Here is a 266,815-nt window from a genome sequence, read left to right as displayed (position 1 = left end):
TATAACTCAAGTGAACAAACTGTTAAACAAAATATGTTTTATTCTTCTACCTTGAAAATATATACTTCATAATGGTCTGGAAGGCAAGGTTCAAATTTGGATTTTATTTGGAATCCTCAGAATTCTGCACCAGAATGGTGGTGGTGTAGGAAGAGGCAGTTTTGGCCACTGGATCTCAGCTGGGCCCACTGCTCTTCCCACCCTTGACACCATCTTGGACTGCAAGGGGCTTTGGGTGCAAGCATGTGGACCTTCCGTCTGCCCATCCCAACCACATCCATAGCCAACTGCAAGCAGCTACCCCTTTATTCTAGCTCCTACTGCTAGGAGCTAGAATAAAAACAACACTGAAATTTGAGTCCTTCTCTAAAAGACCTAACACTCTAGTGAGGACTATGCAGATGCAAAAGTAACTACAGTATAATAAAGCGTGATAAGTACAAAAATATAGGTATGTACATGTGTCAACGGAAAAAAAGACCAAATTCTGTAAAATAATTTTAAAGAGATTTACTCTGAGCCAAATTTGAGGACTATGACCAAGAGCCACTCCCAAGAAGCCTTGAGCAAGTGGACTTGGTGTGGCCAGGTTACAGTTTGGATTTATACATTTCAGGGAGACAGGGGTTACAGGGCAAGTCATAAATCAATATGCGGGAGGCATACATTGGTTTGGTCCAAAAAGGTGGGCCATCTTGAAGGGTGGGGGGGGCTTAGAGGTTATAGGTGGGTTTAAAGATTCTTTGACTTATAATTGGTTAAAGACATGAAGCTTTGTCTAAAGGCTTCCAATGTTTTACCATAAGGAGCTGTTTATCAGAGATAAGCCACCAGACATATAATTGTTGTGTAAATTGAGGACCCGCAGGTTTGTCTTGTATAGCCTTAGGCCTGTTAATGGGTTACAAAGGATGTCTTCAAGAAGAGAGGAGGGCATGATGAGGCATGTCTGACCTCCCTCCTCCTGGCAGGCAATTTAGTTTGGGATATCCCTTTGGCCGCAGAGGCAGTCCATTCAGTCAGCCAGTCGGGGCGTGAGCCTTAAAATTTTATTTTAGTTCACACATGGGATAGAACCAACACAGATGAAATAGATGTTCATTCTAAGGGGCAAACAGAAAAGGCTAACGTAGAAGGTGATGCTTAATTTGAGTCCTAAGGGGCAGGAAGAGGCCACAGAAGTGCTCTGGAAACTGCAGAGTTCAGTATGTAGGAGTAAAGGAGGCAAGGTGGGAAGGTAGAGATGATAACATTGGCAAAATAGCAGTCAGATTATGAAGGACATTGGATGCCATGTGTTAGAGGAAGCCTTGAAGAGATTTTAAGCCTGAGGGTGATATAATCTAATTTTTTAATAATAGATCAAGGGGGATAGTATAGGATTTCAGGTGTGTGGGGGGACTTGGTAATTAGAGTCAAAAGACTTGGATTCAGATTCCATTTCTCCTGCTGACCAGATATGTGACTTACCCTCTCTAAGCCTGAGCATCTGTATCTGTAAAATAGACTTGTTGCAAAACTAAACGAGATTATGCGCACCTACTGTCCACACCATAAATGTTATTCCTCTCTCTTAACCCTCCAAAGTGAATTTATGCACATAGGGTGAGAGGGTGTCTTAGTGGAAGGAGGAGGGTGGTGTTTGGAGAGGTGCCTTAGAAGCTATTACCTGAAGCCAGGTGAAAGATAAACCCTAGACTAAGGCAGTGGCCATGGGGATAGACACAGATTTGAGGGCTAATCGTAAAGTACAAATTCAAAAGCATTGGTGTCTGATGGGCTATGGAGGGTAAAAAAAGAATAATCCAGACTAAGTCAGGTTCCCTCTGCCCCAAATGGCTAGATGGTGATGCCATTTGCTGAGATAGGAAACTATGGGAGCAGGAGCATGATTATGAATGAGATGATGACCTTTAGGTCAACCATGCTGCCAATAGTGTGCACACCCTTAGGCCCAAAGGGTGGCTAAGAAAAAAACTGCTTGCAGCTGGGTAGGTGTGGACAGAGTTTGGATGCAGGGACTCAGGGGAAGAGGTCCAAATATATATATGTGAGGTTCAGTGTAGGCTGGAGCCTGAGTGGGAAGAGATGGGGACCAGCAGCAAGCCCATGTATGGAGGCAAGCTCTTCTTATCCTGCTGTGTTCTAGCACAAAACTGAGAAATCTGAGAATTAGGATTGTTTTTGTTGCAAGTGGCAGAAATTCACTTAAAATTAGCTTGAGCAGGAGAAGAAATTTGATTCCTATAAGTGAAATCAGGAATCTGTTGCCTTCCACTCCTCTGCTCTGCTTCCTCCAGGCTGGCTTCTATCTGTGAACTAAAATGGAATCTTAAGTCTCTGCCCCACCTCCCACCGGCCAGCTGAATGGACCCCCTCCTGGCCAAGAGGATACCCTTAAAACTGCGTTGCTAGCCAAGAGAGGGAGGTCAGACAGGCCTCCTCATGCCCCCCTCCCTTCTTGTAGACATGCTTGACAGGCCTAAAGGTATGCAAGACAGGCTTAAGGCTATGCAAGACAAACCAGCAGGTCCTCAATTTACACAATATATGGCCAGTAGCTTGTCTGTGATTAACAGACTTCCTTATTTTAACTTAAAACATTCCAAGCCTTTAGACAAAACCTTCATTTTTTTAACCAATTACAAGTCAAAGAGTCTTTAAATCCACCTATACCCTTCAACACCCCCTCCCCTTTGAGATGACTCACCTTTTCAGGTCAAACCAATGTATGCCTCCCATGTATTGATTTATGACTTTACCATGTCTCCCTGAAATGTATAAAATCAAACTATAACCCAACCACAGTGAGTCCACTTGCTCAAAGCTTCTTGGGTATGGCTCCAGGTCATGGTCCTCAAATTTGGCTTAGAATAAACCTCTTTAAATTATTTTGCAGAGTTTGGCTTCTTTTCCGTTGACATGTCTCAGGCAGGCTTCTGCTCTGCAGGGCTAAACTGACACCCACCAGCTCCAGCCTTAATTCCACCAGCTCAGCAACCCCAGCAGAAAGAGAGCTCGCTTCCAAAGTTCACAGAAAAAGGGCCAGAGACAGATCTCATGCCCATCCCTGAACCTCCCTGATTGCTGTGGCCACAATGAGGAATATAAAATTGGCTCAGCTGACAGCCTACCCCCAGAAGGGGTGAGGTCAGAGCCACATAACCATACAGACAAAGGAGATGGTTCCCCAAAGGAAAATCAGGGTGCTATTACCAGAAAGGGGGAGCGGATGCTGAGCACAGGCTGAGTTTGAGGTGCTATGACATTTTTGGTGATATCCAGTGATCTCAAGTTGAAGGGAGATGTCTGAATGGAGACATAACTTGAGAAATTACCTGAGGACTTTATGGTGGTGGGGGGTGGGGGCAGATGAGTTCCTCAGCGCAGTGGGGAGAGAATGACCAGAGCAGGGGACCATCTCCCTGGGATGGAGAGATCCCATTTCATGGTCAGGCAGAAAGGACCCCTGATCAAGAGAAGAAACAGAGATTTAAGAGTAGGGGACTAAGGAGACCTTAGCATTGGGGCCTTGGAAAACAGAAAACCATGGGGCTCAGAATGGCCGGTCCCCAGGAAGAACGGGAAAGGCAATGCCCAATCCCTGAGCTTCTAAACGTCTAGCCCCCGTGGGCTCCCGACCCTGGCCTCGCCGCCTGTTCCTAGCTTGTTGCCATCCAGGGTCTGTCTCTTAGTCGCTATCTCCCGGGAGCAAGAGTCCTCAAAGTTACATCATATGCAGGGGGCGGGGCCTCGAAGTCGGGGGCCAGGAGCGACCCAGTCCTCCAATGGGAGAGAGAGGTTTGGGGGCTGGGCGGCGGCCGGGCCGACCTAGGAGCCGGAGCCCCGGGGCCGGGGAATCCGGCCCGCAGGCGGGGCGGAGGGAGGGTCGCGCGGGCCCCGCTAGGGTCCGCCCCTGCGCCTGCCCGCCTCCTTTTTAAGCACCTTCCGCCCAGCCTCAGCTCTGGCTCGCCTCTCGGCGCTCTCTCCTTCCCCGCCTTCCACACCTTCCCGGCTCCGCTCGGTTCCCGCGGCCACCCCGCAGCCCCCGCCCAGGTGCCATGGCCGCTGTGTACCGCCCCGGCCTGCGGTGAGTGACCCCCAGCCCGGGGCCGACCCGCACCTTCCACCGCGCCCGCCCCCTCGGGGCTGCCGGTTGCGCTCCCCTGCTCGCAGCCTCCGCCAGGTTTCCCATCCTGGGAGCAGGCGCGCAGGGGCGACCGTGCCTCGATCCCGGAGGTCAGCCGCGCCGGGCTCCTGGTTCCGTCCGCCGCTCCCTCTCTCGGCCTTGCCTGTCTCTGCCCGCGCCGTCTCTATCTGCCACTCTCAGAATAACTTCCTCCCCCTCCTCGCTTGCCTCTGCTGAGCCCTGTCTCCGTGTAGCCTCCTTTCCTTCCCAGATGTATGTAACTCAGACCTCTGAGGGGCTCCCAGCCCGCGCCCCAGGGTGCTGTGACAAACAGTGGCGCCCTGGGGGCAAGAGTACATGAGCCCCTGGGGGACTGAGCTCAGGGCTCCCAAAAGAAGGTAGAAGGTAAACATCCTTGCTGGCCTCCCTCGGACTGGAAGCCTAGCGCAGCCCGAAGGACCTGGGGCGGGGTTTGGGGGCGGGGGTTGGCAGGGTGGAAGCAAGGTGGGAGGAGGGGGCAAGTCGCCTTAGTGTCTTACATGGCTGGCTTCTTCTCTGCCCGGGCCTGGAGCCCCTAGGCTTGTCCTGCCTGTCTGCCAGTCCCCTTACATGGTCTCCTCTCTACTCTCTGTAGCCTCCCTTCTTCCCAGCTTTTGTCCCAGAGTCTGAACTGACCCATATATCTCCCATAGGCAGCTCCACTCGGCCAGGCCTTGTGGGTGGTCCCTGGAGGAAAGGGAGAAGTTACCACTTGGGGGACTGGAGGAGGACATGGGGGCTTCACAAGAGATAACCTGAGACTTGTGTGCCTTTAAAATTAATGCTCAGGGAAAACAACTCTCTGAGGCAAGAACAGACCCAGGTCCCAGTGGCCCCCCTTCTCTGCCCCTGAGGCCACACTGGGTGTTTATCCTGCTCAGACCAGTGGAAACCACCCCAGCTTGCACCCCAGCCAGGCTCACGCTCCCACATCCATGGTCTGAGTTTCTGCCTTCCCCAGGCTTAAACCCTCTGAGTCTGAGCTTCCTGCAGTCTCATGTTCCGCCCTACCACCACCACCAAAGCTCTCTAGGCATGTGGCCTCTAGGAAAGAGAGCCAGGGGAAGCACAGGGTCATTCTGTCCTGGATGTGTGGGGGCAGTTTCTGGTGGGAGAGGCCCTGGCATAGGAGGAGGGTAACTTCCCTCTCTTGGCCTTTGCTCTCTCTGGTTCACGCACCTTGGGTCCAGGCCAATCAGAGCAGACCCTGCTTCTCTCTCTCCCAGGGGTGTGAGAAGAGAGACAACAGGGCCCCTGCCCTCCTGGGAATCAAGGCATGAACCCCAGCCAGTGACACCTGTTCCCCAGTGGTCAGCCTTCTACGCAGTTCAAAAATACTTACCAGATGGCCAGATGGCAACATTTTATGCAATCATTGTTGGTCCAGGTGGGCAGCAGCAGATTCAGTGCCTGGAACTCCAACATCCAGTCACCAGTTCCTGCTGCAAGAGCCCTAATCTAGAAACCTGGCACTGGAAGAAGCCTGTACCACCTCAAAGACTGGGTCCTTTGCTTGAGGCTTTCACAGTCTTAAGCATACATGCCAGAAGAAAAATATAATAAAAACACCTGCCATATTAACTTGTAAAAAACTATACTTGAGAATGGGAAGAAAATGGATGAGGCTTGAAACACCGGACACATGAAGCTGTCACCTTGGCATAGTTTCTTGACACTTGGACTAAAGGCACCTGCTTATTTCTAAACATTGACCAGACATAGTTAAACATGGACATGGGCATATGCCTTTTTTGCTCACTTGGCCATACCTGTCCCTTGCTGACCAGAGGACACCCTCATTGAACCTCATAAAGGCCACAAGATACATATGGCCTGAACCCAACATGCTCTTCATGGTGCCTGCACCGAGACATGCTGTAGCACGCTCCCCAGAAGCCCAAGCTCTCTGTCCCCCTCCAAGGCCTTGTTCAGCCTCCATGACAGCAGCTAGCCCATCACCTCCGTTTCCTCTCTTGCAGGCTTAGCTGGCATGGGCTGAGCCCCTTGGGCTGGTCATCATGCCGTGGCATCCAGACCCTACGAGTGCTTAGTGGAGATCTGGCCCAGCTGCCTGCTGGGGTTCGCGACTTCGTGGAGCGAAGTGCCCACCTGTGCCAACCAGAGGGCATCCACATCTGTGATGGGACTGAGGCTGAGAATACTGCCACACTGACCCTGCTGGAGCAACAAGGCCTCATTCGAAAGCTCCCCAAGTACAATAACTGGTAAGCCCTGAACCCAGCAGCCTGCGAGATGGGGCCAGCTAGTTGGACTGAGGCCACTGTGGGTTCACCAAAACACATTTAACTGGACCATCCCAAGGGAATGAGCATGAATGGGAGCTCGGGGAGACAGGCTCAGGAGCTGGAATTGGTCTATATTTTTATATTAAATGAAGAAGCTGATACAAAGAAGAGCCTTTGCTTTTTTTCCCCCCCTCACCAGTTCAGTGAGCTTTTGCCAGGGGCAGACTCCCCCAGAGGCCTGGCACCTTGGGGAACCGCCCCTTAAATGGAACAAAGCCCAGAGGAAGGGACTGAGATGTGATTGGATGGGGGAAAAATAAGGCCAACAGAAGACCTGGAGTCAAAGTTGGACTTGAAAAAGTGGGTCTGGGGATGAGGGAGACATGCTGGCCACCACCTTCCTGACAATCCCCTCTCCCCCAGCTGGCTGGCCCGCACAGACCCCAAGGACGTGGCACGAGTAGAGAGCAAGACGGTGATTGTAACTCCTTCTCAGAGGGACACGGTGCCCCTCCCGGCTGGTGGGGCCCGTGGACAGCTGGGCAACTGGATGTCCCCAGCTGAGTTCCAGCAAGCTGTGAACGAGAGGTTTCCAGGCTGCATGCAGGGTAACCAGGGCAGGGACACAGAGGCAGGGGCACTGAAGGTATGAACAAGTTTGGAATCCTTCATCCAGGGGACGCTTTCCTCCACAGGGCGTACCATGTATGTGCTTCCATTCAGCATGGGTCCTGTGGGCTCCCCACTGTCCCGTATTGGGGTGCAGCTCACTGACTCAGCCTATGTGGTGGCCAGCATGCGTATTATGACCCGGCTGGGGACACCTGTGCTTCATGCCCTGGGAGATGGTGACTTCGTTAAGTGTTTGCACTCCGTGGGCCAGCCCCTGACTGGGCAAGGTGAGTGCCTGCTCTGCCCAAGAGAGGACCCAGGGGACTTCTTGTACTCAAAGAGAGCCCCAAATCCTACCTATCGACAGACCCTAAAAACCTGTCCTTTCTGACATCCTAATTCCCAAGATCCAGGGCAGCAGTCTGGGCTTGGGGTGAGATGCTGCTGCCAGCAGTCCCATGACCCCATTGTCCCCAGGGGAGCCGGTGAGCCTGTGGCCATGCAACCCAGAGAAAACCCTGATTGGCCACGTGCCTGACCAGCAAGAGATCGTATCCTTCGGCAGTGGCTATGGTGGCAACTCCCTGCTCGGCAAGAAGTGCTTTGCCCTGCGCATCGCCTCGAGGCTGGCCCGGGATGAGGGCTGGCTGGCGGAGCACATGCTGGTGAGGGCCTGGTGAGGATCCCAGCAGCTGTAGGCGGTGAGGCATTTGCGGGGGGCGGGGGGCGGCGATGGTGATACCTGGCTAGTCTGCCTCAGCCTTGCCTCCTTCCTGCCAGGTGCCAGGCTGTTGGGCAGAGACTCTACTCAAAGGTCAAAGCTTTGGCCCCAGGCTGCCAGATGTTGGGGCTTCCCCTGCCACTACTCCAGGCCTGATGGCAGGGCTGTGCACCTGTTAACCCCTAGCTGTCATTCTGCTTGCAGACTATGCCCTAACCTTTGGTGACCTCCTCGTGTTCCCACCTCTCCCTAACACACAGATCCTGGGCATCACCAACCCTGCAGGGAAAAAGCATTATGTGGCTGCCGCCTTCCCCAGTGCCTGTGGCAAGACGAACCTGGCCATGATGCAGCCCGCGCTGCCTGGCTGGAAAGTGGAGTGTGTGGGGGATGACATTGCCTGGATGAGGTTCGACAGTGAAGGTGAGGGTCCCTTGGATCACACTCTCGATTCAGCCCCTAGGAGTCCCCCCTCTAATGTCCATGGTGAGCTTTGTCAGGAAGACCCTGCCCCATCCCTCCAGCAGCCCCAGCCACCCCAGAGACACAAACCTTTCCCACTGAGCTCTAGGGTCCAGCTCAGGCCAGGGAGAGGTGGAGCAGGACCCTCTTCAGTCTCACATGTCAACATTGCCCAGTCGATCCTTTCTTTCACTTCTCCTCCTGACAGGTCGACTCCGGGCCATCAACCCTGAGAATGGCTTCTTCGGGGTGGCCCCTGGCACCTCTGCCACCACCAATCCCAACGCCATGGCCACAATCCAGAGTAACACTCTCTTCACCAATGTGGCTGAGACCAGTGACGGTGGCGTGTACTGGGAGGGGATTGACCAGCCTCTTCCACCTGGTGTCACTGTGACCTCCTGGCTGGGCAGACCCTGGAAACCTGGTATGTGGGGTGGGGCAGTTGTGACACAGCCCCCAGGGCTTAGCACTTTAATGTTGGAGAAGACTTCTCCACAACCTCCGGCCATCTTCCTGGATCCCTGGGAGGCACAGGAAATTATAAATGTTTGCGGTTTCCAGTACCAGGCAAGATCCAAGTTCATGTCCCAGCTCCACCAGTCACTGGTTTTGTGATTCAACTAAGTTGCTTAACCTCCCTAAGCTTTAGTTTACCCATCAGTTGAATGGGATAGTTATTATAATGCCTATCTCCTGAGGTCGTTGGAGGATTAAATAATCCATAAAAATGGTTTAGCACACTGACAAATACATAGTAAATTCTCAATAATAAATATAGGCTAGATTTTAAAATAAATAAGGAAAAGGAAAAGGAAGAACTGTTTTGAAAGTTGGTACAGAAGGAATTGGGCTCAAAGCATAATTCATAAAGTTTGGCCCATTAGGAAAGGAGGAAGCCTGCCTCCTCCCCTGTCCTGACTCTCCTCCTGCCACTTGGCTCTCACTGTCCTCCTATATAATAAGAACATAATCTAAAGGTCAGTATCATTACCCTCACCTTTCCCCCGTCTCTCCAACACAGACTCCCCAGTCCTTCTTACAGACTAGATCAGACCAGCACTTTAGTTTTTCCCAGAAGCTAGTTTCTTAATCCTGTCATTACCCTGGGTGCCTTGGGACCCACCTCTCCCCCAACCCTGTGCCCTGGACTTTCAGCTTTCTTTCCATGCCCTTCTGTACTCAGTCCAGAGACAGTGGGGCTGGCACGGGGGGCGGGGCAGGCGGCAAAGAAGAGCATGGCAGGGGAGGGTGGCCTTGTGGTGGCTGAAGCCTATATTCAAGTTTGCCACGCTGGCCTAGCAGTCACCCTCCTCCGCTCATCTAATCACCCTTTATTTTCTCTAACACCATCATTAGGCCCCCTGAGCCTTCCCACCCAACTGAGAAATCCAAGAAACTTTAATCATTCCCCACAGGCCAGTTCCCCAAGCCTTTAATCATCTCTGGATTCAGGGGTATAACTAGGGCATCTTGTGCCAAGCTTCAGTTCCCAAGACAATACCCTCTCCCAGGGTCCGGCACTGGGGGTGATGAAGGATGGCTCTTATCTGAGAGGGGAGATCGGAGCTGGGGGATGGAGAGGGTGGGAGTTTCGGCTCCGTGGCTCCCTTGCTCCCCAGGTCGGACTGGCAACCTCCAGCAGAGAGGCACTGAGCCCATTCAAGGCCCCACGGTGGTGCTTCACGCATGTGCCACTGACATGGTCCCAACCCTTTCCAGAATACCAGGTTATGTCCCTGAGTTTTTCATGCCCTACTACTCCATCAGGGTCTAAGCAAGCCCAGGGAAATCACCAGAATTCTGTTAGCTTTAAAATCAATTCCTGTTTGCATTTGATAGGTTAGAAGATTCTGTCTTCCCTGGTTTGCTGATGGAAAGTCAATTATCTGAAATACTGATCTGACATTCTTAGTTTTTGCTTTAGGATTGAGTGTTTTTTTATTTATTTTTTAATTCTTCAATGCCTCCATAAAGGGTGTTTATTTAAATAATAATCTTGTAAATAAAGAAATGGTTTCTGGGGGAAAAATTATTATAACCTTACACCAATATCTAACTCCATTGCCTTGAGCACTGGTCTATGCCAAGTGCCTATATCTTGGCATAAACATTAGTGCCCTGCAGAACTCCCAATTCCTCTCCCACTCTTTTCTCACATAGCTCAGCTGGCAGCATCATCATGGCTAAATAACCTGATCTTTTGGGAGAGATGTTCTGGCTCCCTTCTCTCTGCTCCTTGTCACACAAGGTTGTAGGCAGCTGACGGGACAAAAATAAATTGTGCAAGAACGTGCACACATGTATGTGTGTGTTGGGGGTGGCCTTGGAAGAGATAGTATTTGTATTTCCTCTGCCAGGTGACCAGGAGCCCTGTGCACATCCCAACTCTCGCTTTTGTGCCCCTGCTGGCCAGTGCCCCATCATGGACCCAGCCTGGGAGGCCCCTGAGGGTGTCCCCATTGACGCCATCATCTTTGGAGGCCGCAGACCCAAAGGTAAACAACATGGGTGAAAAACGACATTTTACCCATGGTTTCTGGGTAAAAAGTGCAGCTCTGTATTAGGGCCCACCTCCCTCTTGTACTTAAAGCTCAGGGAGCCTCAGCCTGCATCTCCAACTGTAGCTGTGCCTCCAGAGTTCTCCCCGGTGAATGCAAAATTTAGGGCAGGCATGGGGTCTGAAAATGGGATAGCTGAGGTCCTAGGAAAGAGCCTACAAGTCAAGATCACCAGAAGGGATGAAGTGAGAGTCCAAAGAAAAGGGCTGCCTGTGACCCTGTTTATTGGTAATCTAGGGGTACCCCTGGTATACGAGGCCTTCAACTGGCGTCATGGGGTGTTTGTGGGCAGCGCCATGCGCTCTGAGTCCACTGCCGCAGCTGAACACAAAGGTGAGTGCCTTCCCCATTGCTCCCTCTCCCCGTGTGCCCATGTCACCTCCCTCCCTTCTCGAGCCAGACCTTCCCCCTGCTCACTCCTGCAGTCCTCAGTGGTCCCATCTCTTCCCACTTCTACCTTTCCCCCATCCCTTCTCTTCACCTGCCCTGAGGATATTCCAGAACCATAAACCTTTCACAACTTCCTCTAGCTGGATGCAGGGTGAGGGGGAAGATTCCTTACCCATTCTGCTCCCCTCCTCAGGGAAGATCATCATGCACGACCCATTTGCCATGCGACCCTTTTTTGGCTATAACTTTGGGCGCTACCTAGAACACTGGCTGAGCATGGAGGGGCACAAGGGGGCCCGGCTGCCCCGTATCTTCCATGTCAACTGGTTCCGGCGCGACGAGGCAGGCCGCTTCCTGTGGCCAGGCTTTGGGGAGAATGCTCGGGTGCTAGATTGGATCTGCCGGCGGTTAGAAGGAGAGGACAGTGCCCGAGAGACACCCATTGGGCTGGTGCCAAAGGAAGGAGCCTTGGATCTCAGTGGCCTCGGAGCCATAGACACTACTCAGCTGTTCTCACTCCCCAAGGACTTCTGGGAACAGGAGGTTCGTGACATTCGGAGCTACCTGACAGAGCAGGTCAACCAGGATCTGCCCAAGGAGGTGTTGGCTGAGCTGGAAGCCCTGGAGGGACGTGTGCGCAGAATGTGACCTGGGGCTCCAGTCCAGTAAGAGGTCACAGCACCCTCGATCTGGGAATAGGGAAGCCACCAGACTTGCAGAAAATATGAGCAATGTGATATTAACTAACATCTTCTGGGTGCCATGAGACTGGGCCACAGACCTTCCCCCACACACTGTCCAATAATAAGAGACGGTCATCTATTTTACACATTTGTGCTCTTTTCATTTCCCACCTATCTTCACAGCCTTCCTTCTAACACCACTCTCAGTCTTCTAGTCCCTGGAAGAAGTATAGCCTGGTAGAATCAAGAATCTATCTTGAGCTGGGCACAGTGGCTCAAGTGGCCTATAATCCTAGCACTCTGGGAGGCCAAGGTGGGAGGATCGTTTGAGGTCAGGAGTTCAAGACCAGCCTGAGCAAGAGGGAGACCTTGTCTCTACTAAAAAAAAAATATATAGAAAAAAAATTAGCCGGGCATCATGGCACATGCCTATAGTCCCAGCTACTCAGGAGGCTGAGGGCAGGAGCCCAGGAGTTTGAGGTTGCTGTGAGCTACGCTGATGTCATGGCACTCTACCCCTGGGCAACAGAGCGAGACTCAGACTCAAAAAAAAAAAAAAAAAATGGATCTATCTTACAGGCAGCTCTACCACTGGGTCACATAAGTAGGAATTGCTGGAAGAAGGCACTATCTGCTCTGTGTCCTATGGTCTTAAAGGTGAGGGCCTCAGCAAGCTGCTCGGTACAGCTTCCAGGCATAAAATTCCTGATCTCTCTCACTCAGACATGCGGAAGCTTCTACAACTCCATTTCCAGGGAAATGGTTGCATTATCAGTTCTCAAACTTGTTCTTTCCCCACCTGACCTGGAACTGGGAGTCGCAAAGTATTCCTGAAAGCATATTCAATATTAAGACAGTGACACTTCTATGGCACCTTCTGTGTGCTACGCACTGTTCTGAGCTCATTACAAAACAACTCTTTGAAGGGAGGTACCATTTTACAGAGGAAGAAACAAAGGCAGAAAGGTTTAGTAATTTGTCCAAGGCCACACAGTAAACAATAGAGCCAAGGGTAAATGACAATTGCATAGGCATGTCTCTCATAGCAGCATAGACTTCTAGAATAATAAGGACCTTAGAAGTCACCTATTCCATGATTCTCAAATTTAAAAGTGCATATGAATCACCTGGGGACCTTGTTAAAATGCAGATTCTCACTCAGCAAGTCTGTGATAGCCCAGAGATTCTGTTTTTCTTACCAGCTTCTGGGTGATACTGTTGATGCTGGTCTGGGTACCACAGTTTGAGTCACAAGGCCTTAGCCTAAACTCATATGAAAACAACTTTGGAGAGAAGTCAGAAAAGGAAGGCCAGTGTGGTGGCTCACGCCTGGAATCCTAGCACTCTGGGAGACCAAGGCAGGAGGACAGGAGGATCGCCCTAGTTCAGGAGTTTGAGACCAGCCTCAGTAAGAGCAAGACCCCCGTCTCTACTAAAAATAGAAAGAAATTAGCCGGACAACTGAACATAGAAAAAAATTAGCCGGGCATGGTGGTGCATGCCGGTAGTCCCAGCTATGCGGGAGGCTGAGGCAGTAGGATCGCTTAAGCCCAGGAGTTTGAGGTTGCTGTGTGCTAGACTGATGCCACGGCACCCTAACCTGGGCAACAGAGCGAGAATCTGGCTCAAAAATAAATAAATAAATAAATAAATAAATAAATAAATAAATAAGAAAGAGCAACAGTCCCACATGAATCAGGGGCATCATGTTGGGAAAATTTCCCCTGTGACCTCGATCAGGCTGAGTGAATGTCTAAACCGAGGTGGGTGAGAAGGGAGTCTTTATCTAGAAAAAGGAAACAAACTTCAACAAATAAAATGGAATTACTGGGAATTCCCTCAAAGGAAAAACCTGGAAAAGAAAACAAGTGTTGTCGTAGAAAATGCCAATGACCAGCTACAATGTGTAAGGAAAGAAATCTAAAGGTCAAAGAGGATCAAATGCTAGAACAGAGTTAGCAATGGAGAAAAACACACAGCCAAATCCTCAGCTTCATAAACAGCATGTGATAACCGAAACAATACCATCGGGGCAGCACAGCACAGGTACTAAGCACATAGTAGACTCTGGAGCCAGGGGTGCCTCTCAGTTTTGCCATCTGTAAAATGGGAATGTCTACACCTCACAGTATTGTTGGGAGGATTAAAAGAGTCAGTGGAACAAAGCACTCAGAACAATGCCTGGCACTGAATAACTACTTACTTAATGCATGTTAGCCATCATCACCTTTCCACTCCATCATGATAGAGTAGACCCTGTAAGCCTACATTAATATACTGCTGACTACACTTTAAGAAGGAAATGAGCAATGTGAATAAAGTTTAGGACAGAAAAAAAATGGATTTAAAAATAACTCCCTCTAGGAAAGAGGCAGGGAACTGGGGTTCCAGGCACTTTTCTGGTATCTAAATGCACAGGGACAGGAAAGTGTTAGCCTTAAAAATGATTTTTGGGCCAGGCACGGTGGCTCACACCTGTAATCCCAGCACTTTGGGAGGGTTAGGTGGGAGGATTGCTTGGGAGTTCAAGACCAGCCTGAGCAATATAGGAAGACCTCCATCTCTACAAAAAATTAAAAAAATTAGCCGGGCATGGTGGTGCATGCCTATAGTCCTAGCTACCCAGGAGGCTGTGGCAGGAGGATCGCTTGAGCCCAGGATTTTGAGGTTGCAGAGTTATGATCACACCATTGCACTCCAGCCTGAATGACAGCAAGAGACCCTATCTCCAAAGGGAGAAAAAAAGAAAGGTTTTTGTCAATTAGAATAAATTTGGGCTGCATGTCTTTTAGTTCCAGAAAAATGATATAGTTAACACATTTTAATTAATCTTTTTGTTTTAAAATAAATCACAGATACAGAAAACCACACAAAACAAAGATATACTTTAATAAACTATTATAAAGTGAACACCTTTGAAACCACCACCCAGGGAAAAAAATAGAACTTTTTGCCAGATACCAACCCCATCCCCCATGTTGACCATCTCTATGACAGCCCCTCCCTCCTGCTATAAGTGGATAATATGGTGAGTAGTAATCACTTCTGTGCATTTTTTATAGTATGATCACCCAAATGTGGATCCTTAGACACTATAGTTTAGCCTTACCTATTTTTAAAAAGTTCATGTCTTTAATGTTTTTATCAGTCTGTAGGTTCCCTGTCTGTTCCTTTCTTTTCCTTCAATTTAGCCATTGAAAAATCCAGACCTAGATGTTCAATGCCTAGATTCATTAATTCACTAGGGATTGCAAAACAGCCATATTTATCAGAATATACAGTCAGAATATTTTTATAAAGACACTTCTCTTTATCTTCTCTTTCATTACTCTGTGGTATAGTTTACATAGGAAAAGCAATAAAATTGCTTAATTCTTTTCCTTTATTCTCCATTTTCAAAATAATTATTTGGTTTCCTATCATCCTTCAAAAAATAATCAATTAGGTACACACACACAATTATGAACTCATAGATTTAAACATACTTAGTGTTTATTAAATTATCCTTATTAGTGCTCAAATTGTTCCACCTTTGGCTATGGGAGCTAGGCCAAAAAGAGCTGAGTCCTTTTGACATGAGAGTTTCTGCTTTCTTCCTCACTATCTGGTAGGGTAAGTTGTTTCCACGCTCATCTTGTTCATTTTTTGCCCCAAACCTGGCATCAGCCATTTCTCCAAGAAGCTTTGGTTTCTTTCAGTATTTTAAGACCATAATCTTGGTGCTAGGAGTGTTCATTGCTACTGGAAAAGGTCATTGGATAGAGACACGAAGATAAAATCTCCTGAGTTCATATTATGTTTTATTCAAAATCAGGGCTAAAGGGTTTTTACTTCTGTATTACCTCTGTAGCTCCTACCCTCCACACATACAAAAAAAATCTGGGTTTTTTTGTTTTCCTCCTCCCATCCCTTCCTCAAAAATCTGATTCTTTTTTTTTTTTTTAAACAAAAGGTCTCACATATTTATTACTGAACCAGTTTATTAGTACAGAGCATATAAACAAAGAGAAGAATCACTTTTTCCAGTGAAATGTGTCTGTCCAGATATTAGTGACATTTCCAACTTGATATGGTAAGATGATAGTGACCTTGATACAGCATAAATATGCGTGCCATTATATCATGTGCAATCTTTATAGACCCAGCTTGGTTCTTCTCCAATGTCTCCTCTTGGAATTGTACCTGATTTTATTGCCAGTCTTCATACGAATCCATTGGGGAATGGGACGATTTTGCTTCTGCTTCTTGGCCAGAAACCTCTTGATTCTGAAAGTCTTGTGAGAAGACATGGCGAGGGAGACTCAACGGGACCAAAAATCTGATTCTTAAGTACACAAAACATGAGTGTTAGAATATTCCATAATTACTCAATTGCTTTCTAGTCAACACATTTTAATTCCCTATATAAACTAGCACACTCCTCCCCTTCCATCTGCACAGAGGATGCTACAAGAAGACCATGTATAAACACATGTATGGGCATCAGTCACTTCAGAAGGCTGAACTGTCCCAGGAACTCTGTGCCATCACCAGGCCCAGGGCTGGGGTTGGAGAGACACAGATAGGGTTAGCTAGAGAATGAAAACTTTGGTTTCCTTCTCTTCTCTCCAGCCCAGCCCGCCCCCTAGTGGAGATGCTAGAGAGCAGGAAACAACCCAAAGCAGATCAGACAGGAAGTCAACTAGTTGACATTTACTTAGCAATGACCAGAAACAATCCTAAAATGGTGCTGAAGGTAGAAAACCTCTCTGTGGCTTTAAGTGACTTTAAGTGTAGCTAGGGAGAGCAGAGACTGCCCAAATGAAAAGCACTTTACAAACTGTAACCAAGCAACATGCCAAATTTTAAAATCAAGAGAGGAAAGGCCAAATTGACTGTATCAAAATGACTTAACTATATTTTTTAATACCATTTTCTTTCTTTCAACAGAACATATAGTATACCCTAAGATATACATGCTCATATATATTTTGAAAGATATTACAGGTTATAAGTGACATAATCAAGTTCATAGGCTTAAACAAAAAATTAATTAACAGATCCAGTGATGAATCCTATAGTCTTTAGTATTTTTTTTTTCTACTTTTAGCAAAGACAGGGTCTCACTCCTGCTCAGGCTGGTCTCGAACTCCTGACCTCAAGGTATCATCCTACCTCAGCCTCCCAGAGTGCTAGGATTAGAAGTATGAGCCACTGTGTCCAGCCAAGTATTTGATTTGATATTTAGAACTCATTTTGGTCATAAAACCTCAAATTCTTTTAACATTTGCCATGACTTTTAAATATTTTATTCAATAATGTACAAGTTCCATATTATGAAAGCTTGAATTAACAAGACTTTATTGAGGTGTAAACTAGATTTGTAAGAAGGAGAAAAGGAAAGAGATAATCAAAAAATGAATTATTAAGGAGATGAGTTGAACAGAAGTTTTGTTTGTTCTGGTTTGTTTGTTCTGGACCTCAGGTGCTGGATATGATTATATTACTCATAATCCTTTGTTCATCCTACACCTTTGTCACTGGTTCATGCAAGGCTTTCTCCATGACTTGTTTATTGATGTAAGGAACCTGAGTATTTTTATACCTTTTTTATGCAAAACTGAAACCATACTGTTTTTGTATCTACCACATGTCAGCAGAAGCACTGAGTACCACTTTTTAAAACACTTAACAATGTAACCTGCACAATTTCTCATGGTATAAAAAGAATAGGACATCATTTTAATGGCTACCTGGTATCTGTGTCTGCACTATATGGACTATAATTTATTTAACCAATCCTATATTATAGGATAGTTGGATCTATTTTGTTTCCAGTGTCCCACTATTATCAATAATTGCTATGTAGAACATAAATCATTATACAGGTCTGGGCTAGATTCCTGGAAGTGGTACCACTGGGTCAAAGTACAAGGCTGTGAGGAAAGGAGTCTGATAGACAGCTTCCCTCAGATAAGAAGGGAGGTGCAGAGGTGAAAATAACCAAAGCATGAATGGGCATATTCGCTTGCCAGAAGTATAAGAAAATGAGGTTACTGAAAAATAGACAACCAGGTGTGGAAGTCTGTATTTGAAAGAATGAGCAATAGTGAGCCACTTGTGGGTTCTTAGGCACTAAATTCTGTTAGAGGATCATTCAGCAGATCAACTAGGGGGAGAGGCATGAAGTAATGAAAATCTGATTTGGGGTAATGAATGTGAAAACAACCTAGCAGTTTGGGAGACCAAAGAAGGAGGATTGCTTGAGGCCAGGAGTTCGAGACCAGCCTGTGCAACACAGTGGAGACCTCATCTCTACAAATTAAAAAAAATTAGCTGGGAGTGGTGGGGCCGGCCTGTAGTCCTAGCTACTTGGGAGACGGAAGCAGGATCACCTGAGCCCAGGAGTTCAAGGTTACAGTGAGCTATGATCACACCACTGCTCTCCAGCCTGGCAACACAGTGAGATCCTGTCTCTAAAAGAAAAAAAAGAAAGAAAAGAACCTCAAATAATCAGCTATAGGACTTGAATTAAATTTAAAGGGCAAAGAGGTGGGAAAGATCATTTTTAAAAAATGATTCCAGACTTTCCCAGCTGGATAACCCAGAAACCACGGAATCCTAAAGTCTCAATAAGACACAGATAGTAAGCAATCTGGCAACACGGGATGGGCAACCAGCAGACTACTTACATAATTGGCAGAGCCCAGTGCAAAATGAAAATACCAGGTGACTGCTTTAAAATTAAGAATTTTGTAGCTGGGCCCTCTGAGAGTTTAGTACTCTGATTATTTTTAGTGCCTAAAATAATGTAAAATTTGACTTGGTTCTTGTTTGCTTGCACATGTTAACCACTTACTTCCTGGCCAGCACCCTCTTGTTCTCACAGTAATTATTAACTGATGTACTGTTTCTTTGTCAGGCAAAAAGATAATCCAGGGTCAGGAGGGCAATCTATGAGTTTGTTTTACAGAAGGAATAAATGCCCTCAAAAAAAGCTGCTACTAGCTGCTGACGACGAGAATCTGAACTGTTTTCTGAAACTGAAAACAAGGGACGTCCCCCTTTGGTTCCCTAAAACTCACCCTCCCTTACTACCTAGCCGCATAAAAGCTCCCTACTTCATTCTTTTCATAAGATGGATCTAAGAGATTTTGCTCTCCTATCTTTTCCGTTTGGCCAAATCAAATAAACCTTTCTCTATCTCCAAGCATCGGTGTCACAGTGTTTTGCTTTAGCTGCAAGAGCCCAAATTTGGAGTTCTACAATTCCAAGACGGTGACAGAACACTACACCAAGCACGGGGCCCTTCTAAACGCAGAGCCCACGAAGCCGCCCCAGTGGTCTAGAGACCAGGAGACGTCACCCGAAGGACTGGTCACACCCTCGCCCTCACTGGGACAATGAACCCCAAGTGGGCCCAGGGGAACTAAGGGCCCTCGCTCCTCTCCCTAACCTCAAGGGGCTCAGGGCGGAGGGAAGCTCACAGCCCTTTTAAGGGAGTGTACACTGTGGGTGCTGAAGTTCAGCTTCGACCTGGGGCTTTTGAGCCCGGCACAAGCAAGGTCACTCGACCCACACGCCTTCCCACCCAGCATGGACGAGGATCCCGAGACGTGGCAAGTCCCGGCCTTGAACTCAGCCAGTTACTCATAAACCCGCAGGAAGGGGTAGGAGGTGGGGCGCGTGCACGCCTTGGAGCCACCGCCCGGAGCAGAGAGGCACGCAGGGCACATAATCCCTAGGGAAGGTTTGCAAATCCGGGAGGGCCCAGTGAGCGTCTGACGGGACTGACGGAACCGGAAAGGCTCGACAAGGCAGCCGCGCGTACTAGGGAGCGTCTGCAAAGAGCGAGGAGGGAAGCCAGGTATCGTCTGAAAAGTTGCCATAGGGGGGAAAGGGAAGTATAGAAAGGACCGACCCCACAAGAACTAGACTTCCAAAACTAAACCCGGAAGGAAGGTTTGGAGGCCTGGGTCCCCATCTGTGACCCTGGACACCGGTTAGGGCAGGACAGCCTAGAGCAGCAGCCAGCGAAAAGAAAACAGCTCCAGCTGGGCGGGAGGGGACGGGGTGTCGGGGGGAGAAAGAAGAGGCCCCTAGGCGTTGTCTGAAAAGCGCGAAGCCAAAGGATCATTAGGGACGAACGGTAAATTGTATCTCTTGCTAAAATACCTCTCAGTAGCGAACCACCAGCCGTTTCTTTTGTTAACCCCGCCTCTCGGCCGTGAAGTCTAATTCCCTTGTCTGTGACCCAGGCAGCTACCAGTCACCTTTTACTCCTCCCCACCAAGAGTGAACGGCCCTCCACGGGCGCGCACTTTCTCCTCCCCTGAAGCCCCTCACACACTTTCTCCCGCCCACCTGTCAATCACAGCGTGCCGCCGTCCAGTTGGTGGGCCAAGGGGGCGGGGCTGTCCGCAGCGGCGTGTGACGTCCGCAGCCCGCCGGCCGGGAAGCCGGGAAGTGCGTGACGAAAGAGGCGCGTGACGGAGGAGCGGTTGGCTGACGCTGTGGCGGCAGTCGGTGTAAACAGGGCCTCGCGCCGCTGCGGGTCCTGCGAGCGCTCCTGGCTGGTGGGTGGTCTCGCGTGGGGCGGTAACCGCCGGCTTCAGTGGGAGGTACTTCTCGGCTTCCGACCCCCGTTGGCGTACACACCCCCGGCACACCACGTGGGCGTGAGGCAAGGAGGGAGGGGGTGTTAGGTCGAATTCTAACCTCATTGGCTGTCGTTGCTGCCGGCTCTCGAAAAGGAGCGCTCTTATTGGTCAGGAAGGGGGTGCGGGGTGTCTTTGAGTCCTAAGGTTTCTGATTGGCTAGATGAGATAAGCTAGTGAAGCGCTCTCTTCCGCGAGGAGGTTTGATTGGTCAGCCAAAGAGGTTACCTGGGAGTTCAACACCCCCCCACACCTCTCCCGCTCCCCTGTCCAGGGACTTTGATAGGTGAGTTTTGGGTAGAAAACTGAGACATTCCTCATCTAAGAATTATCATTGGTGAGCTAGGGTAGCGCCTTAGGCTTCACTCTGCTTTCTTTGCTTCACAGGATTGGGGAAGGTTTGTGTTCCCAAAGCCTTGGGAGTTGTCATAGGCTAAGAAAAGGGATCTCAGTCCCCAGGAAGTGTAACCCTCCTAGAGATAGCTACTGCCCTATTTCAGGAGAGCCTGGTATTCCTAGAGCAGGCTTTGCTTTCGCCAAACCCAAGGAGGTGAGAGGAGGAGCCCCTGCACAGGACCTAAGGATGCTGTGACCAGAAGATGGGATCACGGAACAGCAGCAGCGCAGGATCCGGGTCCGGAGACCCCTCTGAGGGCCTGTCCCGAAGAGGGGCTGGCCTGCATCGTAGTGAAGAAGAAGAAGAGGAGGATGAAGATGTGGATCTGGCCCAGGTACTGGCCTATCTCCTCCGCAGGTAACTTACTCTCTGGTGTGACCCCACCAGGTGCCACCACAGTCCCTTCCCTCCAGGCAGAAAAGTTACAGAGGATAGGGAATGGAATTAGCCCGTAACAACTGTTCTGTTTGAGCAGAGCATGCTGGGCACCCGTGGCACTCAGCTCCATACCCAGTAATAGTCTTCTTGCCTAGGGAGGGTCACCAAGAGGACCCACTCTTGTGTTTGAGGGGTTGTTCATGGGAGCCTCTCTGGCTACAACTACACAAATGTAATCTATTTTCCAAGTAAGTTTACAAAAAAAGGGTGACGGGCCAGGAGGGAGTGATGTGAAGGGGTGAAGAGTAGGGGAGGGGGGTGTTGAACTTTAGTAAAGCCGTTGACATGTGATATGAGGCCACATCGATTTACTTGAAAAACAAGTTTAAATTGACCCAACTCTAACCTGTTCTTGAGGAAAGAATGCCCTGAAGGGAGTGACCATCAGAAATGGGCTGGAAAAGGGTACAGCTGGCTTTGTTTCCTTGTTATGGCTCCTCGGGGAGAAGATGAGCTTGGGAAGTAAAGTAGTAGGTCTGTCAACCTTCACAGAATGTTGGGGTTCTCCACTCTTTCTCTAAGAGTGAGAGTCAGTTTCCTACAGTGTGTTATAGGAGACTAAAAATAATAATCAAGGTCTAGTCAGCCTCAAACCTCAAAATGAGTACCACTTGATCTAAGAGCCAGATAACTGTTACTCTGAATTTGGTTGTTCTGAGGAAAGGGGTCCCCTCCTTTATAATAGGGTGTCTCTCCACAGAGGCCAAGTGAGGTTGGTACAGGGAGGAGGAGGTGCAGCAAATTTACAACTGATCCAGGCCCTCTCAGACTCAGAGGAAGAGCATGACAGTGCTTGGGATGGTCGTCTCGGGGATCGATACAACCCTCCTGGTAAGAAGCAGACCAAGACCCTAATGTCAGAAGACTTCCATTAGGAACCCTTTTTTTATTTTGGTGAAGAATAGTAGGTTAAATTGAAAGATGTGATTCAATTGAAAGATGTAATTCAGGGAATGAGGGTTTCCTTACAGCCCCAGTATATTCAGCCACATTGAGTGGGCTTGGGCACAGTTCCTCTAACTGTCCTCTGGGGCTGGAAGACCTAGGATGAAACTTCTTTTGTCCACTTCTACTTACAGTGGACGCAACCCCTGACACCCGGGAGCTGCAATACAATGAGATCAAGACACAAGTGGAATTGGCCACAGGGCGGCTGGGGCTTAGGCGGGCAGCCCAGGAGCACAGCTTTCCTCGAATGCTGCACCAGGTAGGCCTCTCCACCTTCAGCCAGCCTGGCAGCAGGCCTGCCAGGGTGGCCAGAAGCTCTGCCAGCCCCAGAGAAAATGGAAGCCTCCAGTGCTGGGGCTGGAGAGTTAGCCAGCCTGCATTGGAGGTCTGTGTATGGTGTCATTTCTGTAGCAAGAGCAATATCTTTGGAGGAGGGGGCTTGATATGACTGAAGTGGCCCTCTATTTCTGCTAGCAATATTCCCCAATCCCTTCCATTTAGAGAGAACGGGGCCTCTGCCACCGGGGAAGCTTCTCCCTCGGAGAACGGTCTCGAGTGATGTCTCAGTGAGTATGGGGCTTGGTGGAGAGACTCTCAGGGTCAGATAGGCTTAGCTCCCAAATTTGAAGGGGTGGTGTGAAAGAAGCCTCAGAGATACTAATGATAGGTTAAGTGGGGTTGAAATTTTTGAGAGTACATAAAGTGGAAAAGTATAGCAACTTAGAGAATGGTGGACTGGATGAAAGACAAGGGATTCTACGCAAACCCAAAAGGGAAGACTACCCTGTACTGACATTTCAGCTCTGTTAGAATTCTGCTAATTGGGACACTCCTCGTCCTGAGCTTCCCTTACCGTCACTTTCCTTCTGCTTCCCAGCTTCTTGCCCAATGATCTGGGCTTCATTGATACCTACTCTCAGAAGGCTTTCTGTGGCATCTACAGCAAAGATGGCCAAGTCTTCATGTCTGCTTGCCAAGGTACCAGACCCTGGTCCTATAAACTGCCTTTCCCTGGAACAAGGATCGTTTCCCTTGACTGAAGCTAGAAAGCCCCAGAGCCGGGAGCTCAGACCTGGCTCAGGAATGCCTAGCCAGAGCATGTTTCCCATGATAAAAAGCAGAGGCCACAAATGCACCGAGTGAGAGAGGTCTGATCTAGAAGGATACAAAGCGCGTGTTCCATAATTTTGCCTGATCCCTGCTTAAACAGACCAGACAATCCGACTGTATGACTGCCGGTATGGCCGCTTCCATAAATTCAAGAGCATTAAGGCCCGGGATGTAGGCTGGAGCGTCCTGGATGTGGCATTTACCCCTGATGGGAACCACTTCCTCTACTCCAGTTGGTCTGATTACAGTGAGTATGTACCAGATTTCTGTTGTTTCTCTAGCCTGGGGCCTGAGGTCTCCATGTGCCTGTCTCCTCTGATCCAGGACTCCATGCTTTGTCCTGGGAAAAATCACTCCCAAGGTGTTCTAACGCCCTTGTCCTTTGTTCTGTCTCTTCCCTAGCTTCGCTTCCACTCTCCTTCACCCATCCCTGAAAGATTCTTGTTTCTCTTGCTTCTTTTAGTTCATATCTGCAATATCTACGGGGAGGGAGACACACACACTGCCCTGGACCTAAGGTACTGGCTTCCCTTTCTGATCAGATCATCAGAAACTTCTCGAGGAAGGCTCTGCAGGAGCAAACCTCTTGGGCTGGAAGTCCTGCTTAGAGGGAAAGTGTACCGGTTGCAAATTTCTCTATGTGGATTCCTGGGAGGGAGCCATCCATCCTTTCAGCCAGAGGACAAGGGTCAAATAGATGGTTGCAGGATTATTTCTGGGTTCTCACTGAGGTAACCCCCATTCTGGCACATGTTGGCAGGACTTCTTTTTTCCCTGAAGATGTGCCTTACAACCCTTGTCAGTTTATGTAGATTAACAAAAGCTGAAGGGAAGTCCACTTAACCTAGCTCCTTCTTTGCTTTCTTCAGGCCAGATGAGCGTCGCTTTGCTGTCTTCTCCATTGCTGTCTCCTCAGATGGACGAGAAGTACTAGGAGGGTGAGTGTTTGTGGGGGATGTCTCCCTCAATTAATGAGTTGGGGGGTCTTCCCAGAGATCAACTCTGCTATTTCAGAGAGTGCACTGGCAGCTGTGGAAAACAACCAGCCCTTCTCCAGGGTCAAAGTTTACAAGTTGCTTCACCTCTTGCTCTCCATTTCTCCACCACAAGATGGGAGGTCACAAGCCTCTCTGAAAACATAGTTAACTCTTCCTCCATTTCCTGTGTAAGAGCAGACAAGGGATTGCCCCTCAGCAGGATTTCTCAGTGGGACTCTCTGGAGCATATATAACATTAGCCCTCTCAGTCCTAGCTCCAGGACCTCCTTATCCCTTCCCTTTCAGGGCCAATGATGGCTGCCTGTATGTCTTTGATCGAGAACAGAACCGGCGCACCCTTCAGGTATTGCTCCTGAGACTTAGAGCCTCTGCCTCCAGGTCTTTGGCCTATGATAAGACCTGGAAAGAGGTCTTAAGTATCTTGGCCTCCTTCTCCCCTAGATTGAGTCCCATGAGGATGATGTGAATGCAGTGGCCTTTGCTGATATAAGCTCCCAAATCCTGTTCTCTGGGGGCGATGATGCCATCTGCAAAGTGTGGGATCGACGCACCATGCGGGAGGATGACCCCAAGCCCGTGGGTGCACTGGCTGGACACCAGGACGGCATCACCTTCATTGACAGCAAGGTGGGCAGGAAGGCAGGACTACACAGCCAGGCTACTAAGGTTCTGGTTGTTCAAGAGGGCATGAAAGTGGACTTGTGTGGGAACTTGACAGGCTCCTTCTTAGCCAGAGTTTGCAAGAGCTGGAGTTTAGAGAAGGAGCTTAAGCCAGGAAACATGAATTCCATCTGTACCCACTACTCCTTAAGGAGTGGGGCAGGGCTTTCTGTAAAATAAAAGTGGAAGTTTTTTTTTTTTGGAGACAGAGTCTTGCTCTGTCGCCCAGGCTAGAGTGCTGTGGCGTCGTCAGCCCAGCTCACAGCAACCACAGCAACCTGGGCTCAAGCAATCCTCCTGCCTCAGCCTTCCAAGTGGCTGGGACTACAGGCGCTCACCACCATGCCCGGCTAATTTTTTCTATTTTGAGTAGAGATGGGGTCTCACTCTTGCTCAGCCTGGTCTCAAACTCCTGACCTCAATCAATCCTCCCACCTCTGGCCTCCCAGAGTGCTAGGATTACAGGAGTGAGCCACCATGCCCAGCAGGAAGATTTTCCAATCCAGGATAAGATAGGAGATCCAGCTAGGTCCCTGGGCAAAGGAAGGAAAACCTACCCAGGTGGTAGGACCTGAGGTAGACATCGAAAGTGAGCTCACCTTTATGAAGAAAGAGGCAAGCAAAGTCAGAGGACTGGACTTCTTCCCCTCAACTAGAGGGGGCACTAGGTTGACAGGCACTGGCATTTGCAGCCTCTGATGCCTCAGTATCCATTTTTGGATTCACAGGGTGATGCCCGGTATCTCATCTCCAACTCCAAAGACCAGACCATCAAGCTCTGGGATATCCGACGCTTTTCCAGCCGGGAAGGCATGGAAGCCTCACGCCAGGCTGCCACACAGCAAAACTGGGACTATCGCTGGCAGCAAGTACCCAAAAAAGGTGAGAGTGGAAGTAGAACTGAGATCTGAAGAGTTAAGAGTCAGGGGTGGTAGTTATTAATAAAATACTTAACCACTGGTAAGGCCTGGCATAGGCACAGTGGATTTGTCTGGAGCCCGCCCCCATAGCACCCTTTACCAGGCATTAACTCTTTATTTGCTGAACCATGGGGATGGCCAGGGGTTCCCAGGGTTGGGGCCTGGGGTCACTTAGAATCAACCAGTACAAAAGCATTTCTGTATCATAATAACGAGCAGGGCCATATTGGTGACTATTAACTTTTAGGTGGGGAAAGAGGCACCAGTTGAAGGTTGGAAAGGCAATTGTCTCTGGACATCAATCTTTGCTAAAGACCGGTAGTGCAGGGCAGACACCCTAACTTAGAGCTCTCCTTCCTTCTCTACCCAGCGTGGCGGAAGCTGAAGCTCCCAGGGGACAGCTCCTTGATGACCTACCGGGGCCACGGAGTACTACATACCCTCATCCGCTGCCGATTCTCCCCGACTCATAGCACGGGCCAGCAGTTCATCTACAGTGGCTGCTCCACCGGCAAAGTGGTTGGTAAGGATTGTGTCAAAACAGGGGCTTTGGGAAGGGCAGGAATGTTTCTGTAGCATTCCACCTGTAACCACCAGTGACTACCTTAAAAAGCCCAGTGACAACAAGTAAAATTTAATTTAGCTTGAAGTAGGGGAAGCTTAAACAGAAAAAGAGAAAACATTCGATTCATCAGCATTTTAAATTAAGAAAGAGAACATAGAATTCTTGTCAGTAAATAAAACAGATTACCAGAAATATAGTCGGTTCTGTGTTTTAGCCAGTCAAAGAAAGAAGTTGCAGATGAAAGGTAGGAGGGAACGGAGACAAAAAATGACACAAGAAGACAGCAGCAAGTAGTAAAGGACCTGCAAAGTAAAGCAGGAGGAATGCACAAAAAGAAACACAAGCACGCTACAGAGATGAGGATCCTAAGGCAGTACTATGCATAGGGAGACACTCAGACAGAGACCCGTGGCACAAAAGAGCACAATGAATCCTGTCCAGACAAGGAGCAGCATGGTCTTCACTTTGTGGTACCTTCCATTGCTAAAAGCTTTAAAGCCACTGCATTTTCTTAACTGTAGGCCCTGTGAAATTTAGCTAAGGGTCAGAGATACCCACATTTCACTAGCCCATACCCTCAACCCAAGGTAGGGAAAGGGAACAGGGGAAAGAAACAGAAATAATACAGGCCTCTGGTGTGGGCTTTGCTCCCATGGGAAAGTGGGAAGTTGCCTATGAGGCAGGTCACTGATGCCACTTGGGGAAGCGAGGGATAGTTTGAAGGCCTGTGGCAGCCCCTCTCCACTCTGGCCTTTCCTGGGCAGTGTATGACCTCCTCAGTGGCCACATCGTGAAGAAGCTGACCAACCACAAGGCCTGTGTGCGTGACGTCAGTTGGCACCCCTTTGAAGAGAAGATTGTCAGCAGTTCGGTGAGGTTGCAAGGCGGTTGGGGGGCTGGCACGTGTCTGAGGCTTGGACCTGGGAGGGGACGCACCCCCTGACTATTTGCCACCTTCTGCCCTGCAGTGGGACGGGAACCTGCGTCTGTGGCAGTACCGCCAGGCTGAATACTTCCAAGATGACATGCCAGAGTCCGAGGAATGTCCCGGTGCTCCCACCCCAGTGTCCCACTCCTCTACAGCCTTTTCCTCACCCCAGTAGATCTGACCTCCAGTCCCACACAGGGTGAACCTCTTGATAAGCTCTCTGTCTCCTCCCTTTCTCCTTTCTGGGGAATGTTTGGAGGAATCACTGGCATTGGATGGGGCAAAACAGAATCCCAGCGTCTGAGTCCCATCTGAGCCCTGGAAGATCCTCCCCTCAGGGTAGAGTGGTCTCCTCATATGCTCACACTCAGCCAGCTTGGGTCCCTATCTCTGGCCAGGGTCTGGCAGGACTGCCATTATCTGGGGTGTGGCCTCTGCCAGCAAGAGAACTGTCCTGAGTGTTTTTAATCATGTTTGAATGTTAGGTGTTGGCTCCTAGCATAGACCTGTCAGCCAGGCCCACTGCCCAGGTCTTCATGTTGAGGATTAGACTGGCCAATCAGGGGGCCAGGTGTCCTGGCCTTTCTTCCTGAGGCCTTTGGGGAAGGACAGGATGAGTAAGGGTGTTTCCTCAGCACTCTCCTTGGGTGGGGATTATGTGTTCTCTCATGTCTGGGTCTTTGGGGTAGGACAGGCTGTGGTGTGAGAGATGGAACTCTCCAGAACCTCCTTGAGGCCCCACACGGGGCAGGTCCTGCCTTCCCACAGGGAAGCCAGCAGTTTTAAGGAAGAAGGTTGAAGTAGGACTCCATCCTCTCACTGGCTTTGGCTCCCTCAATAAACTCTCTGTGGGAACCTGGCTCATCGTCTGTCTCTGTCTCCCTCTCTTTATCGTATCTCAGGTCTTTTATCCTCACACTTCAGGAAAGCACAGTTTCACCAAAGCCTTTGGGTGTGATTCTCCGCAGGAGAAAATACCTTTTTGACACCCCAAGCTGAAGGGAAATACCAAAATCATTTATTAACTGAGCCTTGCAATAGGCACCCCCTTGTCAATTCAGAAACTTCCTGGCAAGTAGACATTGAGAGAGCAGGGGATAAACACATTTTCAGTAAGAGCCATGTAATAGCCTGTCAGCTCTGCCCTGGGGCTGGCCCTGGATCTGGTCCAGTCTTCAGAAGAGGCAGCCCATGAACGCAGAGCCAGAGAGAACCTGGTAGGTGCTGACACCAGGCCCCATCAGGGCTCCTCGTACTCAGAGCCTCATGCCCCAGAGCAAACCGATGGTCAGGAGAGAGCTGGGGCTTACATCCACCTCTAACTAGAGCTTTCCCCAGAACATTCCATGCTCTCTAAGACCGTTTTCAAACTAGGGTACACACATCCAGGGATGTTCACAGGCTTTCATAGCAAAGGGTAAAAGGGATACCTATTTCACAGCAAAGAAGATAGTTTTAAAAGCATAAACTGTCTAGATCCTTGGCCTCCATGTGTTCTCTTTCCGCAGATTGATCTGCCTAGTGTGAAGATGTCATGCCAGATCTGCCTTTCAGTCCCCCTCTGCCACTTCACCCCAGAGTTGCCACCCATCTCAACCAGAACCTATATTGTCTCCAGGGCACCAAATTAAGGGATATCTTCAAATTGTTAGTATCCTCAAAGCCGGATTAGATCAAGGCCCCACAGATCATCCATGCTTCTCAGTAAGAGATGTTTCCAATACAATTTTATGTTACCAAAATGTTTACGTTTTTTACAAATTGAAGGTTTGTGGCAATCCTGTGTTTAGCAAGTCTATCAGTGCCATTGTAAAATGTTTGTTAAATAGGCATACCTCAGATATATTGTGAGTTCAGCTTGAGACCACTGCAATAAAGTGTATATCGAAATAAGGCAAGTAATTATAATTTTTTTAGTTTCTTAGTGCATATAAAAGTTATGTTTATATTATATCGTATGGCCAGGCACGACAGCTTATGCCTGTAATCCCAGCACTTTGGGAGGTTGAGGTGGGAGGATCTCATGAGGCTAGGAGTTCCAGACCAGCCTGGGCAACATAACAAGACCTTATCCCTACAAAAAAAAATAATAATTAAAAAAAAAAACTATACTGTAGTCTATTAATTATGCAATGGCATTATGTATACAAAACAATGTACATACCTGAATTTTAAAATACTATATTGCTAAAAAATGCTAATGATCATGTGAGCCTTCAGCATTGTATTAATAATCTTTTTGCTAGTGGAGGGACTTGCTTTGATGTTGTTGGCTGCTGACTGATCAGGGTGGTGGTTGCTAAAAGTTGGGGTGGCTGTGGCAATTTCTTCAAATAAGACAATGAAGTTTGCTGCATTGGTTGACTCTTCCTTTCACTAAATGCCATTTAATAGCATTTTACCCACATTATAACTGTCTTTCAAAATTGGAGTCAGTCCTCTGGAATCCTGCTGCTGCTTTAACAACTAAGTTTATATGGTATTCTAAATCCTTTGTTGTCATTTCAACAAAGTTCATAGCATCTTTATCCAGAGTAGATTCCATCTTAAGAAACCACTTTCTTTGCTTGTCTATAAGAATAACTTGTCATCTGTTGAAGTTTAATCATGATATTGCAGTAATTCAGTTACATTTTCAGGCTCCACTTCTAATTCTAGTTCTTTTGCTCTTTCCACCACATCTGCAGTTTCTTCCTCCACTGAAGTCTTGAACCCCTCAAAGTCATCGATGAGGGCTGGAATCCACTTTTTTCAAACTCCTTTAATGTTGATATTTTGATTTCCTCCTATGAATCACAAGTGTTCTTAATGGCACCTAGAATGGCAAATCCTTTCCAGAAGTTTTTCTTTTTCTTTCTTTTTTTTCTTTTGAGACAGGGTCTTGCTCTGTTTCTGTTGCTCGGGCTAGAATGGTGTCATCATAGCTCTCTGCAACTTCAAACTCCTAGGTTCATGTGATCTTCCTGCCTCAACCTCCTGAGTAAGTAGGACTATAGGCACATGCCACCACACTTGGCTAATTTGTTTTTATTTTTTGTAGAAATGAGGTCTCACTATGTTGCTAAGGCTGATCTGGAACTCCTGGCCTCAAATGATCCTACCACCTTGGCCTCCCAAAGTGCTAGGATTACAGGCATGAGCCACCAAGCCTGGCCTTCCAAGAGGTTTTCAGTTGACTTTTCCCAGACCCATCAGAGGAATGACTATGGCAGCTATAGCCTTGTGAAATGTATTTTTTAAATAATGAGATATGAAAATCAAAATTGTTCCTTGGGCCGGGCGCAGCGGCACACACCTGTAATCCTAGCACTCTGGGAGGCCAAGGCAGGAGGACTGCTTGAGCTCAGGAAGTCAAGACTATCCTGAGCAAGAGTGAGATCCCATTTCTACCAAAATGAGAAAAATCAGCTGGACATTGTGGCGCATGCCTGTAGTCCCAGCTACTCAGGAGGCTGAGGCAGAAGGATCTCCTAAGCCCAGGAATCTGAGGTTGCAGTGAGCAATGATGACGCCACTGTACTGTACCCAGGAAGACAGAGTAAGACTCTGTCTCAACAACAGCAACAACAACAAAAAACAAACAAACAAACAAAAACCAAGGAAACTGAGCACCCCTCCTGACAATTTTTTTAAAAATTAAAAAAAAAAATTGACAAAATTGCTCCTTGATCCATGGTCTGCAGTGTGGCTATTGTGTTAGCAGACAGGAAAACAACATATATTTCTTTGCACATCTCCATCAGAGCTCTTGGGTGACCAGGTGCATTGTCAACGAGCAGTAATATTTTGAAAGAAACCTTTTTTGAGTAGTAGATCTCAACAGTGAGCTTAAAATAATCAGTAAACCATGCTGTAAACAGATGGGCTGTCATCCAGGCTTTGTTGCTCCACTGATAGAGCACAGGCAGAGTAGCTTTAGCATAATTCTTAAGGGTCCTAGGATTTTCAGGATGGTAAATGAGCATCAGCTTCAACTTAACCTCACTAGTTGCATTAGTCCCTAACAAGAAAGTTAGCCTGTCCTTTGAAGATTTGAAGCCAGGCATGGACTATTCCTCTCTAGCTACAAAAGTCTTAGATGGCATCTTCTTCTAATAGAAGGCTGTTACTTCTGCTTTGAAAATCAGTTCAGTGTAGTCATCTTCATCAATTATCTTAGCTAGATCTTCTGGCTTGTTATAGCCTCTACATCAGCACTTGCTGCTTCACCTTGCACTTTTATGTTATGGAGACAGCTTTTTCCTTAAACCTGATGAATCAACCTCTTCTAGCTTCCAACTTTTCTTCTGCAGCTTTCTCACCTCTCTTAGGCTTTATAGAATTAAAGAGTTAGGGCTTTGCTCTGAATTAGGCTTTGGCTTAAGGGAATGTTGTGACTGATTTGATCTTCTGTCCAGACCACTACAGTTTTCTCCGTATCAGCAATGAGGCTGTTTTGCTTTCTTATCATTTATGCGTTCACCGGAATAGCACTTTTAATTTTCTTCAAGAACTTTTCCTTTGCAGTCACAACTTGGCTAATTGTATGGTGCAAGAGGCCTAACGTTTGACCTGCTTTAGCTTTCAACATGCCTTCCTTACTAAGCTTAATCATTTCTGGCTTTTGATTTAAAGTGAGAATGTGTGACTCTTCCTTTCACTTTGAACACTTAGAGGCCACTGCAGGGTAATTAATTGGCTTAACTTCAATATTGTTGTGTCTTAGGGAATGGGAACGGCTGAGGAGAGGGAGAGAGAGAGAGAGAAGAATAGTGGGTCAGTGGGGCAGTCAGAACACACACAACATTTATCAGTTAAGTTCGCCATCTTATCTGGGCATGGTCATGGCACCCCCCCAAAAAATTACAATAGTAACATCAAGATTACTGATCACAGATCACCATGATAGTTATAATGATAATGAAAAAGTTTGAAATACTGTGAGAATATTCAAAATGTCACCCAAAGGCTGGGTGTGGTGGCTCACGCCTGTAATCCTAGCACTTTGGGAGGCCAAGGCAGGAAGATTGCTTGAGCTCAGGAGTTTGAGACCAGCCTGAGCAAGAGCGAGACCCCGTCTCTAATATAAACAGAAAGAAATTAGCCAAACAACTAAAAAAATTAGCCAGGCACGGTGGCGTGTACCTACAGTCCCAGCTACCTGGGAGGCTGAGGCAGGAGGATCACTTTAGCCCAGGAGTTAGAGGTTGCTGTGAGCTAGGCTGACGCCATGGCACTCTAGCCCAGCCAAGAGAGTGAGACTATGTCTCGAAAAAAAGAGAATGTCACACAAAAAGTGAGCACATGCTGTTGGAAAATGGCACCAATAAACTCTGGACACAGGATTGCCACAAACCTTCAATTCATAAAAAATGCAATTATCTGTGAAGTGCAATAAAGCAAAGCATAATAAAATGAGGTTTCCCTGTATTAATATATTTTGCACTAACAATTATAATGAAAATTCAATCCATAAGAAAAAAAAACGTAACAGGGCTTTATGGTCACAGGAAATTTTTAAAAATTAACCTTTAGATTATATACTTTTTTTCCATAGAAGTGTGATAAATGGTCAATAAAAGACTTTCAAGCATAAAAATTGGGTAGATTCTATGGGGAATGTAGAATGGAATTATAATTTCTCACTTATGATCTTTTCACGTGCTTTTAAATGGATAATGGTGAGGTATCTAATCAGTGTAGTATTTAGATTCCATTGGATACATTTGAAAGAGTGATATAGCTTTATTTTGAAATGTGAATGTATATACTATACTGGAAATAATGTTTGCAACTATTTAAAACTACAATGAAACATTTTATGTCAATTTAAAAAATGTGTAGAGAGAATGCAGGTCTTCAATATTGTTTATAGGGTCCATGAGCAGGAAGACTTGAAGACCACTATGCAGAAGTATGTATGGGCTTTAGGATCTGGAAGGAATCTAATTGATTAATCCATCTTGATCAATGTACAGATGAGAGCACTGAGGGCTTTTCTGGAAGAAATCTGATTGATTATCTAACCCATCTTGATCAGTTCACAGAGGAAATTAATATACTGAGGACCAAGGAGGGTTAGTTGATTTTCCCAAAGTCACACAGTTGGGCCTAGACCCTGGGTGTCCTTGCTTGCTCATTCCTTTCACTGCTTCCACTGTGCTCAGAAGTCCCACCACCAGTTTTGAGGAATGAGGAAGAAAGACACAAAGTGATCTCGAAACCGTCACTGAATAACAGGGACTTCTCCTTGGGTAGGTTGCTCTCCACCCTGCCACTTCAGCCTCAGCGGTCAGGCTGGGAGGCCAGGGTTTGCATGGGGCAGCCCTGAGGCTCAGGGTAGTTGGTTTAGATGGACTCCCGACTGGGAATTTCCCTTCTAGGGTCTCTTCTACCCGCTGTCACCTGAGAGTAAACCTGATCTTTAGGGAATCTAAGGGTCCAGCCTGGGCCATCACCATCTTATAAAAAAAGATGCCTTCCTTAGGACACTTGACTTTCATCTGCTAATCATCATAATAAATGAATAGTGCCCCCTGAGAGAAAGGTGCTGCCTTGTGCAATGCACAAGCTCCGGTTTACACGGCAGCCCTGGGCCAAACTAGCCCCTTATAGCCCCTCGGTCCAGACAGGAACTGAGCTAAGGAACTGTGGTCCCAGACAGCAGAGCCAAGCTGCTGGGGTCACAGTGCTCTGAAGTGGATCCTGCTGCTATGCCTTGCAAGGCCTGCGGTGGACAGGGTGCTGTGCACAACACCTTGCTGTTGGCAGGCCCTTGTCCTCAACACCTCAGGAGGACAGGATCACACTGACGATAAGACAGACAGATTTCTTTTTAATGACTTTCAAGGTTTAGTTGGTTTTATCTTCATGAACTCTGATTTCCCTTTGGAGCAAATACATGGTAAAGTTGAGATGGGGGTAGGGGGCTCTGGCTGACCAAACAAAGACAGGCAGACCCAAGCAGGCTATGGACAAGGACAGCCCTGAAGAGCAGGCCTGGCCCTGAGACACAAATGAGAACATGGTTGAAGCCGAGGACACAAGGCTGACAGGAAAGGACACAGGCTGCTGTCGGGACACACACTACCACACACTCAAGGCCAGGACCCTGCTGACGCAGCAGCCCTCCACCCTGGCCCCTTACCGCCCCCCGCCCCTCTCCCCCGCCTGCCAGCTGCCAACAGGGCTCTGCCCTGTGTCTTCCACACCTGTCACTGCCTGTCCTTGTCCAGGGGGGGCCCCATCAGCCCCTCCTCAGCTGCCCAGCAGAGCAAGCAGTTAGTGGGGAGGGGAGGGAACATGGAGCGGGGGCCGGTGGTGGGGGCAGGGCCGGGAGCCGGGGCCCGAATCCGGGCACTGCTGGGCTGCTTGGTCAAGGTGCTGCTCTGGGTGGCCTCTGCCTTGCTGTACTTTGGAAGTGAACAGGCCGCCCGCCTCCTGGGCAGCCCCTGCTTACGGCGCCTCTACCATGCCTGGTTGGCAGCAGTGGTCATCTTTGGGCCCCTTCTGCAGTTCCATGTCAACCCTCGGACTATCTTCGCCAGCCACGGCAACTTCTTCAACATGTGAGTCCACTCAAGGCTGTGGGAACGGGCTCCCTGCACTCTGGGATCCCAGCTCCTTTCTCCAGGCTTCTGTCCTCCTGCCAGTCTGAACACTAAAAATAGGCTAGGAGTTTGAGGAGAAGATGGGGGGAGGGGGAGGGGAAGAGAGCCCTGGGGTACAGGGGAAGTCAGGAGCAAGATGGAAGAGGAAATGTGGACCCTAGAATGCTGACCAGTCCTCTAAGCAGATGGCAAAGCTTAAATGGCTGGGGGTTGCAAAGGGCACGGGAAAGACAGCTAGTGAGGATGTGTAGGGTTGGGGACAGAGCAGTGATGGGGACACAGACCAGGGTGGGGAGACAGGGCTGGGGGTCTCAGTAGCCTCCCATCTTCTCTGCCCACAGAAAGTTTGTGAATTCAGCGTGGGGCTGGACATGCACCTTCCTGGGGGGCTTTGTGTTGCTGGTGGTGTTCCTGGCTACACGGCGCGTGGCAGTGACCGCCAGGCACCTGAGCCGACTGGTGGTGAGGGCAGCCGTGTGGCGGGGGGCTGGCCGGGCCTTTCTGCTCATCGAAGACCTGACTGGCTCCTGCTTTGAGCCTCTGCCCCAGGGCCTGCTGCTCCATGAGCTGCCAGACCGCCGCAGCTGCCTGGCAGCCGGCCACCAGTGGCGGGGCTACACGGTCTCCTCCCACACCTTCCTGCTCACCTTCTGCTGCCTGCTGATGGCTGAGGAAGCGGCAGTGTTTGCCAAGTACCTGGCCCACGGACTGCCTGCCGGCGCCCCCCTGCGCCTCGTCTTCCTGCTCAACGTGCTGCTGCTGGGCCTCTGGAACTTCCTGTTGCTCTGTACCGTCATCTATTTCCACCAGTACACTCACAAGGTGGTGGGCGCCGCAGTAGGCACCTTCGCCTGGTACCTCACCTATGGCAGCTGGTATCATCAGCCCTGGTCTCCAGGGAGCCCGGGCCACGGGCTCTTCCCCCGCCCCCACTCCAGCCGCAAGCATAACTGAAAGAAATAAAAGCCATCAGACCTGGCTCTGGCTCCTCTCATCATTTGGTTGGAGCCTGGAAAAGGTGGAAAGAGAGTCTGGTAGTCACTAGGGTTCCTCAGCCATTCCCTGCTGTCATCAATGTTGAATGACCTTCCTTAGCCTTGACCTCTGTCTCTTCTGTTTTCCTTTTAGCCTCTGCAAAGACTGTGAGCTATCTGGGTCTGTGAAATCGAGAAATGGTACTCCTAAGGCAGGTAACAGTGTCCTTAGGTGTAGGCATCATTTTTATGAGCAGGTGCTCCATCTCCAGCCTGGCAGATTTGTTTTTCCTGCCTTCTCCACTGAACCTCCCCTCCACCTTCCTCAGGGGACTGCCTATCTAGGCACTCCACTCTGGGACCCTTCCTGCCCTGTCTCCCCCATAGAGGGTCTGTGTGTGCTCATTTATTTAACAAATGCTTATCGAGCCAAGCATAGTTCCATGCCATATGAATGAGACAGACAAGGTTTCTGTCATTTTGGGGCTTATCAGCTAACTGGGGAAAGCAGATAATAAACACACAAATAATAATAGCAAACACTTGCATTGTATCTACTCTGTGCCAGGCAGTGTTCTAAGTGTCTATAAGTTCTTTAAATAAATTAACACATTTAGTCCTCACAACAGCAAAACTATGAGGTAGTACTGTTTCCACTGTACAGCTGCAAAAACCGAGGCACTGAAGTTAAGTGACTTGTTCACAGCTAATAAATAGAGGAGCCCAGATTACAAACCTCGGCAATATGGGTGTATTGTCTATGTTCTAAACCAGGGATTAGCACCCTACAGCCCTTCTGTGGCCTGTCTTTGTATGGCCTTCAAGGTATAGTAAGAATGGTTTTTACATGTTTTGATTTTTTTCTTCTTTTTTTTTCAATCCTTCCCTTGCTGATACATTTTTAAATGGTTGAAAAAAATCAAAGAAGGATATTTCATGACACGTGAAAATTACGTGAAATTCAAATTCCAGTGTCTATAAAATGAGGTTTTATTGAACCCAGCCACACTAATTCATGTACATATATATGGCTGCCTCCTGCTACAGTGGCAGAGTTGAGTAGTTGCTACAGACATTGTAAGGCTCCAAAAGCCTAAAATATTTACTATCTAGTCCTTTACAGAAAAAGTTTTCCAAAACCTTGTTTAAACCACTACATTATCCTGTTTCAAAAAAACAAGAACAAAAACAGAAAACTGGCTAGTATCACAGAGAAAAGTGCTGTGAATGTACTAAAACAGGATGACTTGTAATAGAGAGACTTGGAGAGAGGTACTTTATAAAGGATAACGGAGAAAGTTCTCTCTTAAAGAGGTGACATTTGAGCAGAGAACCTAATGACAACACTCAGGGGAAGGGCATTTCAGGCAAAGGGATTAGCAAGGGCAAAAGCCCTGAGGCAGGAATGCACTTGACAACTTTGAGAAACAAATGGAAACCCAAGCATTTGCCAAGTGTAATGAATGACCGGGAAATCAGTAGGGAAATAAACTTGAAGGGGAGACATGTCCCTTTGGATTTCACTCTAAGGACAACAGGAAGCTGAGAAATGGTTTTAAGCAAGAGCGAAGCATGAACCCCCTGCTCTGCGAGAGTACATTATAGAAGAATGGAGTCCGCAGCAGGGGTGCAGGAGCGAGCCCACTGGAGCTTGGATAGGGAGGTGCCAGCTCTGAGTATTGTTGCAGGGGCCGGAGGGTGCCCATGGCGCCAGGAGCCCATGCTGGCAAGGCTAGGAAAGAGACGCCAGGTCTTGCCCATCTCTTAGGAAAGATAGGGAGCCCCAAGTAAGGCTTATCACTGTCCGAGGCTGAGCAGGGGAAGAGGGCGGGTGGGGGAGTCAGTGGGTAATCGAGAGGCGGGGAGATGGGGGGCGGGAGGTGGAAGGTGGGGCGTGGAGAGGTCGGTGTTGGCGGGGTGATCCGAGCACCCGGCTCCGGGAGGCGGGGGCGGGGCCGAGGCAGTAGGCGGGGTCTGGGGCGGGGCTTCTGGAGGAGGGGGCGGGGGGAAACGCTCCTCTCGGGCTCTGGGGGTGGGGGCCGCGCCTCGGCCGCCCTCCTCGGCGGCTCCGCCCCTCCCCCTCAATGGGCCCCGCCTCCTTCAGTCCTCCACTCCCCGCTCCCCAGGAAGGCCGTGCGGGCTGCGAGCTGCTGCTTTCGCTTTCCCTTCCCCGTGCCCACTCCTCGCTCCTCGCGCGGCGCTAGGCACCCCACCCGGCCATGGCCACGCTCAGGGTCCAGCCTGACGCCCAAGCCAAGGTGAGCGCTGCGGGTTCTAGGCAGGGTCCCGGGGAGGCGTGGCTCAGAGAGACTGAAGGCATCCCTCGCCCGCCCCTAGACCCCGACCCGAGTCGCGGTCAGTCAGCGAAGCCTGCCTGCGGGGCGCACCTGATCCCCGGGAGACAGGGGCGGGGGGGGGGCTGCCTGCGCGGAGAGGCGCGGCGGCTGTGGTTCAGCGGGGTGAGGTGAAGCAGAGAGCTGGCGTGGAGGGGAAGTCCGCTGGCCGGGGCCCGGGCCACACACAGACCGGGTGCGGGACCTGCCCCTGCCACCTCATGGCCTTTCCTTCAGGAAGGTCCCGGGGCCCGCTCCACAGGGCAGCCCAACTCTGCCCCACTAGCAGAGGGCTGTCCACACCTCTCCTCACACCGCCCATGCGACCCCAGGAATCCGTTCTCACTCGAGCCACTCGCCCTTCAAGGCTAGGAATGTACTCATCCCCCAAATCCAGTCCCAGGGGCATGCACTCCTCCCTCCCCAGATCCAGGTCTGCAGAGATCCACTCCAACACCACCCCAACCCACCTTGCAAGGATCTATCTTGGCTTCCTCAGGTCTGGCCTTAGGGGGATCCACTTCACCTTTCCCCCCAGGCCAGGCCCCATACAACCCTAAGGGAACTGTCCTCAAATGAACTGGCCTTAAAGCCAAGTTTCTGAAGGGTTGCCTGTGCCCAACAGGTGGATGTGTTTCGTGAAGACCTGTGTACCAAGGTAAGACCTGCCCCATCAGTACTTACACCCCCACCCAACTCTTACTGCTCAGCCCTGCCTCCCTGCCTAGGAAGGGCATTTGGTTCTGACCCCATCCTCCTCCACCTCACACAGACAGAGAACCTGCTTGGGAGCTATTTTCCCAAGAAGATTTCTGAGTTGGATGCATTTTTAAAGGTACTGGGGCCCAGCAGGGAGCTGGAGAGTTTGGGAGACCTTGAGAGTGAGGAGGTGAGAGGAACACCCTCAGCTTCTGCCCTCCTCCCACCCTACAACAGGAACCAGCTCTCAATGAAGCCAACCTGAGCAATCTGAAGGCCCCGTTAGACATCCCAGTGCCTGATCCAGTTAAGGAGAAAGAGAAGGAGGAGCGGAAAAAACAGCAGGAGGTAAGTCTGGAAGAGCTGGGAGAAGGATCCAACCATGGGAAAAATCAGCCTTAGTCCTGACTCCCATGGACCCCTCTCTCCCTGCAGAAGGAAGACAAGGATGAAAAGAAGAAAGGGGAAGATGAAGACAAAGGTACTTGGAACCACTACAGTGGGAAGAGACTTGAGTCCCACCCCACAGGAGCTCCTCCCTAGGGAGTCCTTTCCACTCTCCCCTTCAGCACCTCACACACAGACTCAATCATGTGACTGACCCATTGCCCACTCTCTAGGTCCTCCCTGTGGCCCAGTGAACTGCAATGAGAAGATCGTGGTTCTCCTGCAGCGCTTGAAGCCTGAGATCAAGGATGTCATTGAGCAGCTCAACCTGGTGAGCCCTCCCACTTCTACCCTCAGGCTTTTTAGGTCAAACCCTTTGTCCTCTTGGTTCCCTGCTAGTTAAGGTTTGGCACTTGCCAGGTCTTAGCAAGAGAGGGCACAGCAAGTGAAGCCAGAAGTCTAGGCCCTAGGGCTCAAGATGGACCTGGCACACCTCCACCCAGTGTGGGCAGGGACGCTAGGGAGGATAGGAACCTGGGAATTGAGTGGAGGGTTGATGTGGCTTTGATGCCATTCCCTCCCCCCAGGTCACCACTTGGTTGCAGCTGCAGATACCTCGGATTGAGGATGGGAACAATTTTGGAGTGGCTGTCCAGGTGAGACCACTGCCCCACTCCCCCACCCTCCTATCTAGTCCATGCTTCCTTCCACTTTCCCCCTTGCTTTCTTTCCCCAGGAGAAGGTGTTTGAACTGATGACCAGCCTCCACACAAAGCTGGAAGGCTTCCACACTCAAATCTCTAAGTGAGTGGCTGCTCACCCACACCCACACTCTGGGCTCCCTCCTTCTCCCACTCCATACACACTTCTGCTTCCCACAGGTATTTCTCTGAGCGAGGTGATGCAGTGACCAAAGCAGCCAAGCAGCCCCATGTGGTAGGTGAGGCCCAGGTTTGGGTGCATGGGTAAAGGACACATGTGAAGTCAGGCATGACTTGAGTTTCCTACAGGGTGATTATCGGCAGCTGGTGCACGAGCTGGATGAGGCAGAGTACCGGGACATCCGGCTGATGGTCATGGAGATCCGCAATGCTTATGTGAGGAGGCGAGGGCAGGGGTGGGCAGAGGCAGCTTTCCCAGGTCACCCACCCCCTAGCCCTGCAGGCTAGGGGTGAAGGGTGACAAAGCTCCGTCTCTCCACAAGGCTAGGAATGGGGCACAAAGCCACTGGGGGCCTGAGGCTGACCCCTACCCCTCCCTGGTCTTGTAGGCTGTATTATATGACATCATCCTGAAGAACTTTGAGAAGCTCAAGAAGCCCAGGGGAGAAACAAAGGGAATGATCTATTGAGAGCCTCCTTTTATTCTGTGATAGATACAGCACAGACCTTCTTGTTTTTTACCGTGGACTCCAGACTTTTCCCTACCTTTCTCTTGTTGAGGTTTTTCACTCACCTTGCCTCCCAGGCACAATAAATATAGTCATACTGTGACCCATCAGCCCAAGTCTCTTTATTGGATCCTGACACCCATGGCCCTGGTTCAGGCATTTCCATTGGTGGGACCAACCCACTGGGTGATTTGGGTATTGAGCTGCGGGTTGGTCCAGTCCTGCCGGATGTCGTCAAGGTGGCAGTCAAAGTCTACAAGATGCTGGTGTGCTTGGCCCTCCAGCAGTGCTCCCACCATCTGCCGTGACTCCTCCCAGTCCCTCCACATCACTCTGAAATAATAACCCCCATGGAGGTCAAACAGCAGGCAGTGGGTACAGACATATACTTAACAAAGGTTGGGTCTGGAGAAGGACCCTTGGGGCAGGACCAAGGACAGAAGAGGCCCAAGAGCCTTGCACTTTCAAGAAAAGGTGGAGGGAGTGGGGCACTCACAAGTTCTTGTCCTTGGGGACCCAGTGAAGACCTTGGTTCTCCAGGACGATGACTGGGGGCACACGAGGCTGAGGCACCAGTTTCTGATTATCCAACTGGGTGGACAAAGAAGGGCAGGTGTGAAAGTCTCAAGGATCCACCTCCCTACTTTCTCTCCACCTCTCCACCCTGAAACCCAAGCCTCACCATAATAAGTACTGCATCAGGGAAGAATTCTGCAATTCGTCCAGCGATTTTCAAGGCCAGGGGCCCAGGGCTGTGTAGAAGGAAGATCAGAGGAGTGAGGAGCCGACTGCGGGCAAAACCTGTCCATTTGAGCTGGGCCTCCCAGGTCTCATAGATGTGGGTGCAGCTGTGGGCCTTTCCCTGTAGCTGGCCTGGGGGGGTCGGGCCTGCTGGATGCTTTGATGCACGACTGCTTGATGCTTGAGTGTTGTGGGAAACAGGTGCTCTGACACTGCTGGTGAGAGTGGAAATCAAAGGTGGTCTTTTTGGAGGGCAATTTGGCATAATCATCTAAATTGAAACTATACTATGTACATGCTGACCCAGAAGTTCCACTTATAAAGAATTTACTGTTATTATACCAGCCTGAGCAAGAGTGAGACCCCGTCTCTACTAAAAATAGAAAGAAATTATATGGACAACTAAAAATATATATATACAAAAAAATTAGCCGGGCATGGTGGCGCATGCCTGTAGTCCCAGCTACTCGGGAGGCTGAGGCAGGAGGATCGCTTGAGCCCAGGAGTTTGAGGTTGCTGTGAGATAGGCTGACAGCACGGCACTCTAGCCCGGGCAACAGAGCGAGACTCTGTCTCAAAAAAAAAAAAAAGAATTTACTGTTATTATAATAATAGGACAGTGTCCATAGTAAAAAGTTGGAAACAATCTCAATGTTTAATGTAGGCATTAAATAAATTATGGTACATCCATATTCATACTATATAGCTGTTAGGGAAGGCAGCTCTTGGTGTGGAAATGGAAAGATGGCAAATATTTATTAAGTGAAGAAGAGAAGCAAATTTCAAAACAGTATTTCCAACTTGATTCATATATATGATTAATATATAGAATTATCTTTCTCTCTCTATATATATATGTATGTAAAGAAATTTCCTTATTTTTAAAATTGCTGGTTGGGCTCTGTGTTCTTTCAGTACTTGGGTGACACCTCAGTTAAAGCAAGATCGGCCTGTTGTTGATGCAGTTGTCCTCCCCACCCTCACTGCAGCTCCTCCAGAGCAGGGCTCTGTCCTATTCATCTTTGTATTTCCTCACTCCAGTACCCAGCATAGTGCCTGGTGTACAGCCCCTGCTCCTAAGCCTTTCACGGAGGAAAGATGAAAGGAATGACCTTGGTTCTCTTACGCGCCCCCCCAACTCCCTTCCCCCGCCCCAGGCAAAATCCTTTGCCTTCCGCCTCTGGCTACTCCACTCACCTCTGGTCGCCCAGAGCTGCATTGGCATGGTAGTACCCAGCCACCACCAGACCGGCCTGTGTGCCCCACACATCCACCTGTCGTGGGAAAGGGGCCATCAGTAACTAAACCATGCCGCTAGCCTCGGTGCGCCCTGCTGCCAAGCGGGCGGGGATGGACTTCGGGCTAGGGGTGTTAAGGGGTTGAGAATGGGCGTCCAACGGAGGAACCTGGTTGAGGGCGACCTCCAACATGACGGACAGGGCCAGCTGGCTGTGGAAGAGGGGCACACAGTCGGTGAGGCACAGGCATTCTCCGGACCGCGGCGCCGGCGCCAGCAACAGCCCGTTGACCGCCGCGTGTGGGTACCGGGCGGCGTGCAAGCACATCTTCACGTAGGCCCGGGCCGAGATCTCCACTTCCCCCATGGCGAGCGGGGCCTGCCGGGAAGCAGCAAGCCCGATTAGTGCCGGTTCCCCACCCCGCTCAGGCGAGCCGGGCCCCAGCTCGCGTTCGTGTAGCTCCCTCCAGCGCTCAGCGCCCTCCTTGGCCCTTCCCAGTGCCCCCTCACTTAGGTTCAGCGGCGACTCTAACTCGGCTCTAAGGCGGCCCGCCGGCTTCGGGCGACCTCGGTCCCAGAGCCCTCCCCCGGCCTGGCCCAGAAGGAGGTTCCGATTGCATCCCGCGGCACCGAGCGCCGCCTCCCCTGGCCCCCAGCGGGCAGCAGCAGATCCCCGCCTGTCCCGGGGACCCAGAGCCGGCAGCTCCCTGCCGGACGGTTCTCGCAGTCCCGCCCACGTGGTGCTCCTTGATAGGTCTAGAGGTTCTCGTTTTCTCCCATCAGCGGCTGCGTCCAAACCTTGCCCCGCCTTTGTCTCCAGCGAACTGGAAAGAACCCGCAACTGCAAAGGAAAGAAAATTGCCCGCACTCTTATTGGCCAGGCTACCCGACTTCTTGCTTGCAGGTTGGCTTTGCCCGTTACTCGTGCTGCCCGCCACCACAGGCCGGGCAGAGCCCTGGGAATGGAGCGCTTGCCAGCAGTCGGGTGTCCCGAAGCACTGGGGACAAAGTAGATAGCCTTGCTCCTTTTATGGAATGAGAGGAGCTGTACTATCTTCTCTGTCATTTACTAATGAGCCGCGTTCCCTTCAAGGCCGCAGGTTTCTTTAATGTAATATCTGCTACCCACGGTCCTTTAAGGATTAAATGAGATATGTAAGGGAACGGGCTTCCAAGCTGTCAAGTGCTATGCTGCAAATACTTCTCTTTTGTTTTCCTTGTTGTTTCTTTTTCCACATCAACAGCAGCAAAAATTCTTATATTTTAAAACAGGATAAGGCCCTGAATTAAAGAACAATTTCATGGAATTTATAGTAAAGACCACAGCACAGGAAACCTTGTCTCTATCACCTGCCCAGGGATGAATCCTGAAAGGCAGAGATAAAGACGTGATTGACTGAAGGGGAGGGAAAAAAGGACAAAAAGAAAAACTTACTGATTAATCCTTCCCATAATGTCCTGTGGTATAACTCCTTCCCCACAATGCCTTAGGTGCATTTTCCCCCTCCCAGCCCTTGAGGAGTCCAACCATTCATCCATAATCCATCCAGTGAAACCTCATTCTCCCTCTAAGCTTGCTGAGGGAGGATTGTTCCTTTTTTCATCCCCCTTCAGCCACAGAGCTTTCCCCACTCTATCCAAAGCCTGATTATTCCTATAAGGGCTCTGCCCAAATGCCACCTCTTTCATGAAGAACTCATGAGACCTCCAAGGGAAATAATCTTGTGAAATTCCAAAATACAGGTTATCTGCATGGCTGTCATGGCCTGTAACAGTTTCCACTCTGTTCCTTAGTTGGACCTCTTAAGACCAAGATGGGCATCTAATTCATCTTTGTCTTCCTGGCACCCCCACGCCTTCCTGGCACCCCCACGCCTTCCCACCACCACATTCATCTTCAGCGTCTGGACATACATGGCACTCAATAAATGATTTTTGAATGAATGGCACACACCAGAGGTAATCCACACAAAGTACAGGTCATTTATTTTCCTTCTAGCCCTGGGCTCAGTACATAGATGGCTTCTCTTCACCCTTTGGATTGACGATTTTCTCCAGGTTGCTGCTGATGATATGATAAAGCTCGGCCTGGGAGAAGGCCAGAGAGTAAGAGTCAGGTTATGGCCTCTCTCCCCCATGCACCTTCCTTAAGGCCTTACTCCATACTCACATAGAAGGCCCTCAGGTCCAGCACCATGGCCCTGAGCTCCCTATAGGCTGCCTCATCTCGTTCGTGCACCAAGGCCCGGTAATCCATCTGGGATACGGGAGGCAAAGCTAAGTCAGCCCCAAGGGAGCTTGGGACATTAGTCTGGTTTCCTTATATAGGGGATAGGTTAACTTGAGGATAAGCCCCTTCTCAGAACCAAGAAATGGGATCCCAAAGGAGTAGAGGTTGTTGAAGCCTAAATCAGTTTTTCCAGGCAACAATTTTGGCTTCATATTCTCCACATTGGGAAGGTCTTATAAGATAAGGACCTCTTCCCCGCCACCCACCCCACCTCCAGCCAGTTAAAAGGATGGTGGACTATCCACTCACTACATGGGTCTCCTTGGAGGCCTTGGCCACAGCATCCCCACGTTCTGAGAAGTACCTGCCAAAAGCAAGGGGAATACCACAGGGGTGAGTGTTCAGGGAGATGTATTCTCTCAGACCCTTTGCACAAAGAAATGGCTCTACAGCCCCCCATGGTGGTCCTCCAGCTGCCCTCACTTGGAGATGGTTGTCTGGAAGGCTTCCACTTTGGTCTTGACTGCATTCACCCTCTCCAGCACCTTCTCCTGTAGTGACATGGGGGTAAAGAAAACTTTTCATTTCCTCCCTTCTTCGCTATCTCCCTCTCCTCCTAGCTCATGTCTAGCTCCTATCTCTCACTCCTCAAGTCTGTCCCCACTCTCAGTATCCGCAGTCATCCCCCTTTTTCTTTTGGTTTTAATTGTAGAGACAGGGTCTTGCTCTGTTCCCCAGGCTGGAATGCAGTGGCACAATCATAGCACAATCAAAGTGCAGCCTTGAATTCCTGGGCTCAGTTGATCCTACTGCCTCAGCCTCCTGAGTAGCTAGAATTACAGGTACCTGCCATCATGCCTGACTCATTTTTTAAAAATTTTTTTAGAGGTGGGGGTCTCATTATATTGCAAAGGCTGGTCTCAAAATCCTAGCCTCAAGCGATCCTCTTGCCTTAGCCTCTCAAAGTGCTGGGATTACAGGCATAAGCCACCACACTTGGCCTCAGTCACCCTTTTCTTACCTGGATTGCTACCCCAAAATCATTTCCATCCTCAATCTTGGGGATCAGGTGCTGGATCCATGTGATCACCTGTATTAAGAGGTATCATGTAAGAATAATTCAACAAACCTACTGGGTTCTTCTTATTACTGCTACTTCTTAATAACAGCTATATTTAATAGAGCACTTATATACCAAGCATTGTGCTAGATTTATTTCATTTAATTATCACAGCAACCTTCCAAGGTATATATTCTTATTGTACCCATTTAACAGATGAAAAAATTGAGTCACAGAACATCTAAATGTCTTACTTAAGGTTACCAGCAGGGTTAAGTGATAGAAGCAGCATTCTATCACTTACCCAGCAGTCTCTCTCTAGGGTTCATGCTTTTAAACCAACTCACTATATCATATCACCTCCACTGTACTGTGTATCTGGTATAGCAGTGGGGTCTAAGGCTATAGAGGTAGATACAGTAAAGTCTCTGATTTCAGGGCTACCATTGTGATACCAGAGGTCTAACAGAATGACGAAACAAAGGGGATCTAAACCCAAGGCACAGAAGGAAGTTTCCTTTTTCAGGATTAGGTCTCTCAATGAAGGATTTACATCTCTGAAGGAGACCAGGGCCTGGCCTTGCTCATCATCTCTTTCCCCCAATTCCCAGGCTTACCAGAATGCACTTCTCTTTGAGAGTCCAGACTTCTGGCTTAACCAGGGCAAGCAGGGACAGGACTTTTTCATTCCCAGGGAGAAATCCACACTTAGGTACTGTGAGAAAGAGGGGATTCAGGTCCTTTCTCATCGAGCAGTTAAGGTGCCATTTCCCCTTCCCTAGTCACCCCTTTCTCCCTTACCTTCTTTCTTCTCCTGCTTATCTGTTTCCATCTAAGGCAAAGAGGGGGAAGTAGCCTTTAGGAAAGTCAAAGAGGTTGAAGGGCTATCACCTCCACTGGGTTTATAGTCTGAGCCCTGCCCCATGAATACCTTACCTCATCATCCTTGGGTGGGGGGTCTGGGATGGGGATGTCCAGTGGGGCCCGGAGTGAGGACAGGTCAGCCACATTGAAGGAGTCCTCCTGCACAGAGCTCACCGTCAGGGGCTGTGCAGCCTCTTTCCTTCACCCTGAGTCACAGCCTTCCCTCCAAACATCTCTACCCTCTGCCACCCAACCTAGGCTCAGGCCTCACACCACCCTAATGTTCCCAATCTACCATTCACAACTGTTCTCTGCGTGCCGAGCCCAGCTGTTAGCTAGAGAGAGTGGGTGGAGGGGACAGTGGACATGGGATGGAGCAGGAGGGGCCCACACTACTCACTTGCAAGAGCTGATTCAGGTATATGATTTTCTGTGGCAAGAATCTGTAGAGGAATTCCTCAGCCTGTGGGTTCCATTGCAAGGGTGGGGAGTCACAGAAGACATTCAGTGAGATGTCTGAGAATTGGCATTGGAAGGGCCCTTATAAATCATTGAGTCCAAGACTTACAAATGAGGAAACTGAAGCCCTGGAAGTCAAGGGACTTGCCCAAGCTGGTAAGTGGCAGAACCAAGGTTAGGACTGTGATATTCCTGCTTTAGGGGCCATGGCTTTTCCCTTCACATCAAAAGAGGGGAGAGGAAGTGCCAGAAGGGGAGAGAGTCCAAAGAGGTGCCATTTAAAGGTAGAGATCAGTAATTAGGAGCTCACCTTGGGTGAAAGCTTGGGAAGGGAAATAGGGACAAAGTCCAGGTGGGTCTGGGAGTCACTCTGAGAGATTGTGACCCTCGTGTATTGGTCTAAGATTCTGGGTCAAATTGCTTGAATCAAAGGAGACTTACCTCCTGGAAAAGATTTTGCCTGAAGACGTCCACCTACACAGACAGCAGTACCCGGATGTTGGTCAAGGGTCTAAGTTGTCAAGAGTAAGAACCCATCCCAACAGGGTGCCTTCCAACTGTGGTTCAGGCCTTTCCCCCACAAGCCAGTTTTCCCTCAAAGCTCCTGCTCAGTGCAGAGACTGGTTAGAGGGCAGGAATCTGGAAATCCCCGGGCTGAAGTGAAAGCTCTAAAGACCGGTTGGGGGAGTTCTCTGGCACAGTCTTGGTCCCCTGAAGCACCCAGCTTGGCCTCCATCCAGGAGGGTTCCCCGGACCCTTCCTGGCCTCCAGCTCCCCGTTACCTGTTTGCGGGCCTCCCCACTCAGGCGCACCCCACAAGGCTTGGCCATGCTGCTCCAGTTGCCAGATCTCCGGTCTCTCAGCTAGCCGCCGTGGCTTTCGCTTTCACTCCTCAGGTCCAGACCCGCCCCCCTCAACCCCGCCCCCTTTCTTTTTTTTCCTTCCCCCTCCCCCTGGCAGGCCGCAAACAGTAGGTAGCCCCTCAGCCATTCCCAGCCAGTGCCACCGGGAGAGGCGGTGCTGGCTGGGTCAGAAGCCCAGGGGTTGTCCGAGGGAGGGGCTAGGGTGAGCCGGATCGCTGAGACTGGAACCCGGGTTGTCCCTCGGCGAAGGGGCGGGGCTTACAGCGAGGGCGGAGGGGAAGTCCGGGGTTGGGGTGAGAGGGATGGGAGAATGGGAAAGGGGGTATCCAGTGGTGGGGTTCCCCTGAGAAGGCTCGGCCGTGAGGAGGGGGCGGAGAGGGATCAGAGCGAGTGGAACGGGCAGTAAGAAGGAGCCCCTGGGGCGGAGAAGGGGTGGAAGACAAGCTGGCGGGGGAGGGGGCTTTCCCCTGCCTTCAGGACAGACCGGAGAGGGGGCCGGACTCGCTTGAGTAGGCCTAGGGCTGGCCAGAGTCGGGTCCCCAGCCATGGGGGGCGGACTTTCCCAGAGAGGACCGGAGCCTGCCAGACTGGTCCTGATGGAAAGGGGAAGGCTTTGAGCCAAATAGGACCACCCCGCGCCTGGAGCCATCCGGAAGGGGTGGAACCCAGACGGCAGGAAGGCCGGAAAGAGCTCTTGAATGCAGGAAAAACGCAGGGACGCGCTGAGGGAGGAGCCGGGGGTTATTTACCTCCTAATTGGTTGGGACCTCCTTCTTGGTCACGCCCCCGGCTTCCGGACACACTCCCCTTCCTTAAGCTTAAACCCCTCCCGTTCCTCTGAAACCGGGTCGCAGTCCCGCCTTCTTTCCTAGTACTTCCTGTTCCCGGCTAACCCTGCCCCTGAGCCGGGGGCCGGAGAGTGACCGTGGTCTGACTGACCCGGGGCAGCTCCACGGACGGGGTCAGGTCTCAAAGGCGGGCACCAGGCGGGAGGGGCGGCGCTCGGGCCGCGCACAGCCCGCGCTGGGTCCTGGCGGGCGGCGAGGCTGGGGCTGACTCCTGTCTCAGGATGCCCGGGGAGGAGGAGCGGGCCTTCCTGGAGGCCCGCGAAGAGCTGGCGAGCGCCCTGAGGAGGGATTCCGGGCAGGCGTTTTCATTGGAGCAGCTCCGGCCCCTACTGGCCACCTCCCTGCCGCCAGCCGCCCGCTACCTGCAGCTGGACGCCGCACGCCTGGTCCGCTGCAACGCTCATGGGGAGGTGAGGCCCGGCCCCGCTTGAAAGAGGGACATAGGGCCTGGGGCCGGAGCGGGCTCACAACTCTTTGCTCTCTGAATGCTCCCAGCCCCGAAACTACCTCAACACCCTGTCCACGGCCCTGAACATCCTGGAGAAATACGGCCGCAACCTCCTCAGCCCTCAGCGGCCCCGGTACTGGCGCGGGGTCAAGTTTAATAACCCTGTCTTTCGCAGCACAGTGGATGCGGTGCAGGTGAAGCCCCTGAGCCTTATGGGAAAGGGGACTGGGCCTGGGCCTGGGCCTGGGCTGGGGATTGGCTAGAAATGGCCTGAGGCTGTGCTGAATGGGAAGGGGCGGTGATTGGTTGTGAATGTGTGGTAGGGGGGCCGGGATGTGCTACGATTGTATGGCTACACGGAGGAGCAGCCAGATGGGTTGAGCTTCCCCGAAGGGCAGGAGGAGCCAGATGAGCACCAGGTTGCTACAGTCACACTGGAAGTACTGCTGCTTCGGACAGAGCTCAGCCTGCTGTTGCAGGTAAGATGTTCCTTAGTCTTGATGATTTACAGACCAAGGCTGGGGAGCACAGCCTAACTCAAGTCAGTCTGAGGACCCCCATGCTGCTGAACCATGGGCATTCTGGGAGCTCCTGGTGCTGTTCTTTTGTCTATGAATGTTAAGACTCTAGAGCTTATAGGAAGGGCCTTGTTCTAGGGTGCTAGGTGGAAGCCTTTTTTATCTGGTTTGCAGAATACTCATCCAAGAAAGAGGGCACTGGAACAGCTGCTGGAAGACAACGTTGAAGATGATGTAAGGCAGGCAGGAAGGGGGCTGATGAACAAAGGGAACAGGAATTGTTGGATTCTGGGTCCCATGCCCCTTGCCCATTCCCTGCTCTTTCTTCCTTAGACGCTACAGCTTTCAGAGTTTGAACCCTTACTGAGAGAGATTGCTCCTGGCCCCCTCACCACACCCTGTGCCACAGGTATTATTGGTTCTACATGGGGGGGGCGGGGAGTAGTAGACTATATTGATGGAAATTTGGGACCTTCTTCTACCCTCTTGGTTATCCTCCTTTATTTTTTTAAAAGAGATTAAAATTGTTTTCTTGGGTTCAAATATTTTGAAAAGTAGTCTTGTGATTTGCCTCCATCCATAGCAGATTCAGGTATAACCTAGTCTTTTTTAGAAAGATTTTCTGTTCTTTCCTCTGGTGTTCTCTAGGCTCCACTCCTGGTCCTTGCTTCCTCTGTGGTTCTGCCCCAGGCACACTGCACTGCCTGTCCTGTAAACAGGCCTTGTGCCCAGCCTGTGACCACTTGTTCCATGGACACCCATCGCGTGCTCATCACCTCCGCCAGACCCTTCCCAGGACCCTGATCCAGGCCACCCACCTGAGCTCCAGGTGAGATGTCGTCTCTTCTGGATGAGAATGAAATTTAGAGACCTTAAGATCACTTGATTGTCTACCATGTGCCAAGTTGTATGCTAAAGACTGTGTAATAGAGGACAAGCAACCAGTCATAGCCCTGAAGGAGATAGTAGACATACACAGCATTCACCATAAGACAGGTTATGATGGTGTGCAAATAGGTAGTAGGTGGATGCAACCTAGTCTGAAGGATCAGCTCAATCACTTGGCAGTATTTTCAGTACCCATACTAGGTATATCTACCCAGAAGAAGTGAGCTTTAAGCTGCCATTTAAATGTTGCACAGGCCATGGGTATGAGAGTATTTGAGACAGAGACAAGATGTGCAAGGGCCAGTGCCATGTGCTGTTACTCAGGAAATGGGAAATGCCCAGAAGTGAGGGACCCAGTTACCAGGTCCCCACCTCAACAGGCCATATCTGCTTTTCCATTACAGTTTACCTGCCTCGGCCCAGCCACGGCCCCAGCCGACCTCCCTGCTGGCCCTGGGAGACAGCTCTCTTTCTTCCCCTGATCCTGCAAGTGCTCGTTTGCCCTGGCACTGTGCTGCCTGTGCCATGCTAAATGAGCCTTGGACAGTGCTCTGTGTGGCCTGTGATCGGCCCCGAGGCTGTAAGGGTTTGGGGTTGAGGATCGAGGGTCCCCAAGGAACTGAGGGCTTAGAACCTGAGCTTGCACGGGGTCGGTGGGCCTGCCAGAGCTGTACCTTTGAGAATGAGGGAGCAGCTGTGCTATGTGCCATATGTGAGCGACCTCGGCTGGCCCAGCCTCCCAGCTTGGTGGTGGATTCCCAGGATGCTGGTATTTGCCTGCAGCCCCTTCAGGTAACCTGTTCCTGGCCTTCCCAACTCTTCATTGCACATGTTACCTCAGGCCATTCTCTGCTTTCCCATCCCCCATTTTTCTTTAGTTCCCCCAGCTCCGTATATTTCATCATAAACCTCAGCCAGCCAGTCAATGGGATAATCCTCTCTGCCTTCCCAGCAGGGGGATACCTTGCTCTCTTCTGCCCAGACTCAAGTCTGGTACTGTATTCATTGTACCTTCTGCAACTCGGGCCCTGGCTGGGTGTGTGTTATGTGCAACCGGACAAGCAGCCCCATCCCAGTACAGCATGACCCCCGGCCCCATGCCAGTTCTTTGGAAAAGGGACTCCCTAAGCCTGGGCCTCCGGGATGCCTCAGTGCCCCCCTGCCCAGTTCCTGTGAAGACTCTGAGAAGCACCGACAAGACAAGATGCGGGAGGAAGGTCTCCAACTAGTGATCATGATCCGGGTGAGGATTCGACTTGGGATGAGGTGGGGCTGAGCTGGTGGGGGAAAGGAGATGCTGCAGTTGGTTGATAGTTCTTATAAGATTTGTCATTGTTAGCAGCAGTTGTCCCTTACTGAACACTTCCACATGGCAATTACCATTTTATGCACTGGTCACATGGTCCATGGCTGAGCCCAGCCACTGTTGGCATCTCAGTTCATCTGAGGGTGGGTGGAGGGTATCCCTCTTCTTGGGCCTGATGGGCGGGACTGTGCCTTAGGAAGGGGAAGCTGCAGGTGCCTGTCCAGAGGAGGTCTTCTCAGCTCTGCAATACTCAGGCACTGAGGTGCCCCTGAAGTGGTTGCGCTCAGAGCTGCCCTACGTGCTGGAGATGGTGGCTGAGCTGGCTGGACAGCGGGACCCTGGGCTGGGTGCCTTTTCCTGTCAGGAGGCCCGGAAAGCCTGGCTGGATCGTCATGGCAACCTTGATGAAGCTGTGGAAGAGTGCGTGAGGGCCCGGCGTAGGAAGGTATCAACTGTGCTGGAGGTGGGACAGGGTTGAGAGTCTCAGAGTTCAGAGTCTCTTACATTCTCCTTTGCTTGCTTTTCTGTCTTTACTTCCTCTCTCCACTCCCAACTTGTAGGTGCAGGAGCTCCGGTCTCTGGGCTTTGGGCCTGAGGAGGGGTCTCTCCAGGCACTGTTCCAGCATGGAGGTGATGTGGCACGAGCCCTGACTGAGCTACAGCGACAGCGCCTAGAGCCCTTCCGTCAGCGCCTCTGGGACAGTGGTCCTGAGCCCACCCCCTCCTGGGATGGACCAGATAAGCAGGTGCTGGGAGGAGGCAAGGAGCCCAAGAACCTACCTAGAGAAGAAAGAGGGAATTTGGGAAGGGAAGGTCCCTGGGCTCTGACAGTGACTTCTGCCTCCACCTGAATCACATTGCAGAGCCTGGTCAGACGGCTTTTGGCCGTCTATGCCCTCCCCAGTTGGGGCCGGGCAGAGCTGGCACTGTCACTGCTGCAGGAGACACCCAGGAACTATGAGTTGGGGGATGTGGTAGAAGCTGTGAAGCACAGCCAGGACCGGGCCTTCCTGCGCCGATTGCTTGCCCAGGAGTGTGCTGTGTGTGGCTGGGCCCTGCCCCACAACCGGGTAAGCCTTCCCCACCGTACCTGGTCCTAGAATGACTTTATTCCCTTTGGACCTCCACCCCAGTTCGTGTCTCTGGCCCTGTCTTCTACTCTGCAGTTGCCCAGGTACCCCTGAAGGCTTCTGGGAAGGGGAGGGCAGGAACAGGCTACCCCTTCTCTTTTTATGTAAATGTTTTAGTATGGAAATTTTCAAACATACAATAGTAAAGGAAATTATGGTATAGATTCCCTTACTCCCTTCAGCCCTTTCACTGCCAGTATATTTATCACCAAGCTTCAGCAATTATCAATATATGGCCAATCTTTATTTCATTTATATACACAGAGGATTATTTTGAAGCAATTCTCAGGCATCATAGTTTATCTGTGAGTATTTCAGTATCTATTTCTAAGAGATAAAACTCTTTTTGAAGATATAGGCACAATGCCATTGTCACACCAAAAAAAATTAACAGTAATTCTTTGATATCATCAAATATCCAGTTGGTAGGAGCAAGCTCTTCTTACCTCCTGAGCTCCCACTTACTGTAGGTCAGAAGTGGCAAATACTTTGGACAAATACTGACTGATTTCATTACCCTGGCTCTGTATGTGTCTTTTTTTTTTTTTTTTTTTTGAGACAGAGTGTTGCTTTGTTGCCCTGGGTAGAGTGAGTGCTATGGCGTCAGCCTAGCTCACAGCAACTTCAAACTCCTGGGCTCAAGCGATCCTACTGAGTAGGATCCTCAGCCTCCCGAGTAGCTGGGACTACAGGCATGCACCACCATGCCTGGCTAATTTTTTCTGTATATATTTTAGTTGGCCAGACAATTTCTTTCTATTTTTAGTAGAGACGGGGTCTCACTCTTGCTCAGGCTGGTCTCGAACTCCTGACCTCGAGCGATCCACCACCTGGGCCTCCCAGAGTGCTAGGATTACAGGCGTGAGCCACCGTGCCCGGCCTCTTTTTTGTTTTTAGTCAACACCAAGTGTTCTCACTTTTTTTTTAATAATTGTAGATTTATAGGAGATTACAAATGTAGTACAAAGTCTTGTGTACTCCTCACTCACCTTCCCCCATTGGTGACATCTTTTTTTTTCTTTTTTTTTGACAGAGTCTCACTCTGTTGCCCGAGCTAGAATGCCATGGTGTCAGCCTAGCTCACAGCAACCTCAAACTCCTGGGCTCAAGCAATCCTTCTGCCTCAGCCTCCCGAGAGCTGGGACTACAGGCATGCACCACCATGCCCGGCTAATTTTTCCTATATATTTTTAGTTGTCCAGCTAATTTCTTTCTACTTTTTTAGTAGAGACAGGATCTTGCTCTTTCTCAGGCTGGTCTCGAACTCCTGACCTCAAGCCATCCTCCCGCCTCGGCCTCCCAGAGTGCTAGGATTACAGGCATAGGCCACGGTGCCCAGCCTATTGGTGACATCTTATATAATTATAGCACAATATTAAGACCAAGAAACAGACATTGTTACAATGTTAGCTATGCTACAGATCTTGTTCATTTTTTTTTTTTTTTTTTGAGATAGAGTCTCACTCTGTTGCCCAGGCTAGAGTGCCGTGGCGTCAGCCTCGCTCACAGCAACCTCAAACTCCTGGGCTCAAGTGATCCTTCTGCCTCAGCCTTCCGAGTAGCTGGGACTACAGGCATGCGGCACCATGCCCAGCTAATTTTTTCTATATATTTTTAGTTGTCCAGCTAATTTCTTTCTATTTTTATAGTAGAGATGGGGTCTCACTCTTGCTCAGGCTGGTCTTGAACTCCCAAGCTCAAACAATTCGCCCGCCTCAGCCTCTCAGAGTGCTAGGATTACAGGCGTGAGCCACCGTGCCCAGCTCTTGTTCATTTTTTAAGTGGATGTGTATGTGTGGTTCTCCCCAATCCTATCCCTTGTGTAGATCCATGTAACTCCCACCATAATCAAGATACAGATTGTTTCGTCACTACAGCGGAACTCCTTCATGCTACCCTTTTATGGTCATACTGTCCTTCTCTCCGCTCCCTGTCACCTGGCAACCACTAATCTGTTCTCCATCTCTATAGATTTTTCATTTCAAGGATGTTATTTGTATATTTGTTTTTAATTTTTTTTTTTTTTTGGAGACAGAGGCTTGCTCTGTTGTCCGGACTAGAGTGCTGTCAGCCACCTCAAGCTCCTGGGCTCAAGCAATCCTTCTGCCTCAGCCTCCTGAGTAGCTGGAACTACAGGCATGTGCCACCATGCCCAGCTAATTTTTTCTATATATTTTTAGTTGTCCAGCTAATTTCTTTCTATTTTTAGTAGAGACGGGGTCTCACTCTTGTTTAGGCTGGTCTCAAACTCCTGATCTCGAGTGATCCTCCGCCTCAGCCTCCCAGAGTGCTAGGATTACAGGCATGAGCCACCACTGCCCAGCCCATTTGTTTTTAACTGAATGTGAACGCCTTGAGAGGCATTTTTGTGTTTACCTTAGGTCTTGCCACTGTCTACTTTCCTCCACCGACTAATTGTCTTCAGATGTTTAGGTTGCCTGCCTGGCACCCTGCTGGCACTTGAGGTTGCTACCTTTGCCTAGTTGTTAATTAGACCCTGGTTTCCCAGTGGACACCTGACTACTGCTCCTTCCCCAGGCTGGCAGCTGTGGCTTCTGACTCCCTCTCCTTCTGTCCCTCATGCTCCAGATGCAGGCCCTGACTTCCTGTGAGTGCACCATCTGTCCTGACTGCTTCCGCCAGCACTTCACCATCGCCTTGAAGGAGAAGCACATTACAGACATGGTGTGCCCCGCCTGTGGCCGCCCCGACCTCACCGATGACACACAGTTGCTCCCCTATTTCTCCACCCTTGACATCCAGGTACTACAGCCCCTAGGACTCAGGTGCCCTGGGCTTTGAACAGGAGCCCTACCCACCCACTGCCTCTGTACCCTGTCCACAGCTTCGGGAGAGCCTAGAGCCAGACGCCTACGCATTGTTTCATAAGAAGCTGACTGAGCGTGTGCTGATGCGGGACCCTAAGTTCTTGTGGTGTGCCAAGGTAAGTGGCCTGCCCAGAGGAGCTGAATATGGCGGGGCGGGGCAGAATAGGCCTCGGATAGCTGTAAAGCTATGCTCTTGCACTTACAGTGCTCCTTTGGGTTCATATATGAACGTGAACAGCTGGAGGCGACATGTCCCCAGTGTCACCAGACCTTCTGTGTGCGCTGCAAGCGCCAGGTAAGGCGCATTCATACTTTCAGAAATACTTGCTGAGCTACTCCCAGGTACTGTGTTAGACTCAGGGGAGCTTGTGTACTGGAGAGCAAAGCAGACCTGAGTTCTAGGCAGGGAGACAGGTATAGGGAGAAAGGGAAGAAGTGAGGGAGGAAGAAAGGAGAGCAGGGAAAGAGAAGGGAGGGAGAAAGGAAGGAAAGAAAGTGAGGGAAGGAGGAAGGAACTAATTTTACATAGGCACAAGTTCCATGAAGAAAACAAATAGGAATTTGAGACAAAGAATAACAGAATGGACCTACTTAGGGTAGAGAGGTCAGACAAGTCCTCTCTAAAATGGTGTAATTTAAGCTCAGGTCTGAAAGTTAAGAAGAAGCCAGCCACGCAAAGAGTATTTGGGACAGAAATAACAACACATGGAAAGGCCAAAGTCAAAAAGAAGTGGTGTGTGACTGGAGCCTAGAGGGCAAGGGTGAAGGTGGCAGGTGGTCAGAGGAGTCAGCTGCCAGATCAGGAGAGCCCGGAAGGCCAAGTGAGGCAAGTGTTATCCTTCATTCTGAGAAGCAAGGGACAATACTATCTCATTTGTCTTTTAAGAAGTTTGTTGTTTGATACCAAAAAATTTCATCTACATTATGAAACATAATAATAAAGTGAACACCTGAGACCCCAGCCGCAAACCTCAAAACTAAATTACCACCAGTACTGTTCAAGTTACCTGGCTTATACCTTTGAAGGCCTTTTGGCTGCAATGGGGAGAATGGGTAGTAGGCGAGCAGGAGTGGGAAGCAGAGAGACTATAACTAATGCAAGTTCTGATGATGGCTTGGAGTAAGGTGGTAGCAGCAGGGGCACAGGGTTGGGATGGGCTTGGGTAGTGGAACCAAGACTTGCTAATGAATATGGGGTAGTATGAGGAAATGCAAGAACCAAGGATAGCCCCTCAGTTTAGGGTCTGAGAAAATGGCAGATGATGATGACATAAACTAAGCTTGGGACCACTGGATGTGAGTGGCGGGCCAACAAGAAGGACCGGGGCATGGGATGGACCTTCCCACGTGAAGCCTACTTTCCCTCTGGCAGTGGGAGGAGCAGCACCGAGGTCGGAGCTGCGAGGATTTCCAGAACTGGAAACGCACCAATGACCCAGAATACCAGGCCCAGGGCCTGGCAATGTATCTTCAGGAAAATGGCATTGGTAAGGCTGCCCCCCCCACCCCTTGGTCTGTTTGCTCAGTAGTCTGTCATTGCCAGTGGCTCTCTTTCTGAGGACCTTGAGTTGCAGTGGCAGCCCCAGCCCTGACCTCCTGTCCCTTGCAGATTGCCCCAAGTGCAAGTTCTCGTACGCCCTGGCCCGAGGAGGCTGCATGCACTTTCACTGTACCCAGTGCCGCCACCAGTTCTGCAGTGGCTGCTACAATGCCTTTTACGCCAAGAATGTGAGCCCGAGCCCAGAGGATGGGGAAGGGCTAGAAGGATGGGGGGCTGCCATTGGGTTTGAGGGGCAAAGGCCATTGAGCAGCCCAGGGGAAGAGAGAGGAAGTCAGTGGGATGTAAAGCACCTCTTTCTGTCCCCTCTCCCTCTTTGCTCACTCCAGACCCTCCAGTGTCTCCATCTCCCCCCACCCCTACACCCCTCACGCAGGGGTTCCTGAGAGGCCAGGACCCCAACAGTCTCCAACTTCCCCTCTCCCATCTGGGTTTCCGCCAGAAATGTCCAGACCCTAACTGCAGGGTGAAAAAGTCCCTTCACGGCCATCACCCTCGAGACTGCCTCTTCTACCTGAGGGACTGGACTGCTCCCCGGCTCCAAAAGCTGCTACAGGTCAGAGGTGGCCAACCCAGCTGGGTTTGCGGGTTGCCCAGGAGAGGAAGGCAGGGCCCAGGCTGGGCAAGGATGGAAAAGGCTGTATGCTGGGAAATGCAGAAGGGACTAGCATCAAGGGGAACATAATGCCCATCTGTCTCTGCTCCTCCTTAGGACAATAACGTCATGTTTAATACAGAGCCTCCAGCTGGGGCCCGGGCAGTCCCTGGAGGTGAGTGTCGGAACAAGCCTTTGAGAAGGGGAGGTGGTGTGCTGGGCTCCCGCTGTGTGATGGGAAAGGGGAGCCTTGGGTCTAGCACGACTTGGTGTGTGCCCTTTGACAAGTTAATTAACCTCCCTAGGCCTCCTTCTACAAAATGAGGTAATATGCACCTTGTAGCTGAGCTAGTTTACATAAGACATCATTAAAGCACCTGGTACCCATGAAGCCCTTAATACTAATTTTTTTATCCATTCCCAAATGATAATGATTCATTAATTAACTCAGTGATATTTAATGAGAACTGCTAGTTGCAGGGCACTGTTTTAGGTTCCATGAGGGCAATAAAAAGGTGTCATATGTGGTTCTAATCTATCCAGCTTCTTACAGTCTAAATAGAGGTAAGCCTATGGCCATACCACCCTGAATGCACCCAATCTCATGTGGTCCCAGAAGCTAAGCAGGTTAGGGCCTGGTTAGTACTTGGATGGGAGATAGCCTGGGAATACCAGGTGCTGTAGTCTTTAAATTTTTTAAAAATTATTTTTAGAAAATAGAGGTAAGACCTTCACAGAATAAGTTTATTATGCAAGAGCGAAATAACAACCAAAAGAGCTGTCTCAAGGGAATATGTGTTTATGAGCAAAAGCCAGCTTAGATAAAAGTAAGGACAAGGTCTCTGCCTCTGTGTCAGAGTCTGTCTGCTGCTGATGGCATCTCTAAGTACCCACCACCACTGGGAGAGCAGGAATTCCTGTGCTTGGTCCCCTCCTTGGAGGCTACCTTCCCTGCCCCATGGATATTCCAGTTCCCCTGGGGCTTTGTGGTCAGTGGTCTCCTCCCAACAAAGGGTTCCTTTCTTCTCTCACCCATAGGTGGCTGTCGAGTGATGGAGCAGAAAGAGGTTCCCAATGGGCTCAGGGATGAAGCTTGTGGCAAGGAAACTCCAGCTGGCTATGCCGGCCTCTGCCAGTGAGTGCTGGCAGGACATGGAGCATGGTGTTGGGCATCGGGGTAGGAGTGGTGAGGGCATGCCCAGGCACTAAAGTAGGTCTCTGGGAGCAGTAGGTCCTGCAAGGAATGCGAGGGAGGGGGCTTTCTGGGCAAGGGCTTGGATAGGTAGTAGCAGGCAACGTGCACAGGTTGGCGCTGCCTACAGGTGCAGCAGACAGGGCTTGTCATTCTTGTTTGAGTATCCCAGTGCCCGCCATGGACTGGGCACACTCAGTTAATATTAGCCAACAGAAGAACAAGTATTCTGCTCCCTTATCTCCCCAGGGCACACTACAAAGAGTATCTTGTGAGCCTCATCAATGCCCACTCACTGGACCCAGCCACCCTGTATGAGGTTGAAGAGCTGGAGACAGCCACTGAGCGCTACCTGCACGTGCGTCCCCAGCCATTGGCTGGAGAAGATGCCCCTACCTACCAAGCCCGCCTGTTACAGGTACAGCCTTCACCCAGCCTTGCCTCTGACCCCACCCTCCAGAAGTCACCTGTCCCAGCCTGAGTCTGAGCTCCAGGCTTCCAGTATCATTACCTTCTCTCTCCTTCTGCAGAAGCTGACAGAAGAGGTTCCCTTGGGACAGAGTATCCCCCGCAGAAGGAAGTAGCCGGGGCAAGGGTCCAGATGAGGGTCCCGTGGCCTGACTCCCTCAGGAACAGCTCCAGCACCAATAAAGAAGCATCTTATTGCCCAGGCTTCTTGGTGGTCCTTCTTCCTGGCCCCACCATCTAGGGGCACCAAGGGAAAGGGGGGTGAACAGAGCTTTGCTGAAAGGGACCCCTGAAGCTTACCCTCCTGGACTTAGGGCCAGGAAGGAATTGACACTGCAGATGGGCAAGGGGGGCCCTCGCCATCCAGCCACCTGGTCTGGGCTCCCTCTCACATTGCCTTCCTTTCATCAAATTTGGCTGGTATTTGGGTCACCTAATATGTACCAAGCAGGCACTGTGGGGGAACACAGATGCACAGGTGTACATAGCAATCCAGAGGCCCCACGCCAGACTCCAGGAAACCATGACCTCCCTAGGGAAGCCGCAGTGTCACATAGAAGTCACATACAAGCAAAGAGTATGTGAGGGTGGAAGGGGAACGCGATAGCAAGGTATAGCAAGGCAGGAGCCTGGAGCCAGCCCTGCAGAGCCAGCCAGGCCCTCTTGCTGCTGACAGTGAGGTTGTCAGATGCTGCTTCCCCCTGGTGGCGACCGGCTGCCCTGCAACTCAGACCACGTGATTTCTGGGAAAAGGACCTCCCTGGAGGAGAACTGAAACTTAGGGCGGAGACTATAGGGAGGGGCGGAGAGATTACGGAGCCGCCTAGCCAAGGAACTAAGCTGAGTTTCTCCGAGCCCCGGGACAGCCTGGACAGCAGCTCAGGTAAGATCAGCCAAAGAGGAGAATGAGCCTGGGATCTAGAGCCGGAAGGGCCAACCAGATTGGAGGTGGGGGTGGAGACTGCTGGGGTCTTCTCTGCTAGATTGAGGGATAGAGGCTTGTGAGGAAGCAGGAGATTTGGCCTGAGAGTGAGACTGAGGGACTGTCAAGGGCCAGTGTCCCAGGCCCTATAGGCAAAGTACAGGAAGGCCTGCTGGGTTGCTCAGAGAGGAAGGCTCTGCCCCAGCCTCAACTGACCCTGTTTGTTTGCTTCCTGGCCCTGCCCACTTCTGGTGCAGCTCCACCCCTGCCCCAGCTTCCTAACCCCCCTACCCTTGGGGCAAGCAGAGGAGAGGGATGGAGTCGAAGGATAGGTTGTAGTTGTGTAGGTTGGAGGGTGTTTGAAGAGGGCTGAGGCATCTCTGGAGCAGATACTGCCTCTGCAAGTGCTTGGGAACGAAGACGGCCTCTCACCAGGAACAGAACACCAGGGAAATTCTCTCCCAAACAATATATTCCTGAAAAGTTCTAAACTTAAGACCAATGCCTAAGGTTTCCTTCTAGGTGTCACAGCTTGGAAAGTTAAAAAGAATTTTTTTTTTTTGTAATTGCTAATAATGGCAGAGTAAAACAGTTCTGCCTCAGAGAATGCTGAGTTGTGTCTGGAGCCAAAAGAAGATAGTTGGGGTCTCTGGAGCCCATTGTCAGAATCCAGCCCCAGTGGCCAGGGTCTCAGGAGATGTTCCCTCCCAAAGGGTAGTTCTGATGCTTCCTGCTCCTCTCATCCCCCAGGATGGCATCAGGCAGGGTGCGCTGCACCCGAAAACTCCGCAACTGGGTGGTGGAACAAGTGGAGAGCGGGCAGTTCCCAGGGGTGTGCTGGCATGATACAGCTAAGACCATGTTCCGGATTCCCTGGAAGCATGCAGGCAAGCAGGACTTCCGTGAGGACCAAGATGCTGCCTTCTTCAAGGTGAAAGGGCCTGGAAACCACCGTCCCTTCCGAATGAGGGATGGAATATACACTGGTGCACTTACCCTCAAGGACTTGCGTCTGCCTGGGTTTCAGATAAAGGAGAGTAGACCGAGCTGCATCATTTGCAGAGCCCAGTGCAAAATAAAAATGCGGAGGGAGGCCTCATTCAAAAATTAGGATTTCAAGATGACAGCAGCAGAGCATAAACCCAGCATGAGCCCTGCTGAGCTCAGGGCCTTTGTGAGTGCTCAGGGCATACACCCGTGAAGGGCAGCCCTGTTGGAGGGGCAGTTGGGGTCTGTAACACTCTGCCTCTTCCCTTCCTCTCTTTCCTAGGCCTGGGCAATATTTAAGGGAAAGTACAAGGAAGGGGACACAGGAGGCCCTGCTACCTGGAAGACTCGCCTGCGCTGTGCCCTCAACAAAAGTCCCGAATTTGAAGAGGTTCCCGAGAATGGCCGTATGGATGTTGCTGAGCCCTACAAGGTGTATCGGCTACTACCGCCAGGAACCCTCTCTTGTGAGTGTCTCCTTGCCCAACGACTCCTGGAATCAGCAGACTGGGGAGGAAGGATATAGATGTGAGCCTCCTTGGGGTCCCTCAGGGTTCTACCCTGTCCCTGCCCTTGGGGAGCTGCTCCCTAGGCTCCCTGTCCTAGTCCTGCCCTCCTTTCCCTGCCTCATACCTCTCCCTTACCTTCTGTGCCTGTTTAAGTCCCTGACCTTTCTCTCCTCCTCAACAATTCCACAGCCCAACCAGGAACCCAGAAATCACCATCAAAGCGACACTACAGTTCTGTGTCCTCTGAGAAGGAGGAGGAAGAGGGTCCCATGAAGAACTGCATACCCAGTCCCTCCTTGCTTCAGGACCCCCTTGATAATGTGAGAGCTGGGCAGGGTACTGGGTGGGCCTGAGTGCAGGACAGTAACGAGAGGGAGAGGTGGGCCAACAACAGACTCTGCGTCTGCAGGAGGAGGTAGGGGCCGCTGGGGGAGCATCCCGTTCAGACAGCAACAGCAGCAGCAGCAGCAGCAGCAGCAGCAGTAGCAGCAGCAGCCACAGTCCTGAGCCACAGGAAGGTACCACCTCCCCTGTCTCTTGTGTCATCCCCTATGTCATACCCTCTCGCTCTAGGAACTCCCCAGTCCCACTGTGAATGACCATGCCTTTGCCTGCCTTCCAGGTGCAGATACAACTGAGGCCCCCTTTCAAGGGGATCAGGTGTCTCCAGAGTTTCTGCCCCCTCCGGAGTCAGGTACTTGACATTTCTAACTCTTGACTGCCCCCTGTGCCCCTTGGGTCTTCTCCCTTGGATTTTGTTTGCCTTGCATAGTCAGTCAGGGCTTGCAGCAAACTGAGCCCACCTTACCATAGACTGAGGCACGGGTTTCTAGGCAGTGAGAATTGCATTTGCCTGTCCAGACACCAGAAAGATTGCTTCTCAAAAATACCACCCTACACATTGTTTCCTGGAGATCCACGGTAAGACATTGATTTCTTTGGACTAAATAGAGGCCCAGTCTCCAGGGACCTTCTTGCAAACTCTAAGACCCTGGGCATAAGCCCTGAGGCCTCAGGGTGAATCCCCATATTAGTTACTCTCCTGAGTGATAGGAAAGCCTAACAGGAAGTGAAGATGTACCCCTGGGGAGAGGGGCTGCTGACAGCCTGTGTGCTCCTCCAGCACCAGGTGCAGCTGGGCTCTTCTATCCCCAGACTACTCGCTGCTGCTCACCTTCATCTACAGCGGGCGCGTGGTGGGCAAGGCCCAGGTGCAGAGCCTGGACTGCCGCCTTGTGGCTGAGCCCTCAGGCTCCGAGAGCAGCATGGAGCAAGTGGTGTTTCCCAAGCCTGACCCACTGGAGCCCACACAGCGCCTGCTGAGCCAGCTTGAGAGAGGTGTCCTGGTGGCCAGCAACTCCCGAGGCCTCTTTGCGCAGCGCCTTTGCCCCATCCCCATCTCCTGGAATGCACCGCAGGCCCCACCTGGGCCAGGCCCACATCTGCTGCCCAACAACGAATGCGTGGAGCTCTTCAGAACTGCCTCCTTCTGCAGAGGTGAGGCTGCTCCTGCTGGGCACCTGAGCCCCTCCCCAGCTCTTAGTGCCTCCTGGGCCCAACTTGGTGGGTCCTGCCACCACACTGTCAGCAGATCCTCAATCGTGGTCTGTGCGTGGCACCCCTGCTCTTGTGTGGTGCATATCCTGTGTGGCCATACACTCAGCCTGCAGCTACCTGGCAGCTCTCCTTCCACAGCCAAGGCCATGGAAGGTGAGGTGCGGGTAGAGTCCAGCATAAGAGTGTCACTTCATGGGGAGCAGCATCACATTGAAGCATATAGCAATTATGTGAAGGTGCACAGACCAGTCGGCACAGAGATTTGGAGGCTCATGGCCCTCTTCTGCATACACGCTGGACACAGCCGTCCACACGTTTGAGAGAGCTGGCGCATGTCAGACCCCCGACCCCACCGCACCCTGTCTCTACCACGCTGTAGGCATCCCCTAGGGTCGCCCCTGACTCCTGTCTCCTCTTGCAGTTCCAGTTCCAGCCCCCACTCAACTCTAAATCTGACCTTAGGAGTGGGGCCAGGAGTATGGGGGGAGCAGAGTGTGGGTGTTCCCAGGGCCAGGGGCGCCCTAGCACTGGGAGGTGTGAGCAAGCAGCCAAGATTGGGGCACTTCGGTGTTAGCAGCCAGGGCTGCTGCCAGTAAGGACTCTCCCAGGGGAGAGCTTTTCAAGTTGTACTGTAATCTGCTACTCTAAACACTTCTTACTTGAGGAAGGGGCACCCTTTCCTGTTTGTACATGGCTGAGTAGCACTTAGTTCCCGACATTTCTCCTAACCCTGGAGCTCCTGCGCTGGCCTTGGTCTCCATGTGCTCCCCGCCTCCGTCATGGATTCCTTACTATTCCCTCCTGCCTGTGGCCCTCTCCTCTCTTTTCTTTCTTCTAACCCTTGACCCTTTCTCTTTCAGACTTGGCCAATTACCTCCGGGGCCTGGGCCCCCAACCCAAGTTCCAGGTAACACTGAATTTCTGGGAGGAGAGCCCTGGCCCCAGCTATACGTCACAGAACCTTATCACAGTGCGGGTAAGTTCAGAGCAGAGGCAGAGTAGCCTGCCTAATGCGGCTGGGGACAGTGGTGTTCCAGGAGAGGAAGGGGTCTCCAGGCAGGGAAGCAGCTCCTGGCGTGACATCCTCCCTGGCTGCACTGACTGATACGCTCCTCCCCATCTCTTCCTGTGCAGATGGAGCAGGCCTTTGCCCGACACTTACTGGAGGAGACTTCAGAGGAACAGGCAGCCATTCTGTCCCTGATGTAGAGCCTGGGGACCCACCTTCCACCTCACCTCTCTGTTCCTCCTGTCTCCTTTGAAATAGACTCATTCTCCACCCTGTTGGCCAACCCGCTTCCTTTGTGATAATTCTGAATGGTTGACTGTGATAGTTACATCCTTGAGCTCTTCATGCACGCTGGCTGGTGGAGAACTCAAGGATAATTTTTTTCTTTTTTTGTAAAAAAATCTTTGAGATAAACTGTCTTTCATCTCTAAGGGACTGGGAAATTCCAAATAGTAGGAACTCAGGGGGCCTTTCCCTTTTCCCCTAATCCCCAACTCTGAAGCCAAGCACTTTATATTTTCCTCTTAGATCTTCACTAAGGATTTAAAATAAAATGTTAATGAAAGAGGAATCAGCATCTGATTTTCTGCGAGAAGTTGGCAGGGGTCCTGGGGAAAGGTAGAGATGTAAACTTGGGAGCAGAGCACTTGGCTTCTCTCCCTGCGGACAGCTCCAGGCCCCTCCCCTCCCCGCTGCCCACAGGTCCTGGCGAGGATGCTTCCTGGGCTCTGTGGGTTCTAGGCCTGGCACTCTATGGAGAGATACCCTCTAGGCAACCAAGATTAGGGAGAGGGTTGGGGTCAGCCACTAAGAGGGCCACTGAGTCTATAGTCAGGCAATGTAGCCACCAACTTCATGTGAGAACATCTGGGCTCCACACTTCTTTGCTAGTGGCCTCTGATTTGGGCCTCAACAACGGGCTTGGGGTTAGGCTCTGGACTGAGGTCTAAATGAACAGAAGACACTTGAGGTTGATCTGAAACTATGATCTAGAGGCCGTGGGGCCTAAGAGCAGAGAGAGGACCTGCTGAACCTGTATCTGCTGCCCCTGTCTCTGTGGAGACATATCAGTGGTACCTCTTCCCCCAGCAGAAGAGGACTCCCAAACTGGATCCTCGCTCTACCTGAGCCCCATAAAAGACTCCGGAGCTGGGCATGGTGGTGTGCACCTGTAATCCCAGCTACTCAGGAGGCTGAGGCGAGAGGATTGCTTGAGCCCAGGAGTTTAAGACCAGCCTGGGCAATGTAGTGAGACCCCATCTTATAAAGAAAAAGGCAATCTGGCCTAGACTACTGTGTCACCAACACCCTGTTCACTGAGATTTGAGGGCACCAAATCTGCTAACACTCCCTTATCCCCTGTGTTCATTTTGCCACCAAATTGGAAATTCTTCTTTCACAAGGCCACTTGTCATGTACTTTTCTGTACACTTACTCCCACCAGACTAGTTCCAACCGAGGTCACCACTTACCTGACTGCCACAGCCTCCAGCTTCTCCCTTGCACATGACACCTGACTAGCTTTCCAGACTTCTTCCTGTCATTTTACTCTTATAAACTCTCAGTGGCTCACTGACATGATCGAATCTAGATACCTGAATCTTCCTAGGATCTTCTTGCTGTCTCACTTGACAAGACTCAGTGCTGCCTTTGAGCCTCCCTGCCTCCATGGACCTCCCTTCCTTTCAGTCTTGTCCATTATCCTCCTGAGAAACCAAGAGCCTAAACTGGCTCCACCAGGAGTGAAGGAATTAGGTACTGAGTGCTGAGATGCACAAGCACTGTTGTGCCCTCAATTTGCTGAAATCCTTCCTGGGCCTTCTTTGTACACGGTCTAAATTACCTCCCTGACTTCTGTTTTCGCTCATAGCCCACATCCAATTCGCCAGCAGAGCCTGCCATTATTCCTTCAAAATAGATCCAGAATCTGACCACTTCTTTCTGCTTCCACCACCCACACTTTAGAACAAACCACTATTATCTCTCGTATCTCTTCCTGCTTCCTTCACATCTCTTGTTTCCACTCTTGTCTGCCTTCAGCCTATCCTCAATGCAGTAGACAGCCTCTAAATCACATAAATCCGATTATGTCACTACTCTGCTCAAAACCCTCCATTGGCTCCCTCCCAACTCACTCAGGGTAAAAGCCCAAATCCTTACAATGACCTCCGAGGTCCTGTGATGTGGCCCCAGCATCCTGCCTAACCTTACCCCTTGCCATTCTTCCCCTGGGTCGCTTTGCTCCAGGCTCCTTGAACCCACCAAACACATTTGTCCCTCAGGATCTTTGCACTTGCTGGTTCTTTTGTCTAAAATACTCTTCCTTCCAGTAGGCACATGACTTGTCCCCTCTTCAAATATCCTCTCTTCAGAGAGGGGCAAGGCTTCCCTCAGTACCCTACCTAAATAGCAGCCCTCCTTATCCTCCTATGCTGCTTCATTTTTCTTCATAGCACTAATCAGCACTTCACATATTTCTATTTGTCTGTTTGTTATCATCTCTCCTTCCCTGCTCCGTAAGAACAGGGACTTGTTTTGTTCCTTGCTGTATCTCCAGTGCCCTAGAGGAGTGCTTGCATGTCCTAGGCATGTGATAGGCACATAATAAATACTTGCTGAATTGAATGAATGGATGAGTGAATGAACAATTTACTCTATGTTCCTTGCGTTATCTCCTAAACTGGGTTCGAAGCACCATAAAGCTGGTGCCCCTACTTTATCATTTTTGTATCCCAAAAGAACACTTATAAACATTCACAACTTATGTACAGTGATTGGAGCAATTTGTAAGCATCGTGCTGTAAGGGTGTGAAGTCCACACGTGGGTGAGAAAGATTTCTCAGACAAAGTTTAGCACAGATGGAAGCCCAGAGTTTATTTACTCTCCCTCTGAAGAGAGAGGGCCCAGCCCGGGAAATAAGAGAGGCGCTGGCCCTGAGGCCAAACCACTCTGACTCATTACTAGGCCAGGCTGAAGAGGGGTGGGGGGTTATGACTGTAGCCCAACTAGCAGAAGACAGCTGAGAAACTGCTGTGTTGGCTTTTTCTGTTTCTCACGTAGCAGATTGATAGCAGAAATTAGTTTCTTCTTTCCTCTTGATAGCAGGAGGCATCTAGTGCTGTCTCTTCTTGAAGAAGCGGGGAAAGTTCGCACTCCTACTGTCCACTCAGGAACTTTTTCAAGGCTGTTTAAACAATACTCAAAACCCTTTTACAGGCAGTGAATTTTTGATGACAGTCCATAAGATAATCTACCCTTTCCTCCCCTCTCCCTGAAACTTTTCCTTTTTCAGAATGTGAATTGACCAGCTCTGGCTAATGTTAAGATTTACACCTTCTTTTGTCAGCTCAGCTTCTTTTAATTGCTCTCTGTAGGAGAGATATTCATGTTACTAACCTTAGAGGCAGGGTTTGTGCTACTCTAAGTCTCTCCCAGTTAGAAATTTGTTTTCTTGTTAGCCCATTAGTAAGACGGTTCTTTCATGGAGCAGAAATCAATTTAGCTGAGCACAGTGGAATAGGGTATGGAAACACTGGAATTCAAGAGAGCAGAGTTGCCAACCAGGCTCTCACAAAGGAGCTGTGTGGTCTGGAAGAAACAATCTGTATGGGCCTCTATTTTCTCATCTGTAAAGGCATGGCTTAGACTACATCTCTAAATCCTTTTCAACTTTGACATTGTGGTTGTAAATATAGGGCAACTGCACATTCATTTGACAAATATTTACTGGGCTAGACGCCAGGCACTCACTGAAAAAACAAGACCCCAAACTCAAGACCTCCCAGTTGAAGGGGAATGTAATAAGACAGGGTCAGCTCAGCTGCAGTAAGAGCTAAGTCTTAGGAAGAAGCATTCCTTGGAGTCAAGGCAGAGGCAGGCATTCTAGGCCAAAGAAATGGCTGTGCAAACGCAGGAAGCATGGGGATAGGGATATTTGTAATTACAACTTTAATTTTATACAAAGAATTGTTTCAGACAAATGGCTTTTGCAGGCCGAGAATATGCACTGGATCCAAGAAAGCTAGTGTACTTCAGCTAGAACAGTCACTGCGGGGAAAATGACGACGTGGGGCATGCCCACAACCTAAGTCGTTCAAGTTTAGGAAATGATCCCATAAGTCCTCTCACTATTGCGTGTTAAGCTGACTTCTTCCTTGTTGACCTGTGGCTGCTCCAAGGCCACCTCACGCCGTTTCTAATTCCCCAGCACATGACAGGCCCTAGCTGGGAATACAGTCAGACTTGGCGGAATGTGGGGGGGAAGGGCGGCTTCTAACGGCAGGTCAGGAACCCTGAGCAGGGTCAGGGCAGTTGCCCCTGACATGACCCGACCTCCCCTACCAGCCGAGGCGCCCTTGTTACCAGGCTAGCTGCGGGAAGAGGCTGGGTTTGCTCCCCGCTCATTGGCCAGCCGAGGAGCGCCTATTACTAGAGGCGACAACGAGAGCCCATTGGTCGCGACACCTCACAATGGCCCCCGGCAGCGCGCAGGGCCCTTCCGATTGGTCCATCTCGGGAGACCCTGTTACCTGGAGCCCAGGCTACTTGGCTCCCAACGCGACCCCCCTTCCCCATTGGCTGTCCTGGCAAAAGCCGCTATCTAATAAGGAGCGAGGTGCAGAGTCACCGTGCCCGTGCTCCCTGTGGCTGGATCTAGTTCTGCAGAAGGGCGACCTCGCCCTGCACTGCAAGTGGCCAAGCTAGTGCAAGGCCCAGGAACCTGCAACGCTCCCTTGGCTTGAGGACGAAGGCCTGCAGAGGAGTCCCGGCCTCCCCTCGAAGCTCCGCGTCTCCAACCTGGAACGCAACCCGGGAGGCTCCAGTAAGTTCGATGCAGCCACGTGGCGTGCGGACTGGACCCACTCGGGGCCCACGGAGAGGGGCGTCCCAATTCCTGTGTCCCTGTTTAGTTATGCCCTTAATCGTTTATACACCAATTGTTGATCGCTTCACTAATTTGGCTTTCTGCGTCCCCCGGCACCGCCGCACCACCTGTCCAAATCCTCACTTCTCTCTGACCGTGTTGGGAATCCTGTGTCCCAAAGAATTCCGACTGAGATCCGAGCCTGGGAGTGGTGGAGTCAAGGGTGAACGCCCGGAGGGACGATGTTCTACTATCCCAACGTGCTTCAGCGCCACACTGGCTGCTTTGCCACCATCTGGTGAGGGCGGGGCCGGTGGGCGCTCCGGGAGGGGCACCCAGGGGCCTCAGCCTGACCCCCTATGCGCACCCTCCCGCACTCCCCTCCCCCTCCAGGCTGGCAGCGACGCGCGGCAGCCGGTTGGTGAAGCGCGAATACTTGAAGGTGAACGTGGTGAAGACCTGGTAAGGCCCAGAAAAAGGCACAGGGAGGCCCTAGTGCGTGGGAGCAGGTTAGACGATGGGGTGGGTAAGGCTGTAGGGCCGATCCTGGCTGCACTGGTGTTCAGGACGCGTTGTTCCCCCAGCGAGGAAATCATCGATTATGTGCTGGTTCGAGTGCAACCCCCGCTGCCCGGCCTGCCGCGGCCCCGCTTCTCCCTCTATCTCTCAGCCCAGCTCCAGATCGGCGTGGTCCGGGTCTACTTTCAACAATGCCAGTACCTCGTGGGTAAGGCTGGGAACACTCAGAGGCGGGGCAGAGCTGAGTGGCCCTCCACTAGGCTGGCTCTCTACCTTGCCCTCCATGCCCACAGAGGACATCCAGCACATCCTGGAGCGCCTACATCGGGCCCAGCTGCAGATCCGCATTGATATGGTGGAGCCTGAGCTGTGAGTGTCCCCCTGGGAACTGGGACCACCCAACCTTTGGTGGTGCACCTACCCACTTGGCCTCAGCCTATCTCACTCAGTCTCAGTCCTTGACAGCCCGCTTCTCTCCCAGACCCAGCCTGCTGCTTCCTAACCGCCTAGCCATGATGGAGACCCTGGAAGATGCTCCAGACCCCTTTTTTGGGATGATGTCTGTGGATCCCAGACTTCCCAGTCCTTTTGATATCCCTCAGGTAGGACTCATTCCCCCAGAACACCTGGCTGATGAGTTGACAGTGCAGGAGGGGAGTGCTGTCCCTGTGCTAGTCTGACATTAGGGTTAGGGGGAGCCTGCCAGAGCTCTCCCCTACAGGAGACTTGCAGGGCACTGTCATGGTGAACGCATCCAGGCAAAACCCCCTCTACTTACCTACTCAGGGCCAACCTGATAGGTGGTCTCCCCACTGGAGGCAGCTTTTTTCACCCATGTCCCATTCATGTCCACACTGTTCTCACTGCTGAGGCCCTAATCTAGGCCCTTATCTCTCTGCACTGAGCTTCCTAACCCGTGTCCTCCTCCATCCATTCCCAACACTCCCACAATTTAATGTCACCCCCTTCCTTGGTTCTCCAGTCAAACAGTGGCGCCTGCTGCAAACAGAATACTAGCATTTGGGGCTCTCCATGCCCTGGTTCACAGCCAGCCATCCCTAGACTTCTATCTCAGCAAATCTCCTGGGCATCCTTAGCTCCAAACACCAGTCTGGCCCCTGTGGCCTAAAGATGCCGCGTTCACTTCTTTGCTCGTGCTGTTTCCCTAGCCCATAACGGTCACCCCTCATTCTGTTCTAGTGAGTCCTACATATCCTTACAGACCTGGCTCAAATGCCACCTTTTACTTATGAAGTCTTTATCCCACTCCTAGCCAGAACCAAATGCAGTTTGTGAACCCAGCACTTTACTGGGACCCTGGTTTATCCTTTGCCTTGACTCTTGTTGGGGTCACATACAAATTTGTCTCCCCCACTAGACCATATGCCCCTTAAGATCAAGAATCTTTTCTGTTCACCTCAGTCCCCACAACACTTGACATAAGGATGCAGTGCTTCTTGCATCCCTGACAAATCGACAAAAGGCTAGATAATTGGGAGGGTGGGCGGTAAGGGCAGGAACAGGAGGAAAGGAAACCAAATGACAAGTGGGGTTATTGCATGCTGATGTCAGTGCCACAAGAATGAGACATAAAAGATTACCACCCATTGTCTAAATAAGGTTGTGAAAGTGGGAAAGCAGAAGGCTGAAGCTGAACTCTATCTTTTGCTCCCAATTCCCTCCTCAAAGATTCGACACCTCTTAGAGGCTGCATCCCCAGAGAGAGTTCTTGAGGAGATCCCTCCTGAAGTTCCTACAGAGCCCAGAGAGCCAGGTCAGCAGAGAGAATCTTCTTTGTGGTGAGAGGCACAGAAAGACCCAAGAGCTGAAGAAATGACTATCTTTGAGCTCCTGTTAAGAGCCAGGCCCTGTGAAGTGCACTTTATGTGTGTAACCTCATCACTGCCTCACAAGAGTCCTATGCGGTCAGATTTTCTCATCCCCATTTTACAGATGAGGAAAGTGAGGCTCACAGTGGTTAAACAGTGTACCGAGGGTTAGGTTGCCAGTGACTGGCTTGGGTCTGACTAGAAGCCAGGTTGATGTGACTCTGGAGTCCATGCTTTTGCCTCACCACATGGGTGTGGGAATTTAGAAAGAAACAGAGGGGCTGGTGTGACTTCCCTGCCTGCCCCTCCAGAGAGGATTCCGGTCACTGTGGTGTCTCCTGAGGCCATCACCATCCTGGAGGCAGAACCCATACGCATTCTGCCGATCGAGGTGAGTCGTCCCCCTGCACACAGGGCCTAAGGCCCAGCCCTCTTGTGTCTATTTCTCTCTCCCCCTAGAGTTCTGCCTTCTCCGTCTCCATTTCCCCACTCCCTGCCCCTGGCACGTGAGGGGCCAGGTGGGCTTCCTTGGACCCAGACCTGCGGTGTGCCTCCCAGATCCTCTCCTGGATCCAGTTGCCTTTTTCAGAAATGGAATTGAGTCCCCTCCCCTTGCTCTTTCTTGACAGGGTGAACTGGAGCTCCCAGAGATCAGCCGCCGAGACTTGGAGCTGCTGATTGCGGAGGAAGAAGAAGCTATCTTGTTAGAGGAAGGCAGGCCTCCCCGGCCTCCTAGGGTCCGCCCAGAGCTAGGTCAGAGCCCTCTCTTATTGGGACTCGGCAGCCCATTTCTTCTCTTCTGCTCTCTGAGCACTGATCCTGTCTCTGCAGAGGTCAAGGAGGAGCCCCGGGCCCCAGAAGTTGCCATCGCAGTCCCCCCAGTCTCACCTCCAGCTCCTGTACAGTAAGGGCAGGAATTCCTAGACCAGGGAGGGGGTCAGTGCTGGAAAGGGGGTCCTAATTTCTCTTGCCCACTTTCCCCCAGGGTGGAAGGGATAGGAGAGCTACTTCCAGAAGAGGTCCTACGTCCTGAGGAGCTGAAGCTGATAGCCTGGGAGCCTGAGGTCCTAGTGGCCGGTAAGTGCCCACCATGCCTGGGGTCTTTCCTGGAAGCACCTCTGCACTGCTGCAGACCAGGGCCCTGTATCCCAACTTGCTGAAGGGAGGACCCTGCAGCTTCTTGCCCCAGTGGCTGTAAGGGTGAAAAGGCTTGTGAGCCAGAGCCAGGACCCTGGGTGTTGTTGCAGAGGTGACTCCCCCGCCAGAGCTGCGTCTGCCAGCCCCACCCAGCCCAGAGGTGAGTAGTATCCCTTTCAAGCCTCCTCCTCCTCTTCACCGCCCCCTCCTCAGAGCTGCTTCCCCAAGCCCAGGGCTACAGCTAGCTTACATAGGGCCTTTGTGCAGATCAGTAAAAGATGCCCCTTTCCACACGCGATTGTGTCTGGCCTGCACCTCCCAGATGTGCACCCTCGTGCAAGGTATGAGCTGCACAAGCATGTGGAGGCCTTGCCCAAGCCCTTTCCCCAGGTGCCTCTAGGGGCAGAGTATGGGGCCCTGTTAGCAGTCCACCAGGATGGCAGGAAAAGGAGTAACGGGTAGCTTTGCCCCCACCTCCCCTCCCCACTCAGCTGAGGCCCCTAGTCCCCCCACCTCCTGAAAGGCCACCAGCTCGTCGCCGCCGCCAATTGTTGTTCTGGGATGAGGAAACTCAGATCTCTCGGGAGAAATTCCAGGAACAACTGCAAACCAGAGCCCACTGCCGGGAGTGTGTGAGTGCAGCCTAGGCTCTGCTGGGGGAAGGAGGGAGGCAGGGATGTCCTGGGGCGGGTGCAGGCTGGGCCTTCTAAACTCCTCGGGGGCATTTGGGAATTTGGTTAAAACCCCCCTCCAATCCTCAGTAAGGGCATGTGATGTGGGTTTGCACATACACAACTCTTCATGCTCCTTAGTGCATCCATGGGCGCTACGCTAAAAAGTCCTTCCTTTAGCAATAAGCCAGGCAGGTGGCGTCATGAGCCTGAAAGGGGGGGGGAAGTGCAGAGGCCCTAATGCACTGAGAAAGGTGAAGGGGCGCTGAGGACTAGCTCCTTCATGACGGGGCCTCTGGCCTTCCCTCACCACGCAGCCAATGGTGCAGCCTCCTGAGAGGACAATCGTGAGCCCCGCGGAGTTGTTCCGAACCCCAACTCACAGTAAGAATGGTGGGAATTGAGCATGTAGGATCCTCAGAACCCAGATTCCTCACTCCTGGTGTCCCTCACGCCTCCAACCCTTGTCCCCAGCTGGCCGGCTACCCCTAGAACTACTGGCTTTCTGGACACGTGGTGCCCTGCCACCTCCAAGCATGCTCAGGCAAAGGCTGCTCCAGGAGGCTGAAGAGGCTGAGAGGGCGGCAGCTGCTGAGGAGGAGAGGAGAAAGGCTGAAACTCCGAGTGAGATCGAGGTAAGCGCCACAGTGCCTCCTGCGAAGGCCCAGTGCTCCGCTCCGCCTGAGCAGGCTGCCTTCTGCCCCGGGGCCCAAGCTCGCTGGCCTTGCGCCTTGAGGCCCAGGCCCCAGACGCTTGTGCTGCTTGGGGTCTTAGTTCTCCTTCTCCTATCCCCAGGTCCTGAGGGAGGCCCTGGAGCCCAGTGGTCCCCTCCTGGTGTCTTCAGGTAAGCACCTGGAGAAGAGGGGACAGTAGGGACCACCACCATAACCACTGTCTCAGGAAACTAGGACCCCAACTGCTGAAGCTGTTTTATCAGAGTAAGGGTGTGTAACATAAGGAAGCATACATCGACTCTCTTCACTTCTCCCACCTACGCGTTTTTAACAAGTCACTGTGGCTCTGGCATCGCTCAGACCAGGTGGCCAGAGTCCTGACTGCTTAGAGCCTGGTAGACTCCCTCTCAGCACCTTTCCTCCCCTCGACAGAGATCTCCCTAGAAGCAGCTGAAGAGGAGAAGACCCGTATCAGCCTCATCCCACCAGAAGAACGGTGGTAAGCTGCCACGCTCTGTGGGAGCTGTGGAGGAAAGGGCCACTAGGATGCGTATGCCCCTCATCACTGTCACGGCTGCCACTTTTCCTGCATGACTCTCATGTTCTTTTAGGGCCTGGGCTGAGGCGGAGCAGCTAGAGGCCCCACCATTGCCCGTGGTGCCTGAACTCCCTGAGGTGCCCATGGAGATGCCTTTGGAGCTACCCCTAGAGCCTGAGCTGCTCTCACTAGAGGCTGTGCACAGGTACCAGGGAGGGGGTGCCTCAATGAGGTGGACCCGGGCTGGCTCTTCAGCTAACAGCTCTTGTTCCCTACAGGGCAGTGGCCCTGGAGCTGCGGGCCAACAGGGAGCCTGACTTCAGCAGTCTGGTGCCACCTCTCAGCCCACGCAGGATGGCTGCCCGGGTCTTCTACCTGCTCCTGGGTGAGTGTGTGTGTGTAGGGTGGGGACACACAGACCAGAGGCTGATACAGGGACTTGCCACCTGACCGGTCCTCTCTTCCCCTCTTGACCAGTGCTCTCAGCACAGCAGATCCTTCGCGTGGAACAAGAGAAACCGTATGGGCGCCTCCTGATCCGGCCAGGGCCCAGATTCCACCAAGATTAGAGCCCATTATAAAGCTGCCAGGAAACTGGTTACATTAAACCATGTTCTGCCTCACTGGGCCCTGCCTGCCTTGTTTCTGAACGTGCATCTCCATCCTTTCTGTTCTCAGAGCTACTGTTTAAACAGAAAACAAAGTGCCTTTATTACAGTATGATGTCATGACTCCATTTGTAACAGATCCAGCCCTGGGGTTATCCCTGGAAGGCAGCAAGCAGGCCCGACTCAAAATGGGTCCGAGGCCCAGAATCTTTGGTAAGGCGTGAGCTGGAACTGGGCTGAGAGGTGGTCTTAGGGCCTGTTAGGGCCTGGGCAGGCTCTGTTCTCTCTGCCCCAGCTGCAGCCTGCAGTCTAGGTGAGGCCCAGTACGGTCTGGAGCTCCTGGGCCTTGTCAACAGGCAGCGAGCCCAGCGCCGTATGGAAGCTGTCGGTGTGCTGTCTGGCCAGGAACGTCAGGAGCAGCAGCAGTGAGGCCTTGGTGTCTGGGTGGAGAATGAGAGGGAGAGGTCCTGGAGGAGGACTGGGACCCTCAACCTTGCTGCCCCAAGCCCTCTGAGCCCTGCTGCTCCCTGCCTCCCCCCAGCTCCTACCCACAACTGCCACCCTCACCTTGTGGGATTTTGTCGTCAGCCAGAATGAGGCTGCAGATGCGCAAGAGCTCAGGAGCCACATCTACAACCTGTGGGGAAAGAATGGCTGACTCAGGGGCAGTAGCAGCCCTAGGCCCCAGGACGCAGGTGGCTCAGGACCCAGGAGAGGCAGAATCTCCTTTTAAGGGTATCTGAGCCTGATACTGATTCACAGGCACGTGAGACAACTGTCAACATGAGAGACCAATGAAACATGGTGGTAATAATTTTTTTTTAGAAAAGATGGGGGATGTGTGACAAGATGATTAAAATCATAGCCTCAAGATCAAAAGAAGCCAGACATGCAGGAGGTGCTCCACCAACACAGTAGTCTCTAAAGGTATAAGACAAAGGTGACATAGAAACACTGGGACGTGCGTCCAAACCCAGCCACATGGTACAGGGAAAATGTCTTTAGAAAGCAGAGCGTCTCTGACTGAAATGTACAGGAGGGTGGCCAAGGGGTACCCGGGGCTCCAGCAGTCTGAAAGAGCCGTGGTCTAGGAAATTAGCCTAGGAAAGCTGCAACTTCTGGCTCAGAGCAGAGGGTAGAAATAGAGCTCCCTAAGGAAAAACACTAAGTGGAGAGAGAAAGACCCTCCTCTCCCATTCAGGACTGGCTGCCAATCCTTGTGGATAAATAAGAAAATGGATGACTAGAGAGTGTCTACGGACAGCTGAAATTGTCACCCTGCGCAGTTGCAACTGCCACCACCTCTCCCTCTCCCTGAGACTGGAGCATTGCACTCCCCTCTGAGGGCCGCCAGCATGGAGGTTACCTGGTCAGGGCTGCTCTGGTACAGGAAGCTGAAGAGGTGGCCTATGGTGACCCATTCCTCCAAGTCCTCCTTCAGTGGCAGGGCATGCAGCAGGGCAGCCAGCACCTGGAGATACAGATGCCTCAGGCCAAGTGGCCCTGACCTCTCCGCCACCCTCCTTGGCTTCCAGGCTCTGCCTGGGACTCCCCCTCCCTCACCTGAGGCTCTGGTTTCCTTGTGGGACTAGCCATCAGCAGGCGGGCGAGTGCCCCACAGATGTTGTCACGGACACGCTCATGTCGCTCCCGTGCCAGGAGGGGCAAAAGGAGCCCCAGCAGCTTGGGGAAGTGTCTGGTCCACAGTCAAGGAATAGGCACATACATGGGTAGATCTCGCCCATCCCTAAATCCTAAGGGCACTCCCAACCAGTCCCCTCCCCTTCTGCAAGTTAAGGATACTCCTGGGCAGGGCGGCCTCCATGCTCTGCCAGCACACCCAGCCCAAAGATGGCATTGCTCCGCACTTCAGGGTCTGCCTCCCGGGAGGTGCTCAACAGCACAGGGAGCAGCCGAGACACAAATTGGGCTGAGGCAGCACCCAGCCCCTGAATAGACTCCGCCAAGGTTCCTACCGCAAAGGACTTCTCTGCCTCTGTGCAGCCCTGCTTCTGATGGGGGAGGGTGGGGAGGAATACAAATCAGCCTGGGACCAGGATAAAGGCCGGGGTGGGCACTGGGTATACAGGTGGACTAGGGTTCTAAGCCAGAGGACGGACACTCACTGTCTTGGATAGCAGTAATGGCAAGAAACCGGCAAAGAAGGGGGCAAAGGCGTCTCCCCCGGCCGCAGCTGCCAGGGCAGGGATGGCCTCTCCAGCATGCTCTAGCAACATGGCGTCGTATTCAGCCTGTGGACCCAGATCAGGGCTGGAGCACCAGGGCAAGCTCTGTGTGCCCACCTCCCCACCATGCTCCGCCACTGGCTACAGGTGGTCCCTGGGGCTGCCCCTCCCAGGCTGGGCTTTTTCACGGCCCAGCTTCTTCGCCTCCAAGCCCACCCCAGTCCATGCTGCTCTCCTTTCTTGAACTCCCACCGGCTTAGTGGGATCAGACTTGCGCCATTCTGGCCATGACCAATCTCTTCTAGTGGCCCTGGCTGCCTCAGGTCAAGCCCAAGTGCACAATCTACCCCTGCACCTGTGAGACTATCCAGACTGCCTGGTCCCAAGTTTTCATCCATAGCTCTCACCTGGTCATCCTCATCCTCATCCTCCTCATCAGTGTCCTGACAGGCTGTCTGCAGAAAGAAAAAGCTCAGCTTAGCCTGGGCTCTCCTGCCCCTTCTCTTTCTCACGGGGGACAGGGATGGAGCTGGACAGCTGGATTTGCAGCCTCTGACTATCCCCCCACCTAGGGCCTGACTCTTAGGGCCTGGCACTAGGGCCTCTGCCCGAAGCCCACCTGCCCTGCTCACCTTCCTCTGTAGCACAGCCTTGAGCATGTAGCAGAGCTCGGCCAGGTGCCCAGGGGGCTGCAGTGTTAGGGTCCCACAGGTGCGCAGCACCGCCGTCAGGGCCTCCAGCACGGCCATCACCACCTGGCGCTCCTGTTCCCCATTCACTGCCTGTATGTAGGACGGCACCACCCGGGCCAGGGCAGCCTGCAGAGCTGGGGACATTTTTGGCTGAAGCCCCAGTCAGGCCCTGCCACTCACCCAGAGACCCCAGCCTCGCCCCGCCTCCCCTTCTCACCAGCAGTGTTGGGTTCTGAGGGACAGCTTTGACAAGTCTTGTGCAGTGCACAGCAGAACTGACCCAGAGCCTCATGGGCTGCCTTCCGCACATTCAGGTGAGGGCACTGTGGGATACGGAGGGTGGTATGTACCTGCTATGTACAGAGTGAACACGGGACCCCCAGCCTGAGGACCCCACCCGCTGTGCCCACTGGCCCACTCACCTCCAGCAGTTTGAATACTTCTTCAAAGACACTTTCCATGTACGGAAGGAAGGCCACACTGTGGAGAGACACACGGCCGTGGGGAAGGGGCTCCCAGGTAGGTTCACAGTGCCAGGAAAGGACCGATGCTCACCTCGTGTTCACAGAGATCTCCCCCAGAGCAGAACAGGCATCTTCCTTCTCATCGAAGAAGGCATTCTCCACGCTGTACCTAGAGTAAGGTGAGGAGGCGGCGGTGATCAGGCACTAGGAAGAGCAGAGCTGGCACTGGGCCCTTGTCCAAAATCAAAGTCTGGATTCCTCTCACCCAGAACAGTACCCCTCCGCACCCTGAGATCTCGGAGTCATCCTCTTCTTCCACATCCTCATCCATGAGCTCCTCCTCTTCCTCCCCATCACTCTCATCGTCAAACAGAAGGAAGGAGCTGCTTCCGTCATACTGAGGCTGGATGGAGGAGGCACAGCAGGGCCTTTGGCTCAGCTGGGCCCAGGAGATAAATCGCACTGGAGGGTTGGCCTTGCCCAACTGGCCCAGCGCACCCACCCTCTGCTCACCACAATGCCCTCGGTGGAACGCAATGACAGCAGCATGAGCGTAGTGATTTGTTGCAGGTGGGGTGCCAGGTCCTCACCCATCAGCCCTGATAAGGCTGCAAACAGGCTGTACCTGGTTGAAGCAGACAGAAGCTGTGTGGTCCTGCCTGCTATAGCCAGACAGGATGGGGGAGCCTAGGAAAACCTGGCTACGGTCCAAAACCAGAGGACTGGGGTCTGGGGTGGGGACTGTGGGTCCAGCGGGTGGGCAGGAGGGGTGGGAGTGGGGGCAGGGGCAGGGTGAGGGTAACTCACGTGCAGCGCCGCAAGTCAGGGTCGTCTACCTGGTCGCAGAGGCCCAGCCCCAGCTGGCAGCATTCCTCAGCCAGGGGCCTCATGGGCTCCCCTACTGCTCGTGCCAGTACCCCCAGTGTCTCTGTGGGGTCAAGGGCTCCATTAGCACCAGAATATGGAGGTGGGCTAGGGGACCAAAGGTGGCAGCTGGAAGAAGTTCAGAAATCCCACCCTACTTATAGGTACAGCATGGAAGATGCCTCCTTTGATGAGAAGGAAGACACCCATGCTGCCCTGGGGTGGGTCTCTGTGAACACCAGGTGAGCACTGCACCTTCCCTGGCACTGGGAGCCCCTCACCCACCGAGGCTCTGGATCTGCACAGGCTGAAGGTCCTCATGACGTGTCAACAAGAATTCTTGCAGGTGTTCCATGATGGTGGGGAAGTAGGGCAGCAGTGATGCCTGGGCAGCTGTGGCTGCAGGACAGAGGACAGAAGCAGAGCTGAAGGGGAGCTGGGACCACCTGCTACAGGCTCTCTGGGTGAACCCCATGCCCACACCTCCTGCGTTTCTCCTCACCAATGGCACCAAGGGCGCTCACAGCCAGCTCCTTGGCCCGAGGGCTGCTGGGGTTCCTCAGAGGCTGCAGCATACACTCCATAAGCTCCGGAAGATAAGGCTGCACTTTGGGCCCTGTGGGAAAGGACATTCCTCTACCAAGCAAACCAGGTCTCCTGCCCTCTGTGGGATCACCTCCCTCCGGGCTGACCCTCCTTGTGGCCCTGCCACACCCCTATTCCCACAGCTGCTCCCCACTACCATCACTACCTAGGTTCTCCACGAAATTCTCCATGGCATAGCAGGCCTTGGCTAGGTGGTGTGTGTGTCCAAGAGGCACCGACTTCAGGTAGGCAATGAGCAGCGGCATCACCTCCCCTGAATAGCTGCTGATATGGGGCTGGGGGAGGAGCAATCGGGGCCTAAGTCAGGTTCACCTGCAGGGCACACAAGTGCCAATGGCAGCAAGGATGCTTAATGAGATGAAAACTGAGGGGAAGTTGGTCCCTGGCACAAGCAGGGGACTCTGAAGTGGCAGCTGCCCACATTCAGCCTTGCTGACCTGTAGGTTCTCTGAGAACTGGCCCAGGGCAAACAGCGCAGCATTGCGCACAACTTGCGAGGGGTCCTCCAGGCCCTTGCACACAATCTGCAGCAGTGGGGACAGCAGTCTGGAAAGGGGCAGGACAAGAGGACATAGTCTGAGGAGCAGGACCTAAGAGCCCTAGGCTGACCTGTCCTCCTCTTCATTTCCCCCGGAAAAACCAAGGATTTTCTGTCACCAGATGGTGGGCACCATCCCCTGGTCCCTATAGCTGGGATGCCGTTTCATTTATCTTCCACACCGTGACATTTTTGAGAATAGGAGGGAATGCTACTGATAATCAAGCTTGAACAATAAGCATAAACCACGAATGCCATAAGCCTCCAGCCCATGGCCCTCACTGATCCCCGGACAGGGGAACAGACCTCTGCCTGATGTGGTCACCAGCTCCGTCAGACAGCACAGCCAGCACCAGGAGCCCAGCTTTGCGCTGGTACGGGCTCTCGCTCTGCAAGGCCTCTTCCACCATGGGCATCTAGGGGAGTACATGGCATTCTCTTGAAACCCCTGCAAGAGCCTGCCCATTCCTGTGGCAATAGACCCTTTATACCTCCCAGGGTCCAAACATCCTTGGCCTTAGGGGACTAGGCACACCTGGGGGTAGGGACACCAGAAAAACAGAGCCACACTTACCAGCTGGGGACAGAGCTTCTCAGGGGGCAGGTGTAGTGCCAGCATATCCACAACCTGAAATAGGATGAGAAGACTTTGCTTGACCTCATCTCTGCCTCCCTAACCTCCCACAGCCACCTAGCACCTTGCCCCTGCCCCTGTCCCATATCCCACCTGTACAGCAAAGTGCTTGGGAGTCTCCCCCATCAGCCCAATGTCCAATTCTTCCTCTTCTGACTCCTGGTCCTCAGGATCCAACTGCCCCAGGGGGGGCTCAGCAGACATAATGGGGAAAAGGGTTTGCAGCAATGGTGGCAGGAGACGATTCTTCAGTAAGGCCTGACAGAGAAGAACAATGTCCCTGAGAATCTGCTTCCAAGATGGGTTCACATTAAAAATTCTAGGCTTTCAGGCCACAAGGGGTCCAATAGGAGATTCCCAATCTCCCTTGCAGGAGCTGGGGTGAGGCCAGGCCAAGGCTTGAACCTCCATGGTACTTTAGATACCCTGAGATAGACAGAAAGCCCCAGGACTGAGACTAAAGGTGGAGATAAGGCCGGGGTGATGTGCATCAGAGGGCACTCACCTTGCTCTTGATTTTGACCAAGAAATTGAGGCAGCAGAGAATACGCACACGTATTGCATTGCCCAGGGCCACGTTTTTAGCAACCTGCTCAGAGACCAACAGGAATCAGGCAAGGAAACTCCCAGCAGAATGTGCAGCAGGGGCTGTGCCTTCCCCATGCTCACCTCCAGGCAGAATGTAAGGACCTCAGAGAGGTGGGGGGTGATGATGGGTACTTCCGACTCCAGTAATTCATCCAGGGCCTCCAGGGCCTCGCAGGCTTTTGCCTGACAGACAAACAAATGACAGGGTTACCGTGCTCCTCTTCAGTGGATGAGGCTGGATACCCCCGTACTCTCCTTCCAGCAGAGTTCCTGCCCACCTGTGCTTACCTCATCTACAGGGATCAGAGCCTGCACTGCCACGATGAGCTTGGGCACCAAAATCCGAGCAGTAGGCTGGGGGACACAGGATGAGCTAAGTCACAAAAAGCATGATGCAGCCTAATCTCAGGCCCCAGAAGTTGGCAGCTTCCTCATAGCTTGAACTCTGGGGAGCCCAGGCACACCAGCCAGGCCCAGCCACCTACAGTATCCCCTCTCAATTGTTAGAAGGCAGGTAAAGAATCTGAAGCAGCTCTGTAACCTTTAAGGGTAAGGACATAAAGGCCCGAGAAAAGGCAGCCAGGGAGGTGAGGGCCCATGTCTCACCACGTCGTCAGTGCTGAGGTAGGGGGCCATTGCGGCCAGAGTGCGCAGGGAGTAGAAGAGCAGTCCAGGAGAGCCCACCTGGCCAAGAGTCTCATTCAGAAGCCGAAGAAGCTCCCGGTGGCGAGACTGGAAGGCCTGGGGCCGGGAGGTCACCACCACACTCAGCAGCAAAAGCCCCATCTGTTAGAGAATTGGGGATGGGAGGAAAAAGCTTACACAGTCTATCCAGCCCCTCAGTCCCTACATCCTGCCAACTGTGTGATGGTATGTACCTCTCTCTCAGGGCTGTGGGGGCTGTGGGTACTGTGCTGAAGAAGCTGCATGAGCTGAGGCCAGCCCTCCAGGCCTTCCTTTCGAAAAATGGTGGCTGACAGCTGGGCCAGGCTGAGGCTCACACAGTGCCTGCAAACAGGAGAGAGGTCCCCCAGTCACCCACCAATACCCTCTCTTGCACTGAGTGGCCCAACCTCCATGGGGTGGCCAGGAGAGAAACCTTCAGATAGGAACACAAGTCTTTGTCAAGCTGGGACACACGAGACAGCTGCTGGAGGGAACCCAGCAGCATTGGGGGTATGTAATCTGGTGAGTTCAGTCTCATTCTTCTAGCTTGGGTTTGGCAGATCATCACAGCCTATTCTCAAGAACTTTAGTCTTCAACACAGCCTTAGAATCCTCCTTCTAGCCTCGGACTGAAGTCCCTGCCCCCCAAGTCCCAGCCTGGAGCTGAAAGAGAAGGCAGAAACCCAGAGACGGTCTCAGCCTAGATAGAGTCAGTTAGGATCTGGAGAGAAGGCGGTAGGCACTTACTCTGTCTCTCTCTGCAGGGCCGTCAGGATCCGGGACTTGAGGCTGGAACATAGGTGGCAGGTGTTTGATACCCGGCCCGCCCAAGAGCCGCCTCAGCCTGGCCCCGCCCCGCCCCGCCCCTGGCCCAGCCCACCTCTCCCGTAGCTCCGCTGCCAGCTGTCGCCAGCGGGTGTTCAGTCGTCTGCGGGTCAGCACAGCCGCGAACTGGCGGACCTAGGGCCAGGAAGTAGGGATGTTGGGGTCCGGGCAGGAAGGTGCCAAGCCGGCCGCAGGGGGCGGATGCTCGGGCCTGACCAGTGGCGTACTGTAGAAAGGTCGGCGGGAAGGGGCAGGGGCCTCACCTGAGGGTCGGTCGCCAAGGCCAGCAGGTCGCAGAGAGCCGGCAAGGCAGCAGGGTCCCGAAGAGCGATCTGGAGCTGCTCGGTAGCCTGGGGGAAGGCTAGGGATCAGAGTCGGCCCTTTCCCGCAACCTCCCGCTCACCTTGGCAGGGTCCCACCTGCCCCATACCCGGCGGATGCCCTCGGTGTCCGGCAGCAGCAGCTCCCGTAGGAGCTGCTCCAGGCCGGCGGGCTCCATGGCAGCAGCTGAGCCGCCGCTACGGGGTCGGAAGGGGGAGGGACAGCACGTGGAGGTTCCGACTGCCACTTCCGGCGGAAAGGGTGTTGCTGCGCGCCTCGCGGGTAGCCAGGGTGATTCAACTCACTTCCCACACAGAGCTCCGGCTCCGCCACTTCCGTTAGGATGAGCGCCGGCTGAGCCGCGGAAACAGGGCCCTTGCAAAGTAGGTTCCACGCTCCGAGAGTTCCCAAACTCGGTTGGAGAACTCGGGTTTCGGGTTTCGTGCATTCAGCTGCCAACTTGGCTTTCCAAGGGACCGTGCCCTTAACGGCAGGGCTCGAGTTCCAACATCCAGACCAAAACCTCCAACTACAGCATCCTTTTTCTTAATAAATTTTATTTAGATAATTGTAAAAAGAAAAATCAGGACCAAAACTAAAGGCAACTTAAAAAGTTCAAATATATACTCCTTATATAATAGAAACTTATAATTTCCAGGCCCTCTCTAGGGAAGGGAGGCCCAAAGGGCAAAGCAACAATGCCATCACACAATTCAGTCACTCAATGAGAAGAGAAGCTGGTAGGAGAGCTCAATGGGCTGTGAAGAAAGGGAGAGAAGAGCAATAGTTCTGCCATCCAGAACTCAGTCCATCTTGAGGTTAACATAGATATAACGGATGAACTTTAGGGAAGAAAAAAAGGAGATAGTGCCCAGCATGAGGAAAAAGACGTAACCAGTGAGTAAGGAGTAGCCAAAGAACTCTACTGTCTGTACTGCCCCTGACATGTTGGAGCGTCGGGCATAGTAGAAAACTGAGTAGAGGAAGATGAAGAGGCCAGTGGAGCCAACACTCAGCACAGATCGCCACCACCAGCGGTAATCCTCTCCAGACAACTGGAAGTAGGTGAGTGCAATGGAGATGCAAGCCCCCACACTCAGCAGGATGGCGAAGACAAAGAAGAGGATGCCATACAAAGTGTACTGCTCCCGACCCCACACTGTGGCAAAGATGTAGTACAGCTCCACAGAGATGGCACTGTGAAGAGAAGAGATGATACACAGCATTAAAGGGCTGTGCACCGTCAGCACAGTGGCTGGACCCAAATCCAGCCCCCACCCTCCCATGTTGCTAGGTCACTGTGGAAAGTGAGTCCACCCCACTCTCTGGTTTCATGGGGAATTTTTTTTTTTTTTTTTTGCCTATGATTAGCTGCTCTCATTTCAAGAACAACTTTCCTGATAGATTGAGAGCAGGGATCTTGTCAACTTTATTTAACACTGCAGTATCTGCTTAGCACAAAGAGGTACTCAACAAACGAATGAATAATCAAATCAGCTTTAAGCCTCACATGGTGCCTGTAAGGCATTAAGGTCAGAAACCAGGAAGATGGTGAAGGGAGCAGTGTCTCTGGAGACCTTTACAAGTGAGACACTCTCATATCGGAACTGATTCAAGCTCAGTCCTGCTTGGGAATAGGAGGAACCATTTAATGATCTCTGAATGGTATGGCTGAACCAGGGATTATCACCGACGTTGGGTTAGGGTACTGGCTAAGTGGGGACAGGAAAAGCTGAGGTCAGGAACCTGAGAGTGAGGGCCATGGAATAAAGGGAGGATACCTGAAAGGCAGGAAGCCTCCAACAGTCATATGGATGACAGTAGACTTGTACCAGGGCTGGGGTGGGATCTCCCGGGCGATGTTCTTGGTGCGACAAGGTGCATCAAAGGGGCTAGCGTTGTTCTTCCCGAAGATGCCTCCAATGACAGTGAGGGGAAAGCCCACCAGCAGCCAAACCGTCAGAAGCAGCAGGATAGTGGTGGCTGGCAGAGCCTGTGTTGAACCATTGGCCCAATGCACAGAGTTCACCACACTCCACGTCAGGAAGAAAGGCACTGTGGATGGGCCCCCAGAGGGAGGATCAGCACTAGGACTATATCCCTGAAGGCATCCACTCACACTGGCCCTAAGGGGAGGGGATGAAGCAGCTAACAGCAGACCTGTGCTCCTGGGTGTCCATGCTGAGTGAACCCACCTTTCACATCCCATTGTTCTTTGTTCCCTATCTTACAAACAACCCCACCCCCACCCAGTGTCATTAAGAATAAAGGTAGCTGCTACATAATGATCTCGGAGTGACACAAATCCACCTGCCTCTAGAGGCCTGTCTTGCCATGGTACTGGTAATTCCTAGCATGAGGTATTTCTTTGGATTAAGGCCCTGTCTCAGAAAGCCCTGGTTCAGATATAAATGTGATGGGATGTAATTCAGACACCCAGGATTGGGAACAAGAAGGATTCTGAATGCAGACCACTACCACCTTTGAAAGGGCAATCTGGTTTGAAAGGCTAGAGTGGGCCCACTTCAAAATGAAAAAAGAGGGAATATCAAAAAATAAATTCAAGGGTGTTACTTTAGTGGAATGGTTGAAAATACAGGCTGTAAAGCCAGACTGCCTGGGTCTGAAACCTGACTCACTACTTTTTAGCAGTGCAATCTCAGACAAGTTACTTAACCAGCCTGAGTTCAATTTCCTCATCTGTGCAATGGGACTGTTACCTACTTCATATAGTTATTGTGAGGATTAAATGAGATAAAGACATGTTGAGTGCTCACCACACTGCCAAGGACATTTTTTTTTTTTTTTGAGACAGAGACTTGCTCTGTTGCTGGGGCTGGCGTGCAGTGGTGTCATTACAGCTCACTGCAACCTCAAACTCCTGGGCTCAAGCGATCCTCCTGCCTCAGCTTCCCGAGTCGCTGGGACTACAGGCTCACACCACCATGCCTGGCTAATTTTTCTATTTTTGTAGAGATAGGGTGTCACTCTTGCTCAGGCTGGTATTGAACTCCTGGCCTCAAGCAACCCTCCCGCCTTGGCCTCCCAGAATGCTAGGATTCCAGGCGTGAGCCACTGTGCCCAACCTGCCAAGGACATGTTAAGGGCTTAATAATTTTTACCTATTTAAAAGAAATGCATTCTTGTCTTTTTTTGGAAAGTTTTCTTATTAATTCTGTTTCTTTTGCCTATATTCCTTCCCTTCAAGCCTTATTCTAACTCTGTCCCAAGTTCCATGATATGTTCTTGATTTCTAAGTCCAGCCAGGCCCACCAGGGAAAGGGAAGTCCTCACCAGAGAAGAGACTGGTGGTGAGAATGATGTTCCACACCCAACGTTCGCCTCCAATCTGCCGGTAGAAGTGGCTGGACACGTAGCCAGAGATGCAGCAGGTCAGGGCATACAACAAGATGGCTGCGGAGTTAATGGACCCATGGCGGTGCACATTGAACATGCCCAGCAGTGCCATGACAATAATGCCTGCAGGGTGGTAGTGGAAAGCCTGTGTTAGGCCTCACCTATCCCTCTTCTAGCCATTTCAGAGGAATCAGGTCTTTCTCCCAGACCCAGGGCCTCCAGCAAAACAATCTCCCCAATTATCTTGTCCAGAAAACCCGCAATAGAATACGTACATCCTTGATAAAGCCACCCCATCCCTTAGGTCTGCCCCTCATTTCAGACAGAAGAGAAGATACACTGACCTTTTCTGAACAAACTACCTACCTAGTTCTACCCCTGAGAGAAATCACTGATTAATTCTTATCACCTCACCAGTGCCAAGGGCCAGGAACTGGGCACCCACGCCAAGCACAGCACAGAGCAGACCACGGTATGGAGGGAAGCGGAAGACATCTGTATGGATAATTTTCCAGCCATTGTCACCCTGGTCAAAGTCATCACCAGAACTTCCAGAAGTGGTCTCCTCATCCAAATTATAGCGAGCCAGGTCATTCCGAAGCACACGCATTAGAATGACAGCCACAAAACCCACCAGTAAAAACACAAGCACCATGGAGTTGATGATGGACAACCAATGGATTTCCAGTGTTCGGGGAAAGAAACCACCATCATCACCACGGCGCCTGTCACTCCGCCGCTCCACTGAAGTCTCAGACCAGCGCACACTGTAAGTGTGGGTAAGGCCTAGGAACTCATCGGGTCGTAAACCATCCAAGCTGTGGGGCTTGACATCCCGCACTGAAACATTGGCAAATATAATTCGATCTCCATGGAATTCTAGGTGGAAGTCCAAATGAGTCCAGAGTCCTATCTTGTGGCTGTGTGGCAGGAAGCCACTCTCCTCCATGTAGCCAACAAAGCCACGGATTGGCAAGTCATCCACCACAAATTCAAAGTAGTATAGTTCCTCGATGGCCTGGCGCAGCTGCTCCACCTATAAGGAGTAAGTCAGGAGTTGGTCACACAGGTTAGAGCAAGGTTTCTCAATTTCAGCACTACTGATGTTTGGGGCTGGATAATTCTTTGTTGCAGGGGGTGCTGTCCTGTGCATTGTAGGAAGCAGCATCCCTGGCCTCTTCCCACTACACTCCAGTAGCACCCCTCAGTTGTGACATCAAAAATGTTTCCAGACATTGCCAAATGTCTCTTGGGAGACAAAACTGTCCCCTGTTGAGGATCACTGGGTTAGACTCTACTATGTTGGGGTTCTCCAAAATGAGTAAGTATGACTTGACAGGGTTAAGGCCTAGAAAAAGGAGAGAGGCAATGTGTAAGAAGGTGTGGAGTAGACTAAGGAGAAGTGTCAGGAGTCACTAAATAAAAAGTATGATAGGGAAGGCTAGGGAGAGACTAAAGGAGCCAACTAAGGAAGAGCTCAGAGGTAGGTGTGGAAGGAAAAAGAACCATGTAGGAGTGATAGTTGGGACCTTATTACCAACAAAGAAGCTTGCAGGAAGGAGCCCTGGGTTCTAACAATATCAGCTCTGCAATTCATTATCTATGTCATCTTTATTAAGGACGTTTCTTAGTTGAATTAGAGTAAAATCACCTCCCCTGTCTGCCACACAGGGTTGTAGTTAGAATCAAATAAGAAAATTTCCATAAAGGTACCCTGAACCTTAAATGTAAGGCACTTGTTAGTTTCTGGGAAGGAGGGCTAAGTGATAACCAGTGTAAAGGGCTGACCTGTGCAGAACTGAGCTGCATGTGGCACAGAATTCTCTTCTCCACATTCTCCCGAAAGCGGATCTCGTACAAAGACTCGGCCATTCGGTCCCCATCCAGCACTTCACCGAGGCTAAGGCTTTTGTGACGTATCTTCTCAGGGCAGCAGACTGGAAGCTGATAGTAGTGGTAAGTTTCCTGAGGATTATGGTAGGGTCCCACTTTGTTGACATATAGAATGACAGGGTCACCGGCCTTGTAGTGTGTCACGCCTTCCACCCCTGGCTCATGGCCTGTGCCCAGCAGCAGTATCAGGACTGGCAACCACTGGCAGCTCCAACTTCGAGGGTGCCCTAGGATTGTCATCCTTAAGGCAGTGGAACCTGTTTGGGGGAGTCCTGCGGTTGGTTACAGAAACCGGGGATCAACTAATGACCCCCTAGTTTAGGTCTCTCGAATTGACACCCATTGCTCCACTTCCTCCCAGTGGCCCTCTCAACTCCCATACTACTCACTCCAAATCTCCCTATCCCAAAGACTGGGTTCCACCTCTGCTCTCTAATCCTTCCAACTTGGGGTTCATCCCTCCCGAAGCACGCGCCCGCCCGCCGGGGACCCCTGCAGCGCGCGCTGGCCCGTTTCCATGGCAACTCCTTGGCCTCGCACCTCGGGTCCCTTCCTGCCACAGCCCCGCGGTCCCCACCGCGCGGGAAGGGCTGGCCGAGGCAGCGCCAGCGGCCCCTGCAGCCCTGTAGCTGCCCTTGGGCTCCTGCCGGGGTCTCCCCCTGAGCGGCGCGGTGGCGGCGGGTCGGAGAGGATCTGATGGCTGACCGCCACGGGGTTGTCCGCCGCTGCGCCTGACCGCGGCGGCTGCGGCGACACGACCCTGGACACCGCACTCGGTTCAGCCAAGTGCTGCTGGATAAGCTTTCTCCAGCCGGAGGCCCGACCCAGCTACACGGAACCCGGAAGGCTGGGCTCGCCCGTCCCGGGCGGGGGGTCCTCCCGGCGATCCGGAGAGCAGCCCAGGACACGTCAGTCTTACCACTTCCGCCCTCACCGGCGGGGCCCTCAGCCTGGCCGAGAGCCGCTTTCCTGGATCTAGGGGGCCTCTCGCTGCTGTGGCAGCTCTGGCTCTTCGCGTACGGTTTCCCGGGGAGGAGGCTGAGGCCTAGCAGCGAGGACGAAGGCGCCCCTTCGCGACAAGAATAGCTGCCGGCCCGCCCGCTTGTTTCCGGGAAGATTTGGGGCCCGAGAGCCTGGGCCGGGAGCGTCCGCCTGTGGCTCGTGCTGGTGGAGGCCTGAGAGCTGTGACAACCACCCGCGCCCAGCGATGGCCCCGGAGATGGAGCACCAGCGGCGGCTGAGTCCGCACCCAGGGGACGCCGCGAAGCGTTCGCCGGCTGAATCGATGGGACTTGCCTTCGGCTGCTGAGGCCGAGCCGAGAGGAGGAGGTTCAGAGGTCCCCCAACCCGGGCAAGGGTGAGGCTTTGTGCATCGCTCCCATGGGAAGGTCCCACCGTCTAAATCTCACCTCAGTTCTCTCTCACCTGTCATGAATGGCCCGCGTCAAAATAAACACATAGATAAGAATGACTTTCCGGGCCAGACAGCGACCTTTGGTTGCCCGACGACTAGCAAGGCGGAGGCCGGTCTGGTGCACAGAGGCACGCAGAGATAGGGTGTCCTGCGCTGTGAGTTGGGCAGCTTGTCAGGGTTATTGTTAGAGGTAAAGAATTTTGCTATCCATTCGTTTCTTTCTGTGCTTTTGTTCTTACTTTTCACTTTGTGTATGTCTTGGGGCTTCTCTTTTTATTGTAGATTATTTTGAAAGAGTTTACCCTTGTGTCTGTCTCAGCCATTTTGTTTTATTTTAAGACAGAGTCTCACTCTGTTGCCCAGGCTAGAGTGCCGTGGCGTCAGCCTAGCTCACAGCAACCTCACACTCCTGGGCTCAAGCGATCCTTCTGCCTCAGTCTCCTGAGTAGCTGGGACTACAGGCATGCGCCACCATGCCTGGCTAATTTTTTCTATATATTTTTAGTTGTCCAGCTAATTTGTTTCTATTTTTAGTAGAGATGGGGTCTCACTCTTGCTCAGGCTGGTCTTGAACTCCTGACATTGAACGATCTTCCCGCCTTGGCCTCCCAGAGTGCTAGGATTACAGGCATGAGCCACTGCTCCTGGCCTGTCTCAGCTATTTTAAAGGGGATCTGCCGCCAAGGGACTTACCCCTCTGGAAATCAGACCTCTGGGCAGTGACTTCCGTTTGGCCACCTGAGAGCTACGTGTAAGGAAGCTGACTTAAGGTTCTCTCTTCTTGGGGGAAGAAGTACAGTGGAAAATCACAAGTGGCTTCTGACCTGAAAAGGCCTTCATTTACCTACTTCTACAATTATTGCGCTTTCTGACTCAGCCCTTCCCCCTGCAGACATAGGTGAGGTTCCAAGAAGTAAGTGGTTGAGTTTTTTAGACAATGAATTTTGTGATTAGAAAAGTAACTTTGAGTGGCTTTGGAATCATCTTTAACTGACAACCACCTGGTCTATAAAGCCAGAAACCTGGGCTTTTTTCTCAATATCCACCCCTCAAATATCAATGTTACCAAGCCCTCTCCACTTATTTCCTGAATATCTTCCAACTGCTTGCCCTCTACCACTGCCTTGGTTCAGGACTCATCTTCTCTCACCATAACAGCTATCTTGCTAGTCTACTGGTCACTTTCTTCTTGGATCATTTTTCACATTGCTACTGGAAGGATTTTTTAAAATCAGAATCTCAGAGGCATCAGTATTTTTATAAATTCTTTAAATTTGTATTTATTTAGGCCGGATGTAGTGGCTCACTCCTGTAATCCTAGCACTCTGGGAGGCCAAGGCAGGAGGATCGCTTGAGGTCAGAAATTCAAGACCAGCCTGAACAAGAGTGAGACCGTGTCTCTACTAAAAATAGAAAACATTAGCCAGGTGTGGTGGTACGAGCCCGTAGTCCCAGCTACTGGGGAGGCCGAGGCAGGAGGATCACTTGAGCCCAGGAGTTTGAGGTTGCTGTGAGCTAGGCTGATGACAGAGCACTCTAGCTCAGGTGACAGAGCAAGACTGTCTGAAAAAAAATTTTTTTTTAAATTAATTCTTTTAGAAACAGGGTCTCCTGAGTCCTAGCCTCCCAAGTAGCTAGGATTACAGGTGCGTGCCACAATACCCAGCTAATTAAAAAAATTTTTTTATAGAGATGAGGTCTCACATATTGCCCAGGCTGGTCTTGAACTCCTGGCCTCAAGTGATCCTCTTGCCTTGGCCTCTCAAAGTGCTGAGATTATAGGCATGAGCCATCAAACCTGGCCCAGTATTTTTATAAAAACAAGCTGTGATTTTAAAGCACACCAAAATTTGACCATGAGTTATATACTCATGGATATAACTCAAGGATAAAGTCAAAATAGCCTGACATATGAGGCCTCTCAGACTTGGATCCTAATTACTTCTCCAGGTACATTCCCCTTCTAGAACCCTACGCTGTGTTCAAATCGAAATCTTGCATGTCATGTTCTGAAGCCTATAAGCCTCATGTTGTTCCTCCTGCCTAAACCAACCAATCTATCATTCTCTATTTAACCTGCTTGGAGGAATCTTTTTTGTTTTTTGAACAGTATGAACGTCACCTTCTCTATAAAGCCTGCCTTTACATCTTCTTCTACATTTGTTTATAGCATTTTATCTTACTGCACTGTTTTTAACTTCCTTTTTTTTTTTTTTTGAGACAAGAGTCTTACCCTATTACCCTGGGTAGAGTACAGTGTTGTCATTGTAGCTCACTGCAACTTCAAACTCCTGGCTCAAGGGACTCTCCTGCCTCAGCCTCACCGGTAGCTGGAACTATAGGTGCACGCCACAACATCCGGCTAATTTTTCTGTTTTTAGTAGAGATGGGGTCTCGCTCTTACACAGGCTGGTCTTGAACTCCTGAGCTCAAGCAATCCTCCTGCCTCAGCCTCCCAAAGTGCTAGGATTACAGGTGTTAGTCACCTTGCCCAGCCTGTTTTTCACTTCTTATATGTCTGTCTCCCTTGCCAATTTCTAACTCCTCACAGGAAGACTATAATTTGTCCACCTTTGTGTCCTTAGGACCTAGCAGTGTTTTTGTATATAGCAGGCAGCTTAAGGCACGTTCCTTGAAGGAACTAGTTTGCCCTCTATACATGATAAGACTAGAGGTGCCACCAAGTCACCTATCCAGGGGCCAGCTTATAGGAGCAGAAGATGGGCAGGACTGGGTGGGCCTCCTTACCATGGTGTGCCTGGGTCAACTGCTCCATCTTGCTACATTGAAGATGTAGAGCTGGCTTCCAACAGAACTTTGGAACCATCCTGCCAGCAGGGTCAGACTGTCAATAAATGGGAATTTACTGGTATCCTATGGCATAATCTGTTATTGGAGTTTTTGTTCTATTTTGGAGGATGGAAGATACAAGAATTTGGATTCTTCCCTTGTTATTTTCTCTGCCTCCTATCTCTCAACCTTCTATACAAAATCTTAAGTCCAGATAACACCTCTGTGACCACAGCCTCCTGTCCTCACTCTTGTCATTTCCACCAAACTTGTTCTGCCATTCCACTGAGACCTACAACCCCTCCTCCTGCCCCTTTGGCCTGTTTCTAGCTTGTCTACGCATGCAGCTTAGATTCTGCATTCCATCATTTCAGCCAGATTCTTGCTTATGTTCTTGACACCTCTCTCTCATTGTTTCATTGCAATTGCCAAGCAGAACCCTAGTGCCAGCCACTCGAGAAGCTAAGGCAAGAGGATCACTTGAGCCAGTAGTTTGAGGTTGCTATGAACTAGGCTGACACCATGGCACTTTAGTGCCCGGGTGACAGAGTAAGACTCTGTCTCAAAACAAAACAAAACAAAAAGATGTCTTTCAAGGTTAGATTCCTAGAACATGCTTCAACACCTTGCACTTCTCTCTGTAATTCTCACACTCATGTGTTTCTCATGCTGGATTGTAAACTCTTGGGGCATGGTCTCTATTGGCCTTAGTGAACTAAGGGAGCAGCAGTGGGCTTGGAAAGCCTGGAGTGTGTTATTAAAGAGATAATTAGGAGGTAGAAGAGACAGGATTTGATGATAGATTGGATGTAGGGACCCAGGCAGGGAAAAGTCTGGAATGACACTTGGGTGACAATTGATTGAAGTACTCAGCACACTGGTACACAGTAGGTGCTCAATAAACATGAATGAAGGGGCTGGATCTATAGAGGGAGTCTCACCAGATTGTGAAAGTTCCCTTCAGGAATGAATGTTTTCCAAATGGCACTTCATTGATAGCTCAGCTGGTAGAGCGGAGGACTGTAGCATCTACCATGTAGCCAAATGGCACTTCATTGTCAAGCTTTGTGGCTAATGATGGTTAGAAGGTAGATTGTGATGTGTACGGAACGTGGTACTCTGGGGGAGTTCCATAACCAAGAGGAGGAAGGAACAACAGCCAGTGGAGACAAAAAGAACTGCTTCTCCTTTCTTTCCCCTTCCAAGTTCCTAGCAGAGGGCTGAGCCCAGCTTCCCAGACTTGTGTGACTACACAGGCAAGCATTCTGAGACTAACTTCCCATTCGTACCCTAGCCTTCAGTGGCTCAAGGTGTTGGCTGGACAGTAGACAGGAAGCTTCCAAGTAGCAAAGCTCCCTGTTCTCAGCAAGCCCAACACCATGGGGAAGGGAGATGCCTTAGAGGCAGCACCAACCACTGCAGCCTACCGCACTGTCATGGAGGAGTATGGTTACGAGGTGGGCAAAGTCATTGGCAATGGCTCCTATGGGACAGTGTATGAGGCTTACTACACAAAGCAGAAGGTCATGGTAGCTGTCAAGATCATCTCAAAGAAGAAAACCTCTGAGGACTATCTTAACAAGTTCCTGCCCCGTGAGATACAGGTTGGAAAGGGCTGGAAGAGGGAACTGGAGCTTGGTACTAAGCTGTCTGAGGTTTCTCAGAAGGGGTATGGCTACGAGAGGGTGGGGTCAGAATCTCCCAAACCAGAACTAAGCAGCTAGGAAAATTCTTTGATGTAAATACAACTTCTTTCCCACTCACCTCTAGCCACCCAAAAAGTAAAAGTGCAAAACAGAGTTTGCCCACAGGCCACCAGCCCTCTGGGGGTCAGGGTTTGATCCATTGCAAAGTTCTAAGTAAGTAACAGAGGGAGGGTAGCAGAGGGCGGGAGTGCAGCCAGGGTTTTCCCTTCCCAGATTTGATGAGTCTCTCTTCTGGGGTCAGGTAATGAAAGTCTTGCGGCACAAGTACCTCATCAACTTCTATCAGGCCATCGAGACCACATCCCGAGTATACATCATTCTGGAGCTGGCTCAGGGTGGTGATGTCCTTGAATGGATCCAGCGCTATGGGGCCTGCTCTGAGCCCCTTGCTGGCAAGTGGTTCTGCCAGATGACCCTGGGCATTGCCTACCTGCACAGCAAGGCCATTGTGCACCGGTGAGGGCACTGCCACCTGGACTGGGGCCTTTAAGCTCTCAGGGGGTTTTATGCATGTTTCCTATTTTCTGCCTTTTTTCCCTCCCTTGAACTCCCTCCTCAATATTGGCCCATTCATCCACTCTGTTCTAATCATCTGGTCAAGGACACTCATAAAGTACTCACTGTGTACAGAATACTTTATGAAATACAATGGTGAGCTCCCAGTGGTCCTCAGATTCCAACTCCTCTCTCTTTCCCGTGGGCTCTGCTCACAACTCCATGGCTATCCTTTCTTTCCACCATGTGACCTCATAAGCACCTTCCTCCCACTTTGCCTATCCCCATCTCTAGCCTCTGACCCCTGGCCCTTCAGCTCCTGGTCTAATACCAAGCCCTCTCTCTAGCCTGACCCCCAGCCTTTCTGCTGCTGGTAGGGACTTAAAGTTGGAGAACCTGTTGCTGGACAAACGAGAGAACGTGAAGATATCGGACTTTGGCTTCGCCAAGATGGTACCTTCTAACCAGCCTGCGCATAGTAGCCCTTCTTACCGCCAACTCAACTGCTTTTCCCACCTCAGCCAGACCTACTGCGGCAGCTTTGCTTATGCCTGCCCGGAGATCTTGCTAGGCTTGCCCTATAACCCTTTCCTGTCTGACACCTGGAGCATGGGCGTCATCCTCTACACTCTCACGGTTGCCCATCTGCCTTTTGATGACACCAATCTTAAGAAGCTGCTGAGAGAGACTCAGAAGGAGGTCACTTTCCCACCTAACTACACCATCTCCCAGGAGTGCAAGGTGCTGGCTCCCCCAGGAGGGCTGAGGCCTCAGGGATGACCTGAAGGGAGGGGTATATACCCAACCCTGGCAGGGGGGAAGGCTCTTCCTACATCAGAGCCATCTCACACTCTAGCTTTGCCCTATAATAGCAGGGAGGGCTTAAAGGGCCAACCACTGGACTCCAAACCTTAGATATGCTTGATATGCACGTTCTAGCTTCTATACCTTTACGCCAAAAGGGTACTATACAAGAGATTCCCCCCAAGGATCTCTTACCTGCCCCTCCAAGGAGTTAAATGCCTGGCTCTCCAGGACAAAACCAGCCACACTCCCTCTCACCAGAGTAGTGTGATAGGCCATCCTGCTTCTTTCTTAGATCCCGCTGCTCATTGCCTGTGTGGCACAATGAGGGGCAAGCTCAGCCAAGACCTCTCTCTCCCGCCCTAGAACCTGATTCTCCAGATGCTATGCCAAGCTGCCAAGCGTGCCACCATCCTGGACATCCTCAAGGATCCCTGGGTGCTCAAGTTCCAGCCTGAGCAACCCACCCAAGAGATCAGGCTGCTTGAGGCCATGTGCCAGCCCCCGACCACCACTAATCGTCACCAATCCTTAGAAATCACTACCTGAAATGGCTGAGGGAGGGGGCTGAGAGAGGAGCAGAGCAGGAGGGTCTGGGGCTAAAAATCTTTTATATGAAAAATAAATCTGATTTGGTTTTATCAGCTAGCATCAAAGACAGTCTTTCTACATGGGAACCTTAGTAGGGAACATTGCTCAGAGTAAGAGATGGACTTCTGTCAAAAGCCTATAACCAGTAATCTTGACACCTGTGTAAGTCAACAGTGTAACTGACAATGTAGCTTATGGGGGAGGGGGTGCTCAGATAAATGCCTGATTTTGGAAAGCTTTATTATTCCAGTTAAGTACATACTCACTATTTTACATCTTTGTGCTGTCTAAATGTTCAAGCAGGGGGCAAAAGTCCTGGTTGCTCCACTTTGATTATGGCTCTGCCTGCCTATAGTCCAAAGTGATAGCACTGTTTGTTCTTTTAGACATGGGTACTAAGGTGTATGAAGTACGTTGGTTCCTTTTCCCTCCTCCAGTGTCACCTTCACCATTACTGAAACAGTACCAAGGAGTCAGAGCTCCTCACACCATTGCTCCCAGACACAGAAGTGACAAATCAAGCCTTCTTGTAGTGAAAACTATTAACTATGGGTTCTGGATAAAGGAAAGCTACTTGTTCCTTCCATTCCTTGAAGGATACTCCCTCCGTGTCGTTGCAAATGTGCTTTGCAAGAGGAAAATGGGGTTGTCTCGGCAGAGGCACGACTGGGGGAAAGTGATGAGGGAAGACTCAGAGATGGCTCCACATGGTTCTAAGATAAATAATAGATGGTAGTTTTTCTTCAACCTCAGCACTAGGCAACTCTGGGACAAACCAACTTGAAGGATGAAACAGTGTCTACGTGGAACATAGGTTAAGATATTAGAAATGCCCATTTGCTCTATGTTCCAACCCCCCTTCATCACTCCCATTATTATTCATTGCTTGAAACAAGGCTTCACGGACCAGGCAAAGAGTTCCCAAGGTAGACAAGGGAGTATAGATACTAGGGTTCCATCTGCCCAATTTTATTGGGAACAAGGACACTGTAACTGCTATCGAAGAGAAGGGAGCCCAGGGGCTCCTCCCACAGTGAGATCTTCAGAGTTGGAGCCAGGGCTGGGAGGGCAACAGAGCCCTTTCTCAGGCGGGGTCACACCACCACCTTCAGCGGGACCTCCCCAGAAAGCTATGCTCCTTTAGCTTAGCACTTGGCACTTAAGGAAAAGGGGCCAAGAAAGGCAGCATAAGGCAAACAAGCCCAGACTCATCAGGATACCCACTCAGCCAACTGCTTTAGTGCTTCTTCATCTTCATCCGCCTTGGGAGCTTCTGGGAACAAGGATATCCAGAGAAAGAAAGGAGAAATGTTAAGGTCTCAGCAATTCCCAATTATCCCCTGCTGTGACATTCAGAGCCTGCAGAATTCTCTCTCCCCAGCAATGAAACTAAAAGGTGTGGTCTTTCTGCTTGCTGGGCTGCTGCCCATTCCCATAGCACCTTTGTGCAAATTAGGAAAAAGGTGCTTATTGCTCCCAGCATTTGCAGCCCTTTTTTTTTGAAAGAAGAGTCTCGCTCTGTCACCTGGGCTAGAGTGCCGTGGTGTCAGCCTAGCTCACAGCAACCTCAAACTCATAGGCTCAAGCCATCCTACTGCCTCAGCCTCCCAAGTAGCTGGGACCACAGGCATGCGCCACCATGCCCGGATAATTTTTTCTCTATATATTTTTAGTTGTCCATATAATTTCTTTCTCTTTTTAGTAGAGACGGGGTCTCGCTCTTGCTCAGGCTGGTCTCGAACTCCCGAGCTCAAACTATCCGCCCATCTTGGCCTCCCAGATGCTAGGATTACAGGCGTGAGCCACTGCGCCCGGCCAGTTTTTTCTACTTTTAGTAGAGACAAGATCTTGCTCTTGCTCAGACTACTCTCAAACTCCAGAGCTCAAGCAATCCTCCTGCCTCAGTCTCCTAGAGTGCTAAGATTATAGGCGTGAGCCACTGTGCCTGGCCATTTGTAGTCTTAAACCAGAGTACACAGCTTGCCGAGTGGAGCACATGCTGGATTTCAGTCCCCATTCCCTTCTAGCCAGGTGTCCTTACGAGGTCAACAACCTGCATGACTGTAGCAGCAGCCCTCTTTGCCTGGCTTCTTTGAGGTGGGGTGGATGAGGAATAATCTTTCCCCATATCTCTCCCACCCTCTCAAGTCCTTGAGACAACAGAACAACCCCACGTACCTGGCCCTGCAGGCAGATGTGTAGAGGGTATGCTAGGCAATTTGACTGGGGGTTCTTCCTCCTTGTCGCTCACGTTTAACAACTCCTGGGCCAATTCCTCCTGCTCCAGCTCCTCCAGCTCCTCCAACAGTTCATCCTGGATATAGGATGACAAGACTGTTCAAGATGAAGAAAGGAAACTTCTACTTCCAAACACATACTGCTTTTGGAGTTCACCCCCAAACATCCCCCAAGACCCTCTCTTGGCCATTCCTTCTGGACAGTCCCATGCTTTCTCCAATAGTCCCTGATCCCTCACCCCCAATCACCTCATCCACATCATCTCCAAAGCCCACAGGCCGAGAAATGGCATCTGAGATCTGCTGGGCCACCTCCTGTTGTTCTGTGATGTCAGCCATCAGTTCATCTACCTTGTCAATGTCCCTGAGAACAAGATACACAGCCAAGAAATCAGGCAATAACCCCCCTGACTTTCTCATCTCACACAAATGAAACTCCTCCTGCCTTGTGGGCTCACACCGACAAGTCCATGGCCATCAGGTAGAAGAGGTCCCTAGAAAATTGTACAGAGGCAAGTCTGGGCTGAGAAACAGCAAGAAGCCACATTGGAGAGGACGGGTTGCATTCCCTTCCCCAAAGGATCTTTAACAATTAGAGAAAAATCATCTTTCTTCTCTAGAATGCCCCAGGCAGCAAAAAGAACTTACCAGAAAAGCAAGGAGGCTGACAGAGATCTAGCCATGACAAGCATCTATACTATAAATTCACATTCTGAGAGGCTCTAAAGTTCAAAATGTAATACCAAGCCACCCTTCCCAGTGCCTAGGACCTCTCCTCCCCTCCCCCCGTACCCACATGTCCTGGTAGGCCTTCTTCATGCCTCGAGCAGCAAGCTCCATGGTACGAAGAACTTCTGTATTGGTGGTGGCATTCTCGATGGCCTCACGTTGAAACTCCAGGGTGGATAATGTCCCATCAGTTTGTGCCAGCTGCTGTTCCAATCTTTTCTTCCTCCGCAAGGCCTGCAGGGCAGCTGACCCAGCCCACACTCTGAACATCAGAGTCAGAAGCACCTGCTTCCCACCTCGGCCCTCCCCATCAGCTCCTTTCCCTCATTACCTCTCTTATTCTTGGTCCCATGCTTCTTGGCCGTTTGGAGCTCCTGTTGAATCTTCTGCTCCAGAAACTCCTGTTTCTTGATCAGTATCTTCTCTGTCTCCTTTAGTTTCTGTATTGCTTCTTCAGGGGTTGGCCCCTTCTCCTTCTTCCCTGAAGAGTCCAATGGAGCAGGCCCATATATATGGTGTGAAGGAAAAATATTAGCCACCAATCATTGAGCGCATAGTACGTGCTAGGCACTTGACTGTGTTATTGCTAATCCTTAAATAATTCTCTACAATGAATGTACTATCTTCACTTTACAAATGTGAAAACAGGCACAAAGAGGCTAAAAATCACAACTAATAAGAGATTGTGCAGGAACTGAAATGTGGCAGTATGACTTTCAAAGCCAATATTCTTTTCACTGTTCCAACTACCTTTCAAGTCAATCCCAGTCATTTTTAATAATCACTGTTCCACTCGCTGTCTTAGAAGATGCTCAAGGTTCTGACTGCACAGGAGCAAACTGAATGAAGTACAGGGGGCTAGAGAAAAAGAAAATCTGATTCCAATTTTTCTCTTCTTCTATACTCAGAATCATTTTTCCAAATAAAAATCTGATGACCTCTGCCTGCTTAAAACCCTTCCATACTCTCCATTGCCGACAGGATAAAATGCAAAACTTTTCAGGGAGATTACCTTCCCTCCACACTTCCCTCCTCATCACACACACTCGCTCTCACAGGCAGCTAGAACTTCTCTTTCCCCTACATATACCATACTCTTTCCTGCCTCTGCGCTTGTCATAGCCTGCTACTGCTTCCTGGAGTACCCCAATTCTCCACCTGGCAAACTACTAGCCTTCTTGGTCACCACCCCCAATGCCTACTTCTGTGTTTCTCTGGTTTTTCAGGAGCAAATCCATTATTGAGTTGCTACATCATACTGTAAATGCCTGGTTTTGCTTGTCTCTCCCCACCAGATAATGAGCTTTAAGAAGGAAGTCTTTCTTCTTCACCTTAGATCCCTCTTGCCCAGCACAAAGTAGAACAAAGTTTAGGAAAGGACTGGATGAAGAGAGCGGGGAAACTCGTCCCCAAGCCTGAACGCTGGGAGCCAAGCACGGTCGCCACGCCTTCTACTCAGGGAAGGAGGGCAGACGGGGGCAAGGCGCCCTGACAAGGCAGGCCTCTGGACCGGAGATGAGCCTTGCTCCGCCATCTCATCTGTTTTCGGGTCGGCCTGTCTCCTGGGTCTCCTCCCCTTCCGGGCGCAGCGCTCAGGCTGAACGTTGCCGCTGTCTCCTCTCCCCCCGCTCCGGCCAGCACCTCCTAGCGGACCAGTCCCGCCCGGGCTCACCCTTCCCGAAGAGTCTGCCGAGACCACTCATCGCGCCCTCGGCTCTCCGGCCTCCGCCCCTCGGCGTCCTGCACACTTCCGCCCCGTTCCCGGGAGGGCGAGGTCTCATCACGCAGGCACCAGCCTTAGCCAATCCCGCCTCGGGGCGCCGCCGCGGCGTCATCAACAGGCGCGAACGAGACCACCGCTGTCACGTGACCCGAGCCCCCAGCCCGAGATCAACGCGCTCCTATTTTTTTAAAAAGGCCAGTCAAATTTAGCAGTGGGAGGACGCGCTCCTCTTAAAGCTGCCGTTTCCTTTTCTACTACGTTGAAAAGGTCCCCCACACTCACCCCAGAGGTATGTATTTGTACCCTGGAAAGAAATGTGCAGTGTAATGGCACCCCAATAAATGGGGCCAGTGGGAAGGTTCTTCGTGCCCTTTACAGAGCTCAAGAAAGTAGGGTGGGATGGCTTCGAGCACAAGGGGATCACAGTCTTGGGGTTGCCACAAGTTTACATGGCAGAGCCTCATGCAGCCTAATGTCTCATACTAGGGTCTTCGCATTTCAGGACAACCCAGTTCACAGGCTAGAAAAATAGAAACCACCCACACTGTGGGTAAGATGTCTTCTGTCACACACAGATACACTTTAATAAATTACAAATGCACCTGAAAATGCCTTCTTGGTTTCTTTTCAGTTTTAGGCCTCAAATGAGGTTCATCTACCGGGCTGGACCTCAAGGCCCAGTTTGGGCCATTGCAAATGTCTCCAACCCTTGAGTTAGGGTTTGAAGATTCATTCCATTCTGGACGTGAATGCAGGTAACACCTAGAAGGGGAAAAGAAATAACATTTCATCAGGCTTTCAGGGCTCTCCCTTATTACTCTCACCTTTTATGGGTGCCACCTATCATGCAGGCTGTCCACCCTGTGTATGTCTACCTAATCCCTCCTAGAAGGAACCCTTTCTCCTCATACCCCAAATGGCTCTCCTTGCCCCTCAGTACCCAGTTTGCTGACGTCTACAATATTCCGCCTCTCATCATCAAAGAAGATCATCCGGGAGAAAGGAACTCCAGTCTTCTGCCGCAGCCTGTGCAAGACAGGGCAGGGGTAGCCAAGCTGGCATCTTGGTTCCTCCAGCCTCTCTGGTACTCTCTCCCTGCTCCTCCCTTATCTCCGCATACCTCTCAAAGTGTGTGACCTTACTGCCTGGATAGATTTCCCGATGAGCAAAGTATCTGACAAGGTCAAAGAGCTCCAGTAGCTGGTTGGCTCCTTCTATCTCACCTGTCCTGCAAAAAGGTGTAATAGACGGGATTAGGAGAGTGAAGGGCCAGGGCTGCAAGGAAAGTTAAGTATAAGCAGGGGGAAATCAACTTGCTGTTTTTCCAGGATGGATAGGCAACTTTGCCATTTTTTCAATTCCATAGCCTTCCTGACACAGCTGGCGCTGAGCCAATGTTTAATAATTAAATAGTACAGGAGAGGGTACAATGAAAAAATATGCAAATACTTGCAAATTTGCACCTCCTAAATTTTTGTAGCCCAGGGCATGCACGAGAAGTCTCTTCATGCATGTATCCTTCAGCATTACACTAACAGCTTTTGTTAGTCGCTCTTCTTACCGTGAAGCGGCTGCACCGGGCACCCCAAGGCCTTGTAATCGTTCCAGAACCTGAGGCACCTCTGGGTACAGTCGGACGTCCTGGCCCCGCCTATCTCGCACAGTTCCATCACTGGAGAGGGCGAGAGCGCGCTCGGGTCCGGCTGGGCCCCGCCTCCCCATCCCTGCCTTACCTGGCCCCAGTCCTCCCTATCTCTGCCTCACCTGCTCTTGTGGAACGGAGGGTCTACGTGCGTGTCGACCCAGAAAGGCCAGAGCGTGTAATCTGCGATAGGAAGAAGGGGTAAGGTTCAGCCTCGGGGGGCGCAGGGGACTCGAGAGCTGCAGCTGGGGTGTGGGAAAGGAGGGCGCCCTATGAAACTCTGCCCTCCCAGTCCCTCACCCAGATCAAAAACTGCTAGCTTCGGGAGCCGCGCCATGACCAGCACCCGCACGCTCCGCACACCAAGCTAGAGCTTTCCCCAGGGCCTTAGAGAGCCCAGCAACTGCGGTGGCTAAGGCCACTCTGCCTAGCATAGAGAAACAGCAACTAGAGCGTCGCCACGCCGGGCTTGATCTGTCAGCTTGGCGATCGCGCAAGAGCGCCTTCTGATGTTGGGCGGGGGAGAGGGCTACAGCAAAGTACCAACGCGACCGCACGTAGAACATGGGACTCGAGCCCCTCCAAGGCATTGGCCACAGGCACCCTCCTCTACTTCTCCACCCAGCCTTGCCAGAGTCTACTACAGTAGAGAAGCCAGGGAAGGAAAGCCTTTTCTTCTATTAACAGCACCTCTTATCTTCCCAATCGAGACCTAAGTGATCCAGCACAGCTTGCCACTCAACCTTTATACCAGCCTCTTGATAGTGTAGAACCCAGAGCCCTCAGCAATATTCCAGCATCAAGAATGTAGTGTTTGCTAAGCCTCTGCAGCCTTTCTCCAACCAGGCCCCAATGTCCAATACAGCCACAGTGGGAGAGAATTCACTCTCCTGGTTTCTGTCATCCGGGGCAGTAGTATGCTGGTACATGTGTAATAGCCAGTTTGGGAGGAGGAACTGATTTATAGTGTTTGACAATTTCTGTAAATATTCCTATCATGGCTAATTCCAAGCTACCAACATGAAGTCACTTGACAAGGAGTTGGGAAGAGATGTCAGTAATTGGTTCTTGTGAGCCAGTAAGAATTGGCTCCAGCACACCACTGAAAGTAGGCTTTCCTAGAGTCTGATAATCCTTAGAAGAGCACCATCACTTCCATTGCCCTACTCCTTCAGCCTGGTATAACTGGGTGAACAATGGGCCCATTTAGATTTGTCACATTTGTGCAATAAAGATTCAAGGAGGCCAGGAAATATTTTATTGACAACCAGGGACATAGCCATAAGAGAGGGAAGCACACAGGACTGCAAACTAAAACCCAACAGCCAGCAAGGGCCCTCTGGGCCAGGAACACTGCATCCTGGGGTCCTCACAGTCTCCTACCAGTAGACACGCAAGACTAGGCATCCAGGGGAGGGGGCGGTGGCTCTGGTGTCTCAGAAAGTGAGAGGATATAATTATGCCTCATTATGAGAGACAGGGTAAGGAGGTAAAATGGAGGGAGGGTCTATCACTGCCTAGGACCACCTCCTCCTCTCAGAGCCAACACCAGGTGGAGGACTGAACCACCTAGGATCTTGTAATCAGCTGCTGTCTTCTCATCATTCCTGCAGGAAAAGGAAGGAAAAAAAAAAAAAAGCTTTAGAAGCGCCATATAGAACAGGGGTTCTTAATCTAAGTTTCATGGATCTCTTTGGGGACCTATGAATGAACTTGGATGAGAAAAAATTCCATCTTTATTTTTACTAACCCCTAACTGAAATTTAGTATTTCTTTCTTTCTTTTTTTTTTTTTTTTGAGACAGAGTCTCACTTTGTTGCCCGGGCTAGAGTGAGTGCCATGGCATCAGCCTAGCTCACAGCAACCTCAAACTCCTGGGCTTAAGCGATCCTACTGCCTCAGCCTCCCGAGTAGCTGGGACTACAGGCATGCGCCACCATGCCTGGCTAATTTTTTTCTATATATATTTTTAGTTGGCCAGATAATTTCTTTCTATTTTTAGTAGAGACGGGGTCTCGCTCAGGCTGGTCTCGAACTCCTGACCTCGAGCGATCCACCCGCCTCGGCCTCCCAGAGGGCTAGGATTACAGGCATGAGCCACCACGCCCGGCCTAGTATTTCTTTAAGTTTTAAACACAGGCAAAAAACCACAGTAGTATTAGTAATATGGGTAACTTGTTAACAACAGAAACTAGATTATATTCATATGACAACTGTTTGTAGGTATCTTGAAAATATTTCAAAATTATGGTAGTTGTTAGACCCACCATTAGATCTCATTTAATATATTAATAAAGAAGCACATATATTACTGTATCACAAATTTGTTTTAGTATTTTGATAATTGTATTTCAATATACTTAGTTTCCTTTGTAGTTCTATGTATTTTATTTTATACCTGAAAAAGCCTTATTCTGAGGAGGGACCTAGAGGCTTCATCAGATCACCAAAGAGTCTAAGGAACCCAAAACAAGAGGCAGGTCTCGTCCACCTCCAGTACTTGTCCCCTCTCTTCTTCATGTAAGATTGTCATGCCCTCATTCTCACTCCAAACTCACATCTGTTTGCCACTGTAGATGAGCCGCTGTTGTTGTGGGGGGATTCCTTCTTTCTCCTCCACACGCTCCTTGATTCGCTCCACCTTTAGAGGGACAAGTAGTCAGGGGCTGCTCAGGGGTAGGACCATGGAAATGGAAAGAACAAAGGCGATGTAGATAGCAGGAAAGCAAAAGGACCAAGTTCATAAGCATACTCAAATGTAAACGGCAAGGAGAAGGGCACGAAGAGGTGCTGGGCATACATCACCTTGTCTGTGGGTTCAATGTCAATCTCAATCTCCTTTCCAGTCAGCGTCTGAAATAGGCAGGGGTTTCATGAGTCCTCCAGCCCAACATACAATTTGTCTTCTAGGTAAAACATCCTGTCCTGTTCTCTGGGGATTTACTGCCTTCTGAGAGATGCACATTCTCCACAACACTGCTTTGGAGAATCAGAAGGCTTTGACCATACCTATATTCATCAAACATTTTTAGGCTATGGATAACTTTGGTAGGGCAAGATTCTTGGTGTACCATCTGACGGTCTTAATTCCATAAGTCATCTTCCTCTGCCTCTCCTCATCCCCCCACCAAATCAGTGAGAATATTGGCATTCTTTTGGATGATACAGCAATGAGAGGTGTTCTAAGGAAAGTATTCCTTAGAGTCGGACCTTGTTCTATTAGAAATACCAATGCCTGTAATCAACATTCAGATAATTCAAAGAATTTTCAAGTACACGAGAAATCACCTCTGACCAGTGTTTTAAGAAACATAAGAATTTAACATCATATCTCCCCTATCTTCTCTAGACTTCTACCTAAATCCTAAATTGCAGCTCTCGTCTTCTTGACTTCTTCCGTAGGCTAGGGGCTGCTGATATCCAAACACAATAATTATACTGATTGTATAGTCATAATGTATTCCACTCAATCTAATCTCCTATCTGTCCTTGCTCTTAAAGCTCTATCTGCACTAGTCTTCAGTGATCCAGACCACAAACACACCATGCTCAGTCTAATTCAGGGTTAGGGTGTTTTCCTTGTTGCAATACCTTCCCCTACTCCTCCAACCTTCCAGGATCCTTTCCTTTCCTTTCCTTCCCTTCCCCTTCCTTTCCTTTTCTCTCTCCTTCCTCCCTTCTTTCCCTCCTTTTCTCTTCCTTTTCCCTCCCTCCCTTCCTTCCTTCTCTCGCTCTCTTTTTCACAGTCTTACTCTGTCGCCCCAGGTAGAATGCAGTGGTGTCATCATAGCTCACTGCAACCTCAAACTCCTGGGCTCACCCTCCCAAGTAGCTGGGACTACAGATGTACGCCACCATGCCTAGCTAATTTTTTCTGTTTTTGGTAGAGATGCGGTCTTGCTCTTGCTGGTCTCGAACTCCTGACCTCAAGTTCCTTCCGGCTCAGCCTCCTGGAGTGCTAGGATTATTGGCATGAGCCACCACACCCAGCCTTCAAGGCCCCTTTAATATAAGATTTCCTCTTATATGATGCCTAGACTTGTTCCCAGTGTACTTTATTAATACTTTCATTAACACTAATTATAGCTAGTTGTTTAAATGTTAAACTCTCCAACTTACATTCCAACTTCCTTAAGGACAGACTATTCAATTCATCTTCCTAATCCAAACACAAAGCACAGCGTTTGATACAGAAGTAGTGAATAAATACTTGTAGAAGGGCTAGGCCGGGCACAGTGGCTCATGCCTGTAATCCTAGCCCTCTGGGAGGCCGAGGCGGGTGGATCGCTCGAGGTCAGGAGTTCGAGACCAGCCTGAGCGAGACCCCGTCTCTACTAAAAATAGAAATAAAAATTATCTGGACAACTAAAAATACATATAGAAAAAATTAGCTGGGCATGGTGGCGCATGCCTGTAGTCTCAGCTACTAGGGAGGCTGAGGCAGTAGGATCGCTTGAGCCCAGGAGTTTAAGGTTTCTGTGAGCTAGGCTGACACCACAGCACTTACTGTAGCCCGGGCAACAAAGTGAGACTCTGTCTCAAAAAAAAAAAAAAAAGAAAAGAAAGAAAGAAAAAAAAACGAAAAGAAAAATTTCACAAAACAGTATTCTTACCCAGGAGTATATTGGCATTTTCCATTTAAAAAAAATGTTGCTTGCAACCCATTGAACTATTAAATTGATCTCTAAGTTTGAAAAACAATGATCTTTAACATGATGTTTGGCCTTAAACCTTAGCTAGGAGGTTTAGAAGGACTGGAGAAGAGAAGGTTAAGAATGACTATTATGTATGGTAAATATTCTAAGGAGTTGATGAAATAACGATAGACTTACTTAGCTATAAAAGGACAAATTAGTGTTGGACTGAATCAATTGTCAGGTTTTTTGTCTCTGTCTGAAAATATAAAAGAGGGAACAGCAGATAGGTCTAATAAGTATTGTTGGAAATTGGAGAAGAACCAGGGGCGTTAAGAGATCTAGATGAAGGAAACACGGTTGGTGCCAAGAACTAGGGCACTGGTAACTAATCTGTCTCAGCCAAGAAGCGAGGCTGGTCCAGGATGCTTGACTTAGAAAGGCAAGCGCTGACTCAACACACTCCCAGCTTTGGTCCCTGAAGGATGGCTGAGATGCTACACCTTGGCAAACACCAATAAAGGCTCACAGTCTAGCCCCTGGAAGACCCCAGTTCCCCCAGGCTAACGTTTTAGTGCTGTGCTTGGACGCAGCCTACGTTAGGGGCTAGGAGAAGCAGGTAACCTGGGCATGAAGAGTGAAGAGCAGAGCTTATTTCAAGAATCTAAGAGAGAAGGGAGCCAAATTGCTGCTAGGCCTTCTCTATGACTGCAAGGGTTCGAGTACAGTGAAAACTTTGGACAAAATCGGCCTCCTTCTGGGTCATGGCACAATCCTTGCGAGAAAGCAGGGATGGCAGAGACCCCAGGGTTGTCAGGCAGGGCCAGCTCCCTCGCTCTCAAAGCCCTCCAAGGGTCCCCCTACTTCCCATCACCCCTCGCGCGGAGTCCTGAGGCTGTCAGCACCCTCCAGGATCGGGAAAGGCGTGGTTTTCTTTCCCCACTTCTCCCGTAAGGCACAGCAGCCAGCCTAGTACCACTGAGTCTTGGCAAGGCTGGAGGTGCTCCCACCTTCACTTTAATTAGCATCTTCTTTCCAGTTTGGGGCTGCACACGGATAAACTGCTGCTTCTGCCGCGGCGGTCCCTGCTGCCGCTCTCCAGCGCTCCGCCTGTGAGAATCGCTTCTGCTTCCGGGTCACTGTCTGGCTCCACCCCCCCCTTCTTTCCACGGGGTTCCTGAAAGGCTCAGGAATGCTCCCCCGTTTCGGTTCAGTGGCGTCGTAAAGAAAAAGAAGGTGGCCAGTTTAGTTATAGCAGAGATGACACCTCTGCGATTCTCAGAGTCCGTAGCGAGCCGGGGTAGCTGAAAGCAGGGGCGGAATGAACTACTTCTCCCATCATGCCAGGGGGCAGCTCCACCCTGTTCCACTCTGGGAGTTGTAGTCTCCCGCCCCTGGGATCCAACGGTAACCTGAGTGGGTTGAACTCTGTTACCCAGAAGGCCTAGCAGGACCGCCGTGGAAGCCGGAATTCCTGGGCTAGTCGTTCTCGCCTGCAATTAGCGGAACCTGTTGGCGTGGCCCACAAGGCTCAGCGGGGCTGCAGGAGGGTAGTTGCTAAGCAAGGGGATCTTTGGTCAACTGCCCCCTGGGCCAAGGCAACAGGAAGTGAGTAGCCCTGTTCCGGAAGCTGGTTATGAAACCCCTCACATTCCTTTGCCCCCTCAATCAGCATTTTACTCCGTTGCTCTTTGCAGGGGTGGGAGAAGGAAGTGTAGCGGGGTAAGGAATGCACCCTCAGGGTTACTCACAATCCCTTCCCAGTTCTTCTTCCCAACAAACAGTACCTGGGATGAAGACACCGAGCAGGAATCACAACCACAGGACGGGTCAGGGCGACAGGCTTTAGGGACCACACCTCGGCCTGTGCCCGACCTTCCACAACTTAAGCGAGGAGAGATGAACCCTGTCTGTCGTCAGCCCGAAGAGGGCGTCAAAGCCCAAGGGGAGACTGGGCCTTCTGACTTTTCCTACCTTCCAGCCCTCAGATTCATTCCTACCCCTAGGTGCCCGCCATGCCTCATATCGACAATGATGTGAAACTGGACTTCAAAGATGTTCTGTTGAGGCCCAAACGCAGCACTCTTAAGTCTCGAAGTGAGGTAAGCCAGCGTCTCTACTTGCTGTTTCTTGACCCCAAGCTCCTGATGGGCCACAACCGTGAAAGATGCCTGATCCTTGTCTTAATTCAGTACATGTTTTTTGGATGAGTGAAATGCACAGTTTCCTATTCATATCTGCAGGTGGATCTCACAAGATCCTTTTCATTTCGGAACTCAAAGCAGATGTACACTGGGGTCCCCATCATTGCAGCCAACATGGATACTGTGGGCACCTTTGAGATGGCCAAGGTTCTCTGTAAGGTAGGACTTCTCTCATGCCTCTTCCCCTTTGGTGTCCAGTTAGCCCAGGTGACTGCCTAGGTGGTTGTATCCCCATCCCCATCCCCAGTTAGCTCCCTGACACTTAGCAGTCAGGATGCCCTGACTTACTATCTTCTCTAGTGTTAAGTCCCCTTTATATGACAAATTCAAAGGGCCATCTGAATTAGTGAGATTCAAAGCTAAGTTTTGCTCCCATTTTTCTAACACATGAACAGACCTTTCCCTTTTGTCCTATCTAGCAGTTTATACACCTTGCCAGCTTTTACCATAACCCCAGTCACCCCCTCCCAAGTACATGCATCCCTCCAGTCATACCATTGTTCACAACACTAAGCATTCACTGTTTTTTTTTGTTGTTGTTGTTGCTTTTGAGAAAGAGTCTTGGTATTGGGGTAGAGTGACGTGCCATCAGCCTAGCTCACCGCAACCTTAAACTCCTGGGCTCAAGTGATCCTCCTGTTTCAGCCTCTCAAAGTGCTAGGATTACAGGAGTGAGCCACCACACCGAGCCCCCTTTTTTCTTTTTATAATCTTCATCTTCCTTAAGTCGTAGGTTCCTGGGAGTTTCTGGGATGTGCCCCAAATGGAATATGCTTTTCTTTTATACAGGTTGTTCACTTTGAAAATGGAAGATGCTGCTGTCAGAAATATTACATGCCTCTATACTTTTAGCTGAGAAGGTAGATGGTTACCTGGGCACTTTGAGAACATGTGTACTCCACTGGTTAATCCATGTAGCCCTGGTTGACAGATTCTGCTACTGTTTGTGGCTCCAATAGCCTTGAGGACTGCATCTCCCTTTTTCCATTTTTGATTGCTGTGTCTTTGTGGAATGTCTGTTGTCATTTGAGGTTGATAGTTATGCGGTTTTATTACTTCATTCCTATACCCATTCACTAACTGCTTAGGAATCTTACCGTTGCCCATTGTCTGCCTGCCCTAATCAGTAGAGTTTAGGAATGGTGAATCTGACTGTAGAGTTAACAGACATGCTGTAATACATGAACCTTATTGGGGACTGTCTTAATGCCTTATGTTGAGACTGGTTTTCAGTATTGCTGATAACGGCTAATGAAATCAGATTTTAGAGATGGAGCCAAATCTCACAGTAATAATAAAAAGGTTAGATGCAAGCATCTTTTTCTAGGCTTGGTATGTAATCAGATAAAGGCTCATCATGCTACACTATGCTAGTATATCTCCTAGGCCTGCTGACCTCCTAGAGTGATTTTTCTTTGTTTATCAGTGTGTTGATGGTAGAGTGTTGCTGAGAAAGAATTCAATACCAGCTTTAGCTAATGTTGATCTCTGAGTGAGTATAGCACTTCCTTGTTGCTGGCTGATACATGACTTCCTTGGGTTTCTTGTCAGTTGCCAGATCTGTGCTGTCAGCCAACTGTTGTCTCTTGTCTGTTTGCATGTGTGCACCTTTTTTTTTTTTTGAGACAGAGTCTCACTCTGTTGCCGAGGCTAGAGTGCCATGGCATCAGTCTAGCTCACAGCAACCTCACACTCCTGGGCTCAAGCAATCCTACTGCCTCAGCCTCCTGAGTAGCTGGGACTACAGGCATGCACCACCATGCCCAGCTAATTTTTCTATATATATTTTTTTTAGCTGTCCATATAATTTCTTTCTATTTTTAGTAGAGACGGGGTCTCGCTCTTGCGAGGCTGGTCTCGAACTCCTGAGCTCAAACAATCCGCCCTCCTTGGCCTCCCAGAGTGCTAGGATTACAGGTGTGAGCCACCGTGCCCAGCCCATGTATACTTTTAAAGCACAAACACCAGCATTCACAGTGGCCTTTGAATGCCTTTCTCTGAGTACTGGGATATTGTTTGCAGTTTGTTGAGCTAGAGAATATGAGCCTGATGAGTCATTATATCCTTGAACTTGGTTGATTGAAATAGACTGAGTGAAACAGACTTTTCAGCTTCACCCATGGCCCCAACAAGAAAATTTGTCCTTTATTCCAGTAGAGAAGGAGAAAGGGTAGGGTAGCACCTTATCAGCTCTGTTAACCTTAAGGCATTACCCTTTGTGGACACCTAGACCTACTGACTTACTGCTGGTAAATGAACCAGAAGATAGCAAAAATAAATTAGTTTAGTACTAGGTTACCTTAGGATGAGGGGCTAAGTCAGTGCGGAGGAATACAGGCTCCATCCAGCCTCTTGATGGTCTTCCATGTCTGCTGCTTGTCCCACTGAACTAACGGCTTGTCCCTGTCGCCTTTCAAGTCAGAAGCAATGTATGTGCTGGCAGGTGAAATCCAATCTGGATCACTCAGTACTTTGGTGGGAATATCTGACAAGTACTAGTTTATGATAAAAAGCCCTACGGATATTTGTGGGAGAATAATGGTTGAACTGAAATCGCAGCTCAACCACTGACCTCTTCGAGTTGCTTCCCTTCCAAACTTCAGAAATTTTCTCCCTCAGAATTATATAAAGGTCTATTTCTAGAAAAAGAGACCCTAATGAAGGTTTCTCTCTCTTTTTTTTTTTGGTAAGTGTGAAACAAAGTTTATTGATGAAGGACAAGATAGGTTTACAGAGCAAGAGCAAGATATAGGTTTACAGAGTAAGAACAAGATACAAGGAACAGAGCCCCCCTCATAACAAGAGGGCTGAAGTTTTCTCCTTTTTGACAGTTCTTTCTTCTCCCCAGTTCTCCCTCTTCACTGCTGTCCATAAGCACTACAGCCTCGATCAATGGCAAGAGTTTGCTAGCCAGAATCCTGACTGTCTTGAGGTAACACTGGGCCTACCCTGCTCCCTTTTTTATCGCAGTTTTCCAAGAATGTTTTTTTGGCTTCCTGGGGAACCACCCTCACCAGTGACCTCTGTTGGCTGCTCACCAGATCATCTCAGATAAGATGCCACAGGCTAGTCTAATGCCTCCCATGATAACGGCCCTGTTTCTCCCACAGCATCTTGCTGCCAGCTCAGGCACTGGCTCTTCCGACTTTGAGCAGCTGGAACAGATCCTGGAAGCTATTCCCCAGGTGAACTATATATGCCTGGATGTGGCAAATGGCTACTCTGAACACTTTGTTGAATTTGTAAAGGATGTGCGGAAGCGTTTCCCTCAACACACCATCATGGTATGTTTTTATTATTCTGCAGTTGGTCCACTTCTCCTTTCCACTCCATTTTGTTACATCAGTTCATTTCCCTTCTGCTGCATATGATATTCCTAGTCTATTTAATCATGATACTGGGTGATTATCCATGGTTCCAGGCTTAAAGTGCTTGTTTGTTGGTCCATGCAGTATCTCTGACCCTTGATTCATCATCTTTGTAAACCGAGTGTCCCTGACATCACTCACCAAACCATGATGGAACATTTATGCATTGTATATACCTGTCATAAATATACATCTACCCACTGAAATGGACATGTGCTACTATCAAATAAAGGGGGTTACATGAAGCAATTTTTTTTTACAAGCTTAGGGGAGTGAAGAGAAGGCCTCATTTTCTTCCAGCATTGAGGGATGTCCTTAAACGCAAATGCAGCTGGGTAGGTGGGTATTTAGGCTACATTACCAGGTTTCCCCGCCTTCCCTGAAGCCAAAGAGGTTCTTTGACAGAACTGCTTAAAGACATGTTTGGATCTCTTGGGGAAGGGGAGGTAAATCTCTAAGTCAGGTCTGAGCTTGGTCCAGTCGTTCCCTTTGATTTATTGAATGCTCCTTCATGGCACCTCATGTCTCCTTTTTTTTTTTTTTTTTGAGACAGAGTCTCACTCAGTCGCCCTGGGTAGAGTGCAGTGGCGTCATCATAGCTCACTGCAACCTCAAACTCCTGGGCTCAAGTGATCCTCCTGCCTCAGCCTCCCAAGTAGCTGGGACTATAGGCCCATGCCACATTGCCCAGCTAGTTTTTCTATTTTTAGTAGAGACAGGGTCTCAGGCTGGTCTCGAACTCCTAAGCTAAAGCAGTCCACCCACCTCAGCCTCCCAAAGTGCTAGGATTACAGGCGTGAGCCACCTCGCCCAACCTGTCTCCTTGTTGATCATAACACCTTATTGCCTGAGGCAGTAAAGTGGATCCTGGAGCTTGGCTTTATCCTAGTTCAGCAGTGACACTGGCCACTCACCCCCCTACCTCAGCTTGGTGTCAGGGGAATGGGTGGGAAATGGGGTCCTCTGAAGTGGCTACCATAGAAGCCCTCGGAGGCCCTAGTAGAGGGAACCAAGGCACATTTTCTTTGTAATAAAGTTGGAAAGTCATTGGTCCAGGCATACTCTATATGAGAGCCTGCTATCTCCTCTGTGTTTCTGACCCTAAGGATGCTCTATTTCCATTGCTCTGTCTCAGGCAGGGAATGTGGTAACAGGAGAGATGGTGGAAGAGCTAATCCTCTCTGGGGCTGACATCATCAAGGTGGGAATTGGGCCAGGTAAGTTGGTTCATTGAGGCCGTTGGCTAGTCCTTTGGTAGCAAACATCTGTGGAGCACTTCACTCTCACCCTTGTCATGTTCTTCCTAGGCTCTGTGTGTACCACTCGGAAGAAAACTGGAGTGGGGTATCCACAGCTCAGTGCAGTGATGGAGTGTGCTGATGCTGCTCATGGCCTCAAAGGCCACATCATTTCAGTAAGGCCCAAGGGCAGGGTAGGGTCTGAGGCTGCCAAACAGCTGGGTTTTCTGCAGGGTATGGAGGCTCCGGTAGGTATGGACCAGGACTCCTAGGTTCTTGTCAGCTTTGAGGTGGGCCATTGGGACATCACTGAGAGGGCTTGGAAAATCCATGCTGTCTGTCTGAAGTGCTCCTTACTTTGCAGGATGGAGGCTGCAGCTGTCCTGGGGATGTGGCCAAGGCTTTTGGTAAGGAGTTAGGGCATGGAAGGAGGATCCTGTAGAAAAGATGAGTCACCTCTGAGGGTCTTGGGTCAGGCTAGGAGAGGCTCAGGAAGCCATTCAGATTCTTTGATAATATGAACTCGTGACCCTGAAGCCTATGGTATCACCTGAGGCAAGCCAGCAGGGGACATCCTGAGACTCTGATTTGGACTCTCCAAGTGTGGCCAGGGCCATCTGACTGTCCCCAGGATTGTTGCACAATGTAGATTCCTGAGCTCCACCCCAGACCTATAAAATCAGGCTCTAAGGAATGGGGCTGCAAATCTCCATTTTGCATAGCTTCCAAGATAATCCTTACTCACATTAAAGTTGGAGACCTGTGCTCCTGGGACACTTGAAATGAGTCTTGTTTAGCTGGATACAGCAAAATGAAATGACCAAAAGATGGCGAAAACAGCAAAAGCAGGGAGCAAAAGCCAGGCAGGGAATCTCCAGAGGCTTTTCTTTAAATCTTGGGGAAATCACACCCCCTGAGGAATAGAGGCCAAGCAGAGCAAGCCTGTGTGGATGTGGGTCAGCTAGGGAAACAGAAGCAGGAAGGTGGTGGATTCATTGACAGGACTGGGAATTCAGCGTGAGTTGCTTTTGAGGGTGGCCACATGGGCTTCTTGGCCAGATTCATCTCTTTCCCCACTCCTTGATGCTGGCAGGGGCAGGAGCTGACTTTGTGATGCTGGGTGGCATGCTGGCTGGGCACAGTGAGTCAGGTGGTGAGCTCATCGAGAGGGATGGCAAGAAGTACAAGCTCTTCTATGGAATGAGTTCTGAAATGGCCATGAAGAAGTATGCCGGGGGCGTGGCTGAGTACAGGTATGTGTGGAGTCTCAGGAGCTGAGGGTTCTTGGAGAGCATGACTAAGTAGTGTGGAGGCAGAACTCATGCCTGCTGGGATACGATGGTGCAGTTCTTGGGAGAAAAGTAGTAAACCAGGGCTCAATGCTAAGGACTGGGGAAGAGTCTTTGGGCTTAAGGAATCCAGAAGGAGAAAATAATAAAGTGTTTCCTACTCTAAGGGCCTCAGAGGGAAAGACAGTGGAAGTTCCCTTTAAAGGGGATGTGGAATATACCATCCGAGACATCCTAGGAGGGATTCGCTCTACATGTACCTATGTGGGAGCAGCTAAGCTGAAGGAGTTGAGCCGGAGAACTACCTTTATCCGAGTCACGCAGCAGGTGAATCCAATCTTCGGTGATGAGCGCTAGACCTCAGCAGTTCTGCCTTCCCAAGGCCCCAGCACTCTACTGTGGGGCTCCTCACCCATCACAGCTAAGGTGGCTATGTATCACTTCTCATTTCCTACCGACTCGCTCCTGAGGGCTCCTGCAGTAACTCTATACTTCTCTATCTGCACACACAAAACGCCCAGGGCACCCACTGGGGAGGAAGCAAGGAAGAAGACGGTCTGAGAAAATGACATAAAATAATCAAATGGGAATCTGGGGACCCAACATCCTGAAGATTATTAAAAAGAAAGGATGCTGATTGACATTATACATAAATGTCTGATATAGCCTTGATCTGGAAGAGGCAGGCTTTTAGAATCATGTCTTATAAATGGGACCTTTGAATATCTAAAAATCTCAAAGTGTTTACATATTTGAAATACCTCAATAAAGAGAGATCCCACTGACTGTAAAGAGATGCTGGCACTTTCTGCACAAAGTTGGCATCTGGGTGCTGCTCCAAGGTGGGTGGGGTTAGGGTTAGTACTGACCCAGTGGGGTCAAGGACAATGAGTATTATTCCCATGAAGTATCTCCATTCTAGTCCCATCACCCCCAGACACTCTGGCAGCATGAGAATTCACAAAGTATATTCTGGCATTAGGACTCATGTATTTTCAGAATACCAAAAGGACATTTCCCTTCCAGGCTCTCAACCCTGGTAACCCTCTGGGCACACAGCTGAACAATACTTTCCAAGCGAAGAAAAAAAGGCAAAGGGATTCTTCAGTTCTGGAGAGGCTGGTTCTGTTTCTGAGGAATGACTTTTGCTGACCTTATGGAAGCCTTAATCACCCTCTCTCACATAAAGACCATGTTCTAACAAATCCAAAGTTTAATAATCAAGCATTACAAAGTATTTTAAACAATGTAGTCAGGTAACCCAAGCCTGGGCTTCCACTTCATTCCCACTAACCTGCTTGCAGAGCTGAGGAGGCAGGAGATAGGCAGAGTGCAAAGGGCATTTTAGTCCTGTCATAGGGGTCTAGATCTGTCTATATAGTCATGGGAAGGGCCAGGCATGGCACTGGGGCCGGAAGGGGGAAGGTATTCATAGAAGGTGGGGATCAGGGTGTCAAACTTTGTCTTCTGATAGTTTTCCAGAGTCTCCTGTAGGGAAGGGAGCAGGGAGATCCTATCATCCCAAACCAGTCCCTGAGCCCTCTGTATTCTGGAGCATGCGGATTTCTGTCTTTTTTTTTTTTTTGAGACAGAGTCTCGCTCTGTTGCCTGGGCTAGAGTGCGGTGGCATCAGCCTAGCTCACAGCAACCTCAAACTCCTGGGCTCAAGCAATCCTTCTGCCTCAGCCTCCTGAGTAGCTGAGACTACAGGCATGCGCCACCATGCCCGGCTAATTTTTTCTATATATTTTTAGCTGTCCAGATAATTTCTTTCTATTTTTAGTAGAGACAGGGGTCTTGCTCTTGCTCAGGCTGGTCTCGAACTCCGGGCCTCGAGCGATCCTCCCACCTCGGCCCCCCAGAGTGCTAGGATTACAGGTGTGAGCCACCTCGCCCAGCCAGATTTCACAATCTTGCTCTGCCCATCCCCTTCCCCAACTTTCTGCTCCTTCCTACTCACCTTTCCATCCCTCTGGCCATCTTCTTCCTCATCAGAGTCTAAAACCAAGTCCCCTATGGTAATGACGGAGCTGCACAGAGATGGCGAATACACTGCAGGAAGGAAAACAGAATCAAACTATTCCTTCTAGGTAAACAGAGGCTCTTAAGAGTCCCCAGGAGAAGAGGCTATCTGATCCAATCCTGACTCAGACTTCCTACCTACCTGGCTTCCTGGCCCTAGGAGGTGATAATAGTCTCAGGGAGTCCGTGGAGCAATCCAGGCAATTCCTGAGGTAGGAGCAAGCAAAGAGGATAGGGTAAAGGGAAAGCAGACAAAGAATGTGTTCCTAGTGGGGAGAAGCAATTCTATTCCACTCACTCTTTCTGCTCTGAGGCAGACAAGTCAACTGGGTTCTCCTTCAGAGCCGTTCCCTCCAGAGTCTGGCATGGATTCTTAGACTTCCCAGCGGAGGCTGCTCTTGTGCACACAGCATCTGCTGGATCTGCTGTGCACATCCCATGTTCTCTGTTTTCAGGCTTAGATATGACCTGGGTTGGTGAGCCCAGATTCCTAAAGGGGAACAGCATGACCGTGGGGCGCTCCTTATGGCCTCCCCTAGCAGGTGCCCACTGGGACTGGACTCTTCGCTGGCCTAGAGGGGCCAGGTTGAAGTGGTGGCCAGCTAAAGGTTCTGGGTGATTCTTTGAAGCTGGTCCCTGAGGAAGGTATGGGCCAGGCTTGGCTTTTGGCAGAGGACTGTGAAGTGCTAGTCTTGGTTGCTGAGGAGCAGCCTGTTGCATGGGCTCTGTGAGGTTCACTGAATCGGTAACAGAACACTCTGAAAAAGAAAATGAGGCTCCTTGTAAAGGGAACAGATAGCAGAATAACTCAGTCTGGTTTCTTATGCCTCAGGCCCATGTACCTATTCCAATGGGCTGTCTGAAAAGGTCTCATGTTAAACACTATACCACCAAATTCCTAGTACCTGGAAGTGGCCACCCCATGTCCACACCATACTGGCTCACGGCAAGAGAAGAGGTGATAGAAACGCCAGGCTGCATCCAACTCAGCACATCTTGAAGCTGTGGGCAGGGAGACACATATGAAGACAATAGTCCTTAAGGCAACCACCCCACACTCTGCCCTTAACGTGCTTTGCCCCAACAAAACCTGCTCTGTCTGCGGTGTAGGCAGTGCTTTTTCCAGCTGACACAAATATTCAAAAAACAGCTTTTCCATGGCAGCCAGAAAGGGTTCTCCATATTCTTGTTCAAGTTCCTGCAGGGATGAAAGAAATGGGTCAGAAGAGGATCAGAGCAAATTGGAGACCCACAGCCTCCAAACCAGCCAGTTTCACCTGCAGTAGCTTTGAGGCCAAATCCACAGGAGCCTCCGACAACTCCTTCACTTGCTGACAAAAGGTTTCCTGTGCCTCCAAAATCTTCCTCAGATCTTGCTTTGTCTGTTGAGGATATGGAGGGCAAGTTAGCGGCCCGAGGATCCAGTAGCCAGCAGGAGGGGCAACAGGTTAGGGCTTGTTCTGGAGATTACTCACAGCTTTGGGGTCCCGTACCACAGGTCCAGATTCTGGGAAGTGGTGATTCAGAGCATTCAGGACCTGGACCCAAGGCTGGCCCTGCAGGATCATCTCCACCACCACCTGTACGGTAGTAAACTCAGAATCCCCACTTCGGGGCAAGCTGCCTTTTTCCAACTGATCTCACCCCCAAGCTATGGGCCTTGTCAGGTCCTCGCATCCCACCCCTTTCTCCCCCTTTCTCCCGTTCCGATTTGCTCTGATACCTTGGCCTTTAGGCCCATGCACACACGTTCATGGTGCCGGTAGCGCACCAAGCCAGGGGCGGCAGCGCGCAAGGATTGCAGAAACTCCAGTACTCGCGGGAAGTGCTCCACGTAGCGTCCTCGCACGACTTGCCAGGCGGCTGCGGCTGCGAAGCGCAGAGTTGCAGGACCGACCCCCGGGGGGGCGGCCATGACCAGCGGGCTCCACCCCGGGGAGGTCCCTTTGTGTGCTTTGATCTAGGTGAGGCTTCCGGCCTCCTCCTGGGGGCGGGGTTCCGGCGGCCTGCAGTGGCTCTGATCGTTAGATCTGCGCGGGATACTTCGTGATCCGACTTAGTTCCCTTCCATAGGCCACCAGAATTCTGGGGGGTCTTCTCCTAGCTCAGGCTGGAGCCTGAATGGAGAAGCTGGCCGTCTCCGATGACACCCCACCCCCGCGCTCAGCTTTAACGCCGCCGCGGTCTCGAATCACTTCCGGCTCTGAGACTAGTTTCTCTTGCTCCGGAAAAGGGCGGTAAGAGGGAGCCAATGGGCGGCCAGACAGGAAAATGTGACGTCGTGCCATAAAGCCACGCCCAGGCGGGTCCGGCCTGCGCGGGCCAGGAGCCCTCGGTCCCCCGCGCTTAGGTAACTGCTCGTCTGGGCCCTCCCGGCCGCTGCCTTTCTTCGTGGAGCGTTCAGAGAAGTCTCGTCGCTCCTCTAAGGCTCAACTTCCTACTCTGTAAAGCGGCGACCATGCCATCGCGCCTTCCTATTGTCTTCACCCCTTAAAGTACAAGTCCTTAAATCCCAGACCCCGAACCAGCGTCTGCAAAGCCCTCCCCGGGCGGCGCGGCGCTTCCAGTACGAATTCGACTGTTCCTGTTACGGAACAGGAGAGGGCGCCCGCCTTTAGAAAATAAAGTACGAAGTTAGAAAAGTTACATCAAATTGTCAGCCTGGTTTTCTCTGAATAGTGGGATTGTAGTAGTTTTTTGTACTTTTATTTGTTACATCTTTTCTATATCGTGTAGTTTTAAAGTTAAAAAAAATAGTTAATTTTTTCAAATTTTTGTTGCTCGCTGAACCCGAGTCAGCCCCCGCTAATGTAATTGTACTTGGCTGTCTCCTTGTCATCCTTTATGATGCCTCTCCTTATCTCCATTACTAAGCGCGGAACCTGACACACAGTGTACACTCTTTAATTGTTGGCTGAATTACTTACTGTCTTGACCACCTAATAAGGATTTAGTGAAACTGCTTATTCTTTGGTCCATCTCTTCCATTTTGGAGCTAATGGCTCGCACTTCTTGTCTCCATCGCAGATCAGTCTTCTGAGCCGATCCACACATTTAACTGCCCCTGAAACACACCCAGTCCCAACGTACCCCAATTGGACATGTAGGAAATTCTAGTTATCTTCCTTTTTACCTTCATTTATTCCTTCTCTAATATTCTTTTCTTTTCTTTTCTTTCCTTTTCTTTTTTTTTTTTGAGACAGAGTCTCACTCTGTTGCCCGGGCTACAGTACCATGGCATCAGCCTAGCTCACAGCAACCTCAAACTCCTGGGCTCAAGCAATCCTTCTGCCTCAGCCTCCCGAGTAGCTGGGACTACAGGCATGCGCCACCATGCCCGGCTAATTTATATATATATATGTATTTTTAGTTGTCCAGCTAATTTGTTTCTATTTTTTTTAGTGGAGACAGGGTCTCACTCTTGCTCAGGCTGGTCTCGAACTCCTGAGCTCAATTGATCCCGCCTGCCTTGGTCTCCCAGAGAGCTAGGATTACAGGCATGAGCCACCGCACCAGCCTTCTCATTTTACTTTGCATACCAAAAACAAAAATAAAATTAAGAAATCTACAACTAGGCGTATCATATTCACTCCACAGAAAATTAAAAAACTGAATTCCCAGACATGGCAGGATGGGAGGTCAGCCATGCCTTGTTATACTCCCTTCTTTTTGTGGTTTAGACACAATAACTGACCAGAATGATTGTTAAAATAGAAATCAGAAATCGCAGGACTAACAGAATGGACTCTTTGTGGCAATAAGACACCAAATTATAAACAGGAACTAAGGCCATGCCAGACAAGAGTTAAGTCTCTCATCCCTACACTTAAAGAGTTAACTGTGTTCTAAAAGCTAAACAAGCTCTGGTCTTTTTTCTTTCTTTTTTTTGTTATTTTTTATTTTCATTTTTTTAAAGAATAAGCTTATAACAAGCACTGATCTTGAGATAAGCAATATTAAGACAATTGCAGCTCATTCACCCCCAGACCCTGACTGACCCCCCTGCTCCAGGAGCCATAATTACAGACTTGATTGGATGAGAAGCTAATTTCAGTAACTTTCTCCTAATAAGAAGACCACAGACTGGTTGTGGCTGGTTTACAGAGGCTGCATATTTGAGTGCATTCATGTCCCTGCTTCACCTTCTGATGTATAGGGCCTAGTTGTAATAAACTTAAATGTTAAGTCTCCACCCCTGAGTGAACATGGGTCATATGTGACATGAATGTTTGCTTGTCATGCATTCATGTGACTCCCTTTCATGGATATTCATAGCTCCTCCTATAACCTGTTGAATATGTATACTTGGCCAACCTATTCAGCATAAATCCCCGTTCCACCCTCCCCTTCCTGGAAGTGCCTGCCTTTCTGTCTCTGCCAGAGGCTACCCTTCCCAGCCTGTCAGGATGGCCACCTTGCAGCCTGTAACCCTTCGTAAGAAAGAAGTAGTCTCCTTTCTAAATTTATAAATTGTGTGATTTTTAAGTTGACAGGTATTTATCCTGCTTGGTGTTCTCTGGGCTTCCTGGATCTGTGTTTGGTGTCTATTGTTAATTTGGGGAAATTCTGTCATTATGGCTTCATTTTTCCATTCCTTCATTTTCTTCTCTGTCTGCTATTGTTATTATGTATATGCTATATCTTTTGTAATCGGCCCACAGTTCTTGGGTATTCTGTTCTATTTTTTTCATTCTTTTTTCGTTTTGCATTTCAGTTTTGGAAATTTCTATTGCGATTTCATCAAGTTCACCAATTATTTCCTCAGCCATGTCCAGTCTATTGATGAGTCCATCGAAGGCATTCTTCATTTCTGTTACAGTATTTCTTTTTTTTTTTTTTTTTTTTTTTTTTTGAGACAGAGTCTCACTTTGTTGCCCGGGCTAGAGTGAGTGCCGTGGCATCAGCCTAGCTCACAGCAACCTCAAACTCCTGGGCTTAAGCGATCCTACTGCCTCAGCCTCCCGAGTAGCTGGGACTACAGGCATGAGCCACCATGCCCGGCTAATTTTTTTTGTATATATATTTTTAGTTGGCCAGATAATTTCTTTCTATTTTTAGTAGAGACAGGGTCTCACTCTTGCTCAGGCTGGTCTCGAATTCCTGACCTCGAGCGATCCACCCGCCTCGGCCTCCCAGAGCTAGGATTACAGGCGTGAGCCACCGCGCCCGGCCTACAGTATTTCTTTAACATTATTATTTCTAGCCTTTCTTTTTGGTTCGTTCTTAAAATTTCTATCTCTTTGTTTACGTTATCCACTTGTTCTTTCATATTGTCCACTTTTTCCATGAGAGCCCTTATCACGTTGAGCATAGTTGTTTTAAATTCCTGGTTGATAATTCCAATATCTCTGACATATCCAAGTCTGGTTCTGATGCTTGGTCTGTCTCTTCAGATTGTGTTTTTTTGTCATTTGGTGTGCCATATAATTTTTTGTTGAAAGTCAAATGTATGAATAAAAGGAACTGAGGTAAATAAATGTGAGGTTTCATGTTTATCTGGCCAGGGATTAGGCTGTTTTTATTGTTTGCTGTAGCTGTAGGTATCAGAGGCTAAAATGTCCCTGATGTCCTCATTATTGTCTCCCCTGTTGGCGTTGGTGTTCCCTAGAGACTTCTTAAATAAGGTCTGAGATGTGCAGTTCTCTCAGTTGTATTCCCCTGTTATTATACAAGAGCTCTATTAGTAAGGTGTGGGGGGACGGAGGAAGAGTCCTATAGTCCTGCATTTGGCTGGGTATTTCTCTTATCCAGGTCAGTTAGTCTCTCTCAGTGACCTGAGTTAGTAAGAGTTAGTTTCTCTTGAGGGCAGGCCTCCTTAAGAACAGACTGCTCTGAATGTATTTCAAAGTGGCTACTTTTTCCCCACCCTGCCAGAAGCACAAGTGGGGTGGTGGGGGCGGTCCTCCAGCTTTCACTGTGAGAACCTGGTAAAGCTTCTGAAAGTAAAACTAACAAAAGTGTGGGAACCCCCTAAGAATGGGACCCTGGGGTATTTAACTCTCAAGTTTGTCCACGCCGAGCCTCCAGCTATTTCTCAGTTACAGTTTAAGTTTTCCTACCGTGGTACTGGGTCCCACAGAAGGTCCTGCTCCTGGGCTTCTGCTGGTAAGTCATGATTCTCTGTATCCGCCTTTTTGTCTCTCCAATTTTCGGGGCAGTGGTTTGCCTTGCACCCTTAATTCTCTGAGAGATCCAAGGAGAGTTGTTGAGTTTCAGTTTGTTCAGCTTTTCTCTTGTTGTGAGGGCAGGAATGAGGACTCCCAAGCTTCTTACATGCTGGACTAAAAACAGGAAGTCATTATGTTTCCTTTTATACTCTTCTCTTCTTGCTGGGCTCCATATTTCTGTGCATGGCATTCCTCTTCATGGCACCCATGAGTCAGAAACCCAGGCCACCACCCTTAAACCCCTCCTCTCCAGATCTAGTCCATCACCAAGTCTAATCAGTTCTATTTCCCATGTAACCTTCAAATTCACCCCACTTTTTTTCATTCATACTGCCTCTACGTAGCTATTGCAGTTTCTCCCGTCTCTCACCTTGGGAGGACTCTAGTCTCCCCACCTCTAGCCTAAACCCTCTAATTTCTTTTCCACATTGCTTTCATCATGAATCTTGTGAAATGCAAAACTAATATCATTCCTAACTGAAAGCTCCCTGTTACTTTCAGAAGAAAGTTCAAACTCCTAAATATGGCATAAGGATTTTTAATGTTCTGGCCCAAGCTTACTTCTTCAAGCACATCCCTTGCCACTTTGTACTCATCATGTACCTATGTGCCAGTCTTCATCCAACTGTTTGCATTTTCCAAATATACTGTGTTGTCTCACACAGTGCTGTGCTTTGCATATGCTGGGTGATTCCTCTGTACTTCTCTACCTCTTGGACTTGATTTTTTTTTCTCATCTTTCATGTGTCATCTGGTAGTCACCTCCATGAAACCCTTCTAAATCAGCCCAGGCAGAGTCACAGGTCTCTGGGCTTCTCAGCATCCTGAACATCCCTCTGTCACCATGCAGAGCCTGTGTCATACAGTTGTAAGGAACGTATGTCCTTGTTGTAAGGATTAAATGAATTAATAAATATAAAGTGCTTGTAACAGAGCCTGGCTCCTGGTAAGTGGTACATGCGCATTTACTATATTTAGAAGTTTACATATCTTTCACCTCCTCTGGTCAGGAACACCTTAAGGGAAGGACTTGTTTCTTTCTTTCTTTCTTTCTCTCTTTTTTTTTTTTACCTACCTGCACACATGTGCATGGAAGGACTTGTTTTTTTCTTGTACACATTACATTACTGGCACCTCATGCCGCACCTTGTTTGTGTGTTTATAACTAGCAGGAACAGTTCCATTTTAGACTCTTTTCCTGCCCTGGGAGCTGTTTGTTTTGCAAGACATTTTTTTTTTTAAGAGTGTTTTATATTTTGAATCAAAGGTTCATGATAGCACAAATCTAAATGTCTTGGTTAAAGCTGTATTTCTTATATGCTACATCCAAACATCTTGATCACAAGACTCTCATTTTATGTTAATGACACTCTAATGAGAAAACTACATGCAAATGTGGTAAATAGTAATTAGGAACTAATATGCAGCCTGTATCCGTTCCCAGAGGACATTGCTATATGCTGAAACTGTTTTTATACAGTTTAAGTTTCACCTGAGCAGATTTCCTGTTTCCTTATGGTGGAGGGTGAAGTTGGAGACTGGTATGTTTCACATATGTGATGTTATAACGGGCAAAACCTATGATGTGTATAAAAGCTGGCATGCTGGAAAATGAGCTCCCAGGTGCAGATGAACTGTTGTTTCTCCTTTTAGCTTGAGTTGTAGGTAATAAATCTATTAGCAAATATTCATGTTGTCTTGACTATTGTACTCCAACATAACCGTAAGTCCATACATCTTTTGTTAAAAAGATAGCAGAAGGCTTCACGGTTCTGCAGGCTGTACATGAAATATGGCGCCAGCATCTCCTTCTGATGAGGACTTTGGAGAGCTTCTGATCATGGCAGAAGGAAAGCAGGAGCAGGCATGTCACATGGTAAGAAAGGGAGCAAGAGAGGGCTTGCAAGCCTTCTTGAACTCAAAGGTTCCAGAAGACACGTGGTCAAGACTCAGAACATCAGGCACACAATCTTATGGCCACTGCTGGCCCAACAAGGGTGTAGGCAGGGAGAACACTGAACAAAAGTGCAGCTGAGAAGGAAAATGGAAGGTTGTTCTTCTCAATCCTTGTGTGCATAGGAGGCAGGCCCTTAGTGAGCTCACTCTGGGCCTCTGCTACAGGGATTCTGATACATGAAGTCTATGCTGGGGCCCAGATATCTGGATTATTAAAAAACATTTCAGATGATTGTAATGGAAGTGGTCTAGAGATTATACTTGAAGGGAACAGTTTCATTCAAACCAAAGCCAAAATCCTCCAAAATTCACCCAAAGGAAAATTTCCAGGTAGAAGAAAGTTATACAAAGAGTGCTAACTCTGTCTCTCTGAGCCTCAACTTCCCCTGTGGTTTTCTCTCTCTGGTGAGGGACACCTATCCCTATACCAGTGGATGACACCACCAATCAGTCCTGTTCCACAAGCCAGAAGCCTGCTCCTCCCTCCCTCTCTGGCCACATGCCATCCTTCCTCGAGCCCTGCCAATCTGACCTCTTGGGTATTTCTTCAGAGCTATTTACTTCTGGCCTCAGCACCACCACTCCAGCCCAAACCACCATCTCTAGCATAAACTTCTACAAGTGTCTCCCAGTCTGTCTCTGCATCCAGTCCAGCCTGCTCCAATCCGTCCTTGACACTACAGACAGAGTGAACCGTTCAAAACACACAATCTGGGCAAGTCATCTCCAGTCCTTTAAACCTTTCAAAGGCTTTCCACTGCTCTAGGGCAGACCAAGATCCTTAATGTGGCAAATGAGACCCACAAGGCTTGGTGTTGCGTCCCTCAGCTTTGTGTCCTTTGCTCTCCTTGCTTTAGCCACACTGCTCTTCGTTTAGTCTTGCTGAATCTTCCAGGCCCTCTTCCACCCCATGGTCTTTGCACAGGCTATTCTATTTGCCTGGTGTGATCTCCCTTCCCTCTCTGCCTAGAATGCCATCTTGTCCTCAAGGGTCACCTATTTAGGTAACACTTTCTTAACCACTATCACTGGGCCAGGTCATATGTCTTTACTGCAAACTTCAGAGTCAAGTATTCTCCTTTGTGTTGTGCAGTTATTTGATTAATCTCTGTCTCTTTCTCAGACTGTAAGCTCCACAGGGCAGGAACCAGGTGTGTTCTGTGTTCCAGCAGTTAGTCCATTGCTTGGCACATGTCACCAAATATTTGTTTAATGGCTAAAGGATGGGATCCCTTAGCTACCTCCACGTCTGGGCCCTGGTCTTCAGGGTCTTCTGTAAAACTCTGGTCCAACTGTGGACAAAAATTCTTTTCCAGGATGGGCCTTAAAACAATTAAAACTAGCCATTATTTTAAAAGATAATTTTATTAAAAACAAAATGCAATCATTGTAGTCTAAATTTGAGGAACATTTATAAGTCATATTTGGTAAATTTTTGCTTTTAAATTTGTAATTAGGCTGGGCACGGTGGCTCACACCTGTACTCCTAGCACTCTGGGAGGCTGAGGCGGGTGGATTGCTCGAGGTCAGGAGTTCGAGACCAGCCTGAGCAAGAGCGAGACCCTGTCTCTACTAAAAATAGAAACAAATTAGCTGGCCAACTAAAATATATATAGAAAAAATTAGCCGGGCATGGTGGCGCATGCCTGTAGTCCCAGCTACTTGGGAGGCTGAGGCAGGAGGATCGTTTAAGCCCAGGAGTTTGAGTTTGCTGTGAGCAAGGCTGATGCCACGGCACTCACTCTAGCCAGGGCAACAAAGTGACACTCTGTCTCAAAAAAATATATATATATATATATTTGTAATTAGCTCCACCTGGATTACTATCAGGAAGACAAAACCTCTCTCTCTCTCTCTTTTTTTTTTTTTTGGTGTTTCTAACCTTCCCAGAATTTTCCAAGAACTCCAACCAAAAGGGCAGGCCTCTTAGCTTCCACGCTTGCTGCGGAGAGCCCTGCTGTCTAGCAAGCTGCTTCTTTCTACTCAACGTCCTCTTAGAAAACTAACCACAGGGGCTGGTGCTGAAGCTCTGAGGGTTCAACACCCAGGTCTAGACATCACTCCCTGGGCCAAGGGGTTGCAGGAGCTCCCAGCATTAACCACAGACTTTGTCAAATCAAACTCACCCCCACACAGGGTTCAAGGACCTTCGTACCCAGCCTAGTTCCCCACACCGAGGGTGGTCCCCTTCCCTGCTGTTGGGTCTGAGCTGAAGCTCCCATAGTCCACACTGATCTTCCCTACTTTAAATTTTGAGGCAGAAGCAATTAAGGAGAATACTGGTTCTTCACTCTCAGGAAACTCTGAGAATCTGATGCAAGGAATGCACCTCCTCCCTAGTGATCAGCTTTGTGTACTAGGGTTCTCGGGAGAACCAAAGTAGCTCACCAAGACTCAGCGACACAATCAATGCCTAGTCACTGCCTAGTGGCACCAACTAAGTGGGCAACTTAAGTGGATTTCTTAAAACTAAGGCTAAGAACACCTTCTCTTGATTGAAAAAAAATTGCACTGTTATAAAAGGGAAATGATTGTATAAATAAATATAAACAGCATAAAATAGATTTCTCTAGCACAGTTTTCTGAGGTGCAGTCCCAGTAAGAGTTCTGCTCTGATAGTCATTATTCAGCTCCCTAAGTGCCCATTTCTCTCTTTCCTACAGCTAGTCTAGTCATCCATCTTGCATTCTTCCCACAAATGCTCCAAAACACACTCCTCCACTGCTTCCCCAAGCTGCCAGAGTCCCTGGCATTTTCCAATTTAGTTCATCTTCTACTCAACAAATGTTTCTTGAGCACCTACTGTGTGCCATGGACTGTGAGTCAGCCGTGAGTAAGAGAGAGAAGGTCCCTGCCCTCATGGGCTTACGTTCTAGTCAGAGGCAAATTCAAGGCCTAAAGTCCTAACAGATTAATCCTGGAAAATGGGGATTCTAATGCCCACCCCCAGAGAATTAAGGGAAATCACCTCCATATAGTACCTAGTTTGAATTTAACTCAAAGTAGGAGATCAACATATTTTTCTTTCCTTCCAGATGTTTGGAGAATAGCATTGCCTTCAATTTTTTTTTTCTCTTTGAGTGTTGCAAGCATTTTTGAGCTCTAATAAATATGGGGAACCAGAATAAAATGAACAAATGTGAGGCAATTTACAAAGCTGTTAGAAATTTCAAACTCTCACTAGTTTTCCTCCCAGGTGTTCAATGAAAAGAGATGCTGTTGTATTGCTGTTCAACCTTTCTGGAAACTAATTTAACAAAATATATTAAGGACCTTAAATTTCCTCATTCCCTTTTATCTAATCATTCTAACTTCAGGAGGTTTATCTTGAGGAAATAATGAAAAACTAGCACAAAGATGTGCTTGTGCAAAGACATTTATCACAGCTCTGTTTGTAATAGCAAAACATAGAGAACATTGCTGTTTGTAACAGCAAAACAGTAAATTTACAGGAATGAGGGATTAATCAAATCATATCACATATATGAGACAGAATTTGTTCAGTTGTTATTAAAAGTGAAGTACAGGCCGGGCGCGGTGGCTCACACCTGTAATCCTAGCACTCTGGGAGGCCAAGGCAGGTGGATTGCTTGAGCTCAGGAGTTCGAGACCAGCCTGAGCAAGAGCGAGACCCTGTCTCTACTAAAAATAGAAAGAAATTATCTGGCCAACTAAAAAATATATATAGAAAAAATTAGCTGGGCATGGTGGCGCATGCCTGTAGTCCCAGCTACTCGGGAGGCTGAGGCAGGAGGATCGCTTCAGCCCAGGAGTTTGAGGCTGCTGTGAGCTAGGCTGACGCCATGGCACTCACTCTTGCCCGGGCAACAAAGCGAGACTCTGTCTCAAAAAAAAAAAAAAAAGTGAAGTACAGTCACTGGAATTTTTCCCATAAATTTAAGGAACAAGTATAAGTCACATCTTACAAATAGTTGCTTTTAAATTCATAAGTAACAAACAAGTATTGTACACCTATATGCCAGGCCTTGTTCTCGGTGCTGGCACACGGGTGTGAACAAGACAGATAACGTCTCAGCTCTTTGAAGCTCATGTTTTAGAAAGAGGAGACAGAATCTAATAAATAAACACACTAATGTTAAACAATAAGTGCTATGTAGGACACAAAATAGGGTGATTTGCTAAAGAGATTGGGAGGCAGGAAAACTAATCAGATTGGATGGTCAGGGGAGACCTCTCTAAGAAGGTAACATTTGAACTGAGACCTGAATAATAGGAGAGGGCTGGCCACACACCTTCCTCTAGAGGGAAGAGCAGGGGCCAAGCCTTAGGTCAGAGGCTGGAGAGTTTCAGAAGTAGAAGGACCACCTGGTTGGAGCAGAAGGAGCAGGAACATGTGGGGCAGATGAGGTTGGAGAGGTCTGTAGGAGCCCAGTATGTCAGCGTAGGACTTTGGATTATTCCAAGGATGATGGGAAGGCATTGGAAGGTTTTAAGCCGGAGCACACCAGGGTGTAATGTGCAGGTTAGAAAAACCATTGGCTGTGTAGAAATTAGATAATATTCAGGAACAAGAGTGGAAACCCACCAGGGGCTTTGGCAGTTCCGTAGGTAGAGGGTGTGGCAACAGTGTCACTGGAGAGGATGAAGATTCAGAGGTATTTTGAAGATAGAGCTTACCAGCTCTATCTTGCTAATAGATTGAATAGAAGAGGGGAGAAAGGGGAGGAATGGAGGGTGACTTGTAGATTTTTGTCTTGAGCAACTGGGTCATTATAGTAACACTGAGATGGGAAAAACTAGGGAAGAAGAGTTTGGGGGTGGTATTAAGAGCTCCTTGGGCCACTTTCAGAAGACAGGCTGTGAAGCCAGACAACCAGAGTTCCAATCCTATTCTGGCCTGTTAAATGATTTTGGACAAATTATCTAACTCCTTTACCTCAGTTTCATCTGTAGAGGGGGCATAATATACAGCCTACTTTACAAGGTTATTGTGAAGATTATAAGAGTTATTATATATAGATCAGTGCCTACTTATTGACACAGTAAGTATTTAGCAAGCATTTATATGCACTGACTTCCAAAGGACTTTGGCTTTGGGTGAAGCCAGTAGAAGGTTTTGAGAAGACTGACATGGTGAGATTCCTGCTCGTTCTGGATGCTGTGGGATGAACAGAGTCTGAAAGGGCAAGAGTGGAAGTGGGAGAATGATTAGGACGCTGATGTGATAATCCAGGTGAGAGATGAAGGCAGCTCTGGCGGGTGGCAGCTGCAGAGGCCACGGGAGCAGTCAGATTCTGGACACGTGGATGGAGAGCAGAACCATCAAGACTTGCTGGCAGATTGGATGTGGGATGTGAGAGAAAGAAAGGAATCAAGGATGACTTCAAGGTTTTGAGCCCAAGACATTCGGAAAGATGGAATTACCCTTCACTGAGATGGGGGGTGGCAGCAGGAGGATATGCTAGAGGGAGTCAGGAGTTAGATTTTGGGCGTGTCGCACTTGGAGTGTCTATTAGATATTTAGCAGAGATGTTGAGAAGGCAGCAGATACACAAGTTTGAGGTTCCAGGAAAGCAGCAGGGATGGAGATACAATTTTGGGAGCCGGTGGTCCTCAAAACCACGAGACTGGCTGAGGTCACGTAGGCAGAGTGTAGCTGGATGAGAGAGAGCACCAGGGTGGAGCCCTGAGTCACTCTGCACCCTGAGGCTGAGCAGAGGAGGAGGCACCACCGGGGAGACTGAGAATGGCAGCCACTGAGACCCAGGAGGGTGTTGGCCTGGGAGCCAAGACTAGTGTATGGTCTTTAAAAATGGTGTTTTCAAAGAATATTTAATACTGCGGGGAAATGCTCACCACAGGTTACGTGGGGAAATGGCCTGTGAACCATAACGTTAACAGTTACTTTCCTGACAGTGCTTCCAGATTATTATTATCTTTACCATTGTTGAATTTTCTCAATTTTCAATACTGGACATACATTATTTTTGTAAAAATTCTTAGATAAGAATATTCTTAGACAAAATAAATATTGGAAGGTGGGTTTTGCCCAGTACTCCAGCCTATTTCCACATTAAACACGTGCCTGCAAAAGGGACTTTAAGTTCTTCTCTCCCGTAGTGGGTGCTGTGGAGAGGGGACAGTCCTACCCCACCCCAGGGGGCTTCAAGAGGCTTTGGTCAGCAGCAGCCCCCTGGGGTGGGGTGGGGGACTGATTAGGTAAAAACTAGAGGTTGCCCTGACACTACTGCTGAGCGGGCACCGTCACTGACACACCAGCCATATTTCTCAGCACCAGGGCACCAGAAATGCCACGTGCATCCCCGAGACAGACCGTGGCCCCACGCTGCTTGGCCTGGCATGGACTGATAGATGGACAAAACAGCAGCTCACATTAAAAAACAGTTTATTACCATCTGCGCCACCCCGCACAAGTGAAGACTGGCTCCCTCTCCAGGAGCCTTGGCCTTCCCACCCGAACTCCTGGGGAGCCACTCTGCAGTGGACCCCCATCTTGGGGCATTGTCCTTGCTCATCTGATTCCAGTCCCAGTGCTCCTGGCCCAGGGCTAAGCTCCACCTCGAGATGCCATAGGGATGGCCTCCCCCGAGTGACTGTCACCTCTAGCGTCTGAGAAGAAGCTCCCGCCCCCGGTGGCTGGGGCCACGTCCACCTGGATGACACCATGCACCTGGGAGAGCTGTGGGCTGTCCAAGCTGGCGATGAGTTGGCGGGGGCCTGGTCGCACAGGCACAAATGTCTGCCGTAGTGTCACTGTCTCATTGCCCCCAATGTCCCTGTGGGCAGAGACAAGGTCATGGGCCCAGAGTAACTGGCAGTGCAATGGGGAGTGGGGACTGATCCAGGGCAGCCAGGAAGGAAGGAGCAGGAAGTGGAGCCATTCAAGCATTTCTGGGCTCACCTGGACTCTCCACACCCAAGGCCAGGATGAACCCCAAGCCCCAGAGCCGCCTCTGCACGGCCAGGTCAGCAGCAACCTGCCCAGCGGCCTGAGCTGGAAAACTCGCCCTCCCGCCCCTCCCACAGCCACCTGCACGCAGACTGCTGGTGCCACCCACGGGCCTCTCGCAGCCTCCCTTCTCTCCACCACCACTGCTCCCGCCCTCGCCAGGCTGTCCTCATTGCACCTGGGACTCCAAACCCAAGACAACTAATTGAGACTTTGGGGTCCAACACAGTATTTCCAAATGCTTTCAGTTTTGCCAACAGCCTAAGTGGAAGAAAGTTAATTATTCTTTGCCACAATCATCTTTCCAAAGAAGGAGCACTTTAATACACTAAAAACATTATGAGGATGTTGTCTCAAAAAAAAAGGAAAGTCCTTCCTAAGAACAGATCACAGGTCTCTTTAAATTGACATGTACTCTTCAGTCTAAGTGTGTGTGTGTGTGTGTGTCTGTGTGTGTGTGTGTGTGTGAGGGGTAGTGGGGTGTGGGGGTGGAGAGGTGGGTGCATAAACACACACACACACACACACACACACACACACACTACTGTGTCTTTATTGACCTCTGAAAATTGATTCTCAGCCTCCCACCTGGGAATCATGATTTCTCCAGTTTTCCAAGTGGCCTTCTTGCCCCCCATCTCGCTTTTTCATTCTATTCTGCTAACCACTCAGAGGTGAAGCAAACCCTTCCAGGACGTGGCTACCTTCGTGCGTGTGGGATGAGATCCCAGCTCTCTCAGCTGACACACAGGCTCACTCTGACTCAGCCCCTGCGCGGCCCCATTGCCCCACCGTTCCTCCTGCCAACCCGCCCCACCGAGTGCCTTCCCCTCCCGAACTCACCGCCATCCTCATGCTTTGCAGTCTTAGCCTTGCATGGAGTGAGCACCCAGCTCCGCCCCCACCCTGGGTGTCCTTATGAAGGCCCACTCTTCCTCCGAGGCCTGGTCACACCACCTCTCAGTGAGGGCTCCCTTGAGTACCTCCTGCCCCTAGGAAAATGAATCTCACCCTCTTCTGAGCTCCTCCAGGAATCTGCACCTTGCTTTTCATACACGGAACATGATTACATTTATATTGCATCTGCTCGTGCCTGCTGGAATCTGTCCTTCCTGCCTCTGCCTAAACCCTTACCTCCAGCCCCTAGTCAACCCAAACCTGCCAGGTGCTGTACGGTCACCATGGTCCTCCAAGGGAATGAGCCAGCATCTCTGAAGACCAGCTCTCCTGGAGCAAGCATTCGGCTTGAAGCCTGCTTCTGAGAGGCTTCCCCAGACCGTTCCTTCTTCCCTGATTTGTTATCTGTGTGGCTTAGGACAAGTTACTTAACTTCTGTGATCCTCATTTTTGAGTCCATAAAATGGAAGTGAAAGTAAAATGAGGGGGTGGGATCAGATGGTCTTGAAAGTACCTCTAAACTCCATGAAGGAGGAAGCAGGGATATATAATATGATACAGTATGACAGACAATCTATAAATTAAGCCTGTAACTGAACAGGTAGGCTATATTCTGACTACTTACAAATTTGTGCTCTTAATTTCTGCCTACTTTTCCGTAGATATAAGGTTTAAGGTTGTTCAGGCTCAGACTAGCTTTTTTTTAACTTTCTTTTTTTTAATATTTCAAAATATTATGGGGGTACAAATGTTTTCAGTTACATGGATCACTTTTTTATTGAGTCAGGGTTATAAGTGTGCCCATCACCTAGATAGTGCTCATTATAGCCATTAGGTAGGTTTTTGCCCACCCCCTCCTCCCCCTACCCCCTCAGACTAGCTTTCAAAAGCCTATTTAACCTATATTATAATTGAACTATAATATTTCAGAAAGTAACCTTTACACTGCAATAACTAACATTATTTCCAAGAGAAACTGCTTTCCAGATTCCAGCTGGGAATGTCAAGATCTCTCCCTGCTCTGGTCTCGGTGTCAGGTGGGGCCTTTGCCACACTCCTTTTGCAAGTTGGAGCTGAGTACTAGAGTTGGGATGTGCCAGTAACCGAGTATAGGTAATGAACTCCCTGACAGGGACACCAGCACTTAGACATCGAGGTGAGCACTGTCCTTCCACTGTTCAACCGTGTTGCCAGGGCTTGAAACATTTTACAAAACTCCTCGTGGACTTTTCTTCAGATCCTTTTAAACCACGCACACACGCACACTCAGGCACACACACACAGAGGGGTCAGCCTCTGCCTGGCTTCTGATTGACAGGGCATTATTACCCACCTTGTTCACTTACCTTTTTAATTAGTCTTATTTCTAAATGACTTCAGGCTTTTTCCCAAAGTCAAATCCACCCCCTAAGAAGGGAGATTGGCCACTCTAAGGACATTCTAGAGGATATGATTCAGGCTCTGGGGGAAATTCCCAGGAAGGGTTTGGAACAGACTTCCAGCCTCCCTGGTGACTGCTTTGGCGGTGACAACAGTCATCTGGAGGAGTAAGTTCTGGAATGTTTATGAAGTGGCCAGTCACCATGCTGGGGTGGCACACCTTATGGTATAATGGGGTTTCATACCACTGCCTTTGATGTGCAAATGAGAGGCCAAGTACACCCATCTTGGAATCTAATAAATCTCAGCCAACAGCTCAGGGATGTCCCCCTCAGGCCCCCAATTGTCCTGGTGGCCCTGGCCTGGGCTTGCAGGAGCCACGGATCCACAGAATGTCCAAGAAGGACCTGCCTTGAGAAACCCATCATCCAACCCTCTCATTTACTGTGGGGAGACTCACACAGTCCACAGCTGAGGAGGGACCAGGTGTCCCGACACTCAGGGCAGTGGTCCTTCCCCTACTTTCAGGTGGGGCAAGAAGCAAAGATGTGGTGGGGCTGCTGAGGGGAGTCTAGCTCTGGGAGTCCTTCAGGACGGCAGGGACCTCCCTCCATCATCACATGGGTGGGGGTAAAAGATGCCTGCAGGGCCAGACTAGCAGGGCAGGCTGTCCAGGCATCGCAGCTCTACTCTCTGAGCCACCAGAGACCCTTGCAGCACGACATGACAAAAGTGCTCCTTTGTAATGTATCACAACATTCCCAGGGGCCCAAGATGGGGCAAAGGCCACTACCAGGAGAGCTGCTGTGTGTGAGGGGGAGGGGTCGGCAGGGTGGGCGGGTTTCTCTCCCTCAAGAGCTCTGTGTCTAAACAGAAAAACATCTACCCCACAGAGCTGATCTAAAAGGTCAGCCCCAGCCTTCTCTGCAGTCCTTCTGTGCTTTTCCTGCAGAGGGACAGGGTAGCACATGGGAGTTTGTGTCAGAGATGACAGCCACAGGCCCAGGAACATGAGCACTGTGTGTGCCCTCATGGGGTTCAGAGCCTCACCTGGCCCGGGATCAAGTCCAGGCAGGCTGGGTGAGGGACCGAAGCCTGGGATTTTCTCCTCTGGAACTGCTATTGGCCCTCATGGCACAAGCCAAGCAACAAGCTCAAGAGCCTGTGTGTGGAGTGCACCACAGTGGGAAGAGCAGAGTCTGCCCCTTACAAGCTGTGAGACATGGCCACCAGCTTCTCCATCTGTAAATGGAGGTGATGATGGCAATAATAAAAATAACAACTACCCACGGAGCACGAACTCTGTGCCAAGCACTGCACTGAACTACCCTTGGCCCAGGTGCTATTGCTCTCCTCACTTTACAGGTGAGAACACTGAGGCTTGGAGGAGATAAGTCACTTGCCCAAGAGCACACAGCCCGTGATTGATGGAGCTGGGACTTGAACCCAAGTCTTTAGGGTTCCAAGCTTCACTCTTAGTCATATGATGATCTCTAATGTACTTTAAAGGGGTTTCGTGATCTCCAAAGGAGATGATATGCCTGAAAGTGCCTGTGCTGAGCAAACGTTAGCAATGAGTTACTAACGATTCTTGCGTGGCACTCGAGCTTAGGGACACAGAGTGCAGCATTGGGCACCCGGCAGGTCCTTAAATACTGGAGGGACTGAACTGAGTCAGGCAGTATTGCTGCTTTGTTGGGTCCTGACAGAACACACCTGTCCAGACTGAACGAGGAAGCAAAGCTGGGACCCAGGGCAGCCATGGGGAAGGCCAGGGCAGCAGCAGGGGCAGGAGAAGAGGCCAGACTCACCCAACGTTGAGGATCTTGGGTCTCTGTAACCCGGAACCCTCGAGCCGGAAGACAACATTGGTGAGGGTGACAGGCAGGGGATTCTTGAAGACGATCTGTACTTCACACTCCTGGCCAACCACCGCTGCTCCCAATAACTGAGAGAAAAAGAGGCCCACCCCCCACATCAGAGACGCTGGCAAACCTATGGGGACCATACCCTGCACCAGAGAGGGAAAACTCCCCAAGTCCCACATTTATGCCCCTGAGAGCAGGCTCCCCAAAAGTCAGAGAGGAAACTGCAACCTACTCCCCAATGACAGCTACCACAGAATCAGGGATATGAGATCCCATTCTACAGATAAGGAAACTGAGGCCCCAGAGCCCACAGCCAGTTCTTGACCTTTCTCTCCTAGAAAGACCCATCAGGCCAGCCTGTTCCTGGCTTAGCATCCTCCTTTGATGGCTCTCAGGTGCTGGCCACTGCTCCCTGGCCACCCCTCCTACCCAGCAAGCTGCACTTACCGTAAGGGAGAGGTCTGGGGTGCGCAAACGGAAGGTATGCTGCTTGGCCAGCACCTGCCCGTTCTCCTTGACGTGGCCTGAGACATTGAGCAGCATGGCCCCCTGGTCCACCAGGTGGGGCTGGTATTCCTTGTAGGCCACGGGCATGGCCACGCGGTCCGCTGGGGAGAAGAGGCATGGCGTCACCAAGGCCTGCTTCCCTACACGCACCCCCCGGGGTGCTACCCATTGCTCCGGGGGTCTCCATGTGCACAGCCCCGGGGTGCCTGGCCATCCAGGCAGGGCTGGGTGAGGAGCACTTACAGGCCCCTGGTGCCAGCACCACTTCTTTCTTGGTCTCCTTGAAGATGGTCCCAGTGACGCCAGTGTAGAAGGTGACTGAGAGGTAGAGGTGCAGCTTCACGGTGCGGCGGCTGCTGCTGCGATTGGTCAGCAGCACAGAGACCGTCAGATCCTGCCCCATCACTGCGTCCTGCGCCTCCACCTGCATGGCCACATCCTCTGCTGAGTCCCGGGTGGCATACACGTTGGGTTTGCTGCCGTGGGCAGCTGCCGTCTCCACTGCCTTCCGCTCTGCTTCTGAGCCTGGGGGTTGAGGGTCAAGGGTGAGGTTCCAGCTCCCGCTGGGGGTTGGGGAGTGAGTGCTCAGCAGGAATACTTGGTGCGGGGCCCAGAGCTGGCTGGGCTGGGGGACAGTACCTTCCGGGTACTTATAGGTGTGGGTGATGTCCTCCCGCATGTTGGAGCCGATGGCCTTCGTGACGATGAGCGAGCCGATGGCCTTCTCCTCCACATATACAATCTTGAAGCTGCCATCGTCCTGCCGCTGCCAGTACACCTTGTCACTATTCACCTGTTAGGGGTGTGGGGGGTGAGCAGGAATGAGTGGGCCAGAGGGTCTCAGGGTGGGCCTCACCCCAGGCGGCCTTCCCCGATCCCAGGAGCTGGGGGGCAGGGCTAGGTCCCAAGGGTGGGAACTTCCTGGCAGAGCCCAACCCAGAGACGTCCCTGAGCTGAACCAGATGAGGCCAGCGAGCAGGGAAGAAGCTGCTCTGGGAGGCTCCTTGCATTGGGGCATTAATGACAGTAATCCCTTACACTTGCTTGCTGGCTTTACGACTTGTGAGGCAGTTTCATATCCATTATCTCTTTTGATCCTGAGTACAGGAAGTAAGGCAGCCATTATTATCCCCTTTTTACAGTTGCGGAAACGAAGACTTGTAGAATGGAATGAGTGACTTGCCCAAGGTCACACAGCCAGTCAGTCAGCAGGGAAGTCAGGACCTGAGCCAGCACTCCGACACTCCAGACAGCCCGAGAAGGCACCTGGAGCCCAGCCCTCACCTCGGCAAAAATGAAGGGTGTGTCGTACTTCATGTAGACCAGGCCATTCTTGACGGACTCCACGGAGCAGGGGCCACAGCAGAAGATGCCTAGAGAGTGAGGCGGGACAGAGGTAACAGAATGAGAGATGCGGGCAGGCCCAGAGTGACCCTCAGGCCCTGGGGAGAGGCCCACACAGGGGCCATCCTGGCCCAGTGCCCACTCGGAGTCACCAAGCACAGGAGGGAACACAAAGAAGAGAGCAGCTGCATTTGGCTGTCAGCTGTGCTCAGCCCAGGCTGCTCTGCAGGAGGACAGGGCAGGGAGCAGGTGGGTGGACAAGCCTGACTTGGTGACCAAGTCCTTGGCACACTTCTTCTCGGCTGGCTGAAGTTGGATGACCACTGTCTGTGACCCCTAGAGGACAGGACCCCCCACCCTTCATCGGGACCAACCCAGAGCCCACAGTGGTGGCTGGGATCACAATGACACCACCACCACTATTCCAGAAAGATACATAACAACCCCTCAGCTCTGCAGACTGTTGTGTCCTGTCTGTTGGGGAGTTGGGGCGGGGAAGCTGGTGGGAAATACAGTCTGTCCTTATCGTAGTCAGGAGGGTTTCCTAGAGGAGATGGGCTGACAGGAGGGGGCCTGGCAGAGGAGGACAGAGCCAGAAGTCAGGGCCATCCAGCAGGAAAGGGTCTTAGACAACACCTAACCCTGTGCACTCCTTTACAGGTGGGGAAATAGGCCCAGCAAGGCCAAGTGTATGCCAGGATCTCACAGGACGGTAGGTAGAGAGAGCCTAGAAGGAGCTAATATTTACTGAGTACCTATGATGTTCCAGGCATGCTGCTAGTCCTCTCTGATGTATGATTTCAAATTTCATCCTCCCAACCACCCTATATGGTATATATTATCCCCGTATTATATATAAAAACACCAAAGCTTAAAGGTTGCAGGTCCTTACCCAAGATCATACACCTGAGAAGAGATCAAGCTAGAATCGAGCCTTAATCTGGTGGCTCCAGAGCCCCCTACCTGCCATCCACCCACCACCTCCCAGAGTAGGGGCCAGAACTCAGATCTCCCAGCGTCTGAGCCACACTACTCCAGCACTGCAAGCACTGCTGGGTTGCACAACTCAGGGGACACTGCTCACATAGATGAATGGGAGGGGTGTGAGAAGAGACCAGGACAGGAATGTAAGCTAGGCAAGGGCTCTCTGACCTGGGACGAGGAAGGGAGAGGCTGGACAGACAGCAGCTGCTGGGGCAGGCTGGCAGCCTGGGGCCAGAGTTTCAAGGTTGGGGTTGGGGGTTGTTTGAGAACAGAGTGTATTTTTTCAGAAACACATGTGTGGACACAAAAAAGAGACTGGTAGGTTATGTCAACAGTGATTACATCTTAGGGCTGGGTCAGAGGGGCTATTTTCTTCTTTGAACGTATGTGAGCCCTAATTTTTTTCTCTACTGTGCATATAACTCACAGTGAGCAATGGAACAGACAGGAAGGAATGGGTGAAAGCGAGAGTGCATGTTAAAAGGGAGGGAGTCAGGCATCGGAGCCGCTCAGCTGCTGACCTACTGCTCTGTGCCCCAGAGAAGGTCACTCCACCTCTCTGGCCACCGTTTCCCACATCCTATAGGGCTTGGAGTGGGTCCCAAGCCTGGCTGGTCTTCAGAATCACCAGGGGAACCTTCCAAAATATACATTACTGAAATATATTTTTAGAAAGTCTAATGTATCAGGTTTAGGGTGGGACTTAGGAATTTACTTAAATTTTTTTTTTTTTAAAACCCAAAAACCTCCTGAGGGAATGAGAACGTTTACACTTTGTGTTATTCAGTTCTATGCTTCTTTTTCCTTCTGTGCATGTATTACTTAAAATAATGAATTTTTAAACTTTAAAAGTATATAAATAAAAGATAAAAGGGTACTTCAATTAATTATCTCCAGAATATATAAGTCAAAAAAGCAAGTAAGAATAGTGGATTTAGGGTGGAGGGAACCTCTCACTAAATAATCTTATGTCTTTTTACTTTTGAATCTCCTGAGTATATTTACTGTTACAAATAAATAAAATTTAGGCAAATAGATAGTTATGTAGAAAGGTGAAACTAAACTAACAGCTGCATGGTGGTTCAGTTAATTAATAAGTCTGTTTAAGAAGCTGAGGGGTTATACTGTGGACTTTGTCACCCAGGTGGGGGAGATAGGTAGGGCCCAGGGGCCAGGCAGCGCCCCCCTCACCGCTGCTGGTCTCCTGGGGTGTGGCGTCCACAACCTGCCACCCATCGAAGCCTGAGGGCAGGTCCGGCCTCTTCATCCAGCAGTCATTCCACACGTGGAAGTTCCTGGGTGGGCACCAAGGGAGGGCTGGGTCTGAGCCTCCTGTCCAGGGCCTCCCCAGCCCCCCGCGTGCCTGCCCTCCGCGCCCAAGCCTTGGGACACTGCTCCTCTGCAGGGATGGGCAGTCCAGCCCCAGCTCACCAAACTGAATCGTGGTTCAGGTGCTCAAGTGGCTTCATGTTCTCATCAAAGTAGATGTCCATGGTGAGGGACGTGTCTGTGTCATGTGCGGAGTTGAAGTTGGTGACGGTACGGGCGGCCAGACCCAGGCAGCGCAGCACTGTGGAGGAGCAGGGGTTGGCTTTGAGGGCAAGGAGGGGGGGCAGGTGAGGCATCAGACCAGGAATATCAGGGGGAAAAGGGCCACTGGGACTGCCAAGCTGGGCATGGACTACCATGGTCAGGGTCACCAGGTTCAGGAGGCCTTTGGGCCACAGAGCACCTGGGATTAGGGGAAGCTAGGCTACCTGCCTTGCCCAGTCCCTGCCTGTCCCTTCTCCCTCCTCTCCCTTAGGCCTCTCTCTGTTGTTAACACTAATTAATGATAATTAAGGCCAACCGGTTGTCCACCCCCGCCTGCACCCCGCACTGTAGCCACAGCTGGGCCTGGCTGGATGAGGGTGGAGCCTGGCTTCCCTCCCTCCTCCTCACAGGGCCGGACCACGCCTGTCCCGGGCCCTCCACTACCTGTGGTGGTCACACCAGCAAAGACCCAGCACTGGCCATAGGGCACAGAATAGCCTGTGCGTAGGTAGCTGAGCAGGATCTCCACGCTGCCCACCCATGCTGATGGGTTAGTGCCTCGGGAGTAATCACCAGACCAGTTCCCAATCAGGACTCCATTGTCATCCAGGGAGTTCACCTGCCCAGGACAGGATGGGGTGGGGCGAGTTGGGGGACGGGCTCAGGATCTGCCATGTTATCCCCAGCGCAGCCCCTGACCCTGTAATCCCCCCTCACCCCCAAATGCCTCAGGATCTAGACATCAGCCTGAGCCCCACCCACCTCTCCCCTGAGCCATGTGCCCTCCCACCCCTGCTCTGACACAGGAATGTGAATCCTGGGTGTGCCAAGTTTTGGGGCTGGCCCTACATTCCACGGGAGCTGGGATAGGAGCCAGGAAGGGTGGGGTGGAGTGGGAGGGGGGAGGTGAGGGAGAGAAGAGGAGGAGTGAGACCCCTTCCTGTAATACCCTTTGCAAGGGCAGGGCCAGGGCTGGGGCAGGGGAGGCAGCAGGTGGACACACAGTAGGGCTCAGAGACAGGAAGGTGCTCACCATGGCGGAGATGACCCGGGAGACACTGACTGGGTCCCCACGGCCTCCATATGGCATCCCCCGCCGGTCCAGGATGTACAGGCAGGCATCCAGCACTCCGTGGTCAAACTGGAAGGGCGGGGGGCAGAGGTGACAGTGGGCCACAGTTACCTCTGCCCTCTATGGCTGAGCACTAACCCTAGGCCAGCAAGCACCCCGCCCCACCTCTACCCCCTGCTCCCAAATGCATGTGACCCTGGCCAGCCATACCTGGCCGTAGTTCCAGGTCCGCTCGCCAATCTGCGCCTCAGTCCCGTAGTAAATTCTCCCCGACTCGTTAAGCACATACTCCTGCCGCCAGTCCTCGTGGTCCACATACACGATGTCCTCTGTGTCCCCAGAACACATATCTGGTTCCCTCCAGCCCTCTCCCCAGGCCCCACATGCTCCTCACCAGTTCTGCTGGACTCAGGTCCGCAGAGGAAAATGGGCGGATGTCTCTAGCCTGATGGGCCTGCTCTCGGGAACGAAGGAGGGAGCATGGCAGGGACGGTGGGGCAGGTTGGCCATAGCCAGGGCCCTTCACCAGGAGAGGCGAGGCTGGCTGTGTGACCTTGAGCAGGTCACCATTCTGCACTGGGCCTGCACTGCACCTGAACAATGGGAGGCTGGCTTCTCCTAGGCCAGCACCTAGGCACCCAGCCGGGTCCTAGGGAAGGAAGCCCTGCCCTGCCCTGCTACCCACCCTCTGCTCCTGAGCCCACTGCTCACCTGGGCACCAGGGGTTGAAGAGAACGTAGATTTCATTGTGGGGGTCAAAGGGCAACTGGAACTCCCCAGCGTCTGTGTGTGTGCGGACTGTGAACTGGAACTTGCCGATGATGGCGTTGGGGGAGGTGTGGACCCGCAGATTCAGGTCTTTCCCATTGGCCTTGGTCACCTGGGCCTTCCAGCCCCCACTGCCCCCCTTGCCCACGGGGATGATCACGTGCGTGCCCTTGCCCACCTCAGGGTTGTTACCTAGAGTGGGGGAATGGGCGATTAGCTGGTGAGGCCTCCCTGAGGAGAGGGGATGGAGCTTTCCTTTCTCTCAGCCCCACCCAAGGTGTGTGTCAGCCACTGTGTCTGTGTGCCTGAGTTGGACTATCACCTTATTCTGTGACAGTCTCCCTCAGAGCAGGGCTGTCCCCACCCGATGCTTGCCCACATGCCAGGGCAGGGCCCCAGTCCAACATCCCAAACCTGTTCCCCTGATGCTGAACTCAGAGGTAGGGAGGAGAGACCAGGGCCACTGTCACACTCTGCCTGTCTGCCTGTCTCAGTGCCTGGCTGGAGGGACAGAGCCGTCCGGGCTGGCTGCAAGCCCCCAGCCCCATATGCGAGGGCAGTCCAGATCCTGAAGGCCAACCCTGCCTGCTCCCTGTGGCTGCAGCTTCCAGAGCCCAGGGCATCCCTGGTGGAGGTGGTGGGCATACCTGGGAAATTAGAGGCTGAGGTGGGCAAGGTTAGGCCCTAATCAAAGGGTAGGAGGAGTCGCCTGCCCCCGGCAGTGGCATAATCACCAGCCTGGGAAGTCAACGGCCACCAGGCAACGCGGTGAGGGAGGCATCTGCCCTGGGCCATGGGGACAGAGATACAGAGACTGAGACAGAGTTGGGGTGGGGGTGAGGGAGGGGAGAGAGAGAGGAGAAATCCAGCCATATCCTGGGGAAAGAGCAGACCTGGAAAGGACACATCTAGAGGCAGCAATGCTGAAGGAAAACGGGGGCAGACCCTGAAAAAGGACTCTGAGACAGATGCCCCTGGAGGCTTGAGGAGGGTGAACTTGGGAGTGTCCCTGAGACACACCCCTAGGGGCACAGACACACTTGCACCTGCCTTATCTGGCAGAGGTGAGGAGTAGGACAGGGGAGGAGCCTAAAGCCCTCTCTGACCCTAATGCCAGCTCCTTCCCCCCAAATCTAGAGCCTTTGCCCTTCCCGATCCAGGCCCCACTGACCAATGAGCAGCTCAAGGGTGATACGATCGGAGGACTCGTAGGGCCGGGACAGGAGGATGACTATGTGGAAAGGCTGCCCGCGGCGCACAATCAGCTCGTCGTACTCAAACTCGTCCGTGTGGTGCTCTCGGCGGTTCTGGTCTGAGCGTGAGCTCAGCAAATCCACACCGGTCACCACCAGCATGCCCTCTGCAAGGCCACAGCTCTGGGTCAGCGGAGCCCCCACGGGGAGCCCAGGCCTCTATCATCAGCCTCCCAGCCGCCCAGGGAGGCCAGGATGAGTCTCAGGTCCCACTAAGGCCTTTCCGCTCTCAGCTGAGGTGGACGGGTTGGCCTCACCTCGAATGGTGCCATCTCCTGCTGCGTTTACGCCGCTGCCCCGGGAGACAGGCCGGCGGGAGTCTGAGCCCCGGGAGTCAGTTCTTCGACCCCCAGAGCGGGACCCTCGACCCCTGGAGCCAGAGGGATCGGGCCCCCAGTCATCATCCGCCTCATTTCGGCATGAGCAGCAGCCGCAGCAGCGAGCCCAGAAGCCTCTTCTGTGAGAACGTCTGTCTGGCTCTGGCTCCGGCTCTGGGGAAGGCGTGGTAGGGGGCTGCAAGGGGTTCCCGCCCCAGCGGCCCACATCTGAACGAGGCCCGTCCATCATCCCTGTGAGGAAGAGGCAGGGAGGCTCCTTTACCCAGGAGGCCCCAGCCAGCCCACTCAGAAAGCCTGACCCAGACAATCTGACCTTGACTGGGAGATTCCACACCCCCAGCCCCGGCATCTAGAGACACTTTCCAAGACTCCATTCGGACTCACCCAGAGAAGCTTTCCATACTGCGAGAGCAGCCTTGCCCCCACTCCCACATAGACATCGCCCAAATCACATCCAAAACACACATGCCCAATGGAGAAACCCACTCAAGGATCCACCCCGGGAAGTGTACATAGTTCCCTGCGTGGACACTCGTCACAGCCGCAAGACCCAGCTGCACAGACAGGCCCGAGTGCCCCAGCACCTCTCCACCTGCCCGCTCCTCCGTCTGGAGGCCCACGACACTGACCGCCTCTAGGACCCACTTCTTAGCACAGATCCGCCACTCAAGGCTCCCCACAACACAGGCAGGCGGCCCGAGGCCGGGAGTCCTTGGCATCCCCATATGGGGCAAACCCCATGCGGCGCTGCCAGCAGGGGCGGGGCGCGGCAGGTGCCGGGAGCCCGTGCTCAGCTCCAGGGAAAGCGGAGTCCCCGCGTGTTGGGGCAGCCCGGCGGGGCTGACAGGTCGGCCGGCCCGCACCCCACCTTGCTGGGGCTGGACCTTGGTGCGCTGCCCCCAGACGGCGACGGCCCGGGGCTCAGCACCGCGGAGCGGGTTGGAGCCTCTCACCTGGCAGCGGTACTGGCGACGGCAGCGCTGAGTCCCGGCGGGACTGATGGGACGGGACGGATGGGCTGGACGCCGCCGCCTGAGTAGAAGGTGTGGGGCCGGCCGGGTAAGTGGTTTATGAGAGGGGAGGGCGGGGCGAGCTGCCGGGATGAAGGGGAAGCCAGGTTGCACCATCCCCTGGAGGAAGAGGCCCGGCCTCCGGGGGACTGTCTCTGGAGGTAGGGGCGGGAAATGGGGACCAGCCCCACCTGCTTTCCCCTTTCTAGGAACTGGGCTGACGCTGGGCAAGAGGTGGGGTCTGTCAGGGCTGAGGCTGGGGAGAAAATGGAAGGCTTTGGTGGGGTCCACGGGTGTGATGGACCCACCAGGCTGGTTCCTGCCAGACCTGGCATGTGGGGAGCCCCTTTTCCCAGATGAAGAAGCCCAAGGACAATGGGGCAGGGAGCTCCTTCCACCCATAACCCCGTCTGGCCCACCTTCTGGCCCCAAGCTCAGGCTGCCTACCCCTGCTGTCACAGGCACCTGCTGCCACCTCCCCGCAGCCCAGGCCAGGCTCGCCTGTGAAAGTGGCCCATGGGCCTGGGCCTGGAACTTATCCTGCCAGGGAGGTCCCCGGATCCCAGACTGCAGACTGGTGACATCAGCAGCCAGGCCCTCAGACTGGCTCCACCAGCCAGCCCCTGACCTGCCTGCTCTTCCAGATCTGACCCCCACCCCCTTCTATCCCTGCTTCCTCCTGCTGCTCCACAGCCCCTGGCATGAGTGAGCAGCCCCCACCCCCTCAGCTTCTGTGTCTCTCCAGTTTGGGATTACGGGGATCAGAGTGAGGCAATCTCTTGTCTTCTTCCCCAGCCTGGATGCATGAGAGAGGCTTAGGTGGGAACCGAGGCGCCCTCCCAAGCCTGCCGAGCAACCCCTTCTCTCAGTGAGAGGAGCGTCTGCTCAGCAGTAGTCAAGGGTTCCCCTCTTCTCCAACCTAGAATTCTTCCTGGGAATCCAGGCCAACCGGCTACAGGACCTCCCCAGTGCTCATCCTAACTCCACCCCTGACACTGGCAGAAATGCCAGGGATGCCACCAAGACAGCCCCAAGCAGAGAGGAGGCTAGGCATCTTCCAGCAGATGCTCCACGGGTCCTGTTCTTAGGTCCATCAGCAAGGGGGCCTCTCCCTTCCATCCCACTGGTGTCCCAGCTCTGCCCATGGGCCACCAAACAGAAGACAGTGAAAACAGGGTTGGCAAGAAGGCACAAGGAAGCAGACTCCAGGAGAGGATGTTTGGTGACGGAGGCAGGGAAGTGCCTCCCAGAGAGGGGACAGAGAGGCTCCAGGACCTGGCAGGGAGCCCTCCACACCCACACTACATTTTTCTATACAGCTCCAACCCCCAGAATCTTGGGGCGGCGGGGGGGGGGGGGTCCTGCCCCACCTCCAACACCCTCAGCAGACGCACCAGCAGGAATCAAATTCCAGCAGGTATGAAGCAGGTCAGCCAAAGGGCTTCACTGAAGCGCTGGGTGTGCATCACTCTGGATACGGGAAGGGGCAGGGCCCTGACTGTCCCGATGTGTGTGAGCACATGTGGGCCCAGGCAGATCCCACAGAAGCAGGAAAATGCCTTTGTCACACTCTCTCTCTCTTGTTTTAATCAATCTTTCTCTCTCCCCACCCAGCCAGGTTTGACTCAGTGTCCTAATCTCTGAGCCGCTCCCCTTTCCTCTCTCCAGGAGGCCCGGTGCCTCAGCACTTTCAAAGTCAGGACAAGGTGTGTGTGGCGGGGTGGGGGTGGGGGCACCATAGGAGCAGATACCCAGCTGGTACCTCTGCGAGGAGGCCAGGCCACTGCCCAACCGTTCCCTATCAGTACAGAAGCGAGAACATGAGTCTAGAGTCCTAGACCAAGGGGCACAGATGACTTTGGTTCCAGCACTTAAGAGCTCAGAAACCTTGGGCAAGTCATAGCAGCAGTTTTCTCATCAGCACAATGAGCTCTCATCCCTGAGAGCTTGTGAGACCAAATGGAATCAAGTAATTTCAAGGGCTCTTCAACCGCAGAATGCTACTCATGGGCACTGACACTGCTGTTATAACAGGGTAGGGCAGGGGTGCCCTGGCCCATTCTCCCTGGGAACACGGAACACCTGAGCCTTCTCAGCTGTGGTGGCTGAGGGTCAGGGAAGAGAGGACATCCGGAAGGGGCAGAGGTCATGGGAAAAACTTTTATGAGCCTTCCAGCTGCAGAGACTTATAGTGGCTTTGTAGCTCAGCCTGCACCAGAACCTGATCCCAACCCCTATCCCAACTTGGAACCTGAACCTAGCCCCAGTGCTAGCCCCAAACCAGAAGACGAACTCAATTTCAGCCCTTGCCCTGAATTCTGCCCCAAACAGTGAGGCTCTGGCTCTCCATGACAGGAAACAGCAGGAAGGAGAGCATCAAACGAAAGCAGAGAGGGTGAGCTGGCACACCCCAAGTCTCTTCCCTTTCTTTTCCTAAAACACGTGGCAGTAATGATGGGGTTAGTGGGAGAGTGGTGTAGTGGTGGCGACAACAGCTTGGCGCCTCTCCATCCTTTATTCAGTCCCAATAAGTTAAAGGGCAAGGGTGGGAGGCAGGGCCTCTTAGGTGAGGATGCTGCTAACTGACGGCAGCAGTTCCGCCAGATGCTCCGAGATGCCCACAGCTTGGCACAGTGGGTTGCCATGCAGGTTGAGAAGGACCAGTCTGGGGCAGGAGGCAAGAGGCTGGAGCGCTGCAGGCTGCTGAAGGCCTTGGGCAAAAGAGTCAAGGAAAGCTTATGAGTTTCCCTCCATCTGTCTGCTCCTGTGCATGCTCAAGAGCTGGGGACTGCTGCCTGGAAGTCTGTTTGATGGGCATCTCATACGCTTCCCTGGAGGGAGTAGGGCTCCAGGTGGGGACTGCAGACACCTGCCCATGGGCCCTGGTCAGAAGCACATGAAGCAGGCTGCGTGTGCTGCAAGAGGAATGGTGGAGACTGTGGCAAAGTGGAAACCTAGCTTGGTCCAAGGAGGCATTCACTATTCAGCGATGACCAAGGGCTGCCGAGTGGAAATACAGGCGAAAGATTGCTCTAACTTCCAATTTTTAAAAGAGGAATCAGAATTCTAGATTTTTAAAAAATATGAAACTTCTTGATTTTTAAAATACTGCATAATCCCCAAGAACATCTACCATTTATGAACTCTGGCTTGAAGAAGTCACTTACACTCTGCAAATCTTCACCAGTGCAAGTCAGCGATAGCCCCATACAGCTCCAGGCTATTTTTTTTTTTAGACAGGATCTTGCTCTGTTGCCCCAGGTAGAACCCAATAATGTCATCATAGCTCACAGCAACCTCAAACTCCTGGGCTCAAGAGAGCCACCTGCTTCAACCCCCTGAGTAGCTGGGACTATAGGCACGTGCTACCATGCCTGAATAATTTTTTCTATTTTTAGTAGAGACATGGTCTCACTCTTGCAGAGGCAGGTCTCGAACTCCTGAGCTCGAGTGATCCTCCAGCCTCGGCCTCCCAGAATGCAAGGATTACAGGTGTGAGCCACTTCGCCTGGCCAGCTCCAGGCTATTATCTCCCTTCAGCTCACACTGCCAGAGCCTCTCTCTCCAGCCCACTTCAGGGTGGTACCCACCCTGCTTGCTGTCTCTCCCCAAGGCGGCCCCACACCCCACCCGCTGTCTGAAAGGCACCCAAAGGAAGGATACGGTTGTTGCACAGTAGCAGCTCCTGCAGCCGGGGCAGGTTGGTGACGCCGTCCAGGGAATCTATGGCATTATCATTGGCCTGCAGCACCTGGAGAGCAGGCGGCTGTCAGCCTGGGAGTGGGACAGCAACCCAGGAACCCAGCCTGATCAGCTTACAGTGCACACAAGGGCTCACAGGGTCAGGCTGGGTGATACTGGGGGAAGGCAAGTGGTCCCCTGCAGGGGCTGGGAAGTCCTGGACTTGTGTAGGTGGGCAGACTTCTGAGGTGGAGGAAGGGAAAAGGACCACCCAGGACAGTGATGAAAGAATGAGTGCTTTACCTCAAGGCAGCGCAGGGCGGCCAAGGCAGGTGGCAGGGCTCGAAGACGATTGTGTGACAGGTCAAGATGAGTGACCAAAAGCAGCTGTTCCAGGTGGCAAAGCACTGTCAGATCCTGGAGCAGGGGAAGGGAGGGGACAGGCCACCCAGTGAGACCTGGGAGAAGGTCCTCAGCCACCATTTATTAGGTACTTGCCTACTGTGCCCCACACAGGCCCTTGGGACCCCAGCTGAGGAGAGAAGAGGAGCAGGTGGGAAGCTGGCTGTACAGCCCACAGCAGCACCTGCTACACGCTACGGGAAAGACAGTGAGTGCTGGGGTGGGGCTGGCCAGTGTGGTGGGTGGGAGGAGGTGGCCTGGAGAGGTGCAGAGGACAGTGGAGGATGCTGGGTAAACAAAGACATGGGGGGAGCAGATGTGCTGAATCTGGGGATGGGTTTGGTGGGGGCAGAGGTGGGCTGCCGGGATGTCATAAAACTGATGTCTTGGGAAGGACTAGAGACAGAGGAAAAACGGAGCCTGGACAGCTTGTTAGAAATCTCCGGAAACCATTTGGCCTTTAAATGTTGGTGCCCACTCCAGGGTGAGAAGCACGGGAATGCGTGGGGGGGATGTGGGCCAGGGGTCACTCTGCAGGAAAAATGCAGCTGTGCCTGGCCCCGGGGAAGGGGCAGCATGAGAGGCCCTGGTGACTCAGGCTTTGAAACTGAGGGACAAGAAAAATGATGGGCTGAGTGACAGAAAGTAAGGCCTGGAACAAGAGCAGGCTGCAAGGATGGGATGGATTCCATCTTGATTGGGAGGAAAGGTCCAGGAAGGCCCCTGAGACTGAAGGCAAAGCCAGAGGCGTGGGAGGCCAGCCAGTGGGGCGCGGGCCCAGGGGCTGCAGCCCGTACCTTGTGAGCCAGGTGCAGCACGCGCACCTCGGCATACTCCATCTTGAGCACGCTGTTCTCCAGCAGGAACTTGCTGCGTAGGTCGTCCAGGTAGGCTGCCCGCATGGGGTCCACAGCCTGGAGGGGATGAGGTGGGGCGGGCATGCACGTCAGCTGCCTTCCTCCTGCCCACTGGCCTCCCCTGCCTGTTCCCGCAGGCCCAGCTTGCCTTGAGGGTCTGGAAGTACTGCAGCGTCTCCTTCTCATACAGCAGGGGGTCCAGCGCCCGCATCAGCAGGATGATGGTGAGCAGGCACCCTGAGGAGAGGGCGGGGAGATGGCTTTCTCCTGGATCCTCCTCTGCCCCCATGCCCTAGACACCCTTTCTGCTCTCTCCAAGGGGCCACCCTGGAAAGGGGCCTGCTTAGCGGGGCTGTGGGAACAGGCTCTCAGGGAATGGGCCTCACATTTATTTTCAGGCTCCAGTTCCTGCAGCTCCTTACAGGATTCAAGCTCAGACTGCAGCACCGTGGACTTCTCTACCGACAGCTCACACCTGGGGGTGGGCAGGGTGGGGAGGCAGTGATGTCCACAGCCCTGGGGGACTGGTTGTCCCCAAGATCTAAACTGGGACCATGCCCCAAAGCCCAGTCCTCTTGCCCCAGTTGGCTGATGCCCAGAGTCTACAGCCCCCGTCCCTTGTCTGTGTGCCTCCCCGTCATCACCTGAACAGCTGCTCATCCGTGGTGGAGTCACGGCACCAGCCTTCCTGGCGGCCTGAGGGAAAGAGGCGGTGGTTGGAGGGGACACCACGAGATGAAGAGAGGGATGGGGGCTGCTGCAGGGGGTGGAAGCTGCAGGTTGCATCACCTTTAAAAAGCACACACTCTTTCTGGGCATCGCCTGCTGTCCAAATGACACGAAACGTATGTTGGGGCAACTGGTCGTTGAGGGAGGCGGCAGGCAGGTCGCAGAGCTGGGAGCACTGGGTCAAGGAAATGCCCCGGCCTCACCACTTTTCTGACTGTCTCACCCAGCCCTGCCCAGGCCCCCCACTTCTGTTCCACAAATGCTGGGATACCCAGACATGGCTGGGCCGGTTCCTGCCATCTGGGGTCCTCCACTCCACAATCAGAGGTGACTCATCAACCATGAGTAGCAAGGTCTCCATCCTGGAGCCCACCTGGCACAGGGACAGAAAGAGACCTGTCAGCCCCACCAACCCCACAATGAATGCCACGATGCTCTCCAGCAAAAGCTGCAGCACTCACTAGAAGGGGCCGAGAGAAGGAGACAGTCAGACAGGCCTCGTCCCGGCTCACATGCAGGCAGTGCAGCGCATCCTGGGGGTCAGCTGCAGGGAGACACAGCCTCAGGTCTCCTTAAATCCTCTTCCATTCCTCCTAAGCCCCAAACACTCAGACTCTTCCCTCTCTGCTTACCTCGGCCCAGAAGCCAGCGGTGATAGAACCAGGCGCTCTGATCATTGGGGTCAGTGAAGAAGGCATTCTGCACCAGCTCCAGCTCTGCGGGAGGCGGGAGGCGTGGGGCTGCGGTCACGATGCTGGTGGGCTTCTGGCCACCCCAAACGCCCCACCCTTTCCTTTGAGTATCTCCAGCCCTCAGTCTCACTTATATGCTGGCCTTGCACAGGGGCTGCATATGTCAGTTTTATCTTCCCCATCAGACACTTGAGCTCCCTGCAGCCAGGGACTGAGTTTCATGCAACGCAGGTGCTCAATAAACCCAAGTGACAGGCTCAGAGCCAGGCCAGGCATCAGGGCAGAAAGGGTGGTGCTGCAGAGTTCTCCCCAACACCCCCACCCTGCTTACCTTTGAGGAGCACATCCTCAGGGAGGCGCCCCTGTGGCCCAGAGTCTGGCTGAGGGTGCAGTTGGGGCAAGAGGCAGGAGCGGTAATGCCAGGAGGAGTAGTTGGAGAAGTTTCGGGTGATGAGGCTGTCAGTGAACGCCAGCTCTTCTGCAGGGGGCACAGCTGCCTGTGCGGCCACAAATCGCCGATAGTCCCAGCAGTGAACTGAAGGGGAGAGGTGACAGCATGTCTTAGAAGCAGAGCAAGAAGAGCTACCTGGCTGGTATCCCCAGAGTTCCCTTGGGGACCCCCTAGAGACACCTTGATGTACTCAATAGAGGGCACATTTGGCTCCATCATCCCTTTTGGCACCAGCTCAGTGGGCCCATCCTGGATATCCCTCCCCACTCTGGGCCTTATTGAGGTCCCAGTATCAGGATGTGGGGCAGGCGAGGGCTGTGGGGACAGAATCCACAGGCACATACAGTTCCGCTCATCGACCTCCAGGAAGCGGGCACACAGCTCCAGTTCCCGGGCCCAGTTGGGCTCAGGCAGGCGGCCCAGCAGCCAGCAGCGGTGGTGCCAGGTACCATAGGACTTAGGGTTCACCCGCAGGCAGCTCTCCAAGAAGCTCAGTTCAGCTTTCACCAGAGCGTCCAACTCCTCAGGGGACCTGCACCCACAGGGGAAGGTGAGTCAGGGCCCTCCTACACCCAACCTCAGCTCACCCTTAACTTTGTGCACCCAGCCCTCCACTACCCCCAGTCTATGTCCCTGGCTGCCCCATTTCTCTTCCATCCCTGGACCCAGGCAGGGCAGGGGCAGGGCTAGGGCAGTCTTCCTGGGACCCTAAACCCCTACACACTTCTGGGCCTCCAGCTGTTGGAGCACCTCTCGTCGGCAGTTCCAGAGGGTGGCAAAATCGGGGTTGGCTCCCAGAATCTGGCTTGTCAGTTCCAGCACTGACTCATCTAGCTCACCAGCCTGGCGCTGAGAAGACAGATAGGAGGGTCAGAGATCATATCATTCTCCCACCACAGGGCTAAGTAACATAAATTTAGCACTATCCAATATTTTGTGAATCCCATACTACATAGCCCACACTATGAACCGTGCTTTACAGCTTTACAGGTATTCTCTCATTTAATCTTCACAACAGTCTTATGCGGTAGGTGCAATCATTAGCCCCATTTTGCAGGTGAGCAAACTGAGGCCCAAAGAGATTCAGTAATTTGCCCAAGGTCACACTGCTAGTAAGAGTTGGAACCCAGACTTGGATCCAGGCAGTCTGACTCTAGGGTCCCGCTCTTGGCCTCTGAGCTATACTAAGGGGGCCACCTGGGGTGGAGGCCACCTCTGAGGGGCCCACCTTCTGGAAGACGGCCTGGGTGGCTGACTGGTATAGCTTCAGCTTTTGCTCCCGCTCTAGCCTTTTGGCCTCCGCCTGCTCTTCTGATGTCTTCACCTTCAGGCGCCCGTGCTACAAGGATGAGCGGGTTGGAAGAGTGCAGGTTGCCTTACAGGGGCAGATTTGCAAAGCCCCCCACTGCGGAGCTCCAGGTTCATACGGGGCAACCGAGGTAGGGGTACTCGGGGCGAGGGCGTGTGCATGCAGAGGTGAGGGGCTGGGCTCAGGGTTCTCACCATCGTGCCGGCTCAGGGTTCAGGACAGGGGAAGGGTCCAGTGGCAGTCTGTGAAGTCTGGGGAAGAGAGGTGTCAATCACGGAGCCCCGCCTCCACTAGCTCCGCCCAAAGCTGTGCCCAGGAAGCCGCACGTGTCCCTGGGCGGAGACCCCTGGGGTGTAAAGGGATCCGGGGACAGGTACTGCAAGTCCAGGAGGAAGGCGACCACCCAGACTGGGACTTCCACCCGCGTGGCCCATCCATAGCCCGATCCATCGGAGCCGGAGCCCGATCCGGGGACCTAGGCGATGGGGACCACTCCACACCCAGGAGGCTGCCGCTACCCGCCCGCCCCACGGCTCCCAGACACCCCCGCCCCCGTCGGGCGGACCCACCTGCCCTGGGAGGAGGCGCGGGGACGCAGAGCTGCGGCGTCCGCCACCGAGCCCGCGCGGTGGCTAGAGCGGCGCCACGCCCCGGCCCACCGAAGCGCAGCGCCCTCTGCAGGCCTGGGGAGGGGCCCGCGGCGGGGGCGGCCGGCTCGGGAGGCGCGTGCGCCGGGGCCCTGTGCGCGCGGTCCGGAAACGCCAAAAAGCTGTCAGCTCCCTGGTGTGTACGAGTGCGCACGCGCAACTATGGCGGGCGTGTGAAATGAGTAGGGGTCGTTCTAGTTGGCAACTCAAACCGCAAACTAGTTGAAGAAGTTTCTCCGGAAACCCTTCACTACCCCACTGACTTCATTCTGGCCTCACCTGGCCCCCCCCTAGTTGTTCAATCTAACAGTTTCCTGTCTTTATCTCCCCTGACCTCTGCAGCATTTGATAATACTGACTTCCTTATACTTGACATCCCCATCCTGGCTTCTCCTCCGGCACCTCTGCCTCTCTCTTCTCATGATATCTCCTCTAAATGTTGGGGATCTCCAGGACCCTTTCCTCACCGCCTCTTACTTCACGCAGTCTTCCTGGGAGAACGTTTAAAAATCTAAGCCTTCGACTACTTAGAGTTGGAGCTTTCTAGAGCTCTGTTTGAGCCCACAAGTCTTCTGGCACCACACTTTCTCCGGGTGACTTCATCTACACTCATGGTTTTAATTACTAGCTGTAAATTGATGACACCCAAATTTATATCTCCTGCCAAGGTGTCTTTCGAGTGTAAATAATAATAAATAATATACAAGCACACACATTTTGAGAAGCCTGTTGGATATCACATGGGTGTCCCAGAGACACCTCAAACTCCAAAAGTCAAAAGGTATCATTGTCTCCCATCCATCCTGTCTAAACACTGGCCTTTATGTTTCCTATTGTAGCGAATGGCATTAGTTCTTTCCTACTTCTTAATCTCTCTTAACTGCCATTCCCATTGCCACTAAGAGTTCAAGCTCCTCATTTCTTCCCTGGATCGTTGAAAGTCTTTTCAGTGTTCTCCATCTCCACCCTCTCCCCTCTATTATCAGTTCATCCTCTGTGCTGGTGAATCAATCTTAATAAAATGCAGATTTGATGTCATATCTCTGTCTAAAAGCTCTCAGTGTCTCCTTTTCAAGACAGAATTTGAATTTCTCAGCTTAGCACATTAGGCCTTTTGGCACTTGGGTCCTGCCAACTATCAGGCCGTATGCCCTGCCTGACCCTGTTAAAAAAACTTTTCATCACAGCCTACAGAACTTCTTGCAGTTTCCTAAACATATTAGCCTGTTTCCTCTTCTTGACTCTCCTTCCCTCGCACTCCTCCTTGCCACAGTAACTCCTGTTCATCTTTAAGATTTAACTCAAGTGTCACCTCCAAAATGTCCCAGTCTGATTTGATAGGCCTTCACATGTGCTGTCAAAGATAGCTTCTTTCCCTGTACCTACTATAACTCTTGGTTTGTGTGCCAGCATCTCCTATCAGATTGAAAGTTCCCGGAGGACAGGAACCATACTTTTTTGATCTTGCCTCTCTAACAACTGGTTCTGGCTCTCAGTAGTTATTCAGTAGTAATTTGAATGAATGAATAAAATACCACATAGTGAGGGCTGGCCTGAATAGGCCTAACAGTGAGTGCTGTTGGCATTCAGGGATGGAAGAGATCCGTGTGGCCTGGACCAGCTCAGAAAGGTTTCCTGGTGGAGACTTCATGGGGTTCAAGGTGGCCAGTGAGCGTGTGTGTGTGTGTGTGTGTGTGTGTGTGTGTGTGTGTGTGTGTGTGTGTGAGAGAGAGAGAGAGAGAGCGAGAGAGGTCCTTTTGAATAGTGTCTGTTCCTGTTGCGTGTGTGTGTTTATAACTCACACCTGGGTAAGAAAGTATTGCTTTAAATATTTGTACATCTTTTACACCTCTCTTAGCCCCTGGAAATGTGTGTAAAGTACCCAGTGTATACTCCATCTTTTCCTGCTTCTATAACAAGTTACAGAGAAAAAGAGACACTTTTCCTGGCCTTGTGTACCTGTAGTCTCAGTGAGGAAAGAGTTACACTCCTTATTGGTTATGGTTGTGTCAGGCATTGTGGTGGGAGCTTTGCATATAGGAGAGGTATGTGCACACATGCAGGATCACATGTGGGAGGCAGTAAGTGGAGTTAAGAACATGGACTCTGAGTCTCAGCTGTCTGGATACAAATCCTGGCTTTGCCACTTACTAGCTGTGTGACCTGGGGCAAGTTATTCAACCTCTGTGGTGAGTTTCCTCTGTGTCTCAATTTCATTTCTTTTCTTTCTTTTTTTCTTCCTTTCTTCTTTCCTCCCTCTCTCTCCTTCCTTCCTTCCTTCCTTTTTTTCTTTCTTTCATTCTTTCTTTTGTTTTCTTTTCTTTTCTCTGTTGCCAGGGCTAGAGTGCCATGGCGTCAGCCTAGGTCACAGCAACCTCAAACTCCTGGGCTCAAGTAATCCTCCTGCGTCAGCCTCCCAAGTAGCTGGGACTGCAGGCATGACCACCAAGCCTGGCTAATTTTTTTCTATTTTTAGTAGAGACAGGGTCTCACTCTTGCTAAGGCTGGTCTCGAACTCCTGACATCAAGTGATCCTCCTGCCTCAGCCTCCCAAAGTGCTAGGATTACAGGCGTTGAGCCACTGCACCCAGCCTGTGTCTCAATTTCTTTAACAGTAATGTAGGAAAAATATTATCTAGCTGCTAGGGTTGAAGTTAAGATTAAATAAAAGAATCTATGTGAGGTGCTTAGAACAGAGCCTGTACTAAGGGCCCAGTAAATAGTAATCATAGCAATAATAATAATTGTTATTATTATTTCTAATCTTTATGACAAACATGCAAGGAAACTGAGGCTCAGCAAGGTTATGTAACTTGCTGAGGGCCACCCATGTAGTAAGTAACCAAATAGGTCCTGTATCTGATCTGGTCCAGCCCTCCCACCTCACCACAAGCTTGTTTTTTTCTTGGTCACCATCTGCTCTTGTTTCCTGCTCAATACACACTCGCGTACAGCCAGGTACCTGGGAACACAGATGCCCACAGGTTCAGACTTGCCAGGTACAAGCTTACGTCATAGTCACTAAGGGAGGAGGAAAGGGGGCGGATGAAGGCTGAAATAGGCATGAAATATTTTTTACTGTTTAGCAATCTTGAAACTGGGAAGGTTGAGTCAAGCAGGCTTAAGAGAGGAAATGAGTCTCATGAAAAAATCTGCATCTGAAAAGGCAGGGCCTGAGTTTTTGAAAGAGGGGGCAGGAAGGGCATTTCAGGCATGTAATGTGACGTGAAGGTGGGGAGAGGAAGCCAAACAACCTTAGATCGCTGGCAGAGGGAAGCTGAGCCAGGTGCCTTTGGAGATAAGAGCAGTGGAATTGATGACAAGCCTCTGGCCTGAAGGCAAAAGGAGCTGGCCTCCTATGTGGGATAAGTGGGGGCCACGCAGGTGTCCGAGAGCTGCAATCTGAATAATGTTTGAAGAGGGGATTTTACTGCCCTCTATGTTGAGAAAGGAATAAGCAATAATTGAGTGTTGGCAGAGCCCAGACATCTTATTTAATGCATTCACTACCTGTGAGAAGTAGGTATTATTGTCCATACAGTAAAGCAACAACGCGTGTAGTGGGTTCGCAGAGGTTAAGTATCTTGCCCAAAGTCACTGAGCTAGGAGGACGCACAGCCCAGAATTCAAATCAAAGCCATGGTGTCAGTCTGCTGCGTAGGTGGGAGCAGCCATTGCCAGAGGCCTGAACTTGAGCTTCTTGAGACCTGGAACCCTGGTCTCTTCACTCTGCCAATTCATTCTCTACTCCTGCTTCCAACACACACACACTCACACTCACACACACACACAATGCCTCCAGGACTCTGAGCCAGTCACAGCCCAGAGATGGTTTGGAGGGAGGAAAGCGACCATGAGTGGTCAGGGCTGCAGTCAGAGCCTGGCCAGAAGCCAGGGGCAGGCACTGAAGCTATCACTGGGTCATTTGTAGCACGTGGCAGTGTGTGCATTCATTCAATCACTTGATATTTATAAATAGCATCAGAGCTGGGCCTAAAGTGTGTTGGGAGCCGGGGATCCAAGGCTGGACCAGAAAGACAGGTCTCTGCTTTCCAGACCTTACTGTCCAGCGCAGCACTGTCCAATAGCATGTTCTGTGTCAATGGAAATGTACAGTTGCTGCTAGCCCCGTGTGGCTACTGAGCACGTGAAATGTGGTTAGTGTGATTGTGAAACTGAATTTTTAATTTTGTGTTTAATTTCAATTAATTTAAATTTAATAGCCACATGCAGCTAGAGGCTAGTATTGGAGAGAACTGGTCTCATGGGTGAGACAGGTAAGCTGGAGTAGGACAGGGGCTCACGGTGGCCCACAGAAGGGGCACGTCAACCAGACGCAAGTTGAGTTAAGAGGAACTTGTTCTAGATCTGGTGATATGTAGTGGTTTACATTTTTTTTCCCCTTAAACTCATTTTTTTTTTTTTTTTTTTGAGACAGAGTCTTGCTCTGTCACCCAGGCTAGAGTGCTGTGGCATCAGCCTAGCTTACAGCAACCTCAAACTCCTGGGCTCAAGTGATCCTCCTGCTTCAGCCTTCCAAGTATTTGGGACTACAGGCATGTGCCACCACACCTGACTAATTTTTTCTATTTTTAGTAGAGACGGGGTTTTGCTCTTTCTAAGGCTGGTCTTGAATTCCTGACCTCAAGCGATCCTCCCACCTCATCCTCCCAGAGTGCTAGGATTACAGGTGTGAGCCACCATGCCCGGCCTTCCCTTAAACTCTTTTTTTTTTTTTTTTTTTGAGACAGAGTCTCGCTTTGTTGCCCAGGCTAGAATGAGTGCCGTGGTGTCAGCCTAGCTCACAGCAGCCTCAGACTCCTCGGCTTAAGCGATCCTCCTGCCTCAGCCTCCCGAGTAGCTGGGACTACAGGCATGTGCCACCATGCCTGGCTAATTTTTTCTATGTAGACTTTTAGTTGGCCAGATAATTTCTTTCTATTTTTAGTAGAGACGGGGTCTCACTCTTGCTCAGGCTGGTCTCAAACTCCTGACCTTGAGCGATCCACCTGCCTCGGTCTCCCAGAGTGCTAGGATTACAGGCGTGAGCCACCTCACCCAGCCGCCTTAAACTCTTGATGCTTCTTTTATTCTTCCTGGAAAACTTGTCAATGAAGCATAACATATGTACTAAAAGTACACAAATCCTAAGCATAGAGTCCTGGTCCTCCTATTTCAAAACTCCCCCAGCCACAGCGATGGAGAGAGGTTTAGGGGGGGGACTGGAAACACGACGAGTGGAGGTCAGTGTGGGAAGGGCTGGAAGATCCCTCCTCAGGGATGTTTGGATTGTCTAGATGTCTAGATTCCAGAACTTGGAATCTAGATGCATGTCCTTGTGGTCTGGTGTGGGGTGGGATGAGGGCAGGGAGGAGAAGGGCTACTTCTAGGGAACACTAGGCAGGACTTGGTAGCCAGTGGTACTGCAATGCAGGGACAAAGACGACTCTGAGGTAGACTCACAGGTTGAGACTTGAGTGTTTGTGGTGCCCACAGAGGTCTTGGGACGTGGGTGGTGGAGGGAGGGTTGCGCCAGAAGAGAAAGGGCTACTTCTAACATGTTCAGATTGACGTGGAAATGTCCTGAGGCAGCAAGAAATACTTGCCTGGAGAAAGGGTGAGAGGTCGCAGCAGAAGAGGTCGGTGTGTGCGTGAGGTGTGTGCAGGCAGTCGTTACCATACAGCAGAGAGTGGGTCCCCCAGGGGAGTCCGGGGCAGAGGGGAGGTGGGGGAACCCACAAACAAGCTTTGGGAGAGCGTGGCAAGGGTAGGACTGAGGGTGCAGGGCAGAGAAACCAGGGCAAAGGAAGAAATGGAAACAGAGAGGAAAAGAACTGCTGTGCTCTTGAAGCCATTATTAATGAGAAATAATATGACTAAATGTTTTATAGCCATGAGACAAGAAACTGAGACTGCCCAAGCCCACACAGCTCGGAAGCGACAGAGCCTGGCCCCGTGCTCAGGCTGATGCCAGACGACACAGTCTTGCTCACTCTCCCTCCAGCCTCGCCTTGCCCAGCGTGCTCTGCTGGGGCCGGCCAAGGCGGGGAGAGGAGAGCCCTCTAGGAAGCTGGGGTGGGGGGCTGGACCGCTGGCCTCACAGGGAGGGAGCCGGCAAGCGCAGGTGGCTCGGGCTTGGTGGTCTGGGTCTTCTTGGGGCCACAGCTCAGCAGGCTACCAAGTGATCAGTGTGACGTTTGCATGGTGGGCACCCCAGGGACACAAGGGGAAGCTGAGGCTCGGCATGAGTGTGGTCAAGGAAACGGAAGGGGAGGAGCAGAGCAGGGTGCCTGCTGTGCAGCAGTGAGGGCAGAGCTGAAGCTGCCCGGCAGCACAGATGGAAGTGCCCAATTCTCTTGCAACAAGTCTCTCACAACAGGAACCCACCTCTGCCCCCAGCTTCCTGATTCTATCTAACCTTGACCACTACAGAACTGGACGTCAGGGCAGGGGAGGGCTTGACGGATCCCCAGCAGCCCAGACATACTCTGGAGCCAGAGTTGAGACCAGGTTTCCGAATGGTTATCTCAGCGCTTTTGCACCTGTCAAACCTATCTCAGGATATGTTGAGTAACCAAATGGTGAACTGTGGATAGGATGATAGGGTAGTAGATACGGTTACAACTGGCAGGACACCTGTCCCCAAATAGTAATAATTAATGTGTCTTTGCCAACCTGGTTGGAAGGCCCTAGTGGTGACATTTTTTTCAGTGACATGTTAGGTGAGCATATTGGTGCCACTCTCATAATGAAGCTCGATAACATGTAGTTGGGGGGAATACCGAGTGATGGAATCTGGCCTGATTGTTGGGCCAGATTTGACCTGATGGCACTGGATAGGAATAGAGTTGGGTCTGGTTTTCGGGTCCTCAGATAATCAGCTGGACAAGAGCACGATGTATGGCAGGTGGAATAACAACATGTGAAGACGGGGGGTACTAGTTGGCACAGGGTTGGTAAGAGTCTATCCTGTGATTTGCTTGCAAAAAGCACTAGCATGACTTTGAGCTGCTCTTAGAGAGCTTTCAAACCCAGGACAATGGGGCTCATAGGCCCCAGACTCTGTGGTCATCAGACCCTATTGGGAGTGTGTGGTCCATTTTGAAAGGGACAGGGGCACAATGTAGAGTCCTGAGGGAGAAATCAGGGTGGTGAGGAGAGCCCGTGATCAGGGGAGGACAGGGAGATGATGAACCGGGAGAGAAGACTCAGGGGCAGATGATAATGGTCTTCAAACTTCTGAAACAGAGACTGCATTGATTCTTTGTATCTTGAAAGCAAACAACAAAGACCAGTGAGTACAGAGGCAAGTGCCTGTAGTCCCAGCTACTCAGGAGACTGAGGCAGGAAAATTGCTTTTTTTTTTTTGAGACAGTCTCACTCTGCTGTCCGCACTAAAGTGCCGTGGGGTCAGCCTAGCTCACAGCAACCTCAAACTCCTGGGCTCCATCGATCCTCCTGCCTCAGCCTCCCTAGTAGCTGGGACTACAGGCAGGCACCACCACGCCTGGCTAATTTTTTCTGTTTTTAGTAGAGACAGGGGTCTCGCTCTTGCTCAGGCTGGTCTCAAACTCCTCACCTCAAGCAATCCTCCCACCTCAGCCTCCCAGAGTGCTAGGATTACAGGTGTGAGCCACCAAGCCTGGCTTGTATTTTGTTTTGAAGACAATCTTGACTTCATGCCAACAATTGTTAAGAAGATATTTTGGAACTACCGGCAGACATGAAATGTTGTGGCATGGTGTAAGAATCATATTTGGTCTCTGGAGAATCGCTTGAGCCCAGGAGTACAAGGTTGCAGTGAGCTATGATGATGCCACTGCATTGTAGCCTGAGTGACAGAGCATGACTCTGTCTCAAACTGCCCCCTGCACAAAAAAAATTTCAGTGAGTGAATGAGTGGATATAGATTCATTTGAAGAAGGACTTTCTTTTTCTTTCTTTCTTTTATTTTTTTACTGACTCTACTAGAACAAAAGGGACTTTCTAATAATTAAAGCTGCCCAAAGGTGGAATGGGCCTCAGTGAGAGGGGGTAAGCTCACCATCGTGAGAGGCAATCAAGCACATGTTGGTCAATCACTTTGTGAGAATGTAGTAGAGGACATTCAAGGACCAGAGTCTCTCCAGCCTGAAGTTCTGAAAGATTTTGATCCCTGGGATGGACCAAGAAACTAGAGTGACTCAGAGCCCAGGAAGTTCCTCCACCACTGCCTGTTCTCCCAGCGTCCTGGGCGTCCTTGGACACTCAGTCTGAGTGCTTGGATTCTTTCCTCCTGGCTCCCCACTTCCTTCTGAGTCTGGCTGGGGAAATTCCTCCATGGCTGGTGGGCTACCATGCACTCGTAGCACACTTCCAGGCTGGGGAAGAGGAGATAGGCTGGCCGGTGAGAGGGGAGGGCAGGGCCCCAGAAGGAAAGTCCCCACGATAGAGCATCCTATTTCACCCAGGGTGTGGCAGATGCTGACTCAGGTTGTCATCCCTGGGGGAAGAGTTGAAGGAAAAGCAACCAGGAAATGGGGCTGAAAAGCTGGAAAAACTTCTTGGGCCAGCCAGAACTGGAGCCTCTGTTACAAGAGCCAGGCACTGCACGGTGGTAGGTGATGATGACATGTTGGCTTAAAATTGCCCAGAGCACTGGTGGGGCTGGGAATATAGCTAAGAAGCTCCTTGCCTGGTAGGGCCACTGCACAACTCCAGGGGGCACCATCGCATTTCATTTTGGGGATATATAAGTGGTGCTGGAAGGCAGCAGCCCTGAAGTTCTATGTCAAGTGGGAAACAGAAGCCATGGAACAAGGTGAGACTATGGGGTCCTGGGGAAGGATGGGATGCTCTGGCTGGTAGATGAGCACAGTAGACAAAGAACCTGTCCCAGGGAAGAGGAGCTGCTCCTTTGGGGGAGGACTCAGCCCTCACCCATTCCCTGTCCCATGGATTCACTCAACCGTAGTGACTGAGAGCCTTCTGTGCTGGACACCATGCTAGGATGGGAGCTATGGCAGTGAGCCACACACACACACAGTCCCTGTCTTCATGGAGCTTGCAGCCTAGAGCAGGGCTGTCAACATAACTTTCTAGATGATAGAAATAATCACATAAGCCAATGCAAAATTACAACTCTGCCAGGTGCTCTGCCTATGGAGAGGCAGGTGTGCTGGGTGAGCACCTGACAGGGGAGCTGTCCTGTCTGCGGCTGCGCGCAGGCTTCCTGGAGGGCATGAGCCCAGCACCGGGGCTATAGGTGAGCAAGAGCCCTGGTTTGGGGCTCGGTCACACACCTCCCCTGTGCCTCTCAGCACCAGGTCCTGTGGGGCCTGCATTAGAGCTGATCGTGGGGTGCAGCACCCCACTTCCACTCCTGCTGAGCACTACTCAAGGAGACTCATTTGACTGCACTTCCCTCACCTAGCAAGGTGCCTGCACCCTGGTGGTTGCCCAACAAACACGAATTCAGCCAGTCAATCATCAACCAACAACTGCTGAGCACCAGCACAGCTCAATATACAGCAGTGACAGAGACAGACAAGGTCTCTGCTGTCATGGAGCTTACCTTCTAGTCTGGGAGACAGACCCTACAGGAGTAAATACACACAAAAGATGATTTCAGGGAATCGTAAGTGCCCCGGGGAAGTTAAGCAGGGTGTTGAGACAGAGGGGAGGGGGCCTGGGAAAGAATGAATGAGGGAATGAAGAAATGGTGAGCTGCAGAGGCCAGAGCAAGACAGGCTGCACCCAGCTGGGCTGGCAGGGAGATTAGGAGAGGAGTTGGGGATCTTAGATCCTAGGGTGGGGAGCATGGGCAGGGCCAGGTAGGTCAGGGGTGGCTGCACTCCAGGCCTCATGGCCAGGCCTCAGGGTGCTGGGAGGGAGTGGACGGGGAGTGGTGCTGAAGCTCAGAATTCAGTGTAAAGAAGGAGAAATCCTGGAACTGCTGACGGGAGCAATGCCGTGTCCCCACATCCTGATCACGATTCAGGCTTGAGCCTGCGCCTAGCAAAGGACACTGAGGGGAGGCGGGGGCAGGGGGGACCTGGAGTAGCCCCACAGAGGCACCAGGGCTCCCACGGCTGGCAGCCCTGTTGAGAGGGCCTCTCTTACACCCTGGCCGCTGAGCGGGAGGCACTGAGGCTGAGGTGTGCCGTGGGGGGCTGAGGCCAAAGACAGATGGTTAACAGAGACCAGTGAATCCTCCGAGGGTCAGTCCTGGGACACATATGCTGCCACAGCCTGGCCCAGCCCACCTGCCCCCAGGGAGGGACCCTCACCAATGGGTCCCACTGGGCCTGTGAGCTCAGTCACACTCTGGGTGGCTTGGCTGCCTCAGGCACTGTTCAGTTCTGTGCTGAAGGTTTAAAAGATTCTGTGTGTGGGAAAGGGGCAAGGGGGTGGGGGATGAAGGGTCCAAGACCCAGCCCCTGACCTTGGGGGGGATGAGGGTGTGTGTCACCTTTATCCTGTAAGTGGATGATGCCATCTATGGCTCTAAAAAAAGTTAAGAGCCAAGTGAACGTCATTGGAGGAGGTTCCCTGGAACGTGCAAGAGCAAGGGCAGAAGAAACCAGGAGAAGCTTCTAGGAGGTTGAGATGGGCCTGGCAGGGAGAAATGGGGTAAGGAGCTAGATGGGAGAGGAGCGAGTGGTAGTCCAAAGATCAGAACAGCTCAGCAAAGGTGCAGAGGGAAGGAAGTATGGTGAAGTTTAAAGAAGGGCAAGACTGAACTTGGCCAGGAGGTCCTTAAGGCTGAGTGAACCTGGAAATGCTTTCGCCATTCTGCCCAGGCCCCAGCCCTCCGTCTGCCAGAAATAAAAGAACTTCAAAGCCAAAACCAAACAAACAAACCAAAAAAGGCAGCAGATGCAGCATGATGCAGGGGAAAGAACTTGCACTCCAGAGTTGTACAGCTTTGGTTGAATCCAGACTCTTTTGCTGTAAAACCCTGTAATCCTGGACAAGTTACTCAATTTTTCTGAGCCTCAGTTCCCTCAACTGTAAGAGCGCACTTACCTCATATGGCAAATGGAAAGAGTAAGGAAGGCTTCAGGGCATCACAGGCACCCAAGAAACCTGAATTCTCTCAGCCCCTACAGTAACATGGGCCTCTGGCTGCTCAGCTGCATTAAAGTGGCAGGAAAAGGCCAGAGCCAAGTCACCTTTGCTACTTCCTGCACGAGCTACTCCAGGGACGCTCAGGTTGTATCTGTTCCGGCTTTGCTTGTGGCTTCTGGAGCAGGCTCTCCAACAAGGGGCTAGCCAAGACCTCCTCACTCTCCAATAGGGGCATATGTGTTGGTACTTGCTAATAGAAATTGCACAAAACTGATGCACTTCTCTCTTTCTCCTTCCCAGTATTCCCTGCAGGCTCCAGCATTTCCAACAGCTAAGGAAGGGGCCCCATCGCCTCCAGATTCCTCATTACCAAGTTAAGCACAGGCAGCTTCCACGTCCTCTCCACTCTTGGCATTCAAGTCCAGGCAGGCCAGTGATCCCTTCATGAGCCTGTGCCTATGCCCTGGCTGGGGAGACTGTTCATCCCCATGGCTGGCCCACTGCTCTGTTCCCCGGCGCCCTGGAGCGGAGGGCCACAGCCAGTGGCATCGCACTAAGTGCAGAACTCTCAGCACATGACAACTCCGTCCCAACCTCAAACTAAAAGCCTTGACCAAACTATAGCATGGCTTCTAGACACATAAGACCATTTCTCTAGGATGACCCCAGCTCCCCTTAAAGTGCCTGCTTGAGAAAGCTCAATGCTGCCAGGAAAACTTACTATTTGTTGTAGCTAACTCTCCATGATAGGCCCCTGACCTCCCTCTCCTAGAGCACTTACTGAAAGGGGCTGACAATTGTACATGTTGCTCTCGAAACTCAGAAGTATCTCTCTCAGGACCCGGGAGTTCTTCTTCTGAAATGTAGTCATCTGTCTCCCAGTCTCTGTGGGAGGACAGAAACCTAACTTAGATACCTGCTGGAGCACACAGCTACCTCATCCCATCTGCTCCGACTCTACTGAGCCCCAGCTCAACTCCTCCCTCCTTCTCCCTTTAAAAGGCCCAATCACCTCTGCACAATCAGATGGAGCTCAGCTGTCCCCTACTGTCAGTAGTGACTGGATAAACTCTGTCCTCACTGCTTTAGCTAACATCCGGCTGCGCATCTTTGATCCTACCCGGCAGGAGATTCAGCCTGTGTCCTCCTTAGCCCCTGCTCTGACCTGGGCAAATCCTGCCCCTCTGCTGCTCAACGTGGGGCTGGGGCAGCTTGGTCAACCCAGAGGCCCCGAGACTCTGGGGATGACCCCTGGGCAGGAGCACCCCAGTGTGTATGTATCGGGGGGCTGGCCAAGGGGGTGTCAGGCAGCCAATCAGGACAGACAGACATGGGCAAGGATGCCATTGGTTGCCTGAGGCAGGAGTGGAGACAGAGGTGAGGTCCGACAGAGAAAGGCAGGGATAAGAATGTTGCAACACCCCCAGGAGGGTGAGACCTGAAAGGAACAAGGGTTGTGTCCAGGCTGGGGAGGAGCCTGGCTGTGGTGACCCCTTTTGCTCCTTTGAGTCCCCACCCTGAGTCTCACTGTGGTTGGTAAATTGTTTCATGATGATAACTAGAAGCACTTGGAGAGCTGGGCCTTTGTCTTACTAGGCTTGACTGTGCCCATCTGCCCGCCCTGCCCAGGGCTGGGCACAGAGGAGGCTGCAGCAAACACCAGCTGGCTGGGAGGCGGAGGCTTAGAGAGAGGATTCAAGTGGAGGGGCGAGTGGGGAAGGGCAGGCAAGCAGGCCAAGGGGCTGGAGGAGCAGTGGAAGGTTGGGAAGCCCAAGAAGGCATGGCGCAAGGGCCGGGAGGGAGAGCTTGGTCGGGGGATGGACCAACCGAGGAGGCCAGGACTAGGGACTGGAGGTGATGGGGGTGCTGTGGCAAGGAATTCTGAAGTCATGGTGTGGGTTCTGCCCAGGGATGGGAGGCCAAGAGCTTAAGGACCCAGGTGCCTCATGGGACACCTCATAGACAGTGTCAAGGCCTTTGCAGGTTGTGGGTGGGTAGGAGCTGGGATGAGGAGGGAAAAAGGGCAGCTCTGGGCCCAGCCACCTTGCCTTGGTTTGTCCGCTGGGTTCGGGCTCCATGGGGGCCCTCATGTGTGCTCCTCATTCCCTGTACCTGAACCCCCACCCCTGCCATCAGGCACCTTGCCTCACTCCTTCCCTCACCTGCCAGGGACCTCCCCTCCCACCCATGGGCCCAAAAGGCCTTTCAGGAGCTGATGGAAACTCCTCAGTGATCTGTCCCCGAGCTGGAATCCCGGCTCCCTTGGTCCAGCCCTGCATCTGTCACCTTCCTGTTGAGTGCAGGCCAGTTGGTCAGAGCTCACATCCATGGGGACACCTTGGGGACAGAGGCTCCACAGTCTGCCTCATTTTGACACCCCTAACCCTTGGGCAGTTGCTGCAGAAAAAGGAATCTTACGTTCAGTGTGACAGACATCTCAGAGCTGTGGTGTGAGTCCACTTCCGTGGAGACCAGGGCTGGGCTCACCCGCCCAGGCTGGTCTCCTCCAGACACACACACTGCTTCTCTGTGGCCCTTAGTCTCCGTTCCCTAAGCCTTTACACACACTCTGTCTCTCACTCTCCCTGCTGGTGGGGCAGGGACATTTCTGGTGGTGATGGCAGCTGTGTAAGGACCTGGGCGGGGGTGGGTGCTCTGGGCCAGGGCTGCTGCCTAGCTTGGAAACACGGGACACAGGGGCAGAACAGGCCCCCGAGATAGAAATTGCAACCCCTTACCTGGAGAAAAGGAGGCCTGGATTTGCATGCAGTCAAATCTCTTCTCTCTGAATATGCTTAGATGTTTGCTTGTACAGGCATGGGCTCTCTGTGGCTACCCAGGAGTGTGGTAGCGTTGGCTGTGTCTGGGTTGGGAATGGGGCACTAGTGAGCAGGGATGGGAGGGAGACTTGTCACTATACATTCTTCTATACCTTTTGGATTCTGAGCCATATGAATATGTTACCTCCTAAAGATATCAATTAAAAATGCAAAACAAAAACCTCTTTCCCATCTCTCCCTGGGCTCCTTTGGGGGATTAACCATCTTCCAGGGACTGGCCAAGCACCTTGATTTGTTCCAGTGCGGGTGGGCTGCATCTCAGCCAGGCCCTCAGTGTCCTACCAGGGCTAACCTCGGGCAGGCTGGCTTCTCTTCTGCTGCTTAGCCACATTCTTTCTTCCCCTGCACCTGCTGCTGGTTTCAGGGTGCCCTGTGCCAGGGGTAACACCGCAGCAGTCCTGTGCTAGTCCCGGGTCCCTAGTCTGTTAACTCTGCCTTGCACGCTTTCTCCTTGGCCAATACCTCCACTACCATCACATCCCCAGGGACACTGAAACTGAGCCAGCCTTCTGGCTGCTCCTCTGGTGCCTCCCCCTGGTCCATCCTTCCCACACCTCAGCCCCAGCGAGCTTCCTAAAATATGCATCTGATCATTCTACGCCTCTGCTTAAATCCTCTGGCAGCTGACAGCATTAGTGCTCTGCCCAGATCCCCCTCAGACCTCCTTTTACCATTTTTGTGCATGATGCCCTCCTCTGTGCTTTCAAGGCTGACATCTGGAGCCCTTTGGGAGGCCTGCCCTTGGCCTCCTGGAGCTGCTTTGCCCTGGGTGGCAGTAAGCACTGACAGCTCCATGGTCACTGAGCACCATGCAGTGGTGGTAGTGGTGGTGGCAATGAAAGCCTGGCTCTCTTGCCCCAGGCTGGGACTGCTCTGCGGCCCCACACTCCACAGCTGAGAGGGTGCTCTTGCTTGGCTTCACCCACCTCCCTTAAGGGTCTCTCCTGGGAGCACTTAACAAATCACTCAGGGTCTAAGATAAATCCTTCAGGAAAACCTATTGCCCACAATTTCAATCTTAATCACAAATCTTTACTCCTCTCTGGAAACCTATACCATGTCAAATGTACATTTAAGTCACACCAAACTTCTAGCTATTCTGCCACTTTTGTGTCTTAGTACCTGTTTTTTCTTTTCTTTTTCCAAATTAAATTTCCCCCAGCTTGATTCCCGACTCCCCGGCCTGTAAGTCTCTGGTCAGTATCCCTTCTTCAATTCTCCAATGGTGCTACTTCCCTTCTCCTGTATTCTCAGGACACTCTGGGTGAACTTTCCTATAGCATCCATCTCACCAAATTTAACTAGTTTTCCTTGGTGCCCAGCATGGTGCTGGGCAGACAGTGGGTGTAAAATAAAAATGCTTTTTGAATAATTGATTCCTCAAATGTCCTATGAATCTAGTACTAGGATTCTCAGATCCTGAATCTCTTCTATCTTCAATCAAAAGTGTCCACGTTTCCTTCCCTTGGAGCTGTCTGTTCTGCTGCTTATGTTTCTCAGATTACTGAGACCTTGTCAGAGGGAAGCAGGGTGGTGTGTTGTAAAGGACACTGTTCCTTCTGAACAGCAAGGCAGCCCTAAAGGGCTTGTACTATGAGTTCGGCAGAAAGTAATTCAGGTGGTACCATCGTGAGAGGAAGGATGACAGTGTGTTGGTGCCATAGCTATTCCTCTGTTGCTCACTTGGATTCAGGCAGTAGCTTCTCCCCAAATTCTAAAAAATCATAAACAAGGAATCTGCCCTTGCTGGATTGGTCCTCATTCAGAGATCAGGCCCGCAGGCAACCCTGAAGAGACAGTGGAATGAGGGGGCGGGAAAGCAGCATCAGACTAGATATGCCTGCTCCTGTTGGTGGAGGGACCCTGCTCCCCAGCTGTGGCCCGAGAAACAGGCCTTGCAGGAAAGAGCAGGAACAGGTCTGGAGGAAAGGGGCCTTATCCTAGGGCAAAGCCCCTTGAGAACCTATACCTTTGTACATATTTTGCGTCTTTCTCCAAGTATTTAACACTTTGCTAAGCACAAAATCAGCTCTCAAAAACATACTGAGGGCTGAGCACAGTGGCTCATGCCTGTAATCCTAACACTTTGGGAGGCCAAGGTGGGAGGATCACTTGAAGTCAGGAGTTCGAGACAAGCCTGAGCAAGAGTGAGACCCCCATCTCTACAGAAAAACAAACAAAAAAAAATTAGAGAGGCGTGGAGGACCATGCCTGTTGTCCCAGCTACTGGGGGAGGCCGAGGCAGGAGGATTGCTTGAGCCCAGGAGTTGAGGTTCCAGAGACCTATGATGATGCCACTGCACTCTAGCCTGGGTGACAGAGCAAGGCTCTGTCTCAGAAACAAAACAAAACCAAACCCACAAAAAAACACACTGAAGCAGAAATGAGACCTTTATTAGCTCCCAAAGCATTTTTCAATACTGAAACAAAAAGTAAAATGTAGGGATGAGGAGAACCAAGGCACAAAGAAGACCTATGAGGGCCCCCAGAACTCACCACGGACACACGGCAAGGTCTTCTCTCCATGTCAAGGGTATGGGTAGGCGAGAAAGGCTGCCATATTCCACTGAGATAGGCCCAACCACCACAGCCCAAATGAGAAGACAAGCATAACTGTGACACCGCCAGGAGGGTCAGAACTTGCTAGTGTAGAGGGCGATAATCCACTTGGGCACGCGGAGGAAGCTGGGTAGGTAAGAGGACAGCCAGCCCAGGCCAGAGACATTCGAGATGACGGAGCTCAAAGACAAATAGTCTTGGACAGGGCGGCCTGGGGACAACAGGAAGAGGAGGCTTAGATCCTCATTTTCCACTCCTCAGACACCCCAACCTTGGCTAAGAGACCGAGGGAGAAGGAGTGAACAGAGAACAGAAGGAACAGCAGTCAAGGCTGGCTGCAACGCCAGAACTATTACCGTCCACATCCCGAAGGCCGTAGCGTCGAGCAAGGTCACAGGATGGCAGCACCTTACCACTCAGGCTGAGGATATTGGGGTCTGTGGGCACACAGAGAGCTGGAGCTGGCAGGCATGGGAGTGTGTAGTTACACAGTTTGGGCCCAGCTGGACAGGGCACCGCTGAGACAGACTCAGGAGCCCTGGAGAACTGTTTCTTTCTGTTCCTAGGAAGGTTCTTGGCTCTCTGGCTCTTGGCCACACCTCCCAGGAGCCGATTCCTAAGGCTCCCAAACCTCAAACTGGGAATCCTGACCCTTTGGGCCCCCGAAAGCCAGTGAAAATAAGGGTGTATTCCTCAACCACCTCCCGAATCAGACCCGGGCCCTGGGGGCCACTGCCCTGCAGGTCCTCTATGCCCTTTCTTGTTACCAGCTGCCCTCTCTCTTTTCACCTGTTGCCAAGGCCACCACACATTTGCCACTCATTTCTGTGGTTTCCGCAGATGAGAAATATGACCTGAACTGAAACACAGGGCACAGAAGTGGAGGGTTAATTTCCAAGAGGATGGTCCAAACCCCTTCTCCCCCTTTCAGCTTCCATTCCAGGAGAAAGAGAGGCCAAAGACCTCGTGCAGGGCTTGCAGGACCCACTGTTTCAGAAGGCACCAGAGCTGCTCCTCCCCATATGCAGGCAAGCCCTGTACCCTGGCACCCGGACCCGCTGCCTTTCCTGTGGAAGGATCTGGTAGTACCAGGCCAGCTAGAGTCTGGACCTGCTAGGCTAGTTCAATGCAGGGGTCAAGTGTGTAGGACCTGGAGGAAGTGCATGTCCTTTCCACTTATGACATATGTGACCTTGAACAAGTTTCTTAACCTCTCTAGGCTCCAGTTTTGCCATCTGTAAAATAGAGATATTACCTCCCTCACAGGATTAAAGGAAATAATATGTGTACCATGCTCAGCCTTGCGCTGCCACAGTGAGCACCCGGTGAGTGGGAATATTTACTCTCCTTATTGTGCCGTCGTTGAGGATGGAGAGGCAGATTCCCCTGGCTTTGCTGGTTCCCTCGCCCTCTCCTTGCCAACCTGCTTAAGCAGCGGGTCCTGTGAGGCCTCCTCCTTTGCTATATTCTCCTTCAGCAGTTCTGTCTGGACCAACCCTGGCCACAGAGACACGTAGCTGACCCCATGGTGCCGCAGCTCATGGGCACAGTCAGCAGCCAGCTTGTCACACTGTGGAGAGATGGAAGGTAGGGTGAGAGCCAGGGCATGTGGCCTTGTCACCTTCCCTTCCTGCTTCCACTGGGGATACCCCATCCCCTTACCCTTCCCGGGAGCCCTGAGGTCTCAATTGTCCCCCTTCCCCAGTGCAATGCCTGTTCTACTGAACAAGAGGAGCCCAAGCAAAGGAACTGTCCCTTGATGAGGCAGAGGGGGAGGTGAGAGCAGCCAGGCTTATCATCCTGACTGCTAGGGAATGGTACCATCACTGCCTTATACCTCCCCAGCTCCTTTGTCACGGGGTCCTTACCGCAGCTTTGCCCACGCCATAGGGGACGTTGAACATATACTGCAGGCCCCCAGGGGAGGAGATGACCACAATGAGCCCCCGGCCAGCTGGTACCATCAGCCGTGCCCCATACACCGAGCACAAGTAGTGGCCTCTAGAAGGTGGGGCAGAGAAGGAATGAGCTGTGTTAACGCTGGCCTGGGGTCGCAGCCTCTGGCAGCTCCCTCTGCCCTCCTGTGGCTGTAGTCAGCCGGGGGAAGCCTGCCTGGGGCCACCGCAGACCTGGGGAGCCAGGGGCCTGAGGCCACGTGCTGAGAGGAAAAAGGGGTCACAGTAACACTGAGAAATGGTCACCTTCAGAAGACATAACAGAAGAAAAGAGCTCTGTGAAGATAGCAATTACAAACAAAATAATTCAGGGAGAAAAAACTTAAGAAATGTATAGGGTCTACATGGAAAAACTATAAAAGAACAAGTACAGACAAAATTGTTCAAAGAAAAACTGACATATAAGATATCATTTCTATGTAAATTTTGTTTCGTTGACTTATCATCTATCTTTATACCTGTACTGCATTCTTTTAAGTAGTTTATCATCTTACATTTTAATATGGGCATTTAATGTCACAGATTGGGGAAGCAAATTCCCCTCACCCGTAAGACATGAATCTTCTGTTTTCAGAATTTTCCCGGCTGTTCTCACAGGTTTATTCTTCTCATTGAGCTTTAGGTTGCCAATTCCTCCAAAGAGTCTTATTGAGCTATAATTCAAATTGACTGAATGTATGGATTAGTTTACATAGAAATAATGTTTTAGACGTCAATTTTTCCATTCCCTCTGGAGGGCACTGGCCAATTTCCAGCTCTTAGGGTTTTCCTTTCTTGCCTTTGGGCTCACCACGCCCCTCTGTCCTCACAATCTTTCTTTCGCTTTGGAAATCAGAGTTGCAGTATAATCCTGCTTCCTTGGGATTGCCCCCACAGTACCAAAATCAGAGTGGTGGGTGTTCTTACGTGCTCTTGTCACAGATTTGCAGATACTCTCTTGGTAGCTCCCACAGGTGACTGATCATATCCGTCAAGTGCAGTTTAATTACATGAGAGGATAACATCATTCCAGCGATAATAAACAGAGACATGACTGGTACACATTACGCTGGGCAAATTCTAAGTGCTGTGTTCCATTTCATTCCTGTGCCAGATGTATGTGTGACCCCAAGACATCCTTCCGCTCCAAACTCTGACCCGGCAGTGCCCTCGCCTGTGGGTCTGGAGTGAGGATGTGGAACCCAAGGAAGGCTGGTGCTCACTCATTCTTATTAGCCTTATCTTGATCTAAAACAGAACAATTTCTCCCTCTAACCATTTTTGAAAATGTAGACAATAGGTTGTGTGTATTCCTGAGAGGAGGAAGTTCCCTTCTGGGTCTTGCATTTGGATAGGCAGAGAGTAAGGCAGGAGAAAGGCCAAGGGCTTGTTCAGATGAAAATTACTGAGAGACAGGGCAGAAGTTGACATTCCCAGGTAGAGACTCACCTGGATGGAACTTCTCCAGAGATAAGTGGGACAAATGGAACACAAGGGGGAAGAAAAAGAAGGGGGTGGTGCGTGGCAGAGGGAAAAGGAGAGGGAACATGGGGAAAGGTCTGGCCGTTGAGCTGGCTAAGTGAGTGATGGGAGCCTGGGCCCTGAGAGTGGGGCAAGGGGAGCACTCACCTGAGTCCAACATTGTTGATATCATCCCACATGGAGGCGGGGGTTTCCCAGAATGCCCTATTCCTGGTGTTTAGGATCGTCTGGAAGCACAGGGAGGGTGATCAATTGGGTGATTTGAAGGCAGGAAGGTGTGAAGGGCTGGGTGATGGAAGGGACAACTGGGGACAAGGACTTGGGTCAGAGGGGGAGGGCAGGAGTGTGAAGCTGGGATCAAAGTTCAAAGGGTACCTGGACTCCAGCATAAGCGTTGTTGACCAGCACATCTAGACGCCCCTGCTGTTCCCGATCCACTTGCTCAAACAGGCTTTGCACTTCACTCTCCTGGCTTGAATCGCACACCACGGGCACACACCAGCCCCCAAGGGATTGCGCCTGGAGAGGGACAGGACATGAGCTCACAGTCACACACAATCGTGAGACATAACACAACTCCCCCAACCAAGGTGGACTTGAGAACTGAGAAGGCACTCACAGAAAGCCAGCACTCAGGCAACATGGCAGGCTATACTGCCCTCTGGTGTCTGAAGAGTTTTAGGAATGACAGGCCCTCTTGCCACAGAGCAAGGTGGATTGGGATCTCAGGTTTAATAACGTGAAGTAGGCCAGGCATGGTGGCTCACGCCTGTAATCCCAGAACTCTGGGAGGCTGAGGCGGGAGGATCGCTTGAGGTCAGGAGTTTGAGACCAGCCTGAGCAAGAGTGAGACCCCGTCTCTACTAAAAATAGAAAAATTAGCCAGCTGTGGTGGCAAACGCATGTAGTCCCAGCTACTCTGGAGGCTGAGACAGGAGGATCGCTTGAGCCCAGGAGTTTGAGGTTGCTGTGAGCTAAGCTGATGCCATGGCACGCAAGCCCGGGTGACAGAGGAAGACTGTCTCAAAAAAACCAAACCAAAACAAAACAAACCCCCCCAAAAAACTATGGTAAATGTTTAATAATCTAAATATTTACTGAGGCCTATCATGTGGAAGGCACTGTACTCTGCAAGTAGAGAATAACTTCCTTTACTTAGCTCTTACCTTCCCAGACTCAGTTCAAGAACTACCTCCTCCAGAATGCTTTCCCAAAGCATTCCCCCATTTCATCTCCATGCCCCTAAAGCATTCTGTGCATATCTCCCTTATAACTTACCATATTCACATTACAATGAAATGATTGGTTTCTGCACCTGACTTCTTGTTAGACTCTATCTTTTAAGAGCAGAAATTATCAGTCTTGGTAACCCCAGTGCTCTACCCAATGCCTAGCAAACCACGGGCAATTATTTAACTGAAATCCAGTAGAGAAGTCAACTGTACAGTTCAATAAAGCCTTTTTTAAAATAGAGAAAAGAACAGGTCTACAACTCTTCAGTTGTAATTTCAAAATCCCTGAAGCTCTCAAACACAAAGTGTTTCCACTTGGTGGCAAAATTCGACCTTCGCTGAAGTTAATTATTTATGGGGTTTATTTATTCCACTTTGAGTAAATATTCATGCCTTGTTGAGTATGTTAAGGTTTCAGGTAAGGGATTAGGAGAGGCAGTGGTTAAACCGAAGGGCTCCCTCAGGTGCTGTCTACAGTTGTGGTCCTGGTGGAAGCACTCACCTCCTGAGCAGTGGCCTGAAGGGTGTCCAGATGGCGGCCGGTAATGTAAACTGTGGCCCCTGCTTTGCAGAGCTGCAAGGCGATGCCACGGCCAATACCCCTGGAGGCACCAGTCACCACGCACACTTGGCCCTTCATGGGAGCTGCCATGACTCATAGGCAAAGGCGGAAAGTCTGTGGAGGCAAAGATTTGCTCTGAGGGAAGCCTGCCGACTGTGTGTGGAGGCGGGGCCTCACTAGGGCTAAGAGGGGGAGACAGGTCGATATCCTTTGCGGGGAGAGAAGAAGTTTCAGGGGAGGACAACTGAGTGCGAACCCCAGGGCAAGCTAACTGTCCCTTTTGCAAGGCCCAGGGAATGTAAAAGGGGCCGGGTGGGGCTGTCCAGTGCTGGAACCTACTGCGACCCTCAGAGTGGGGCCGGGGGTGGGGGGCGGGAATCTGCCGCTGCAGCCTCATGGCGCGTCCACACAAAGTCCTGAGTTACCTAGAGCTCTGGCCCTGGCCTGGCCTAGTCCGGCCGAGCCAGGGGCGCGGCTTCCGGCTCCCGCACGAGCTGGAAGCCCGGAGACCCTGAGACCTAAGTGGGAGGAGCTCGCCCCCTTACCTGCCACCTGTGCTGCCTCTGGGGTTCTCGCGCTATCTAGCTCGCCATACCTGTAGTTCGAGAACTTTAATTCCGGACGCAGGGGCGGGACGAGGTGATTTCGGCTGGGGTGGAAGTCCGGCTTCTGGCGCGCATTGAGCTGATGCTGTGGAAACAAAGCTCAAGGATCGCATCATAGCACCTGGGTCGATTATCATCTGGGGCGGAGGGGCGGGAGTCCTGGGCCGGGCTTAGGGCCGCAAACGGGGGAGGGGCGCTATGGGGACACACCCACGCCGGCCGAGTAAGGGCCGTCGCGGAACCGTGACGTAGTAGGCTGCGCCAGGAGAGCGCCAGGGTTTCTAAACTTGGTCGGGACTAGGCTCACGCCTCACGGCGTTGCGAGTTGGTCTTTGGCTGAGGAAGGTTTTGCAGCCGGAAAGGTTCCGAAGCACCCATGGGGCTGGGCCTGCGCTCTCCCCACAAGGTGCGGCGCCGGTTCCCCGCTGGTGGCAAACGGGGGCGCGGGGCCAAGGGGTCGGGGCGCCCCTCACCAGGCCGCGAGCGGCAACCTCCGGATGGGCGCTCGGAGCCGGCTTTAGATTCGCACCCTCACCTGAGTTCTGAAGCTCTGGGGTATTTCCGCCGGGCGCTGTCCGCGCTGAAAGAGTCTCCCGCGACTGGGGAAGAACGAGGTAGGGAGGAACTTCGGGGTTTAGACCAAGAGCATAAAATCCAGGACAGGCAAGGAAACTTTCGGGGGTCGCCCGGGCGTGGGGACTTAGTTTATTTCCTGGGTCCTCTTCCTCGGCCCCCGCTCCTTAGTTAAGTGATGAAATATAACCATATTCTCTTCTCAGTCTCTTTAAAATATTTCTCTCCTCACCTTTCCAGAACTGATGGTGCGCAATATTTTGAAGGAAGTGGAGGCTCAGGCCTTAGCCTTGTCCACGAACAGAACCGCCAGTAGGATGGTGCAGGAACTGTTGGAGTTCAGTCCTTTGAAACCGTTCTGTCGAGTATGGGCTGCTTTGCGCTCCAACTTGCGCTTTTTGGCCTGTCACCAGTGTGGGGTCCATGTATTGCAAAGTGCTTTGCTGCAGCTGCCTCGATTGCTGGGGAGTTCTGCAGAAGAGGAGGAAGTGGAGGATGGGAAGGATGGTCCCATGGAGACCGTGGAGGAGCTTGTCCTGGGACTAGCAGCTGAGGTGTGTGATGATTTTCTTTTCTACTGTGGAGACACACATGGCAGCTTCGTGGTCAGAACTCTGCTGCAGGTGTTAGGAGGGACTATCCTGGAGTCTCAGAGAGCCAGGCCCCGTGGCTCCCAATCGTCTGGTAAGTATTGTGAGAGAGGGAAGTAGACCTAGCGTGAAGGAGAGTTTAGGAAGTTTAGAAGGAGACATAAGCTCATGGGGGAGCTTGACCTTGAAGAATTAACAGAAAAATTAGGACAGAGCTTAGCAGGCCAAAGATTAGTGTGTGCAGAGGCCCAGAGGTAAGGATGTACAGTTGAGGAGACAGCTGTTAGGATAGGGGCAGGAAGAGGAGGTGAGTCATAAAGCACAACGGATTTTAAGCTGCCTTTTTTTTTTTTTTTACCAAAACCCATGGTAAGAAGTTTTTTTTTAAACATGACTCAACCTATACATATGTGTAAATACACCTACTGGACTCAAACAAAAGTTTGGGAAACAATATCTTTACTACACACAAGCCACTCTTTTTTTTTTTTTTTTCCTCTTTTCCTTTATTCTGCTCTGTTTCATTTGTTAAAAATGCTGGTTGAGTCCACTAATGTGATTTCATGATACAGTCATAGGCTGTGATCTACATTTTGAAAAACTCGGGGAAATAAGTTTAGAGAATTTAAATGAGGCCTGATTTTGGAATGCCTTGAATACCTGGCTGAGGAGTTTGAGCTATCTCCTATGGGCCATGGGGAAGCTGGTTGAAGTTTCTTAGAGAAATTACAACAGAAATATAGTCCGAGTTCAATCATCCAGAAGAGACATTCAGTTGTGTCACATTTGTTCTGCATCTCCAAGCTGAATCCTTGTTCATCTGAGGAATTCTTTTTCCTCCTGGAAGGCAGTTTGTGATCTCACCACTGCACATGTTCTTGATCTTTCTTCAGAAGCACAAAGGGTCCCAGCTCTGGAATGTAAGCCAACTGATTTTGAGGTCCCTGAAACCTTCTTGAATTGCCTTCAGGACCTGAGCTCCTGCTTTCTGAAGGACATTGCTGGTAAGGAGGGAAGTAGGAGGAGGGTCTAGAGTCTATTTTTCTGGTGGTGATTACCACCAAGCAAGGCCCTTAGGTCAGGTTATTCTTGTTCTTTTCAAACTTGTTTGGTTTGATATTGCAAAGCATTATGTATAGAACCTTTGTGTCCATGATCTCCTATATTTTGTTGCTTCAGGTTTAAGTTTGTGCAGTTTGTCTGAATTTGGGGAAAGCTGCTTTATTTTGGCTCTTTCCCCACAGTGTTTATCACTGACAAGATCTCCAGCTTCTGCCTTCAAGTGGCCTTACAGATTTTACACCGCAGATGGCCCCAGTTTTGTGCCCATCTCTGCAATGCTGTGATTGACTACCTGAGTACTCGTAATTCCTCAGCAGATGGCAGGTATGGTCAGGGCCTCAGGATTGACCAGGTTGGTGGGGTTGTGTGAAATGAATGAGGTGATGTGGTGCAACTGTATTTTGGATGAAGTGACATTAAGACTGCCTGATCCCCTTCTTGTCTCCAGTCCCCTACTGCTATTTCTGCGGGATCAGACGAGCTCCAGACTCCTAGAGCAGGTGCTGCTGGTGTTGGAGCCCCCAAGGCTCCAGAGCCTCTTTGAGGATCACTTCCAGGGGCAGCTGCAGACCCTGGCTGCACATCCCATTGCCAACTTCCCTTTGCAGCGCTTACTAGATGCAATCACTACCCCTGAGCTGGTGAGTTGGAAACCTGGGCTGGGTGTCTTTCTGTTAATTCTTAATCATTGGGCTTTATTTCATTGTGTACGTGTCTCTATATATCTTTGACAACGTGCTGGCCATCGCCCTTGAAAAGTTATTCCTCGAGGTTTTACAGAGCTTAGGATGTGGTTGCCCTCTCTCAGAGAGGATTTGTTTTGGCTTCTCTCAGGTATGAGTACAAAGTAGGAGACTGGCTTAATTCAAGTTTGCAGCTTGAGGTTCCATGGCCCACTCAGACTCTGGGTACTTGGCTACAAGTCCACATGATTGGTGGGGCTGTTGCCGTAGCTACTCTTTTCTTTTACTGTTTAGCACCAAGGCAGGCTTCCCTGTGGTCTCATGGGTTGTGAGTTAGAGTGGAAGAGCAGGTTTAATTCTAGTCTTCCCTTACCCTCTAGCTCTCCCTTACACATAGAGAGGGGCCATTTAAGGTCCCTATTCCTCTGTGAGGTGGCACCTCTGGGACTGCCCCGTCATCCTGGGCTTTGTCCAGCCAAACAAAAGTCCTGATATTGACAATGCTTTTTATGATTTTTTTTTTTAATTAAAAAAATTTTTTTTTTTGAGACAGAGTCCTGTTCTGTTGCCTGGGCTAGAGTGCCGTGGTGTCAGCCAAGCTCACAGCAACCTCTAATTCCTGGGCTCAAGTGATCCTGCCTCAGCCTCCTGAGTAGTTGGGACTACAGGCACTTACTACCACGCCTGGCTAAGTTTTTCTATTTTTAGTAGAGATGGGGTCTCACTTTTGCTGAGGGTGGTCTCAAACTCCTGACCTCAAGTGATCCTCCCACCTCTGCCTCCCAGAGTGCTAGAAATACAGGTGTGAGTCACCACACTTTTTATGTTTTATTTAGCATTTTTAGTTGTTTTCAGTGGGAAGATTTCTCTGAATAACTTAGCTCACCAGTACCAGAATGCCAAAGATTCTTTATCCCATGTTTCCCCTCAGCTGTCCCCTGTGTTTGAAGAGTTGAGCCCCGCCTTGGAAGCTGTCTTGGCCCAGGGCCACACAGGGGTAGTTGTTGCCCTGGTGGGGGCCTGCCGCAGAGTTGGGGCCCACCAAGCCCAGGTCCTGCAGCTGTTGTTGGAGGTGAGTGGATGTTACCTGTGATCCGTTTATGTTGTCAGTCCAAATTCTACCTGTTAGGACTTATCTAATCTTAAGTCATTGTACCTCTGGACCCAAGAGGTCTAATGTTTAGGGAGTTCACAGATACAGGGAAAAATGAGGCCAAAGCCATTTCACAGCCCCGGAATGAAAATTATCTCCCAGAACTAAAAGAGAAGTTTGTTTAAGGGGTATATGTTTATTCAACCCGTTATGTGTATAGAGGCTAGGGATACAGTAAGGTAGATGAGATCCTGCCCTCATAGAGCTTACATTCCTGTGGAGTTAGGCCTTCCCACCTTTTCCAAATGTTTTCACTGTCTAGAAAGGTGAGGTTAGGGATAGGGAAGTTCTCAGGATCATCATGTTTTGTCTTCCACTCTAGGCATTCCACTGTGCAGAGCCCTCATCTCGGCAAGTGGCCTGTGTACCTCTCTTTGCCACTTTGATGGCTTATGAGGTGTACTATGGACTGATGGAGGAGGAGGGGGCGGTACCTGCGGAGCACCAGGTGAGGTAGGGGAGAGGCTAAGCCAGTGACTAACTGGGGGCCAAGCTTTGTAGGGCTTAGGAAGCCTCTCCTGAGGTGAGGGTGGTGAGATTTCTGACTTCATCTAGATGGAAGTGGCTTTATCCTGGGGATGGGCTCATCCACCTGGCATGGTGGCTGCCTCCTAATTTCCTATCTCTGTGCTTCTAGGTGGAAATGGCTGCAGCCAGGGCCCTGGAGGAAGTGACAGTCCTGGGGTCTCTACTGCTTCAGCATCTGCTGCACTTTTCCACTCCTGGTCTTGTACTTCGAAGTCTGGGTGTCTTGACGGGACCACAACTTCTGGCACTGGCCCAAAGCCCTGCTGGCTCCCATGTTCTGGATGCTATCTTGACCAGCCCCTCTGTGACACGGAAACAGCGCCGCCGTGTGCTGCAGACCCTAAAGGTTAGACTTGTGGCTTCTGCCTTGATTTCCCTCCATCATGCATTTAGAGAATATGAGCTTCCCCCAGGCCTATACCTTCAAAGAGAAGATATGTAGTTCCTAGACTATTTTGACTTAGCCTCTAAACTCTTCAGAAACACTCCCCTTTGCTCCCTCCCCCCCAACATACTTTTATGGTCTTCCCTAGAGGGACCTACCTTGCTTGTTTCAATGCAGGGACGGTATGTGGCTCTGGCCTGTAGTCGCCATGGAAGCCGAGTGCTAGATGCCATCTGGAATGGAGCAGCCTTGGGGGCCCGGAAGGAAATTGCTACTGAGCTGGGTGAGTACCAGCACCTCTCTTTGATGTTTCCAGAATTTCCTTCTTCTTACTCCAGATAGCTGAGTGGCTGGGGAGTGGACTTAAATTTAGCAGAGACTTCAGTTCCAAAAAGTAATCTTGCTTGTGGGTTCTTAGCAGTCTGCTTTCCCCTTCCCCTCTGCTGACTGATCGTGTAGTACTCTGCTTCCACCCCTCCTCCTGGCTTCTGTTCTTTGGGGAGTGTTCAGTCTATCTCAATGGCAGGTCCAGGGTCTGAGGAAAATGGAGGGACCTTCACTCCAAGTAGAGTCTGTCTTCGAGCACGGGTGGTACTAAACATGAGTGGTTTCCTTTGCAGGGGAGCAGAACCAGGAGCTGATAAGAGACCCTTTTGGCCACCATGTGGCTCGAAATGTGGCACTGACTACCTTCCTGAAGCGACGAGAGGCTTGGGAACAGCAGCAGGGTGCCGTAGCTAAGCGGAAGCGGGCATTGAACTCCATACTTGAAGGCTGAGGCCTTTGGATCTGGAACTGGTTGTTGGTGGGAGAGGGTGAAAGGAGTATCATCCCATTTCTTTCCTGGTTTAAATGGGATTCAAAAGTCTTATTGGTAAACATTTTTATATTTTTATTGAAATGTTTTTATTTTGGTGGGGAAGTGTATGGAGACAGAGATCTCACAGTAAGATTAGAGAGGATCTGTTCAGTGTGCTGAGGGCTTAGGGACAGGAGGAGTTGGTAAGGGATCTAGATGTAGCAGCAGTCAAGTTGGGATTAAAATGCCTGGAGATAGGCTTGTGGCCTTTCAGGCTAAGTGGGAGGCTGGAAATGTGGGTAGGAATGGAGAGCATTCTTCAAGTAAGGGTGTAGGTTTGGGGTATAAGGCATTATGGTGATGAGTTCTGTCACGGTGGGGCCTGCACTGTCTGCAGGTCCTGAAACCTGATGCTGTCACAGTCCTCAGTGTGTCTCTTGGAACGAGTCTGGGGTAGAAGCTCAGAGCCCTTTATCAGTAGGAACGGAGGCGACCCTGCTGGTGCCACTGCTCAGCTCCCTCCACTACATGGCGAAGGGTGGAGGAAACTCCCAGCAGCATATGGCCCATGCCTTGTAGCAGCATGGAAATCCACCGAAGGAGCTCCCTGAAAGGCAGAGACAAGAGGAAATCAGATGATTAGGGAAACCCAGGAGGAGGCCATCGAGCTGGGGGCTGAAGGTTTTCCACAAGCAAGAGCTAACTGGGGGTAGGTGGGTATCAGAGCAGGAATTATGGGAACTGTCCAACTGTTGGGGATGGGGAAGTATGACATTCTGATTTCTGACCTGAGTATTTTCTTTGGGCCGAGTCCTTGAAAATCACAACTCATGGAGTATAGCCCGTAGAATGTGGCTTTGACGTTCAGGCTGCCAAAGAGGTCTCGAGGGTTTTGCTTGTACACATCAAAGGTGATGCGGGCGATGTCCTTGCTGTGCTTGGGCTTCTCCCGGCCCAGGCCATAGGACAGCATTCGACTCTGTCGGGCACCCCCATCAGTGCAATGAACCCTCACGCCCTGCCGCCCACCACTAATCCCCATCAGCACTGGATCACACCCACCCTTCCCTGGACTGTCTGTGCACTATGTGATGTCCTTGACAACTCTACAGCTCTCCCAGCACCTCTGGCCCGCAAGATCAGGGTTAGGTTAGAGAAGAAGCTTGGGAGAGCCATAAAGAATTGGTGGTCTAAGCAGCCCTAGCCTGGGCCTCACCCTGGGGGGGCTCCAGCTCTGCCCGCACTCCAGCACCATCAGGCATGTGTCATCCTCCAACAGCTGGAAGAAGTCCTCACTCTCCACTGCAGTCCCATCCTCCTCTAGCACCAGGGTTAGCACTCCACTCAGCAGCAGGGTTTCCAGTGCCTGCACAGTGGCCAGAAGCAGGGAGGAAGGGGCAGATCTTATCCCATGCCCTTCTCCTGTTCAGCTGCGCAGCATCCATTGGTTGGCCCTAGACACTGGTTGACACCCCTAGTCTACTTCCTGGCATTTTGCCATCCCTTTTAAAGGCTGCAGCTCTCAGTGTTCTTTAGTTGTTGGGGGACCCTCACTAGGGACTGACTTTTTTTCCTCATTGCTCCTACCATGTCATTGTCATCTCCCCCTGCTCTCCTCCAAGCCACTCCTACTGGTTTGGAATCGAAAAGCTAGCAAGGTTCTCTTCAAGTCCATCCTTCTATCTTATTTACAACATCTCACCTCACTCTTTCCCCATCCTCAGAGTTCTTCAGAACTGTTTGGAGTAGTAGTGTTTAACCTCTTTGAGCCGTTATATGCATGAACACTTTACATACATTATCCCCTTTTACTCCTTTCAACAACCCTAGGAGGTGATGTATTATTATTATTTTTTTGTAGATGAAGAAACTGAAGTTTTGATAGGTTGAATAACTTCCCAAGGTGTGACAGCTGGGAAGTGGCAGAAACAGGATTTGAACTTGATTTGTCATACAAATCGCCCTTCATACTGACTTCTGAATTCTGTCCCTCCAACCCTCCCTACCACCTACTGCTTCCCCTTCTCCCAAAGAAACACTCACTATGTGGAAAATAAACCATTGACCCAAATGCAGCAGAGGTCATTGGGCTTACCCTCCCTGCTTTTACCCCTCTGGGGCAGGGGCAACTGTGTGGCGTCAGACCTTTCTGCTCCATCGTCCCAAGCTGTCAGTATTCTCAGCGCCTTGGCTACTCCTGCTGTAGGAACCCAGGCATTTGGCTCACCTTGTCTAGCAGCTCCTGGCGGGTGGCAGCTGTCAGACCTTTCCGGATAGTCCTCTTGTGATCACAGACACGGAAAGGTCGCTGGGGTGGTGGAGCTGAGGTCCAGACCCTACGTCCAAACTTGGAGCTTATATTAGACACGGACCTGGTAGTTGGGAAGAAAGATCAAAAAGGGGGGCAGAGGGGATGATGGGGGTGGGGTGGCTGGAGGGCTAGGGAGGGAGGGATCTAGTTTGCAGGTCAGGGTAGCAGATTAGAGGAGGGAGAGAGGGAGAGACCATGGAGTGGGGGTGGACTTCAGGAGCTGGACCAACCCACTGTGGAGTGGCGGCAGGACAGGATGGGGTACAAGCGAGTGAGTCCCCTAGGGCTGAATGGAGTTTTGCTGCCCTGCCCATATCCCTAGAGTTGGAGGGCAGAGAGGAGGGTTAGAAGTCACCTGAGCAGGTCGCCAGGGTTGAGGGCTGAGAGGTAGTCCATGGTGAAGAGTTGCCTCTCCTGTGGCTTCTGGGCTGGGTGGTTCTCTGCTGTCCTGGGGCTGAAGTGGTGTTTTCTGTTACAAAGCTGGGATCTCAGCCCTGGATGAGGTAGGGAATGAGTCAAGCACGGACTCTGGCCCCCCTGCCTGGCTAGTAAGAAGGCAAAGTCCAAGGGGAGGGAAGGCGGAGGGGTTCGACGGGATCGCGGAGGAAGAACTGCCCAGCAAATGCTACAGGAGCTTGTGCGTGTCTCTGGTGAGGGCGTGTGTTGTGAGGGTAAATGAGAACTATGTAAAAGGATGGAATGTGATGTCTGGTGTTTTTATTTCTGTGGAGGGAATTTCTAGGGACAGTTTCTGGCTCCCAGCCTCTGAGAAGGGGCATTTTATGTGCGCTGCACTGTATGTGCTGCCACCTACTGGAAAAGCCATAAGCTGCAGCTTTAGGGAAAGGGAGGTGGGGCTGAGGTTGGGGAAATGGATGGGAGCATGGGCGGGGCTTGGGGAAAATGAGAGGTAAGTCAGTGTGTCCGGGAGGGGTGTGAGGAGAGAGTGCATCCTGATCTAGGGTCACCAGGGTTCTGTCTGGGACCCTGGCCTTCCTGCTTACCTGATCCTGCCTCCTTGGTTGAGGGGAGGGGCTGGCGCAACATTGCTCTGGCTTCCTTCTCCGGAACTGTCTGCTTCAGCTACACTGAAGTAGTGACCTCTCTCACCTTTTTCCTTCAATTAATGGGCATGAAGAAGATGTGAGTGGGGCAGGAGATGTCCTTTGGTAGCATCAGGACTTTAGCTTCTGGTACCCTGTGTCCCACCTCTGATTTCAGTTGCAGCTGTGGTGGACAGTTGCATGGAAGCTGAGACTCTCGCTGACATTGAACCCCTCAAATGAGCACAATTTCTGCTTTCCTGCCCAGGAGCCTTGCAGGGTCCCCCAGTTTCCTCACTTTCTCTCTATGTCCTGACTGAGAAACAGAGTGCCTTGATTGCCCTGTGACCCAGCCAGCTGCATTTCTCCTGCAGGCTTGAGCTCAAGCCAAGGCCTTAACCATTCCCAGGCACTGATAAAGGTGTTCAGGGTTCAGGTTGTTGCCCAAAACACAGAAAGAAACTGGCCCTGACTCTAAGCTAAATTCCTTAAACCCTCCTTACCTTGACTCCCTTTTTGTGGACAGGTAGAACATCTCTCACTGTCGTGAGGATTTGCTGCAGCCCACTCTGTAAGTTCCCCTAATAATTGCTTTGGACTGATCACACTGTATGTGAGCTTCTTTATTTGGAATTCCAACTGGCCCCATCCCTGGACAGTTTGGGACACTCCTTTGTGGGAATTCCCCTGCCACCACTTTTGGGGCAACTCCAGCTGGGACAGAACAAGCATGGCAGCTCACTCAACCCCCTGACAAGTACAGGCTGCAAGTTTAGGGGCATTAATCATTAATGCCCCAGGATAATCCTCAAATAATGGGGCAAGCCCTAGTCTTCTGTCTTGGGCAGAGGTTCCCAATGTCTGCTGAAGGGACTTAATAACATGCTCTTGTTGGCTTTCCTGTTCCCTATCTTACACTGCTCCCTCACTCTGGCTTCCTGAGCTGACCTTCCAAATACAGCATAACCTGTGCCCATGCCCTTAGCTCAGGCTCTGCTGTGGAGGAACACAAACTAAGATAATACTCCTGGTGTCCTGGTTCTCAAGGAACCCCGGTTCCGGCTATTAACTGGGCAGAGAGGTCTTTCTTTTCCCTTCTCCAACTCTCAATTTCCTGGCCCCCCTCAAATCTCTTCATTTCCAAGTTTTGCCTGACCTCTCTAAGAAGACAGGGCTGCTTCTCAGTATGTCTTTACCTTTGTACCCTTTCTTATATCTTAGTGCAGCCTGGTAGTGTGGTCTCTTCAAGGTTGTGTGTTACAACTCCCCAACCAGGTTATAAGCCCCTTATGCATCTGTGCATCCCCCACCTCCCCACCCCCTGAACCTTAGCACCATGCCTCACATGGAAAAGCTGACATTTGAAAGCCTAGTGAGAGTCCTGGGGGTGGAGTGACTGGGACAGGGCCCAAAGCAAGAGATGGGAGGAGGCAGGCCAGGAGCTGAGGAAGAAGGGTGGCTCAGCAGGACAAGGAGGCTGGAAACAGGCAAAGATAGAGCAGCTGGGGGAATGAGTTCGGGTCACCTCCTCTGCTGCATAAGTGCTGCACAAGGTGGGCGGGGAGGATTGGGGCCAGAGCTAGGGGAGGGATGAGAACAGAAGCAGGACCAGGGTCAGAATTCAGCAGAGTGCTCCTACTCCCCTCCTGTTTCCTGGGGAGGCAGGTTCTCGCACGCCTGGACGTGTTAGTGATGGGAAGGAGTAGGGTGAGGGAGGGGCCCCAAGAAGGCCCAGGATGAGCCCATCTTGTCCCTCCCCATTCACGCCTCACCTTCTGTAAATGTGACAGGCACAGGACAGGAGTAGACAGTAGACACTGCTTCTTCACCTTTCAGCTTCCCTAGGCCCCTTGGAGGACCCTAACCCAGCGTGCTCCCAGCTGTGTAAGTAGATCTGCTCATGCCACTTTACTCCCCACCACCCACTTTTACCCTGAGGTATAAGGAATGGGGCCAGGCAAAGGAGGAGGGGCCGGGCTAGAAGGGTGGAGGTGGAGATAGTGACAGCCTGGAGTGTGGACCTGTGGCTCTGGGAAGGAGCCTGGAGTGGGGGAGGTCAGCTGACTGGGAGCAGGGGATCTGAGTTCCAAGAAGGAGTATTGTTTGAGTTTAGGAAGTCAAGGGTCCAGACAGAATGGAGGCAGGCTGCAGGAAGGGTGTAAGGGGGAGGCACGGTCCCTTCATACCAGGCATCAGAGGCAACATGGGCTTCTGCCCAGCCCTGAATGCCTTCTGTGGCCCCTCCACCCCACTGTAGGCCAAGAAGGATGTCGGTCTGCTACAGTCCCCCAGGGAACGAGACGCTGCTGAGCTGGAAGGCCTCGCGGGCCACAGGCACGGCCTTCCTGCTGCTGGCGGCGCTGCTGGGGCTCCCTGGCAACGGCTTCGTAGTGTGGAGCTTGGCGGGCTGGCGGCCTGCACGGGGGCGGCCGCTGGCTGCCACGCTCGTGTTGCACTTGGCGCTGGCCGACGGCGCGGTGCTGCTGCTCACGCCGGTCTTCGTGGCCTTCCTGACGGGGCGGGCCTGGCCGCTGGGCCAGGCGGGCTGCAAGGCGGTGTACTACGTGTGCGCGCTCAGCATGTACGCCAGCGTGCTGCTCACCGGCCTGCTCAGCCTGCAGCGCTGCCTCGCCGTCACCCGCCCCTTCCTGGCGCCCCGGCTGCGCAGCCCGGCCCTGGCCCGCCGCCTGCTGCTCGCCGTCTGGCTGGCCGCCCTGTTGCTCGCCGTCCCGGCCGCCGTCTACCGCCACCTGTGGAGGGATCGCGTGTGCCAGCTGTGCCACCCGTCGCCGGCCCACGCCGCCGCCCACCTGAGCCTGGAGACTCTGACCGCCTTCGTGCTTCCTTTTGGGCTGATGCTCGGCTGCTACAGCGTGACGCTGGCGCGGCTGCGGGGCGCCCGCTGGGGCTCCGGGCGGCAAGGGACGCGGGTGGGCCGGCTGGTGAGCGCCATCGTGCTCGCCTTCGGCTTGCTTTGGGCCCCCTACCACGCGGTCAACCTTCTGCAGGCGGCAGCCGCGCTTGCTCCGCCAGAAGGGGCCTTGGCGAGGCTTGGCGGGGCGGGCCAGGCAGCGCGGGCGGGAACCACGGCCTTGGCCTTCTTTAGCTCCAGCGTCAACCCGGTGCTCTACGTCTTCACCGCCGGGGATCTGCTGCCCCGAGCAGGTCCCCGTTTCCTCACACGGCTCTTCGAGGGCTCTGGGGAGGCCCGAGGGGGTGGCCGTTCTAGGGAGGGGACCATGGAACTCCGCACTACACCCCAGCTAAAAGTGGTGGGCCTGGGCAGGGGAAATGGGGACCCCGGCGGAGGGATGGAGAGGGACAGTCAGGAATGGGACCCTCGACACTAAACCCTACAACCAGGCCTGTGCCTCCCTATGCCTTTCCATTACCCCTGAGCACTGGGGGACCCTTCTCTGACTACAGTTTGGGTCTGGCTGGGTAGGGTTGTTATACACCTGGGCAGGCCAGGTTCCTCCAAGCTGAGGGATTATGAGGGCGGTGATGGTCCATGTTAACTGACTACTGTGTGCTTGCAGGTTGGCATGTACCCATGTGCCAGGGCTGCGTACTTGTTGCCAATAGCTATTATTGTGAAATACACCAGGAAGCCATTAGATGATGGCCTAAGTGTGCTCCCTCTGGTGGTTCATCATGCCTGAGTTGTACTGAAGCCATCTAGTTCTCTGCTGGGTCAGGCCAGAGCTGGGCAGTGCCAGCCTTCAGTGGCATCTTGCCCTGGCCTCCCCAGGCCAGGTGCCCTGATTCTTCCAGGCCAACCCATACAACCACTCTGGAAATGAAGAGAGAAAAAGGAAGGAAAGGTATGGGAGCTTGGATGAGGGGTGGGAATGGGATCCATTCTTGGGTCTACAAGAGCCTCCTGGGGGAAGAAACTGGCTCTGGAAGGAGAAAGTGAATCTGTGGGGTTTGAAAGGAAAGTTTTCCTGTCTGTGTTGTGGTTGGTACAGTGGGAGAGAGGCACACAAGGAGTGAAGAATGGTGTAGGGGCCCTGGGAATCTGAGACTTACCTTCCTCTCTCACCATCTGACCCTTCCCCCAAAGGCTACCTGACTTGAAAAGGAACCCAGGAGCAGGCAGTCACTAAACTAGGGGAAGTTTGGGGGTTGAGGATGAGGGGGTATGGGGAATCATGGGAATATGGAGACGACAGGAAGAATTTTTCAGAAGGTGCCACCTCTCTGTTCTCTCTTTTTTCTCTTTGCCAAGTATTGACTCCTCCCAAGACTTTGCTAGCTGTTCCTAATCCCTTCCCCAATACTTCTCAGCCCCAACATTTGGGATCTACCTCTAAGTCTAAAAACTGTTCTAGATCGTGACATGTTTTATTAAGGGGATGCAGAATGGGATTCTTTTCAGGGGAGATCCATGTGCACACACATGTGATCACTACGTGACCAACTCATCCCACTTGGCCCAGAAAATCCATTGTCCCAGCCCCATCAGTCTCCCAGGAAACTCAGATGGTTGGTCCCTGAATGGTTACCCTGACCATCACCCCAGCTTCTGCTTTAGTGACTGTTCACACTCCTCCTAGAAGAGGCCAGAAAGAGCAAAGGAAATCCAGTCCCCAGGGTCATGCCAGAGCCACCAAAACCGGGATTGGAGTATACCTCTGAGCTAGGACATCAGGGTATATGCTTAGAGTGCCTAGTCCTGGGTAGGGGGAAGAAAGGTCATCAAGGGAGATAAGGGTGGGGAGTAGCTTGAGATAGGAGGCAAGAACAACCCAGTCTTTTTTTTTCTTTTTTTGAGACAGAGTCTTGCTCTGTCACCCAGGCTAGAGTGCCGTGGCATCAGCCTAGCTCATAGCCACCTCAAAATCCTGGGCTCAAGCAATCCTCCTGTCTAAGCCTCCTGAGTAGCTGTGACTACAGGCATGCGCCACCACACCCAGCTAATTTTTCTACGTTTAGTAGAGATGGGGTCTCACTCTTGCTCAGGCTGGTCTCAAACTCTTGACTTCAAGTGATCCTCCTGCTTCAGCCTCTCAGAGTGCTAGGATTACAGGCATAAGCCACCGCGCCCAATAGACAACCCAGTCTTTATCTGAATCGGCCTTTGGTTGACCCCTGGAACTCTGAGCTTCTATCAGAAGCTTCTGTCTTCAAACACAGACTTCGAGGGCTTCTTTCTGACCTCGTGTGCTGGGGCAGAAGTTCCCTAACTTCCTCTGTTACATATTCCTCATCTCACACACCCGGTGTGATCAGAAAGCCCTTCCTCAACTCTGCCTTCAGTTCTTGCTGCGGTTTCAGCCCATTTCTTTTCATCATATCCTCTGCTTGACAGTTGCTGGGTTAATGTTGCTCTGGCTTTTCTCAAAAAAGGGGGCTCTGGAAAGGGTGAGGGACCTCAGCAAATGCCGTTACACCATTACACTCTGCATCTTTCCTGAGAAGTGACAGAGTAGAAAGGGAAGCCGGAAGGCTCATGGTCAGGTTGAAGGAAGGAATCTTTAGTTCTTAGCTTCTACAGGAGACTTCAAGGAAAGGAGATGTCTCTGCATACAGGGAAGGGAAGGGTGACCCTTTTGGGGCTTTTTACCTTTCCACATTCCTGGCTTTCTCTCTTGGCAGAGTGGGCATGAGGCATCACAGCTCCTGACCCCTCACTCCCACTCCTCATGCTCAGCCCAGCCTACCTTAGCCTTGACCTTCTCTGTGTGTCTAAAGGAGAACTGGGCAGTAGGCATGGGAAGGTAGGAGAGAGGTGGTTCCAATCTCCTTGCCCAGCACCCAGATCTTAAATCCAGACCTGGCAGGGTAACCATATGGACAAGTGCAAGGCAAGTGGTTGGGGGAAAGGGAAGAAATTGGCATTCTGTGTGATACCAAGAAGACCATCTGGATTTAGACTTCTACCAAAGAGATTGGAGAATTTGTTGACCTGAATGGAACCAATCCCTTCAAGTAAGGAGTGGGATGGAGGGTGCTGGATGATGGCCCTTTTCCCACAACCTACGTCATGGCTTGAACTGAAGCCAAAGGCAGGGTGCTGCCCTCTTCGGGATTCACCAACATGCCCTCTTTAAACCATGATGTTGCCAAACCCAAACCCAAACCCAGAACCTACAGTTCTAACCTACACTTCCTATTAACCTAAAAATCTACATTATTCACACAAGATATAAAGATACCAGTATTCTAGCCTCTTAATCTGAACCCATTTCTCCTTTCTGGTTTCCTGCCCTCCTTCTCTTACATGATACAATTCATTACTTTGTTCGAATTCTCCAGTCTAGACCTGCATCTGGAGGCCACACCCCAGCCTACTCACTTCCCCCACCCCCTTTTTCCTCTCTCGCTGCCCCTTCTCATCTTGCCTCATGCCTCAAGAGTCCTCCTCCCCAGTGAACTGCCCTGGAACACAAAGACTTTCCCCCCTCCTAGTGAAGGGAGGGGTGGGGGTTTCAGCCCCACCCTCAGGAAGATGCGTCTTCTGCCTCCCCTGCTCGGTAGCACTTCCTCTCTGGCTGACTTGGCTGACAGCACCCAGACCCGGGGCCAGGACCCTGGCACTGGGACAGATCCAGGGATAGGCTACACCACTTTGCCCTGACCCTGGGATTGGCACCACCTTCCAAACAGTCCCTGGCAAAGCTTGTAAGTAAGTATCCTGGGAGTGGGGGTGGGGGTGGGACAGGTGCAGCCATGAGAGAAACTGCAAAGGAATCCCCAAAGCAAGCCTGGCCAGTGTAAAAAGAGTTGGGAGGATTTGTCCCCGTTGCCTGTCCACGAACTCCTCCCCATAGCTGTTATTCCTGGTGACCCTGGGCATCTCTGGGGAGAGTGGGTAGGTGATTGGAAGAAGTCAGTGGGACTGAGGGGCGAACGGCCTGGGAGGGGACAGATGACCTAGCCTTTCAAAGGTGCAGAATTGGTGAGGAAAGCCTCCCAGACTGGTTGGGGGCTTCAGGTCTCCTAAGGGAAAGAGGCTGAAAAGGTCCGGAAATGCTGCTGCTGCCACCACTGTGCATTTTGCAATTGGGTCTGTGGGCAGGAAGGGGCCCCATGGCCCAGTTAGGAAACTAGTCTTTCTACTCAACCAGATCCCCTTAAGACAGGGGATCAGGCGGTGATGGGGGCCGTATATTTCCGAGGTGCCTCTGATGCTGCTGACCTGGGAGACAGACCAGAGTACTCAGATTAGGTGTGTACAGGATGTCAGGAAACCCTTGCTCCTCTTGTCCTCTACCCTCATGCGCGTGTCCGCCCTTGCTCTCCAGGTTTCTCCAATGGCAACAAACACTACCTCTCCTGTAGCATCCTCCTCACTTAATGTCATGTTCATCTTTGCGCTGGCTATCATCCTATTGTCGGTGGCGCTGGCTGTGGGGCTCCCTGGCAACAGCTTTGTGGTGTGGAGCATCCTGAAAAGGATGCGGAAGCGCTCCGTCACTGCCCTGCTGGTGCTGAACCTGGCCCTGGCCGACTTGGCTGTATTGCTCACTGCTCCCTTTTTCCTCCACTTCCTGGCCCGAGGCACCTGGAGGTTTGGACTGGCCGGCTGCCGCCTGTGCCACTATATCTGCGGAGTCAGCATGTACGCCAGCGTTCTGCTGATCACCGCCATGAGTCTGGACCGCTCGCTGGCGGTGGCCCGCCCCTTTGTGTCCCAGAAGCTGCGCACCAAGACGACTGCCAGGCGGGTGCTGGCAGGTATCTGGGTGGTGTCCTTCCTGCTGGCCACGCCCGTCCTCGTGTACCGCACGGTGATCTCGGTACAGAACAACAGGAGCCTGCACTGCTCTTTGAACTACACCAACGAAGGCCACAGGGCCTTCCATCTGCTCTTCGAGGCCGTCACGGGCTTCCTGCTGCCCTTCATGGTCGTGGTGGCTAGCTACTCCGACATCGGGCGCCGGCTGCAGGCCCGGCGCTTCCGCCGCAGCCGCCGCACCGGGCGCCTGGTGGCGCTCATCATCCTGGCCTTCGCGGCCTTCTGGCTGCCCTACCACGCGGTGAACTTGGCCGAGGCGGGCCGCGCGCTGGCCGGCCAGCCTGCGGGGTCCGGGCCCGTGGGGCAGCGGCTGAGCCTGGCCCGTAAAGTGCTCATCGCGCTCGCCTTCCTGAGCAGCAGCGTGAACCCCGTGCTGTACGCGTGCGCCGGCGGCGGCCTGCTGCGCTCGGCCGGCGTGGGCTTCCTCGCCAAGCTGCTGGACGGCACGGGCTCCGAGGGGTCCAGCGCCCGCCGCGGGGGCACCCTGGGCCAGACCGTGAGGGGCGCCCCCGCGTCTCCGGAGCCCGACCCCGCCGAGGGAAGCGAACTGAACTAGGCCTGGTGGAAGGATGCTCATTTTCCTCCCAGCGGAGTGCCCCACTCCCCCACTCCGGGCTGACCCATTTCTGTACCCGGAGGAGGAGCAGGGGCGTGGCGGCGGGGGTGGAGCAGAGGAAGAGGGAGGGATGGGGCGAGAGAGGACAGAGTGAGCGCATGCTCCAGCCTGGCTCCTGTGGTCAGCTTTACCACTAAAACTGAAGTCTGAAGTCGGGTCAACCCTGCAAGTGGGGCATGTGTTAGGGGCCATTGGGGTGCTTGCAGGCGTCCTGATAGGGTTTCTCTCAGTAGCTGAGAGTCACATCCTTTAGTTCCCCATGATTTACAATTTTGGAAGGGACACAAAGACAGACATAGAACCCCCCTCCCTTGATTCTGAAGTAGGTGGTCTGCAGATCATACTTAGAAAAACACAGTTTATGGACTCCTAAAGGAGCTTGTCCAGGAAGACCATGCATGTAGCTTTGTCACTCCAGAATCTGTGACTCAGGGACCTTCTGAGAAAACACTGCTGTGAACAGTCTTCCCTGAAGCCTGTGATAAGTATCCTTGTTAGCATGACTTCAACTTCCTGCCAGTAATCTTCCTCTTTCACTTGAAGACCAAGTCACCACCAGATCTTATGCCCTAGAATCCTGCACATCAGCATCTGCCCGTCCCGGCAACATGTGGCCACGGGCAGCCCTAGGAAGCAAAGATTCCCATAGGAAAGAGACGCGTTATTATTTCCTAGGAGTGACTGTTACCTTAGAGAACCTTGGCCCAGCTCTGGTCTGACAAATTTTAGGAAGATGGCAGTAGCAGTGGCAGCAATGTACTTTTTGTATCTTTCCCACGAAAAAATGAAATAGTGACTAGGAGAGCAAAACCAAAAATCCATGTGCAAGATATGCAACAAACTAGGATGTCAAGATATCTCCCATGGACCCAAAAATATGAGCCCATGAGAGTGAAACATCGATGCCATGATACCCACCAATAGGTCAGCGTCTGCACGGAAGGATGTGAAAGGAAGCAGGAGTGCCTCTGATGGGCCCGAGGACAGGAGAGCCCCAAACTATCTCCAGGTCCTTACCGGAAATCAGGGTGGGCCAGTCTGAGAACAGCAGCTGAAACTGGGAGAGACCTGGTAGATTATTTTCAGGCCTCTTGCCCATTCTGCACAGTAAGCACATAATATGTGCTTATCTGGTGTTTGTTGAATGAATAAAGGTCAAATGACGTTTCCCCAGATATTCCCTTCCAATATTTGTGGGTGGGGCACAAGAAAGGACAAATCCTTGTTTGAGCCACGTGGCTAAATTCTTTATGCTTCTGAGGTGTACAAAATACTGGAATCAGGTTGGCAGGCAGGCAGGGAGGCTGAGACAGCCCTCTTTTTGAGCATGTGAGAAGAATCACTTCCTTCTAGCATGCGCACACACACACACACACACACACACACACACACACTTTCTCTCAATCTGGCCTGGCAAGACGCCATCCTGCTGAGGGGCAAGGAGAAGGTGATCCACAGCTATATCAGCAACTTCTGACATCAGCTGGCCCCAGATATCCCAGAGTCTCTTTACTGAGGATCTTGGAGGGGTTGGGGGTCTCAGCCTAGGGTGGCTGAGGGAGGTCCAGTTCGTGTCAAGTCTGTGTTCAGGAAGTAGGTGCAGAGCTGCCCTTTGCCTTTGACCTTGATGACACCCCGCCTGTAGCAGGTGTAGCCCAGGGACTGCAGGGCCCAGGCTGTCTCCTCAGTTACCTACAATTAGAGGGGTGTAAGGGAGTATGGGGGTGACCCTATTCTCCCTCCTCCCCCCATGCCTCCCATGTGGCTCCCTCACTTGGATCTTGCCAAGGACTCCTGTACTCTCCATGCGGCTGGCCACGTTCACTGTGTTGCCCCAAATATCATATTGTGGCTTCTGGGCCCCAATCACTCCGGCCACTACTGGTCCATGGTTCAACCCTGATAAGGGGTGTGGTAATGAGGGACACTGATGAGGGGAACTTTGAGGAGGCTCAAGGAACTGGAGAGAAGAGAGAAGGGCCTGGGGGCCTTAGAGGAGAGGTGAGGTCTCTAAGGCTGGAGGAGTGTGGCTTAGGGAAGGGGGACCTCACAGCTCCTGGCTCAGCAGCTTCATGCCCCATCCCAGGGAGTGAGTCAGGAAAGGCAGTCCAGGAGTGAGCTGGGAGCAGCTAACAAAGGACTTGGAGTGGGGAGAGCTTGGGAAAGTGAGGAGATGCCAGATCACCCCGGCAGGGGAGGGTCCTCACCCACACGCAGGCGGAAGTTGTTGAATGAGTGCTTGTTGATGATGTCCAGCTTAGAGCCCAGGGCCACAGCAAATTCCACCATGGTGCCAAGGTGGCTACAGCTTCGCTCACCATCCTGGCAATGCCCACCCCCCCCAGGATGGGCCAATGAGGGCACAGGAATAAGTCCCACTTAGGGACCCATCAGTGAGAGCCTGGAGAAGGTTGGTAGGTGAGGAAGGGTACCTGTTGTGCATCCTGTCCCGAGGTGGCATTTAAGCCTGTGGCTGCCATGTAGGTGCTGCAGATGGTTTTGATCTTCTCCACTCCGCTGAATTTGGGCTTGGAGAGCAGCTGCATAGAGAGGGAGCCTGTCCCAGTTTCTCTTGCTCTCTTCTTCCCCTCTCCCAGCAGCCCAGCCCCAGGCCTTTGGAGGCTACAGGACCAGGCTGTGGAAGTGGGGAAGGAGGCAGGACAGAGGGAGTTGGCAGTGGGCGATGTTGCTGGAGAGGGGAGAGCTGGGGGATGAGGAGGAGAGGGGGTGCTAGGGAGGGGAGGATTGGCATCGTAACCAGGAAAGCAAAGTGGAAGGAGGAACTGGTGAGAAATTCTAGAATCCAGGATATAGGGTCTGGGAGAACCTTGGAGTTGTCACCTCATCAAAATCAGCAATTATCTCATTGAGCAGCCGCAAACACTCTAGCCCCTCATGGTTGATGTCGGATTCAGAGTAAAACTCCTTGAAGTCCGGGACTGAGGCGAAGAGGACACAGACACACTCGTAGGACTGGTGGTAGAGGTCCTGGGAGGGCAGGAGACTGGAGTGAGGGGTCCACGTCATGTTCCTCCCCTCTGGGGCTCCACAAGTTTCTCCTCCCTGTGTCCACACTCCTAGTCCCCCTGTTTAGGAAGGGTGGGGAGAGGGGGAGAGAAATAGGGCCAGAGAACCCCAGGGATGCGACTCAGGAGTCAAGATTGGATCTCATTGTGATTCCAGGAGAGACAGACACTTGGTTCAGGATCACCTGATGGCAATGAGAAGGGAGTCATGCCTAGAACTGGGATCGTGTCAGTGGGAATTATTTTTTATTTTTATTTTTATTTTTTTTGGAGACAGAGTCTCGCTCTGTTGCCTGGGCTAGAGTGCCATGCTGTCAGCCTAGCTCACAGCAACCTCAAACTCCTGGGCTCAAGCAACCCTTCTGTCTCAGCCTCCTGAGTAGCTGGGACTACAGGCATCCGCCACCGTGCCCAGCTAATTTTTTCTATATATATATTTTTTAGCTGTCTAGCTAATTTCTGTCTATTTTTAGTAGAGACGGGGTCTCGCTTTTGCTGAGGCTGGTCTCAAACTCCTGACCTTGAGCAATCCACCCGCCTCGGCCTCCCAGAGTGCTAGGATTACAGGCATGAGCCACTGCACTTGGCCGGGAATTATTTTTATATCCTATCTTATTGCTGAAAGATGTTAAGTCAGTTAAGTCACCTTACAAAGATAGCCGCAATATGGAAGATAAAATAAAGCAACAGTAGGGAATATAGGGCAAGGAGAAAATATGGGTAGGAAAATAAAGATAGACTCAGATCAATCAGATCTGAGGTTGCTTCACAAATGGGTGCCACGGAATCCTTGTTAGTCCTAGATTATTCTGGCTCTCAGATTTTTAGCAACCAATGTGAAGAGAGAAACAAGATCAGCTACAAGATTCCCTGTGTCTATAAGGGGAGAAGCCAGAAGTGGAATTACTCCTGATCTTAAGGGCAGAGCAGGTGGTGAGGAATAGGCTGTGAAATAGCCCCTGAGCTGTTTCTTTTAATACTCCTCAATATAGGCCAAGAGCATTTCCATAGCAGAGGGCCAGGTGTGGTGGTATAAATTAGATGGGGCAAATATGTGGGTAACTTTCTGATGGTCTGACTAGAGCAAGGTTTTTGAGGATCAGAGCAGCAGCATCCAATAGAAATTTCTCCAATGATGGCAATGTTCTCTATCTGTGCTGTCTAATATGGTGGCCACTGGCCATGTGTAGCTGTTGAAATGTGGCCAGTCCAACTGAGGAACTGAATTTTTATTTTAACTAATTAAAATTTAAACTTAAATGGCCACCTGTGGTTAATGGCTACCATATTAGATAGTGCAGGTCTAGAGAGATGGGTGGACTGTATCTTCCAGACAACTCCCATCAACACTGACTAAGCTTCTGGGAGGTATGGTGTGGCCGTGAGTTAGAGAAGACACTCCTTCCAAGTAAGAATTGGAAATGCAGAAATTCTGTGCTCACCAAAGACAGAGCCTGAGATCTTGTGAAAATGAAGGCATCTGACAGGGACAAGGGCTTGGGCGACCCACTGTGGGGGTGTCCAGGGAGGATGGGCCACGGGCCAAGACTTTCATCAGAAATTAGTGCCCATGGCACCGGGGGCTCAGGAGTCACCTCGTTGCGCCGGTTCTGGCCAATGAATTGGGGGGCCACGTGTGCAGGGAGCACATTCTCCAAGAGCAGCCGAGTCAGGTTCTCCATTGTCTCTGTCTCCTCCCGCTCCTGCCTCAGCTTCTTCTTCCACAGGAAGTCCAGGCGGCAGTAATACTCATTCTGGGGAGGGTCACCAGAGGGGTATTGGGGAGACACAGTGCAGGGGAGGCCCAGCTCCTGAGCATTCATTCCGCCCTCTCCACCATGCCTGAAACCACCCCCAGCCCCACCTCTAGTTTAGAGATAGGCTTAAGGTGCAGCTATCCTCGGAGAGAGACTGCCCTTGAAACCAGACACAGATCAGAGGCACGGAATTGGAGGCAGGTGTTTTCTAAGCCCGGGCTTTCCCAGATTGGGGGTGGGAGAACTTGAGGGCACGCCCCTTGGGGAGTGAAGGAGAAAGAAAGGGAGCAGGAAGCCTCACTTGGAAGCTCCCAGTGGGTGTACCACTTGGGCTCAACCCTGGAGACGAGAGAGACCAAGTCACAAATACGGGGACCCCAGCCTCACCACTCATAGGGAGGAGGCCCCAGAAGGCTGAGCTGGGTGACTTACCTGCCGAGCCAGGACAAGGAGGGTGAAGAAGAAGATGAAGAAGGACATAGCTCCCACCAGTTTGGGCTCCTTCAGCACTCCCGGCCTGAGGGGGCCATGGATCAGGGTTGCCCATCGCTCTGCCCCTTCCTGATGGCCTCCTCCCTGCCCCTAGGGCCCATGAAGGCCTCAGCCTCCCTCCCACTTTGCCCGGTTCAGGTCAGTGAGGTGAGGACAACTCTGCTGTGTCCCATCTCGCCCCTATCCCAGAGAGCCCAGCCACCTCTGTCCAGCAGCCATGCACACCTGGAGTCCAAGGGGCCCAGAGAGAGGCGGGCGATGAGGCAGTCGGACAGCCAGGCGTGGGAGTGCAGGAAGATGGAGCAGGAGGCCACCAGCCAGAGCAGGAGCAGCAGCAGCTTCAGTTCGAAGCTCATGTGCAGGAAGAGGGAGCAGGAGAGGAAGCCCAGCACGCAGCAGTGCATGGAGTACTGCGGGGACAGGCAAGGGGGTCAGGACACCGAGGATCCAGTCCCTCCCTGACCCAGGTCCTGTCTAGGGGACAGAGGGGTGTCATACACACATACACTGGGTGTGTCTTATGTTGTCTGTCCTAATCCACGGGATGGAGTGTTCTTCAACCAAGGAGGTAGGTGGGGAGCTGGGGAAGGATCTGGAGAAGGGGGTTCGGGGCTGTGTAGGAGCACTCACTGGGATGCTGATGAGAGGCAGGGACCCCGGGAGCTCCCAGGAGAGGTTGAAAGTCATGGAGGACACATTGGGAGTCCGGAAAGGGCAGTCCGATGATGCTGGGAGGAAGAACTGCGGAGGAGATGTGGAGCTGAAGGGGCAGGCAGCTCGTTGCGCACAATGTGGCTTATGCTGGGTTTGGCCGACCCAGCAATGAGTCAGGGCCAGACTCATCCAAAGGGTGAGGGGCCAGACTCATTCCACTATTACTGGTTGGTGAGGGCCTCAGCACTGGGGGCCTCACCGAGGGGGAGGGGTCGACGGAGGCATGTCAAGAGAACTAGTCTCCCGGGGATCCACTGTGTGAGTTCTCAGCAGCCACTTAACCTCCCTGGGCCTTAGCTTCCTCTTCTGCACCTTGGCTGAGGGATGATTCCTAGGTGCCTTCTAGGGATGGAATTCTAGAAATCATTCTAAGTTCTGAAAAATCAGCCAAGTGAGCTAAGTAATAAATATCTGCCTACATATAAAAAACATGGGAAGGACATTCACCAAAATGTTATTAGATACAATCATGCTTAGATGGTAGATTGTGGGTGACTAATTTTTTTTTTCTTTCTACTTGTACAACATTTCTAGCACCCCCTGGCCTTAGTCCAGCTGCCCTCCCAAATCCGGGGGTTTTCTTTCGATCCCTGGCAGGTCCAGCATGCCCTGAGAGGCGTGGATACAGTCCCCCTGCCCTCACCAGGCTGGTAATGGCCATGGCAAAGACGAGGAGGATGGTGGCAGTGCCCAGGGCTACTCGCAATCCCGGTCGTGTGGCCACCAGGCCAGAGAGTGCAGGCAGCCAGTGCAGCATCTTGGGGCCTTTCAGGACACACCTCTGTGGAGGAAGTGTGGGCGTCTTAGCCGTGGGGCTGGGGCGCCTTCTTCAAGTCAGGTCATAGCCAGGGCTCCAGCTTGCCACTCTCACCCCCCAGCCAATCTCACCGTCAGGTGCTCTGAGAAGCAGACGAAGAGGAGGAGGAGGAAGAGGAGGAAGGTGATGCTATAGGTGATGGCCAGAGCCGGGGGCCTAAAGGGAGACAAGAGTGAGGCCTTGAAGTGCCACATGGTCCCTGTGTGCCGTGAAGGTGCTATGTGGTCTGGAGGAGAAGTACGGAGTGATCCTGGGGAGCAGCCCAGCTGCCCCTGGGGTCCGAGCTGGTAAAAGACATCATGTCCTGATATTTGGGCAAGCTGAAGGGTCTAGGGCGATGGTGGGGTGGCACAGGGCCAGGAATGTAAGGGGTAGGGGCCTCACAAAAGTGGCAGAGACTGTGTCCGACCACTCTCTGGGACTTTAGGCCCAAGCTCTTTTTTTTTTTTTTTTTTTTTGTGAGACAGAGTCTCACTCTGTTGCCCAGGCCAGAGTGCTGTGGCATCAGCCTAGCTCACAGCAACCTCAAACTCCTGGGCTCAAGCAATCCTCCTGCCTCAGCCTCCCGAGTAGCTGGGACTATAGGCATTGCACCATCATGCCTAGATTATTTTTCTATTTTTAGTAGAGACAGGGTCTCATCCTTGCTCAGGCTGGTCTCGAAGTCCTGACCTCAAGTGATCCTTCTGCCTCCCAGAGTGCTAGGATTACAGGTGTGAGCCACCACTTCCAGCGTAGGCCCAAGCTCTTTAACCTGGCTGAGTTTTAGACTCTTAGCTGTGGACTAGGAACGAGAACCTACTTTCTAAGCTCACTCATTTGCTGTGATTTTTGGATTTCTCAACAGGAATGAAACCTCCTTCATGAGGATGTTGTTAGCACCAGAGGAGACAGGCATGTGAAAATGTTCAGGTTGTGTAGAAATTCCAGTGTTAAGATGAGGGCTGTGATTATCACTGGTTCCCCAGAACAGCGTACCCTCTGTGTGAAAGTGCCTGAAGCTAAGGGGAAGGAGGTAAAGGAAGAGAGTGTGGGTCCAGGGTCAGGGGGGGTGAGGGGATCCATGTGTGAGAGCCAGGGCCTCCCTCACCTGTTTGTCACCAGCATCTGGATGATGAAGTTGGAGAGAAAAACCAGGAAGGTGCAGGCTGCATAGTATTTGAAGGCAGGAAGTGCAGACAGTCGATACTGCATGGGAGGAGGTTGGGGTATAGAAAGGCCCCAGGCCTGCCCATCATCTCAAAGGCGGCACTCCCAGGCAAGGGGCAGTTCTGCAGCCTCACCACCCCACCCTCCAGGTCAGTTCCATGTAGCCCCTACCAGCTCCCCAGGGAACTACCCTCCCTCCTCTCACCACCACCCAGTAACTCAAGCTATAGGGCGACTTTCCTTCAGGAGAGAGGCACAAGCTCCTCGCCCCAGGATCACAAACTGAGCAGACCTGGGGAGGAGAGGTGGGGACTGCAAGAGCTGACCCCTCCTCCGGGCCAAGGACTAAAGTTGGGAAATCCTTTTGTGCCCCCCACGCCCACCAGCCACCTCTTTCTCCATCTCCTTCTCTCTGAAGTACAGTGTCAGCGGGTTGAAGTCCTTCGACTGCTTCCACTGTCTGGTGGGAAGTGGGGGACGTGAGCACAGAGAGGAGAGGGCAGGGCAGGGCAGGAGGGGTGGCCAGGCCCTCAGGGAGCGCCGCCCTCCTCTACGGTGAGCCCAGGGCCCTGTCCGGCCCTCCCCGCCCTCTCTGCTCTCCGTACTTCTGAGAGTTGAGCTGTTCGATGACCTGGAAGAACTTGGCATCCCCGGTGTCCAGCTCATCGTCCAGTCCCCGGGGGCTGCGGCCCCTGCACAGTGAGAGCCAAGCCTGTCAAAGGAATCTGGGCGGAGCAGGAGCAGCCCCCAGGGCGGATGGAGGTGGGTTATCCAGACAGCCCCACTGCCAAACTCTCAGGTCTCCTCACCGGTCCAGGCTCCACTGGGGGCTGAAGGAAGCCAGGGCCTTCTCCTGTTGGGAGAGCACGGGGGTGGGGGGTGAGCGCTGCACCAGGGGGAGGCAGGCTGTGACCTGCACTGTGGGTCCCTGACATGGGCGTTCCACAGCTCGGGGTCCTCTCTCTGTCTCTCTCTCTCTCCTCCCTCCCAAATCCCAGCTGCCCTTGAAGGGGAAGTTCAAACCCCATTTCCTCCTTCAAGGTTCCTCCTGACTCTTTAGACCTCAGGGTCTTTCTGCCCTTTATTTCCTCATAGTTTCTGTCACTCACTGGGCTACTCTGTCTTCTATAGTGCCTGTGCATTCTTTGCCCCACCTTCCCTTACAGCTGCACAGTCCAAAGGCAGGGACTTTTCCACCACCCTTGGATGCCAAAAAAAATCCTTGTTAGTTTAAATTGAAGTGACAATGCAGAACACTGTGACTCCTCTCTGATCGCTCCTGAGGTCAACCAGGCTGGGGTTGTGAGGGCGGATAACAAAGAGTGGAGAAGAAAGGGGAAGAGGAAGGGAAATAAACCTGACTACAGTCGTTCTCTCCACCAGAATGAACGTGGCGTATGTAGAGAAAGGAAAGGAGCAGCCAGATAGAGCTACCACCGAGAGAGAATGAAGCTTTGGGGGCCACTGGCCAGTACAAGAAGCACAGTGACCGTTCCTCCCTGCTCCCCTCGGCTCATGTGAAGGAGGCAGAGTCACAGGGTCACCTCAGCCCCTAAACTGAAACCTGGTGCATGGGAGAGGGAGAGAGACATACGGAGAGGGAATGGTATGTTCTAGAACTGTGCTCATCTATGCATCTATGTCTGGGACTAATTTTTTCAAACTGCCTACCTGCCCCCCAACATCTGTAAGTTATTTGAAGGTGGGGAAACATCTTATTCATTTCTATAGTCTAGGGCCTGCCACAGAGTAGGTATTCAAAAAAATGCAGAAGGAAGGAAAGGACGAATAGTACCCACCAGCACAAACACTGCCCCACTGCTCAAAGCTCCGCATTATCTAAGAGTAAGCTCATGGTGATTCTCAGGATTTCTAACATTTCACTGAGCCCCTGGAACTTCAGAGGCTGAGAAGTGACTTTCTGGGCTGGTAAGGTCCTGCCTCGGGATATACTCTTGAACAAGGGGTCCTGCTCCTCCATCCTGATACTCCCTAGCCTGCACACCAGTGGAGAGTGGCAGGAAGTCTAGCAGGGGCCCTGGCGGGCATTCCTACCACGGCAGCTGCACCCGAGGTGGTCTCACAGTCCCTGCGTATACAGCAAACCCCACACGCCGCTCCACCCCCACCCTGGAGGCCTCATCCTGCAACAGTCTTCTGGTCCTTGGATCTTTCCTTCTTCTCCCTCCTGCCAGTTGAACCCTTCTGACCTCTTCCCCACCCCATGGTAAGGCTTGGGATTAAGTACTCTCTGGAACCACTGCTGCCAACATCCCCCCACTCCCCAATGTTGGGGGAATTGAAGAAGAGAGCATGCAGTTTAGGAATTGAGTTAAACGGAGACATTTCCTGGTGGCATGGGAATGCAGCACGGGAATCAGAGTCAGGAGAAAGTGTGGTCTACTGCCCTTGTGGTGTCAGGGGAAGGGGCTCTCCCCAGTGGAGGCTGTGAGCAATGGACATGGTGTCTATGGGGACCCCGCATCTTCTCTGAGGTGAGCTTGGACAGCAGTGATCTCTGCTCTTTCTCTAGAAGGAAGGGCAAGGAAGGGCCTGAACCAGTGACTGGGGTGACCAGACAGTTCAGGACCTTAGGATGTTGCAAGTTATTAAGTGACTCACTAATGGTGGGGGTAGAGGAGGCTGGGAGTGTGCCTGAGGGCAAGGGCGGGGGTTACCTAAGCTCTGGAGCTCACAATGAATGTGCACATACCGGGAGAGGGGTGGAGGTGCACACAGGGCTGTCTACGTGGCTCAGGTGGGCAAAAGGCTTGGCGGCACCCCAGGACTCCAGGTAGCGAGTCATCAATAGTGATGGGCGCAGCTTGGGGCCCTCCAGAGAGGACAGCAACCCTCCTGCAGTGCCCTTCTCATCCTCCTCTTCGGCCTGGGGCACATGAGGGCTGAGAGTCAAGATCACAGACAATGCCCCATTCTCCTCAACCCCCTTCGAGGCTTGTGTCCCCAACCCCCACTAGGACTCAGGAACTCAATCTCTGGCACAGAAGAGATCAAGCCTGTTGGCCCGCAGGTTGGTTTGCGTGGGCCAGACCCTGGGGGCCAGGCTGAGCTTTTACCCGGGGATCGATGACCAGGTATGTTGGCTCCCCTAGTTCCCGAAGGTATGGGTCCCGGTGTTCCATGCCTGCATCCTCCACGGCATAAGCCCCTGCCAGCAGGGCCAGTGTGGCCCCTGTGATGTGCACTCGTCTGCAAGGAGTGGGCAGTGGGAGTCAGTGGGGAAGGCCTCCAAACCTCTCATTTCTGTCTAAGATCATTTCTGGACGTCTGACTTCAAGAAAGGCCCTGTGTTACGGGAGGTGCCTCCCAGCTCCTCTCCCTGCATCCCAGAATCTCCCTGAGCTCCACATGGGACCATGTCCAGCTTAAGGAACTAAGAAAAGGGTGGCGGCATGTAAGCGGCCTGGTTGGCTTCCTACTGTAACCACTTGGGGCCCAGGTCTCACCCTGGTACGCCGCCTGCCTCCATGTGATTGGCCAGTGTGACGTCATGGGACCATACATCATATTGCCACTTCTGCAGCCCAATGACTCCGCAGAGCACACTGCCGGAGTGCACGCCCACACGCATGTTGATGTCCACACCAGTGGCTGCCCGCAGTTTCCTGAGCAGAGTAGTCGTGGGACGATCTGAGTCTCCTCAGCCCTTCCCGTGCCACACCCCTCCTTCTTTCAAGAAGGACTTCCACCAGCCTGCACCCACCACATGCCACATCCATCCTCTGCATTCCTCCTGCCCGCCCCGCTGAGCTGACCTGATGGCTCGGCACATGTCCAGCCCCATGCGCACGCAGTTGATGGCGTGATCTGGCAGCGAGAGCGGCAGCCCGGAGACACAGTAGTAACAGTCCCCCAGGATCTTGATCCGCATGCATTCATGCTCCTGGGAGTGTGTGTGTGGGTGTGTAGAGGAACCTGGTTAGAGGCCAGAGGGGTAGGAGGGAGTTGGGGAAAGTGGGGAGCGAGTGTGGTATTCCTGAAGAGCTTCCAAGGTTGCAAGTGTCTAGGTCAGATCTAGGGACTCCCTTCACCTGACATGGGGCTGACAGGTCTCCCATGTAGATCTCTCTCAGGAGGGTTTCCCAAGGGCTGGGAGGTCTGTCGCTCTTCCCAGTTTTGGCATGTGTAGGGTGTGCCCAGATGCGGGCATATGGAAGCAGCTTTGGCATTGAGGGGTTTGGGGGGGATCCAAGATTTTGTTGCTTGGGAGCATCCCTGGGACCTGAGCAGGGTGCTGGGCTGAGGTTGCATAGGGCATAAATTTCTCTTGGAAGGGCCTCCCAAGGATAGAGCATCAAAACATCCCTCTAGATCTAGTGTCCAGAGACACAAACGTTGGGGCTCTGAGCATATTTGGGAGCATTTTGGTTGGGACATCTGTAGAGGAGTTGAGAGGTCTTTCCAGGTTTGAAGTATGTGATGAACAGCTTCATGACTGGGAATGTTTGAGAGGGCTCCTTACTTCCGCTAGAGTATCTGGGAGCCCGCATGGACTATGGAGTAGGTAAGACTGGGATCTTATAAGGCAGGAGTTTCCCTTGGAAAGGGCTCCCCAGGATGGGATGTTTGAGGGTGAGGGTGGGGAGGGAGGTACCCTCTGACCTTGGCGATCTGGTCAAACTTGCCAAAGAGCTCGTTGAGCATGAGCACCAGTTCCTTAGGGGAGCACTCACTGGCCAGCCGCGTGAAGCCAACGATGTCAGCATACAACACACTGCACAGAGCAAGCTGTGTCAGTGGGGCCAGGGTCTCAGCCCACAGGCCCCTCCCCTCCAGCCATCCTTCCTCATACCTGACTCCCTGGTGCCTCTTGACGTAGAGGCTGTGGAAATTGTTGGTGCTCTCCGGCCGTGACCCCTGTCCAGCCTGCAGCCGTGCCATGATCTCTGCCTTCATCTCTCGGGCCAGGTAAGCAGGAAGGATGGACAGGAGTAGGTGTTCCTGGAGGAGGTCACTATGAGCACCAACCCTCCTGCACCCTAAAGCTAGGATCCCCAGCCCCCAGACCACTCAGGAGCCCACACTGCCCCACCCTTGGGTGCTCTTCAGGATGCTCCCCTAGGTCCTGTGTTTGCACAGCAGGGCTCCATCACCCCGTCCTGCACTGATCACCTTTCGGGACTGAACTCCAGTACCGACTCCTGAATGAGAGCTTTTCACTTAATAGCACAATGTTCTAAAGTGCCTTCATAAGCCTCAGTTTGCTGGAACCTCACAACAACCTCCCAAGGCGGGCAAGAGCCACCTTTTATACAAAAGAGGAAAGGGAAGGTCAAAGGACCTGCCCAAAGCCACTCAGCTTGTGAAGAAGCCTCCTAGGCAGGGCTGACCTGGTGCTTCTTCTCAGTGTCCAGGCGCCGGCGTGAGTGCAGGGAGCTAAGCGCCTCCCGGAACGTGGCGCGCAGCGCGCGCTCCATCAACGCCTTGTGGTACGCTCCCACCACGTTCCCGCACAGGAACAGCACCGCGTTTGCTGCCAGCTGTGGGTGAGGGCCAGACTCAGAGGGTGCCAGATCCAGATGGGGTTGGGGATGGCGTGGGTAGCTGGAGTCGGTCTCAGAGACCAGCTGGAAAGGACTGGGCTTTACAATTAGGGACCTAAGCGTTGCAGGACAAGTGGTGCCACACTGTGGGGTCCATAGGGGCGTTTCCCCTTGCCCGCGCGTCCTGCTCCAGTCTGGGCTGCGGTGCCAACACCGCCTCTTAGGTCTAGAAACCTTGGAGCATGAGCTTAGGTTTCTCGTTTCTGGTCTGGACTACCACTCCACTATCCCTACCCCCTACCTGGCGCCGTCGCCCAAAACTATTCAAGCTCCGATTTTACATTCTCATGAAGGTTCCATGCACACCTCTGTTGCCACCCGCCCCCCATCCGCAGGCAAACCACGACTCCCTTCCCTGTGGGCCCAGAACCATCTTCTGGCATCAGTAGGCATCGCACTAACAGCTCCGCAAGGGCACTGTGGGTCTGTGTTCGTATCCCACGTCCAGCGTTTCTTGGAGTCACAGCTCAGCAACCTCCGCCCCCCCAGAGGAGCCTACGAGCGCACAGCAGAGCCCGCCCTGGGCGCAGCCTGTGCTACTTTGTGTTCACCTGCGGTAGCAGCGCAGGCCGGAAGTACGGCTGGGGCCCGAGGTACAGCCCGAGGACCAGCAGGTGCGAGAGCGAGGAGGCGAGGCCCGCGACCACAGCGTCCCGCATGCCCAAGGGCAGCATGGCATACACGGTGAAGATGACGAAGAGAAAAAAGGACACCTGGAGCGGGGAGCGGGAAGCTGAAGGCCTACATCGTGCTGCTCGTGGCCTGGTGCAGGTTCGAGGCCGAGGCCGCCCCCACTTCCCCTGCTGCCCCCTCACCTGGTCCCAGGCGCTCACCACACCCCCGGTGAACAGGAAGCCGTGGCCCAGTGCGAGCAGTGCGGCCCACACAAGGGCGGACAGGGGACGCGTCCAGCGCTGCAGTCGCTGCTCGCGGGAAGCGAGGCCCAGCAGCAGCAAGAAGCCGCCCAGTGCACACAGTACAGTGGTCAGGAAGCTGGGGTCTGCGGCCAGCTCCTGTGGGGAAGGCGTGCGTGAGCCAGGACTGTGACGGGAGCTTGGGGAGCTCGCCCACGGCGAGGAGGAACGAGCTAGACAGAGGAAGAGCAGGCAGCCCCTCAGCCCAGGTCTGAAAAGTCTCAAACTCAAGTATGAAAATGAAGCAGCGCACTTCCGCTTGCCATTCATATTAGTTTGAACCTTTGGAAATTGCCTGTTTCTACTGTTTTTATCTAGAATTGGCGATCTCATATGGCTCAACCTAGTTTCTTACTTGCATGCGGCCACGAAGGCCGAGCCTGCCGGGGACTTCTACCCAGAAGACCTGGCTCCCACCCGGTATGGGCTATTTGTGAATCCATGACCATTTTGAGCCTCAGTTTTCTCATCTGTCAAATGGGAATCATAGCACCCGCGTGGGGTCCTGAAGCCAGCGAAAGATCCTGTCTCACAGAAGGCACTTTGGGATGAATGTCTCCAAATCTGGCCAGTTAGCTCGGGATATTCCCGGTCCCCGGAGCCTGGGCTCGAAGCTTCGAGGGCGGCGCAAAGCAGCACTCGGGCAGCAGGGGGCGCCCGGCCCCGCAGCGCCCCGCACCTCCCTCACCGGCAAGGGTTGCGATCTCGCCACCTGCCTCGGCTCCTCAATGTCACCGCTGTCCCCGCCCTTTGTCCCCACCTCTTCCCGGACTTCGGGGTGGACCAACAAGGATAGGCCGCGCCCGGTGATTTTCCCACCTTGCCTCCAAGGAGTGAAAAGAAAACCCAGAGCAGACTATTTCCAGAAATGAAGACCCCCTTCCTCCCCAAACGGAAACTGGAAATGGGTTTATTTTGGGCTAAACGAGAGGGAGAGGGAGAGAGAGAGAAAGAGAGATGGAGGGCGCCTTCTGGGAGTCTGTGGGGTATGTCTGCCCCACATCCCCTACAAGGGAGAGAAAACCAGGAAATGAATTCCCCCAGGGCCTTAGCAGAATTTCCCCTCTGGAAAATCGGAAAATCCGGTGATGGATTTATTGTAGAACCAGTAGACCACAGACGCTCCCAAGGTCTGTCAGAACCCAGACAGGAATCAGAAGGATCCAGGACTCGGCTACCTCTCTACGCAGACCCCGTGACTCAGGCCCAGAAGGGTGAAGTGACTTGCCCTGGGTCACTACAGTTCGTAGGAAAGCTCAACGCCTGTTTCTCGGTCCCAGCAAAGAAAACACAAGGAAAAGAAGACCCCACAAATCCCAGCCCCGAAAATGCGCCCCAGGCAGTGAGCCTCCCGCGACCTGGCAGGAGAGAGGAGGCTCAGGAGGAGGCCCCGCACCAGAGGAGCGGCTCACCCTGCCCGTGGCCCAGGTGACGGCGAGCAGCGCCAGGAGCGCGCAGAGAACGATCACCAGCAGCAGCAGCAGCAGCGGGTACTGCTGGCTCAGGCTGTAGTAGGTCTCGTAGAAAAGGTCTTCGCTGGGGGGCGGCCGGGGGCTGAAGAGGCGGGCCATGGTCTCCCCCGCCCCGATCCCCAGGGCTGGGGAGGGCCGGGCGACAGGTTACCTCCTGCGACCCAGGAGGCCCCACTGGGCCTTTCTCACTTGCTCCAAGCCACTTCCACCCCATGCCCCCAACCTCTTGGCAATCCGGTCTCCTTCCAGGGATTCCCTGCCGCCTCCCAGCCCGCTCCTAGCTGGTGGGGTGGGGTGGGGGGACTCTTCAATCCTTCCCTCCTCTTCCCTCCAACCCAGACTGTGGAGGTGCCCTAACAAAAGACTCATTGCCAGGGGAACAGGACTTGGGGTTGATGCATAGGAGCCCCGGGTTCCCCCGTCCCCCAAACTCACTGCCCGCGATGCTGCCGCAGCTGAGTGGGCTGGGCCCGGCGAGGGAGCCCGGGGGACCGGTTGCAGAGTCACGCTCGCCGCTAAGCTAGTGGCTCAGAGCTCAGGGAGACCGGCTCTTCCCTCCCGGCGCCGCTGGCCCCCTCCCACTTCCTCGACCGGACTGCCCGGCCTCTTCCCGTGCCCGAGCCAGACTCCCCTGGCCTCCTCCCCCACTCAGATTGTCTCTCCTAATACCATCGCCTCCCACTTTCGCCCTTCCCAAGGAAGGGGACTGTGGACCGTGGGAGAGACACGAGGGACTGGGGTGGACCAAATGGGAAGTGTCAGCACAGGGGCAGAACGTTTGGATGTGGGGACTCTGAGGGAGGGCGAAACCCTGCGGGAATGTAGGGAAGAGTGTGGGTCCCAGTGCCAATGCCAGATGGGCGCTGGGATCTAGGTTAGAGTTGGGAGCACTCATTCCCCTCACCTCTCCGTCCAGCTGGCAGTGTTGTGGCAGCATCTTAACTGTCCACACTTTCTTGTCCCTAGCTCTGTGGGAGGGGGCACATCTGTGTGTAGCTCTGCAGAGCCATAACTTTCCACTCCCGAACACCAGCTGAGAATCAAAAGGGCTCCTACACCTAGGGAGCACTGTGCATGTGAGTGTGTGGCGGAGGGAGGTGATAGCATGGGGCTGGCCTCTAAGAGCCTGGGGCACTGTGCAGGGGAGGAGAAGGGTCAGAGTCTGCAAATTCCTGAATTCCCAAGGAGACTCACCCCCTTCCCCAGGGCCTGGCCACAGCCCAGAAGAAGAGACCACAGCCTCTATCCCCAAGAGTTTAGGCTTAGGGTGAGGTCCCTGGTTCTGGAGGAAGCTCCCGCCCTGAGATTACAGTGGCCTAGGGAGCCTGGCCTCCAGGATTCCTTCCTGCCCAGGCTGGACCCGACCTTGTGTGCCAGGCTGTTGCCCACTCCCAGCCCCCAGCATCATCCATTTCCTGCCTTGGCGGAGCTACAGTGCCTCCTCCTCCCTCACTGCCAGCACACTGTCCCCCATTCTTGTTCCTCCCTTCCCTGGCTGAGCCACAGACTCCTGCATCAGGCTTTGGCTAACATTCAGTCACATTTATTGACTCACATTTGTGGATCTGGGGAGCACATCACAGTCAGTTTGGGCGCAGGCATGACTGCTCTTGAAGGAAGTCGGGGTCCACAAGGCGTGGTGCTCTTCCTCAACCTCTGCAGGCAGCTTAGAAGGTGCTTTAATTCCCACTATGATTATACTGGCCCTGTGGCCCACTCCAGGCTTCAGGTTCTTTGGGGCCTTCTTTTGAAGCCATGGGTCTGGGGTGCTGCCAGCCCCTACCCACGCCCGAAGGTGCCAGGCCTTGCCTGGACAAGGTAGTTCTCTGTGGCTTAGTCAGGTAGTTGTTGTTTCCAATCTGCACCGCAGAGCAGTGGTATAAGTTAACAGAGCCCTTTGAGAGAAATAGCGGTGGTGGTGGTGGAGGGACAGTTTAGCAGTCAGAAAGGCAAAGCTGGGGATAGAATATGGGGTCTCTGCCTGCCAGTAGCTATGTGGAGGTGTACCCTGTGCCTTCTCCTTCAGGCTGCCTTTTCAGAGTTGGGTTTGCAGAGGCTTAAGAGGAGTGGCCACTGACATCTGAAACCCTGATAGTTTTTGCTGGGAGGCCCTCTGGACTACCTAGGGGCTCACACAGCCGGTGCTGGGGAAAGTTAGAACACCCAGGGACAAATCTAGGTTTCGTTGTGTGACCTCAGGGGGATCCTCTCCTAGTGTGTGTCAGTTTCTTCATTTATGAAATGAGAAGGTTGGATTAGATCTCCTCTAGCCCTTTCTCCCCTCCCTGCAGCAAGCTACTCTGGATCTATATATAGGTCTTGAGGAAGAAGCTGGTGGAAGGCTTGATCAGGGGAAAGATAGGGGTGGAGAGTGGGTACCTGCTGTTGGATTTGGCCCCAGGGCCCTGGAGAACCAGTTCATGTCATGTCTCTCAGCTCCCTGTAAACAACACAGAGCTCTCAGGCTTGTCCTAGAGCCTAGTTCTCCCACTGCACATCCTCTCAGCCCCAAGTTTCCCCCTGGCAAGGGGACAGGATTCACAGGAGTCCTAGTGTAACTCCTAGGCCTGCCAGTGTCTCACCTGATTCCCTTGGGGTCCAGGACCTAGGGTTCCAGTCAAGGTGGGGTTGGGCATCTGGTTTCTGAAAGATGAGGTCTGTGGAGTTTGAGCAGGTTGAGCCATTGAATCTGAAGTTGTCCCTGCCACCCTAGCATGCTGAATCTGCTCTTCCTGTGCCCTGCTTCTCTCAGCAAAGCTTGCGCATTTTTCAGGAACAGAGCTGGGGTACTGCTCCAGATTCAGGTTCTTTATCATCTCAGAAACCATGAAATTATTATAAGAGTACTGGCTTCCTGTGGTCCCCGCAAGGTCATCCATTTCTGTTCCTCCTTGGCCTGACTCTGGGGCAGATAATCTCCTGCTGCTGCTCCTGTGGTCATACAGAAACTCCTTTACCTGCAGGGATAGGAGGAGCTTGCTGGGCATGAGGTGGGAGAGCCAGAGTAAACCCAGGGAGTAATCTTTTGGTTCATAATCTGTTGCCTGGGAATTCGGGGATGGTGTGGGGATGGTGGGGATGAGGGTCAAAGAATAAAAAGCAGTGGTCAGTGGGGAGTCATTGGATGTCCAGGCAGCCATGTTGTGGCATCCCTGACTAGCTCCTGGGGGTGGGAGTTATTGAGTGCTCACCGTGGTGACAGAGGCATTTATCTTGCCCTGCACTAGAAGGAAGGCTTCTTCGGTTTTTGGTTGGCATTCTGGAGGGATAGCAGAGTGGGTCGCAGGTGAGCAAAACTTCTTTCCCTGGGAAAAGCCTGCTGCCAGACCCGAGCCCCGCAGCTGCCAGCAGAAAGGCCAGCTCACCCTGGAAGGAGGGCCTGTCCTCGGGCTCATGGCTCCAGCAGCGCCGCATTAATTCCTTCAGTCCTTCTAAGCCAGGAGTTTCAGGCCTGGACGCGGGCAGCTCTGCCAGTGGAGGCCGGATCTGCTCCTTACAGACTACTTCACGCACCAGTGATGTCTGGGACACCGCTGGGGTGATGGTAGGGGTGAGACAAGAAGGTATTCAGGGTCTGAGGGGGCACCTGCTCCGTCATGGAAAGAGGCAGGGAGTATATTCCAAGGAGTAGGTGAGGAGGGAGCAGGCAGTCAAGTAGGTAAGCAGGAAGGGGAAGTCTTGGGGGTTTTGGGAGGAGGGCACTTGGGGTTAATGATCCCAGAGTCTGCCTAGAGTCTCACCCTTAGCATCTCTTCCTGCTAGCACTGCCCACATTAGGATCCCAAAGCTGCAAGAGACACAAAACTGAGGTCTAGCCCAACCACTTATAAGAGTCATCTCTCATATACCAACCCCTAGAAGGGCCCAGAGAGGTGTAGGAATCTGGGATGTGTGTTTGCGGTGGGTACCTTACCTGTAGACATCACTGGCTGTGGAGGCCTTCCGGTTTACATTAGCTAACAGCTCTGGGGCCAGGTAGGCCAGAGTGCCCCCTGGCTCCGTGGACCCCACCCCTGACCATGAGCCTCCCTGAAATGTGGACAGGCCAAAATCTGCCAGCTGCAAAGGAAAGGAAGAAGGGGGAGGTAGGGGAGACACGGGGGGGGGGGATCAGGTAGTCTCCAGAACTCCCTTCCCCCCAGAAGGTGTAGGTCCAGTTTTGTAAAGGGGGTCTGAAAGGTCAGAGGAAGGGTAGAGTCAGCGGGGCCTTTGGGTGGGAGATCTAGGTTTCCTGTGGGTGTCAGGGTCTGAGTCTCCTGGGCTAGGTCAGCCATGGCTCTTCTGAGGGCCTGGTGGGGTGGGCCTGTGGAACTGACTCGGGTGGGTCAGGGCCTCTGTCAGCTGGTATGGCAGGGGCTAAAACTCCTGGCTGGGCCTTGACCCCTGGGCAGCCTGCGTCCAGCGGGAGAGGCTGAGGGTATTCAATAGACAGGGCTGCGGTCCTGTGTCGGTGGGCGGTGGGCGGTGGGGGCTGCAGCAGCTCTTTGGCTGGCCTCGTCCCGCAGCTGGGCTGGGGCATGGATGAACTGACCCTGGCGTGCAGATCTGGATCCAGGAGGACGTTGGAGGGCTTGAGGTCCCGGTGCAGGAGGTTTTTACTGTGCAGGTAACACATCCCGAGCACCACTTCCTGCAGCACTCGGTAGCGGAGCGGCCAGGACCGAGGGCACTGGGGCTGTAGCAGCCCCACCAGGGAGCCATAGTTCATGAATGCAGTCACCAGACCCGGCCCGGACTCGCCGTCCCACTCCAGGTTCTCGGTGACCCCCAGGAGGTCCAGCACGTATGTGTTACGCAGACCTGCCATGGCCTTCACCTCCCTGTATATATTCACCTCCCTGTATATATTCTCCCTACACTCCAGGAGAGAGCTGCAGTCACGACCCGGCCCTGGGAAGATCCCTCCCCTCGCCATTCAGGCCCCAGAGCACAGCGGCTCCACCTTGGCCAGAGCCCGTTAGCTCGGAGCTCGGGTCACTCACGAGTTCACGATCTTGACCGCCACATCGAAATGCCACGACCTATGGTGGGCCCGGAATACCGCGCCGAACCCGCCTCGGCAGACCAACGTCGGATTCTCCAGTTCCTCGTGGGACACCAGGAGGGCGGAGCCACCGCTGGACCTGAGAGAGGGGTCTCGCCTACTTGCCGGCGGCCTGCTCCCCCCAATCCCAGGGACTCGGCACCGTCGGCACAACCCCCAGCCTCCCTCCACCAGCCCCTCCGTTCCGGGGGCGCGTGGGTTCTCGGACCGACGTGTCCACTAGGCGCCGTGTGAGTGAATGTGGAGGCTGCAGATTGACATCCCCCTCCCCACTCACCGAAACTTGACGGAAGACATTAGGTTGGAAGGTACGAGGGACTTCTGGAAGTTGCAAGCCTCACAGATGGAGGCTGGGGTTTTGGGCAGAGAAGGGGAAAGGGTCTTGGTCAATCTCTAGACCAAGGCCGGGATTCCGCTTCCCGGGTCCGATCTACACCCCTACACTGAGTGACTGAGCAACTTCCTTCCCCTAGAAGCGCCTCTAGAGTCCCGGCCCCGGGTGGGGCAGAGGGAGAGCCTGTGCTTTTCTCTCTGCCTAGTGTTTCCTGTGCATTTGCAGGTGCCCCGGCCAGGTTAGGTGTGGCTGGGCATTGAGGGTGCCAGGGAAGGAGTCCTCACCTTCTAGGAACCCAAAGTCAAGCCAGCCCTCCAGCCTGTGTCCCCCCACTTTCCCAGGGATTCCCAGCTCCACCACCACCAGGCCTTGGGTGGGGAGGAGAGTTTTATGGTTTTAGGGCTCAGCTCTCCCACAGCTGCCCTAACATCGTAGTCAACAATCTGTCAGGCTTACCACAGACCAGGCACACATATTAGCTTATTTAATTCTCACATTAACCCTAAGGGCATAGGTGCTACTTTTATTACGTTTTTATAGATGAGGAAACTGAGGCACTGATAGCTTAAGTATCTTGCTCAAACCCATATGGAAATGACTTACAGCCTGGCTCTGAACCATCACGTTAGTCCATTTTCACATAGGCTTCAGAGCTGTGCCACTCAGCTGGTCGTGCAGGTGGCTGGGGAAGGTGTGAAGCAGCATCCAGGGTAGTGAAGGATCCCTACCTGTATTCCTGCCGGGTCCCTGGTAGCTGCTCTTGCTGAGGTAAGCCCTGACATTGCCTGCCCTATAAACAGAAGCTCCTGGAGCTAGCAGGCCCAAGACCCACTCCCAGGGCGTTGTGGTCAGGCTGGATGTATTAGGCCAGCCAGAGGGTGCTGACATTGTGTACACTGCAGTGGAAACACCTCAGCACTTTCCTGCCTTCTCCTTCGCATGGCAACTCCTCCATGGAAATACCCTGATTAATTCATGTTTCCAACAAGCTTTTGCTCTGGACTCTTTGAGAACTCAGGAACATGGAGAGCCTTAAGGATTTAGAGTAGACAGAAGGTGTCTGTATTTTGCCTCCCCAAGGCCTGACCGTGGGTGGAAGTTGTGGAAACTAGACAGGGCCAGCCCTAGGCACTCAGTCCTTCATGGGGAGATCCAGCCCTGTGGATCAGCTCTCATTAAAAGGTGCTCACCAATGGAAAGGTGCTTTCCATTCTGTCCAGTGGTCCACGGGCTCTGCAGGGTTGGAGCAGAAGTGACCAGCAGTTAACTGTGTTTTCTAGAACAACTGGCAACTCCAGAATCCACACCATGGCTTCTTGTGGGGTCAGCTCATGCTATTTTGGAGCTATTTAGGGAATTCTTAGACTGTAGTCTCCATAAAAGCCAGTACATGGTAGGTGTCTAATAAATATTTGTTGGATTGAATGAACAAATAACCCCAAATTTTGAGCCTTCCTTAAGACACTGATCACCCCAGATGGAGCTCCATACTCATTGGGAGGAAAGAAGAGATTGGGCTCCTTTATGGTCTGGGGCTCTCACCCCCAGTTAACAGAATCTACCTGAACTAGGCATTAGTATAGAAATATGTTGGTGTCTTACAGAATCTAAGAGAGCAAGAAGGGTAGCAGGTCCTCAAAAAAAACCTACAATCAGGAAAGCTGAGAGTCATCAGAAAGGGCAGCCACTCCTTTCACGATTCTCTCCATGGAGAAGACCCTGAGCTCAATACATCCACTTGAGGTGAACAGGCAGAAAGGAGTTATGGAAAGGTATTTAAAGACCTTTTCATGGCTGGGTGTCTTCAGATTGGGACAGGACCCTAAGAATCAGGGATAGAAGCTATGAAGCATAGGCTTGGGTATAGGGTCAAGGCTTATAATACTTTTAGACTCAAAATAAACTAAGCCCCTTTAAAACTAGGAGGGGCAGGGAGAAGAGTCTAGAGAGAATGCCTCACAAGATCCTTGGCTTCCAGAGAGCTGAGGGGTGCACCCAGGCAGAGTTGATTACTGGATTTTGGAGCTCTGGTCTTTTCTGAGGCATGGTGCCTCTGACCACAGTTTTCCCAGGCTTTTGGAGTCTGCTTTGGTGTTTCTCATTCCTTCAGTTCTCTGCTTCTAATTGTCTCTAATTACCTTCAGTTCATCCCTAGTATGAATTCTGGTTCCCTATGCATGGTTGTTGTAGGGGTTGGGGGAGAGGGTGGGTATGGTCTGTCTTCTTGCATATTCTAGTCTTAATTCCCATCTGTTGTTTGATTAAGAGATTCTAATTATAGATCAAATCATATTAACTGAGGTGACAGTAAAAAGAATTATGGAGAATTTTCATTTTCCTTAGTGTTTGAATTTTTCTTTACATTGAGCATGTATTAATTTTCTAAACAGTTAAACAGTAAAGAAGATGATGGTACATGCAAAGATTTAGTTATAAAGATATCACTGAAGTGTATTGTTTATAACAGTGAAAAAATAGAGTGTTAAATATCCAATAATAGAAAAAAGATTGAATAAATTATGCAACAGAAAACTATGCTGCCATTAAGATGACGATGTAGACATCATTTATTAATAACATCATTTATTAATATGAAGATGTTTATCATATACCAAATGGGGAAAAAAGCAGGTTACAAAATAATATGTACGATATAATCACATTTCTTGTTTGTTTTAAAAATCCTCTTCCAGTAGTAGGACAGATTTGATATTTTCAAAACCTCCCATAGCAGAACACCTAAATGCTATAGAAAGCAAAAAAAAAACATATGTTTTAAAATTCATTAGTGAGTTCCCAAGAAAATAAAGATAATCCCCCAAGGACATCCCCTGAAACCAGTAAAACAAAACAGTACAAAACAAAAAGTAAACAGTAAGTAAACAGAGAGGTTAACTAACTAGAAACCTAGAGCTTTGGGCACTGGGTAGACATATAAGGGTTGGAGGAGAACCCCAGAATAAGCCCTGGGGCCTAGGGAGATGGGAGAGTGAATCTGAGACAGCCTATTCCCCATAAAGCTGGGACCCTCAAAGTAGCTGCATTCTTAATGGAAATGAAAACATTTTAAAATTTCTTGATATTCTATTTTTTTCCTAAATCTATCTGGGTGTTTTTGATCATCTTTTATTCCTTGTTCACTTTTTTCTATTCCATCTTTTGTTTCTTTAAACATTTTACAATAGCTTCTTTAGATTCTTTATCTGATTATTCCAAACTCTGAAGTCCTTAAAAATTTAAACTTTTCGATTATTGTTTCTGCTGATTCTCCTTCTGCTGAAAAATTTAAGTGGCCTCAGATTATTAATGTCTCCTAGTATACAGCAGAAGCAAATTAAATCCTCCTTGGTGGAAAGCATCCTCAATCCGGTCTGCTGGATTAAATTCAGCCAAGTATAAACTCACAAAAAAATTACTAAATATATAAGGATTCAAACTACCATGAAGGAGAATCAGCAGAAACAATAATCAATGGGTTTAAATTTTAAAATGTATGTAACCATTATAATTAAAATTGCAATGCTTGGTTAAACAGAAGATATAGCTGAAGAGAGAATTAGTATACTGAAAGATGGATCTGAAGAAATTCTTCAGAATGCAGCAAAGACAAGCAGATAGAAAAGTTAAGAGACAAAGAACGAGGAGTTCTAACATATGTCAAATTGGAATCCCATAAGGAGGAGAAGAGAAAACAATGGGGGCAAGGCAATATTCAAAGAAAAAAAGGCTGACAATTTTCAAGAATTGATAAAAGATAAGAATTCACAAATACAGGAACCATAACTTATGCCAAGAAGAATAAATATACAGAAATCCACATCTAGATATATTTTAATGAAACTGAAGAACAATGAAGACAAAGAAACAATCTCAAATGTTAGAGAGAAAGCACAGATCATTTACAAAGTAGCAACCAACCTGGTAGCACACTTCTCAACAGTCACGGTGGAAACCAGGAGACATCAGAATGATTGAGAGTGCTCAAAAACAGGAAAACTATCTGTGAATATAGAGTTGTATTCCTGGTAAAATAGTAAAATAGTGGTTTCCTGGGGCTGGAGGAGGAGGAAATGGAGAGTTACTGTCCAATAGGTACAGAGTTTTAGTTTAGGAAGATGAAAAGTTCTAGAGTTATGCAGCAATGGTTATACAACGATGTGAATGTACTTAATGGCAATAAAATGTATACTTAAAAATAGTTAATATGGTAAATTTTATATTATAGGTATTTTACCACAAAAAAGGATCTCCTAAAAATATGACTCCATGTATTAGGAAAGGAGATGTGAAAATTTACATTAATAAACATTTAGCTATTTGAAAACATTAAATTTTACTATGAAGAAAGAAGCATATATATACATATATATATGCTTAGAAAAATATCTGAATGGACAAATAGAAAAATGTCTAAAGTAGTTATTACTGGCTGGTGGGCTTTCAGGTGATTTTCATTTTCTTATATTTTATATTCTTATTGTTTTTTAGTGTAAGTGCCATCAAAGCAAACACTTATATTCTTATTTTTATCGGTATTTTCTAATTTTCATAAAATGAATTCATGAAATGAGCATAGTAATACTGTAATTCAGCTTCCTCTTTGCCCCCAGGACATTGTCCAGAGATGTAGCAGCTTCCCTCTCCCACCGGCCCTACCCTAACCTATAAATCTACTCTTTGCTGCTCCTTCCTGGTATCCTGCAGCTGTAAGTAGGCCTGCTGACATCACCTTTGATATTTGATAGATGCTATTAGCTCTCAGAGTTCCAATATGATGAGCAAGATTTGACAGACATAAGCAGAGGAGGTGATTCCAGGCAGAGAGGCTGCCATGAGCCAAGGGTAACGCCCACAGTGTGAACTTCGTGCAGTTGGGACTGGCTGAGTGGCTCCCCCACCCAGGGCATGATGATCATCGTGGACAGTGATAAAAGGTGGTCTTTTCCACACTTGATAGTTTGCAAAGCACTTTCACAGTACATCATCACAGTCCTGTGAGGCTGGATTTATTGTCCAAAATTTGCAGATGAAGAAATAAAAAGGCTTTATTTTTTTTTGACTGGATGTGAGCAACAAACCTAGAGTGATACGAACCCTTTTTTACTGTGGCAGTGCAGCAAGGCTGCTCCAGCTCATAGGGAACCCAGAGGGGGAAAGGGTGTAACTGTGGGCAAACGAATTGTCACTTTTGGGGACTGACTGGGCTATCCTCAACTTAGAAAAGTCACAAAACAAGCCCCAGGCTTTGTACGGAGAAGAGTTATGGGGAACACTTTCCACTTGGAAAGGGACACCACCCACTACGGCCCCTGCTTCTTCCTGCCGTGGAGGTACTTTCCTTTTGGGAGCCCCCTCCAGTGACCAGGGTGTGCTCTTCTCCTTTAGGATTCCAAGCAAGTCAAAAGCCTCTTTTTACTTGTTTTTCCTTAGCAGAGTGGAGAGACTGATGCTTTCACAAGGAACCACACTGCCTCTAGCTCACTTATCTCCCCTGTGCTCACCTGTCCCAGCAAAACAGCATCCCTGTGCCTCATCTGTTTCAGTGCAGAGTGCATTTTGGAGCTGTGTCCTGGAGTGTCCCATTGACAGAATCTAAGTTGCCTGTCTGCGCCCTCAAAGAAAGGGAGGCTGGGAAGGGTGACTTCTTTTGATTCTACATTTGCACCGTGGGTCTAGAAAGGTTTTGAACAGCTATAAATGAAAAACATCATTTATAAGAGAATATAATGTCAGCAGGCCTACTTATAGTTGCAAGACATCAGGAAGGAGCAGCAAAGAGTAGATTTATAGGTTAGGGTAGGGCTGGTGGGAAAGAAAAGCTGCTACATCTCTGGACAACGTCCTGGAGACAAAGAGGAAGCTGAACTGTGGTATCCCTACACTCATTTCATGAATTCATTTTATGAAAATTAGAAAATACAGATAAAAATAAGAAGGTCAGTGTTTGCTTTGGGGGTGGAAACAACCATAATGCACCTTTTTGTCAGTGTGGAGTCCTTCTCTCTTTCTTACTGTGTCTAGTTAACGTAAAGAATCTAAGTTCCCTGCTCCCTCAGCCCCTCTCATCCCATGGGGCAGGGCACAGCTTCCAACTACTTTCCCAGCTGAGTGTCCTGCTTTTTCTGTTCAGGGAGTTGAGTGTGGCCTAATGTTCAATGGTATAAGCTCTCATCGGGCTTCCTGGAATTGAATTCTGCTCTGTCCATTACTAGCTGTTGGACCTTTAGCAAGCGTCTCAACCTCTCGGCGGAGTTTGGGTTAATTATAGTACCTACTGGATTGGCTTGTTGTGGGGATGAAATGCAATAGGCATGAAAGAATACAGCACATTTCCAGATACATATTACCTGCTCAATAAGTGAGAGGCATTATCACAATAAGCATTATTGTATTTCCAATCTGAGCGACATTTCTGGCTCACAATTTATTTGTAGAGCAGAGAAAACTGATTTAACTACTGTTCAGTGAAATGGCTGACTCTTCCTACTGATAAATTCCCAGCCCCACCCTTTCCTCCAAGGGCCCCTTTAATGACTCACCCCTCGGGTATTCTCTCCTCTCTCCCAGCCAGCTGTCCTGAAGGAGCCACTGAGGGAGTCAGTGTGTCCCTGCCTGAGGTCTGGAGGAGAGAGGGCTTCAATCCTGGCTTCAATCCTCTGGCTTCTCTGCTGAAAGGCTCTTGGCGTTCGTTGCCTGGTTCAGAGATCCTCAACAAGCTTAAGAGGGTCATAGTGTTGACCCAAGGATAGGCTTTGGGCCTGAGGCAGCTGCTTGGGGTGCCCTGGGCCATGTGTCCTCAGGCTGCCTCTAATTTTGAGCTGCAGCTGTGGCCAGAGGTCCTATGACCCTCCCAGTGCCCCATGCAAAGGGCCTTGTTGCTGCCTTTCTCCCTCAGCTGACAGAGTGTGGGGAGAGCAGAGGAGAGAGAACGCTCTGAGGGCAACCCTTAACCAACGGAGGACATGGGTCAGTGCCCGTGTCCTTTCTGAGGTGTGTTGTACAGTTCTTCAGAGTCTCTCTGGCTTGTCTGAACTCCATGTCAGTAGCCAGCTCAGCATGTAACATTTTATTGCCATTTTCTCCTTCCCCGACTCACATTTTTTTGCTCTTTCCTCCTGATCCCTGGAACCACCCCCAGGAAGTCTCAAGTCCAGGTCTCAGGCACTGTTTTCAGGGAACACAATTTCAGACACACCCTCTGCCCTGTTTCCTCCTCATTGTTTCTCCTCTGAATGTCTCTGTGACAAAGATCCCTGTCGGAAAGGAAAGAGGAAAGGACAGAAAGGAAGGGAACAGAAAAGGACCTAACCACCTCAGAGATGGGGCCTGATGTGTACTGGGGCCCACAATGTGCTAGGGACACTCTCCCACCTTCATATCATTCTAATTCTAGCAACAAACCTGTGAGGCAGAATATTAGCCCCATTTTATGGATGAAGAAACTTAGGAAGCCCAGGAGAAGTTAGGTGACCAACCCAAAGTCACATAGTGACTTTGTGGCAGAGCAGGGTTTGAAACCCTGATCTATGCTCTTTTGCCTACCTTCCTTTTTGGGCGAGGTCCTTTGACAGAATCTGGAAGAGATACTTTGCATCAAGTGCATTTATTAATTTTTTAGATTAAATATTTTAGCAGCTTTACTGAAGTAGAGTTGACATTCAATAAACTGTACATATGTAAAGTATACAATTTGGTAAATTTTGACATATTAATGTGTATATACCCATGAGATCATCACCACAATTAAGACAGTGAACATATCCATAACCCCCAGAAGCTTCCTTGTGCCCCTTTTCAATCCTTCCCTTCCGCCCTCTATGTCATTCCCACTTTCCTGGTGACCACTAATCTGTTTGTTGTGACTTTAGATCGGTTTGCCTTTCCTATTTTATATAAAACGAATCACATAACATGTATTCTTTTTGTTTAGATCTCTTTCACTTAATGTGATTATTTTGAGATTCATCCATGTTGTTGTGTGCATCAATAGTCCATTCCTTGTTATTGCTGAGTAGTATTCCTTTAGTACACATATATCACCATTTCTTCATTCACCTGTTCATGGGCAATATTTTTTGGCAACAAATAAATCTCCAATGAATATTCATGCACAAGTCTTTCTATGACATATGCTTTCAATCTTGGGTAAATATTTAGGAAAGGAATGGCTCAATTACATGGTAGACATATATTTAACTTCTTAAGAAATTGCCAAATGGTTTTCCAGAGTGGTTGCTCTATTTTACATTCTCATGTATATATGAGAGTTCCAGTTCTTCCACATCCTTGCCAACATTTGTTATATTCAAGTCTTTTTAATATTAGCTATTCTGATAGGTATCTCATTGTGATTTTAATTTGCATTCCCCTAATGACCAGAGATATGAGCATGTTTTCATGTGCTTAGTTGCTGTCTATTTATCTTCTTAGGTGAAATGTCTGTTCAGATTTTTTGCCAGTATTTTATTAGATTGTTTTCTTATTACTGAGTTTTGAAAGTTCTTTATGTATTTTGGATAGAAGCCCTTTTTCAGACACATCACTTAAAAATACTTTCTCCCTGTCTATGTCTTGTCTTTTCATTTTCTTAACAGTGTCTTTCAAAGAGTAAAACTTTTACTTTTGACAAAATCCAACTGGTTAAGTTCTTCTTTTATGGATTTTGCTTTTGGTGTTGTCTATAAGAAATGTTTGTCTCATCCAAGGTCAAAATGATTTTCTCTTATACTTTTTTGTAAGTTTTAGAGTCTAGGTTTTACATTTATATCTGTTAGTTTTTGTTTTTAAATAGTAGATCTATTGATTTTTAAAGGTTTGGGCATTCCTGCTTATATGTGTTTGTGTGCATCTGCGTGTGTGTATGTGTGTGTGTGTGTGTTTGTATTTCTTGGATTTTCTTTGAACTTTTCCCTTAGTTTTTAAGAAAGTTCATTTTGAAAGTGTAAGATTGACTTACCTTTGATAATGAAACTACCAACAGGCAATTTGTATAACTTAGGCCAGGTTTTACATGGAAGAGAATGCCCTCCATACCTGCAGCTTTGGTGTGGAGGTGGACAGGTACCCCAAATGAGCATCAAGGATGCTTAAATGACCACTGTTGGCATCTGAAGATGTGCCTTCTGGGGTTCTCTGTCAAAGGCTTAAAGAGTTTTGCTTTGTTTTAATATCAGAAGCTGTGGGCCAGGTGTGGTGGCTCACACCTGTAATCCTAGCACTCTGGGAGGCCAAGGCAGGAGAATTGCTTGAGGTCAGGAGTGCAAGACCAGCCTGAGCAAGAGTGAGAACCCATCTCTACTAAAAATAGAAAAAATTAGCTGGGCAACTAAAAACAGAAACAAACAAACAAAAATTAGCTGGGTGTGGTGCGAACACCTGTGGTCCCAGCTACTCGGGAGGCTGAGGCAGGAGGATCACTTGAGCCCAGGAGTTTGAGGCTGCTGTGAGCTAGGCTGACAACGGCACTCACTCTAGCCCAGGCAACAAAGCAAGACTCTGTCTCAAAAAATAAATATACATATCAGAAGCTGTGGAAAGGTTTTGAGCTATGTTGCAACATGATCAGACCTGTGACTCAGAAAGACCAACCCAGTGGCTGCCTGGAGCATGGATTGAGATGAGGAGAACAGGAGCCCACAGTCAGGGCAATTCATGTGAGAGATAACGAGGAGCTGAACTGAGTTAACCCCAGTGGGGATCGAGATACCTCTGAGGTATTAACAGAAGAATCCAGGGACGAGAGAGAAGCAACATTTGAAGTTTCTATTCCGGGAAGTTGAGAGAATGGTAATGCCATGAACCGAGATGTGGACCACAGAAGGGACACAGATTATGTGGGAATGGCTTGTGTTTGGATGTGGATATATTTGTGCGAGAGCCATGTACTGCAGTCTACCTCAAGTCTGTACCTTGATCTTCACATTCTTCTTTAGGTCTATATTAGTCAGCATTCTCAGAGAAACAGAAACAACAGGATGTGTATGTAGAAGGAGATTTGTTATAAGGAATAGGCTCATGTGAACTTTGAGTAAAGCAGATTGTCCTCCACAATGTAGGTGGGCTTCCTCCAATCAGTTGAAAGTCTGAATAGAATAAAAAGATCAGTGTCCCCAAACAAGAGGGAATTCTCCAGAAGACTGTCTTTGGACTTTATCTGCAGCATTGGTTCTCTTGGGTCTTGAGCCTGCAGGCCCACACTGCAGATTCTGCACTTACCAGCCTTTATAATTACTGCCCACCACATCTGTGGCTGAACTCAGACGTGTGACAGGTGGACCAGGGCAGGTTGTCTGCTAGAGATGATAAACAGGGTGAGAACTCACATAACCTGTGCAGTTTTTCAGTAACGAGGATTTGATGACCTTTGAGAAAGAAGTTTTATGTTTCATTTTGAGTCAGTTAATGAATGGGTAGGATCCGAGGAAGTAGAAGCAGAGTGTAGATTACTGTTAAGAAGTTTGGTTGTGAAGGGAAGGATAGAGATACATGTTAGATTAGCATAATGATCGAGGGAATTTTTTTTCTTTCTTTCTTTTCTTTTTTCTTTTCTTTTCTTTTTTTTTTTGGAGGGATAACTTGTGGCTGTGGAGAAGAGGGAGTGGAAGTACAGGGAAGAATCACAGCCCTAAGAGAGGGAATGAGGACCCAGAATGGTGGGTAAGGATGGGTTTCAAAGGCACAGGTGGAAGGATTAGCTTTGCACAGAGGTCAGAACATCTTTTTGTAAAGAGAACAAATAGAAAATAGGTGAAGATAGTGAGTTATATTGAGGAGATAGGAAGGAAAGTAGTTAATATCTGCTCAGACAAGCAGAGAGAAGAGAGTGTGTAGTGTAGTAGGAACTCAGGTTTGGAGTCAGAGTGACAGACCTGGTCTGGGATTTAAGCCTCACAACTTCAGAGTTTTCCTTGGGAAAATGCATTAATCTCTGTGAGTGTCAATTTCCTTATACATAAAATGGGGAACTACTTAACATGGTCAGTGGGTAGACAGAAGTATATGATGCATATTTTATAGTGTCTGGCACATAGTAGACACTCAATAGAAAATAATTGCTATTAAGTTAAGTAGTTTTCTGAGTGAGAAAAATTAAGTGGGACTTGGACATGGATCAGGTCCTATGAGAAGTGGGAAATATAGACAATATCATTTATTGGAGTCTTTTCAGTCCTAGACTTTACATTTGGTTATTTTTATAGCTTTCATTTCTCTGCTGAAATTCTCCATCTTATCACCAATTTTCTTAAATTTATTACCGTTATTTCAAAATTCATGTCTTAGAACTCCAATATCTGGATCAGTTATGGGTCCGTTTCTGATGACTATTTTTTTCTCTTAGTTTTCAGTCATTTTATGATATTTCCTGGTATTCCTGGTAATTTTTGATTGAATGACTTATTTTTTATGAAAAAATTATAGAGATAGTTTGAGTCTCTGAATAATATTAGATTTCTCCAGAGATAATTTACTTTTATTCTGTCAAGCAATTAGAATAGGGGAAAATCACTTTAATTCAATATGGGACTGAGTTGATTTGAAGCTGATTCAGTCTTTGTGAGGGCTGATTTCTTTCCAGACTGCTCTCTGTGCCAATTATCAATTTATTACCTTTCAGCTCTAAATCCACCATTCACTTCCTGCTTTACAATTCTAGAGCTGAATTCTATAAATACAAAAGTCCCCCCCCCTTTTCCATGGTTTTGCTTTCTGTAGTTTCATGATCTGTAGTTTACAAACTCTGCACACACCAGCTTCCCTTCACCTTTAGCCATGAGTGGAAGCATCTTGAAATCCTCACCAGAAACAGATGCTGGTGCCATGCTTCTTGCACAGCCTGTAGAAACATGTGCCAAATAAAGCTTTCTTTATAAATTACTCAGCCTCAGATTTTCCTTTCTAGCAACAGAAAAATGTACTAAGACAGTAAGATAACATATTCACAGGTTTCTGGGAATTAGAACATGATTATCTAATAATTGAGGGGGTGGGCATTATTCTGGCTACTAAATCTTATTTCTCAGAGCCATGTATTCTGCTATTGGATAAACAATATTTCATGTTAGTCACTAGGTATAAGTACACTGAGCACTTAAGTTCAATATGGTATCTCCCTTATGGTGAATTAAATAATTGTTTAATTTCTCTAACCTATAGGTAGGATTTTTTTTTTTTACTAGAGATGGGGTCTTGCTATGTTGTCTAGGAATTTGGACTCAAACTCGTAGGCTCAAGGGATCCTTCCACCTCAGTCTCCTGAGTAGCCAGGCCTATGGGCACATGCCACCATGCCTGGTTTATAGGTAGGATTATATGCACAAAAACTTTAGGCATTTGGAATTGGATGTGGGGTAAATATTAGGCAAAAGAAAATGATACTTCTTCCACATTCCAGCAAGGTAAGCTAGATGGGTTCTGTGGGACCAGGTAGCAGTTCCTATAGAACAATTTGAAGGTGATGAGAAATGTGGTATTTTAGGGTTGAATTTTTGCTTCCAATGGCATTGAGAATAAAAATATTAGAACATAGTATATTTACATCAAAGCCCAGAAGAAAATACAGCACTGCTGCATGCATCCTTCTCTCTGCAGATGTCAGATACAAACTGAATTTCGAAACCAATCTTGCAACTTGTTGAATTGCAGATAAGTTTACAACCTCACCAGGTTTCTTCAGTGAAAGGAAGAATAATGATCTAGAAAAGGATCAGGATCTCGACAATCCAAATATGGCTATAAGAAAAAAACTATAAGTTTTGGGAAAACCCAAACCCATAGTCCCCTTTGAAACATTTCTCACTGTGTTCTTTTTTTTTTTTTTTTTTTTTTTTTTTGAGACAGAGTCTCACTTTGTTGCCCAGGCTAGAGTGAGTGCCGTGGCATCAGCCTAGCTCACAGCAACCTCAGACTCCTGGGCTTAAGTGATCCTACTGCCTCAGCCTCCCGAGTAGCTGGGACTACAGGCATGAGCCACCATGCCCGGCTAATTTTTTTGTATATATATTTTTAGTTGGCCAGATAATTTCTTTCTATTTTTAGTAGAGACGGGGTCTCACTCTTGCTCAGGCTGGTCTCGAACTCCTGACCTCGAGCGATCCACCCGCCTCGGCCTCCCAGAGCTAGGATTACAGGCGTGAGCCACCGCGCCCGGCCTTCACTGTGTTCTTACAGAGGAGAGAGAGAGAGAGAGAGACTCTGCTTTGCCATGCCCCACCTCCTATACCTCATCTCCTTAGGCTCATCCTCTGACTAGATGAACTGGAGGGTCAGAAGCAAAAATATCAGAGTAAAGAGGAATGATGCCCAGAGGTAGCTGCAGGAATTTTCCAAGGTTGAATCTGGGAAATTTTATGTGACCATAGTATTTAATGCATGTGATCCTGAATTTAATTGGATCATAAATATTATCCCAAAAGGTAGAATATGACTTTAGAGTGGACCAAATTAATTGCAATAATGTTCTATAATGTATATTACAAATGCTTAGCCCACAAAAAAGCTCAACATCTGCCCCTTTAAATGTCTTGATGGTCTTGCCATTTGCCTGATGACTCAGGAGAAGCAAAGTTATTGATGACACTGAGGCCTTAGAGATAGGTGTCCTTGGTCACAGAGGGAGAACTCTGAATAGTTGCCATAGATAACATCAGGGACAGCACCTCTAAAATAGCATAACAATGAATCTCATAGAGCTATTTCTTTTTAACTATGAACATATCTTGTTTTGTTCTGTGTAAAACATAATGAGAATAATTATGTAGTAAGTAAAGAATATCCTGTATTAGAAGAAAGAGATAACATGGATAATTGGAATCTGTGGGTAATCCCAAACCCATTTCTCTAATTTGCAGAGGATGCTAATTGATGCCAACAGCTTTTCTCCCCGTCTTCCTTAGTAATAGAACCTGACATTTTTAGCTAGACATATGTCCACTTGGAGTAAATACATTTCCTAGCCTCCCTTGCAGCTATATGTGGCCATGTGACTAAATTCTGGCCAATGGATAGTAGATATGAATGGTGCAAGGAGGAAGGGGGTGTGCCATTCTTCTGCTCTTCTTCTTGTTGGTTTAAATGTGGATGTGATGGCTGCACTTAAGTGGCTACTTTCTATGCAGTGGAGTGCTAAGGCTGGTGCAGCAGCAAGATAGGAGCTTGGGAGCCTGCCGGTTGTGGTGCTGCCATACTAGGTCTTGAGTACCCACCCACCTGCAGAGCCTTTACATGAGAGAAAAATAAACTACTTCATTTAAGCCACTGATATTTCAGGTTTTTACGTCATTACACAGCTGAGTCTAATTCTAATGGATGCACCTAGTTATTTATTCATTTATTTATTTTGAGACAGAGTCTCACTCTGTTGCCCGGGCTAGAGTGCCGTGGTGTCGGCCTAGCTCACAGCAACCTCAAACTCCTGGGCTTAAGCAATCCTACTGCCTCAGCCTCCCAAGTAGCTGGGACTACAGGCATGCATCACCATGCCCAGCTAATTTTTTCTATAAAAAAAATTAGTTGTCCAGCTAATTTCTTTCTATTTTTAGTAGAGACAGGGTCTTGCTCTTGCTCAGGCTGGTCTCGAACTCCTGAGCTCAAATGATCCACCTGACTCGGCCTCCCAGAGAGCTAGGATTACAGGCATGAGCCACCACACCTGGTCACACCTAGTTATTTAAACATCATCTCTTACCAAGTCTTCAATTAGTCAACAACCATCTTCTATCAGTCTTTGTGGCCCAGAGCTTAGCATGGTGTATAATGTACTCATCATAGATATTCAACAAATGTGAGAGACTGAATATACAAATGGACAATGGTCAGACTGTATATAAAAACAGAATTCTGACCCACAATCTGCAGCAATTAGTTCAGGAAGCCAACCCATTATCTACAGTGACCAGCCCAAGAAGCGAACCTATTATCTGTAAGTCAGGCTCATAGGAAGTCGGACCACTATCTCTGGCAACCAGCCCAGGAAGCCAAACAATAACCCCTGTAAAAATCTGCTCCACACAGCCAGGACTTGATTAATAACTGACACCTTCTCTATTTTTTGTCCCCTCTTACAACTTAGGGCCAATCAGAGAAAGCCAACTATATACACCTAACCAGTCACATAGCATGCCCTGCCTCTGGTTAGCATGCCCACAGCTTCCCCATGCCACAGTCTCCCATCAGGGCATACCTAAAGCCTTTCCTGTATCCACTATGAAGCTATCTCACTCCTCTGCCTACCTTTGCGTCTCTACCAAAACAGAAGTGATGGTGGCTGATTCCCTTGCAATAGCAAGCTCTGAATAATTAGTCTTTGCCTGTTCTCATTTGGTTGGTCTTTATTTATTTCCACAAATGTTTGCTAAACGGATCAAACATAAAATGTAGAGGACTTTGGGAGATAAATAAGGTTCCTCTTCTTAGAGAATTTACACTCAAGTGGGGTACACAGACATTAAATAAGTACCTACACAGTTATTACAATGGGATGTGTGTTATGAATGACAGGAGGATGACACAAGACTATAGCTGAGATCCAGAGATGAGTAGAAGTCAGGCAGGCAAAGAGGGTTGTGTGGAAAGAGATCCAGGCAGGAGGAACAGCATCCATAAAGCACTGGAAGCAGAAGGAACTTGGTGCATACCAGGAACTAAAAATGTCCAGCACCATGAAGAGACCGTGCTTCAGATACCACTGACTAGTTCCCCAGAACCACTCTGGTTCCCATCCTTCCTGAAACTTGAATCTCCTTTTCTTTCAGTTCTGTGAGCTCTCCTTTCAATATATTCTTCTTTTGCTTAAGTCATACGAAATCAGTTTCTGCTACTTCCAAGCAAACATTTCTTATTGATAAAATTCCTTTGTTATATCTCCTGAATTATTTGTTATTGTTAAACTGTTTTATTATTATAAAACTTTTTTGTGTAGTTATGTCTTATCTCCCAATTAGATAGTATGTACCTTGAATGAGCCACTAAGTTTTGGGGTGACTTGCTATACAGCATTTGTTCAGGCTTGAGGTCTAGGATCCAGGGCATGAGATCTGGGCTCTTGAACCTGAGCTTGGTACTACAATGCAATGAGGCTTGAGGGTCTTGCGGGGAGGGGTTGAGTATGAGAGGGAAGTGAATTGTTATAATCAGAGGGCAGATTGTGACAGATTGTTTTCCAAAGATGGTCACATGCATATGTTTATCCCATTTTACATACTCTTCTTACAGTATATCCAATACTTCTTCCACCTAGAGGTGGGGGTCTATGTTCTCGACCCTTGATTCTGGCCAGGGGCTGTGACTGCCCTGACTAATGGAGTACAGCTATCTGACTTTCAAGACAAGGTCATAAAAAAGGATGTAGATTCTGCTTGGGGGGTCTCTCTTGATGCTTGCCATGTTGAGGCAGCCCAAACCTCATGGAGTAGTCACATGTATGTGGTACAGCCAGTTCCCTTAGCTAAAGTCTCAGCCAACAGTCAGTATCAGCCACTAGACATGTGGTGATTCTAGTTCCTAGCCTTTGAGTTGTCCACCAGACACTGCCGAGCAGGGAGAAGCCTTCCTCACTGCACCTTGTCTGAATTTCTTACCCACAGAAACCATGAGAGATAATGATTGATTATTGTGGTTTAAAGCCACAAGGTTTTGGAAGTGATTTGTTTTGCAGTAATAGATAACTAATACATTATGTGACAATTTGGAATGTTTGTTTGTGTTTAAAATTTTTCAAGTGAGACACTTGAAAGCTATTAGCTTCAATCTTGGAAAAATAAATCACATTGCAATTTCTGAATTTATTGTGAAATAGGATTTTTATGAATCATGCCAATCTTACCCTTAGGTTTAAGATTTTTTTTTCTAGAAATTTATATATCTGTTACTTCATGTGAAGAAAATTTTCAAAATTAAAATTAATATTCAAGCATAAAAAGGAATAAAGTACTCATATATAGTACAACATGGATGAATGCTGGAAACACTATGCTAAGTGAAAGAAGACAGACACAAAAGGCCACATATTGTATAATTTAATTTATATGAAATGTCCAGAATAGGAAAATCCATAGAGATAAAAAGCAATTAGTAGTTTCCAGGGGTTCGAGGAAAGGGAGAATGGGGAGTGACTACTAATAGATATAAGGTTTTATCAATGTCCTAGAATTAGGTATGGTGATGGTTGTACAATGTCCCAAATACATTAAAACCCACTGAACTGTACAATTAAAAGAGTGAATTTGTGGTATGTGAATGATATCTCAATAAAAATTAAAATTATTAAAAAGTTTTCTTTTATCAACTAGGAGTGAGATAGGTCGACAAATCTATACTGTTTATTGAAGATAAACATGAAAATCAATTTTGACAAAGTCATTGACAAATTTGTAAAAGTTAAGACTCAAAACAGAAAAAAATAGTAGTTATTTTTCATTCTTGTGATATACCAATATGAGATGTTTTTCCTTTTCAAAAACAAAAAGCATATTAATATAATTACTAACCCACTGTGTTTTTACTTTATTGTAAGTATATATATATATATATATACACACTTATGTATACTTTATACTTATATACTTTATGTTTATATATACTTTTACATGCATAGAAAACGGGCATTATTATACATATGTGGTTAGTGAAAGAAAGTTTTTGCTCTCTGCATTTCTTTTCTGGCTATTGGTATGTATCATGATTAATAGTAAAAAAATATTTTTTTTCCTATAGAAGGAGAAGGGCTTTAAAAATTATATGCTCCAGTTGTTAAATATGTAAGGTATGCCCTTGGTGTTAGATATTGTTATTGAGAGTCTATATCAGAAAAAGTTAGGGTCTGAACTGGGATGACAATGAAGGGAATGAAAAGGAAGGCTATACACTGCAGGAGTAAAACCGACAGGTCTCTACAGTTATGGAGACAAGGAAGAGGAAGATGTCAGGGAGGAAATATATTACCAACCTGATAAAAACTGGCAATTATGGGGGGCTTGGCTTACAAAATGTATGTACCCAATACCTACAACTGCCTCTGAATATAGATGAATACATTTTTTTGTTTGAATGAATTATCTTGCATTGGACACTTGCCTCACATACTCTCCATTCATCTTTTACTCCAGCTATTACTATGGTAACCAACTGTTTTGCAGCCCTCACTCGACAGTACCTGGCCCCTGCTACAGAGTCTATCTTTTGCCTTTGCCCAGGGGCTTCTTTGCTGCAGCCTTGTGGGACACTGTGATGCTGACAGTGGTGTAAACCTGGAAGAGTAATGGAATTAATACTGATAGGCAACTTTTGACTACAGGGGTGGGAGCCAGAGTGTAAATATTCCCCTTCTCTGTCTCTTCAGTCACATTCTATATGGCTTCACAGAAGTTCCCCAGTGGGATAATGTTCCAGTTGCTCAGAGTGGTGACCAGTTCAATACCACACCCTTGGATGGGCTTTCCCAGGTTCACTTTTCCCAGTCCTCCACCTCTGCTCCTTGTGATTGCTTTCCACTATAAACTACCTGCATCTCGTTCTTGTCCCAGGTTCTACTTTTGGGGGAGCCAAGCCCAAGACAGATTCATACGTAAAATGTGGTGTAGTGAATTAGCATGGGACAAGGACACAGGAGGCCTGGGTTCCAGATATGTTACTAACCTGATTTGTGGAAGGCACTCTATCAACTAAAAGGTGGGCACTTTCATCACCATTTCTAGATGCACAGGTAAGTACATCCGAAAATTACAGAAGATCTCCCAGGCATTTGTCAACTGAGGGGAAAAAAGCAGGTCAAGAAAAAAATGCTTGTAGCATGATTTCACGTCAAGAGCATGTGTGTGTGCATACATGTTAGTAAATGCATACAAAATGGTGGACTATCACAGTTTACTACATATTTTTGTGTGGCTTAAATCGTTTACGAGAAGAATGCATCTTGTGTAATTACTGAATTATGCTTGTTAAAGTGCATAGCAGAAGGCCAAGCGCGCCACCACCCAAGGTTAAGAAAGCCGCGCCGTGCCCAGGAGTGCGCGCTAGGGGGCAGCGGAGCAAGAACTCAGGCTAGGCGGCGCGAGAAACCGCGAACTGGGGAGGAAGGGCGGCTGGGTCTTTGTGGTCGCCAGGGGGCAGACGTGCAGGGCAACAAACCCACAACTACACGCTCTTCCCAGGCTCCAGCCAGCCAGGACACTTCAGAAATCATATGTTCCATCCCTCTGCCGCAGCCCAGACAGACTGGAGGGTTTTCAGAGCCGAGGGGATGCCCACGCCGCCCCTCCTCCCGCCCGGCCCAGAGATGCTTGGCACCCTGAGCAGTCTCTGGGCTCTCTCGTACCACTTTTGAGCTCAACAACTCTCCCCTCTGCTCCTCCCATCTTCACCCCCCAACTCCCGTAGAGGGGAAATTGAGTCACTGCGAGGAGAGGCCAGAGTCATCAGGGGAGTGACGGCCGACGCCAGCCCTCAGGGCCTTCCAGATGCTAGGAGGAGGGAGGGGGTTCTCCAGGAAAACAAAGCGGGGTGAGAGGGGGAGGCGGTTGGCTGGGCAGGAGCTGAGCCAGACACATGGAGAAACGCTGCCCAGGATCAAAGGAAATATGACATTTGAAAAGAATGTGCGCGTCTGCTTGTGCCGCGCGGGGGTGGGATGGGGGAGGGGAGGGGCTGGGGTGGGGTGGCCGGGGCTGCTTTCGGGGTCTCTACCCTTGCCCTTCTCGCGTCCGCTTCCCACCTCCTCGGCCCCCCTCGTAGGTGCAGGCTGGTTGATGGTCTCAAGGTGTTCCTCGCTCTCCTGCCCACGTGTCTCTTCTTCCTTTATTTCTGAGATGAAGCTGGAAGGGAAATGTAACCTGAGGAGACCAACCAAAGGGGAAAAAAAAAAAAAAAAAAAGAAAAATCAAACCAGGCCGCCTCTCAGAACATTCTTCTCTCCCCGCCGGCCTGGCCTCTTCTTCCCGCCCCTCCTGCGTCGCGGCCCTGGGCTTGGAGCCGGGGCAGCTTCCGCACGTCACTGGGGTCCCCGGGGGCTGGGGAGGGGGGTCCCCTGGGCGGGCCCGAGGGAGGACTGAGGGGAGGGAGGGGAGCCGCCTCGGCCCGTCGCGCAGCCCTCCCCTCTTCCCCCAGCCCCGCAGAGCCTGTTTCTCATTAGAGTAACGGGCGCGGTCCCCGCCCGGCTCCTGAATGTTTGTAAACGTCTGACCCGGGGCCGTCGCTTAACACTTCAGGTGCCGGGCTGGGGCGCCATTGGGGGCGCTGCCCTGAGCCGGAGGGACTTAGAGATTGAAGATCGCTGCGGCCTTTTAGAGGGGTTTGAAACACACGGTATGAGTCCGGGAAAATGGTAACCGCACCCCTCCAACTCCAGAATCTCCTGTCGGAATCACGAATCACCCGTCTAACTCCGTCTCACACAACCCAGGCTCCTCAATGCCTGCCCTTCCTGGAAATGCCAGTCCGGGTCTTCCTTCATTCCCCCTCCCCCCGCCCAGGTGACAGGTGTCCAGCCTTGGGGCCCACCAGGTCGTAGGGCTCTGGGCCTCCAGTAAACCTGGCCAGGATTTTTAGGAGAGCCGGACCAAGATGCCATCCGATCAGAGATTCATTCCAGACTACAGTTCTGGGGAGGAGGGAGCCGACTTCCCGCGGAGGCTAATTAATGGCCCCTCTGGGTGGCTGGGACAAGGGCCGCCGCAAAGCCTGGCCTGGATCTACGCCCATCGGGGGCTGTGGGCCTTTGAACAGTTCCCCACAGGCTCTTTGGCTCCTATGCTCTGAGAAGCATCCAGGCTGGTTAAATGTTCTTCACCTTTGGGGGGAGGGACGGCGGATGGAGGCCTGATTCGGCCCGGCAAAGACTTCCAGAAGGCCCAGGCAGAACAGCCTCGGGCGAGGGACTTGGAAGGAATGGCCTTTTTCTCTCCAGAGCAGCCTGGAGCCACTCTGCACCCTAGAGCCCGCCTGGCCTAAGGCTTGGAGGGAAAGGGGAGGAGAGATGCTGGCTATACAAGTCTTTAGAGCTTAAGGAAGGGTCTTCAGTGGACCCTCTACACTGGGGGCCCAGGATGTGGCCCCTTTAAGGCGCTCGGACCCACAGCACCGAACTGAGACTAAGAAGAGGTGGGGGCGGGGGGGTTGGGCTCCCTGAGGGAGATGATTGTCACAACTGCGAGCCAATAGGCATCACTAGGGTCGTAACGGGCTTGAGGGACCGTTTTCCAATTCAGTTTTTTTTTTTTTTTTGAGGAGGAGGGACTGGAGAGAGGATGGAGGGAGGGAGGGTGGGGGAGGACGAGGGGCGCGTGGTTTTCCCATCTCATCCCTGGAGGAGGGGCTGGAGCATCCCGGGCAGCCAATCAGGGACAGGCTGGGGGGGGCCCTCTTTGAAGAAGTTTGGGGGAAAAAAGTTTGGAAAAGTTTCTATAATAACGAGGGGGCGTCCGGAGGGAGGCGGCAGCGGCGGAGGAGGGGGCGTCTCCGAGAAAGGGAGGGAGGGAGCCACCCGGGTGAAGATACAGCAGCCTCCAGAGCTCCCCCCTCCCACGCAGGCCGGGACCAGGGGGCTCTGGCCGGATCCATGGGGGCAGCAAGCTGCGAGGATGAGGAGCTGGAATTTAAGCTGGTGTTCGGGGAGGAAAAGGAAGCCCCCCCGCTGGGCGCGGGGGGGTCGGGGGAAGGTTAGTGCGGGGCTGGGAAGGGGTCTTGGGGTCACTGAGAGAAGTGCCCGGGGACTCTGAGTCTGGGGAATTTAGGGCATCGAGCCTGGGGTGGGGGATAAGGGGATCAGAGGTTGAGGGAGGTCCGGGGGCTCGCTGGTCTGCGGAAGTGAGGCTGGGGGCCCGGGCACCACTTTCTCCTTTTTAGGTCGTGACTGGGGTGGGGGTGGGGGTGCCGTTGGCTGCGCGCCGCCTCCCGGCTGGGCCGACTGTCACTGAAACGGGGGGCGGGCAGGAAAGGCGGCCCCAAGAGTACAGGGCACCGCCAGGGAAAGGGGAGGTTCGACTCTGGATCTTGCCCCTTGCGGACCGAGCCCTGGTCCAGCGAACTGGACGCCCGGAGCTGGGGGCGCTCTCAGGCCGCGCCAGGGCGCCCCTCCCCCTCCCTCGTCTGGCCGCAATGAGAGGCAGATGGCGGGGACCGAGCCGGGGGCGGCGGCCGCGGCTCTCACGAATCCGCGCTGCCCGCCGCCCCCCCTCCCCCGGCTGGGCTCGGCACGCTTCTCTCTCTCGGCTGCACCCGCGCCCCCAAGTTGGGGGGAGCAAGGGAGGAGTCACCTCCCCTCGTCACCAAAGCCCTGGCGCCCCCCCTCCTTGGCCACAGTTGCGATGGCAACTGGGGCTCCTGCCAGCGCCGTTTGGGGGTTTGGGAACCGCTGCTAATTGGGTTCATGTGTGAGTCGCCCCCAGCCCAGCCAAGCGCGCCTCCAGGCCGAGCTCCAGCCCCTCTCGGCCCACCTCCCTCACCTTAAGGCCCGCGCTGTCGGGTACCCTAGGTCCCAGGATCCAGGGAAGAGTGGGAAAAGGCCTGGCACGCCTGCATCTATCTCCTCCGTCTTTTGAGGTCCAACTTTGTTTTTGTCTTGTGGCTCAGGTCTCCTCAGAGACCCGTCCTTGCTGAGGAGGGGAATATAGCACAGGACGTGGGATCTGGTTACTCAAGGAACTTAGACATCTCACCTGCTTCTCTCTCTCCCCATCTCCCTCTGCCCCCTTTTCCCATTTTGACAGAACTGGACTCAGAGGATGCCCCACCATGCTGCCGGCTGGCCCTGGGGGAGCCCCCTGCCCCTATTGGTATTCCCCGACCTCCACCCCCTCGGCCTGGCATGCACTCCCCACCACCACGCCCAGCCCCCTCACCTGGCACCTGGGAGAGCCAGCCTGCCCGGTCTGTGAGGCTGGGGGGGCCAGGAGGGGGTGCTGGGGGCTCTGGGGGTGGCCGCGTTCTTGAGTGTCCCAGCATCCGCATCACCTCCATCTCTCCAACGCCTGACCCACCTGCTGCGCTGGAGGACAACCCTGATGCCTGGGGGGATGGTTCTCCCAGAGATTATCCCCCACCAGAAGGCTTTGGGGGCTACCGAGAGGCAGGGGGCCAGAGCAGGGGGGCCTTCTTCAGCCCTAGTCCTGGCAGCAGCAGCCTGTCCTCCTGGAGTTTCTTCTCCGATGCCTCAGATGAGGCAGCTCTGTATGCAGCCTGCGACGAGGTGGAGTCTGAGCTAAATGAGGCAGCTTCCCGCTTTGGCCTGGGCTCCCCACTGCCCTCACCCCGGGCCTCCCCTAGACCATGGACCCCTGAGGATCCTTGGAGCCTGTATGGTCCAAGCCCTGGAGGCCGAGGGCCGGAGGATAGCTGGCTACTCCTCAGTGCTCCTGGGCCCACCCCAGCCTCCCCCCGGCCTGCCTCTCCATGTGGCAAGCGGCGCTATTCCAGCTCTGGAACCCCATCTTCAGCCTCCCCAGCTCTGTCCCGCCGTGGCAGCCTGGGGGAAGAGGGGCCTGAGCCACCTCCACCACCCCCATTGCCTTTGGCCCGAGACCCTGGCTCTCCTGGCCCCTTTGACTATGTGGGGGCCCCACCAGCTGAGAGCATCCCCCAGAAGACACGGCGGACTTCCAGTGAGCAGGCGGTGGCCCTGCCTCGATCTGAGGAGCCTGCCCCATGCAACGGGAAGCTGCCCTCGGGAGCAGAGGAGTCTGTGGCTCCTTCTGGGGGTCCCCAGAAGGAGGTGGCTGGCATGGACTACCTGGTGGTGCCATCCCCACTCGCTTGGTCCAAGGCCCGGATTGGGGGACACAGCCCTATCTTCAGGTGAGGGTTGTGCCTGGCACCACCACTCTCTCCAGCCATCTCACTAGGGGAGCAAGAGGATCAAGGGATGGGTTGGAAGAAAGGTCTTAGTTCCATGCCCTCCACATTTCAAAAGAGAATCTGCAACCTGCATGGCAGCTGTCATCTACTTGGTTTTAAGGAATTAGAATTAGAAAAAATATGCCCCCTCTGGACCAATGATTTAGAATGGGTAATAGCTCTCAGTGGTCCAGTTAGAGAAAGGGTCCCCCCCGCCCCCCCTTCTTATAGGATGGATGTCCCCCACCCCCAGCTCTGTGCTGGCATGTGGCTGGGTGTGAAACTTGGGATGGATTTCAGCCTTCTGCTCTGGTCCTTTAGACTGGTGCCAGCCCTACACTCTGTTGCATGAAGTCCCTCTTCTCTACCCCTTAATTTCTAGGGCCTCACTTAGTGGCTTAAAAGTATAGCTGCTAATTTCAATGAAATAGCATATACTTTTCAAGTCAAAGAATTCATATTAAAGCTTGCAGTCATTCTACCCCTTCCACCCTCAAAGAGCCCTGTCCATTTAATAACCCCCTAAACACTGAGATGTCAGACTGAGCTAGCTCCATCCAAAAGAATTTCTAGGGGAAAGACACCTTAATACCCGTTCCCCTGGGTTTCCCAGAGGGCAAGGTTTTCTCAACCTCAGCACTATTGAGATTTTGAGCAGGATAATTCTTTGTTGTTGGGGCTGTGCTGGGCATTGTAGGGTAGTTTAGCAGCATTTCTGGCTTCTACCTATTGGATGCTAGTAGTACCACCTCCTCTAGTTGTGACAACAAAAACTGTGTCCAGACATTACCAAATATCACCTGAGTGGCTTTTACCAGTTGAGATCCACTGGCTTAGAGTATCTGGGAGCACAGTGCAGGATAAGTTGCCCCACCTGAAACTGCTTAGCTTCCTGGAACTCTACCTGTCAAGCCCCAACCAGTGGAAAGGGAGCTGGCCTGGGAGCAGAGTGCGCGCAGTCCTGAGTTCTGTCACTGGCTGCTGGCCTCAGTTTCTTTATTTGTAAAACAAAGCATTCAGGTCTAAGGTCTTTTTTGGTCTGAAGTGGCATTTCTTTACTCTTCCCATCTAGGTCTGGGGCTTAGGACAGGCTTGGGAATCCTCTATATCCAGGTGAAGCCTCCCTACCCCAAACCCTGTGCTCAGAGCAGGGAAGAAGGGAGTTTCAGGCCTGTTGCCATCTTCCGTACCCTCATCTCTAGGGGCTCTGTCCCCTATCACCCCTTGCTTCTGGGCTTTTGGACTTTTTATTTCTGCTGTGCTTTCCTCTTTCTAGACCCACACCCCTCCTCCCTCACAGACCCAGCGTGGTCCTCACTGGGGTCCGAGGCTGCTGATGATCACTGCTCTTCTCTCCTACCCAGGACCTCTGCCCTACCCCCCCTGGACTGGCCTCTGCCCAGCCAGTATGAGCAGCTGGAGCTGAGGATCGAGGTGCAGCCTAGAGCCCACCACAGGGCCCACTATGAGACAGAGGGCAGCCGTGGAGCTGTCAAAGCTGCCCCTGGTGGTCACCCTGTAGTCAAGGTAAGGGATAAGGGGCAGGCCTGATATCCTTCCCCCTCTCCCATCCCAGATCCCTGCAGATGGGCTCCAGCTGTGCAGAAAGAGATGGCACTGCCCTTTCCCACACTCCCTCTCAGCTCTGCTCCTGCAGGCAGCCTGGGGGAGGAGCTGGCATTGGGGGAGGAGGGGTGTACTACTCCAAGGACCCGGATATACTTTCTACTGTCTGTCCTTCCACCCCCACTCAACTCATCCCATGGGACACCAGCCTCATGTCTATGCTGGAAAACGGTGGCCTGCCAGATGTGGGGGAAGGGTTAGGCAGAGGCCAAAAGTCACGGGGAGTTAGGTTTTCTCTATATTGAGTATATTGAGTTGGGCCAGTCTCTCTCCGAGGCTCTTCCCCCTTTGCCCAGCCCAGTTTGGGCCTTATTCCAAGAATAACACTGTGAACTCCAGGCCACGTTTTCTCCACAACGGGTGCCCAGTTCTCCAGGGATTCCCTTCCAGGATATCCTTTATCTTTCACCATCCCCACCCTCTGGTGGACTGAAAATCCAGGGATGGATAAAGGATGAGACTGTGGGGATTTCAATTAGGTGGCCTCTGTCTTCCTCTGCCAGCTCCTAGGCTACAGTGAGAAGCCGCTGACCCTACAGATGTTCATCGGCACTGCAGATGAAAGGAACCTGAGGCCTCATGCCTTCTACCAGGTGCACCGTATCACGGGCAAGATGGTGGCCACGGCCAGCTATGAAGCCGTAGTCAGTGGCACCAAGGTGTTGGAGATGACCCTGCTGCCTGAGAACAACATGGCAGCTAAGTAAGTGCCACACAACTGCCCCTCAGTCTGCAGGCTTTAGACTGGCCTTCTCCATTGGGCCTAAGCTAGCCCACCTATTCCTTTTCCCAGAAGAGCTAAACATCATCCTTAGGAGCTGGCTTCATGCCTTCTTACCATCTCAAAGAGGACTTTTGGGGCTGGGGACACCCTGGATAGGCCAGCTCTGGGTTAGAAAATAGCCCGTAAGTCACCCTTAGAAGGTCATTCAGGGCTCTGGATGGAGGGCAGGGGCTTCCCTCTTTAGGATGTATCACCGTTCTGGCTTCAGCTAGGAGGGCTTGCCATCCATCCTTTGCCTTCAGCATTGACTGTGCTGGAATCCTGAAGCTTCGGAACTCAGACATTGAGCTTCGGAAGGGTGAGACGGACATCGGGCGAAAAAACACACGCGTGCGGCTGGTGTTCCGGGTACACGTGCCCCAGGGAGGCGGGAAGGTCGTCTCGGTGCAGACAGCATCGGTGCCCATCGAGTGCTGTGAGCAAAGAGGCCCTGGGCCATCTCTCTGTCTCTTGCAACTCCTTTGTCTGTGTGTGTCTATCTGCCCGTCTCCTCTGCAGTGTCCTGTGCCCTGCCTGCCCTGGGTAGCCCTATAGAGGACTCAGCCCTTATTTCTACCATGGGTGGAGGAGTGGAGGGGGTGGTGTTCTAGTTTGCCCCTGCCATAGACTCTATCTCTGGGCTGGACCAGAGTGACCCTGTACCCTCTCTGCCCCTGGGGTGGCTCTGGGCACTGTTTGGGTAACTCCCTGGCCTACCCTGTTCACCTCTCTCTCTGCTCCGGGAGTGGCCCTTTACAAGGTCTGTGTGACCCCATGGGTACAGTTGGTTTACTTGTGTGTCTGCCACTGAGGAGGGCTCCCCCAGGGCCCTGTGGCAGTTATTCCAAAGAGGGCGAGGCAGAGGAGGCTGCCCCCTCCATGCCCAGCCCAGCCAGGCCTCTTCCTTGCACTGCTCTGCAGCCCAGCGCTCAGCCCAGGAGCTGCCCCAGGTGGAGGCTTACAGCCCTAGTGCCTGCTCTGTGAGAGGAGGGGAGGAACTAGTACTGACAGGCTCGAATTTTCTGCCGGACTCCAAGGTGGTGTTCATTGAGAGGGGCCCTGGTGAGTACCCACCGGGGAGGGGAGGGCAGGCAGGGAGAGGTTGGAACTGGCAGGTGAAAGATCTCTGGCACTATCACCCAATTGGCCAGTTGAGTCTCAGTTATCTATAAAATGAAACAGACAGACTACCCTTCCCATTGTTCTGTCTGCTTCCTGGGGGGCGATGGGTGTAAAAGCAATCTAAAATGATGAGGATGCTGAACAAATGTAAGATATACACATTCCGTTTATTAAAGAGGAGTCTGTTTTGAGATAACTTACCCCCATGTAGATAGGGCATGTGAGGTGACTTACACCCTCATAGCTCCTGCTGGGGCCCTTCTTGAGTTATAGGCCTGGAGGCATAGCTGTGATTAAGAGAGCCCGTGAGCTGCCCCAAGATGAAGCTGCAGGAATAGAGGAAGGGAAGACTGAGGGTTCCAAGTGCAGCCACCAACCCGAGACCTTTGCCCTCTCCAAACTCTTTTCACCAAGAGCACTAGCCCCTATATCTGAATCTAGTACCCTGTGACCATGTCAGAGCATCTCCAGAGGTTCTGGGTCATGAGACTTGGGGGTCTCATTGCCCTCCATCAAGCTAGGACCCTTTTCTACCTTTGATCTTCCCTCCCAGCATTATCATGGGAGGCGATGTTTGGAGTTGGATGGGAGAGTTCAAGAGTTGCTGTTGTCACTAACTCCCTCTGGTCTCTGGGCTGGTCCTGCCATTTCCCTTGGTCTCAGTTGGCTTCCTTGTACCTTGGAAACAATTTTAAACCCTGATTCTTCCATCTTACCAAGTAAAAATGCAGCAGGCTCCTCTGTGTGCAGACCTTCTAGGGGCTTTCTGAATTTGGCCTTGGCTCTAGCAGAAGGGGAAATGGCAGGGGACTGGGGCAGGGGTGGCGGCCCTGGAGTTGGGCTGGAGCTGTCTGTTCTCCTGTACAGATGGAAAGCTGCAATGGGAGGAGGAGGCCACGGTGAACCGATTGCAGAGCAATGAGGTACCAGTGTCGCTAGGGTAGCCCCCATGGGGCAGGGGTGGGAGAAGTCAGGAGATTCTCAGCTGGGTCCCCTTGCCCATGGGAGTGTACTCCAGAGCTACCTATTCTTTTCTGGAGGAGGCAGTGTGGGCCACTCTGGAATCAGGTTTGTCTCGAGGGCATGAACTTTCCTCCTTAGCAAATGGAAGAAACTAGAAGGTTGAGTTTGGGCCCTTGGAAAGGGTGAGCTGAGCCTAGATCCCAGAGGGTGCCCTGCCTCATTTTCTCTCTTCCTCAGGTGACACTGACCCTGACCGTCCCCGAGTACAGCAACAAGCGGGTGTCCCGGCCAGTCCAGGTCTACTTTTATGTTTCCAATGGGCGGAGGAAGCGCAGTCCTACCCAGAGTTTCAAGTTTCTGCCTGGTGCGCTCTGGGACAGCCCGTGGTGGGGGAATAGGGATATGGGGAGGCTGGGGCAAAGGGAAGCAGTGCCCCCATTGTGAGGGGGTGAGGCATGGAGGGAACCTGGGAGGAGCTGGTGGTTGGAAGGTGTGCAGTGGGGAGACTGCTAGGCCTCTCACCAGCGTGTCCTCCCACTTCCGTCTTCCCAGTGATCTGCAAGGAGGAGCCCCTACCAGACTCATCTCTCCGGGGCTTCCCTTCCGCATCGGGCCCCCCCTTTGGCACTGACATGGACTTCTCACCACCCAGGCCCCCCTACCCCTCCTATCCCCATGAAGACCCTGCTTACGAAGCTCCTTACCTGTCAGAAGGCTTCGGCTATGGCACGCCCCCTCTGTACCCCCAGACGGGGCCCCCACCATCCTACAGACCAGGCCTGCGGATGTTCCCTGAGACTGGGGGTACCACAGGTTGTGCCCGCCCACCTCCAGTCTCTTTCCTTCCCCGCCCCTTCCCCAGTGACCCTTATGGAGGGCGGGGCTCCTCTTTTCCCCTGGGGCTGCCATTGCCTCCTCCAGCCCCCTTTCGGCCTCCTCTTCCTGGGTCCCCACCGCTTGAAGGCCCCTTCCCTTCCCAGAGTGGTGTGCATCCCCTACCTGCTGAGGGATACAATGAGGTAGGGCCAGGCTACGGCCCTGGGGAGGGGGCTTCGGAGCAGGAGAAATCCAGGGGTGGCTACAGCAGCGGCTTCCGAGACAGTGTCCCTATCCAGGGTATCACGCTGGAGGAAGGTGGGTGTGGGATTGGGGGCTGTGGGTGTGAGTGTGTGCGAGAGATTGCTCTGCATGTTTGCTGAGGGTGGAGTGTGGCTTCCCAGAGACTGGGCATCCTTGGTCTCTCAGGGCCAGTTGGAGGGTCCCAGGAGGCAAGTTCTTGGTGCATGTGGCCACCTGAATCCAGTTAACTTAATTCAGAAGGGTGCATGGAGTACCTACCTCAGTCTTTCTCTTGCCTCTGCCCTCTGCTCCAAGTCACACAATCTCAGAGCTAGAACTACTTGCAAGATCATTCCATTTAGCTCCCTTAATTTGCAAAGTCAGGCACTGAGTTTCAGAGAGGGGCAGTAGCTTGCTGAGGTCCCAATCAAGCATGCTTCCCCGTGCTTCAGCTTTCCCTTAAACATGGTGCCTGTGGTCAGGACTGGTGATGAGAGCCTACCTGTTTTGCCGCTCCTTTCTTCCGCGGGCTACACCCACCTCCAGCCCTGCTGATACCGGTTGCCCTGACATTGCAGGCCAAACCAACAGGAAAGGGCTGGGGTGGGGGCCTGGGAGCACACGTGGATGGAGCTGGGCAAAATTTGATTAGGACCAGGTGTCAAGACATGTTGGGGAAACTGAGGCCCAGTGGAAGAGAAGCCAGTGGAGGAGGAGCCTAGAGACTAGACTAAGCCCTGACTGGAATGGACTGGGGGTCTCTGGAAAAGGAGGGGATCTACCTCTAGCCCAGTCTCTCAACTGCCCCTCCTTTACAGTGAGTGAGATCATTGGCCGAGACCTGAGTGGCTTCCCTGCACCTCCCGGAGAAGATCCTCCCGCCTGAACCAACGCCTGGCAACCTCAGCCCTGGCCCACTTTCCCTCCTTCCTGGGGTGGTGGCTCCAGAAGCTTGGGGCCAACTCTGGTTCCTCTTTCCCCAGCTTCTGCTTGCCTCCCTGGCTTCCCCTCCCTGCTGAGGCGTGGCCCCTGGGCCTGGTGCTGCCTTGGAGGGCTGGGGGAGGGAGAGTGGAGGACGGGATCGGGTGGAGACAGGCTGGGCACCAGAACTGGCTGGAGGGAAGACGTGTCTACATTGTGTACAGGCTGCAGCAGTGCGGTTGATGGGTAATAAACTGCTCACTAACCAGTGCTTCATGCTCGAGAACTCTTTGGAGAGAGGGGTGGGACCCCTTACTCCAGCCCTGGCACAAGGAGGTGGAAAGGTTGGAAAGAGATGGAGTGTGGCTCAGATGGTTGCATACCAAGAAGCTTCTCAGAGGAAGGGGCCAAGGAGGGCATGAAGGCCCCCTGATGGGGGCCAAGGCTTGAGTAGGCCTCTCTAACACCTCCTCCCTGGAGATCCAGATTCTTTTAGGAGCTTTGGGATGGGACCCAGGAATCTGTGTATTTTCGAGTTCCTTTGTCTTGCCATCACAAGATGATTTTGATTCATAGCCAAGTTGAGGAAACACTGTTCTAGTTGCTCTCCCTCATTTATAGAGGAGGAATCTGAGATTCAGAGAGGGAAAGGGACTTGCCCAGGGTCACACAGCTAATGAACAGCAGGTAGAATGCTGCACTCCTGGGCTCCTGCCCCCAGCCCACACTAGACACCCTGACCAGGGAGGCCCAGGCCCTGAAACTCATCTCCTTGGAGTGAGGGTAGTGGTGAGGGGGAGGGGGCGTGGGTCCATCCACACTCTGGATTCTCCCACCCTTGGGGATTGTGAAGACATTCCAGACAGATTTGTGCTTCAGAGATAGACTGCAGGAAGCCAAGTAGCCTTCCTGTAGGCTCTGAATGCCAGCTGCCCTGGGGCTCAGGGCATTGTATGAGTTCTGGCCTATCCAGCAAGTACACGTACCCATGCTGGCCTTCTGAGAAGCTGGTACATCCATCACCACTAGCAGCCACAGGCTGGAAACCTGGTGTGTCCCCTCTTGATGGCCTATGAGGCCAGTGGGCTGGGGAAAGTCAGACTTTGTTCACCTGGAGCTTGGCACGCAGTGGGCACTGAGTATAACAGCTTGAGTTGGCCAGGCCCTGCAGCAGGGGCTGTACCAAAAGACGTTCAGGAATTAGCAATTGGGAAGCTTGCCTTGCCTCAAGGCTGGTGGGGCCTCTCAGTGCCCAGTGAGTCCAGACAGTCCTGGCAAGTACCCAGGAGTGCAGGGGTGGGTGTAAGAGAAGCTGGCTCTGGATTGGAGAACAAGAGAACCAGGGTGATCCCTGGCCTCTTGCTGCTTTGCAATGAAGTTCCTTTATCTTTCTGAGCACAAACTGCTTTGAACCAAACTGACACAAGAGATCAGCTCACTGGGCCTTGGCTGCTTTTCAAAGACCACCCCCCAGCCTCCTGCTAGAGTCATTACCCCGTAATCTCCATGTCAGAAGGGACCCTGCTGGGGCACAGTGTGTCATATTCAGGATTCTTCAGCTCCTCTCCCACCCCCCAAGGTCTCTGCCAGATGGTGGGTCAGCTCTGTGTGAATGAAAAGCGTGATAGAGACTCACTGCCTCTCAAGGAGGACCGTTCCTCTGTCAGACATTTATTGAGCAGCTACTAAGTGCCAGCCAGTGGGTCCTGGGGGAATCCTTAGCCTCATGGGGCAAAAGTAAGTAAACAGCTCATCACAATTCAATAATTCAACTCACTAATTATTTCTTGTACAGAGAGTACATCAGGCCTTTGGGGGTGGTCAGTGAATAATTTTAATATGGGATGCAGCGGGGACAGAGTAGCAGAGGCACTCCACCCAGCAGTAGGGTTAGAAGAAACTTCAGGGGGTGACTTCTAAGCTGAGACCTAAAGAATGTGTGGGAATTGACCAGGCTAATAGGGGAGGGCAGGCCAGTCAGTGATCAGCTTAGGCAAAGTCTTAGAGCAGAGGGGTGAATGAGGAAGGATAACAGACCTCCAGGGCCTGGCATACTTGGAGAACTAAGAGAGGTTCTGCCTGGGGTGCAGGTTAAGTGCTAGAAGTGGGGGGCTCTAAAGAGGGACTGGAGGGGGAAGCAGAGGCTGAATTCTGGAGGACCTTATAGCCTGCCAGGGCATTTAGAGTTATCCAAGGATGATGGGAGCTCTCCCACTGGACCGTAGGCCTTAAGCCAGGATTTATGTAACAGATTCACCATAAAGTTCTTCCTCACTTTGAACTCATGTCTGCTTCCTTGGGACTGCTCTGAAAGGGGCTTGTTCTGCCCTCTGGGCCCACATTGTACAGGCCTACCCCTCTTCTCTAGAATCCTGATGTGGGTCGGCCTCCTGGGGCCTTTGCATGTATTCTGGGACTCCAGGGTCATTGTCTCTTCCTAGGATTCCTGCAGACATCTAGCTCCCCAAGGCTGTAGCTGGGAGAGAGAGAAGAAAGAGGTTGGGTCTCCAGCTGGTGTCAGAAAAGACCTTGGCCAGAGTCTGAGGTGTTTGAATTACTAGGGACATTTGGGATTTTTTGTTTGTTTTTGGTAACTCCTAACCTACTAAGTTATATTGTGGGGGAGCAGGGCTCAGGAATCTGCATTTTAAAGGGTACCCTGGGTGATTGTTCAGCATAGGAAAGTTTAAGAACTGGTGTCAGGCCAGGCGCAATAGCTCATGCCTGTAATCCTAGCACTCTGGGAGGCCGAGGCGGGTGGATTGTTTGAGCTCAGGAGTTCGAGACCAGCCTGAGCAAGAGCGAGACCCTGTCTCTACTAAAAATAGAAAGAAATCATCTGGCCAACTAAAATATATATATAGAAAAAATTAGCTGGGCATGGTGGTGCATGCCTGTAGTCCCAGCTACTTGGGAGCCTGAGGCAGGAGGATCGTTTAAGCCCAGGAGTTTGAGGTTGCTGTGAGCTAGGCTGACGCCACGGCACTCACTCTAGCCCGGGCAACAAAGCAAGACTCTGTCTCAAAAAAAAAAAAAAAAAGAACTGGTGTCATCTTCTAATTAAGTGACATTTCTTTCTACCTCCGACTTTAAAATAGTTCTCTGTCCCCCTCTCTAAATCTTGTCTGGGCTGCCCTGGGTGGGGGGTCACCTGGAAAAGTGTACTTGGGGCAGGGGAAGGGCACACGCATTCCTCACATTACATCTCAGCTCCTCTCTCCCCGCAGCTGGCCCTGTCCTGCTATTTAGATAATTTGAGGATGGTCTCAGGCATAGCCTGGAGCCTCAGAGCAGGAGCAACTGCCATTGAAACTTACTGAGTCTCCTGTGGCTGGAACTGTGGGCCTCCAAGATGCTTGAGTAATGACACATTGGGTAGCCTTCCAGTTGGGGTTTGGGCTCAGCTTGGAGTGGGTTCTGTGATGCCTTGGAGCCCACTGCTGGACTCTCTTAAGTTGTCAAGGAGACTTCCTGGATATGCCAGAGGCAGAAAGTGCACAAGGGTTTGACTGATTTTGGAGAGCCTGTTTTAGTGGCCTCACTGTACAATTGTTCCGTTAGCCAATTCCCCAAAAAGTCCTCTAGGGCCCCTGCTCTGTGCCAAGCCCTGTGCTAGGCACTGGGAACCTGGGCATCACACTCAGGCCTTGACTGGAGAAGTAGACAATCCCATCATTAATGAGAGGGACCTTCTTGCCTGGAGATTGGAGTGAGCAAGTCTGATCAGAGCTGCCCAAGAGGCAGAAATAAGTTGCTGTGGAAATACTGGGAACTGGGAGAGGGTCAAAGAACATTTTGTAGAGGAAGGTGATTTTGAACTGGGTCCTAAAGGAGGAGTGGGCATTTTCTAGGTAAACAAGATAGAGATGAGAGAAGAGGTTGTGCCTGGGGATTAAAGTGTGCGAGGTCAAGACCAAACAGGTGGGAAAGAACCAGACTTGGGTTGCTTTAATAGGCTATGCTAAGAAACGTGGCATGTGTTCTGTGTATAATCCCTTTTATTCATCCACTCGGTCAGAGGATCTATAGGTACGGGTGTGTGTGTGTGTGTGTGTGTGTGTGTGTGTGAGAGAGAGAGAGAGAGAGAGGGAGAGAGAGAGAGAGGGAGAGAGAGAGAGGGAGAGAGAGAGATTGAATATTTAGAAGCTGTGCGAAAAGAAGCTGTGTGAAAAGATAGTGGTAGGGAGACCAGAAAGAAGGGTTTTACAGTAGTTCAGGCAAGAGAAGTCTGAGTTCTGCCCACTGCTTAGCTCAGCTAAATGGGATGAGCTCAGTTGGGGCTGAGAGAGTAGCAAAGGTCCTGGGCTGGAGTCCTAGCTCAGCCATCAACTATCTGTGTGATCTTTGGCGTGTCACCAGACCTATCTGCTAGCTGCCTCATCTGCAAAGGTTTATTGAACTCTTGCTGTGACCCAGCCTCTGTGACAGGCACTGGGGATAGAGCAGTGGATGAGACAACACAGTTCCTTCCCTCAAGGAACTTAAGTTGAACAGGCACTTACAGAACAATGTGTAATGGTGAGGAAGTGCCAGGAGCTTTGGGACCTCAGAGAAAGGGCATGCACCTACCCTTTCATTGCTTGTATATCTCTTGTAGTAATGGTAGACAGCTATGTTTTGAGATAAGCTGCTAAGTCTACCCGTTATAAGACATTCTCTGAAAGGAATGGATATTCCCAACGTCAGTTATACTGAGACAAAGAGCATTTGGTGTCAGGAAATGTGAATTTGTTATTCAGGCCTTGGGTCGAGTTAGCAGAAGCATCTCTCTGTGCTTCTCTCTCTTGGGCCACAACCCTGAGGGATCTAGTTAGGCCAGAGTGTGTCTAAGAAGCCTCTGCCATAGTGAGACAGGATCCTGGCAGGGCCCAAGGTTGGGCAAGGTGGCAGCTCCATAGCCAGGTGGCACTCCACTTTTGTGTTCCTCTGAGTAATTTGTTTTAGATTTTCCTGAATCTTAGTTTCCTACAGCTGCCATAACAAAGCACCACAAAGTTGATGGTTTAAAATAACAGAAATTTATTGTCTCACCGTTCAGAGGGTGAGAAGTCTGAAATCAAGTTGTTGGTAGAGTTGGTTCCTTATAGAGGCTCTGAGGGAGAATCTGTTCCATGCCTCTCAGGTTCTAATGCTTGCTGGCAATCTTTGGTGTTCCTTGGCTTGTCAAAGCATCACTTCAATCTCTGCCTCTGTAGTCACATGGCATTTTTCCTTGTGTCTCTTCTGTGTCTCTGTGCCCAAATCTACCTCTCTTTTCTCTTATGAAGACATCAGTCATTGGACTGAGGGTCCACCCTAATCAAGCATGACCTCCTCTTAGCTTGAATACATCTGCAAAGACCCTGTTTCCAAATAAGGTCACATCTACAGGTACTGAAGGTTGGAACTTGAACCTATCTCTTTTGGGGACCCAATTCGATCCACTACACTGAGTTTCCTGCAAAGTTTTGTCAATCATTCAGATCTCAGTTGTGCTGTAGAAAGTTCAGTAAAGGTGCCCCCGTGGTGAAGGGGAGAGCATTGTCCTCTGATGCCAGCTTGGTGGATGCAGCCATAATTTATGGGATTCCCAAGGGAAAGGGAACTTTTGCAGGAGGGAAAAGTAGGAATTTCAAGCCCAAATCCTCAGCAGATTGTTCTTCTCCTGCTGTCCTTCAACAATCTTGGTATCTTTTTATTGAGAATGCTGGTTGATTGTAGGTTTACTTACAACTACATTTCCAAACTGGAAAGAGTTGTAACAAGATGAAAAAGGAGTAAGCCATTAAAGGAGGATGGGAATTCTCAGTGAGCATTAGTATATTAAAAGCTCTGAAGAATCATCCAACAAATAAATCCCTTTAACTCTTTCATCCAATGTTTCCCAAACTTACTTAATCATAAAGCTCTTTTCTGTAGAACACCACCGTTATTAGTTATCTATTCCTGTGTAACATATTACCCCAAAACTTAGGGCTTAAAACAACAACAGAAAGTTATCTTACAGAGTTTCTGGGGGTCAGAAATTTGGGAGTGGGTAGTTTCATGAGGCTGCGGTCACTGGAAGCTTCGCTGGAATGGAAGGTGTTTCCAAGTGGCTCATTCACATGGCTGGAAGTGTGTGCTGGCCGTTGGCGGGAGGCCTCATTTCTTCATCTCCTGGGCCTCTCCACAGGGCTGCCTGAGAGTCCTCATGACAAGGAAGCTGGCTTACCCCAGTGTGAGCAATCCAAAAATCCAAGGTGGAAACTTTATAACCTCACCTCAGAAGTCTCGCGCTGTCACCTCCATTGTACCACGTTAGTCACACAGACCAGCCCTGATTCAATGTGAGAATGCTAGGAGGTTAGGTCATATGGGGCTATCTTGGAAGGCGAGTGCCACAAATATGAATATTCATTCATAAATTCAGAAAATATCAACTAGTGCCTACTATATGCCAGATACTGTTCTAGACAGAGGCTACCATCGCTGAACACAACAGACACATCCCTGCCCCCATGGCGCTTACATTCTAATGACACCTCACTGTACATCTACTTGAGACAATTTAGAAAATGCTGCTTCACAGGGATCTAGGAGAATAAGTGAGAATTGTGACTATAGAATGATAAATGCTAAGATGGGGAAACGTACAACTGGGGCTCCTGACCTAGGGGCTTGGGAGGTGGCCGGGGATGGCTTCCTGGCAGAAGTAACATGTAGAGTTAGCCAAGCAAAGGAGGAGAGGGGAGGGGAAAGTGTTGTAGGCAGACAGTACAGCATATATAATGCCCCAAAGCTTGATATAGTTGGAGAACCAAAAGAAATTAAGTATGGCAGGAGCACTTTGTGTGTGTGTGTGTGTGTGTGTGTGTGTGTGTGTGTGTGTGTGTGTGTGAGAGAGAGAGAGAGCGAGAGAGAGAGAGAGAGAGAGAGGAAGAGATGGAGGGGACAAGAGGTGAAGGATGAGGCTAGATTTGGGGATTGGCCGTGGGAGGGTAGGGACAGGGAAGAGTCAGTGATAGTGTCCATGTTCTGGTTTGGGCAGCTCATGGGTGGAGGAGAAAGACAGCGTCAATTACAGCGATAGGGAGTGTAGAAGGAGAGGAGTGAGAGAGGTTGAGATTGGTTATAAGCCCCAGAGTTCAGTTTTGTTCATACTGAGTATGAACTGCCTTTGGGGTGGCCATGAACTTGTTACAGGTTAGTGATTCTGAAACTACTTTACTCGTATACCAGTACTGAACAAATAAGTAAATTAATTGTAGCTGATAGGAGACACATTTCTCTAAGAGGGGTGTGGTCGGTTGGGACAGTGGTGGTGGGGAGGCTAGAATGAACCCTGTGGTGCTAGATTCTTACAAACTCATGTTCAATTTATACATATATATGTTCACATGACATCACAGAACTATGTCGTAGATCTATATAGATATCTTGACATAGAGATCTAGAAATCTCTATATAGATTTATAATCCATAGTATCTATATGATAAGTGTATATGAGTATGTATGCACACACGGATAGATACAGAAATGAATATAGATGTGATGTCATATATGGGTTAGTACATATACGTTTATTTGCTAGCTTTGTCCGTCTGCAAAGAGGGCCTAAATGAAACGACACCCCATTAGCCACAAGCATACTTAGTATCCAGATCTTAGTTTCTAATACATTTCCAATACCTTGTAAAGTGGCTAATTCTGACCTGGGGCAGGGAACAGACAAGATGATCCTGGAACAACTTGTAGTGCCAGAGAGTAAGAAAGTGCTAAAAAAAAAAGGGGGAAGGGTGGGGAGGTATAGCAAAAGGACACAGGAGCCAACCTGAAAGAGCTCCCAATGGCCAAATCTAAAACAATTTGAGCAATATAATAAGGATAATATTGGATTATAACTCCAAGAGTAAAATATTAATAAATCGTTATGAATCCATATTGATATAAATTAATGATCAAATAAATAGCTAAATGGGGAGAAGAGACAAATCTTTATTGCAGAAGAATTCTAATTATTAAACATAGAAGAAATGAAGGAAATAGAAAATCACCATTAGATTATCACAATTGCTATAGGCAAGATCCACTTACGAATGCCAAAGCAGTAGATAAAACTTTAAGGAAAAACAGGATATTTGCAAAGTCTTCAGGTATCTGCCCCCAAAATACAGTAATTACTGTGGTGGTTTTAATACACTGTCACAAATTCTTTGATACCCCATCCTCCAGGAGGTGGAGCTTAATTCCACTTGCCTTGAGGATTCTCTGGACTTGGTGACTTGTTTCTAACAAATAGAATATGGAAAGGGAAAAACTGCAACTTTACAGTAGAGAAACCTCACAAACACCACCCTAACCAAGTGGTCAAGGTGAATATCGCCAGCAGTAAGTCATGTTGATATCACATGTCCCCTGGTATGCTGCCATGAGAAGGGCACATCATTTCTGTGTTACCCTTCCCCCAAGTCCATAACCTCAGTCTATTCATGAGAAAACGCCAGACACCCTGAATTCAGGGACATTCTATTATACAAAATACCTAACCACAAGTCTTAAAGAGTGTTGAGATTTAAATTTTTGTTATGTGGGAAAACACGAGCATATTTATGTATTAACAGGAAGTAGCCAGCAAGGGAGAGAGCTGAAGCTCTGCTGGGGTGGGCAACCCACTCTAAAGCTTTGTGATCTGTGACTTTTGGAGACAGTCCCTGTGTCTACGGCGCACAGAACTAGGCTAGGAGAGGTACAGCCCTGAGTCCGTTTGGCACTTTAGATGCAGAGTTTTCACTGGTCAATAATTCTCCTTGTCTTCCTCCCTGCCCTTCATCCAGGCAGTTGCTTGTCCAGGCTGGGGAATCTGGAGAAGAGAGATCTGCTTCCTTCCCAGTGGGCCCTGTCTCGCCCTCAAGTCCTCCTAGCTGTGCCCCGGGGAAGGTGGCTGCCCCTCCTGCAGGACTGCCCAGGCTGCAGGCAGCGGTAACAAGGTGGAGGGTGGGCTGCGCCGGTGAGAGGAGGGGGGTGCGGAGGCTGGTCTGAGGCAGTGAGAAGAGCCCCTTAGGAAAGTTATAAAAAGAAATGCCCCTGTCCCAGTTCGAACTTCACATCCATTCCCTCTTTTACATTTTCTCAGACCACCCTTTGAAGACTGACTCCTCCTTCTTAGGATCATCAGTCATTGGGCCCTGAATCATCATAGATTTGCCTGCTAATTGTATTTTTAGGGAGCTGTTCCTGTCTTCTCTACTCGACTGTAAAGTCCAAAAGAGCAGAGACAGCGTTTATAACTCTTGGTACCTCCCTGTGCAGTGAGTACTAAAAGCTGCCATTGTTGTGATGTGTATTAGGGGAATACTTTACATGCTTCAACTCTAAATTTGCTGCAACCCTAAAGGGAGAGAGGGAGAGATTTATTAACAGCAGCAGCAGCAGCAGGACAGAAGACTTGAGTGTTATTTGCTCCAGCTACCTGACAAGCCCTTTACATATTGTCATCTCATTTAATCCTCTCCCAGTGATCCTGGGAAGTTGGTCCCATTACTATCCCCACCTCATAAATCAGGAAACTGAAGCACAGAAGGCTTAAGGAATGTCTAGAGTCACAAAACTCACCAGGACAGAGCTGGAGTTTGAAAGCCTATCTCCTAACTCCAGGTCCAGTGATCTTTTCCACAATATCGCAGCCGATTTCTTATCACATGGGTGGAATCAGATTAAAAGTAAACATGCAGGGCAGCCTTCAAATGAGGCAACCAGACAGCCCAGAGATTGAAATTCAGACTTTTAATCAAAGGTCCTGGGGTTCATGCTCCCATTTGGATGCTGTTTAATATAGTAGTTAAATGAATGGGATTGGATTGGCCCAAGCAGTGCCTAAGATCCCTTTCAGTTCTGACACTCCAGGAGTTGATGTTACAAAAGGACAGCGTGCAGTGGAGCCTGTAGAGGGGTAACCTCCCACTGGGAGGGCACAGATATAATACAGGCTGTGCGAGTCCCACCCCAGCCCCACCTCAAAGGGTGGAGTGGGGCAGGGGAATGGGCTGGATGCATGTAGAATGAGGGGCAGAATTTGTTTTTAGCCCCCACTGGCCCCCTTTCCCTACTCCATTCTTTAGGTCCTTTAAGGATGTTGCCTAGCCTCAGAGAAGAGTCTACTTTGTCTCTTGTCCCCATGGTGGCAAAGAGCACAGGAAGAGAGATGGCCAAGCCCTGGCCTGGCCTCGTACCAGCTACCCCTAGCCCTGGGCTGTGGAGATGAAGCCATATTACTTAGATTCAACCAGGTGTTGAAATTCTTTCTTATTTCCATCATGAGTGATGAAATAGAGCATGAAAGACTTTTTCCAAGGCAGAGTAGATAAGTTTCAATTTCATTTTGTGCTGTTTTTATATTATTTTCTCCATCCTGAAAATGTGAACACTTCCTAACTTAGTACCCCATTGGCTGCTGCCCATAGTCTTGCCTGGTTTTAGAGTTTCCCAATTTGGGTAGATCTGACTACACTTTATTTTCTGTCTCCATTAAGATTCCTCTTTGTAGGTTGGGTGTGGTGGCTCACGCCTGTAATCCTAGCACTCTGGGAGGCCGAGGTGGGAGGATAGCTTGAGGTCAGGAGTTCAAGACCAGCTTGAGCAAGAGCGAGACCCCGTCTCTACTAAAATAATAGAAAGAAATGATCTGGACAGCTAAAAATATATAGAAAAAATTAGCCGGGCATAGTGGCACATGCCTGTAGTCCCAGCTACTTGGGAGGCTGAGGCAGAAGGATTGCTTGAGCCCAGGAGTTTGAGGTTGCTGTGAGCTAGGCTGACGCCATGGCACTCTAGCCCTGGGCCACAGAGTGAGACTCTGTCACAAAAAAAAAAAAAAGAATTTATTACGTATTAAGTACTAAGCAATGGTACGTAATGGGAATACCAAGATCAATAAGGTATGATTCCTGTCCTCAAGGGGTTCACACTTAAATTACTAACTGGTGACTTGATGCGTTCATTTCATTGGCAAGGTACTTTAATAATTTCAGTCTTGCCTATTGCTGTGTACCAAACTACCTCAACTTCCTGGCTTAAAACAACGATGATTTACTTTTCCTCATGATTTCCTGGTTTACCCTGGTGGTTCTTCTGCTGGTCTCCCCTGGGCCCACTCATTTGGCTGCATTCAGCAGGTGGTTCAGCTGGTTGGTCCTAGATGGCCTCACTCCCACGTCTGAGGCCTCATCTGGGTCAGCTGGAATGGCTGAGATGACTTTGCTTCTCTCTGACCAAGTGGCGTCTTTCTGCACGGGGTCTCATCCTCCTTCAAGCTACCCTGGGCTCCTCTACATGAGGGCAGAGCATTCCAAGAGGGTCAAAACCAAAGCCGCAAGACGTCTTGGGGTCTTGGCTCAATGTTGCAAATGCTGCTCCCATTGTATCCTATTGGTCAACACAAGTCATAAGGCCAGGCCAGAATGGGGAGGGGGAGAAACAGAATCCATCTCTGATGGGGGGAGCAGCAATGCTGCATTGCAAAGGGTGTGCAGACGGGGATAGGGGAAATTTGTGGCCATGTTTTGCAGTCTACCATAGTTGCTAACATAAAATTAGATTGCATATAAACATCAGGTTTACTAGTTTTTTATTTAAAAATGGGGAGATTTGGCAAGAAGCTGCTGGCGCTCAGTAATTGCTGGTTATTTAGAGATTTGACATTCCATCTCTAGCTCATCATAGTCCCTACCACTTTTTAAAGATGAGAGAATTGGGATTCTAAGAGCTAGGACTGTAAACACCAGAGCCTATGCCTTTAAACACTATATTCAACAGCCATCACCAAATGAGCTCCGTGGATAATTATATTGGAAAACCACTGCTGGAGAGTTACTGAAAATGTGTGAGTAAGCTCATGCCACAGAGAAAGTGGTGCTTTTCTTAACTGGGGGTCTGATTCAGAGTTGAAGGGGGTGGGGGAGGTAGACTGTCTGGTGGCTGGCAGACCAGTTCGAAGGTTGTTTCAGTAGCCTGGGCAAGGGTGGTGTCTGTAGCATCTTAACCAAACACACCTTGGAAGATAAGGACACACTCATGGGTCAGAGAAGAAGTGGTGAAAAAGCCAATTGTGCAAAACACTAATCTAAGTGTGCCACTTCCCTCTTAGAAACTTTGTGGGCTCCTTACTGCTTGTACCTGTGAGTTTCAGTGTTAATACTGTTCAATGTTCTATTTTAAAAAAAAGAGGACTCAAATGTAAACTATGAACTTTAGTTGTTAACAATCTGTCAATTTGGGGTCATCCATGGTAACAAAAGCATGACATCAGTGCAGGATGTTGATAGTGAGGGAGGCTGTGCATGTGTGGGTACAGGAGGCATATGGGAAGTCTGTACTTTCCACTCAACTTTGCTGTAAGCCTAAAACTGCTCTAAAATAAATTCTAGGCCGGGCGCTGTGGCTCACGCCTGTAATCCTAGCCCTCTGGGAGGCCGAGGCGGGTGGATTGCTCGAGGTCAGGAGTTCGAGACCAGCCTGAGCGAGACCCCGTCTCTACTAAAAATAGAAATAAAAATTATCTGGACAACTAAAAATATATATAGAAAAAATTAGCCGGGCATGGTGGTGCATGCCTGTAGTCCCAGCTACTTGGGAGGCTGAGGCAGGAGGATTGCTTAAGCCCAGGAGTTTGAGGTTGCTGTGAGCTAGGCTGACGCCACGGCACTCACTCTAGCCCGGGCAACAAAGTGAGATTCTGTCTCAAAAAAATAAATTAAAAAAAATAATAATAAAATAAAATAAATTCTATATATAGAAAAGAAAGGGGGAAGAAGGGTGGTTTCTGAGGTAAGTTTAGGAAAGACAGGTAAATAAAGCTGATTTTTTTTTTTAGACTACTGGATTTACAGGATTACTCTTCCTTCATAACAATACAATTACAATGAAATAATTATGCAATTATTATTTGTTCAACTCCACACACAGACTCCATGAGAGCAGGGACCATGATCACTGATGTATCCCCAGTGCCTACAGCAGCTTGGCACATGGTGGACATTCAACACATATTGGTTGAAGGAAGGAAAAAAAAATCAACTTAAAGGACTTGGTGATTGATTGGATGAGAGAGGTTGTGGGGCCTTAGCTGCAGAGTGGCTTTGATTAATCACACACTTGCTAGAGACCCCTGCAGAGCTCCTCACTGCCTATCCAGCTCTGCATGACCTGTGATGGCCTCTGACCTCTGGAGCCCCCATTGGACCAGCTTTCCCCCTCACCCTGCCCTCAGTGGCTTCTAGGAACATACCCCACATCCACTGTGCTCACTGTGCCCCCCTTCAGACTTCTAGCCTCCTGGAAGCTACTCCCTTCCAGGCAGCCTCAAATCCCTGGCCCAGCTCCCACAGAGCTGTGAAACATTGTTGCTCTTGGTTTTTTGCATCCAATCACCCAAAGTGCACTAGTGTCTCATGGTAGCAAACATGGGTAAGGGCGGGAGGGTCCTCTGGTGTCCGTGGGCAGTCACTGGGTAGATCCTCATGAACCTGACCCCAGGGCTTGTTCTAGGAAGGACTAGAAATACGCTAGGACTGAGCAAGGCAGAAATCGGGGGCAGACTCTCTTTGCCAGCTCAAGCCAAGATAAACAGTAATTCTAAAGTCCTAGGGATGGTGTTTGTTTCAGAAATGAGTCTCAGGGAGAGGTGGGAACAGCACACTTATGTCAGCTCAACATTCTTAACGACAGAAAGCAGAATTTCCTCCCTAGGTTTTGGCACATTTGTGTATCAACAGGTTCCCTTCCTCTTGTTAATATTAAAAAATTATAAAGGCAGCACCTGCTTATTTTAAAATATCTTAAAAAATGTAAAGGACTCTGAAGCAGGAAGTGGAAGTCTCCTCATTTTAAAATCACGCCATATGTCTGTCTGGTCTTGTAGCCTGTGTCCCTGTGTTCCTCACTTCCCATCTACCTCATTATTTTTATTGGCCACATAAGTTTCCACAGTACGGGTGCACCATCATTCTGCAGAGCAGTCTAAGCATGCATAGCCTTTAATGCATGTTCTGCTTCTAGGAATTTGCCCTGCACAAACACCTGCACTAGCGAGAAAGACTGTGTGTACACAAATGGTTACAGGATTGTTTGCCAATAGCGAAACACTGGAGACTGTCTGTTAATTTGCTATATCATTAAAGACAGACAGGGAGCCAACCACTTAGATATGAGAAACTCTGACTTTGAGGACTCTGTAGGGGAAACAAAAGGCCATTATTAAATAGTGGACATGTGTTTTCCATTAATAAAACTTTTTCTTTTGGGGGGACAAACAGGGAGGTATCAGGCACCTGTCCTATCAACTGGACTTCTGAGCTCTAAACAAATAGGAAGGACACTCCTGACAGTAGCTTTTGTTTCTTTCTTTTTTTTTTTTTTTTTAATTAAAGACAGAGAAGTTAACATGATATTCTGCATTTTGCTTGCAACTTTTGGTACAAAAAAATAGAAATATCAAACTAAATTATATATTTAAAAAATTGGTAAGTACCACAAACACCCTAAAATCCAGAAAAATAACATGGTGTTTTTAAACAATTTAATTAACTGCCTGACATGCAGTTTGTGTGACCTCTACCTGTGTGTGACATCCCAGTTGAGGTGGCACAGTGGGCCGTAGGAATATTTCTGGAAGCCATTTCTGCACAGGGCTGGCAAGCAATAACTTAACTCTGCATGGAAGTTACTGCAAACCACATGAATACATCCCACTAAACCTACAATTAATGTGTCTCTAACCTATCCTTCCCTTAGCTAGGTCCCCAAAATGCCCATGGCTCTTCCAATGTCACCTGACATGAGAGGAAGTGTAACAGAGGGTACGTTGAAAGAGAAAGGCCCAGTGGTCTTAAACAACTGCTGTTAAAATATATTTTGCAAATTTTATAAAAACACAGGACTGTGTGAACACACTGCTGGGGCCCCTACTGGGATCTGGGCGGCAGCTTGCGCAAGAGAGGGGCCTTGAAGCTTGGCTGTCTCAGCGACAGTGCACCTATGCCTTTGGTGTGGGTGCTGGGTGGGGGACAGGGCAGCCAGCAGCAGAACAGTCCCCTCCGGCTCTCCTTCCTTGTATAATACTTGGCTTAATCAGGCTCACCTTTATATGTCTTGGAGATAGTTCCACAGTAGGACAAACAGGTGCCTAATTCCACCCCCACCTTTTGTTGAATGATAGTATTCCATTGTCTGAACATCCACGTTTAGATCATTTCCAATCTGCCATAACAAAAGCTGCAAAGAATATCCTTGTTCAGATGCATCTTTAGCATTTGTGAGACTCTATCTGTAAAATGAATTCTTAAAAGTTCAACTGCTGGGTCACACTGATACAGAAATAAAAAATCCCTTTAGACAAAAAACCTCTCCCCTTGGGCCCCATGTAACCGGTAAACTGCTGCCACTCTTGCTTCTGTAAACCGCTTGCAGCAGCTTCCTGCTATGACTAGATAGCACAGAAAGAAATTCTATAGAAACGCCATACCAGGAATTAAGGTTGTTCAAAACCCTGCCCCCGCTAACCACATTGTAACTGTGCCCTACACTCTCCCTAAGAAAAAAACGAAATCTATAAAAGACTGCTACACTTTCTGTTTGGGGCTCAGAATTTGGTGGCCAGGCCCCTCTGAGCCTGCCTGTGTAATAAACTTGCTTTTTTGCACCCTTTAAGTGCCACTTGGTTTGTTCTCAGCCAACTCTGCTGTAACATTTTGGTTTCCCTGACTGGGAAACCCGATTGTGCTGGCCCTTTGATGCCACTGGCTCAGGATGAGACACCGGCTGACCAGCCCCAACGACTGGGAGAGCAAGGCGTGCCTCCATATCCCGCTTGTGGATAATTTCCTCTTCACTCTGAGGGGCTCTGCCTACCGCTGAGCCCTGAACCTGCCTGGACCAGGTGAGGTGCAGACAACCAGGCAGAAGGCAACGGATACAGTAAGGTCCCGGGACCCTACTTCAGTGAGTCAGGCCCGTCCCAGCGGACAGAAGAGGAGCTTGATCACCTCCTACAGGTAGAGGTTTCCCAGGGAGGGAATGTAATAACCTCTTTGTGTGTTTGTGTGCGAGTGTGAAAGGTTCCCCGGCCTGTGGCTACCGAACTTGACTGGGTCCTCACCTGCGTCTCTGTGGCAGTGGAGGCGCTTACCAAGGCATAATGGTGACTCACTCCCCTGAAGGGAAATGACCCGGGGATTTATACGGAAGCACCTTGGCCAAGATATGCCTAATTCCCCACCAGGGGAGCAGCCAAGCGGACAACTGAAAGAATCTCCACCCTTGTGCGACTCACCAGTCCATCATGGGAGGGCAGGAGTCAAAACCCACAGTTCTCAGGTGTATGCTAAAAAATTTTAAGAAGGGATTCTCCAGCGATTATGAAGTTAAAATAACTCCTAGCCACCTCCGTACGCTCTGTGAAATTGAGTGGCCCTCCTTTGGATTTGGGTGGCCAGATACTGGCACACTTGATGTCCAAATGGTTCAGGCAGTTTGGAATCTAGTCACAGGTACTCCAGGCATCCCGTGCAGTTCCCGTATATTGATTCCTGGCTAGAATAGTCCAGACTCTGTCTCTTTGGGTTCAGTTCTGCGTAGAAAAGGCTCAGAGTCAGATCCTCTTCGCTCAGAAGCCAAAGAAGGTCCCCAGCGTTAAGACTATCTACCAGGGACCCCGGAGAATGACCTAATTCTGCCTCCCCCATACGATCCTGCTGACCCAACACCAGGGCCGCCACCAACAGCCTTGGACACTCCATCACCATCGGACCCGCTGCACTGCATGCTAGTGGAACCTACCAGGGGGACCCCGGAAGCCCACCATCTACCCTCTGCCCAAAATCCAATTCTGGCCCTCCAGCGGCTGGTCTGCTGCAATTCTCCTTCAATGGTGACAACGGATCCAGCTTCACGGCAGAAATTGCACAATCCTTGGCTAAAATGTTAGAAATCAAGTAGAAACTTCATATCGCATACAGGCCACAAAGCTCAGGGACAGTAGAGCACATAAACCGAACCCTCAAAACCACCCTCGCAAAATTGTGTCAGGAAACACAACTACCCTGGACAGATTTACTCAGTTTAGCACTCCTCAGAGTCAAATGCACCCCAGGACCAGCAGGGTACTCACCCTTTAAAATTCTATATGAGACCCCCCCCATATTAAGAGAATCAAAGGGAATATTAGACAGATGGGGGAAAGAAATCTACATACACAGCTTATTTCATTATCCAAGGCCCTAAACCAGATTAACCACACTGTTCTAAAAAAAAAAACTCCCATAGCCTCAGGACTCCTGGTCCATCTCCACCAGCCTGAAGACTTAGTCTGGGTTAAAGACTGGAAAAAGACACCCTTAGACTCCTGGACAGCACAGCAAAACCCAGAAAATCCACTGAAGATTCACCTACGTCGGAAACCCACCCAGACTACACCACCAAAGACTGTGCCAGCCAAAGAAACAGACTGGCTCTCAACATTGCAGCTTTACTCTTTGGACTGTTGGCCCTACTTTTGGGCATCGGACTTTATACAGTGATCCCTAAAGACTGAACAGTGGGAGGGAAATAATCTTTACTGTATTGTACTGGGCCATAGCAGGATGTTTCTTCTACTTCTGACACTAACTCTGACCCCCGCAGTAGAGGGCGGGCCCGAACCCCCAGGCCACTCTCGAGTCAGGGGCTACGCAGGGCCTGCCTTTATCTCCCAGACTTACATGCCCGCAAAGTGCTACATCAGAGCCGCTCTGTGTACTTATAGGAACAAACTCTATTGGACCAGGCAAATCATTAGCCCAAATAAATTCACTAGCTGAGGTGCCCTTACAAAATCGCCAGGCCTTGGATCTTCTCACTGCAAAAAAGGGGGGAACTTGCATCTTTCTGGGAGAAGAATGTGTTATTATGTAAATCAATGAGGAATAATAACTACAAAAATTAAAGAGTTAAAAAAAAAAAAGAATAGAAAAGAGAAACCAAGAGTCAAAACAGTCATGGGGTTTCAACCTCGGGCCATGGGTTACATGGTTATTGCCACTGGCAGGACCCATCATAATTTTACTCCTCTTAATCACCTTAGGCCCCCCCAATTTTTAACCTCATCACCAGGTTCATACAAAACAGTTTCACAAGCCATGGCCCGAATCATGATTATACAGAAATATCATGATGCTTTATAGAAAGAATTTTATAATAGGCATCAAAGGGGGGAAATGATAGAGAAGTAAAAAATCCCTTTAGACAAAAAACCTCTCCCCTTGGGCCCCATGTAACCGCTAAACTAACTGCTGCCACTCTTGTTTCTGTAAACTGCTTGCAGCAGCTTCCTGCTATGAATGCATAGCACAGAAAGAAATACTATAGAAACCCCATACCAGGAATTAAGGTTGTTCAAAACCCTGCCCCCGCTAACCACATTGTAACTATGCCCTACACTCTCCCTAAGAAAAAAACGAAACCTATAAGAGACTGCTACATGTTCTGTTTGGGGCTCAGAATTTGGTGGCGAGGCCCCTTTGAGCCTGCCTGTGTAATAAACATGGTTTTCTGCACCCTGTAAGTACCACTCGGTTTGTTCTCGGTCAACCCTGCTGTAACAACACAGAGTATGTCTAGTTAAAATTTTGACAGATATTGTCAATTTGCTGTCCTTGGAGGTTGTAAGAGCATGAGAGCAGAGCATGAGACTGGGCCAGACTGTGTTAGCAAACATTGCTGATTTTTCCACTCTGTTGGTAAAAAATGGTATCTTGCTGTAGTTTTAATTTGCATTTCTCTTATTAAGAGTGAAGTGGAGCATGGTTTTATATTTTAAGAACCATGTACTGTTCCTTTTTTGTGGACTGTTTATATCCTTTGTCCCTTTTTCTGTTGGGTTAGTCTTTTTCTTATTGATTTGTAAGAGCTGTTTAAATATTAAGGAAATTAGCCCTTGGTCTGTGATATAATTGGCAAATATATTTTCCCAGCTTTTCATTTGTCTATTGACTTATGGTGTTTATGTCCCCATGAGAAAAAAATTCTATATTTGTGTAACTAAATGTACTAAATAATTTTAAATGACTTCTGACATGATGTCATTCTTAGAAAGGCCCGCCTCTCCCACAGATAATAATACAAAAACTCTCCCATGGTTTGTTGTAGTACTTTTCTGATTTAATTTTTAGTATTAATGTATTTGATCCTTTTGGAATTTGTTTTGGTGTGTGGTGTTAGGTGTATATATATTTTATTTTATTTTATCTCAGAAGGTCACCCCATTTTCCCAAGATCATTGATTGAAAAATACATCTTATTTCCACTGATTGAAAGACTATCTTTGTCATATACTAAATTTCAGTGGATAGTTGGTCTTATTTTCTAGATTTTTAGTCTGTTCCATTGAACAGTTTGTCTATTCACACGTCAGTTGCTCACAGTAGCTTTAAAACATGTTTTGATTTTGGACCTCTAGCCTTCAGAACTATGGGAGAATAAATTTCTGTTATGTTAAACCACACTTCAGACTAGGAACTGATACAGTGATAGAGCTGGGATTTGAACCCAAGTCTTTTACTCTAAGCCCTGTGTTCTGAATAGGAGTAAGAGATATTCACTTCTGTTCCTAAGAGAGTGTTTGTGAGGGGAAGAGGAGGCGAATTGGTGTAATTCAATTTCCTTGGGCCTCACCATCCTGTGGCGGGGTTAAGAGATGAAGGAGCATGCTGAATATTCTTTGTGTACTCTTAACCCTTCTCCACCCTGCCCTGTGCCCAACAGGCTGACCTCAAAGGACTGCCTCACCCCACTGCCTTGCCACCTGGCTTCTGGCTGGGTTTGGCCAATGCCAGGCATCCGTGGGAAAGAGGAATGCTGAGCTGCAGGCTGTCAGCCTCCTTACCTAGGCCCACAGCTCCTGTCCTGGGGCCTTGTCCTACAGCTCCAGCTCTTGCCCAGTGGTTGTCTGCAGTAACCACTTTTCTCTTTCCCCTTTCAGGCCTACTGGTGGTAACAGCTTCCCACTGATACTAGCCCCAGAATACTGCACTCCTGTTGGTTTTCCTTAACCTGCCCACAGCCCCATAATAGATCCACTCTTTAAACTTCCTTCAGTCATCACTTCTGGGAGCACCATGTGTTTTCTACTGAGATCTTCACCGTGCTGGGGGGCCTACGACGTGGAGTGACATACAGAGCAGCGGCTCCGGTTTGCTTGGCTCTTGATTGCACTTGCTTATTTGAAACCACCTAAGTCCTGACTGTTCTTTGTGCCTCTGGGGAGGCACTTATGCTCTGATGGGAGCCCTCCAGGAATGAAAGCTGCTCAGGGACTGTGGCATAATCAGGGAAAAGCCTGTCTGCCCTC

The 266,815-nt window shown here is 50.9% G+C and overlaps 28 protein-coding genes and 1 pseudogene across 61 annotated transcripts; 14 read left to right on the top strand and 15 right to left on the bottom strand.

Moving 5' to 3' along the window:
• Nucleotides 1-3,800: 3,800 nt before the first annotated feature.
• Nucleotides 3,801-11,987, top strand: PCK2 (phosphoenolpyruvate carboxykinase 2, mitochondrial). The gene is made up of 10 exons (XM_045525127.1): nt 3,801-4,090; nt 6,148-6,393; nt 6,838-7,022; nt 7,110-7,313; nt 7,504-7,691; nt 8,008-8,170; nt 8,418-8,636; nt 10,570-10,707; nt 11,008-11,103; nt 11,354-11,987. Exons 1-10 carry the CDS (start codon nt 4,062-4,064, stop codon nt 11,806-11,808), a joined length of 1,923 nt encoding a protein of 640 aa, XP_045381083.1. The 5' UTR covers nt 3,801-4,061; the 3' UTR covers nt 11,809-11,987.
• Nucleotides 11,988-15,805: 3,818 nt separating this feature from the next.
• LOC123650936 (60S ribosomal protein L39) lies at nt 15,806-20,276 on the bottom strand. Of its 3 annotated transcripts, none has more exons than XM_045570244.1 (2): nt 20,187-20,276; nt 15,806-16,167 (listed from the first exon to the last, which is right to left on the bottom strand). In XM_045570244.1, exon 2 carries the CDS (start codon nt 16,130-16,132, stop codon nt 15,977-15,979), a length of 156 nt encoding a protein of 51 aa, XP_045426200.1. In that variant the 5' UTR covers nt 16,133-16,167; nt 20,187-20,276; the 3' UTR covers nt 15,806-15,976. The 3 variants fall into 3 exon arrangements, with proteins under 3 accessions (XP_045426200.1, XP_045426191.1, XP_045426209.1); XM_045570235.1 differs by lacking the exon at nt 20,187-20,276 and adding an exon at nt 19,998-20,178; XM_045570253.1 differs by lacking the exon at nt 20,187-20,276 and adding an exon at nt 18,218-18,259.
• On the top strand, nt 19,584-28,302 carry DCAF11 (DDB1 and CUL4 associated factor 11). Of its 8 annotated transcripts, none has more exons than XM_045570222.1 (15): nt 19,584-19,689; nt 21,004-21,210; nt 22,015-22,145; nt 22,394-22,521; nt 22,764-22,828; nt 23,140-23,240; nt 23,473-23,619; nt 23,836-23,890; nt 24,242-24,310; nt 24,656-24,713; nt 24,812-24,997; nt 25,759-25,912; nt 26,321-26,473; nt 27,280-27,386; nt 27,484-28,302. In XM_045570222.1, the coding sequence occupies exons 2-15, from the start codon at nt 21,188-21,190 to the stop codon at nt 27,616-27,618; spliced, it is 1,512 nt and encodes a 503-aa protein (XP_045426178.1). In that variant the 5' UTR covers nt 19,584-19,689; nt 21,004-21,187; the 3' UTR covers nt 27,619-28,302. The 8 variants fall into 8 exon arrangements, 7 of the variants coding, with proteins under 7 accessions (XP_045426178.1, XP_045426127.1, XP_045426156.1 ...); XM_045570171.1 differs by lacking the exon at nt 19,584-19,689 and adding an exon at nt 19,992-20,398 and having other exon boundaries at nt 21,027-21,233; XM_045570200.1 differs by lacking the exon at nt 19,584-19,689 and adding an exon at nt 19,994-20,398 and having other exon boundaries at nt 21,027-21,210.
• A 5,972-nt stretch (nt 28,303-34,274) lies between these two features.
• On the top strand, nt 34,275-36,012 carry FITM1 (fat storage inducing transmembrane protein 1). Its single transcript, XM_045570148.1, has 2 exons — nt 34,275-34,990; nt 35,374-36,012. Exons 1-2 carry the CDS (start codon nt 34,725-34,727, stop codon nt 35,984-35,986), a joined length of 879 nt encoding a protein of 292 aa, XP_045426104.1. The 5' UTR covers nt 34,275-34,724; the 3' UTR covers nt 35,987-36,012.
• A 2,078-nt stretch (nt 36,013-38,090) lies between these two features.
• On the top strand, nt 38,091-40,918 carry PSME1 (proteasome activator subunit 1). The gene is made up of 11 exons (XM_045570086.1): nt 38,091-38,264; nt 38,965-38,997; nt 39,112-39,174; nt 39,276-39,386; nt 39,474-39,519; nt 39,659-39,756; nt 40,013-40,081; nt 40,162-40,229; nt 40,307-40,361; nt 40,436-40,522; nt 40,696-40,918. The coding sequence occupies exons 1-11, from the start codon at nt 38,226-38,228 to the stop codon at nt 40,774-40,776; spliced, it is 750 nt and encodes a 249-aa protein (XP_045426042.1). The 5' UTR covers nt 38,091-38,225; the 3' UTR covers nt 40,777-40,918.
• Nucleotides 40,914-43,538, bottom strand: EMC9 (ER membrane protein complex subunit 9). Of its 4 annotated transcripts, none has more exons than XM_045569982.1 (6): nt 43,304-43,538; nt 42,963-43,172; nt 42,754-42,830; nt 41,498-41,768; nt 41,312-41,406; nt 40,914-41,148 (listed from the first exon to the last, which is right to left on the bottom strand). In XM_045569982.1, the coding sequence occupies exons 2-6, from the start codon at nt 43,158-43,160 to the stop codon at nt 40,968-40,970; spliced, it is 822 nt and encodes a 273-aa protein (XP_045425938.1). In that variant the 5' UTR covers nt 43,161-43,172; nt 43,304-43,538; the 3' UTR covers nt 40,914-40,967. The 4 variants fall into 4 exon arrangements, with proteins under 4 accessions (XP_045425938.1, XP_045425930.1, XP_045425947.1 ...); XM_045569974.1 differs by having other exon boundaries at nt 41,498-41,771; nt 43,304-43,537; XM_045569991.1 differs by having other exon boundaries at nt 41,498-41,567; nt 43,304-43,530.
• Nucleotides 43,539-44,756: 1,218 nt separating this feature from the next.
• PSME2 (proteasome activator subunit 2) lies at nt 44,757-48,933 on the bottom strand. The gene is made up of 11 exons (XM_045570098.1): nt 48,189-48,933; nt 47,848-47,880; nt 47,348-47,410; nt 47,020-47,106; nt 46,885-46,915; nt 46,701-46,798; nt 46,045-46,113; nt 45,507-45,574; nt 45,333-45,387; nt 44,964-45,050; nt 44,757-44,881 (listed from the first exon to the last, which is right to left on the bottom strand). Exons 1-11 carry the CDS (start codon nt 48,234-48,236, stop codon nt 44,801-44,803), a joined length of 720 nt encoding a protein of 239 aa, XP_045426054.1. The 5' UTR covers nt 48,237-48,933; the 3' UTR covers nt 44,757-44,800.
• Nucleotides 48,624-60,252, top strand: RNF31 (ring finger protein 31). 3 transcript variants are annotated; one of them, XM_045569870.1, is made up of 21 exons: nt 48,639-49,527; nt 49,613-49,759; nt 49,889-50,044; nt 50,258-50,317; nt 50,417-50,492; nt 50,732-50,912; nt 51,376-51,763; nt 51,924-52,214; nt 52,474-52,722; nt 52,838-53,023; nt 53,141-53,347; nt 55,997-56,170; nt 56,253-56,351; nt 56,441-56,530; nt 57,608-57,722; nt 57,845-57,963; nt 58,236-58,349; nt 58,506-58,563; nt 59,427-59,523; nt 59,830-59,998; nt 60,111-60,252. In XM_045569870.1, exons 1-21 carry the CDS (start codon nt 49,339-49,341, stop codon nt 60,162-60,164), a joined length of 3,219 nt encoding a protein of 1,072 aa, XP_045425826.1. In that variant the 5' UTR covers nt 48,639-49,338; the 3' UTR covers nt 60,165-60,252. The 3 variants fall into 3 exon arrangements, with proteins under 3 accessions (XP_045425842.1, XP_045425833.1, XP_045425826.1); XM_045569877.1 differs by lacking the exons at nt 59,830-59,998; nt 60,111-60,252 and having other exon boundaries at nt 48,625-49,527; nt 58,531-58,563; nt 59,427-59,521; XM_045569886.1 differs by lacking the exons at nt 58,506-58,563; nt 59,427-59,523; nt 59,830-59,998; nt 60,111-60,252 and having other exon boundaries at nt 48,624-49,527; nt 58,123-58,327.
• On the top strand, nt 58,957-59,075 carry LOC123631066 (annotated as a pseudogene).
• A 39-nt stretch (nt 60,253-60,291) lies between the features above and the next one.
• Nucleotides 60,292-65,603, top strand: IRF9 (interferon regulatory factor 9). The gene is made up of 9 exons (XM_045569939.1): nt 60,292-60,931; nt 61,721-61,901; nt 62,241-62,424; nt 62,656-62,786; nt 62,876-62,984; nt 63,089-63,160; nt 63,622-63,963; nt 64,884-64,999; nt 65,158-65,603. The coding sequence occupies exons 2-9, from the start codon at nt 61,722-61,724 to the stop codon at nt 65,230-65,232; spliced, it is 1,209 nt and encodes a 402-aa protein (XP_045425895.1). The 5' UTR covers nt 60,292-60,931; nt 61,721; the 3' UTR covers nt 65,233-65,603.
• Nucleotides 65,604-70,079: 4,476 nt separating this feature from the next.
• REC8 (REC8 meiotic recombination protein) lies at nt 70,080-75,889 on the top strand. Its single transcript, XM_045570134.1, has 18 exons — nt 70,080-70,195; nt 70,291-70,359; nt 70,482-70,624; nt 70,710-70,785; nt 70,898-71,018; nt 72,106-72,190; nt 72,557-72,636; nt 72,875-73,149; nt 73,231-73,322; nt 73,493-73,542; nt 73,874-74,014; nt 74,371-74,437; nt 74,528-74,688; nt 74,849-74,897; nt 75,160-75,226; nt 75,339-75,470; nt 75,544-75,650; nt 75,743-75,889. Exons 1-18 carry the CDS (start codon nt 70,140-70,142, stop codon nt 75,832-75,834), a joined length of 1,863 nt encoding a protein of 620 aa, XP_045426090.1. The 5' UTR covers nt 70,080-70,139; the 3' UTR covers nt 75,835-75,889.
• Nucleotides 75,890-75,951: 62 nt separating this feature from the next.
• Nucleotides 75,952-84,652, bottom strand: IPO4 (importin 4). 2 transcript variants are annotated; one of them, XM_045569858.1, is made up of 30 exons: nt 84,563-84,652; nt 84,200-84,286; nt 83,992-84,071; nt 83,859-83,900; nt 83,324-83,453; nt 83,052-83,231; nt 82,734-82,799; nt 82,527-82,628; nt 82,363-82,446; nt 81,951-82,115; nt 81,798-81,851; nt 81,530-81,639; nt 81,123-81,231; nt 80,831-80,960; nt 80,582-80,695; nt 80,365-80,478; nt 80,023-80,143; nt 79,729-79,840; nt 79,503-79,618; nt 79,307-79,384; nt 79,174-79,231; nt 78,969-79,074; nt 78,692-78,885; nt 78,467-78,514; nt 78,000-78,125; nt 77,677-77,885; nt 77,437-77,569; nt 77,240-77,344; nt 76,441-76,510; nt 75,952-76,313 (listed from the first exon to the last, which is right to left on the bottom strand). In XM_045569858.1, exons 5-30 carry the CDS (start codon nt 83,372-83,374, stop codon nt 76,183-76,185), a joined length of 2,886 nt encoding a protein of 961 aa, XP_045425814.1. In that variant the 5' UTR covers nt 83,375-83,453; nt 83,859-83,900; nt 83,992-84,071; nt 84,200-84,286; nt 84,563-84,652; the 3' UTR covers nt 75,952-76,182. The 2 variants fall into 2 exon arrangements, with proteins under 2 accessions (XP_045425814.1, XP_045425805.1); XM_045569849.1 differs by having other exon boundaries at nt 84,367-84,578.
• Nucleotides 84,653-84,794: 142 nt separating this feature from the next.
• TM9SF1 (transmembrane 9 superfamily member 1) lies at nt 84,795-90,366 on the bottom strand. 2 transcript variants are annotated; one of them, XM_045569902.1, is made up of 6 exons: nt 90,048-90,366; nt 89,403-89,779; nt 88,029-88,650; nt 87,552-87,737; nt 86,039-86,312; nt 84,795-85,454 (listed from the first exon to the last, which is right to left on the bottom strand). In XM_045569902.1, exons 2-6 carry the CDS (start codon nt 89,745-89,747, stop codon nt 85,061-85,063), a joined length of 1,821 nt encoding a protein of 606 aa, XP_045425858.1. In that variant the 5' UTR covers nt 89,748-89,779; nt 90,048-90,366; the 3' UTR covers nt 84,795-85,060. The 2 variants fall into 2 exon arrangements, with proteins under 2 accessions (XP_045425858.1, XP_045425853.1); XM_045569897.1 differs by having other exon boundaries at nt 89,403-89,764.
• TSSK4 (testis specific serine kinase 4) lies at nt 90,058-97,360 on the top strand. Of its 7 annotated transcripts, none has more exons than XM_045570040.1 (4): nt 90,073-90,864; nt 95,659-95,873; nt 96,290-96,653; nt 97,083-97,360. In XM_045570040.1, the coding sequence occupies exons 2-4, from the start codon at nt 95,662-95,664 to the stop codon at nt 97,263-97,265; spliced, it is 759 nt and encodes a 252-aa protein (XP_045425996.1). In that variant the 5' UTR covers nt 90,073-90,864; nt 95,659-95,661; the 3' UTR covers nt 97,266-97,360. The 7 variants fall into 7 exon arrangements, 4 of the variants coding, with proteins under 4 accessions (XP_045425996.1, XP_045425986.1, XP_045426017.1 ...); XM_045570030.1 differs by having other exon boundaries at nt 90,074-91,111; XM_045570061.1 differs by lacking the exon at nt 90,073-90,864 and adding an exon at nt 94,266-95,315 and having other exon boundaries at nt 96,260-96,653.
• An 886-nt stretch (nt 97,361-98,246) lies between these two features.
• On the bottom strand, nt 98,247-102,160 carry CHMP4A (charged multivesicular body protein 4A). 2 transcript variants are annotated; one of them, XM_045570009.1, is made up of 6 exons: nt 101,946-102,160; nt 100,605-100,754; nt 100,341-100,518; nt 99,794-99,908; nt 99,486-99,621; nt 98,247-98,580 (listed from the first exon to the last, which is right to left on the bottom strand). In XM_045570009.1, exons 1-6 carry the CDS (start codon nt 102,106-102,108, stop codon nt 98,519-98,521), a joined length of 804 nt encoding a protein of 267 aa, XP_045425965.1. In that variant the 5' UTR covers nt 102,109-102,160; the 3' UTR covers nt 98,247-98,518. The 2 variants fall into 2 exon arrangements, with proteins under 2 accessions (XP_045425965.1, XP_045425973.1); XM_045570017.1 differs by having other exon boundaries at nt 98,247-98,577.
• Nucleotides 102,161-102,547: 387 nt separating this feature from the next.
• Nucleotides 102,548-104,089, bottom strand: LOC123650882 (magnesium-dependent phosphatase 1). The gene is made up of 6 exons (XM_045570110.1): nt 103,939-104,089; nt 103,761-103,821; nt 103,558-103,668; nt 103,117-103,224; nt 102,937-103,022; nt 102,548-102,758 (listed from the first exon to the last, which is right to left on the bottom strand). Exons 1-6 carry the CDS (start codon nt 103,973-103,975, stop codon nt 102,667-102,669), a joined length of 495 nt encoding a protein of 164 aa, XP_045426066.1. The 5' UTR covers nt 103,976-104,089; the 3' UTR covers nt 102,548-102,666.
• Nucleotides 104,090-104,873: 784 nt separating this feature from the next.
• Nucleotides 104,874-109,480, bottom strand: NEDD8 (NEDD8 ubiquitin like modifier). The gene is made up of 4 exons (XM_045570121.1): nt 109,283-109,480; nt 106,444-106,491; nt 106,197-106,279; nt 104,874-105,245 (listed from the first exon to the last, which is right to left on the bottom strand). Exons 1-4 carry the CDS (start codon nt 109,298-109,300, stop codon nt 105,149-105,151), a joined length of 246 nt encoding a protein of 81 aa, XP_045426077.1. The 5' UTR covers nt 109,301-109,480; the 3' UTR covers nt 104,874-105,148.
• Nucleotides 109,481-109,734: 254 nt separating this feature from the next.
• Nucleotides 109,735-117,163, top strand: GMPR2 (guanosine monophosphate reductase 2). Of its 2 annotated transcripts, none has more exons than XM_045569951.1 (10): nt 109,735-109,880; nt 110,279-110,374; nt 110,516-110,635; nt 113,325-113,408; nt 113,587-113,760; nt 114,980-115,061; nt 115,152-115,258; nt 115,447-115,489; nt 116,176-116,335; nt 116,539-117,163. In XM_045569951.1, the coding sequence occupies exons 2-10, from the start codon at nt 110,288-110,290 to the stop codon at nt 116,726-116,728; spliced, it is 1,047 nt and encodes a 348-aa protein (XP_045425907.1). In that variant the 5' UTR covers nt 109,735-109,880; nt 110,279-110,287; the 3' UTR covers nt 116,729-117,163. The 2 variants fall into 2 exon arrangements, with proteins under 2 accessions (XP_045425907.1, XP_045425916.1); XM_045569960.1 differs by lacking the exon at nt 109,735-109,880 and adding an exon at nt 109,937-109,994.
• TINF2 (TERF1 interacting nuclear factor 2) lies at nt 114,845-120,605 on the bottom strand. 2 transcript variants are annotated; one of them, XM_045569927.1, is made up of 9 exons: nt 120,117-120,605; nt 119,869-119,973; nt 119,671-119,775; nt 119,484-119,591; nt 119,299-119,395; nt 118,692-119,151; nt 118,536-118,600; nt 118,332-118,423; nt 114,845-115,518 (listed from the first exon to the last, which is right to left on the bottom strand). In XM_045569927.1, exons 1-9 carry the CDS (start codon nt 120,306-120,308, stop codon nt 115,498-115,500), a joined length of 1,245 nt encoding a protein of 414 aa, XP_045425883.1. In that variant the 5' UTR covers nt 120,309-120,605; the 3' UTR covers nt 114,845-115,497. The 2 variants fall into 2 exon arrangements, with proteins under 2 accessions (XP_045425883.1, XP_045425874.1); XM_045569918.1 differs by lacking the exon at nt 114,845-115,518 and adding an exon at nt 117,567-117,859.
• Nucleotides 120,606-132,866: 12,261 nt separating this feature from the next.
• On the bottom strand, nt 132,867-146,467 carry TGM1 (transglutaminase 1). The gene is made up of 15 exons (XM_045569836.1): nt 146,345-146,467; nt 145,311-145,622; nt 144,972-145,160; nt 143,744-143,992; nt 143,243-143,361; nt 142,994-143,101; nt 142,405-142,579; nt 141,859-141,997; nt 141,619-141,722; nt 139,384-139,472; nt 138,739-138,892; nt 138,343-138,624; nt 138,040-138,200; nt 137,536-137,672; nt 132,867-133,274 (listed from the first exon to the last, which is right to left on the bottom strand). Exons 2-15 carry the CDS (start codon nt 145,618-145,620, stop codon nt 133,046-133,048), a joined length of 2,445 nt encoding a protein of 814 aa, XP_045425792.1. The 5' UTR covers nt 145,621-145,622; nt 146,345-146,467; the 3' UTR covers nt 132,867-133,045.
• A 2,430-nt stretch (nt 146,468-148,897) lies between these two features.
• On the bottom strand, nt 148,898-155,339 carry RABGGTA (Rab geranylgeranyltransferase subunit alpha). The gene is made up of 17 exons (XM_045569822.1): nt 155,092-155,339; nt 154,717-154,773; nt 154,442-154,552; nt 153,938-154,062; nt 153,558-153,745; nt 153,094-153,297; nt 152,703-152,786; nt 152,532-152,614; nt 152,342-152,443; nt 152,131-152,236; nt 151,986-152,037; nt 151,728-151,816; nt 151,490-151,578; nt 151,282-151,398; nt 150,386-150,499; nt 150,065-150,152; nt 148,898-149,112 (listed from the first exon to the last, which is right to left on the bottom strand). The coding sequence occupies exons 2-17, from the start codon at nt 154,717-154,719 to the stop codon at nt 148,964-148,966; spliced, it is 1,704 nt and encodes a 567-aa protein (XP_045425778.1). The 5' UTR covers nt 154,720-154,773; nt 155,092-155,339; the 3' UTR covers nt 148,898-148,963.
• A 16,092-nt stretch (nt 155,340-171,431) lies between these two features.
• Nucleotides 171,432-177,619, bottom strand: DHRS1 (dehydrogenase/reductase 1). Of its 2 annotated transcripts, none has more exons than XM_045569766.1 (9): nt 177,423-177,619; nt 176,768-176,941; nt 175,409-175,552; nt 175,181-175,260; nt 173,486-173,618; nt 173,041-173,187; nt 172,407-172,476; nt 171,974-172,054; nt 171,432-171,828 (listed from the first exon to the last, which is right to left on the bottom strand). In XM_045569766.1, the coding sequence occupies exons 2-9, from the start codon at nt 176,915-176,917 to the stop codon at nt 171,692-171,694; spliced, it is 942 nt and encodes a 313-aa protein (XP_045425722.1). In that variant the 5' UTR covers nt 176,918-176,941; nt 177,423-177,619; the 3' UTR covers nt 171,432-171,691. The 2 variants fall into 2 exon arrangements, with proteins under 2 accessions (XP_045425722.1, XP_045425731.1); XM_045569775.1 differs by lacking the exon at nt 177,423-177,619 and adding an exon at nt 177,253-177,340.
• Nucleotides 177,620-177,700: 81 nt separating this feature from the next.
• On the top strand, nt 177,701-183,301 carry NOP9 (NOP9 nucleolar protein). Its single transcript, XM_045569711.1, has 10 exons — nt 177,701-178,046; nt 178,246-178,689; nt 179,489-179,599; nt 179,840-179,981; nt 180,106-180,298; nt 181,272-181,412; nt 181,816-181,941; nt 182,131-182,367; nt 182,584-182,689; nt 183,027-183,301. Exons 1-10 carry the CDS (start codon nt 177,809-177,811, stop codon nt 183,182-183,184), a joined length of 1,896 nt encoding a protein of 631 aa, XP_045425667.1. The 5' UTR covers nt 177,701-177,808; the 3' UTR covers nt 183,185-183,301.
• Nucleotides 183,263-190,176, top strand: LTB4R2 (leukotriene B4 receptor 2). Of its 2 annotated transcripts, none has more exons than XM_045569723.1 (3): nt 183,263-183,280; nt 188,350-188,443; nt 188,817-190,176. In XM_045569723.1, exon 3 carries the CDS (start codon nt 188,827-188,829, stop codon nt 189,907-189,909), a length of 1,083 nt encoding a protein of 360 aa, XP_045425679.1. In that variant the 5' UTR covers nt 183,263-183,280; nt 188,350-188,443; nt 188,817-188,826; the 3' UTR covers nt 189,910-190,176. The 2 variants fall into 2 exon arrangements, with proteins under 2 accessions (XP_045425679.1, XP_045425687.1); XM_045569731.1 differs by lacking the exon at nt 183,263-183,280 and adding an exon at nt 187,086-187,130 and having other exon boundaries at nt 188,396-188,443.
• On the bottom strand, nt 183,278-186,609 carry CIDEB (cell death inducing DFFA like effector b). 3 transcript variants are annotated; one of them, XM_045569790.1, is made up of 6 exons: nt 186,521-186,609; nt 185,872-186,010; nt 185,433-185,577; nt 184,422-184,571; nt 183,994-184,184; nt 183,278-183,812 (listed from the first exon to the last, which is right to left on the bottom strand). In XM_045569790.1, the coding sequence occupies exons 1-6, from the start codon at nt 186,561-186,563 to the stop codon at nt 183,680-183,682; spliced, it is 801 nt and encodes a 266-aa protein (XP_045425746.1). In that variant the 5' UTR covers nt 186,564-186,609; the 3' UTR covers nt 183,278-183,679. The 3 variants fall into 3 exon arrangements, with proteins under 3 accessions (XP_045425746.1, XP_045425756.1, XP_045425766.1); XM_045569800.1 differs by having other exon boundaries at nt 185,433-185,541; XM_045569810.1 differs by lacking the exon at nt 184,422-184,571.
• A 2,729-nt stretch (nt 190,177-192,905) lies between the features above and the next one.
• Nucleotides 192,906-196,094, top strand: LTB4R (leukotriene B4 receptor). Of its 2 annotated transcripts, none has more exons than XM_045569752.1 (2): nt 192,906-193,186; nt 193,810-196,094. In XM_045569752.1, exon 2 carries the CDS (start codon nt 193,819-193,821, stop codon nt 194,857-194,859), a length of 1,041 nt encoding a protein of 346 aa, XP_045425708.1. In that variant the 5' UTR covers nt 192,906-193,186; nt 193,810-193,818; the 3' UTR covers nt 194,860-196,094. The 2 variants fall into 2 exon arrangements, with proteins under 2 accessions (XP_045425708.1, XP_045425699.1); XM_045569743.1 differs by having other exon boundaries at nt 192,906-193,190.
• Nucleotides 196,095-196,404: 310 nt separating this feature from the next.
• ADCY4 (adenylate cyclase 4) lies at nt 196,405-211,357 on the bottom strand. Of its 3 annotated transcripts, XM_045569679.1 has the most exons (26): nt 211,260-211,357; nt 210,765-210,949; nt 209,254-209,451; nt 208,990-209,151; nt 208,226-208,375; nt 207,688-207,836; nt 207,498-207,609; nt 206,651-206,778; nt 206,342-206,500; nt 205,952-206,084; nt 205,588-205,761; nt 203,684-203,727; nt 203,480-203,566; nt 203,265-203,334; nt 202,816-202,913; nt 201,797-201,881; nt 201,552-201,689; nt 200,825-200,935; nt 200,420-200,604; nt 200,135-200,219; nt 199,541-199,699; nt 197,761-197,907; nt 197,352-197,459; nt 197,127-197,241; nt 196,694-196,818; nt 196,405-196,611 (listed from the first exon to the last, which is right to left on the bottom strand). In XM_045569679.1, the coding sequence occupies exons 2-26, from the start codon at nt 210,921-210,923 to the stop codon at nt 196,459-196,461; spliced, it is 3,234 nt and encodes a 1,077-aa protein (XP_045425635.1). In that variant the 5' UTR covers nt 210,924-210,949; nt 211,260-211,357; the 3' UTR covers nt 196,405-196,458. The 3 variants fall into 3 exon arrangements, with proteins under 3 accessions (XP_045425635.1, XP_045425624.1, XP_045425644.1); XM_045569668.1 differs by having other exon boundaries at nt 208,990-209,171; nt 210,765-211,355; XM_045569688.1 differs by having other exon boundaries at nt 210,765-211,355.
• A 1,009-nt stretch (nt 211,358-212,366) lies between these two features.
• On the bottom strand, nt 212,367-216,309 carry RIPK3 (receptor interacting serine/threonine kinase 3). Its single transcript, XM_045569697.1, has 10 exons — nt 216,146-216,309; nt 215,807-215,947; nt 215,356-215,662; nt 214,738-214,883; nt 214,565-214,611; nt 214,190-214,357; nt 214,016-214,083; nt 213,407-213,781; nt 213,203-213,264; nt 212,367-212,723 (listed from the first exon to the last, which is right to left on the bottom strand). Exons 1-10 carry the CDS (start codon nt 216,163-216,165, stop codon nt 212,504-212,506), a joined length of 1,554 nt encoding a protein of 517 aa, XP_045425653.1. The 5' UTR covers nt 216,166-216,309; the 3' UTR covers nt 212,367-212,503.
• A 19,959-nt stretch (nt 216,310-236,268) lies between these two features.
• On the top strand, nt 236,269-246,747 carry NFATC4 (nuclear factor of activated T cells 4). 2 transcript variants are annotated; one of them, XM_045569646.1, is made up of 11 exons: nt 236,269-236,497; nt 237,721-237,849; nt 238,900-239,983; nt 241,387-241,549; nt 242,152-242,351; nt 242,675-242,847; nt 243,333-243,473; nt 244,401-244,456; nt 244,734-244,860; nt 245,049-245,630; nt 246,374-246,747. In XM_045569646.1, the coding sequence occupies exons 2-11, from the start codon at nt 237,750-237,752 to the stop codon at nt 246,439-246,441; spliced, it is 2,694 nt and encodes an 897-aa protein (XP_045425602.1). In that variant the 5' UTR covers nt 236,269-236,497; nt 237,721-237,749; the 3' UTR covers nt 246,442-246,747. The 2 variants fall into 2 exon arrangements, with proteins under 2 accessions (XP_045425602.1, XP_045425610.1); XM_045569654.1 differs by lacking the exon at nt 236,269-236,497 and having other exon boundaries at nt 237,438-237,849; nt 245,049-245,309.
• Nucleotides 246,748-266,815: the final 20,068 nt, after the last annotated feature.

Source organism: Lemur catta, chromosome 1 (assembly GCF_020740605.2).
Source record: "Lemur catta isolate mLemCat1 chromosome 1, mLemCat1.pri, whole genome shotgun sequence".
Taxonomy (NCBI): Eukaryota; Metazoa; Chordata; class Mammalia; order Primates; family Lemuridae; genus Lemur; species Lemur catta.
This window is presented reverse-complemented; position numbering and strand designations above follow the sequence as displayed.

Coding starts and splice junctions, on each gene's coding strand:
- PCK2 (XM_045525127.1), top strand. CDS start 4,062: ATGGCCGCTGTGTACCGCCCCGGCCTGCG. Junction 7,023..7,109: donor GTTTCCAGGCTGCATGCAGG/GTAACCAGGGCA, acceptor TTTCCTCCACAG/GGCGTACCATGTATGTGCTT. Junction 7,692..8,007: donor GGCTGGCGGAGCACATGCTG/GTGAGGGCCTGG, acceptor CCTAACACACAG/ATCCTGGGCATCACCAACCC.
- LOC123650936 (XM_045570244.1), bottom strand. CDS start 16,132: ATGTCTTCTCACAAGACTTTCAGAATCAAGAGGTTTCTGGCCAAGAAG.
- DCAF11 (XM_045570171.1), top strand. CDS start 21,079: ATGGGATCACGGAACAGCAGCAGCGCAGGATCCGGGTCCGGAGACCCC. Junction 25,913..26,320: donor GCAGCAAGTACCCAAAAAAG/GTGAGAGTGGAA, acceptor TTCTCTACCCAG/CGTGGCGGAAGCTGAAGCTC. Junction 26,474..27,279: donor CTCCACCGGCAAAGTGGTTG/GTAAGGATTGTG, acceptor TTTCCTGGGCAG/TGTATGACCTCCTCAGTGGC.
- FITM1 (XM_045570148.1), top strand. CDS start 34,725: ATGGAGCGGGGGCCGGTGGTGGGGGCAGGGCCGGGAGCCGGGGCCCGA. Junction 34,991..35,373: donor CACGGCAACTTCTTCAACAT/GTGAGTCCACTC, acceptor CTCTGCCCACAG/AAAGTTTGTGAATTCAGCGT.
- PSME1 (XM_045570086.1), top strand. CDS start 38,226: ATGGCCACGCTCAGGGTCCAGCCTGACGCCCAAGCCAAG. Junction 38,998..39,111: donor GTGAAGACCTGTGTACCAAG/GTAAGACCTGCC, acceptor CACCTCACACAG/ACAGAGAACCTGCTTGGGAG. Junction 40,230..40,306: donor TTCCACACTCAAATCTCTAA/GTGAGTGGCTGC, acceptor TGCTTCCCACAG/GTATTTCTCTGAGCGAGGTG.
- EMC9 (XM_045569974.1), bottom strand. CDS start 43,160: ATGGGGGAAGTGGAGATCTCGGCCCGGGCCTACGTGAAGATGTGCTTG. Junction 41,772..42,753: donor GCAGCTCTGGGCGACCAGAG/GTGAGTGGAGTA, acceptor CACTCTCACCAG/CAGTGTCAGAGCACCTGTTT. Junction 41,407..41,497: donor CTGATGCAGTACTTATTATG/GTGAGGCTTGGG, acceptor TTGTCCACCCAG/TTGGATAATCAGAAACTGGT.
- PSME2 (XM_045570098.1), bottom strand. CDS start 48,236: ATGGCCAAGCCTTGTGGGGTGCGCCTGAGTGGGGAGGCCCGCAAACAG. Junction 47,411..47,847: donor GGCAAAATCTTTTCCAGGAG/GTAAGTCTCCTT, acceptor TGGAACCCACAG/GCTGAGGAATTCCTCTACAG. Junction 45,575..46,044: donor ATTTTGGGGTAGCAATCCAG/GTAAGAAAAGGG, acceptor ATGTCACTACAG/GAGAAGGTGCTGGAGAGGGT.
- RNF31 (XM_045569870.1), top strand. CDS start 49,339: ATGCCCGGGGAGGAGGAGCGGGCCTTCCTGGAGGCCCGCGAAGAGCTG. Junction 56,352..56,440: donor AGTTCTTGTGGTGTGCCAAG/GTAAGTGGCCTG, acceptor TTGCACTTACAG/TGCTCCTTTGGGTTCATATA. Junction 57,723..57,844: donor TCTTCAGGAAAATGGCATTG/GTAAGGCTGCCC, acceptor TGTCCCTTGCAG/ATTGCCCCAAGTGCAAGTTC.
- IRF9 (XM_045569939.1), top strand. CDS start 61,722: ATGGCATCAGGCAGGGTGCGCTGCACCCGAAAACTCCGCAACTGGGTG. Junction 62,425..62,655: donor ACCGCCAGGAACCCTCTCTT/GTGAGTGTCTCC, acceptor ACAATTCCACAG/CCCAACCAGGAACCCAGAAA. Junction 65,000..65,157: donor AGAACCTTATCACAGTGCGG/GTAAGTTCAGAG, acceptor CTTCCTGTGCAG/ATGGAGCAGGCCTTTGCCCG.
- REC8 (XM_045570134.1), top strand. CDS start 70,140: ATGTTCTACTATCCCAACGTGCTTCAGCGCCACACTGGCTGCTTTGCC. Junction 70,625..70,709: donor ACAATGCCAGTACCTCGTGG/GTAAGGCTGGGA, acceptor CCATGCCCACAG/AGGACATCCAGCACATCCTG. Junction 71,019..72,105: donor GTCCTTTTGATATCCCTCAG/GTAGGACTCATT, acceptor CCCTCCTCAAAG/ATTCGACACCTCTTAGAGGC.
- IPO4 (XM_045569849.1), bottom strand. CDS start 84,435: ATGGAGCCCGCCGGCCTGGAGCAGCTCCTACGGGAGCTGCTGCTGCCG. Junction 83,901..83,991: donor GCAGCGGAGCTACGGGAGAG/GTGGGCTGGGCC, acceptor CCTATGTTCCAG/CCTCAAGTCCCGGATCCTGA. Junction 77,345..77,436: donor CAAGGAAACCAGAGCCTCAG/GTGAGGGAGGGG, acceptor CTGTATCTCCAG/GTGCTGGCTGCCCTGCTGCA.
- TM9SF1 (XM_045569902.1), bottom strand. CDS start 89,747: ATGACAATCCTAGGGCACCCTCGAAGTTGGAGCTGCCAGTGGTTGCCA. Junction 87,738..88,028: donor GTTCCTGGCCCTTGGCACTG/GTGAGGTGATAA, acceptor ACCACCCTGCAG/GCATTATTGTCATGGCACTG. Junction 85,455..86,038: donor GGAGGCTTCCTGCCTTTCAG/GTATCCTCCCTT, acceptor TTCTCTTCACAG/TGCCATCTCTGTGGAGCTGT.
- TSSK4 (XM_045570061.1), top strand. CDS start 95,091: ATGGGGAAGGGAGATGCCTTAGAGGCAGCACCAACCACTGCAGCCTAC. Junction 95,316..95,658: donor TCCTGCCCCGTGAGATACAG/GTTGGAAAGGGC, acceptor TTCTGGGGTCAG/GTAATGAAAGTCTTGCGGCA. Junction 96,654..97,082: donor CCATCTCCCAGGAGTGCAAG/GTGCTGGCTCCC, acceptor CTCCCGCCCTAG/AACCTGATTCTCCAGATGCT.
- CHMP4A (XM_045570009.1), bottom strand. CDS start 102,108: ATGACGCCGCGGCGGCGCCCCGAGGCGGGATTGGCTAAGGCTGGTGCC. Junction 99,622..99,793: donor TTGGAGATGATGTGGATGAG/GTGATTGGGGGT, acceptor TCCTATATCCAG/GATGAACTGTTGGAGGAGCT. Junction 98,581..99,485: donor ACATCTGCCTGCAGGGCCAG/GTACGTGGGGTT, acceptor CCTTGTTCCCAG/AAGCTCCCAAGGCGGATGAA.
- LOC123650882 (XM_045570110.1), bottom strand. CDS start 103,975: ATGGCGCGGCTCCCGAAGCTAGCAGTTTTTGATCTGG. Junction 103,225..103,557: donor CCCGGTGCAGCCGCTTCACG/GTAAGAAGAGCG, acceptor ACCTTTTTGCAG/GACAGGTGAGATAGAAGGAG. Junction 102,759..102,936: donor TGTAGACGTCAGCAAACTGG/GTACTGAGGGGC, acceptor TTCCCCTTCTAG/GTGTTACCTGCATTCACGTC.
- NEDD8 (XM_045570121.1), bottom strand. Junction 106,280..106,443: donor ACATTGAACCCACAGACAAG/GTGATGTATGCC, acceptor GTCCCTCTAAAG/GTGGAGCGAATCAAGGAGCG. Junction 105,246..106,196: donor ATCTACAGTGGCAAACAGAT/GTGAGTTTGGAG, acceptor CTTTTCCTGCAG/GAATGATGAGAAGACAGCAG.
- GMPR2 (XM_045569951.1), top strand. CDS start 110,288: ATGCCTCATATCGACAATGATGTGAAACTGGACTTCAAAGATGTTCTG. Junction 113,409..113,586: donor AGAATCCTGACTGTCTTGAG/GTAACACTGGGC, acceptor TTTCTCCCACAG/CATCTTGCTGCCAGCTCAGG. Junction 116,336..116,538: donor GGGGGCGTGGCTGAGTACAG/GTATGTGTGGAG, acceptor TCCTACTCTAAG/GGCCTCAGAGGGAAAGACAG.
- TINF2 (XM_045569918.1), bottom strand. CDS start 120,308: ATGGCCGCCCCCCCGGGGGTCGGTCCTGCAACTCTGCGCTTCGCAGCC. Junction 119,152..119,298: donor CATGGGGTGGCCACTTCCAG/GTACTAGGAATT, acceptor TTTCTTTTTCAG/AGTGTTCTGTTACCGATTCA. Junction 118,424..118,535: donor TCCTAGGGCCAGGAAGCCAG/GTAGGTAGGAAG, acceptor TCCTTCCTGCAG/TGTATTCGCCATCTCTGTGC.
- TGM1 (XM_045569836.1), bottom strand. CDS start 145,620: ATGATGGACGGGCCTCGTTCAGATGTGGGCCGCTGGGGCGGGAACCCC. Junction 141,723..141,858: donor CTGAACCACGATTCAGTTTG/GTGAGCTGGGGC, acceptor GTGCCCACCCAG/GAACTTCCACGTGTGGAATG. Junction 133,275..137,535: donor CCCAAGATCCTCAACGTTGG/GTGAGTCTGGCC, acceptor CTCTGCCCACAG/GGACATTGGGGGCAATGAGA.
- RABGGTA (XM_045569822.1), bottom strand. Junction 153,298..153,557: donor GGAGGTCGATGAGCGGAACT/GTATGTGCCTGT, acceptor TCTCCCCTTCAG/TTCACTGCTGGGACTATCGG. Junction 152,787..153,093: donor TGAGGATGTGCTCCTCAAAG/GTAAGCAGGGTG, acceptor CGCCTCCCGCAG/AGCTGGAGCTGGTGCAGAAT.
- DHRS1 (XM_045569766.1), bottom strand. CDS start 176,917: ATGGCAGCTCCCATGAAGGGCCAAGTGTGCGTGGTGACTGGTGCCTCC. Junction 172,055..172,406: donor TGTGGTGGCCTTGGCAACAG/GTGAAAAGAGAG, acceptor GTGTGCCCACAG/ACCCCAATATCCTCAGCCTG. Junction 171,829..171,973: donor CGGCCTTCGGGATGTGGACG/GTAATAGTTCTG, acceptor TGTTGTCCCCAG/GCCGCCCTGTCCAAGACTAT.
- NOP9 (XM_045569711.1), top strand. CDS start 177,809: ATGGGGCTGGGCCTGCGCTCTCCCCACAAGGTGCGGCGCCGGTTCCCC. Junction 181,413..181,815: donor TCCTGCAGCTGTTGTTGGAG/GTGAGTGGATGT, acceptor CTTCCACTCTAG/GCATTCCACTGTGCAGAGCC. Junction 182,368..182,583: donor GTGTGCTGCAGACCCTAAAG/GTTAGACTTGTG, acceptor GTTTCAATGCAG/GGACGGTATGTGGCTCTGGC.
- CIDEB (XM_045569790.1), bottom strand. CDS start 186,563: ATGTTGCGCCAGCCCCTCCCCTCAACCAAGGAGGCAGGATCAG. Junction 186,011..186,520: donor AACCAAGGAGGCAGGATCAG/GTAAGCAGGAAG, acceptor TACCTCATCCAG/GGCTGAGATCCCAGCTTTGT. Junction 185,578..185,871: donor AACCCTGGCGACCTGCTCAG/GTGACTTCTAAC, acceptor CCCAACTACCAG/GTCCGTGTCTAATATAAGCT.
- LTB4R2 (XM_045569723.1), top strand. CDS start 188,827: ATGTCGGTCTGCTACAGTCCCCCAGGGAACGAGACGCTGCTGAGCTGG.
- LTB4R (XM_045569752.1), top strand. CDS start 193,819: ATGGCAACAAACACTACCTCTCCTGTAGCATCCTCCTCACTTAATGTC.
- ADCY4 (XM_045569668.1), bottom strand. CDS start 211,038: ATGGGGTGGAAGTGGCTTGGAGCAAGTGAGAAAGGCCCAGTGGGGCCT. Junction 208,376..208,989: donor GGCCTGCGCTGCTACCGCAG/GTGAACACAAAG, acceptor CCTCACCCACAG/CTGGCAGCAAACGCGGTGCT. Junction 206,779..207,497: donor AGTTTGACCAGATCGCCAAG/GTCAGAGGGTAC, acceptor ACACACTCCCAG/GAGCATGAATGCATGCGGAT.
- RIPK3 (XM_045569697.1), bottom strand. CDS start 216,165: ATGTCTTCCGTCAAGTTTCG. Junction 213,782..214,015: donor TAAATGCCTCTGTCACCACG/GTGAGCACTCAA, acceptor CTATCCCTGCAG/GTAAAGGAGTTTCTGTATGA. Junction 213,265..213,406: donor CTGGACCCCAAGGGAATCAG/GTGAGACACTGG, acceptor TGTTGTTTACAG/GGAGCTGAGAGACATGACAT.
- NFATC4 (XM_045569646.1), top strand. CDS start 237,750: ATGGGGGCAGCAAGCTGCGAGGATGAGGAGCTGGAATTTAAGCTGGTG. Junction 242,848..243,332: donor ATCGGTGCCCATCGAGTGCT/GTGAGCAAAGAG, acceptor ACTGCTCTGCAG/CCCAGCGCTCAGCCCAGGAG. Junction 243,474..244,400: donor GTTCATTGAGAGGGGCCCTG/GTGAGTACCCAC, acceptor TCTCCTGTACAG/ATGGAAAGCTGCAATGGGAG.